The sequence below is a fragment of the Cladophialophora immunda genome (assembly GCF_000835495.1).
Source record: "Cladophialophora immunda strain CBS 83496 unplaced genomic scaffold supercont1.6, whole genome shotgun sequence".
Classification (NCBI taxonomy): domain Eukaryota; kingdom Fungi; phylum Ascomycota; class Eurotiomycetes; order Chaetothyriales; family Herpotrichiellaceae; genus Cladophialophora; species Cladophialophora immunda.
Window position 1 is genome coordinate 698166 of NW_015622546.1, and position 231863 is coordinate 930028.

General features: G+C 54.1%; 67 protein-coding genes across 71 annotated transcripts; 36 read left to right on the forward strand and 31 right to left on the reverse strand.

Annotated features, from left to right (window-relative positions):
• Positions 1 to 297: 297 nt before the first annotated feature.
• On the reverse strand, positions 298 to 2417 carry PV07_09857 (uncharacterized protein; the record flags this gene model as incomplete). Its single annotated transcript, XM_016397150.1, has 9 exons — positions 298 to 428; positions 481 to 577; positions 644 to 756; positions 818 to 1243; positions 1301 to 1562; positions 1621 to 2024; positions 2078 to 2245; positions 2304 to 2332; positions 2389 to 2417. 9 exons carry the CDS (start codon positions 2415 to 2417, stop codon positions 298 to 300), a joined length of 1659 nt encoding a protein of 552 aa, XP_016244341.1.
• Positions 2418 to 7967: 5550 nt separating this feature from the next.
• On the forward strand, positions 7968 to 9113 carry PV07_09858 (uncharacterized protein; the record flags this gene model as incomplete). Its single annotated transcript, XM_016397151.1, has 1 exon — positions 7968 to 9113. One exon carries the CDS (start codon positions 7968 to 7970, stop codon positions 9111 to 9113), a length of 1146 nt encoding a protein of 381 aa, XP_016244342.1.
• An 8462-nt stretch (positions 9114 to 17575) lies between these two features.
• On the reverse strand, positions 17576 to 19579 carry PV07_09859 (uncharacterized protein). The gene is made up of 4 exons (XM_016397152.1): positions 19269 to 19579; positions 18946 to 19214; positions 18370 to 18893; positions 17576 to 18317 (listed from the first exon to the last, which is right to left on the reverse strand). Exons 1-4 carry the CDS (start codon positions 19520 to 19522, stop codon positions 17613 to 17615), a joined length of 1752 nt encoding a protein of 583 aa, XP_016244343.1. The 5' UTR covers positions 19523 to 19579; the 3' UTR covers positions 17576 to 17612.
• Positions 19580 to 20425: 846 nt separating this feature from the next.
• Positions 20426 to 23191, forward strand: PV07_09860 (uncharacterized protein). The gene is made up of 3 exons (XM_016397153.1): positions 20426 to 20900; positions 20994 to 22189; positions 22249 to 23191. Exons 1-3 carry the CDS (start codon positions 20444 to 20446, stop codon positions 23077 to 23079), a joined length of 2484 nt encoding a protein of 827 aa, XP_016244344.1. The 5' UTR covers positions 20426 to 20443; the 3' UTR covers positions 23080 to 23191.
• A 768-nt stretch (positions 23192 to 23959) lies between these two features.
• Positions 23960 to 26393, reverse strand: PV07_09861 (T-complex protein 1 subunit gamma). The gene is made up of 4 exons (XM_016397154.1): positions 26201 to 26393; positions 26083 to 26149; positions 25822 to 26030; positions 23960 to 25765 (listed from the first exon to the last, which is right to left on the reverse strand). The coding sequence occupies exons 1-4, from the start codon at positions 26223 to 26225 to the stop codon at positions 24375 to 24377; spliced, it is 1692 nt and encodes a 563-aa protein (XP_016244345.1). The 5' UTR covers positions 26226 to 26393; the 3' UTR covers positions 23960 to 24374.
• A 175-nt stretch (positions 26394 to 26568) lies between these two features.
• On the reverse strand, positions 26569 to 30920 carry PV07_09862 (uncharacterized protein). The gene has a single exon (XM_016397155.1). The coding sequence runs from the start codon at positions 30734 to 30736 to the stop codon at positions 26894 to 26896; it is 3843 nt and encodes a 1280-aa protein (XP_016244346.1). The 5' UTR covers positions 30737 to 30920; the 3' UTR covers positions 26569 to 26893.
• Positions 30921 to 31100: 180 nt separating this feature from the next.
• On the reverse strand, positions 31101 to 32851 carry PV07_09863 (ATP-dependent rRNA helicase RRP3). Its single transcript, XM_016397156.1, has one exon. The coding sequence runs from the start codon at positions 32809 to 32811 to the stop codon at positions 31378 to 31380; it is 1434 nt and encodes a 477-aa protein (XP_016244347.1). The 5' UTR covers positions 32812 to 32851; the 3' UTR covers positions 31101 to 31377.
• A 612-nt stretch (positions 32852 to 33463) lies between these two features.
• Positions 33464 to 35688, reverse strand: PV07_09864 (uncharacterized protein). Its single transcript, XM_016397157.1, has 5 exons — positions 35423 to 35688; positions 34585 to 35365; positions 34292 to 34527; positions 33948 to 34216; positions 33464 to 33889 (listed from the first exon to the last, which is right to left on the reverse strand). Exons 1-5 carry the CDS (start codon positions 35545 to 35547, stop codon positions 33702 to 33704), a joined length of 1599 nt encoding a protein of 532 aa, XP_016244348.1. The 5' UTR covers positions 35548 to 35688; the 3' UTR covers positions 33464 to 33701.
• Positions 35689 to 40798: 5110 nt separating this feature from the next.
• Positions 40799 to 44091, reverse strand: PV07_09865 (uncharacterized protein; the record flags this gene model as incomplete). The annotated part of the gene is made up of 4 exons (XM_016397158.1): positions 40799 to 42490; positions 42556 to 43216; positions 43267 to 43513; positions 43591 to 44091. The coding sequence occupies 4 exons, from the start codon at positions 44089 to 44091 to the stop codon at positions 40924 to 40926; spliced, it is 2976 nt and encodes a 991-aa protein (XP_016244349.1). The 3' UTR covers positions 40799 to 40923.
• Positions 44092 to 45056: 965 nt separating this feature from the next.
• On the forward strand, positions 45057 to 47216 carry PV07_09866 (uncharacterized protein; the record flags this gene model as incomplete). The annotated part of the gene is made up of 2 exons (XM_016397159.1): positions 45057 to 45816; positions 45874 to 47216. The coding sequence occupies 2 exons, from the start codon at positions 45057 to 45059 to the stop codon at positions 47214 to 47216; spliced, it is 2103 nt and encodes a 700-aa protein (XP_016244350.1).
• Positions 47217 to 48421: 1205 nt separating this feature from the next.
• On the forward strand, positions 48422 to 50017 carry PV07_09867 (uncharacterized protein; the record flags this gene model as incomplete). Its single annotated transcript, XM_016397160.1, has 4 exons — positions 48422 to 48519; positions 48581 to 48845; positions 48922 to 49302; positions 49358 to 50017. 4 exons carry the CDS (start codon positions 48422 to 48424, stop codon positions 50015 to 50017), a joined length of 1404 nt encoding a protein of 467 aa, XP_016244351.1.
• A 1649-nt stretch (positions 50018 to 51666) lies between these two features.
• Positions 51667 to 55168, forward strand: PV07_09868 (uncharacterized protein). The gene is made up of 2 exons (XM_016397161.1): positions 51667 to 54481; positions 54543 to 55168. Exons 1-2 carry the CDS (start codon positions 52001 to 52003, stop codon positions 54684 to 54686), a joined length of 2625 nt encoding a protein of 874 aa, XP_016244352.1. The 5' UTR covers positions 51667 to 52000; the 3' UTR covers positions 54687 to 55168.
• An 820-nt stretch (positions 55169 to 55988) lies between these two features.
• PV07_09869 (uncharacterized protein) lies at positions 55989 to 59989 on the forward strand. The gene is made up of 2 exons (XM_016397162.1): positions 55989 to 56932; positions 57169 to 59989. Exons 1-2 carry the CDS (start codon positions 56902 to 56904, stop codon positions 59601 to 59603), a joined length of 2466 nt encoding a protein of 821 aa, XP_016244353.1. The 5' UTR covers positions 55989 to 56901; the 3' UTR covers positions 59604 to 59989.
• A 693-nt stretch (positions 59990 to 60682) lies between these two features.
• Positions 60683 to 61622, reverse strand: PV07_09870 (uncharacterized protein; the record flags this gene model as incomplete). Its single annotated transcript, XM_016397163.1, has 1 exon — positions 60683 to 61622. Exon 1 carries the CDS (start codon positions 61370 to 61372, stop codon positions 60683 to 60685), a length of 690 nt encoding a protein of 229 aa, XP_016244354.1. The 5' UTR covers positions 61373 to 61622.
• A 1648-nt stretch (positions 61623 to 63270) lies between these two features.
• On the reverse strand, positions 63271 to 66003 carry PV07_09871 (uncharacterized protein; the record flags this gene model as incomplete). The annotated part of the gene is made up of 1 exon (XM_016397164.1): positions 63271 to 66003. One exon carries the CDS (start codon positions 66001 to 66003, stop codon positions 63271 to 63273), a length of 2733 nt encoding a protein of 910 aa, XP_016244355.1.
• A 342-nt stretch (positions 66004 to 66345) lies between these two features.
• On the reverse strand, positions 66346 to 68103 carry PV07_09872 (uncharacterized protein; the record flags this gene model as incomplete). Its single annotated transcript, XM_016397165.1, has 1 exon — positions 66346 to 68103. One exon carries the CDS (start codon positions 68101 to 68103, stop codon positions 66346 to 66348), a length of 1758 nt encoding a protein of 585 aa, XP_016244356.1.
• Positions 68104 to 69613: 1510 nt separating this feature from the next.
• PV07_09873 (uncharacterized protein) lies at positions 69614 to 71379 on the forward strand (the record flags this gene model as incomplete). Its single annotated transcript, XM_016397166.1, has 2 exons — positions 69614 to 70103; positions 70163 to 71379. The coding sequence occupies 2 exons, from the start codon at positions 69614 to 69616 to the stop codon at positions 71377 to 71379; spliced, it is 1707 nt and encodes a 568-aa protein (XP_016244357.1).
• A 1084-nt stretch (positions 71380 to 72463) lies between these two features.
• Positions 72464 to 74472, forward strand: PV07_09874 (uncharacterized protein; the record flags this gene model as incomplete). The annotated part of the gene is made up of 5 exons (XM_016397167.1): positions 72464 to 72726; positions 72862 to 73346; positions 73411 to 73530; positions 73586 to 74021; positions 74109 to 74472. The coding sequence occupies 5 exons, from the start codon at positions 72464 to 72466 to the stop codon at positions 74470 to 74472; spliced, it is 1668 nt and encodes a 555-aa protein (XP_016244358.1).
• Positions 74473 to 75350: 878 nt separating this feature from the next.
• PV07_09875 (uncharacterized protein) lies at positions 75351 to 75857 on the forward strand (the record flags this gene model as incomplete). The annotated part of the gene is made up of 1 exon (XM_016397168.1): positions 75351 to 75857. One exon carries the CDS (start codon positions 75351 to 75353, stop codon positions 75855 to 75857), a length of 507 nt encoding a protein of 168 aa, XP_016244359.1.
• Positions 75858 to 75885: 28 nt separating this feature from the next.
• Positions 75886 to 77610, forward strand: PV07_09876 (uncharacterized protein; the record flags this gene model as incomplete). Its single annotated transcript, XM_016397169.1, has 5 exons — positions 75886 to 76115; positions 76172 to 76453; positions 76513 to 76542; positions 76604 to 76789; positions 76860 to 77610. 5 exons carry the CDS (start codon positions 75886 to 75888, stop codon positions 77608 to 77610), a joined length of 1479 nt encoding a protein of 492 aa, XP_016244360.1.
• Positions 77611 to 78155: 545 nt separating this feature from the next.
• Positions 78156 to 80357, forward strand: PV07_09877 (uncharacterized protein). Its single transcript, XM_016397170.1, has 2 exons — positions 78156 to 78461; positions 78516 to 80357. The coding sequence occupies exons 1-2, from the start codon at positions 78449 to 78451 to the stop codon at positions 80012 to 80014; spliced, it is 1512 nt and encodes a 503-aa protein (XP_016244361.1). The 5' UTR covers positions 78156 to 78448; the 3' UTR covers positions 80015 to 80357.
• A 2736-nt stretch (positions 80358 to 83093) lies between these two features.
• Positions 83094 to 84909, forward strand: PV07_09878 (uncharacterized protein). Its single transcript, XM_016397171.1, has 2 exons — positions 83094 to 83570; positions 83644 to 84909. The coding sequence occupies exons 1-2, from the start codon at positions 83387 to 83389 to the stop codon at positions 84522 to 84524; spliced, it is 1065 nt and encodes a 354-aa protein (XP_016244362.1). The 5' UTR covers positions 83094 to 83386; the 3' UTR covers positions 84525 to 84909.
• Positions 84910 to 85242: 333 nt separating this feature from the next.
• PV07_09879 (uncharacterized protein) lies at positions 85243 to 86665 on the forward strand. The gene is made up of 2 exons (XM_016397172.1): positions 85243 to 85586; positions 85654 to 86665. The coding sequence occupies exons 1-2, from the start codon at positions 85511 to 85513 to the stop codon at positions 86547 to 86549; spliced, it is 972 nt and encodes a 323-aa protein (XP_016244363.1). The 5' UTR covers positions 85243 to 85510; the 3' UTR covers positions 86550 to 86665.
• Positions 86666 to 87348: 683 nt separating this feature from the next.
• On the forward strand, positions 87349 to 89512 carry PV07_09880 (uncharacterized protein). The gene is made up of 7 exons (XM_016397173.1): positions 87349 to 87607; positions 87687 to 87746; positions 87803 to 87924; positions 88010 to 88222; positions 88274 to 88626; positions 88681 to 89089; positions 89179 to 89512. Exons 1-7 carry the CDS (start codon positions 87415 to 87417, stop codon positions 89371 to 89373), a joined length of 1545 nt encoding a protein of 514 aa, XP_016244364.1. The 5' UTR covers positions 87349 to 87414; the 3' UTR covers positions 89374 to 89512.
• A 202-nt stretch (positions 89513 to 89714) lies between these two features.
• On the forward strand, positions 89715 to 93509 carry PV07_09881 (uncharacterized protein). Its single transcript, XM_016397174.1, has one exon. It carries the CDS (start codon positions 89783 to 89785, stop codon positions 93050 to 93052), a length of 3270 nt encoding a protein of 1089 aa, XP_016244365.1. The 5' UTR covers positions 89715 to 89782; the 3' UTR covers positions 93053 to 93509.
• Positions 93510 to 93579: 70 nt separating this feature from the next.
• On the forward strand, positions 93580 to 95657 carry PV07_09882 (uncharacterized protein). The gene has a single exon (XM_016397175.1). It carries the CDS (start codon positions 93836 to 93838, stop codon positions 95456 to 95458), a length of 1623 nt encoding a protein of 540 aa, XP_016244366.1. The 5' UTR covers positions 93580 to 93835; the 3' UTR covers positions 95459 to 95657.
• A 185-nt stretch (positions 95658 to 95842) lies between these two features.
• PV07_09883 (uncharacterized protein) lies at positions 95843 to 98315 on the forward strand. Its single transcript, XM_016397176.1, has one exon. It carries the CDS (start codon positions 95935 to 95937, stop codon positions 98011 to 98013), a length of 2079 nt encoding a protein of 692 aa, XP_016244367.1. The 5' UTR covers positions 95843 to 95934; the 3' UTR covers positions 98014 to 98315.
• A 587-nt stretch (positions 98316 to 98902) lies between these two features.
• PV07_09884 (uncharacterized protein) lies at positions 98903 to 100435 on the reverse strand. Its single transcript, XM_016397177.1, has one exon. It carries the CDS (start codon positions 100117 to 100119, stop codon positions 99199 to 99201), a length of 921 nt encoding a protein of 306 aa, XP_016244368.1. The 5' UTR covers positions 100120 to 100435; the 3' UTR covers positions 98903 to 99198.
• A 1261-nt stretch (positions 100436 to 101696) lies between these two features.
• Positions 101697 to 108196, reverse strand: PV07_09885. Of its 2 annotated transcripts, XM_016397178.1 has the most exons (3): positions 107849 to 108196; positions 107776 to 107793; positions 101697 to 107702 (listed from the first exon to the last, which is right to left on the reverse strand). In XM_016397178.1, the coding sequence occupies exons 1-3, from the start codon at positions 107869 to 107871 to the stop codon at positions 102038 to 102040; spliced, it is 5706 nt and encodes a 1901-aa protein (XP_016244369.1). In that variant the 5' UTR covers positions 107872 to 108196; the 3' UTR covers positions 101697 to 102037. The 2 variants fall into 2 exon arrangements, with proteins under 2 accessions (XP_016244369.1, XP_016244370.1); XM_016397179.1 differs by having other exon boundaries at positions 107776 to 108196.
• Positions 108197 to 108730: 534 nt separating this feature from the next.
• On the reverse strand, positions 108731 to 109666 carry PV07_09886 (uncharacterized protein). Its single transcript, XM_016397180.1, has 3 exons — positions 109523 to 109666; positions 109291 to 109430; positions 108731 to 109228 (listed from the first exon to the last, which is right to left on the reverse strand). Exons 1-3 carry the CDS (start codon positions 109548 to 109550, stop codon positions 109067 to 109069), a joined length of 330 nt encoding a protein of 109 aa, XP_016244371.1. The 5' UTR covers positions 109551 to 109666; the 3' UTR covers positions 108731 to 109066.
• A 162-nt stretch (positions 109667 to 109828) lies between these two features.
• Positions 109829 to 112507, forward strand: PV07_09887 (uncharacterized protein; the record flags this gene model as incomplete). Its single annotated transcript, XM_016397181.1, has 1 exon — positions 109829 to 112507. One exon carries the CDS (start codon positions 109829 to 109831, stop codon positions 112505 to 112507), a length of 2679 nt encoding a protein of 892 aa, XP_016244372.1.
• Positions 112508 to 112982: 475 nt separating this feature from the next.
• On the forward strand, positions 112983 to 114986 carry PV07_09888 (uncharacterized protein; the record flags this gene model as incomplete). The annotated part of the gene is made up of 1 exon (XM_016397182.1): positions 112983 to 114986. The coding sequence occupies one exon, from the start codon at positions 112983 to 112985 to the stop codon at positions 114984 to 114986; it is 2004 nt and encodes a 667-aa protein (XP_016244373.1).
• Positions 114987 to 116477: 1491 nt separating this feature from the next.
• On the forward strand, positions 116478 to 117512 carry PV07_09889 (uncharacterized protein; the record flags this gene model as incomplete). Its single annotated transcript, XM_016397183.1, has 4 exons — positions 116478 to 116534; positions 116600 to 116714; positions 116782 to 117198; positions 117274 to 117512. 4 exons carry the CDS (start codon positions 116478 to 116480, stop codon positions 117510 to 117512), a joined length of 828 nt encoding a protein of 275 aa, XP_016244374.1.
• A 610-nt stretch (positions 117513 to 118122) lies between these two features.
• On the forward strand, positions 118123 to 118776 carry PV07_09890 (uncharacterized protein; the record flags this gene model as incomplete). Its single annotated transcript, XM_016397184.1, has 2 exons — positions 118123 to 118294; positions 118334 to 118776. 2 exons carry the CDS (start codon positions 118123 to 118125, stop codon positions 118774 to 118776), a joined length of 615 nt encoding a protein of 204 aa, XP_016244375.1.
• A 799-nt stretch (positions 118777 to 119575) lies between these two features.
• PV07_09891 lies at positions 119576 to 122687 on the forward strand. Of its 2 annotated transcripts, XM_016397185.1 has the most exons (4): positions 119576 to 119850; positions 119901 to 120050; positions 120107 to 121657; positions 121763 to 122687. In XM_016397185.1, the coding sequence occupies exons 1-4, from the start codon at positions 119682 to 119684 to the stop codon at positions 122059 to 122061; spliced, it is 2169 nt and encodes a 722-aa protein (XP_016244376.1). In that variant the 5' UTR covers positions 119576 to 119681; the 3' UTR covers positions 122062 to 122687. The 2 variants fall into 2 exon arrangements, with proteins under 2 accessions (XP_016244376.1, XP_016244377.1); XM_016397186.1 differs by having other exon boundaries at positions 119576 to 120050.
• Positions 122688 to 123223: 536 nt separating this feature from the next.
• PV07_09892 (uncharacterized protein) lies at positions 123224 to 123542 on the reverse strand (the record flags this gene model as incomplete). The annotated part of the gene is made up of 1 exon (XM_016397187.1): positions 123224 to 123542. The coding sequence occupies one exon, from the start codon at positions 123540 to 123542 to the stop codon at positions 123246 to 123248; it is 297 nt and encodes a 98-aa protein (XP_016244378.1). The 3' UTR covers positions 123224 to 123245.
• A 677-nt stretch (positions 123543 to 124219) lies between these two features.
• Positions 124220 to 125164, reverse strand: PV07_09893 (uncharacterized protein; the record flags this gene model as incomplete). The annotated part of the gene is made up of 3 exons (XM_016397188.1): positions 124220 to 124568; positions 124680 to 124825; positions 124928 to 125164. 3 exons carry the CDS (start codon positions 125162 to 125164, stop codon positions 124220 to 124222), a joined length of 732 nt encoding a protein of 243 aa, XP_016244379.1.
• A 209-nt stretch (positions 125165 to 125373) lies between these two features.
• Positions 125374 to 130139, reverse strand: PV07_09894 (uncharacterized protein; the record flags this gene model as incomplete). The annotated part of the gene is made up of 2 exons (XM_016397189.1): positions 127741 to 130139; positions 125374 to 127685 (listed from the first exon to the last, which is right to left on the reverse strand). Exons 1-2 carry the CDS (start codon positions 129800 to 129802, stop codon positions 125374 to 125376), a joined length of 4374 nt encoding a protein of 1457 aa, XP_016244380.1. The 5' UTR covers positions 129803 to 130139.
• Positions 130140 to 130557: 418 nt separating this feature from the next.
• PV07_09895 (uncharacterized protein) lies at positions 130558 to 133512 on the forward strand. The gene has a single exon (XM_016397190.1). It carries the CDS (start codon positions 130805 to 130807, stop codon positions 133322 to 133324), a length of 2520 nt encoding a protein of 839 aa, XP_016244381.1. The 5' UTR covers positions 130558 to 130804; the 3' UTR covers positions 133325 to 133512.
• Positions 133513 to 134571: 1059 nt separating this feature from the next.
• Positions 134572 to 135826, forward strand: PV07_09896 (uncharacterized protein; the record flags this gene model as incomplete). Its single annotated transcript, XM_016397191.1, has 3 exons — positions 134572 to 135047; positions 135102 to 135661; positions 135717 to 135826. The coding sequence occupies 3 exons, from the start codon at positions 134572 to 134574 to the stop codon at positions 135824 to 135826; spliced, it is 1146 nt and encodes a 381-aa protein (XP_016244382.1).
• Positions 135827 to 136751: 925 nt separating this feature from the next.
• On the forward strand, positions 136752 to 139756 carry PV07_09897 (uncharacterized protein; the record flags this gene model as incomplete). The annotated part of the gene is made up of 4 exons (XM_016397192.1): positions 136752 to 137218; positions 137276 to 137387; positions 137443 to 138257; positions 138313 to 139756. 4 exons carry the CDS (start codon positions 136752 to 136754, stop codon positions 139754 to 139756), a joined length of 2838 nt encoding a protein of 945 aa, XP_016244383.1.
• A 1776-nt stretch (positions 139757 to 141532) lies between these two features.
• PV07_09898 (uncharacterized protein) lies at positions 141533 to 142591 on the reverse strand (the record flags this gene model as incomplete). The annotated part of the gene is made up of 3 exons (XM_016397193.1): positions 141533 to 142087; positions 142138 to 142356; positions 142433 to 142591. 3 exons carry the CDS (start codon positions 142589 to 142591, stop codon positions 141533 to 141535), a joined length of 933 nt encoding a protein of 310 aa, XP_016244384.1.
• A 501-nt stretch (positions 142592 to 143092) lies between these two features.
• PV07_09899 (uncharacterized protein) lies at positions 143093 to 145989 on the forward strand (the record flags this gene model as incomplete). Its single annotated transcript, XM_016397194.1, has 5 exons — positions 143093 to 143629; positions 143690 to 144770; positions 144873 to 145192; positions 145292 to 145469; positions 145610 to 145989. 5 exons carry the CDS (start codon positions 143093 to 143095, stop codon positions 145987 to 145989), a joined length of 2496 nt encoding a protein of 831 aa, XP_016244385.1.
• A 2783-nt stretch (positions 145990 to 148772) lies between these two features.
• PV07_09900 (uncharacterized protein) lies at positions 148773 to 153410 on the forward strand (the record flags this gene model as incomplete). Its single annotated transcript, XM_016397195.1, has 1 exon — positions 148773 to 153410. The coding sequence occupies exon 1, from the start codon at positions 148956 to 148958 to the stop codon at positions 153408 to 153410; it is 4455 nt and encodes a 1484-aa protein (XP_016244386.1). The 5' UTR covers positions 148773 to 148955.
• A 581-nt stretch (positions 153411 to 153991) lies between these two features.
• Positions 153992 to 154507, forward strand: PV07_09901 (uncharacterized protein; the record flags this gene model as incomplete). The annotated part of the gene is made up of 1 exon (XM_016397196.1): positions 153992 to 154507. The coding sequence occupies one exon, from the start codon at positions 153992 to 153994 to the stop codon at positions 154505 to 154507; it is 516 nt and encodes a 171-aa protein (XP_016244387.1).
• A 1571-nt stretch (positions 154508 to 156078) lies between these two features.
• Positions 156079 to 157730, forward strand: PV07_09902 (uncharacterized protein; the record flags this gene model as incomplete). The annotated part of the gene is made up of 1 exon (XM_016397197.1): positions 156079 to 157730. Exon 1 carries the CDS (start codon positions 156210 to 156212, stop codon positions 157728 to 157730), a length of 1521 nt encoding a protein of 506 aa, XP_016244388.1. The 5' UTR covers positions 156079 to 156209.
• Positions 157731 to 164212: 6482 nt separating this feature from the next.
• Positions 164213 to 166626, forward strand: PV07_09903 (uncharacterized protein; the record flags this gene model as incomplete). The annotated part of the gene is made up of 3 exons (XM_016397198.1): positions 164213 to 165316; positions 165391 to 166108; positions 166166 to 166626. 3 exons carry the CDS (start codon positions 164213 to 164215, stop codon positions 166624 to 166626), a joined length of 2283 nt encoding a protein of 760 aa, XP_016244389.1.
• A 22-nt stretch (positions 166627 to 166648) lies between these two features.
• On the reverse strand, positions 166649 to 168188 carry PV07_09904 (uncharacterized protein). The gene is made up of 2 exons (XM_016397199.1): positions 166956 to 168188; positions 166649 to 166894 (listed from the first exon to the last, which is right to left on the reverse strand). The coding sequence occupies exons 1-2, from the start codon at positions 167949 to 167951 to the stop codon at positions 166802 to 166804; spliced, it is 1089 nt and encodes a 362-aa protein (XP_016244390.1). The 5' UTR covers positions 167952 to 168188; the 3' UTR covers positions 166649 to 166801.
• A 2502-nt stretch (positions 168189 to 170690) lies between these two features.
• PV07_09905 (uncharacterized protein) lies at positions 170691 to 173513 on the reverse strand. Its single transcript, XM_016397200.1, has 6 exons — positions 173387 to 173513; positions 173160 to 173337; positions 172302 to 173097; positions 172153 to 172248; positions 172069 to 172106; positions 170691 to 172011 (listed from the first exon to the last, which is right to left on the reverse strand). The coding sequence occupies exons 1-6, from the start codon at positions 173415 to 173417 to the stop codon at positions 170964 to 170966; spliced, it is 2187 nt and encodes a 728-aa protein (XP_016244391.1). The 5' UTR covers positions 173418 to 173513; the 3' UTR covers positions 170691 to 170963.
• Positions 173514 to 173880: 367 nt separating this feature from the next.
• PV07_09906 (uncharacterized protein) lies at positions 173881 to 174282 on the reverse strand (the record flags this gene model as incomplete). Its single annotated transcript, XM_016397201.1, has 1 exon — positions 173881 to 174282. The coding sequence occupies one exon, from the start codon at positions 174280 to 174282 to the stop codon at positions 173881 to 173883; it is 402 nt and encodes a 133-aa protein (XP_016244392.1).
• Positions 174283 to 174978: 696 nt separating this feature from the next.
• Positions 174979 to 176139, reverse strand: PV07_09907 (uncharacterized protein; the record flags this gene model as incomplete). Its single annotated transcript, XM_016397202.1, has 1 exon — positions 174979 to 176139. One exon carries the CDS (start codon positions 176137 to 176139, stop codon positions 174979 to 174981), a length of 1161 nt encoding a protein of 386 aa, XP_016244393.1.
• A 1689-nt stretch (positions 176140 to 177828) lies between these two features.
• Positions 177829 to 179382, reverse strand: PV07_09908 (uncharacterized protein; the record flags this gene model as incomplete). The annotated part of the gene is made up of 1 exon (XM_016397203.1): positions 177829 to 179382. Exon 1 carries the CDS (start codon positions 179047 to 179049, stop codon positions 177829 to 177831), a length of 1221 nt encoding a protein of 406 aa, XP_016244394.1. The 5' UTR covers positions 179050 to 179382.
• A 916-nt stretch (positions 179383 to 180298) lies between these two features.
• On the reverse strand, positions 180299 to 184724 carry PV07_09909 (uncharacterized protein; the record flags this gene model as incomplete). The annotated part of the gene is made up of 2 exons (XM_016397204.1): positions 180299 to 181916; positions 182788 to 184724. 2 exons carry the CDS (start codon positions 184722 to 184724, stop codon positions 180299 to 180301), a joined length of 3555 nt encoding a protein of 1184 aa, XP_016244395.1.
• A 514-nt stretch (positions 184725 to 185238) lies between these two features.
• PV07_09910 (uncharacterized protein) lies at positions 185239 to 186458 on the reverse strand. Its single transcript, XM_016397205.1, has 2 exons — positions 186290 to 186458; positions 185239 to 186241 (listed from the first exon to the last, which is right to left on the reverse strand). The coding sequence occupies exons 1-2, from the start codon at positions 186389 to 186391 to the stop codon at positions 185513 to 185515; spliced, it is 831 nt and encodes a 276-aa protein (XP_016244396.1). The 5' UTR covers positions 186392 to 186458; the 3' UTR covers positions 185239 to 185512.
• A 714-nt stretch (positions 186459 to 187172) lies between these two features.
• PV07_09911 (uncharacterized protein) lies at positions 187173 to 189021 on the reverse strand. The gene is made up of 3 exons (XM_016397206.1): positions 188653 to 189021; positions 188357 to 188420; positions 187173 to 188223 (listed from the first exon to the last, which is right to left on the reverse strand). The coding sequence occupies exons 1-3, from the start codon at positions 188728 to 188730 to the stop codon at positions 187583 to 187585; spliced, it is 783 nt and encodes a 260-aa protein (XP_016244397.1). The 5' UTR covers positions 188731 to 189021; the 3' UTR covers positions 187173 to 187582.
• Positions 189022 to 195458: 6437 nt separating this feature from the next.
• Positions 195459 to 198581, reverse strand: PV07_09912 (uncharacterized protein). The gene is made up of 2 exons (XM_016397207.1): positions 196086 to 198581; positions 195459 to 195986 (listed from the first exon to the last, which is right to left on the reverse strand). The coding sequence occupies exons 1-2, from the start codon at positions 198366 to 198368 to the stop codon at positions 195840 to 195842; spliced, it is 2430 nt and encodes an 809-aa protein (XP_016244398.1). The 5' UTR covers positions 198369 to 198581; the 3' UTR covers positions 195459 to 195839.
• A 227-nt stretch (positions 198582 to 198808) lies between these two features.
• Positions 198809 to 202070, forward strand: PV07_09913 (uncharacterized protein). The gene is made up of 2 exons (XM_016397208.1): positions 198809 to 199810; positions 199899 to 202070. Exons 1-2 carry the CDS (start codon positions 199194 to 199196, stop codon positions 201706 to 201708), a joined length of 2427 nt encoding a protein of 808 aa, XP_016244399.1. The 5' UTR covers positions 198809 to 199193; the 3' UTR covers positions 201709 to 202070.
• On the reverse strand, positions 201942 to 203010 carry PV07_09914 (uncharacterized protein). Its single transcript, XM_016397209.1, has 3 exons — positions 202711 to 203010; positions 202450 to 202621; positions 201942 to 202322 (listed from the first exon to the last, which is right to left on the reverse strand). Exons 1-3 carry the CDS (start codon positions 202815 to 202817, stop codon positions 202260 to 202262), a joined length of 342 nt encoding a protein of 113 aa, XP_016244400.1. The 5' UTR covers positions 202818 to 203010; the 3' UTR covers positions 201942 to 202259.
• A 101-nt stretch (positions 203011 to 203111) lies between these two features.
• On the forward strand, positions 203112 to 206071 carry PV07_09915. Of its 2 annotated transcripts, XM_016397210.1 has the most exons (3): positions 203112 to 203994; positions 204044 to 204239; positions 204291 to 206071. In XM_016397210.1, exons 1-3 carry the CDS (start codon positions 203553 to 203555, stop codon positions 205849 to 205851), a joined length of 2199 nt encoding a protein of 732 aa, XP_016244401.1. In that variant the 5' UTR covers positions 203112 to 203552; the 3' UTR covers positions 205852 to 206071. The 2 variants fall into 2 exon arrangements, with proteins under 2 accessions (XP_016244401.1, XP_016244402.1); XM_016397211.1 differs by having other exon boundaries at positions 203112 to 204239.
• Positions 206072 to 206076: 5 nt separating this feature from the next.
• PV07_09916 lies at positions 206077 to 209116 on the forward strand (the record flags this gene model as incomplete). Of its 2 annotated transcripts, none has more annotated exons than XM_016397213.1 (8): positions 206077 to 206448; positions 206726 to 206762; positions 206857 to 207759; positions 207815 to 207863; positions 207909 to 208091; positions 208143 to 208288; positions 208360 to 208909; positions 208963 to 209116. In XM_016397213.1, the coding sequence occupies 6 exons, from the start codon at positions 207075 to 207077 to the stop codon at positions 209003 to 209005; spliced, it is 1656 nt and encodes a 551-aa protein (XP_016244404.1). In that variant the 3' UTR covers positions 209006 to 209116. The 2 variants fall into 2 exon arrangements, with proteins under 2 accessions (XP_016244404.1, XP_016244403.1); XM_016397212.1 differs by lacking the exon at positions 206077 to 206448 and adding an exon at positions 206502 to 206667.
• A 1588-nt stretch (positions 209117 to 210704) lies between these two features.
• On the reverse strand, positions 210705 to 212678 carry PV07_09917 (uncharacterized protein; the record flags this gene model as incomplete). Its single annotated transcript, XM_016397214.1, has 1 exon — positions 210705 to 212678. The coding sequence occupies one exon, from the start codon at positions 212676 to 212678 to the stop codon at positions 210705 to 210707; it is 1974 nt and encodes a 657-aa protein (XP_016244405.1).
• A 1446-nt stretch (positions 212679 to 214124) lies between these two features.
• On the reverse strand, positions 214125 to 215277 carry PV07_09918 (uncharacterized protein; the record flags this gene model as incomplete). The annotated part of the gene is made up of 1 exon (XM_016397215.1): positions 214125 to 215277. Exon 1 carries the CDS (start codon positions 215190 to 215192, stop codon positions 214125 to 214127), a length of 1068 nt encoding a protein of 355 aa, XP_016244406.1. The 5' UTR covers positions 215193 to 215277.
• Positions 215278 to 215904: 627 nt separating this feature from the next.
• Positions 215905 to 217829, forward strand: PV07_09919 (uncharacterized protein; the record flags this gene model as incomplete). The annotated part of the gene is made up of 7 exons (XM_016397216.1): positions 215905 to 216090; positions 216141 to 216191; positions 216241 to 216370; positions 216417 to 216557; positions 216604 to 217200; positions 217259 to 217514; positions 217572 to 217829. The coding sequence occupies 7 exons, from the start codon at positions 215905 to 215907 to the stop codon at positions 217804 to 217806; spliced, it is 1596 nt and encodes a 531-aa protein (XP_016244407.1). The 3' UTR covers positions 217807 to 217829.
• Positions 217830 to 219970: 2141 nt separating this feature from the next.
• On the reverse strand, positions 219971 to 221821 carry PV07_09920 (uncharacterized protein). Its single transcript, XM_016397217.1, has 2 exons — positions 220810 to 221821; positions 219971 to 220755 (listed from the first exon to the last, which is right to left on the reverse strand). Exons 1-2 carry the CDS (start codon positions 221626 to 221628, stop codon positions 220123 to 220125), a joined length of 1452 nt encoding a protein of 483 aa, XP_016244408.1. The 5' UTR covers positions 221629 to 221821; the 3' UTR covers positions 219971 to 220122.
• Positions 221822 to 222232: 411 nt separating this feature from the next.
• PV07_09921 (uncharacterized protein) lies at positions 222233 to 224873 on the forward strand. The gene is made up of 4 exons (XM_016397218.1): positions 222233 to 222637; positions 222701 to 223081; positions 223145 to 223215; positions 223299 to 224873. The coding sequence occupies exons 1-4, from the start codon at positions 222631 to 222633 to the stop codon at positions 224775 to 224777; spliced, it is 1938 nt and encodes a 645-aa protein (XP_016244409.1). The 5' UTR covers positions 222233 to 222630; the 3' UTR covers positions 224778 to 224873.
• A 328-nt stretch (positions 224874 to 225201) lies between these two features.
• On the forward strand, positions 225202 to 228127 carry PV07_09922 (uncharacterized protein). Its single transcript, XM_016397219.1, has 9 exons — positions 225202 to 225232; positions 225285 to 225725; positions 225779 to 225818; positions 225877 to 225981; positions 226038 to 226216; positions 226273 to 226762; positions 226817 to 226922; positions 226988 to 227378; positions 227483 to 228127. The coding sequence occupies exons 2-9, from the start codon at positions 225507 to 225509 to the stop codon at positions 227789 to 227791; spliced, it is 1839 nt and encodes a 612-aa protein (XP_016244410.1). The 5' UTR covers positions 225202 to 225232; positions 225285 to 225506; the 3' UTR covers positions 227792 to 228127.
• Positions 228128 to 228169: 42 nt separating this feature from the next.
• On the reverse strand, positions 228170 to 231538 carry PV07_09923 (uncharacterized protein). Its single transcript, XM_016397220.1, has one exon. It carries the CDS (start codon positions 231473 to 231475, stop codon positions 228815 to 228817), a length of 2661 nt encoding a protein of 886 aa, XP_016244411.1. The 5' UTR covers positions 231476 to 231538; the 3' UTR covers positions 228170 to 228814.
• Positions 231539 to 231863: the final 325 nt, after the last annotated feature.

Here is a 231863-nt window from a genome sequence, read left to right on the forward strand (position 1 = left end):
GTTTTTGTCCGGGCAAAATACCTGGTGCTGGGGTGCATTTGCAGCTCCGACGCTGTGGTGAGAGTCCGGACCGCCCTGTCACCGTCGTCCTGGTTCCCCTTATCTGTCACAAGAGAGGTGATTTAGCCTTTGAAAAAAGATGTTCCTTCTTACAACACTCTTTCTGAGCAAGGTACTATACCCGTGCTAGGATAATAACTAGCCGAGTAAACTTGTAGCGGGGATAGGATGAGATAGCAATCCAGTTCTTTCAATTTCAGGTTTCCACCGTATCAAGGCGATTCTCCAAGTATCATATTATTCCACGGCCCAACTTTCTCTAAGAGCCTCAATGACGGATTTAGTTGGCCAGCCGCTTTCTTTGCTAGTTGCAGAGAGCAAGTCGATGATGGCTTCTTGCTCCTGCGGATCTTTGAACCATCCACCGCCTACAGACATTGTCAACTTCGTTGTCGTCGCATTGCAAAGCACAGGACTCACAGGTAAGCATGATAGCAGACAAGGTGAAACGCGTGGTGGCAAAGTCATTCGAGCTGGCGATGCCGCAAGCGAATCTGGCGTGTTCAAGGACATCGCGCTGTCATGAAGTTAAATCGGTGGAATTAATATGCTGTGCTCGCCTCTATGTTGTCCAAGTACCCACCTCGAGCTGATTATGATCTCGCTGATATTTCAGGTCGGCTGCCGGGCGCTGAAGATGCGGATTGTAGAGTGCAAGCAAGATCTTGGAGAGATGATAGTACTGCCACGCGGTGGCTGTTTCCATCCGGGTCCGTTATCGAGGTGTCAAAGAGGGATGGGAATTGTAGACACTCACCATGCCATGGATCAGAGAGCCAAATCTCCGGAAAGTATCGACCGTCCACAACGGATCGCTCGCGACGGTACATGGGTGTGAACGAGGTCGGCTTAGTGTCGTGCCAGTCCTTGACCCGCTGGCTATGATTCTCGTACGTCGCGATATCTGGGCGCTCGTCCCGAAAACACAGGGCCATGATGGCGAGGGTTCCCCACACCATCCGATTAGCCCAGTGGCAGTCTGGCATCGTTCTGTCGTTCGTCAAGGGTGGCTGGATCAGAATGGAGGTTCGAGGTGGTCGCCTCCTCGGTAACGACATGTAAATATCCTGGCGGACAAATTGCCAGAACGCGGCCTGCGCCAACCCGTCATTGAACGGGCAGTCTGGAGAGCTGAACAGGGCCGACACACCAGCGAGATGATGGCCATGATCCTGTCCAGTGACTACGACTCGGACCGTGTCAGCTCGTCCTGCTGCCGCAAGTTATACTGACAGCCTACCACTCAACTCCTCGTATTTCCGTAGGATAACCACCGTGGCCAGTAAATTCACATTCGCCGCGCAATGCCGATCGTTGAGAAGCGGGATCAGTTGGGAATTGCACCGCGAATGGTACGACTCTGCGATTGATGGATCCAAGGAAGAGACTCGGCTGAGGTGTAGAGCAGATAAGGCGAAGATGGCGTTGAGGAGCACGTCGCAAGTCGAGGCTCTTCGAGGGACTTCCAGCTGAAAGTGCCGATTGGAATCTGTAACGTCAAACTGTTGATCCTAGCTTTAGTTGGGGCTGGTCGAAGCTACAGCACGCCATGCAACTCACCCATGGAGCCAAATTTTGGCAGTAGTGTCGTAGCAGATGTGCCTCCGTCCGGTCTTTGATCAGTGAGTGGCGGTCAACCAGCTGTCCTGAACGGGCTTCCAACGATCTGGTTTCGCACGCGATGCCTGTGTCACTGTCGGTGGTTGATACCTCTGTTACGAAATCTCCCATGTCCATGAAGTCTATCGAAGAGAGCTCCGTGAAGGTCATATCCATGGAGGTACACTGGAATGTGGTGGAGCGGGTGGGATCGTTGGACAGCAACTGAGATATGCTCGTCACCTCCCCCGCGCTAAAAATGGGCGAGGAGTCCTTGCTTGCGCCCGTCGTCGGTTCGCCATCCTGCTGCTTCGGCGAGTGTTGAGATAGGATCTCTTCGATCGTGCTGTCGGTCACGAATGTCACTGATCAGATTGTCAACAAGTTTCACAGCTTCGAGCTCAGGAATCCCGCGTACGGGTCGAAGGGATCTCCACCCACCGACGCTCCTTTCGTGGCTCTCGATGGACGTAGGCGCCCTGTTTTCTGCGCGTCTTGGGTTCTCGCCATTGTGAAAACAGCGGTCCTTTCTCACACTGTCTCCCCGCGGCTTGACATCTGAAACAAGCGGGCTTCGCCTCATCACCTGTCAGAAGAATGGTAAGAAAGGGGATCGAGAGTGTCCTGCTGTTTCTTCTCCATACATTTCAAATGGCGCATACGGCACGCGGCACTGATGGAAGATCAGTAAATGGAATGGGCTTGGACCGTTCCATACGACGGACATACCATCCTCGACGAGACCGCTGAATCTCCATTCTGTTTGACGCTAGCAATGTCCTCGCAGCAAGCTGTGAAATGTTCCAGCCTCCATGCCTCGCTCACCAACCTGAGCTTTGGAGCAGACACAGGTTGACCTCATTGATTGTAGGTACAGAGCAATCGAAAGTTGGCACAGTGACCTTGCAATGTGTGAACCGCAGGCCTCTGCGTCACAAGATCCCCCCGGCTTCAAGCTCCCCCTCACCGTGCATGAGATTTCCCGGGTTTAGAAGCCCTCACTCTGGGGTAGGCGAAGCATGCCAACCAATAGCGATGCTCTGCCCCAGAGCCCAAGCAAGGATGCGGCCGAGGGCCTATTCATGCCCTTGCGCCCAGGTGGGTGGAATACCACAAACTCCGAGACAATGCCCGATTCTTTTGGGCTCCGGCCGAAGCGCACCAAAACTAAGAGCCTTGTCCACAAGGATGGTCGAGAGTGACCTTTCCTCAGTCAACCCTTGCGACTAAACAATAAGACGATTAAGAGCAACTGAGGTGTGATCTAGACGGCTCTCCTGTACAACGCTTCTCAGCAAAGAATAAGAGTCGCGCGTATTCTCTCTGCTTCCTGCTTCATCCAAAGTCAACCAGGAGCCGTCTGGACCCATTCTCTTTTTGACGCGAGATTTGAGGTTGAAGATAATGAATGAAATCGCTGCACTTCGTCACCTGGAGCTTTACGAGGCAGTGGTGCCCACAAGCGAGGTGTGCGCCCGCCTGATCAAGCCGCGGGCGGACCTGATAAATGCGACTCCACGAGAAACTCATAAATATGGTCCGCATGAACGACACGATCTGGACTTGTATACAGCTACAAAGAGACGCTCCGATCACGACACAGGCAGCAACTCTCCCCTTTTAGTGTTTTTGTACGGTGGCGGATTTGCATCAGGAGACAAGCTCTTTGACCTGATCCCCGGGGACCTTGTCTACAAAAACCTAGGGTCGTTCTTTGCGGAAGAATTAGGCTTCGAGGTGGCCATCGTCAACTACAGGCTATCAAAGCATGGAATCAGATTCCCGCGCGGTGCCGAGGACCTAGATCTTGCCTTGAAATGGCTGGATCAACATTATAGGCCTCGTGGCGCGAGAGACCTGTATATTATGGGCAATTCGGCTGGAGGGGTTCACCTAACAACGTGGCTCTTTCGACCAGAATTTCGAGACAGCGTCACGTTTTTAGTTTCGGGGACAGGTGCATTAACGCTGCGGACGGGTATCCCATTGAGCTGCCCGTTCACCTGGCCCCAGTACGTGATCGATTCCAAGGTCGGAGACAGTGTCAAAGGCTACTATGGGGACGAGCAGAAGGTCAAAGAGAACGCGGCTTTGCGGCTGGTGGAGAAAGCGCTCCGAGACGCGCAACCAGACACCAAATGGCCCAAAATGTTGACTATTGTGAGTGAAATGGACCCGGATGACATTCGAGAGTCCGGGAAACAATTCACCGACTTGTGGAACTCGTCCGGTCGGAAGGGCGAGTATCACGTCTTGAAAGGGCACAACCACTTCACGACAGTCTGGGCATTGCGCGCTGGCGGCGAGATCGAGCAGTGGGGATATGATCTGGGAAAGTGGTTACAAGACCTGAATCGAGTCTGAACAGTCTTGTTTCTGGGCTTATTATGAAGAGACGGGCAAGGAATCAGCTAGGATTCCAGTTCTTGTTATCTGGATCTCGGACGTAAATACTACCCAGACGAGTATTTGTTTTCAGCTTAAAAGATTCCGTCTGAATCGCTATACGGGGTGATGTCAGACCAAACGCGAGATTTCTGATGCCTCGCACCTTGTAAGCCTACCACTTGCGCAAGGGTTTCGATAGCTAGTGTGAGCTCGCCCAGAAAAGGTTTACTGGTGGTCTCGAGAAGGCCGACGAAGGCAGACCTCGTGTTGTGAATATCGACGTGGTCTTTCACCCCATTGTAACTATTGGCAAATACCAACATCAGTCAGTCCTCCAGAACCATACGACAACCGGATGCATCCTCCTGCAGGGAAGTTACTGTCCCAGCTGTGGCTCTTCTGGGGATGTGGTAATATTGCACTTTTGGCATCCATTTGTTTACCCTCCGGATGGACCCCAAATCTACTCAGATGAAGCCACGTCAAAGCTGTCTTCTGGGTATGACTTCAGTATGGACAGCAAGAACTTATTTCCGACCATCCCAAACACTCGAATAGCTCTCCGTAAGGAAAGCATGTGCAGAAATGTTGCCATCCGCAATATGGACACCTCCTGGCACCACTATGGGTTCGCGGCGTCCGCCTAGATTTCCGCGTCTGGGTGGTGGGGCTCCAAGGATGAGCACCACTCTACCTCTCCTGGACGGCCACCGGTTCGGAGACAGATGCGAAGAATGTCACTGGGTTTCTGGGTGACGCTTCAAGATTCGGTGACTTTTGTCCGGATCTTAATTCCATTCAAGGCCGAGAGTGCGGGAACGACGTCGAATCTCCGGTCTGGACCGTGATAAATACTTCACTTGGGGTTTGCGACCGTTCGTGCTGCTGCTGGCAGTCATCCCGATCTGTCACCGTCAGGATGGGCTCTTTTCAGCCAGAGATTGCCCCCAATCTCTCAGAGACGCTCAAAGATTTCAAAGTCATAGTTGTCGGTGCTGGCTTCGCGGGGTTAGCATGCGCATCGGATCTTGCCAGGCGCGGGGCTGATGTGACTATCTTCGAAGCTGCCGACGCCGTCAGGACAGCAGGTCGGTCATCAGTGGTCCACGAGAAAAAGATGTGCGGCACTAATCGACTTTGCTAAGGCGACATCATCCTATTCGGTCCTAATGCCACAAGAGTCGTAGGTAAATATGGTAAAGGTATCTTGGAGGAATTAATGCGAGTGGCCTCTCAACCGGAATCGATGCCTATTATGGACAAGAACGGCAAGGTGCTTCTGAATCAACAGGTCGAGCAAGAATCCGAAGGCTGGCCGAATGCTTACGGCTATCGCGGACACACTCAGAATGTCCTGTTTCAATTCGCGAAGCAGGTTGGCGTCAAGTTCGTCTACAACAGCACCGTTTCGGAATATTTTGAGGACGACAACTGTGCTGGAGTCACGCTCAATGGGGTTAAACACACAGCAAATTTGGTCATCGGCGCCGACGGAATTCACAGCAAAGCGCGATACTTTGTAACTGGAAAGATGGATAGACCGCAGCCGAGTGGATTTGCACTCTATCGCGCATGGTTTCCACTTGATGTGCTGCGCAAGAACCCAATCACCAGGCCTATCGCTGACGCCCCCTATCCCTGGTTCCATGTCTGGATCTGGGGAGACTGTCATGCGATCATCACAACTAACAAGGTACTGGACCGGGGGACATGCTTTGCTACTCACCGAGTAAGTCTTGTCCAGTGTCGTGCATCTCGCACTGAGGGGACTTATGTCTCGCCATAGGACGACCGCGATATTCAGGAAGACTGGACCTTGCCGGGGAAGAAGTCAGACATGCTAAAGGTGGTCGAAGGTTGCGACGAACGCCTAGTCGAAACCGTCAAGGAGCTGGTCGAGGAGAACTTGATAGACTATAAGATTCTATGGAGAGATCCGATCAAGCCCTGGGTATCACCTAAGGGTCGAGTATGTATCGTCGGCGATGCGGCGCACCCACACTTGGCGACTTCAGCAACGGGTGGAGCCCAAGGTGTCGAAGACGGCGCGACCATCGCTGCATGCCTGGAAGAAGGCGGCAAGGGATGTGTTCCAACGGCTATAAGAGCATTCGAGAAGCTCAGGTATGCTCGTCCCCACCTATGGCAGCTATCCTGGCCACACTGGCTCGAATTCCTAACTTTCCCGGCAGATTCGAGCGGACATCGCTCACGCAGCGCATGGGCTGGGAGTTGCGGCATAGATGGCATCAAACGGACTGGGACGCTGTCGCGAAGAATCCCGAGTATCTACAGTTCCGGCAACCGCATTGGCTGGTCGGAATTGATGCCGAAGACTATGCCCATGAGAACTACGCGGCGGTTGTCTCGCATCTCGAGAAGGGGACCCCATTCACGCCGACCAATGTCCCGGAAGGCTATATACACGAGGACTGGACGGTTGCTGAATTGATGGAAAAGGAAAAGGGGCAAGCCGACGAAAGCTTCTTCAAGGTCAAATGATAGTCGAGCCCCAGGTCTGTGGTAGACGTACGGAGTAGGATATACCAATTCAGGGCGCGTGGTGGGCACCGATGGATGAAGCCTACTCGTTGCTTCCGCACGTGCTTCACTTGCAGTATTGTCGACGACAGTATTACGAAGCTACCTAATGACCGTCTGTAATATATATTCCACGTCCCCGTGCTGGCTCTAACTGATTGATTGATTGATTGATTGATTGATTGATTTTCATGTTACTCCCAGGCGGGCTAAGCCCAACGGGGTCTAGCCAATTCTACCTCCCCAGCCGCAGTCTTCCTGGTTCATGTTGTAGTACTATTTGCTTTTGGTCCTTCTGCGCCTTATACCCCAATGTCGCTGAGAATCTTTACGAGCTCTACACTTCACCCTCAAGACGGGCTTTTTGAGTGTTATGTAAGAAAGAGTAGAACTAGATGTCAATGACGACTCCAACCATCAGTAGACTCTGGCAAAAAGAGACGAAGTAAGGGTCGCCTCCCGTGCCAAGACGAGGTCATTCGACACCCAGCTCACCCCTCTTTGGGACGAGGGTGATGTCGCCCCGTGCCTGCCTCTCGCAGCTCGCGCGAATCGGGTGAGTCGGGATAAGATCTCAGTTGGCGTCGCCCTCCTTGTAACCTAGCTCCAGGAGCAAAGGGTTTGCACATATATCGCGAGGAAGCTCTCTCGCGACTGCGCCCAGCTGAAATCGTGTCTCAAGCAGTGTCGCTCTCCGCCTCTCGGCTTTCACAGCGTTGGCCTAGCGAGGCCGCCTATGAAGGATAAATCATAATGGTGTGAGACCGAGAGACAGAGAGCGTTGTCGATCTACCTGAGAAGGACTCTAGCGCCATGCTTACTGTTTGGCGGAGATTCTTTATGCAGCGGTTGTCACGTTCTGACACTATCCCCGGAAGGGAATCACTCAACGGCGTGCAAATAACGTGCACGCAAGGCGGCCAAGTGGCTATGCTATACTACGCCCAATTCGGATGCATAAGGCGAGGCTACGGTTTCGACCCCACATCTGGAAGATTGCGGACGCTTCAGCTGTTACCTTTTTCGCCAACCTCGCGGCACACTTCCACATCGTCGGTCATTTCTCGAGTAGTTGAGGTAACTTTCAGAGCGCTTTCAGCCTAGAACTGGGTGGTGTTCGCTTTATAATCCCCTTTACAGCTACGATGATGGATGCTGTCCAATCTTGTTTGCGCTGCGGCTGAGAAGCTACCACGAAGCTGCAGATACTAGTGCAACTGCATTATCAGTCATGTATGATGAGGCAACGTGCAGTAAGGGGCATAGGGAAGTGTGACATATATAACGGTCAGAGTAGATCTTCATCTCTCAATCCCTCATCAGGACTTTCTTACATTCATTCATCGCATCAAAGAAAAGTATTAACTTCACCAAAAAAAATGATTTACTCTACCATTGCTGGGCTTATGCTCACGCTCACATCGGTCGCCACCGCATCAGCTTTGCCTCAAGCCAACACGTTGGCGTCCAGACAAGCGGCTTCTATCTCGACGATCAGCTTCTCAGAGCCGATCCTAGCACCGCACGTTATATCGACATTCCCCAACGGCACTTGGGTCGAGAACCTCGTTCCACGTTCCGAGGACAGCAACTTTGTGGCCACTCTTCTTTCAGCACCAGAAGTATACCTCCTATCGTCTACAAACGCCTTCGCGCCACTCCTCCTTGCCCAGTTCCCTGCACATACCAGTGTCCTCGGTGTCGTCGAGCTAGGTCACGATGTTTTCTACGCCGTCGTCGGAAACTTTTCTGTGAAAACGTTCGCGTCCACGCCCGGGAGCTATGGCATCTTCAAAATCGACCTGAACGGCCACACCGCGGGTTCCCACACAGCTGGCCACGGAAAACTTTCGAAGCTAGCTGCCCAGGGCGTCAAGGTCACAAAGGTCGCAGATCTACCCAATGCAGGTCTCCCGAATGGGCTGACCGTTCTAAATCCCAACACCGGCATCCTCCTGGTAGCGGACTCCACCAAAGGCCTCGTCTGGTCCGTCAACGTCTTCACGGGACACACTGCCATTGCCATCAACGACCCGTCCATGGCACCAAATGCGACCCTCTCAGGCGGACTACCCCTGGGCATCAACGGCCTTAGCTTCTCCAACGGCTATCTCTATTACGACAACTCCAACTACGTCACCTTCAACCGCATCGCCGTCAACTCAACCACCGGCCATGCCAATGGCCCCGCAGAACTCCTCGCTGACCAAGAGTTTGCCAACATCTTCCCTGATGATTTCACGCTCGATTTCGCCGGCGGTCTTTGGTTTGCGTGTGAGTACGGACACATTGCTTATCTCGCGGGCGTGGGCTCCGGCACATTTCAACCTGGCATTGTGGCCGTGGCCGGAAACTCGACAGGTCCTGTTGGCTTGACGTCTGCGAAGTTCGGCACGAGCGCCGAGGACCTCAAGAGGGGATCTTTGTATGTCACTACGAACGGGGGTCCTTTCACCTATGGCGGCGCGCATCCGGCACAGGGCCAGTTGGTGAGGTATGACACAGCCTTGCTGGGCTTCTACTAAGTGAGATTGTTGTGGCAGAAGAGGCGGAAGAGGCAGAAGAGGCAGAAAACTCATTGTGTGTGAGGTGACTGGAGTTGCATGCAGCATAATGATACTAGTGGGTGGTTGCGGGACAAACTTGAAAAGATCGAGATTCAACCTTGCGCTGGAATTTGGAAACTCGTGAAGACAGATGTGGAGTGTGTTTTCTTTTAATGTTCTGAAATTTTTGGGAACAAAGGCCAAAACTTTTCAAACACTCTTCACTCTCAGCGTGATGCTCCCCTCCAACCCTCTTCATCCTTCCGCTTTCAAACTTTTCTAATCCCTTCTCATCTAGACTAGTACTTAGTCCTCGGCCTCATGTTCCACAGCTCCTCCACAGCTCACCATGGAACCCGGCAGGGCGCAGGGCGTTGCGGAGGAACGAAGGAGATCTCAGCCTAAACTGCTACGACCATGCCGGAAATGCAGCAAAAGCGCAGTAAGCAGAGTAAGTAGAGAAGCGCAGAACACGACTTCCATTTAAATGTGCCTCCAGCGGTGCCTAAATTGGGAACTAAAATTTATCGTAGTAGTAGTGGTGGTGATAGTAGTAGTAGTAGTAATCCCAGCGCCACTTGTTCCATAGATGCCGCTTTCTTGACGCACGCATCTGTGCTGCTGTATCGCGAGGATTGTGAAATTAAAGCATTGAAGCATTGAAGCGGAAAGAACAACCGCTTATCAGGATCCCAGCAGCACAGCCTGCATCTCAACCACTTTCCACAAGGAAATTTAGGCACCATCGTACTGAAAGGGCAGGGAATCTGCCAGTTTCCTAACGCACGTTCTGAAAAGGATGCCTAGCCAAAAGGCAAGGATAGCCGAACGGAACGGGCCAGATGAAGCCCCCCAAGGTGTCTGCTCAGGGAAAGCTCAGGGAGCACTCAGTGATACTCAGTTAATGGCTCTGTTAAAGCTCAGGTTAAAGGAGCCCTCACTCACCCTCTAGGATTGAACCCTGTAGGGTACTTGGGCTTTTCGTTCTCGAGTAATACAGGTAATCAGGCGGAGGGAGCCAGAATAGGCTCCGTGGCTCCCTGGCCTCGGCTCAGTGAAACTCAGAAGAGTTGCGTCAGTCCCGCTCACCGGGGGGTTTGGAACTCAGCCTAAACCAACGTCAGACACGCAAACAACCCATCGAGTTATCAACGAGATGATTGGTTTTGTTCCACGGACTCCCCAGGCAGTAGTATCACTACAATGTTGCGGAGAATATCGTAAAATACCCAAATGCTCCAGGTTTGGATAAGAACGGCCACACTTTCACAGCTATGGCAGATCTGTAAATCCGAGCCATCGGGCTGACCTGATGATTCCTCTTAAGTACGTCCTCTTGATCCATGCATGCCACATCTCTTCATGAGCGAAGTCATCAAGTCAACATTATGCCAGTTACTCGGGAACCTCCCGGATTTCGCGTGGGCGGCCGTTCCCCTGCGTTCCCTTGTTTTCCAAATGTGGTCTGATGCCTAAAACAGAATTCACAAAATACTCAACTTTCCAAATTGAGTCTTTTGGGCGATCCTACTTTACTCGACTCTCCTCGATCGTTCGACTGTAGGAGCTTCGCAGATTTTGTTCTTGAGATTTGCAAACTGCCCCATTGCCGAGTCAGGAGGACAATAAGTAGGATCGCCAGCTTGAACTTGCGTGATGCCAGCGGTGTCAAAGCCGGATATCTTCCAGGCGGAGTCATCCAAGATCAGAATGTTTTCAGGCTTCAAGTCAGGATGATATATCCTTCGATATCGGTTCACCCCTGTTATAGGCACTTGAAGTAGCGGTGCACTTGCTTGCGTGGTAGTCCTGGCGGACCCGTTGAATGCTCTGACTCGTCCTCAATAACGCCATGTGCTTTCAGTCAGATACCGGTTGTCTCCGCAATCAAGAGGTGGAAGGAGAGGAAGAACGTGAGGGAACCCCCAAGGTGAAAGGGCATGATCCGGTTTATTACGATGGGATTTAGTAATGCAAATGCCTTGAAGACTTGGACGCTCTGGTATGCGAGACTAGATGTCAAGTGCGGAAGTCCTGCTCATCTTTCCGGGCCACATGTACTGTGCATAAAAGGTTCGGCGCTTCCGGGGTTGGGGGGGGGGGGGGGGGACAGTTCGCCGCCGCTTCCGCCTAAGCAGCCCGGTGGTTCTTGCCGAATACCGACACAGAGGGGGCTGGACTTGCCCTCCGTCAGCCCCCCATAGGTAGGAAGGCAGGAACTCCGCACCTACCACCAGCAGCCGAAGTTCAACCTGTCCTCAAAACTTCTCCAGCTGATCCTATGCTCCGTGGACGCCTCCTCTTGTGCAATACCTTGATACCATCCTAAACCTCAACTCTCTTATCATTGGAAATTCGCTGCGAAATTTCATCCTTATGCGTGATGATGGCATCCTCAGTGTGCTCAGGCGCCAATTGAATACTGTGACGAGTCCTCGCAGGCCAGGACGGCCCCTGTTAACGTTAACGTTAACGTTTGTGGGTTATCATCAGGGGCTACGGCATTGTAACACCCACTGTTTCAACCTCTGAGGCGCAGAACGAACGTTTACTCTGCATATCCTGAGGAATTCTACTGCAGTGCTAGCTTGCAAAAGGACATGTGTATAACACGTGAAGTTAGAATCTCTGCGGCCCTAACAACGCTCTTCTTTTGGACGTACATTAATGCAACGTAAGACTTTCCCAGCAGGGTTCAATTGGGGCCAAAGTGCTTCACGCTTGTGTCAGCGAGACGCCACATTAGGTCGAGTGCAAGTACAGCGCTTATCTCAAACAATGGCGTGTACAACCGCCGAACTCCTGCAGATGACAGGGTGAGTGTTTGGTGTGTACCTGATATGGGCTCTTCAACGTGACGTGTTAAGAACATCAATCGTGCCTTCGAATCTTTCTGTACTCAGCAGACACTGCGTCTTCACTGCTCTGCAACAAGAAACATGCCAAAGCCAGGCTTCAACAGAAACGGACGGCCCCTCAATGTCGCTGCAGCAAGAGATGAGATCAATAGAATCCGCAGAGATCGGGGTATCATCGATGACTACGACGAAAGCCAAATTCGCAAGACAGATTTGAGCTTTCAAAAAGACTACCGTCGAAGAGCTGCCGAGCACAGAGCCTTATACGCCCGATATACTAGAACGTCGGTTTCTTCCTTCTATTCAAAAGACCGGTCGCTAATAACAGCAGCGTCGCCGAGCAGCTCTACTCGTCCAGATTCAGGCTTATTTATGAATTGCTCCAAAATGGAGACGACTCCTGTTACGCAAATGATGTCGAGCCCTCTGTTACGTTTCGAATCAAGCCCTCCGAGCTGATCATTGAGTCCAACGAGCTGGGATTCACACTCGAGAATGTCGAATCAATTTGCGATACTGGTAAAAGCTCCAAAGCCAGCAATGCCGATACGACTGGGGAGAAAGGCTTGGGTTTCAAATCGGTATTTGGCATTGCAGACTACGTCCACATCCAATCTGGGCTCTGGTCTTTCAGGTTTGAGCACAGTCAAGGCGAAGAGGGCGTGGGAATGATCACTCCAGTGTGGACTGATGTTACGTCTCCTCTACCTTCGAATGTCGGGACGAGGTTGACGCTTCGGTACTATGACCGGCGCGACACCTTCGCCAGACGCCTCGTGTCTGAGTTTGAAAAACTACCCAGAACAATTATGTTTGCGCTACGCAAGCTGAAGAAGTTAATCGTCGTTGTGGATGGCGTTGATGGACGGTCAGATCGAATGGCTTTCGAGAAAGACGGAGATTTGAGATCCGATGAAATTCGCATTAACACCACCGTGACCGGGAATTTTGGCGCCCATATGTCAGCGACAACATGGCTCAGGCTGTTTCAAAACACAGTCAGCGACCTCCCCTCTGATACACATCGTACAAGCTCTGAGAGCGATGTGACCGTCGCATTTGAGGTGGATTCAGATGGCCAGCCCGTCATTCCCGCCAAAGGGCAGCATGTGTTTGCTTATCTTCCAGTACAGCGCATTATACAGCTCCCCGTATGTGTCTTTGATACCTTTCGCAATACGAAGCTAACTAATCCAGTTTCTTATCAACGCAAATTTTATCCTCACGGCTAATCGTGAGAGTGTTCCTGATACCGATTGGAATAATGCATTGCGAGAAGGAGCCTCTTCGGCGTTTGTCGGTTTGGTGGACAATGTTGTTACCTCTGGTGACCCTCTGGAGTTCAAATGGATGCGCTATCTCCCCCAAAGACCCATGCAAGGCTTTTGGGAATGTTTATGGGTTGACATTCAGGCCGAGCTCTTGTACAGTGACATACCCATTTTACGGTCACGACGGGACGAACTTCACAGCATTGACCACATGACAACTCTTCCAGACTGGTTCATCCACGACAACGAGCCAATCGTGGCCGACACGGACGAAGATATCTACTTATCGGACGACTATGAATCAAGCGATGTAAGAATCCTGAAAGACCTTGGGGTGGGCCAAATCTCGGCTACACAAATTTTGGAGAGAATACAACTTGGTCTTTCACGAAGCGCGGAACCCCCAATACATCACATCCCACTCGATGACTCATGGCACACGGCCTTCGCTGCTCTCATACAACGGCTCCTTAGGAAGAAATCCATCAAGAAGGATGTCGAGCAGTTAAGGATCATCCCATTGGACGACAATCGCTGGGTTTCACCCTGGTCCTTGCATATGGATGCTGTTTATCTACCATATCTTGTCGATGAAGACTCGGTGTCGATAAAGGTACCTGATGGTCTCGGGTTTAAGAAACTTCACGAGACGGCCGCTGCAGATGGAGAGCGTGCGAGCTTCTACACGAGTCTCGGAATTACCTCGTGCCACCCTGATGCTGTAACAGCGAGGATCCTTGAGATACACCAGTCAGGGAAGAGAACCGGAACGGTGTTCACCTTCAAAACGGATCTCGAAATCCTCTTTTGGTTCGGAAAGCGACCGTCCCTGTCAACGCAGAGTCAGACTCGTCTGACATTTATGAGCGATGAATTCAAACTACTTCGAGGACCTTTCTTATTCTTTCCCTCGGAAGATAACTATCACGCAGAGAAACTACTTGCTGCAACTCCGAAGAAGGATTTGCATAAGCGTCGTTACGGGATTCTCGATAAACAATACCTGAAATCCCAAGTTTCCAATCATATCCGCCATGGTTTAGACTGGAGATCCTATATTGAGAGATGGGGGGTTAAATACTTCCCTGATCTGGCACACGAAGTGTCCGCTGTATGGAAGCTCCATACTCTGATGAAGCTGATTGCTCGAGATAATCCTGACAGCTTTGTCGCAAATCTCAAAGCGCATTGGTCTGATTACCGTGTTGATGCATCCAGAATCAAGAACGACCTGAAGAATGTTCGGGTACCATGTCGGAATGACTCCACACAAAGGCTTTGCGACACTATTCTACCAACGCATGAATTGATGGATAGAAGCCGAGGACCCCACCTAACCAATCTCCTACCATTCCTGAAACTACCTCTTGATTATGATACCCAACAATCCGAGGCTTGGTCCTTTTTGAAAGAGTTTGGAGTGATCTGTGAAGTCAATGCTAGCTTTTACTTGAGAGCAATGTACCTATTAGCTGATCTTGGAGAGGGCCACTTACTACCGACGTGTGAGAAAATCTATAGCGGTATTGCTCAAACAACGGCAGTCGGAGACGCCAAAGCTGTACAGGTATGTCAATTCCGTTCATGCAGAGACATCTACTGACTCGGAGCAGCAAGAATTTGTGACGCGACCGTTGATCCGCTCGAAGACAACCGAGGAAGCCTGGTACCGATCAACTGATTGTATTTGGGAAGGTCCAAGCTTTCTCCGGGCGAAGCAGGTATTGAGTCCGTTGTACGGAGCTAATCAATATGCTTCCAGTTTCTTCAAAACCATTTTGAATATGCGGGATGTTAGCTATAACGACTTGATCGACGAACTCAAGATGTTATCAACGGAAGCAACAGACGGATCATGTCTAATCGAGAGCAAGGTGTCAAAAGTCTATGCAGCTCTAGATGCAATGGCAAGCTCTAAGCCCGTGATCGAGGCCATTCGGTACGGTTGTCCCTCAAAAAGAAACCGATTTCTCTGACAGCAGTCATAGGCAAGAGTTCAATGGTATCGGTTTGATTTATGTTGGTCAAAAGTGGTTGAAGCCTTCAAAGTGCTTGTGGAACTGTACTGTCGCCATCTCCGGGCGTCTGCCACTGGACCATGTATACCCTCGGCTTAAAAAATTCTTCGTTGATAAGATGAAAGTCAGGACTATGAACATCAACGTTCTTGTACAGGAGCTTGGAAGAATGGCGAAGAAGACTTCCCCCAACGTTGACGAGGTCAAGCGTATCATACTTACTATTGGCGAACTGTTAGCCTCAGATCCTGAGGTAGAGGTCAACGAGAAGCAGCTGAGAACTTTGGAGGAAACGGCCTTTCTACCTGTCCGTGGCCCCGACGGGTTGAAGCTATTTTCCGTGGATGAAGCATTCACCATCAATGACCATCAGAGATATGGCCAGCTCTTCGAAAATCGAGCAAAGATCCTTGACTTTGGTCACGAAGAGATGACTTCGTTGTATCCGTTGTTCGAATTGCTGGATCTCCAGGATCGCTTTCTCTCGAGCCTAGTGGAGTCAGAAACAACTGTGGACAAGTCAACTGCCCATCAAGGTCTTGAACACTATATCAGGGACCGGGCATACGCCTTGTCGTGGTGAGTTTCAATGTCTTATCGTAAAGAAAAAGTTTGCTGACTGTTCATCAGCTGTGCCAATTACTACAATAGCTCGAAATATTACAACCGGAAAACGACGACCCATGAGTTACTGATGGCTGCAGAAGTATTCGTCTGCGAAGAGATGTGGACAGAGCTCGTGCTACCGGAGGAATATGACTCAGTCACTGTTCAGAGTGATCGAGCGGTGGTCGATATCTGCTTCCCTGATGGGAAGTTGACGATCTATGTCCCAAGCGACTACGATAGCCTTTATTCTTGCTTTCACACAGAGCTTCCTCAAGAACTTGCAAACGTACTTTCCATCGACAATGAACGGGCAGTCAAGGTCGTCTATCGTATCTTGAATGATACCAAGAAAGATTTGGATACCATCATGAAGGATGAGGACCTGCCGGAGTATCCCTGGTTCGAAAAACCTGCACCATCGCTACAGACAGTGCCATTTCCAGCTCTGGGTGATACAGAACCTAACAGCAGCAGTATGCCGACGCCTGCATCGCCAACCGACTCATCCTCTGACCACAACGACGGCGACGACGACGACGACGACGACGTGGTCGTGACCCGGGTCGATCAAAGGAGCACAGCACCATATTCCCGAGTGGAGAGCAGCATTCCTTCTCCAGTCCACGTTCAGTCAACTGGTTCTCACCATACAATTTGGGAGGAGGTGGCACGGGATCAACAGTACAAAAGACTCTTGCGAGAAGTGATCCGCCAAGCAAGGCAAGGCGGGCGATCTCCTCAAAGGAGAGGAGGATCGCTATCGCTGGATGAAATCGACGAAGCTCTAGATGAACTTACCCACCCACCAGCTGACTACGCAGCGTTCTACCAAACGTTTGGCGATACAGGGAACGGCAGATTTGAAGAAAACGCCCGGGTGGGCGCGGCGGGAGAACTATATGTAAGTCTTGGAAAGTATCCTTACACATGAAGGGTAGCTGACTTGGACTGAATTAGGTATTTGAGCTCCTCAAAGCCTACGGAGTCGCAAATTTCAGCATCGACAAGTGGCAGAGCTCAATTCGTCACTACGTGAACATCCTCCCCGAATACGCAGATGAACCGCCGTGGCACGGCCGCGAAATCTCGGATATAATGTACGAAGGCAACTGTCCGCGGCTGATGGAGTTGCTTCGGGAAAACACGACATTCCCCTATCCCGCCTGGCTTGGGCTTGAGTCCGGCGCGACGTCAATGTCGACACCGGAGGTGAATTATCACATCGAAGTCAAGACCACGTCCGGGCCCTACAACACTCCGTTCTTCATGAGCAGCAATCAGTACAGGCTCATGCGAGACAAAGCCTGTCCAAATAACTCGACGACGGCCCCGCGAGATCTGTACCTGATCATGAGAGTGTTCAACCTGTTCTCCAGCAGGATTGGGTTGCAGGTGTATGTTAACCCTTGGCATCTCAGAGAGACAGCCCTGGAATTCGTGGCGGATCCGTGGAAGGTCGTTCCTATGTGACGCTTGTGGCTTGATTCGGTGGAATTGAGGGCTGAATACGCCTGTGCATCATAGTTGGATGTACAATATGCTTTACGAAGCGACCTGTTCCGCTTCCAGTTCGCTCAGAGCTATGCGTCCGCATTTGAGCCAGCGTTTTCAAGAGCTAGCTCCTGCCAAGACCGCTCCGCTCTAGGAGTCGACTCCTAGGAGCTAGCGAGTAGCTCCTTGCCACGTGAGACACGCTTCATTCACTACCTAGGGACGGATCGATCAACTAAATAGCCATGAAGACGGACCCGGAGAAGGCCGAGAAGAAGGCTTTCCTACTCCCCTGCACCGTCTTCTTACTGCCACAAACCTCCTCGCAGGCTCCACCACGATAGAAGGTCCAAAATGAACCTCTTGCCTCCGGACGGGCCTGTCCACTAGCACCTCTCCAGGACCTGAAGTGGACCAGGTCTCCACGAATTCGTGAGGGGGAGGCCGCTCGGGACGCTCCTCGAGCACTTCATTTGGTCTGGGTGGCTTAGGTGTCTGTTTGATCGCCGCTGGCCGTGGCTCCTCTTCAGCATCACTCTTTTCGTCCTGCTCGTGGACTAATCGTAAGTGGTCTTCGAATTCCGCAAGTTTGTGCTTTGCTTCGTTCCATTCTCGCGTAACGGCCTCGATGCGCTGAGGGAGCGACTGGCCATTCGGCACCGCCGATCCCATGGTTTCATCAGATGTTGAAATTGGGAAACGTAGCAGGGTTTCCTGCTCTCGGTGTAGCTGTGCATACAGCTCTCGTAAGCGTTCAACCTCTTTTATCAGTCCTTTGCGTCTCCCGTCCAGCCTCACATCCCTCATCTTGCGCTGATCATGTCTAAGTCCACGCCGCTTTTCGAAAGCAGCCATTCTCGCAGGATACAAGATGTCCTCCTCTAGAACTAGGTCGCACGGCAGGAAAACCAGATTGTGTGTCGCGTCCCCTTCTGTCTTTGCAGGACGTCAGCAGGCGCAGATCTGGGACGTCAGAAACATTTCTCACCGCCTTGTAAAACTCTTTTACGGCTTTGTTAAAGTCGATAGTCGGCTCCTTAGGCAAGTATTGTCTTGTACAGTTGCCGAACAAGCAGACTGAATAGTGGTCCGACGGCAAACGCTCGCCTGTATCGGACTCATATCGGTATTCGGCGGGTTTGCTGTAGTTGATGAAAATTGGGCAACGAGGAGTCATGACCCGCAGTTTTGTCCTGATTTGGAAGTCGAAATGCATGAGACAGTCCAGATAATCGTCGCTGAGCGGTTCCGATCCTTTCGGGATTAACTTGTGACGAGGTGTCTCCTCGTCCCAGGGTATCTTGACGATTCGCTCAACCGTTATTGGGATTGCGACGCTCTCATATATCTCGGGAACCCAGCAGTGCCTCTGCAATTCGACTTGGTAGTCCCAATGCACGGACTCTGCGTACTCTGTGCTGTTCCTTGGGCAACTGCGCCTTGCAGGACGTCCGTCGGAGGACACGACTTGGACGGAATCGTTTGATAACCTCTGAACCTTATCAGCCTTCACTGACGGTGTATATTAGCACATTTTCATGATAAGATATCAGGTGAGTCTCACGCTGCTCCATAGATACCCCTTTGCGCCAACTTCGCATGCTGCGGGTGACAGTCAGTTTGCGGTCTTTTTGCACGTGGACTTCCGGAGCCGGGGTTGGTATGTTTCCAGTCATAGCTATGCCAACATTGATGCTCGTGGATTTTGTAGTTTCATTACTGACTTCGGCCTCCGCAGACTCATCCCTCTCGGGATACCACAAATGGTGCTCCTGCTTTTTGTATAGGTAGCGGATGGAGATGGAGTCAAAGAATTTCTTGTACGGTTGAGAACTGAGGCTGTTAGTAGGACGCATGAGGACAAAGTGGAATTGCGTATCAACCTACGTGTGCTCGAAGCCTCGAATCTCGACCTCAAGTGTGAAACTAGCCCTAAAGTGAAGGCAGTCGCACTCTGGCTTATTTTCGGCTCCGAGGTTGCTGATATTCTTGTCGTCTTTTATATCGTCCAGACCCTTGCGACTCCTGGAGATGTATATTGCGGGGTCTAGGATGCTGATCGAAGTTTTCTGCCCTTTCTTCTTCTGTCCAACTTGCTCTTCCAAATCAATTTGTTGCACGCTGGTTTTCTCCATTGCCATCGCGGGACTGACGAGAGAGAGTTTCCCTGCGCACTACAGGGACGCGCTCCTTTTCACTTACACATGAAGTGTATACCACAGAGCTTGATGAATCACGCCACATCATGCTCGTGAGAAGTCGTGATTGACACTCGAATACGAGGCGCTAGGCCGAGTTTGGGAACAGTAAGCAGTACCAAGTCAAACGAATTGATTCTCGATCTCTGGCAACCCGTAACGACCAAAAGCCACAGAGGTTTGGATCGGTGACGGACAGCTAGGCGCTGTCCGCGTGGGAGTCGTGCTTTGTTGCGGCTCTTGGGCTCTCGGTCTGTTTGGCCTAAGAAATGCTCCTCCATATTGGGAAGACGAACACCGCCAAAGACAGCCTCGTGTGTCACAGGTGAGCTACACAGTAGATTGGTGTACTGGGCTTTGAGGTACAGGACAGCCGGCGATGATACCAGCTTTGCTTTTCTCAGCTCTCGTGTTGATTCTTCGTCACGGGATTCGCAAATCGTGATGCAGTCTTAGGCGGCAAAAGAAGAGTAAAAGCTGCTCGGAGCTCACATGCGACCCACCCCGCCCAAACAGGACGCAGGTAACCATCGTATAATATGCCAGGTGGCTGTGGATAATAGAGCAGTGATAAATGAGGACATCCGCCAATGAGGAGGGAGTTTCGGGAGTGCAGCAAAAGCCGCAAGAACGCCCAGCTCAGCCCAGCCTAAAGCCGAATAGAGGCCGCTGCACCAGGCCGCTAAATTGGCACTTTTGTTCGACGGAGGCTTTGGCCCCTGTAGGCGCCACACTGGTATGCTGAGGCAGCCAGAATCATGACGAGGCAGTGCACAATGCCTCGAAGACGACTTAAGAGACCCTCTGCGGCACCACCATGCCTGGAGCTTCTCATACATTGACGGTCCACAGGTTAGAAATGCGATGCTCGGTCCAGAAGATCCCGTTTACGATCCACTGCCGTCCGCTACCTCTGTCAGAGTCCTCTACCTAGCTCCCGGTAAGCCTGACGATGAGGTGTTCTGTTTTCTTTTCCCTTGTGATCTAGACAAGGACCATGCTAGAGACACCACAGTCCCGCGGCCCTTTGAAAACCTCTGCATTGCTCAAGCACAGTCTTCCGCCGCGGACCATCCACTTCAATTTCTCCTGCCGCTGGATTCCTATATTGACGAAAGTGCCGAGGATGACGAGACCTCGAGGACAGCATCTGCAAGACTAGGGGCTCCATCTCGCGCCGAACCCCGACAGGATCAGCGTGGTGAAACACAGGATGTAGCTGGCGATGGTGGGAGTAGAGATGATTTTACATCTATAGGTGGGACACCTGCAAATGTCGCCGAGAAGAACGGAATGCCTCGTGAGCAGGCAGCTTCGACAGGTGAGTCCGTCTTTATGGAGCACCCAGCTTGTCCACACTTTCACCACTCTACACCGACAGCTCGCGAGACGATCAAGCTAATGTCTTACGAAGACGATCCTAGCTACGATTCCGTGAGCCGACCCCATGAAGAACCCAGCGACGACGTATGGGATTTGATGCAGTTGATGAGGCTACATCAAGCTGGAGGTGCTCTCAATGACCACGTTCATCGACATCCTTTTCAAAGGTTCTCCGCATTGTCCTATGTTTGGGGAAGTATCGACAACCCGGCGTACATTATCATGAATGGTAATACAAAGTTTTGGATCACCCAAAACCTCTTTCGCGCTCTGAAATCGCTTCGCCGCCCAGACGTGGCTCAGTCGCTGTGGGTAGATGCCATCTGCATGAATCAGCAAGACGCCGAGGAGAAGAAGTTGCAAATCGCCCTGATGAGAAGAGTCTACCAGCAGGCAGAGAAGGTCATTGCATTCGTTCCGCAAACGCCCGATGACACGCAAAGCCTGAATGATCTCGTAGTCAAGATCCTCAATGCCGGCCGAAAATGTCAGGAACTCATCGATTCAGGCGTGATCATGGACCAAAATGAACTGCTTGAGAGCACGGAAGCTGCGAACGCGGAGTCACCGGGAGAGGCTCCGTCAAGTCCGTCGAAGAGAGAGATCAATATCAAGCAGCTCCCCTTGAAACCTACGGGCACATGTATCGAGGACTATGACCTGCCTCCTGAGGATGACCCTGCTTGGATCGCGTGGAGGAAGTTCTTCGCCTCACCCTACTTTCGACGGATCTGGATCCTCCAAGAATATGCCATGGCACGATCCGTCGACTATCGCTTCGGTGACGGTCAGGCGCCGTCGAGTTTGATGCTACTCGCGATGTACTATGTGAGATACATGAGTAGGCTACTCAACGCTCATTATCTAGGTCGCGGCGAGAACTCAGAGCTAACCCGCGCTGCCCTGCTGGGCTGGAAGGGGCTGGAAGGAATGACAATCGAGCGAGTATCCATTCAAGATGGCGATGAGGCGGAGAAGCTGATCCACAAAATCCACTCGGCCATGTCGTTCGATGCCACTGATCCGAGGGACAAGATATATGCACTTCTTGGGCTGGTATCTGATGCAGGGGCATTCATGGACTTGGTAACGTACGAGCAGGATCAAACGTACGCAAAGGTCTACAGAAGCTTCGCTCGAGCTTTTATTGAAAACGGCCACTGCGTAAACATTCTGCGTATGGCTTGTCTGATGCCCTGGAACCCGGAGCTGCCAACGTGGATACCGGTGAGTGTAAAAACCGTCAAAAGTCCCTCTAGTCGATCATGTCCACTAACACACTCAAGGATTGGTCTGCGTCTACCGCGTCCATGACTTCAGCGATATCCTCAGATCACCGGTTTCGCGCCGGCGGCGAGAGCGAACTCCACGCCACTATTAACCAAGACCAACTCATCCTTGCTGGCACCACATTCGACACGATCGAGTTCGTAGCAGACGCCTTTGTGCCGTTCAGCGGGAATTCTCCGCTGAGCGCCGGCGCCCTCCGTCTGCAGGACTTCTTCGAAACCTTCGCCATCAGCACAGGCCAAGTGTGCAACCACGTGAATCCACAAGACTCTGCCCCAACCATGGCACAAATGTTGTCCGCAATCTCGATGCAGCCCAAACCCTTCCTCCTGTCGCAACCCGACCATGAACCCGGCACCGGCACCGGCACCGACACCGGCGCCCTCAAGGACCTGGCCCTGTGCCAGATGCTTCTGGTGCGGCTGATGCACTATCTGGAGATCGAAGACCACGCCAACCACAAGGTCGTTTTCACCGCGTTTCCCGAGAAGGACCGGGATTTCATCCAGCTCGTCGCAGAGAACACGGTCTCGCGGCGCTTCTGTGTCACGAAAGCGGGCAAGAGAGTCGGTCTTGTGCCTGAACGAGCGCAGGTCGGTGATCACGTCGCAGTGGTCTTCGGGATGCCGGTGCCATTGGTGCTGAGGAAGGTGGTTGGACGAGACGGCGGAGGCGAACCGGCAGAGGCAGAGGAAGAGCACGAGCAGCAGCAGCAGCAGGCGGAGTACAGACTCGTTGGAGATGCGTACGTCACAGGTGTGATGCAGGGCGAGATGCTCGTAGAAGGCAACGTCACTAATACGGGGCAACGTATGGTGCTGGTATAAGGTGATGCAATTGTAGGTATGTGCAGAAGGAAGACAGACAGAGAGACAGAGAGAGATCCAGGATCCAAATTAACGATCAGTACAGACATTTTGACACCGGAGGCGAGTATCCATGCAATCATTGAGACAGTGCCGAATGGGCCATGGCTCTTCTTCAGTGTAGTGAGTGTTTCCGCGGGTCGTGCCGATGGTGCCTTGCGGGACGTCCCAGATACCAAGTCGTTGATACGGAGAATTCTGTGCAACTACCGTCTGGGATGTCTCGTGTCTCCGTGAGTTTTTGTATCCTCTGGTGCTTTTCGTCTGCGGGATGATAGGTCGGTGTCCCCGTACCACATTGAGATCTTGTATCGATGCTGTTCCTGGCAACCGGCTCACGCCTTTGGTCTTGTGTTGTACTTGGTCCTCTCCTCCGGCGCCTTGTGATTGGTCATGTGGGATGTCTGTAGCGAGTTGGTTTTAGGTCAAGGGTCTGCTTCACAGCACATGCTTTGCTCGTCGGATCCGCCGTGCTGCCCATCGGAAGAGGGGGGAGATAGAAATGTTTGAGAAGAGACAGGCACGACTGCAAAGGCGATAATGCACTCTCACTTCCTAGCAGAAGAGCCAGCAGCATCTTAGAAGGGTCAACACAAGCAAAAAAATCATTGAGCCACTTTGGCAGAAACGGCAGAAACCCCATTTTCCAGAATCTAGAGGCAGAAAAGGGCGTATAAATACCCCATGAGAGGCCGCGGCCGCGAACGTACCTAGGAGCTTCGTCACCACTGCGAGAACCGTCGACATATGGGATGTAATTGTCGGTCCTTGACCAATTAAGGGCTTGGGCGAGTCGCGGCGGTTAAGGAGGCAAACAGGAATCCGAAGAACCGAATACAATGGGAAAGAAACCGGGAGCTCTTGTTGTGATAGTAGTTAGTCTCGCGCGAAGAAGAGCGATCAGGAGAGGAGAGGAGAGGACAGGAGATGGTAAAGGAAGCCTAGCCAGAGACTGATGCGTTGACTTGCAGGACCTGGACGCCTCTGCGCTGATCAATCTTGTAGACATCAGGACGGGACAATACATTCCACATACCAGGGACTCTATGGCTGTATAGATGTATGACCACGATTCCTGTGTTTGGGCCGTCAGGGCTGCCCTCGTCATATCCAGGCCTTCGAGCCATATCATCTTCATCTCATCCGTGTGCTCTTGTTCATTTCACATCGTAAGCCCCAGTCGCGTGGAGAGGGACCGCGAGGTCGGTTCCTTTTGCTCGTTCTTCCATTCTCCTTTGCTTGCATTTTGTCTGGCTCTACTCTTCCCCTCCAGCACCCCCTGCCAATCCACTCCCGCCGACCTGCTTCGCGCTCTTCGCTCCGCAGATATCGTCCACTCGCAGCAGCAAACACGCACTTTCAACCGCCGTCTTGATGCTTTGCAGCTTGACCGCCTGCGGTTCCCACACACCGTATTCCTTCATATCCACCACGTTCCCCGTATCGCCATCGACCCCGAAAGTCGACTTGCCCTCGGCCTGCTTCGCGCGGAGCTGGGTCAGGATTCGGATGGGGCTCGCGCCGGCGTTCTGGATGAGTGTGCGGGGGATGACTTCCATGGCGTCTGCGATGGCGCGGTACGGCCACTGCATCACGCCTTCGATGGACTTGGACTTCTGTGCCAGCCGCACGGAGACGGCCATCTCGGTGGCGCCGCCGCCGGGCGAGAGGCGCGGGTGGAACATGACGTTGCGGGCCACGGACATGGCGTCTTGGAGATTTCGTTCAATCTCGTTGAGAATGTCCTTGGAAGGTCCCCGAAGCAAGATCGTGCAAGCCTTGGGGTTTTTGCACTTGGTGAGGAACGTGAAATATTCGTCGCCAATCTTTTCAATCTCAAACAGGCCGCAGCCCGTGCCCACGTCGGCCTCCACAAGGTCGTCAACCCGATTCACAATGGTGGCACCCACGGCGCGGGCAATGCGGTTGTTGTCCGTCTTCCGCACTCTCCGCAGTGCCGTGACATTGGCCTTCTGGAAGTAATGTTGTGCCAGGTCAGACACGCCCTTCTCGGTAATGACCAGATCCGGCTTGACCGCCAGCACCGCGTCACACATCTTCTTGACCTGTTCCTCCTCGATCTGTAGAATCTTGTTCCACGAGTCTTCGTCCGTGATCTCGATGTTGGTCTGCGACTCGCCCTTTTTGTACTCAAGCGGGCAGTCCAACAGCACGATCCGGGGGTTCTCTATCCGTCTGCGCATCGAGGCGTGTGTAATGTCCTTGTTCAACATGACTCCGTCCAACACTCGCGAGTCCTCGATCTCTCCACCGGGGATCTTTTCAACTCGTGCGTATCGCTTGATATCTATTTCGACAGGTCTCGCGGGCGCCGGCGCAGGGGGGGACTTCGCGGTACCGTTCGCCTGGGGTGCATTCGAGATAGAAGTCTGGTCCTGAGAAACAGTCCGCACGGCGTTCAGGGCAAGCGAGCACATGAGCTCCGAGTATCGAGAGATGGTCTTGGTGCCGATGGAAGATTCAATGAGTGAGATCATAGCCTTGTCGCTCGAGGTGTCGACGGGGATGGAGATCTCTTCGACAATTGCCAGCGCGTCCGACAGAGCCTTTTTGAAGGCTTGGATAATTACCACGGGATGGATATTTCGTTCGAGTTGCGGCAGCGCTTGCGCGAGGATCTCGCCAGCTGTCCCAATCTCGTCAGTTCTGGCCGTTGAATCCAATAGCATAGCGGGGATGTACCTAATATGATCACCGTCGTTGTACCGTCACCGACCTCCTCATCCTGCGTCCGACTCAACTCGATCATGCTCTTTGCCGCAGGGTGTGCGACCTCGATCTCTCGGAGGATGGCGTGGCCGTCGTTCGTGAGGACGATGCCGCCCATGGGATCGAGCAGCATCTTGAGCATTGCTTTGGGCCCGAGACATGATCTGATGATATCCGCCACCCTGTGTTGGTCAGTTATATGCCGAACGAAGTTTTCCACTGTTGAATCCTCACGTTTTCGCCGCGGTAATGTTGGATATTTGCGCTTTTCGCCCAACTTGTCTTTCGCCGTTCGCCGTGTCTATGGGATAAGTCAGCGTCGGCCTCACAAAGACATCCTGGATGGACTCACTCATAACCACCACAGGCGCCTGCATCCTGCCTGCGGTTTAGGCCTGGGGCCCAGAAACAGAATCCTGAGGAATTCAACCTGCAATACTGGGGGAAGGGTCCCACGAAGAAGGAAAGGGCTATCTTGGGGTCAAATAGCTTGCAGAACGGTAACAACGAAAGGCCTGGCGGTTTGTGGTATGGCTGGTTTGTTGTAATTGAAGCCCTGTGCGATCGGTGGATGGGGTGATCTCCAACTTTTTTACGTTCGGCCAGGCTGCGCTAGTCTCCCTTGGGATACTATTCAGCCTTGCAGTGCAACCAATAGCAGGAGGCGGACCGTTCTATGACTACAAGTATGTTCACCGACTGGCCCTGGTTGATCATGTGGTGCAAGAACATGCTTCTCTCGTCATAAGAGGAGTAGTATACGCTATTTCCGTGTCAAAGTCCTTACGTCTTGGTCCTTTAGAGCGGATTCTTTCATTATGCTGTTTCTGAATTTTCCCCTTGTTGCCGCTTGCCTTCCATCCTCGAGTAACTAATAGCAGACACCACAACTGGCCCGAGTTTTGGAGCTACCAATCCTATGTAACACACAAGAAGAAATGATCGCCTCCCTTCAATTCTCAAGGCTGTTCTCTCCCACACAAGGCACGCCGATGAACCCGTGGAGCGCCATGATGCGTGCCAGGGGACACACAACGAGGTTGGCTTAAATCGGCTCCTCCCTGGGCTCGATCAAAACTTCATTCACAGCGACATGTTGCGGCTGCCTCAATGCATAGACAATCGAATTGGCCACATCTTCCGGGTCCAAGATCTGCGCACCAGTCGGTTCACCATATTTCTTGATTGCTTCAGCATCCGTGGACATGCCAAGGAGCTCAGTCGCCGTGTTGCCAGGTTGCACACTCGTGACACGCAACCCAGTCCCCGCGGTCTCCAAGCGCAGACTCTGCAGCGTGGCTTCGACAAAGAACTTGCTAGCCGAGTAGACACCCAAGCCAGGAAAGACCTTCCGGCCTGCATCCGACGAGATGGCGACAATGTGCCCGCTTCCGCGCGAGATCATTGACGGCACGACCGAGGAAAGGCAATGTAGAAGCCCCTTGCAGTTCACATCGACTGTACGATCCCAATCTTCTATGTGTGCATTTGCCATCATGGTGTAATACATGACACCAGCGCACGAGACCAGGATATCGACCGGCCCAAGCTCGTCATTCGCCGCTTGAATGAGGCGCTCGACCTGCTTCCTGTCTGTTACATCCGTCTGTTGAACTATCACCTTGCCCTCGCGGACCACAAGTCTGCTCTTCACAGCCTCGAGAGCGTCCTTGCGGCGAGCGCCCAAAGCCAGATGGAGGCCTTCGCGTGCCAGAGCAGCAGCAACTGCGGCGCCGATTCCAGATGAAGCTCCGGTAATGACAGCCACACGTCCGCTCAGGGGTCCTCTTCGTATGGGCTGCGCAGTGCCGCCCAGGGCGTGTTGACGGGACGGTGGATGAGGCAACCATCCTCGGGCAAACCAATGGCGAGCGTACGTTTCGAGCAATACGCTATCAACCTTAGGTCGTTCAACAACGGCCCGTAAAGGTCTGGTAGCGGCGTTGTTCAACACGACAATGCCCCTCAAAAACTCGACACTCGGCATGCCGCTGCGGAGGATATCAATGGTAAAGGCACCATCTCCACCTTTCAGAGTGCCTCGGTTTTCCTGCCATCGGCCAACCCAATCGTCCCAAGGGAGTGGTTTGGTGGGATATCCAAGCACTTCTAGATCTTTAAAGACTGACCGAGTTTGTACGGGATCAGGATCGCCGAGGTGGAAAACGAACTGCGTGGTGCTGGTTTGATTTGAGAGATGGATGATGGCTTTGCTAACAAAATCGACCGGGGTCATCTCGGCGCGCCAGCCTTCCACATCTGGCGCATATCCAAGGTTGATGGATTCAACAATGATCGCATTAAGCAGATCCCACGCGTTCCCTGCGCCTGTGGTACTGTGACCGCTGATTGTCCCCGCTCGGTGAATCTTCACCGGCAAGCCTCGAAGGCCAGCTTCACGCACGAGTTTCTCTGCGACCCATTTTGACTGGCCATACCCATCGGCCAGTTTCTCTGGGACATCGTCCACGTCCAGCATGGAATCCTCACTCCAGCCTTCTCGAGATGGCGGCAGCACACCATTCGTGGATATATACTGCACTGTGGCTCCAGCACGACATGCCAGACGCAAGATTTCCCTTGTTCCACCTACGTTAGCGTCTCGGAGGGCAGCGTAGGGGTACACTAAGTTGACGCTGGCGGCAGCGTGGAAAATAACTTGGACACGGCCTGTGAGTTCCTCGAAGGCGTCCGGGGAGAGACCTAGCCGTGGCCGGGACAAGTTGCCGGGGAGGATCTCGACACGTTCCATAATCGAGTCCCGCCACAGTCCCAAATCAAGGAGATGCCTCCGCATCCTCGCAATGCCTTCCGGCAGATCGGCCTCTGAAGGATCACTGAAGCGTACAAGGCACAGTATCTTGGCCGATGTGCTTTCCAGCAGATCGTTCAACAAGAATGCGCCCAAGAAGCCAGTCACACCTGTTAGAAGGATCGTATTTGCTTTGCTGGCCGCACATATAGTAGCATTTGTCGGTCGAATGCTGTCCTCAAGGGACGAGTCTTTCCGAAGGACATCAGGCAGATGAGCTTGCACCGCTGCTGCATGACCGTCTCTCACAGATCGCACCGTTTCCAGGTGGCCGTTGAGAGTTGCGGGGTCGACGAGCCGTGCGAGGGGCACCTTGACTCCAAGAACCCTAGAGAAGCGTGCAGACAGGTCGGCAAGCGTCAAAGAATGACCGCCAAGGTCGAAAAAGCTGTGCTCCGGCGTTATGGTGCTGCGTGAGATCTTGAGACTTGCGGCCCAGATTTCAGCTATGGCCTCAATGTCAATTGAATCGTGGTCTCCCTTGTGCCCATTCAATGCACCATTGCCGTTGACAGCGTTGGGGCTTGGGGGTGGAGGAAGACGTTTGAGATCGACCTTGCCAGAGACTGCGTTGGTAGGCAATTCCTCCACCTCCACCCACAGAGCTGGAATCATATAGTGAGCTAGGTATGGCGAGAGCGTCCGTCTTGCCGCTGGACTGTGGCCCAGCTCGTTAACCTCCAGCTCCGGGCGATCTGAAGAAGACTCCTTATCCCGGACGATATATGCAACTAGTTGCCGTTCTAACGCCTCGCCATGAGCCGTGACCGCACAATGTCGAACAGCGAGATGTTGGACGATGGCATGCTCGACCTTTCCGGGCACGACGGAATAGCCGCGAAGCTTGATCATGGCTCCGACACGACCAGTGATTTCCAAAAGTCCTGACGGAAGAATGCGTGCCTGGTCTCCGGTTCTGTACATGCGCGATCCCGGCGCCGAGTCAAATGGGTCAGGCGTGAAGGCTTTGGCAGTTGTCTCAGGACGATTGATGTAGCCGCGGGCAAGGAGGGATCCGCCGACGAAAAGCTCTCCGCTTTCTCCACCTTCCACCTTTTGACCACTCTCATCGAGAATGTAGGTGTGTTCTGGATCTAGAGGAGGGCCGACCGGACAGTAGTTGGCCTCGTCGTCCAGCATCTTTCCAATATCTCCACACGCAATCTCGTGGGTTTCGCAGGCGCTGTAGCAGTTGAGCAGGGTTGTGTTGGGTAGAGCCTTGATTGCTCGACGGCCCAAGTCAGTTGTGACGACTTCGCCGTTCAGCCACAAGGTCCGCAGCTTCGGAAGGCGAACCCCGATCTTTGGATGGCGCGACAGCACCGCGGCCAAGAGCGTCGGGGTCATAAGAGTCTCGGTGATATTCTTGGAAGCGAGGAGGTCCACGAGCGCAGGGGGGTCATAACTGGCCTCGTCTGGCACTGCAACGACAGTCGCTCCCCGCAGCAGTGGACGCAGGATCTCCCAGATGAAGAAGACATTGCAGGCGACACGATCGCCGGGCTGCAGATCGCGAATCCCGAATCGCAGGTCGTACGAAAGTACTGGGGCTCGGTGAGGGTTTGCGATCCCCTTCGGTTTGCCCGTCGTTCCCGAAGAATATGAGACGAAGGCAAGTCTGTCCAGATCATCATCAGCAGGCACCGGAGGTAGGTCTTTCACATCTCCATTGGTGTCCGTCTGCTCTTCATCCAGAGTGATGAGAGGAATCCCTTCCTTGATCTTACCCACTTCGGCGCGGTATGTGACCACTACAGCCGGTTGGGCATCGTCAATCACGTCTGCCAGGAGTTCAGGAGGGTAAGCCAGTTCGAGGACGAGAAAGGCCCCGCCTGCCCGGAGCGCTGCCAGACAGGCAATTACATAGTTGGCACTGCGTGGGAGGAGCACGCCCACGAGGCTGTCTCGGCCGACCTTGTGCTTGCGGAGGAGATTGGAGAGCGCCTCGACCTTTCGGTCCAGTTCGACATAGGTGTATGTCGCCGTGTCGTCCTCCAACGCCACCGCATCGGGCGTCACTTGGACCTGCTGGCGGAAAAGTGCCGACAGGTCCTTGGTGATGTCGATGACAGGCATGGTGTCTCGCAGTGATATTTTTTTGCAGGGTAGATTTCCCAACCCGACTAACACTGCGTGGTTCCCATTGTCTTATGGAGGGTATGGAGGAAGGAAAAGCGACTCATAGCGACTCTCTCGGGCGTCACAGGGTTTTTCCGCTGGACCACGATGATTCTGTTGAGGGTCAGTGGAAACTTCTCCCACGCAGCGCCAGGATCTTTGACCAATGGTACCACGGCATCCAGAAGACGTCATCGCGAAAACTTCGAGATTGGCTTGGATAGACGTCGCTAATTCGCCGACTGGCAGAGATTTGGGGACATGCAGGCCATCCACACATGCTTAGCAGGATTGGCGAGTTCCTGACCAAGTCTGGCAGATCCAGGCATGGGATTGTGTACAGGTACCGATTTCGTGGATTCGTACCCCGAGTGGTGAAGTGAGAATTTACCCGCCGCCTTGCGCCTTTTCTGGCCGCAAGGCTGCTCTAGTACTTTTTCGACCAGCACGGCATCCAAGAATATATAGCAAAGGGCTAGATACTCTGGGAAAAAAGACCAATACTGACGAGAGCCGGGTCAGAAGATATGGAGGTACCCCCCAAACACCGTCATCAAGGAAACGTAACTCGTTTACTAATGGGAGCCCAGGAACCTCATCTACCCTTCGTCTTGGTCCATATCATCTCGACTCCGCTTTCCGCCCACGCCCTTTGCCGTCCGCTTGTGGCGAAGGGTTGCCCCTTTCTTGCCCCTGCTCTCATGCAGCTCCTTCATCTCCATGGCCGCAGCTCGCTGGGCGTCCCCCACCCGCTCTGCCAGCACCATGACCTCTTCCTTGACCGTCTCGTACTCCTTCAATTTCTTACCTAATGCCCCCTCGATCCTCATCCACAACTCCACATCATACTGGGTGACAAAAGAAATCGCCTTGCCGCTCTTGCCCGCCCTCGCAGTACGCCCGACGCGGTGGATGTATGTTTTGCTGTCGTGGGGGAGATCGAAATTGACCACGAGATCAACAGAAGGGATGTCTAGGCCTCGTGATGCCACATCAGAAGCAACCAAAAGATTGCGGGACTTTGCGCGGAATTTGTTCAGTGCAGCCAATCGCGCCTGTTGAGACAGCTGGCCGTGGATCGGTATAGCTGAGAAGCCCAGGGTCCGAAGGAGGATCGAGATCCGCTGTGCCTCGTTGACTGTCCGTGTAAAAATGATCCCTGTCTGACCAGCAAGTTCGTTCAAAACATGGATGAGGTAAAGATCTTTGTGCTTGTGAGGGATGAAGAGGTACGACTGGATCAGAGTCGACACGGTTTGGTACTTGTCTTGGGAAACCGCCACACGGAGGGGATTCGACAACGAGGCTCGTTGCAAGGATTCGACTTTGCTCGACATGGTAGCAGAAAATAGATATGTTTTTCGCCCTTCTCTTGGTAATATCTTCAGAATCTTGTCCAGGATCGGCCCAAAGTCCAAGTCGAGCAGTCGATCGGCTTCGTCCATGACCAGATACTTCAATTGGCGCAACGAGAACCCCTTTGTGTTTTCCAAATGATCCAGCAGACGTCCGGGGGTGGCAACAATGACATGAGGCTTCTTTCCCAGCGCAATCGCCTGCGGAATCATGTCCATGCCTCCGACCAACACGGCGCACCGGACTGCGATCAGCGAACCCAGAGCCTCCACCGCCTGAGATATCTGATACGCCAGTTCTCTTGTCGGTGCCAGAATCAAAGAATGGAGCTGTTGCGGTTTATCCATCAGTGCCTGCAGAATGGGGAGGACGAATGCAGCCGTCTTGCCGCTACCGGTCTCTGCCAACCCAATGAGGTCCCGGCCCTGCAAGGCCAACGGTATTGCTTCAGCTTGGATTGGCGTAGGTGCCTTGTACCCGAGACTCTCGCATGCTTCGCACAGGGAATCAATTATTCCCAGCTCTTTGAATGTTGTTGGCTTCGTGACCTTCGCCTGCATTTCCTCCTCGGCATCGCTGGTCGGGGCGGACTCGGAGCCGGTCGGCGAGTTTGCAGACTGATACTCATCGGAGGAAGATTCATCGTGGCTCAACTTGCGTTTCTTAAGGGGCGGCATCTTTCTTTTGGGGAGAGGTATACAGTGTGCGGTGAACGGGCCTGGAAGGAAAAGTTTCTGTGGGACTTGGATGCGCAGCGCGAAATTTTGTCGCAGGCTTATCTTATCGCCCGTGACTTTCAGCCTTGTGCGCAAGGCTCTGCTCCCCCGCTCGGAAAGTTCTTCGGGACGGAAATAAACGAGACGAAACCTACCGAGTACACGGTCCAAGTTATCTTGATCCCTAAATCACAAGTGAACTTAACATCCGAAGCAATGCCCATGTCATGCAGGAAATCGTACAGGTAGCGCTATCCTCTAGGCCATTACCATGGCGGGATGCGAGAAGGCTAGGTAAGTCCGTATCTGGGAACCACCAAGCGTGGCGAGAATGATGTGAAAATGACCAGTGAAGCTGGGTTTACGAAACGCTAGAACATTAGGGTATGTTCAGGCCTTGACTTCTGATGGGTATAACGAGTGCACGACAAAATTTGGAAAGGCACTCTACACTGCCACCGAGCATGATGGCGGGCAATTCGTCTCGGTTATTACGTCTGCGTATAATACCCTACAAGGGACTGAGGATGCGAGAAACTGGATTCAATTGGGATTAAGAAGCTCGCTTTTCGTATCACATGATGTGGGAGAGCGAAACCACGCTGTGTCTCTCGCGGAAAAAAGCGCGCGAAGTGCTTGTTGAGTTGATGTCATTGTATTAGTATGTCTGATGATCAATGCTGTTGTCTTCTGAGGAGCATCTATAGTGGCGCGATGGTAGGACATTCCACAGTACAACCCGCTGCAAGTACCACGAACAAGGAGGACTGGTTCCTAAAAACAAGAGACTGGCACTCGACTCGAGCATCATCTCACCGGTACACAAAACCACAAACGCTCAAATTCCTCCTCTACAACTCGCTCTTTGTGGGAGCAGCGTTCTCGACCTGCACAGAGTGTCTCTTCTCATCCAACTCGTGGTGTTGGCTGACGGTGGCATCGAGACCCATCTCAGCCGCCAAGGTGAGGCCCTTGTTTGAGGCAGCGGCGCCGGCAACCAGTGCTTGGTCGCCATCGAAGTGCTTGGCAATTTCTTCCACTGTAGAAAGTAAGAGTCAGTGCGTGAACAAAGATACTCGCGGGGGAGAGACACTTACGAGGCGTGTTGCGGGTTTCGACGTAGAAGAAGTAGACAATCGCAAGCTCAAAGCCGAGCCACACGCAGTAGAAGATGTAGTACTTCCAGCCGATGTGGTCCAGGGCGATGGGGTTGATGTATTGGTTGAAGAAGAGCGCGGCGTCGACCATGAGGAACATGACCGTCAAGCCCTTTGCTCGGATGTTGTACGGCAAGATTTCAGCCGTGTAGCCGACCAACATGCCGGACCAGGCGATGTTGTACCAGAAGTAGTAGATGTAGATCATGCTAAGCGAAAACATGTCAGTGGATGGTTCACGAGTCTTCGAAAACGGTCAAAAGCAACATGGCTTAGCGACTTACCCGACAACGGCGTTGGCGGCACCCTTGGAGCCAGAGATGGCATATCGGGCTGAGCAGATGGTCCAGACGATGAAGGTGATCAACATGCCAGTGGTGGAGATGAGGAAGAGCTTGCGGCGGCCGACCTTGTCGACGAAGAAGCAGGCAGTGACGGCGATAAAGAGGTTGAAGATTTGAAGAACGCCATTGATCAAGTTCTGGGTCAGGGTATCAGTGTAGCCGATGTTGTTGAGAATCTTCGGCCATCATTAGCGAGGAACTTCAACAGCAGACGCCACATAAACTAAACCTACCTTGGTAATATAGTATGAGACGAGACCGTTGCCAGACCACTGGGAGAAGAGACCAGCAGACAACAAAATGATGAGTCTGCGGCGGTTGCCTCGGGTCTTGATCAGCTCGAGCCACTGGTTACCCTCAACCTCCTTCTCGAGTCTGATGGTATCGCGGATTTCGACAAACTCCAATTGGACCATCTCATCGTTGCGGTTGCCATTTGCATGGACGTTGTAGAGGATGTTCAGACCCTTCTCCTCTTTGCCGTGCGCGATGAGCCATCTAGGAGACTCGGGCACGAACCAGATGAAGGTGACCTGGATCAAGGACGGGGCGGCCTGGACAATGGTGGGGATACGCCACGCCCAGTTGTTGTTGATATGGTCGGTTCCGTAGGTGAGCCAAGCAGCGACAATGCTACCGGCGTACCACGTGGTGTTGTAGATGGTTGTGAAGATGGCTCGATGCTGAGGGTGCACGAGTTCGGTGATCAATAGAGGAGAAGAACCGTGAGCGATGGCGATTCCAAACCCGAGGAGGAATCGAGCTCCCAAGAACATGCCAAAGCCTGCTGAGATGGACTGCAGGACCACACCGACCAGCATGATGATGCAGCCCACGAGGATACCCATTCGACGACCCAGAAAATCGGCCACGTATGGCACAAACGGAATGGCGGACAAGGAACCAATTGACATGATGGCGTTCAGGATACCAATCTTGCCGCCTTTGGGGTGGTCGAAATGCTGTTGCCAGGGAGGGAGAGTCTGGAGACCGTTCATCATGGAGCCGTCGTAACTGTGATGGAGCAAGTCAACAACGCGGCACTCCTTCTGGATCATCCGCAAGACTCACCCGTTGGTGGCACTGGTAAGAACCACAAACATAAGACAGATGTAGGTCTTTCTCAGCGCAGGATCCTTATACCACGTCACCTCAGGAAACTGGCGCCCTGCCAGCTCAAAGTATCCTTTCCCCATTTTGACAAGAAGACACTGACGGCTGATGGGTTCTTGGGCAAGGATGAAACGAGGACGTAGAGACTGTATCTACGTGAAGTCTTGGTGGAAGAAGAGAAAAGAAGGACGAAAACAGGGAGCAATGCAAATGCTTTATACAAGGTGGCATCCGTTACGGTGCAGGTTTATCTCACCCAGGGCCGTGGTTGAAATGCTACCGCATGCGTTTTGGGTGATAGCGTTCTAGAAAGTCTGCATTCACAGCTGACCAGGGCTGCAAGAGCCAATAACGGTCTCGAAGAACACACGAATCTTGCCATAGCGGTGGACCCAAGTGGTCTGGATTGGACGATCAAATCCGAGGCGAAAGGCTGGGTAAACAGGCCGCCCACTAGCCTAACAGCCATGGCCTAGGAGCTTGCATCTATATCGACAGGAAGACCCGAGTCTGGAGACCGAAAAGCGCCCAGGGGAGTTTTACCGGCCGGCTGCGAGCAGCAGCAGCAGCCTCTCGGGATGGATCGAGAAGAACGAAGAGAGGTCGGGAGCGAGGAATCCATGGATGTGTGACCCTCTCTGGACCCAACCCTCGGACTCTTCTGATTGATCTAGCGGCAAAATTATGGGCAAATTCTGAACACATGCCATGCGGATGTGGTGGATGGGAGTGTGGAGAGGGAGGGAGAGCGAGGAGAGCGAGGAGAGAATGTGGGATTGCCAGGAAACGGACCCCATGCTCGACCAGTGCAAAGGATGGGCGGCGATGGGCACGATGGGTTCAGCTATGCCTGAAGCAGGCGGCGGTGGAGAATCTTCGGGCAAAGGAAAACAGCCTACCATCCAGCAATCCTATTTATCCTATTACCCGGCAGGATAGAGTGGAGGGAGAGGGCCAAAGCCATCCCAATTGCCACCTGCTGGAAAGGAGCTTCCTCTTCCGGAGACTGGATCAGACTGTTCCGGCTCCTCCATCATCAGACACCCATGTCTGCGATCGGCCACGTTCTGGGAAGGGAGGGAGCAGGAGAAAGACACTCCCAGATCGACACACACGTACGATTCGACGCCATCGCCGGGGCGCCCCTAGTCTCGTCGTTTATTACATATTGAGACCCTATCGGTGTAGCCAATTTAGGCCACATCCTCCGCCCGGGAAAATATGGACTTGGGATCGATGCATGTGCCGGCAAAGAGCCAGCAAGATACCCGGAGAGACATCCATGAGCATGTTCACGAGGCTATCTAGGTAAGGGAGAAGGAATAGCGCTACAAGGCTCTCGAGTCGGTTCTCCAGACACCTACACTCCCAGGAACCCCCCAGTCCCAAAGCAAATGAGCCGCATATACTCTATCTCCACCTCCAGACCGGGGCATTGGCCCATGCACCTGTGCTGGGGACAAATGGGAGAATGCTGGCTGGAGGACTAGCTGCTTCCATGTCCGCGGTGCCCGGATTCGCTAACCCTGCCTGCATCTACTCGTCCTAACTCCATGCCATCGTCGCCCAACAAGGAAGGTCTTTGATCGTCCTCTATGTCGAGGACCTCTCATGCTGGTCGACTCTCCCTTCTATTGCGGGGTTCCGGTTGATATCTCAGAAATTGACCATGTCGGCAGTCTCCCATCCCATGGACGTGTGTGACGCGCCTTCTGGTCGGTGTGAGTATATGCCAATTTCGAATCCTGGTGAATGCTCCAGCGGTTATTTGCCGGTATGAAGTATATAGATGCGGGAGAATGGAACGGTGCCGTGTCGATGTTGGTGGTTGAGCAAGTGTAAGGAGCTTCAGGCCGTTGTGCTGCTGTCTGTTTTCATCCCTCGTGTCCTTCGTTTTGACCGTGAAGTCAAGATGTCTCTGGCCAGGCTTGCCTCTGTTGTTTCCGCACTCGCGGCCCTTGGTCTTGCGAGCCCGACGGGACCAGGTTGGTCACCGCATCGACACTATCCGCCGGCGCCGCCACCGCCTCCTCCTGCTTCGGCACCGGCAACGACAAGCTCGTCCGCTTCGCCAGCGCCGGCATCGTCTGCTCCAGCGTCCTGCTCCGGGTACTTTGAGCCCCTGGCCCCACCCTACCTCAATGATATCGCGCAAGCAGCCGGCAAGCTGTGGTTTGGCAGCGCGACCGACCAACCTGTAGGTGGTGGTATCAGCAGTGGGAGAGCTTCAGGGACTGATAGAAGATATGCAGGGCACCGGTGAGGACACGAACATCCTCTATCAAGAGATCCTGAACAACACGCACATCTTCGGCCAGATCACGCCGGCCAACATGATGAAATTCGAGCTGAGCGAACCAGAACCCGGCATTTTCAACTTCACGGGCGGAGACATCGACGTGGCCATTGCGCAAGACCACGGGAAATATCTGAGATGTCACAACCTGGTCTGGGTCAGCCAAGTCAGCGAATGGGTCCTGAACGGGACCTGGACTGCAGATACACTTACAGCGGTCATGCAAAACCATATCCAGACCATGATCACCCATTTTGGAGATGCCTGTTACTCGTGGGATGTCGTCAACGAGGCCATTGCTGCCAATGGGTCGTTTTCGTCCAGTATATGGGTCAGTACTCGCGTTCATGGCGGGACGGACCACCAACTGATTCTGTGCAGTACGACGTGATCGGTCCAGAGTATTTTTTCCTGGCGTATCAGTTTGCTCGTAAGTTGCCCGACGTCTGCAAGAAGAAGCTCTGTCATGATTTCTCGTCTCATAACTCGGTGATACTGACACCAAGCGCAGAGGAAGCCGTGGACTCGCTGCCACCAGGCACCCGCAAGCCGAAGCTGTACTATAACGATTACGGGATCGAGTCTGGGAACAAGTCGGTGGCCGTGCTGGGTCTGATCCAAGAGTTGCAGAGTCGGAACATCCGCATCGACGGCGTCGGGCTCGAGAGCCATTTCGTGGTGGGCGAGACGCCCTCGCTGGAGGACCAGATGGCCACGAAACAGGCCTACATCGCCGCGGGCGTCGAGGTGGCAATCACCGAACTGGACGTCCGCTTCCCCCAGGCCAATCTCACCAACACCACGGCCTTTGCCCTCCAAGCAGAAGAGTACTACAACTCGACGGCCAGCTGTGTCCAGGTGGACGGGTGTGTCGGCATCACGGTCTGGGACTTTGACGATCAGTACAGGTTCGTTTTGGATTGCCCTGCCGTCTATTCCGTAACCTGTTCCCCCCTGTAGAGAGAGAGCATCGCGATGACTGACCGCACTCACTTGATAGTTGGATTCCCTCCAGCTTTCCAGGGCAGGGCCTGGCCGACCTCTACGATGCTGACTTTAGGGTAAGCAGCTTTCCCACCCCCTAAATCCCACCAGGTCGGAGGGTTCACTCCACTGGTTATTGTCCTTTTCCCTGGCGCTGTTCTCTGCATGCTAGCGAGCGATGGGCACAGCGCAAACCGGCATACTATGCTGTAGGCGATGCATTGCAGGGAGTTCCGTGCTCGGTATGTTCGGCTTGAACTCTGCACACTAGACACCCGGGACTGCTCTGGCTGTAGGTATATAGCGCATAACGGAGGACGCTTTGTTACCATTACTGGACAGACCACGCTGATCGAGAGTCTGCCTCCTCCTGCTTGTGGCCCGAGCACAACCCACACACGTCGGGCATGACAGTGCCCAAAAAGCTCTCGAATTGGATTAGGGGGAGAGAGATATCACGCTCAGTTCTGTGTACATAATACAACCCACCGCTAATATCCAACTGGAATGGTTCCCCCGCCCATCTTACAAGCACATACGAGCTTGGGAGCCCCATCTGACCGATTCTCTGCCCAATGACCAACCAAGCGCTGTCTTAGACTCGGACACTGTGATTACTTGTTGGTTGTTCTTGCAAGCGTTCTCTTCTCCATTTTGCGCCCTGCGTGATCTCGCTAATCCGCCTGAACCACGGCTTTTCTGTGCGCGGTTGGGACCCAGGGGAGCAAGTCGGGAGCCCGAAGATCAACCGTCAAATCGTCCTTCGCACATCTCCACACCAAGCGGATTCTAGTCGTCGCTTATGAGAGTCTCTACCTAGGAACCTTACAAGCGTCGAAAAGGCCAAAGAGACGCGCCGCCGTCCGTGTGCGTGATGGGGAGGCATGGACCGAGTAGTACCTCGTGTGTATCTCCAAATCCCGGGGCGTGGACACGACGTGGAGTGATAGGTGCTGTTCCTCTCCTCCCCCAGACCGTCTTTCATACAAGTAGGTCAGGCTAGCAGGCGGCGCTCGGTGGTTGATTTAGTTGGTTGGTTGGTTGTCCTGTCAGTCCACAGCACCCTCGACGTCTCTTGCACACCTCCGCGCCGAGATGATCGACGAGGACTGGGCACGGCACGAGGCTTGGTCGTGCAGCAGCTCCGATTTCAAATTGGCTAAAAGAGCACACATATATGCATTGCATTGCATTGCATTGCATTGCTGCTACGACGAGGCTGTGGTGTCCTTGCGAGCAAGAGCATGCAATGTCGAAATGCCCTATCCGGCATCAGACTCCCAGACGGGGGTTATGAAAAGGAGACACGCATTAATGGACCAACACCGACCCACGGCCAATAACCATCAAAAATTCCATCCTGTCTTTCCCTGACATGTATGTCCCAAAAGAAAATGGCGCAAAGTCTGGCCCCCCTTTCAAGCAACGCCCCAAAATGCTTCTAAAGGAGGAGTGGAGATATCCTCGATGTGATTTGGAGTGGCCCACGTTTCCATACGCCTCCCACAAACCACGAACTCTTCGGATCGAGATTCGTCTAGCCTTCGAGGACGGACAAAGCGAGAGCGGGACAACAGGGGTGTACACGGTAGGGGTTGGTGGCAGAGGAAGGGGGGTGGGAACCTCCCCCAGGCCCAGACACTAACTGTCTGTCGAATTCAGCCAAATATCCTCCCCCCGGTCCTACTCGTGGGCTGTCTGAGATCCCGTTCCTCCGAGGAACATGCTGATCGGCCTTACCCTCACGCGACTTGCGTGGGACTGGTCTGAACAAGCTTTCTCTTCGCATATGCACCCTGCATGATCTAGAGCGGACGGGCGCGCGGCCGGGAAAAATGAGATGGAATGAAGGTCTGGGTGGGAAGCATGCGATTGCTCGTACGAAGACGGCGTATGCTTGCGAGTGGTGGCGTCGAAGTCGGTCTGTCTTGAGATGCTCAGGCGGATTCACGGCTGTCCACTGGTAGGGAGATATTGCGATCCTGGCCACGAAGAGACTGACCATAGCAAGAGCAACCTTAATTTTCCAGTTCGAAGAGAGCTGCACTCTGTTCGTCCAACACCATGATCTCCTGCGTTCGGATGGCATACAGAAATTGATACTACGAGTGTATATTCCTTCCGTTCGGTTCTATTCTTACGAGTGGCTTGGAGACCACGATCATCCATCCTGCCGGCCTCAAACAATAGTACTTTCAGGAGGTCCGAGGTAGCTATCTCTCACGCCTCCAAGATCCAGCACAAGCTTCTGCACCACAAGGCCCGGCTCCAACAACCACAGGTTCAGAGTGTGAGCGCCTGCCCTTGTGATATTGTGAGTCGTGGTGTTGGTCATCGCGGCATTCGCCACCATCCCGTCCCACATGGCGGGCAGGGGCCACAGATCTGTCAACGGGTTCGGCTGGACGACCTGTGGTGCGTCGTCGTCGATGCTCACGGCGTACTTCAGTGGCCGAGTCGGGTCGGTGTTCATGGCCGTGCCGGCGATGAGGGTCAGATTCGCGTTCGTGACGTTGGGCGTGAACGTGTAGAAGCTGTACCCGAGTTTTGGCGCCGAGGAGGATTGGGTGGATTGTGATTGCGCCGTGAACGGGAGCAAGGCCACGCCCGAGACTGTGCGGCCGTAGCTGGGGATGATTTCATAGTAAGCGGATCCGTTGGAGGTGTTTGTCGCGAAGTGCTCCGGCTCGATGGAGATCGTCAGATCCGACTCGACGAAGCCGTGGAACGACGCAGGCACCGCGGTCTTGTTCACCGGCACCTGGACCTGCGGCATCTTGAAGTTGCCATAGGGGTATGTCGCGTTGTCGTAGGCCCCTGTTGCGGTCGTCGTGGTGATGTTGATGGTGGACATCGTGGAGCCATTGGGTGCGTTTGTCCAATCAATCGTGACGGCCAGGCGCATGTCGGTGGTATTCCCTGAGGCTTGGAGCACGCCGCTTGAAGGAGTGACGACGACGTGAGGATCGCTCGACACGTTGAAACTGACCGAATCTGTTCCCCGCGAGAAGACATCGATCCATCGTGACGGCCCGTAAGGATCCATAGGCGGCAAGGTAAGCGCATTCGACGAAAGCGTATGATACATGTCATCCCCCGGAACAGTCCCATTGTTACCGTCGCATGTGACGCCGAGTTGGCCGGCGAGGCTCACTTCCCGTTGCTGCACGTATGCCACGGGAGGCATGCTGTTGCGCATCGGCTGTTGCCAGTATTGGTACCCCAGATGGGTCTGATCCATCATATGCTGCCATTTGCCGTTCAACAGATTATGGTATCTCTGCGTCAAGGTGTGGTCTTGTGCAAAGTAGTCCATCACACTTTGCGCCAATGCGTTGGTGCTTGTCCTTCCTTGTTCCGAGTACAGGTTGTTCTTCGCGGCGTTGGCGTGGATCGCATACACAGTGTAGCCCGCCATGCATTTGTGAAGCACCAGCTCGAAGTACGAGGGCTGGACGGACGCGTCGAGCTGGTCATATATAGCCGTAGCAGCACGGACCAGATCTTGCCACTGCTGGAGCACGCTGTCGGCTTCGTTGTAGTTGATGAGGCTGTAGGTCGTCGGGTCAACGAGCTCATATTTCCGCCGTCCTGCGAGGAGGGAATAGTTCATCAATATCGTCGCAGTGGCATCTGCAACTTGGGTTCCAAATTGGCGCGCGACCCATTGGCTTAGCCACACCTGCGTGCTGTTTGGTGAAGCAAGTGCCGGGGCGTCGTACGCAGTGGCGAAGAAATAGCTGATTCTGTTTCGAAACATGCATCAGTCAGTATCCTCCATGCGAGATGTCGGACGGAGCGTAATGCCTACGGTAATTCCAGCGGCTTCAGATCGCCCACATTGAGAATCCAGATCTGGCGAGCTTGCCGTTCGTACGCTTGTTGCAGCTCGCTCCAGTACTTTGGTAGAGAAATGGTATCGATCCACTTGTAGTCTCTCGGATCACCCACATAATCCGCGTGATAGTAGATCCCAGCACCGCCAGATCGATCGGTCTCGTTGGCGAGCGGCAGTCGCTGCATGTTTGCCCAATTATCGTCGGACCACAGCAACGTTATATCGTCAGGGACCTCGAGACCCTCGGCGAAATAACCTCCCACCTCTTTGTAGAGACACCACATCTGAGGAATGGCTGAAACATTGGAGACGTTGTAGACCTGGCGCAGCAGCCCCTGCTGGACATTGACGATTTGTTCCAGGCTGCTTGCGTTCAGCGTCGGGGATGCCGTATCTCCAAGCCCACGCATGCCCATCGTATAGAGGGATTCGTAAGGCCTCGCTCTTTCAGCTCCCTGTCTCATGAAGTCGGTCACGTTTGCTCTGTTCGTGGCCCATGCCCAAGTGCCGTTCAGGAAGAGGGACTGCTCGTTTGTTGCTCTCATCATCGGCTCGGTGTGGCTGGTACCTATGACAATCCCATATTCGTCTGCTGTAGCAGCGTTCAACGGATCATCAACGAAGAACATAGAGGCTGAGGCTGCGTCAGCAACTTGATACTGCGGAAGCAGGGCGATTACTTGCCCCATTGAGCCGGCCAAAAGTAGTTTGCCCTTAGTCGGAGGAGGAGTTCAAAGACTGTAGAGTAGAAAAGATGATTGAAGCCAGGACCATATTGGCCCGGAGGGTAACGTGTGTTGAGCCAGTTTGTGAGTGCGGGCTGTTCGTCGTTGAGGAAGAAGCCTCGATACTTGACCGAAGGAGATGGCTGGACTTTCGTGATATTCCGCACATAGATAGACTCTCGTTTCGTCGTTGGCACGTCTGCCCACTAGCAACATTCGTCAGCCAGAGCCGAGCTTGACAGGGTCGATACTGGAACAAATATCCAGGGTCAGGAGAACTCACCCAGTACCAGGGAGATATGCCTAGTTGCTCTGAAATATCGTATATGCCGTATATAGACCCTCGCTTGTCGGCACCAGCAATAACAACTGCTTGACTGACGCCATCTACAGGCTCCGACACAATCTGTATTTGATAGCTCTCCCACTTCCCTCGGATGGCATCCACGTTAATCTTTCCCGCCCGGGCCAGAGCTTGTATCAGGCTTGACTTGCCCACCGTGCCTGCAATCACGACTGGTGAAGCAGACTCGGAACTGAAACTCGAGTTGAATGTCACGACAGTCGCATTGAGGCCAGTCACCAATCCAATATCTTGGGCAAGATCGCTTGCAGCCCGTTGCACGCCCGTCCATTCATCTTCACTGACTAGGATCGTTGGGGCAGTCGAGGAGTCTGCGAGTAAAAGAGCGTCAGAGGATTGATTGAACGCAATGAGCGCTTCTTGCGCCCATGTCGACCAGCCAAACCAAAAGAGAAGCAAGACGACAGGGAGGGTCGACATGGTCAAAGGAGTCTCGAAACGTCCGCCAAAGTCCTGCAGAAAGAGCGCGACCTACCTTAGTATAAACCCAGCATGATCAGCATCACCATTTGGCCTGTGGGCCTTGAACAGCAGGGCAATTTGCTCTTCTGGGTTGATTTCAACGTGGTCTCTAGATGTCGAAGCCACACCCACGCTTCCCCCATCGAAGAGAAGCGGCCCAATACCAGACACAGACAGCTTCTGACCCTGGAGCCTCCTTCGCCTCTCCAGAGAACATTTAGCCAGCTTGCCAAAGGCGTTGTGAAAATGCGGAGTTGCTGAATCCCCTGGAGAAACTCTGGAAGGAAAATGCCCGGGGACATTGGAAGCGAGCTTGCTTGGATCTAGCACGGAGGAAATCTCCAGTGGCGCCATCTTGTGGTCTTGAGCCCTTTTTGGCAAATGGCCGATCGTCTCTATTGCCAATGAGCGTTGGGGGGAATTCAGCCTAAATGTGGGTTTCCTCGATCGTTGTGTATCGTCCGTGCATGGTGTCGCCGTCATCGATTGTGCTTCTTTAACAGATTCCATGCCCCTCCGCGGCAATATGCCAGATTGCCTTCTTCCCGAATGGTCCTGTCGACTGAGTGGTCGAGGGTGATGACTTTCTCTGCATTCAACCGGCGTCGACGCGTCCACCTCCTCCGCAATTTGCCCATACCTGGCGGGACGAGGTGTTTGATGCAATAACTGCCTTCCTGACTTGGAATGGCAGTGTGAGGAGTATCCCTTCACGACCGGAGCCCGTCCTGAAATAGGATGAATTGTTGGAATTGTGCCTACGGCTGGGCGGAAGCTGGTTTTCAGACGGTGGTGGAATGTGCTCTCGTCGACCTGAGTTTGATAATGGTAAGAAGACCATGTTGCCCAGATGTGCTGGGTATCCTTCTACCTTGTATTTCTTCTAGCTGCTTGTTGAATTGAATCGACACCCGGTGCGGACCATGGCTTCGTTCTTTCGGGCCGTGTTGCCTCTGGCTGTGCTCGTTGGATATACCCTCGGCCATCCTCAGGATATAGTACCCCGGGCCAACGTCGCCGTGTCCAATACTGGGAGCTCAATGACATACGTCTTCCAAAACAACCTGAATGCCTCGGATGATGTCAACCATGTCGGCGCCATCCTGCTTGACCCGATGTTAGCATCTGCTGGGTCCGCTGCTTGTCAGGCTTTGAGCGAGACACTTTTGACTCAAGCGACCATTCAGAACTACAGCAGTGACTTCTCGTCTGCATTATCATACCTGGCGTACTCGGGAAGGGTGTCTCCTAATCAGGTGTATCACATTGCTGGTGGCAGTTTGCAGGTTTCCGGTCAAGCACAGCTCTCCTTCCCTGCAACACCACAAGGAAACACTTCTTTGCCCGTCCTTTGCACCCAATCAAGCTCTGCAAGCCAGCCTCCAAACTCCACCGCAAACACTTCAAATCAAGTGGTCGTTGCGGCAGCAGGCAACACCTATATGGGTTATCGAAATCAGAAATCCTTTCGCTTCCTAGGCATCAGATACGCTGATCCGCCACAGCGATGGGTATATTCTCACATGTACAGTGGAAGTGGCAAAATGGTGAACGCTACTGCCTATGGCGCCCAGTGTTCTCAGCCATTCGTCAATGGAACGAGTGAGGATTGCTTGTTTCTCAACATCCAGACCCCGTACATTCCCAAAGCTGGATCATCCCAGAGACTTCGACCCGTCTTATGTGAGTCCCACATGCCATGAGTGACTTTATATGGTGCAATGAGGCTGATTATATCAGTTTGGATTCATGGAGGAGGGTTTACTGGCGGCACTGGAGCTGATCCGCTCAGTGATGGTGGTAACCTAGCCTCTCGAGAAGACATTGTGGTCGTGACCATCAACTATCGGCTGTCAACGCTGGGCTTTCTGGCCATTCCCGGCACCAACATCAAAGGCAACTTTGGCATTGGAGACCAGATTGTCGCCTTGAACTGGACCGTACAGAACATTGCCAGGTTCGGCGGAGATCCAAACAAGATTACTATCATGGGCGAATCTGCTGGGGCCGGCTCAGTCCGAACTCTTCTCGGTAGTCCTCCTGCAATCGGGCTGTTCCAGGGTGCCGTAGCTATGTCCAACTTGGGTGGCGGAGTGACACTTGGCCTCGAGGGCAACTATGGAACCACTTACTCGTCTTACTACACTGTCAATGAATCATATACAGTCGCCGGACCTCAAATCTTCGACGCCTCAAACTGTACCCAACAAACATTGACTGGCAAGATCGCGTGTCTGAAGAAAGTCAATGCCACGGATCTGGTGAATCTGGAGACCGTTGCCAGATACGTCGTCCAGGACGGAACCATTGTCAACTCCTCCGAACTCAACGTGGTCGAGAAGAATGCTGGGAGCGCATATGTCCCGATCATGTTTGGCAATGCTGCAAACGACGGCGCTTCTTTTTCCACGATATCTGCCATTCCGGTGCACAACGAAACACAAGGGCTAATGACCGGTCTGAGTATCAATGCCTCTTACGCACAAGCCATCATTCAGTCGGGCTTGTTTCCCTACTACAGCACCGGCAATATGACGTTCGATTCCTTCAACGTGTCACAACGAGTCGCAACCGACACTACTTTCCGCTGCATCGATCAAGCAACAGTATATGCTGGTGCAGAGACTGGTGCGTTCCCTGCGGCATATTACTACGAGTTCGAACGCACGATCAATGGATACAACCCCGAGAACGTCCCTGGCGCGCCGGTCACGCCGGGTTACCCTCACGGCAACCCGAACCTGCCTTATTTCAAACTGCACGGCGCCGACATGGACTGGGCATTTGGCAACTTCTACGTGCCCCTGAGAGATTCCAACGACCTCTATTCCGTCCAGCTGGTCAGCGGGTACTTTGCGGAATTCGTGAAAAGCGGACAGCCTAATCCTCCAGTCCCCTACCTCCAGGCCAGGGGGTATACCAAGACCTTGCAAGGCGTTCAGGCATCAGGACCCTGGGAGAAAGTGTCCAATGCCACTGGTCCCATCAAGCATCTGGACTACCCCGCGACGAGCGGTGCCTTTGTGGATTTGCCGCAATGTGCGTGGCTCAACTATAGCATAAGCTACTATCTCGAGCAGTAGCAGGAGATATCGGGTATGATCCTTGAATTGAACCGAGTCTAATGAGGCCTCGAACCAACGCTTTCTCGAGACGTCACAGTCGAAGACTACATTAGTTTTCTGGAGCTCTTGGAGCGTAGTCAGAGCTCAAAACAGAGCCTGCTGGACCGACAGGTGCAGCCAGGGCTATCTGCGAGCGGATGGGCAAAGACATCGAGGGCTTGTTGTGTGAAATGAAGAAGAGCTCAGAAAGCCGAGGAGTCGGAATGTGGAACCGTTTTCCAAAGCGAGTGTCGGCAGCTGCGAAACTGCGTTTCTTCCATTCTAGAGACGATACATACCCTCGTGAATCACACCGAGGAGCTCAATCTTCATCTTAACATGTAAGCACCGAGCTTGAACACATGAAAAGATCACAAGTACCGGGAGCTTGCAGATAATAAACAAACAGAGGCCAGAGCTCCGCTTGTCAGGTGAAACATGATAGTTTGCATTGCTTGGGTCTCAGCCTTGCGTCACACGTTCGAGTATCCACGATGTCAACGGGATTCGCCGCCTATCTGAAGGCTACTTCCTGTCGAATAATGAGCACGAGGTACGGAGGATTTCAGGCATAGCAGAACGCACAGACCGTATGCCCACGGGATAGGAAATGAGAGGCCAGATTCGAGCTCACATCTTACTCCAGCCTCGTCTCAAGAATATGGGGTGAGGTTGTCGGAGAAACAAAACAAACCACTCCCCTAGTGGCCCATCATGACATCTGAATCATCTCCGCGTTAATTGGGAGACACTACTCGTACACAGGTACATTGGGGTCCATTGCCAAGAGCCTGTACGGCTAAATGGCCGATCATCATCACTTTGTAACCACTGCATCTTCACGGTTCCTCCGCGTATATCAGGCGAGTGACCAAAGCATTTAGCCGGATCGCTGGCTAGGTGGACACATTTGTAGACGACAGAGTGAGATAGGAGACACTTCTCACTGGCTCAGACGCCCTGTTTTGCGTTGGACTCGGCGTTGGACTCCTTTCCATTCGTGCTGCGCATCCGGAAAGCCTCTTGTACCCGCCCGCTATGCTGAGAGCAGTACGAGTAGAGCATCTTGGGCTGCAACATTGCTTTCCCCTCCCTCTAATTACCCGGGAGAAATCAGGTAAGAACCTCTCTTCGGAGACGGGAGTAAGTCAATCTTTTGCTTCTGTGTTTGCAAGTGCACGAAGATGGTGTCCGGCTACCTGAGGGTCGACGGTGACAAGGTCGTCGACGGCAGTGGGCAGCAGGTGGTGCTGCGCGGAGCGGCTATTGGAGGATGGATGAAGTAAGGGACTTCTATGCTCCCACCGAGCGAGAGAGTCACGAGCTGATGTGCCCCTTCAAAGCATGGAGAACTTCATCACAGGCTACCCCGGCCACGAGTTCCAGCATCGAGCATCCATGAAGAAAGTGCTGGGCGAAGAGAAGGCCGACTTCTTCTTCGACAAGTGGCTGGAGTACCACTTCACCGAAGCCGACGCCCGCTTCTTCGCCAGCCTGAAGCTGAACTGCATCCGGCTCCCCTTCAACTACCGGCATCTGGAAGATGACATGAACCCGCGGGTGCTGAAGGAGGCTGGATTCAAGCACCTCGACAGGGTGATTGATTTGGTGAGTCTGGTGGTGTTTTCATGGTCGATGACCCTTAAAAGATGACCCTCGCTGAACTCTTTGTCGCGAACTCCAGTGTGCAAAGCACCAGATCTACACGATCCTCGACATGCACACCGCGCCAGGCGGCCAGAACCCCGACTGGCACTCCGATAACCCTACCAACTATGCCGCGTTTTGGGACTACAAGGACCACCAGGACAGGACCATCTGGCTATGGCAAGAGATTGCCAAAAGATATAGGGACAACGCGTGGGTGGCCGGGTACAATCCCATCAACGAACCGTGCGACCCCGAGCATATCCGCCTGCCAGCGTTCTACAAACGGATCGAAGCGGCCATCCGTGCCGTGGACCCTCATCACATCTTGTGGTTGGATGGCAATACCTTTTCGATGGAGTGGAAGGGCTTTGATGAGGTCTTGCCGAATTGCGTGTACGCTCTACATGACTACTCGGTGCGTCCCGAGGTTCTAGGCTAGAACGTTGTGCTTGTGCTAATGAGACGCGCAGATGATGGGCTTCCCTACCGGCGAGCGCTACAAGGGCACCGAAGACCAGAATAGCAAGCTCGAGCGACAGTTCCTGCGGAAAGCTGAATTCATGCTCGACCACAAATGCCCCATCTGGAATGGCGAGTTCGGTCCAGTCTACGCTGACCCAGCCGAGGACAAAGATGCAGACGCCGTCAATCAGGATCGATACAACATGCTCGGCCAACAGCTTAATGTCTACGACAAGTTCAAGATCAGTTGGAGCATCTGGCTGTACAAGGACATCGGCGTCCAGGGGATGGTGCACACGAGCCGCGATTCGAAATGGAACCGTACCATCCAGCCCTTCCTGGACAAAAAGAAGCAGTATCGCTTGGATGCGTGGGGGGTGCACCACTCGCCGGAGGCGGAAGCCGCTTTGAATCCTCTCGTAGAGTGGATCGACAAGATCTGTCCGACTGCGAAGGATGCGTATCCAGGGCCGTGGCAGACCGAAAGGCACGTCATGCGCGCCGTGATCCAGACGTGGTTGAGTGCGCAATTCTCCGACGAGTTTGCCCAACAGTTCAAGGGAATGGACTTCAAAGAGCTGGACGAACTGGCGCACAGTTTCCATTTCAACGAATGTGTCCAACGGCAAGGACTGAACAAGATCTTGAGCGAGCATGCTGCTCAGTGAGCTGCAACGGCTGCCATTGCAGCAGACGGGTTGATCCACCATGGGGAGCAAGCATCTGTCCACCGCCCTTTATCACCCGACTCATCCGTCGCGCCATGCGATAGATCTGAGTACCTAAAAGGCCCCCGGCACTCTCGACCACGGTGGCGAGGTAGCAATATAGGTACTTCCTGCTGATTCATCGATGATAGACTTGGCGCTATCTACGGTGTGAGGACGGCCCGGCAATTGTTCACTGCAAGCACGCAGGTGTGAGACCGGCAGGGGCATTATCTGCTTGTGAAAAGAGAAGACTGGGAATCAACGTGGAAATCGGCGGACGATGACGCATGCAGGCATTGCAGAGGGCAGGTTTGGGAGTGATCCTGCAAAGGACTAGTACGGCGCAGTTCGCGAGGGGCCCGGGTTGCTCGATATCAACACTCTCCGAAATGGGAGAAGGTCATGGTCCACCATTGGATGACCTAGACAATCGGTAAGCTTGCTGGAAGCTGCTTCCATTCGACGATCGAATGCGGCCGAGACCACTGCAGAAGGCTGCACACCGAGCCGTAGAGAAAGAAGACAGCTTCTTGGAAGCGGGACTTGGCTGCGGTCGAAAACCGTCGAGAAGAGAAGAGGCCTTCGACCGCCAGCTACTTCTCAACCACAGGAAGGGCACGATTGCACCCTGATAAAACACTTCTCTGTGATAAAACATCAGAAGACTATCTCGCGAGATCCTTGCCGCCAAACCTCACAATGCTTGTTGATTGGGCGACTGTGGCAAAGATTCCCGCCCTTGGAGGAAGCAGTCGACGCACAAAGTCCGAGATGTCGGCACTTGTGGCAGCTGAAGAGTGGTGAGGCCAGGGAAAGTGTGCGTAGTATTGAGATCACGAGAATGCTACAATGCCAAAAGCGAATGTGGTTGGACCGCAGGACGAGGATGATGATGTAGTGGATTGGGTGGCGGTGGGTAGCGGTCGAGGCGGGTGAGTTAGGTAGTACGAAGTTGGTCGACGGTCGCAGCCTCTCTGGAGTCCTCTGTAGGTGCTCGTAGGGTGCTAGGTGCTCTGGCTATGGGTTGTACGGGGGCGCCTGTGCTCTACACCAGCCCGAAACCGCCTGGGATGGGGGTGCCCCGCATCACTCGCCCTATCCCCCACGAGGAAGCTGTGAAGACAACTATTGGAACTCGCACCCACTCCTCGCTCCCTCGCATTTCTCACTCACCCCCCTCTTACTCATCTCCCAGCACAACGCCATCCGCTCACCGTCTGATGTGTGCCATCGAATCACTCTGGAGAGGCAATCGGGTTCATGGTCGACTTGGCTGCTACCACGGCCACCCCAGAGTGTGCTCCAAAGCACCTCACCGAGGCCATGCGTCTCAGCGGCAGAACGTTGCTGATGGCCGGCCCCACCCTCTTATTGCCTGCATCCCTGCACTGGCGCAACTGGTCACCACTGCCAGCCTCCAGGGAACCAAGCATCCTGCCAATGATGGGCGTTCACCTACCCCAGCTTGCCTAATGTGCCTAACGGGGCGGGCCCCCAGCTTCCAAATGCCATTAGCCACCGGCCCTCACTCACCACCGAAACCACCCAGAAGCCCAGCGGATGATTGCCCACACCCTGCTTTGACCAGCTGCCCTCGCCTACACGCCCCAACTTCTGCCAATCCCCCGCTGCATCGACGTCCATGGTCGAGGCTTAACTCGCCCGTATGCCGCCTCCTCTTCTGATCCTTCAATCATCTCATGTGAGCGAAAAAATTCCCCACACTCACGCTGTTCTTTCTGCTCTGGCTGCCGCCCACCGCTTCTGCCACGCCGAGGGTGCGGCTGCCGTCTCCGGTCGCTCGCCGTCGACAACCATCTCAACGCTCCCAACTGCGCATCTTCTTCTGAGCAACAGTGAACCGCCTGACAACGACGGAGATTTCGAGTTTCGAGCTATGACAGTGGCTGTGTGCTGCTGTCGCCGTCGAGTCCCGCAGACATGCTCTCCCGCATTCCCCCACAAACCCACAACTCATACTCGGAATTCCACGACTATGCTCAAAGATCCGACTTGATCACCCCCCAACCTCAGCAGCTCGCTTCCATGCTTCAGACCCAACCCAAGCCATACGACAATGACAATCTGCAGGCCGGTCGCAAGAGGAGGGAGTCGGAGCTCGATCAGAATGAAACAAACGACACCGCGGCCGTTCGACGAAGAATAAGTCGAGCTTGCGACCAATGCAACCAACTGCGTACCAAATGTGATGGCAAGCAGCCGTGTGCACACTGTACCGACAATGCCCTTGTCTGCGAATATGCCCGCGCTCACAAGAAACGAGGGCGGGCGCCCAAAAAAGAGACGGATGCCAACGACGAGGCCAACTATGCCAATTCGACTCAATCCGTTTCGAACAATGCGTCCGCTGTTCGCCAGTCGGCTGGACCAAGGAAGTATTCCACCACTTCCTACACCGGTCACGATGGCATGCTCGATGGGAACCCCTTGCCCACCAACAACACACCCCCGAGTGCTGGGTTTGAGACCAACCATCACCAGGCTGCTTTCTTTACCAGTTTCGATCCCTCTTCGGGGGTGAGCATTACTGCCGCGCGACAATTGCACGAAATGGATCAGTCCATGGTACCGCAGATTACTCAGAGTCAAGCCATTGATTTTGCTGTTCCCAACCAAGCGTATGCGCCATCCACCCTCGACTCCATGCACGTGCAAGGGGCAGCACAAGGCTTTGGATTTCCGTTGGGAGACGACTATTCGGTCGCGTTCATGGGTAAAGCACCTATGGTCGAGTCGCCGGATTGGCTCGCTCTCACGTCGCCCATGTTCATCAACGACCCCTTACCGGCTCAGCCTCGCATCACAGATACGCTAAGATATCCGGTCCTTCGTCCTCTGCTGCCTCACATCGAGCCCATCATCCCTCAAGCTCTGGCGTGCGACCTGTTGGAGCAGTATTTCACGAGTTCAACTTCAGCTTACCTGAGACCTGCCAATCCGTACATATTAGGCTACATCTTCCGAAAGAAGTCTTTCTTGCATCCTACCGATCCGCGGCCTTGTACCCCTGCACTCCTGGCAAGCATGTTGTGGATTGCGGCACAAACGAGTGATGCGGCTTTCTTGACCACTCAGCTAGATGCCAGGGCCAGGATATGTCAACGACTATTAGAACTCACCATCAACATGCTCAAACCCCTGATTCACAGCCACCCAAATACCTCTGCCCCCACGCCAAACCCTAATTATCCGCAGATGGCGGCCAACGATGGTGGGCTGGGCGCTCTTGTTGTGCCAACGCATTCGGGAGGTCACGGTGTCGATCGGGCACAGATTGACAATCTGGCGACCTACATCCACCTAGCTACGGTAGTATCCGCAAGTGAACGAAAAGCAGCGAGTCTTCGGTGGTGGAATGCTGCTTGGTCTCTTGCCCGAGAACTTCGACTGGGTCGTGAGCTCCCTGCTAATCCGCCGGAGCAAGATGGGGAGGAGAATAATCCTGCGAGCAATCAAACGGACGGTCATTCGGGCGAGAACCGCAAGACATCCGTAGATGACACACGGCGCAACTCCATCGGCTACGTGTCGGAAGAAGAAAGAGAAGAACGGCGACGGGTGTGGTGGCTGTTGTACATGCAAGATCGGCATCTAGCGTTGTGCTACAACCGACCCATGTTTTTCCTGAATAAGGAATGTGAAAGCTTGCTGCAGCCATTGGACGACGACGCTTTCCAGGCAGGGCGATTTGACAAGGCTTCGGATCCTGCGCATCGAAGACGAGGGCTGAACATTGAATGCACGTCCCACAGCGTGTTTGGCTATTTCCTGCCTCTGATGGTGATCCTGGGAGAGATTTTAGATCTCAATCATGCTCGCAATCGACCGCGGTTTGGACCTAGAGCTAACAAGGCTAAAAACTGGGACGATCACACCGACGAGATCACTCAACAGCTGGAGACGTATGGGCAGAGTCTGAAAGATTTCGAGGCGTCTGGGGGACATGCTCAAGACACCAGCCACAATGATGTGGTGACCCCGTCTGTGGTATCGGCGGGAACGAATGACTCTCACAGTGCTTCAGAGCTGGCGCTGCAGACCAAAACTGTGGTAGCATATGGGACACACATTATGCACGTATTGCATATCCTCCTGACCGGCAAGTGGGATCCGATTGCCTTACTGGATGACAACGACCTCTGGATCTCTTCGCAGTCCTTTGTGACGGCCACGGGACATGCAGTGAGTGCGGCCGAGGCAGTGGCCGAAATCATCGAAGACGATCCCGACCTGAGCTTCATGCCCTTCTTTTTCGGCGTGTACCTTCTCCAGGGCAGTTTCTTGCTGCTGCTGTTTGCGGACAAATTACAAGGTGATGTCAGTCCCGATGTGGTCAAGGCTTGTGAGACGATTGTGCGGGCGCACGAGGCGTGTGTTGCTACCCTGGATACTCAATATCAGGTAAGTGGATATCGATGGACGTGGGCGTGAAGACATGAGCAGGAACTGACACCAACGTCAGCGCAACTTCCGGAAGGTGATGCGATCAGCCCTTCAGCAAGTGCGAGGGCGCATCCCCGAGGACCTAGCCGAACAGCAGCATTGGAGGCGCGAAGTGCTTGCGTTGTACAGATGGACTGGCGACGGCACCGGCCTCGCATTGTAAAGACACCAAAGCCCTGGGAGGCGATTGTACCTGAAACCGGGAGGACTCTTCTAGTGTTGGGCACGACGCCCAAAAGCAACTCCTGTCGGGTGTGGCATATTTGCAAATGTTTTGTTTACGACGGACGACATGACCTCCATGACGGACTGGGCATTGTTTTGACGGAAGGGATTCAAGATACGGAAATTGGACATGGGAAAAATTTTGTTGTGATGGCGCGTCGTCGCGTGCCTCTGGTGCTACGGTACTCGGTGATGTACTCCGGGACGAGCTTGTAGGCATCAAGTGTGTATATCGGGGCGAGGCCTTGGGTGCGCCGTGGTGTCGTGTGATAAGGTCGATTTTGTTGACGATAGCTCAGATACTCCATATGTAAGCAAGCGCATGAGGCGAGATTGGTTTCTACCCAGGGCTCTGACGAGTGGCAAATGATACCGGCAGGGTGAAGCATTCCGCTCATGGAGTCGTTCGGCGTTTCTCCAGGCACACAAATCAGGATGGGAAGATCCGTAAATACGAAGGGCCTCAGCAGTGAGCACATGCTCGGCAGCCTGGGCTTGTAGAGAAAAGGCCAGATGTGATTGATGCCGCGCAGGGATGGGCCGCTGTCCCCTGTTTTGCCGATGTAATATTACTATGGGGAAGACTCGTCAGCAACACCGCAGGGTCTTGAAACAAGATCACAAAGGATGGGAGACTGTACCTACCGACAACGACGCCGCAAGGGACGAGGCTGCTGCCCGTTGCCACTGGACCCGGTGAGTGAATAGGGATACGGAGAACAATTCACCAACATTTTTCTGCTCCGGCTCTAGACATGGAATCTTGGTGTGAGGCTGCATTGTTGTTTCACTTTGTTTCTCTCCAGAGTGAAGGGAGAAGCTGCGTGGCAGACAGGGTTTGGAGACTGCCCAAGTGGCACCCAGTGGGCGCCGAGGGAGCCGCAGACGCCCGTTTGATGCTCCTTTAGCGACGGCTCTGACTTGTAGACAAAGTCCGGATAGGCGACTGCTTTCAGTTAGGCGGCAGCCCAAGCCCGCCTAGGTACCCGAACTATTGTTGTGGCGGGCTCCCGTGCCCCCCCAAAGCCACGGGCTGCACTGCGGATTGGCGTGCCTCAATTTACCAAGCCTGGGTGGCAGTTTATTGGAGGGCCGACGCCGCAGGCTTAGACACTCCCCAAAACCTAACCAACGACCTCGCTAGCATCTCGCGCCGCAAGACTCCATCGACCCCCATCCACCTGATCCCGCCATTTGTTCCAATCCATGCTCAATCTGGCCGATCCTCCATCACCATGGGCAAAGAGCGAGTGGTGGAGATAGGCAAAAGACAACAGAATCAGAGAAAGAGGAGGAACAACAAGGCGAAAGAGGAGGGTAGAGGGTGTCAACAACAGACCAAGGGAAACACACAGAAACAGGGAGCCCTTGGACCCCTCGCCTTCAAATACCAGCCATCAATCATCGCGGGCGCCATCAGAGAGTCCATCGGCAAGAATGCGACGAGACACCATGTCTGTTCTTGCAGCCACACCAGTGCTCCAGCTCCGGCTCCAGGTCCAACAACTTGGGTCCCGTCGAGAGTGACTTCTGCCCCTCCTCCTGCGATTTCCAAACTAACATCTCCATCCACGGCATTCCTCCATCCATCATCCATCTATCAATCAATCGGTCGCACGCACGTCACCTACCCTCCCTCCTTCTGTTTCTTTCTCATCACTCGTTCAACATCCAAGAACTTTGCGCTGTGTCGAACACATCGCGCCCTCTTGCGACCTGACACACCTGTTCCCTCGCAATCCTCTCTCGACTCCATCAACGCAGCTCCCTGAATCGAGGCGCCCCCAGCCGAGAAAACCGCTTTAGGAATGACGATCGCACCGCCAATTCCACACCGCAATCACTGATTCCCTTTCCAGCATCCGAACACCGTTTCCAGTTTCGTTCTCAACAGATCGGGCACCGGCCTTGCTGCAGGTTAGCGACGACGTCCTGCATCCGCGAGCGAGATTTTGCGTAAAATCGGAGCAGCGTCGCCTTTTATTATTGCTTGTCTGAGTGAGCCGCCAGATCGTCCGGAGTCCTGGGGGGCTGGGCCCGACGCACGACTGTACCACTGGCTGTGACACCGCAACCATCTGACCGGATATCCTTCAGCGGACTCGGACGGAATCGTTCTACTACTAGAGAGGAGTTCTCGTCCAACGCCAGCCATGCCGGCGATGGCTACCGCACTTCCCTCGGGTAGGTGACCTGTTTTGTCTCAGCTGGGAAGCTTACCTTGCAGAGGTCACGTTCTGTTTGGGCGGACCACTGTCATCTTCACCAACCATTTCCCGTTGACTGACCTCACGGACCCATCTTTCTCAGCCATGCCCTGCCATTTTCGATCGTCGTTATTTCGTTCTTCCTTCTCCTCTACCAGCTTCATCCATGTCTTGTCCGACATCGACTGACCTATGTGTTTTCTTTTCATGCAGACGAATTTGATATGGCCAAGCTGCAAAAGACGCTGAAGCAACGACAGCGTCATGCAGCCCGAAACAGTGCCAATGTCACCAAGCTGACCCCCGCCGAAATTCGATCGCTTAATAATGGTGCCCTAGCCTCGAAGACGGGTAGTCAATCGAGTTCGAAAACGACATCAACTCAATCCCGATCAAGGCGTTCAACCAATGCAACGCCTCCAGCAACTCCTGATGAGCTTCCCGCCTATGGAGCACAGACGCACAGGAACTCGGTCTCGAGGAACAACAGCGTCAACATCCCGACCCCTCCTCATACGCCCAATGCTCAAAGAAGATCGTCTCAATCCAGCACTCATGGTCACCATTACGGTCACCATGTCGTTCACGGCCACGCAAACGGCATTATCCATGCCCCTCGACCTCGCGGATCTGCACAAGCTGCATTCATGTCTGCGAATGGCTTGTCTTCCCGTCCGTCAAGCTCTGGGTCTTCAACATACCGGGGCCTTCCCAAATACCGAGGACCAGAAGTTACACGTACAGGGTCCTTGACCATGCTACAGTACCCGTCGCAGAAGATTGTTTCTAATCCGCTTTCCTACTTCTCGAGACCGCGGCAGAGCCAGGTCAGCACGTCACCAGAGCAAGGGAGGCATGAATCGCCGGAAATCAGCATTTACCGCGCTCAAAGTTTACGAAACGCACGCTCCAACTCTGTGCCGAATGTCAGCGCTCCGTCATCAAGACCCGTGAGTCCGCCCAGAGTGACTGACTCACCCGTCTCGATGATTGTGGATGGTACGGAGAAGTTCCCGGTCCTGGATCCCGCGGATGATCCGCACAATCAACCCAAGGTTCTACTTGATGAGGAAGTCGCTCCAAACGAAACGAACCCGGAAAATGTTGACACTCAGCCGAAGCAAGCGTCAGAGTCGCCCGTCGAACCAGGAAAGCAAATTGCCCAGCCCGAATCGCCCAAGAAGGAAAAAGAGAAGCAGAAGCGCTTCACGCTCCATGCGGCACTCTTTGGCGGCGATAAGACCAACCATGAGAGTGCAGAGAATGTAGGCAAACTCAAAAAGGGGAGAAGGCGGACTCTATCTTTCAGCAAAAACTATGAGGCAGAAAAACCAGAGAACAAGACGGTGACGGCGGTCGAGGCAATCGACGAAGTCAAAGTAGACGGCGCGACGATTGAGACGGAAGAGTTTTCGACCCATCCGGCTATTCGACCACTCTCCGTCATTATTCCAAGCGAATTCAAAGGGAAAGAAAAAGAAATCGTCTGCCCCCCCGTCTATGCCCGATGCGCCTGTTGTGGGAAGTTGAAACGGCCTTCAGGGTACTCGGGGGAACTCAGTCCGGTGCTGGAAAACGAGAATCTAAGAGCCAACTTCAGCTTCGAGATTGAACGAACATCGGGCACTTCGGAGAGGCGAAGTTCTGACGCGAGTCGCCATAAGTTTATACCCATTATCCCAATGGAAGTTGGCGAGAACGAAACGCGCCAGGCGACAATTGAACCATATTCGGGCCCTCCGAAGGACCCAGTCGAGCATGAGCAAACGCCCCAGACGGATATGAATATCGCTGCTTCGAGTCCGGTCAGACAGCCTATCGCACAGATGAGTTCGAGTCCACGAAGAATGAAGAGACATTCTACACCAGCTCGATTTACTAGGTTCGCAAGCTTGCATGGACGACGAAGTGTGGATTCAACCGTGATCGCTGAAGAAGACGAGGAGGCCGAAGCGGAAGGGGAAGCGGACGAGAATCAACCTCTCATGAGCGAGCATGCGGCCCCTGAGATAAGTGGTGTGGTAAATCAAATTGTCGCCGCCGCTGCCGGTGCAGATGAGCATGTGATCGCGAACAGTCAACCCGTGATTGAGCCGATATCATCAGCAGACAGAGCGTTCGTCGAACCAGTACCCATGATGGCAACTCATGACTCTCAGCTTATGACCAGCGAGATTATAGAGAGCATTCCCCTCCTACGGCCGAGTTCAAGATCGGGTTCAGAGAAGTTCTCCACGCCGGCCCGGGGCACTACGCCCGTGCCTGAGAACGCCAATTTCAGTCCCGATGCCACCTCAATCCAGCCTACCGATTCGACTGAGGCTCAATTCGTGGTGCACGATAAGGTGGAGGACAGTTCCAGTTCTGTCGCTGTGGACGAACCCCGTCTCTCCACCACCACTGCAACTACGACAACAACCATTACTTCGTCGTCAGAAGTTGGAAGTCCCGCATCACCAAAATTCGAGTCGGAATTTTCCGCCTCGTTCTTTGATACACCCGATCTATCTCTTACTCCCAAATTCGAGCCTGGCACAACACCAGCGGGAAGGGACGCGACATCAGAGAAGGGAAAGGACAAGGTCACGGGAAAGAGGAAGTCGACGGCAACCGAATGGGTGGCCGAAGTTATGACTGTAAATGCTTGAATGCGGGCAGCAGTCGATCTTGGGATGGAGAAAGGCTAGAAGATTTTCTTTTATCGATAAGTGGAACAGGAATTCATGAGGACGTATATCATATATATATCATAAATCACATAGGAGCGACTTAACGTGGCACAGACGATTGCAGGATTGGCGATATAGCGATTTGAAGGCAATTCACGTATGTGAGGATAGATTGTAGTATCATGCCTTAAGTCAGGCTGTGACGACGATGTGATTTGCATTCAGACGGCTGAGCGATACGTTCGTTTATCTGGGGCTTCGAGGCTGTGTACAGTATATGTCGGTATGTATTCGAGCACTCAGCCGGTCTTCCTGGCTCGCTGGCTCAATTGCTACATCAGGACGAAAACCCCTCTCGGCTACCGACTGTAATGGCGTCTGTCCCGTCAGATCTCGAGCATCCATCGTAGAGTGTAATGGCTTGCCGTATTGTGGGCAGGATTTTGAACCAGGTTTTTGGCCGTTAGATCTGACCGTAACTAGTTTGGACGAATCCTCAAGTTTAGATATGGAAAAGTTTCAGAGGGGAGTCCGCTCCTACCCATGTACCTACAGCTGTGGTAGTTAGTCAGATCAGGCTCTGTGGCAGCCTGATAGTCCGTACTTAATATATGGATAGCATCCCCCAGATGTTCGGCTGTTGGAATGCAAACAAGCGAACAAACTCGGCGCTTTCCCCTTTCCGAGACTAGCTCGTCAACCCCCTGCGCCCTCCCGGTCTAGGGTTTGCCTTGCATCGCATCGGAATCCCACAGCCTAACGGTGGTTTTCAAGACGATGATGTGTCATTGATTAGAATCGGCGCTCATACTGATACTGTCGATAATACTACCGAATAACTTTCGACACTCTTTGCGTCTTTTCACACCAAATTCCGGAAATGTGATGCTTTGATCACGAAGCAGTGGATTCGATTCAGCCCCCCCAACTTACCTCGCGAGAAGTACATCTTCCCTTCCACCCCTAACCCCAACTGCTCCGACCAAAAGTTCTGGGAACGTAATCACAGACACATCCCAAGTCCCAGAAGAACCCTATCCCACGCTTTCCGTCTCGCTTCACATGACGACACAACTCCCCCCCGCGGCCGCCGCACCCGTCGACACGACCGCCCCTCCGGCTCCAGACGCGAACGAGTCGATAGGACCGCTCGGCCCCGACCGCTTGCTGTTGTGGCCCGTCCGAGGGCCCCGGGGTTGCTTCTTGGTCCTCTGACCGCCGCCGATCGCGATGAAGTTGCGGCTGTTGTTGACGTACGTGGAGTGCGAGCGGTCCGTGTAGTTCTGCGACTCGTCGCCCACGTAGCCCGACGACAGCGCGATGTCGCCCTTGTGGCTGCTCGTGCCTTTGTTGTTGCTGTTGTTTAGCCGGGAGAAGATGTCTCGCAGGCTGTTGTCGCGCTGGGGCTCGCGCCTCTTTCGGGTCTTCTTGCTGCGGCCGCGGTCGAGCGTGTCGTTGTCGTCATAGTCATAGTCATAGTCACAGTCATAGTCATGGTCGAGTGCCGCAGACGAGCGCGAACGGTGCTTGGTCGGACGTGTCCCAGCCCGTCGGGACTTCTCGCCATTGTAGTCGGGGAAGTCCCAGGCGGAGCCGCCGTCGTCGATGTAGTCGGCGTCTCTTTTCGACATCGACACGAGCGGGTTCCAGAACGCTTGGTCCTTGGACCCACGCCCCGACGTCTTTTGGACTTCGTCCAGCTCGTCCATCATGTCAACGAAATCTCTCCGACTGATATCTCTCCCCATGTCGAGAACTATGTTTCTCTTCGTCCGAGTCTCCTGTGCTCGACTGTGCGGCGGCGGCTAGATTGCGTCGAAATCTTCCCCTAATAATATGCCCCGATAGTCGAGGATAGTCCAACTCTTGGGGCCCCGGTGAGGGTTTCCAGTCTCGGTCTCGAGGAGAAACTTGCGCTCAGCTATCAGGAGAATGCTATGTGAAAGATGAGACTGAGTAGAGTGGTGGTGCGGGTAACAGGCGCTGCACAACACGGGGGGATCGCAAGGGAGAGAGAGGGAAGGAGGGAAGGAGGGAAGGAGGGAGGGAGGGGAGAGAGATAAGGCTGGGGCTGAGGGCCTCCCACCCAGGCCAAACGCACCTACATATTATACCTCAACGGCGCACGAGTACTTTGGTAACCTGCACAAGTAGGGCGCTGTCGACACCTCTGCATTCCCTTACTCAAAATGGTTAAAGCACAGGCCAGTGGCCGCGCTGGCCCCCACGCGGAGAAGAACCAGGGCTCCCAAAAGGTGATGGACTCGAGGCCATGTCGGGCGCAATGTCGACTCGGGCTGTCCGGATTGGTAGATATCTTGCGCTTGGCAAGTCAAACATGTCCTAGCCGTACGAGTACGTCGGCTAAGCCAGCCTCAAGTGTGCCTTGTGATGGGATTTCTGCCCTTTGCCGAAACTTTGAGTCCTCGCATTTTTGGCAGGCTCCTTCATTGTTCTTGATACGCACCCTACACAGTAGATAGAGTCGCCAGACCAGTGCGAAGGGCTGCGGCGACGGGTCAAGCGTTCCATTGACCTTAACGATCAGCTTGATATTTCCAGGGGGGGAGGGGGCGTCCATGACAATTTGCTGAACATTATTCGTAACTTCGGCGTATGTAGTCAGGCGACTGCTCTTGCGTCGATACTCCCTAGAACCTTGCGCTTTGAGGCCGAACAAGTGCAGACTATCCTTGACTTCGCCGACAGGATGTATGTCCCAGGCGCGACAACGCCAGGCTTACGACCCCCCGTTGGTGACGGGTCCGCGGCTGCTCGAGTCGGCGACGGCGTTGCTATCCCGGTTGTGAGGATCTCGTGAAGTTCGGCTGGAACCGACTGTGATACAGTTCTTAGTGGCGGCTATCGCCTCAATATGTCCAACCGAGACAGCCTTGTGGTATCGGGGATTTCCCCAATGATTTCCTGCCGCGCAACATACGATGAGGTCTTGGAGACTGAAAGACAAATTCGTCAAGTTCCTTCGCAGACTCGTCATATCCTCGTGGTTGGAAGGGCGTTGGATCTCCCTGGCCGTCATGAGTAGGGTGGTGTTTTCCCCAAGAACTCGAGTGCACCCGAGCACCCCAGCCCATATGGCTGCGTGAAGAGCACCCAGGAGATGACCAGGGGATATTCTGTCTCGGCAGTCCGGGTGCCAGATGCTCCCAGAAAAAATTTAAAAAAAAAATTGAAAGACTTTGCTCCAAGCGTCGCCGCGCCCAGATCTTGAGGCCAAGGATGAAGAGGAGGGAACTGCGCTACATAGAGCAGAGATTATGGATCAGTCTGTCTATCTCTGCCTGGCCTTAGGCAATGGCTAGACAGTATATACACAAAGTCTGATGGTCTTTCGCTCGTCTGCCGAATCTCTCGCGCCGAGCAAGACAGGAGCGTTGAACCCGCCAAACAACCCCTCTCGCTATGCTCATTTAAGGCTGGGCATGATTGGCAAGGTAGGTAGCCCTTGGTGTGTGCATTCTTCTACCTACGTGGAAGTCCTTTGCTTCCGCCACCTTGTGTCCTTTGTTGAGCTTCCCCTCGTTTCGACACCCTTTTTCTCTCTATCTCTGTTTCTCGACGTTACTTTGCGGGACTATCCCCCCCCCTCTGTTCATCATAGGATGCAGGCAGGCGGTTGGCCTGCCTAGACGAGCACCCAACTCGCCCAGACCCAGCCCACTTCGCCCCCAATTCCCAGCAGCAGGACCACCACGCCCATGACCAGGCCAACGCCGACCCGGCTCTGCGCGTCCCGGCGCCAACTCAGCGCGTACTCCTTGCCCGCGACCGTCGTCTCGCCGTTGCCCGCCGCGGCGCTGCGGCCGGGATAGCCAAAGAGGATCCAGAACGTCGCCGTGAGGCACGAGAGCACGAGGACGAGAAGAGTGAAGAGTGCGATGGAGACGAGCGAGAATGTGTGGTGCAGGTGGGTTGCTGGTGGCCCTTGTGGCTTTTGTTGTTGTTGTTGTTGCTGCTGGTGCTGTTGATGGAGCTGGAGAAGGTATGAGGCGTGAGGATTCGCGGTGTAGGGCGACGAGGTGGCGGACGGGGAGGAAGTGGAGGAGGAGAAGGGAATATGGGATGAAGTGAGGGCTGCGAGGGATTTGGTCCGGTGGAACGACATGGCTGAGGGCTGGAAGGGCATTCGCGGGAGGGAGACCGAGGGTTGTTTCGCGGCGAGTCCTCCCCCTGACCCGACGACGCCTGCACCCGCGACGCTGTTGGGACCGTTTGCCTGTGTTGTCGGCGAGACCTCATTGTTGCCGATTCCGTCGCTGTTGTTCCGCGAATGCACGAATGAGAAGACCGGGCTTGTCGCAGTGGCGTCGCCCTGCGGGCTGTAGCCGTATCCATGTGCGGAGCCGTTATCCTGGGGCAGGTAGGACCGGCGGCCGCGACCGCGACGTGCTTGGCCGTTCATATTGTCGTTGTTGTTGTTGTGGGTGCCGGGAGAGTCGAGGTATTGATTGTTGCGGAGCCAGAGCAGCCACATCTTCCGCCGCCGCCCAACGCGAGGGTTGAGCAGATGCCGCACGAAATCTGCGCCGTCAAAGTCGCCCCCTGTCCCAGTCCCAGCGCCAGCGCCAGCGCCAATGTGGTGCGGGCTCTGCCAGAACGGCACTCCTGGGGCGAAAGGCTGAGTGATGCCCGTGCTGGCACCCTCCAAAGTCCTCGCGCAGAACCACCATCTCCCTCGACCCATTAGTTTCGTCACGTAGCTGTCCCGCACCATCGTGAACAGTTGCTCGTCATCGAACGTCGTCTTGTCAGTCACCTCGATCTCAACTGTAACCCGGGCAGACGGGTGGCGGGCCAAGCGAAGATCCAGGAAAAGAATCTCCGGCGCAGACGGGGAAGGAAATCGGTCGGATTTGGCTGTTGGTGGCACGGGAGTCGGCGAGAGGAGTGTGGGTTTTGTGGAGAAGGGGATTTCGGGAGCGGCATCTCGTTTCTCGTCGTCCTGGAAATCCTGTGCGCGAGTATGATCCTTGCCAGTGGTGTTGGGCTCGCCCTCGCCGTCTTGTTCCGCCGACTTTTCGGTGTGGTGGGAGAGTGGCCTCGAACGCCTCAGCTTGGGCGTCTTGTTTCCCGCCTCTTGGGTTGTGGGAGGAACGATCTCGTCAATCTCTCCGATACTGCTGTGTCTTGCCGGATAGGGGGTGCTGACGATATTTTCGCGGTACAGTTTATGGTCGTGGGCTCCCTTGTTGATGATCAGGTGCGCAGGCCGGATCATGACCCGACGCGCTGGGTGACGCGCCGGTGCTGAGATGGCACGGGAGAGTTTCTTGTCGTTCTCGGTGGGAGGATTTGAGCGGAGGCCGTCGGCGATTATGGAGGGAGGAGAGACGTAGGTGGTATTCGTGCTCCCGCTCGTTGAGTAGGTTGCGTCGGAAGTCCGAGGCACCCGCACAGAACCAAACCCGCCAAAGGGTGTAGGCAAGGTATCGAGCGCTTCAATGCGGCTGGGTGTGTCTGGCCACTCGAGAATGGTTTCCTTCATGGTGTCGCGCGGCTCGTTGCTGACTTCAGCGGGAACCTGAGGCAGGGCGGTGATGTTTGCATCCTTCTCTTGCGGTTCTTCTTGACCTTCGAGCGCCTTGAGAGCGTCGCCTGGACCGCCTGGGACAACGGCCTTCTCGCCCTTCTCGACAGCAGGCGTCAGGTCGTAGAGATTTTTGAGGTCTTCTCCCAAGGTCTGTGATGCTTTTGCCATGGACGGCCCATCGTTCATCAATGTCTGGGTCGAATGAGGAGCACACAGCCGGGGTACCGAGCCACCGGAGCTGTTGCTGTGCTGCACGATGTGCGGCTTGCTCACGCGGACGCTGCTTGCTCTGTGAATGATCGGGCTGGTCGGGTCGAGCTCAGACGAAGTATCCGAATCTGAAGCGTACGTGGCTCTTGGATCTTCACCTCGACTGGTGGAAACGATGGGAGGGATATCTCCAATCGGTTGGAGCTGCCTGGTCACCGGGTCGTAGAATGGGTCTGTTGGGCTCGAATTTGTCGTGTCCTTTGACTGCCTCTTCAACTTGGATTTCTTGAGGAAGCTCCTTCTCTTGTCTGCTGATGACGATGGGGGTTCCGGAAATGCATCAGACATCTCTGATTCTGTGGTTGTTTTGGACCACCGACTGACCTCTTTGGGAGGCGGACGTGGTCGGTCCTGGGACTGTCGCATCAGGCGAGAAACTCCCCCACGCCAACCAGAACTCGGCGAAGACGATCTGGACATCTCGATAGGAGAAATTTTGTTGGTCTTCTTGGCCGCAGTGGCTTCTTGCTCCTCTTTGTGAGGCTTCGGGGTCGGTCGAAGGATAACAACTTGTTGCCGGCCAAAGACTCGTATCGGGCTCGAAGGATTGAAGACCATGAGCGATGATAGTCCACCACTAGAGAGATATCAAAATGTTCGGAATTAGCATCATCGCTGAAAGTTGTTTTAAGCGCCGCCATCTTGGATGATCGCTTGCGGTGAGCGCTGGTGTTGAAAGAATATTTTCCGTTTGCGGTAAACTCTGCTTGCAGCAAGAGCGTCGGTGAGGATTTCGGAATCCGGCGAAGTCTGGATAATTTGACTTCTTCGGAAAGAACAAAGAAGAGAACAGTCCATAGGACGCTTTCCGCCAGCATGACGGTAGTGCACGGCAAACCTGTTCGCAGCTCCAATCTCTGATGGTGACACAGAATGGCTTCATCGAGCCGCATTCCAGTCTCAGCCCCGGAACTTGCCTTGGCAGTACGGGCAGACATCGAAGTTGTCAAATAGCGCTTGACTCAAGCTTGGACCATCCGCACATTCCAGCTTGCCAGGATCGAGGAATTGCCTACCGCATTTAGAACAATACATGGAAATCCCCGGCTCTTGGATAGCAACGAAGGAAAGACTGCACCGGCTGAATTGATGGCCTCGATTGCATCTTGCTCGACCTGGGTCTGCTGAAAACGGAATGGTATCACCGCAGAGATCGCAAACCTCGTCGGCTAGAACGCTTGTTTCGCCTCCAGGCTCGGCGGTTGCGATGAGATTCGTGTTATTAGAAGCCTGTCGCTGATCAGTGCCACTGGAATCCTGGCGGGAAGCACTCGTCGGAAGTAGATCCAGCATATCATCTGCCCAGCGGGTGAGAGACGAGGAAGTTTTGAAATCCAGTTTGATCAGGGCAGCAGCCGTCCGCACAATATGTTTATCCAGGTCTGTTTTGACCAAACCTAATGGCGAGTCCCTCACAAACTCCAGAATGCGTTTCTGCACCTCGGATGGATGGTCTGGAATATAGTCCGACATCGGCGGCTCGCGAATGCGCATGAACACCACTGTAGTGCGTTGGCTTGAAGGGGCGCCGTACTCAATCATGTCTGAAGGATGTAGCGTGATGCAGGCCGCTGCAATGGTATGGTCAGGAGAGAACGCAGTGCCCCAATAATTGACGCGAAGTCTTCCCCCCAGCCCAAAGTTGCGGTCGAAATCTGAACGAGGTTTCTGGATTACGGAATCAAATTGGCTCTGGGTGGGCATTTCCAAGGACAAGAAGCTCGATGCTGACTTCAAAGGTGTAACTGAAAACGCCATCTCACGTCGGGTTTTGTCGTTGCTTCCATCCATCCACTTCACGTGTAGGGACAGATATTTCGCCTCACTGCACTGGCCGAAGCTTACCTTGACATCCACAGCTGCTGTCCCGGAATGCCTGCTGGGTCCATCCTCGAATCGCCATTTGCTTGTCTCCAAACTCGAGATTGGTGAGGATTGGGCTAGAATTGTTTGCAAACCGAACTTCTTCATTGCACTTGCATCAAATTGCCGTAGACCGGGGATCTTGTACTGTGCACAGAGCTTGTATGACCAACGTCCATACACAGCACCGTTGGCCTTCCACAGTTGAAAGAACGAGACTGTGAAATCATCATCGGCCACAGCCAGGAACTGGCACCCCCACCCGGATTCTTCAGAAGGCAACAGGGGAGGAAGCCAGCGAAAGGCGCGCACTCGTCGTTGTAGTCTGGAATTATCGGTCTCATCGCCACTAGGCTGAATCGGTAGATACTGATTAACGATCGCAGTTCGCTGCCAGACGCCAAGTCTCCCGCTGGACTCCCAAAGAGAGAGAATGAGATTTGACGTCAAAATAGCAAGGACGCTTCTTCGGTAGATTCCCAATCCAGGTGGAGACCAGGAAAGCGACACGACGGTAGACTCGGACAGTTCCTCCCCGACGGAAAAATGAGTAATAGTGGCCAGGTCTTGATACGGCCATTCTGACGGATCGAACTGATTGACGCGGAGAGTAAATGTGTGCCAGAGCCTGTGGCCTGGATCACCCAGTGATCGCGATGCATCGCGAGGGGTTAGGATATGCACCAGCTCACCTGCAGCGACTGCCAAATCCTCGGGCGACCAAGTCAGCGCATTCTTGCAGGTTGGCCAGTAGGGGAGAGCGACGGGCTCTAGACTGTCTTTGAGAGTTTCCATTGAAAATAAGACAACGAGATTGGCTGACTACAGCCGGGCGGTGAAGGCCCTGCAGCGAGGGAGAAGCGAGGAGGTGGCTCAGTCTGACTGGCTTGCCAGGTCGAGATTTTGTGAAAGACGAAAGCAGGTGCCGGCGTCAGCTTGGCGTCAAACCCCGACCTGCAGGCGTCTTGCATGAAAAGTATCCCTTACATAAACTTCAGGGAGGGAATGGCGTGGGCATCTATCATCACCCGAGGAGAAATTCGCAAACAAGTGCTTGAAGACCAAGGGCCGTTGGGCAGGAAGCTGGGCGCCAGATTGCCACATTGCCACATTGGTGGGAGACGCCAAGACACTTCAACTTCAGCCTTGCACGTGGCGAGGCTGGCGAGAAAATATTAAGCGGCTCACGATTTCCGAGAATGACACTTCGTAAATCTGGGGGCAGGGGGTCGGGCAATCTTCGATCGTGGCCTACTACCACATGTGGTAGCTCGGCAAGTCAAAGAACAGGAGACCGCGAAAGTCTTGACGCCTTTGGGAGTGGAGCTGGAGCATCTCATTGTCGTGGGGAGATATCTAATTTGATCCTCCTGGCAATTGAAACACGGGAGGCAGGGAGACTTGTCTGTTGGGCCTGAATACTCCTGTCAGCACACTCACACCAGGTACCCCGACTGTGAACAAGGAGCATCAGAGAAGTGGTCATACTGTGGCATGCTGAAGCCGTTGTCTGCTGATGATATGGTTGCTAGACACGATGCGGCGAAGGATCTGGAGCTGCACGTTGGAATCCAAGGTTTTGCAATGTTTCAAAGGAGGCCCGTGCCATTGGTGGGCTTGGGTAGCGGCGGATGATTAAACCGTGGCGATTCGGTATCCAGATGGTAATGACGGACCTCGAAATTGAGGACGCGGTCATGTGACTCGAGTTATTGTACAGCATCATGCCTAATCTGCACCTAGCGCCGCTACGGACATGCCAATCTTAGCAAAGTGGCCTCAGGGGCTGTATCAGGGGAAACACTGCGGATACCCCGTGGCTGTACGGCTCGTGTTCCAAAATTGGAGACGGCCGGCCCCACCGTCTATCCCTTTTGGGTATGACCGTGTTATGATTGACAGCCGCTAGTCGCTGCCTAACGTGGGCTAATGGATCGTGTCGTCCATTTTCAACGCTGATGCTGGGGCGGCTGAGGCCACCTCCTGAGAACACACACCTGTTAGCCACGGACAAGGTCTGACTTCCTGTGCTCCCAGTCCTGATTGCAAAACTGCGCCCTCCCTGGTGCACCTATCACATCGTCCAGGTTGCTGCGTCTGAGGATTTGCCCAGTCGGTGGCCCAGCTCAAGCCTGCAGTTCCTTATGGCTGGCCCTATTATATCACCGACTCCCTGACGCCCACATCCCCCCCCGTCCCCTTTTGTTGTCCTCCCATATCTATTCATCACTTCCCTTCGTTTGGTTTCTGCTTCTCTTGCAATTGTCAGTTGCAGGGCAGTTCCTTTTTTCTTTGATTGCCAATAATGGCGGCCTCTATCTCGCCGTCGGTCATCATGACCCAGATCTCCAGCTACCTCAATGCCAACGAGACCTCCGACGTTCTTTTCCAATCACAACAAGCTGTCAATGCCATCGGCACCTACAAGTGGTTCATTGGCACGGGCATTTTCGTCCTGGTTACCGCCATCCAGATCATCAAATATGCGCTTAGGGACCGTCCTCCCCCAGGTCTCAAGCTCATCCCGGGCCCTACGAGCACCATCCCCTACATCGGACGTGTCCATGATGTCGACCCAATGGCCCCTTGGTTTGCGATGAAGAAGTTCTGTGATGAATATAATGGAATTTTCCGCTCCACCATCTGCGGTGAGATGCATATCTGGGTGGGTGATTCACAGATTGCCTATGACTTGCTCTGCAAGAAGGCTCGAATCTACTCTTCTCGTCCCATGGTGCCTGCGGTTCCGGGAAGTGATTCTCAAGGACAGTACCTGCCCCTTTTGGCTCACGACGGTAAGTTTACCATGACAGCGCATTATCCAAGGTTCCAAATTCTAATGTCAAAAATACAGACCACTGGCGCAACCAACGCAAGTTCGCCCACACCGTCTTGACCCAGGGCTTCAACCAAAAGTACTATGGCTATGTCAGCCACGAGTGCAAGCGATTCCTCTACAAACTCCTCATGGACCCCAAGGACCACTTCGCTTTGACCGATCGATTCTGCGGTCGCATCAGCGCTCGTCTCGGTTATGGTAGCCCCGCCTCCGCTGCTGCCCACTGCAAGAACGCTGGTGAATTCATTCCCCAGATTTCCCCCTCGGGCCCCATCACCAACCTTTTGCCTTTCTTGGGTAGCCTTCCTGAATGGATCAACCCGTCGATCAAACGCGTGCGTGAGCGACGTGAAAAGGAAGAGAAGCTCTGGAAGGGTCTCATGAAGCAAGTGCGTTTGGAAATGGACCAAGGCATCGCTCCCATCAGTTACGCACGCACCTACTTTGAGCGCAAGGAAGCCGAAGCTGGCAGCCGATCTTTTGGTTTCGACGACCATGAGGCTGCCTACGCTGTTGGTATGTTGGTGACTGTCGCCATCTTCACTATCGGTGGTCCTCTCTACTGCTTCTTCCTCGCCATGGTCCTCCACCCCGAATGGCAAGAGAAGGTCCGCAAGGAATACGACGAAGTCATTGGCGACCGTGTCATTGAAGTCTCGGATGCTCCCAACCTCCCCATTCTCCGTGCTGCCATCAAGGAGTGCGTCAGATGGCGACCACCAGTGCCGTTGGGTGTGCCCCGTCTTCTCGAAGAGGATGATGAATGGAACGGCTACTACCTGCCCAAGGGTGCTGTTATCCACGCCGTCGATCTCGCTCTTGCCCGCAACCCTGAGCTCTACCCCGATGCCGAGACCTACAACCCGGATCGATGGCTCCAGAAGGAGTTCCCCACTTACAAGGAGCCTCTTACAGAGCATCCCAGACTCATGGGTCACCATGGTTTCGGAATGGGTCGTCGCATGTGCCCTGGTATTGAAGTCACCGAGGCTGAGTTGCTTGTCGCTTGCGGCAGCATCGTTGGCTGCTTCGAACTCAAACCCTACATGGATGCCAATGGTCAACCCAAGTGGCCTGATTCCAATGCCTTCACGCCCAACTTGATTGGTGGCCCTCTACCTTTCGAGATGGATGTCAAGGTCCGAAGCCCCGAAAAGGCTGCCCGCATCAAGGCTTGGTATGAGGAGAGTGTCGCGGATGAGGCTGCCGGAAAGATTGCCGCTGGCTTGTGACGGGGTCGTCGACTATAATTTATATCATGCAAGGGCAGCTTTGGCTGCTCTTGGAGATATTCTGCTGACATTTGATTAAATGCAAGGCGTTGTTGGGAAAACCAATTTCAGACATGTTGGATATTTGAGGCCGCTCTCATGTTTGCGCGCTGATGAGAATGACTCGACGCTGACCACTTCGTTGGACAAACTGTACAGATACTCTCTGAGACCGCGAGGAGTGAGATGTGTTGGGAGCAGGGGTATATAAGTTCTTTGCGACTTTTGGGTAGAAGCAATTTAACGACCATGTAATCTACACCATACCTTTATTTTCATCCTACGTCGCCGCTCTTGTCAATGGTTCATAGAGCACAGCAGGTTCAGACGATCACATATGCCCTTTGCTTGATACTCGTACGACGTCGATCAGGAAAGTCGTTCGGCCAACGTTATTGGGCGCCGGTTGCTGCCGATAAGCACCCTCCTCTTTGCCAGGGGTCGACATATCGAAGATGGGACCTTTTGCCCACCCTCGACACAAATAACCAATCTCTCTGTATCGCTTTGATCCCACGAGGGTTGCGCTTGTCCCATAAAGGCTCACCGCGTCGGCTCTGGTGCGTTCCTACCTTCCGCCTTTGGCCTGGCGACTTTGACCTTCCTCAACGCTACAAGTGCACGACACACCTGCGATGGCCCATCTGCCGTATCTTGCAACCCTGGTATATGGTCGAGCACTGGCCATCACTAGACTGCATGAAGCCCCCGCAGGGAATTGTCGCTCTTCAGTGGCGATTTGTCAAGATTCTGCGATCTGGACCATGGCCATTCTCCCTGAGCTGGCGACAGATCTGATGTCGCATCGATATGGTCGCGCTTGAAGACCGCTTCTTTTGTCTTTATGCTCAATCTTTCCTTCGAGTCCTTAGGTCTTCGACGGCTCACGGGAAGCAGGAGTTCTCATGAGTTTCTGATATCCTTTGAGTCCGATTTGTTGTTGATACAAATTTTTGGCTCTCAACACTGTGGGACTTCAGTTGCTTCTTCGCTCTTTGCGGGTATCTGACCACGATAAGAACAAACCCGCCCTCATCTGCTCAAAATGAGCGCTCATCATGGGGTGGAACCTCCTCTTCACCACCATGACGGCAGAGACGACGGGATGTACAGCGTTGAGAAAACACACGACTCAAAATTCGTCTTGGCTACGGACGAAGAGTCTCCCTCCGACAACAGCTTACAAGAAGGTCACCATGGTCTCTCCGGTGACACCGCTCAGGATATCAGGGACATGTTTAGACTCGGCAAGCGTCAGGAATTCAAACGCAACTTTTCTCTCATCTCCACGCTTGGGTTCATATCGATGTGAGTTGAGTGCTTTCCTCAATCTTAGTGCAAGGGGAACTCTCGGAATGTCTTCATTGGCCCTGTCCCAGCTAGGTACTCGCTTTTTCATGCTATCAGCCCGACAGCGTGCTAATAACAACCTCAACATCTCAGCTACATGGCAACATGGGAATTTGTCTTGGTCTCCCTTGCCTTGGGCTTGGTCAACGGCGGATTCGCCGGGCTTTTCTGGACGTTCATTGGGACCATCCTCTGCTATTCCACCGTCGTGGCAAGTCTTGCAGAAATGGAATCGATGGCCCCTACCAGTGGTGGACAATACCACTGGGTGTCGGAATTCGCTCCCAGTCACTACCAGAAATTTCTCAGTTATTCCGCAGGCTGGATGTCAACTCTGGGCTGGCTCGCTAGTTGCGCTTCAGGGGTCTTCGTCTGCAGCACCCTCATCGAAGTTCTGATCGAGATCTCGGACGTGGATTTTGTGTTTCCAAACTGGCAATACACTCTCATCAGTATCGCCCTGTTGGTCATCACGATCTTCTTCAACACCTGGGGTGCCACGACGCTGCCAATGATTGAGACTATCAGCTTGGTGGGCCATATCCTTGGCTTTTTGGTCACAATTATACCGCTCTGGGGTAAGTCCTACCTTCGACTTGAAATCATACACGTACGGCCGACTTATGCCGTTCCTCTGAACAGTCATGTGTCCCAAGAACAGCGCAAAGGATGTATTCGCAACTTTCGTCGATAATGGAGGATGGGGTAACGTCGGAACTGCATGCCTTGTCTCACAGGTTGCTATCTTGTATTGCAATTTGGGTAAGCACGTCTTATTTAGTATCGATATCAGACCGAGCCTGATTGCCTGATGTAGGGTCGGACAGCGCGTGCCATATCTCAGAGGAAGTCGCCGATGCCTCTTTGAACGTCCCTCGCTCAATGTGGTGGAGTTATCTCTTGAATCTTTCCATGGGAATCATAACATTGATTACAATGCTGTTCTGCATCGGACCCCTCGACGAGGCCATCAACGCCGAGACACCCTATCTACAACTCTTCCTCAACACTGGCTCGAACGCTGTGGCTTATGTGCTATGCATTCTCCTCCTAGTGCTCATCTTCAGTGGTGATATCACCGCGCTTGCGACGACGAGCCGTGAGGTCTTTGCATTTTCACGAGATCGTGGATTTCCGTTCTCACGATGGCTCAGCAAGATTGAACGGCGGCGAAACATTCCATTCAATGCAGTGTACGCCACGTCTTTCTGGTCCGCGGTGCTCTGCGTCATCAACATTGGCTCAACAACCGCGTAAGTGCTGTCTCTTCTCTGGATCCTGCGCCGGGGGAGCCGTTGTTATTTCCCCATAATACCGGCAAGGCTAACGAATACTTGCAGCTTCAACATTATCATCTCTCTCACGTTGCTGGCTCTGCTCAGCACATATATGGTCTCGATCGGGTGTGTGTGCCTAAAACGGATACGAAAGGAGCCGATGCCCGCGGCGCGATGGAGCCTGGGACGGTATGGGCTTGCAATCAATATGTTCGCTTTCGTTTACTGCGGATTCGCCATCGTTTTCTGCTGTTTCCCATCAACCTTGCCGGTCGACACGAGCACAGCAAATTGGGCACCGGCAGTATGGGCGGGCGTGATCTTACTCAGCGTGATATCCTATTTTCTCCATGGAAAGCATCACTTTACGCCACCGGTTGTCTTTGTAGAGGGCAAGAGGACAGGGGGGCTCCAGGCGACTGAATGATTCAAGGGCAGGAGAGCGCTGACTACCAAAGCATCGGTCGTACCAATTGGCAATAGATGGCAATAGATCAGACTGCCTCATTGGGCTTTCGTTCCACAGCTCTGCTTAGAAGGCCAGCACACTTCCAACTCGAGGCCATATTGCTGGAACTGCTGGAAGAAAGATGGGATTCTTCCCTCACCGGGCTCCGTCGAGGCCTTTCCGGTCAGCTTTCTAGACCTCTCTCCCCATGACTGACGAATTACCATGCGGACAAAAGAACGTCAGGATAGGCTTGGCCTCCTTAATTTGAAGTGTTCTGTGGCGAGAGTATCGCAAAGCCCGAGGTCAGCGAAGCAGTTCTCCTCCTCGCTTCATTCTCAGCCGCCTTGGCGTCCGCCCTCCTAAGCGAAGGGTGTTCCGCTCACATGGACGTCTGGCCATGGAAGTGGAAAACCCCTCCTGGTTAGGCGTGGAAGTGGAGGACGAGCTGTCAACTATCGGGCTGTCAAAGAGTCTGGCGGAAAGTCCTTCCACACCGAAATCCGCGCCCAGACGCCCAGACGCCAAGACCCTTGGCAGCTGAAGTCTTCTTCCCTCCTCGGAGCTTGAAGGGGCGGGTGACGCTTGACTGTTTCTTGATTCTACAGGGCTGGTCCAGCTACGCCTCTGCGATTTTAAGCGAGGCTGCTTGTGTCCAGTACAGCCCCGGACTGGGAGAATCTTGTGATGCTTTGAGGGTCTCTCCGTCCACACCGCTTTCGGGCGCGATCTCCCCCCAAGAAATCTCTTTCTTTGTCTGCATTAGACACCTTTTCCTTGATAAGCTGTTCGACTTCGGCCCAGATCCAAGTCAAAAAAGTCACCTTTCGGCCAGTGTGGGAGTCTAGCCCCCGTGCATGATTTTCCTGCACGCCCAATCAAGACATGCGGCCAGCCCAAAGCGACCTGTTTGGTGGAAAAGGTTTCGTGTTCAGCCTCGTATCAGTTGGGGTCCAGACTTGGGTCCGCCAATCCGGGCCAATACAGTCCAGCCGCTAGAGTCAAGCCATGAGCTACCTGGCTTGCCTGTCGCCGCCTACATGCCCAGCAGTGACAACGCAAGGACGAATCTGCTGGGGGCTCAACTTCGTGTTCGTGCCACTTGCACAGAGGCAGATCCCGGACTCTGGTCTTGGGCGCTGGCACCTCCTCCCAAGGTGGTTCGTGTTCGAGGCCAGGGTCCGCTTGCTCCGGCTGTGGAAATGGCTATTGAGGTAGGGTCAATCATGAGCCATCCCGACCACTTGATCAAGGGTATATCGAACCCAGCCGCCGCAGCGCTGCAGATCTCCTCTTTTCTATCTTGGTCTCCCTCACTTCCTTCACATAGCACAGGGCGCTGCCCTCAAGCTTTGAGTTGCTGATACCGGTGTCAAACACCTGTCGGCTGTCATGATGAGGTTGGGAATGGCTTCTCCCTTATGTCTGCTTGTTTTTCCCTTTGTGGCGCTTGCGCAGTCCGTGGTCTACACCACCGACTCCAACGGCAATGCGTACACTACAACTGTCTACACTTCAGGCAGCACTTATGATGGAGCGACCACGAGCAGCTATTCAACCCCGACCAGTGTCCCTGCCATCCAGACCGTGCCATTCACGGGCCAGGCGTTGCTCGTGGGGACGTATGTTTGATATATTCGCGCTATCGCGACTATCGGTATTGATTTTTCTTGACCAGGTGTAACGTTGCTCGATTCACCCTCCTTACCTTCCCTGACGGTGGCACGATCGAAGTTCCCCTTGTGGGATGTTCCGACGACCGGCCAGAGTGCTGCCCATCACTGAATTTCACAAAATCCGAGCCAGAAGAGACGGGTTCTGCTTCCACATCGGCCACAGAGTCGAGCGATGAAGGAGACGGTCATGAGTCTACCACGTCGTGGACAGGCACAACTCCCAGTCCCACTCCAACGGGGATCGTTTCAATGCTGAGCAATGCCCCACTTACTATTTGTCCAAGGTATCATCAATCTTCCAAGTCCCAGGCTGCAAGGATGTCGGTCTGATATTTGACTACAGTGATATGGTTGACATCGATCCAGTCTGTTGGTGAGTCTCGGCCCTTTGCTGTGTCCATGCATTGTCTGGCGTGAACTGACGGCTCCACCAGCCCGATTGGCTTCACCACTTATGGCCAAAGCATCATCGGCAACCTCCCCTGTGTAAGCACATTAACCACGACACTCTCGCCCGATTCGGCCGTGCTGGCATCCATAACGTCGATGGTATCGGCCTCTCTGGTTGCTCAATCGGAAACGGCAACGACAACCCCAACCGTGAATGTCATCGTCAATCAGTAAGCTCAACCCAAGTCATCTGTGACCCTAGCCCACGGTTTGCTGTGTTGAAACTAACTTTCTTGCCAGGGTGTGGGCCCTAGGTCTCCCTTGCGCCGACGACGAAGAAGGTGGCGAAGAGGGAGGAGATCATACTCATTTAAGCACGGGCGCCAAAGTCGGGATCGGGGTGGGCGTTGGCGTCGCGGTTCTCCTCCTTATCGGCTTCCTCTGGGCTTGTCTCGCTGTCCGCCACCGTCGGCGGGCGAAGATGCGGAAACTCGAAGCCGCAAACACCGCAGCTGGCGGCCCCATCCGTCCAGAATCCGGGGCGTATGCCGCTGCTCGGGAGAACCCCAAACATATCTCCGTGGCGACGAACATGGCTCCGTCCCCGGCCATGGGCAGCCCGAACATGATGCAGCAGCAGCACCCGTACGGCTCGCCTACGCACGGATTCAGCCCGGCTTTTGGATACGCAGCGCCGCAAAGCCAGCCGCCGCAAATGATGCAGGTCCAGGACGCCTACGGCAATCCATACGGCATTCAGGCCCTCCCTCAAGGATACCCGCCGATGGGCTACCCACAACAATCCCAGTCCCCACCGCCGCCGTTCTACCCCTCGGGCGGCAGCTACGGCCAGGCAGGGCAATACAAAGACGCACCCGCCGAGGTCGCGGGGGACGAAGTCCGCCACTTCTCACCTCATCGTGAAAGCACGGGGTTCTCGGCCAGCGACACGCGCAGTCAGGTCACCTCGACCACCGCAGTGGGCAGTTCGCAACCAGGGACGGAGCAGAAACCGCCCGCGGAACTGAGTTCGCAGGGCAGGAGCGAATAGTTCGGAAAGATACCAGAATGAGAACGTGGGTAGTCGAGAGATGCTATTATGTAACGATGTGGTTTGTGTTTGGGCAACGATCTGGAAACACTCAAAATTTGGGATAATGGCGATAAAGTGAAAGGGAAATTGACGAGATATCAAAGGAACGAACGACCCTATCTTCGACGTATTACTTTTCAACATGGAGTACCCTACCTGTGGCTCTGTCGTTCCACGTTGCTGACTCAAGAATGGTCTAATTTCTCTTGCCTCTGAGTGCATTTGTTAAGACACTGGTGGCTAACATTGCTGGGGAATGCGAGCCATCGGCATCGGTTATGCGACGAGGCTCTCACCAATCGTTTTCAAAAGCGGATCTCGGCATAGATCTCCATTTAAAGACTAGTGCTTCTGAAGCAGGTCATACTCGATAGTTGAACCCAGTCCAGCCTTGGACGCTGAAACTCTGCACCTGATGCGCGACATCACATACACCTATGTATTTCCACTTCGGCGCGAACGAAGGCGAGTCGGCGGCATGGGTGTCGACGCTTGCATTTCCTCACTGGGGACAGCTCCCGACTCTTCCATTCGATCCCCTACCTGGGACACTCGATATGGCCATTGTCTGAGACCAGAAAGCACGGCCAGTGTCGATGAGTATTGAACGGATGCTGTATATAAGTGCCACAACTCCTTCCACAATGTCTCATTTTCCTCCCATCTATCAATATTGCAATCATTTGACACGCTCTACCCAATTGTGCATTGTCTTTGTCCGTATCAATTTGGCTCATGAGCTTCTGGAAACCTTGACAATATCTCCCCAAGTCTCGAGGACAAGAACGACAACAAGATGCTTGCTGCGGGTAAGTGATCTAATAAAATCTGGGCCTCACCGTCACTTATCAAATCCTTACAAGTTTGCTTGGCCTGTGTCGCCCTCTTCGCCGTCTTCCAACCCCTTCTCAGCTACCTCAACGATGCCAAACATCTTCGCAAGTTTCCAGCCCCTTCATATGCGGCTTTTTCCAGCCTTTGGCGAATCAGGCACAACATCAACAAACGTCACTTTGTGGCAATTCATCAAGCTCACCGGGACCTTGGAACCCATGTTCGGATCGCTCCAAACCACATCTCGATTTCGGATCCCAAGGCTATGAACGACATCTACGGTCACGGGGCTAATTTTCTCAAGGACGCCTGGTACGATGGCGGGGCTGGTGAACACCGAAACATGGGGGACACGAGGGTCAAGGCCGAACATCAAGCGAAACGGAAAATGTTTGCCCACGTTTTTGCCCAGAAGACCATTGCGAGCTTGGAACCCGTTGTCACCCAGAAGGCGGCCATGCTGGTACACGAGATCGACCGAAAGGCGGAAGCCGGCCAAGAAATCAACATCAGGCGTTATCTCAACTACTTCACCATCGACCTCATCACGGAACTTCTCTATGGAGAGTCCCTTGGCTGCCTCGAGCGTGGGGACGACGTGGTCGACGCCGAGACGCGCGAGGGCAAGCTCTACAAAACCGGGCTGATCCAATCCCTGCACCGTGCGATGAGCATCAACACCGCCCTCGGATTCGAAGCTCCTCTCCTTCCGTACACCAAGAAGCTGTTCGCCTGGCATCCCTACCGACGAGCCGGCGCGGACTTTGAAAACATCGTCTACCACAACACCATGAAACGCCTCCGGAACGCCGCTGCCGGCGGCGGCGGCGGCGGCGGCGGCGACGACTTTTTCCAGAGGCTCATGGTGAACAGCCGAGGCGAGAGGCTCGATCTCTCCATGGGCGAGATTCTCGCCGAATGCGGCGTGATCATGAACGCGGGCAGCGACACGACGACGGCGGCGCTCACCGGCACCATCTTCCTCCTTTACAAGAACCCCAGGGTCCTGGCGAAACTCCGCGAGGAACTCGATCCCGTCATGCGCAACCGCGACGTGCCCCTCTACGACAGTGTTGCCCACCTGCCCTATCTCCGCGCATGCATCGAGGAATCCCTTCGCGTGCGCCCCGCCAGCACGATGGGTCTGCCCCGAGTCGTTCCTGCGGGCGGCCGAATGATTGCCGGCAAATTCATCGACGAAGGCGTCACCGTCTCGGTGCCCACGTACACCCTGCTCCGCGACCCCGAGGCGTTTGAGAATCCAGATATGTTTGACCCGGACAGATGGATCAATGGTGACAGAGCGAAGATGTCAAAGGCGCATCTGCCGTTCAGCATTGGGCCAAGAGCGTGTATTGGAAGGAACATTGCCTATTTTGAGCAGATCATCCTGATTGCCACGTTGACGCACCTTTACGACTTCGAGTTGCCCTCTGAAGACTTCGAACTGGGCATCATTGAGAGATTCAATGCCAATCCAGATGAGCTGATCGTGAAATGTCGACGAAGACCTACTACACGTGGTTAGAAGCATCAACGATTTGTCCCGAGTGTTCGTGTGTATGTTGACCGTGGCCCACTTGAGAGGAAACGATAATCCGAGAGATGATATATGAGAAGCGGTTTGATGCTGGGTTATCAACGAATGATAATTCTGAGGAACGCTGGTGGCGGTGGGTGCGTGTCGATGACATATGTGGAGCTGCGACGGTATCATGGGACCCAACTCTTCACACCGTCAAGTCACCGGACCATAGGCTGCGCAGCGTAGCAGTTCTCTGGGGGAAATCCAGGGTTTCAAGACACTGTCAGGTATTTGATCGACGTAGCACTGCCGGAAGATAATCACAAATTGGAACGACCGGCGTTTGAGAGGTCCACAGCACTCTGCGAAGTGATATGGAGTACTTTTCGTCACACAGCCCCGGCCGCTGCGATTCCCCCGAATGACTTCGACCACGTCCTATTCAGGCGGATCAGCTTCCAATCTGACGAGACCGCGCGCAGCGCCTTCGCGGGAAAGTGGAGGCGGCCAGACCCAGCGAGGCTGTGCAGGTGGGAATGCCGTCTCTCGTCCAAGGCGCGACGGGGGGGGATGCCACTCCGCATATATGCAACCAACGAGCCGGCGAAATGATCCCTCGCCCTGATTTCGTCAGATATTGAGACGGAGTCCGCTGTACCTTTGTACAGTGGCCCTTCCCCAAGGACAGTGCAGTGGATTTGCGAGACATGCCCGTCTGAGGATGGCACTATTCTACAAGGCAGACTTTCGCTCTGGGAACCGGATTGCCCATAAAGGGGGGGAATCCGCTGGTGAGATGGAGTAAACCTAACCCTTCCTGGCCCGGTGAAAAGACGTTTTAGTCAGGAAGTCGCCCAAATCTCCTTCGACCGCTCCACCGTCCAAGAGACGCTCTTCTTGATACGCCTTGGGGCGCATTGCTCGTTCAGTGCCAGTGCCGCATTCGCGCACTGGACGTTCATATCAAGGCTCAGTGGCTCATCTGTGTCGAACCAGCAAGAGCCAGTCGCGAGGATAAGCCATGTGCGAACGCGGTGGGCGTGAATCCGAGGATACCTAGCGAATACCTTGGGATCCAAAGTGTCGCTGATGGAAGTACCGGCTAGTAGTCATCCTCACCGATGGGGGTTCCAGGGATTTCGTGCCGGCCAGAATCTTTCGCGACGACCAATGTGATTCTTCGATCTGGTATCTTGCGGTGGTTTCATCGATTACATCATTTTCTATGGTATCGCGCTGAAAATTGTGTCGATTGCTGGTTAGACATCCCTGGTGCACCAGTAGGTCATCATCTCCACGGAAGATGGGTGAATAGCGGCTACCCTGGACGCAATCAGATGCGGGGACTTTTCTGGCCATCCGTTCCAATGCTAAGCCTTTTGCCGAAGCCTCTCAAGGCGGAGTTGCTGTGCATTGAATGCTAGTACAGTCGGATGAGCGGCAGATAGTCCTCAATGGTATGACACGACCAGGTAAATATGCCGCATGTTGACGAGAGCTCTGACGATCCTACGTACTCGGCTAGATTCGATACGATACCCCAGAACGAGCTTCTTGTTCAGACCGCCTTCGAAGACTACTAAAATAAGAAGCACCATGGTCGATTGCGAATCGGAACGTCACTGTGACGGGACTGAACGCCGCGCAATCCCACAACACCTTCCTTTTTGCCGTGGCCAGACGCACCACCCCAATGGCACTGGCACACCTGCATGCTGCCTTTTCGATACCTCTGATGCCGGAGTTTCTTCAACCATCAGGATGATGCCCAAGTAGTGTCGACTCCGTACGAGCATGTCTACTTGTCTCCTTTCGTGTACCGACACTGCCAGCTGCGAGTGAGCCTTGCCTTGGCATATAAATCCTTCGTGGCTGGGGTTGCATGTGGGACGAGATTGTCCTTCTCCAATCCAACCACAATTCGGATGCTGAAATTGATCATTCGGTTACGGAAGATTGTTCATCTCGTGCCTCCGTGACAAGTTAATCCAAACTGACTGGATGAGTAATTTTCCTACGGTCGTTCCCCGACATCGCGTTCCGCCATCTCCCCACCAACCGACCGTTGGAAAGTCATTTGATGTTCAGACTGATTTTCCAAGTACTGCAATGAACTAGACCAGAGCTACCTGGGGATGCAACGACTCGATTCGATTTTGCGATCATGCTCGGATACGTCGTCGTGGGGTGACTTGGTGGTGGCGTTGATATTTTTATCCCAGGCTTCGACCAGTTACAATGCTAACTTGACTGGGAAAGATTCTCGAAAGGCTGCTGGATCGTCAAGAGGTTGTGGATGCCGAATGCCGACCTGTGACATGACATTGAGGTTGAGGGGGAGCCCTCGTTGTCTGCACAAGATAACATGCCGGGCATGCAGGGCGATGGGCGCACCTGACGTGACCTGTGCTTAGCTTGAGCATCCTTGAGCATCCAGAAAGCCCAGCAAATCACTGACCTGGTGATGGCCCGAGGCAGACAGGAAGACCACAGTCTCATCAGGAGGTGGAGATGTCCTGGCTGCAGTGCCACTTCTGTGGTTCTCTTTGACAGGTCGAAACTCCAACAGTCCATGTACGCCCCCCAGCCGGAACCAGTGCTTACCGGGGCATTGCTCGTACGATGCGCTCCTCCAACGCCCATCCTTCTCCCCCTCGGCCGCGCTAATATCCTTCGCATCGGAATACGAGGGCCACGTCCTTCATTCGGGATCGCTTGGCAGGCGCACATCGTGGAAATGGTCTTCTGGGTCTTCTTCGGACAACAAGGATCCGTGCAGAGGTCGGCTAGCGGATACCTGTGGACAAGCAGCATCTTTGGCGCCCCGTGACTGAGGGAGGATAGCTGCGCGAGTAACAGGTGGTGATGGGCGCGATAGGGGGGGTTCCATGCTGCCAGAAATAGCGTGCTTCAGGGTGAGTTTTAGGCGCAAGGAGCCCGTGGGTGGGAGGGGGATGGGAGGTGGCAGACGGGAGAGCGTTATCCACACATCCAGACCCTTAGGCTTCTGCGCGCCAATCACACCGGCCCAGTTCCCCAGTCTGACGGCTCGCTCTCCTGCTAGCCTCTCCCTCCTGCTGCTCCTCCGCCCTCGTTCAGATCTCCCTCTCACACGATGGTACGAGGTATATTAGTCCCCCATGTCATGACGACTTAGATTACCAGTCGTCCTTCCTGTCTAATCCCTCCTTGACCGTTAAGTCGCTGTCGCAACTTGCCCGGTGCAAAAACAAAACCCAACCGTCCATCCCACCTCTATCACCACCGCTCTCTCTCTTGCACCTCCGTCTGTGAGTGCGTCGCGAGAACATTCGCTTGTCGCCCATCCTGTCGTCGTCCACGCGTCCCTTAGTGTCCGAATCAGACCCTTCGACAATGGATTCTCCTCGTGAGTCTGGGGTCGACACTGGCAAGACTGCCGCGCCCCCAATCGGTTTCCGTCCTCAGAACGGCGGTGTCATCAAGGTGCAGCCTCCGCGACGTGAGGACCTGCAACCCTCGTATGCGCAGACTCTACAAGACTCTCCGGAAGACGTTAATGGCTGGTACGGTTCCATGAGTACGTATCCGCGCTCGCGCTCACGCCCACGCCCTCAAAGAAGCTCGGACCACCCTGCTAACATCTGGCGCAGTCAACACCCTCGGACAGTGCATCGGTTGCATGGGCGCCATTCCATGCTGCATCATCTGCCCGAACCCTTACAAGCCCGTCTCTCAAGGAAACGTCGGCTTGGTCACCAAGTTTGGTCGCTTCTCGCGCGCCGTCGATCCCGGTTTGGTCAAAGTCAATCCTCTTTCCGAACGCCTCATTCAGGTCGATGTCAAGATTCAAATCGTGGAAGTGCCAAGACAGGTGTGCATGACGAAGGACAACGTGACCCTCAATTTGACGTCGGTCATCTATTACCACATTACATCTCCTCACAAGGCCGCGTTTGGGATTTCCAATATTCGCCAGGCCTTGGTGGAACGCACCCAGACCACCCTCCGTCACGTGGTGGGCGCTCGCGTGCTTCAAGATGTGATCGAACGACGTGAAGAGATTGCTCAGTCCATCGGAGAGATCATTGAGGAGGTCGCCGCCGGCTGGGGTGTCCAGGTTGAATCCATGCTCATCAAGGACATCATCTTCAGCAACGACCTCCAAGACTCGCTGTCAATGGCCGCTCAATCCAAGAGAATCGGTGAATCCAAGGTCATTGCTGCACGTGCTGAGGTCGAATCGGCCAAGCTTATGAGACAAGCGGCCGACATCTTGAGCTCGGCACCTGCCATGCAAATCAGATATCTTGAAGCCATGCAAGCCATGGCCAAGACCGCCAACAGCAAGGTCATTTTCTTGCCCGCCACCAACCAGACCATGCCCACTGACATGAACGCCATGCTGCAAAGCCAAACCACTGGTGAAGGGAGTGGTTACAATTCCAAGTCAAACACCGGCAACGCTTTCAACATGGACAGCAACGATGGCTTCCAACAGGCCATGAACGCCAGAGTCATTGAGAACATCTGAAGGATGGGCAAGGCTTTCTGATCCTCAATACCCAGTTTCCGGACGAAATGCGCGCGCTCTAAAGACCACACTGATGGCACGGAGGGGGAGAGGGAGAGGGAGAGAGCGAAAGCTGGATTGAACGTTCATGAGACGTGGTGGGCTTGGCTATGATTTGCACTGAAAATTCGGCGTACCTCCTGTTTGTTTTCCCTTTTTGAGATACCCCTTGATGAGTATCAACATTCGCTTTGAGTTTTTGTGTATCATCATTTCCTTATCCTCGAGCGAGGAATTGCCTCACTGAAAATCGACTTTGGGGCTGAAGCACAAGCCCAAGCCTGTTAGGCTGCAACTACAGCAAGTAATGAGCTACATGACACTCTTCCTCTCTCTCTCTGTTTCCGCTTGTTCTCAATGGTACCACTGGTTCCTTACTCGTTCGTATTGAGCCCATCGCCACCGCAACCGCCGATCCGATTGGTGAGGGCGCCTGGAAGTGAGTCGCTGACAATCGGCGCCTTGGTCGTCAGTATCAACTAAAGTCCGTGCTTCGCGTGCGGCCGCGTTCGGCCGAACCATCTGCATCTGCTTGACCGTATTTTCAGATTCTCCTTTGCGAGCCCACAGACTCTCATGTTCGAGTTTCGGCCGCAGTGCAAATTATGCTTTCCTGTTCGGTGAAGCGCATGGAGGATTCTTGCGGGGAGGGGCCGCTGGGCTTACTCACATTGGCGCACGAAAATCGGGAGATCGGTCGTGGTCCTGGTTAGGAAATGGCCATGCCATGGAGATAGCGTATCTCCCAATGGATTGCATCTCTCTGCCTAGTTGGAGGGGATATTTAACACGGCAGGTTCTCTGCTCGCCCTCGGATCAGCAAATAGCCACTCAACAGACCCGAAGACTTCCACAGAAAGAACAGCTTCGCATCCAAAGTTGACGCCCAACGTTCTTTGGTCGAAAGATAACCAATTCTTACCACGTGTCCACGAGATTCCGTCGAGATGAAAACTTTCAGTCGAGAGACCACGGGCGACGAAGTTGTCAAAGAGTTCGCCGACCGAGTCGAGGGCAAGACGAGTTAGTTCTCCTCGTCGTGAATGGGCCAATGGCTCGGGTGGTACCTCGATACTGACAACCCATCTAGTCGTCGTGACGGGCGCCAGTGAGAAAGGCCTCGGAGGAGAGACCGCCGTTGCCCTCGCACATGGCAACCCTGCACACTTGATCCTCCTGGCTCGCTCTCAAACCCGCGTGGAGTCGATCATGTCCCGTATCAAAGAAATCAACCCTGCCATCAAGGTCGACTTCGTCCCTGTATCCCTCGACGACTTCGATTCCGTCCGAGCTGCCGCGGCCACCATCAACGGCAAGATCTCCAAGCTCGACATTCTCATCAACAACGCGGGGATCATGGCAATTGAGAAATACACGACCAACAAAAACGGGATTGAAATCCAATTTGCAACCAACCACCTAGGTCATTTCCTGTTCACGAAACTCTTGTTTCCCAAGATTCTCGCCGCGGGGCCTGGAGCGAGGATCGTCAACTTGACCAGCCTCGGCCACAAAATCGGCCCCTTCCGTTTCGAGGCCTACAATTTTGCCGGCGGTAAGGATTATGACCCGTGGTCAGGCTACGGCCAGTCCAAGACGGCCAACGTTCTCTTTTCGCTGTATCTGGCGAACAAGCTTCGGGACCGTGGGATTCAGAGCTACGCCGTCCACCCGGGCGGCATATACGAGACCCAGCTCGGGACCCATATCACTGATATTCCCAAGGCGCTCGGGAGCATTGAGGCGATCGCGCAGAAGAACACCGGCCGACACTTCCCGCTCGCAGAGGACCTCCCGAAGAGCATGGCGCAGGGAATCTCCACAACCCTGGTCGCGGCTTTAGATCCTAGGATTGAACCGCAGAGCGGCATGTATATGGCGGATTGCCAGTGTCAAAACACGTACGAGTATGCGGAGAGCATGGAGGGCGCGGAGAAGTTGTGGAAACTGAGCGAGGAATTGGTGGGAGAGAAGTTTGACCTCTAATGGAGGCTTCGGTAGCATAGATTCCGATCCGTTCAGGATCGCCAGAAGATCGAACTGCGTAGATAGCTAGGACTCGTGGTAGACGAAGGACAGAATATGCATGTTGGAACTCATCCATCCAGGTATACCAGGAGAGCATCCTACTACGCTGCGACCTGCGGCTGTTCTAGAATCTCGGCCCCTGTATGGTCAGCCTCGTGCGTTGACTACGTGTGGGGGTGGCATTTCTAAGTCCAGGAAAAAGCCACCCATCCACAGCAACTATTCATACTCTTCCCAAGTGCTCCAACAATGGTTGGAACCATCTCATGGAATATGGGCAGCCACAGATCATGCGCCACACCACCCCCGCGCCACAATATGGGGAGTTTTCTATCCAACCTTCCACAAACGGCCAGGTGGGGTCAGAGTGCCACTGCCGACGTTTGACGGGGGTTTTCCGATGTGGGTGAGTCTGGCGGGGCTGATGCTGCATCGAAGCTCCCTCGGAGGCCCCTACACGGTTAAGAGATTGTCATCGGAGAGGCAGAGCTCTTCAATCGAGCAGTCCGTGTGCCAATCACAGTCAGCCGACCGCTCTCTTTGCAATTGCCGCCCCCAGACGAACCCCCAGTGGCGGTCCTATTGGAGGAAATGGGATGGCCAGGGGCACCATATCACACGAGGTTCTCGATCGTGGAGTGAAGCCATCGGCAGAACGATGCGAACCAAGCCCAGTTGCGCGGGGGGTGTGCGTTCTTGTAGATATAGTGACGATGGGTATATTCCTTGCGTCTTCTTCCAGTTGTTTGTCGCTTCTCTTCCTCCCTACCTCTAGGCCACAGCATTGGGGAATCGTGTCTCGTCTGGAGAACCGCTTGTGAAGATGAAGGTTGAGCACTCCCCGTCTTCGGCAGCGGGCCAGTCTCTTGTTGCCCAAGCCCTGGCAGTTCTGAAGGCAAATCTGCTCCTTTTGGCAGTGGTTTTACTCGTCACCCGTTGCCTCTACAAGCGTTATGCCTCGCCTTTGCGAAATGTGCCTGGGCCGTGGCTGGCGTCGTGCTCGAGGCTCTGGAAAGGTCCTCCTCCTCCTCCTCCTCCTCCTCATCTCACCCATTCTCTTCTCTCATCATGCCGGCTGACTTCTCGTCTGAACAGTGTGGAGTACGTACAATGGGCACACCGAGTTGGATCATATAGCTTTGCACAGGAAATACGGTAAGCCCCAGCACCACGAAACGTGACGAAGGGGCCCAAAATCTCACCGCATGCAGGGCCTGTGGTCAGAACCGCCCCCAACGAGGTATCTTTCGGCACTTGCAATGCCGCCAAAGACATTTTTGCTGTGGGCAAGGGCTTCCACAAGACGATGTTTTACAGTGTCTTTCCACCAAAGGTAAGCCCACTGACAGCCGTATCCCCTCCCCCCCCCTTTCTGTGGGACCGGGATCGAGGAAATGGAGCGTTGACGCGCGGTATAGCACGCACCGGACATCTTCACCGAAGTGCGCGAATGGAAGCACGCGCAGATGAAACGCTATGCCGTCACTCCCTACAGCCTTGCGCAGATGCAGAAGCGGTCGGAGCCGATCGAGGGCATGATCAAGCTCTTGATGGAGCACTTGGAGAAGTACGCCACCGAGAACAGGCGGGTGTGCAACCTGGGCAATCTGCTGCACTACTTCGCTTTCGATGTATGCCTGTCCCGGTCCCTTTTCACGCGGTGGTTGCTCAGGTCCTTTTAGGTACTTGGAGAGGTTGCCTTCTCGCGCCAGTTCGGCTTCTTGGAACAAGAAGTCGACATCGAAGGCTCGATCAAGAACATCGACGACGTTCAATGGTACGACGGCATCGTGGGCCACATTGCGGAATACGACATCCTCCTCCGAAACAACCCAGTGCGACCATACCTGGGCCTGCAGATGAAGCCGACCACGATGACGAAAATCGCAGTCGCCGAGCTCGAGAAGCGGAAACAGAAGGACGGGACCTACGATTCGACAGGTATCGATCTCCTGGCCGAACTGTTAAGAGCGCATGAGGCGAACCCGGAGAAGTTTTCGGTGAATGATGTGTTTAGCATTGCTCACGGCGCCGTGTAAGTGGTGCTGCTATGGGGTTATTCTACGTATGCTCATGTGTGTGGTTGCAGGTTTGCGGGATCCGACTCCACAGCCTCGACAATGCAATCGTTCTTCTACCTGGTCCTCAACGCTCCCAAGGTCTACGCCAACCTCTGCCAGGAGATCGACGAGGCTCAAAAGGCGGGTAAGCTGTCGGAAATCGTGACCTACGCCGAAGCACAGGCTCTGCCTTACTTCCAGGCGTGCTTGAAGGAGGCCATGCGAGTCCGCCCAGCAGTTGGTCTGGGAATATACCGCAAAACCCCGCCCGAAGGTGTTGAAATTGACGGCAAGTTCTACCCCGGCGGGATCGAAGTTGCTGTCAATGGATGGGTCCTGCACCGAGACGCCGCGATTTTTGGAGACGATTGTGAGGAATTCAGACCAGAGAGATGGTTTGAGCGTGACGCGAAATTGATGGGTTCGCATTTGTATCAGGTATGTTCGAGGCCCCCTTCTCCCACCGACTGCTCTTCAAGAGCTTGTTTGGGTTGAGAGATGCTGACTGTGCCGCTTTTGCAATACAGTTCGGAGGAGGCAGCCATCTCTGCATTGGCCGTAACCTGGCACTATTTGAAATGAATAAGACCCTCATACAGATCCTGAGGGAGTACGACGTGACTCTCGTGCATCCCGGACGGCCGTTGGCGTATCACTCGACCTTTTTCGTGGTTCAGGAGGGGCTCGAGGTGTATCTGCGCAAGAGGAGTGAGAAGGCATAATAGATCGGTCTCATTTGCGGCGTGGTGTAGCAATGGAAGAGGAGCTCGAGGAATAGGTGGCATTTCCGATTTTGCTTCAGTGGGTTTGCTGGAGTTTACTTACATGCACAAAGACAGCTTAGCATTCTGAAAAGGGCCCAAATGAGAACCAGGCCATATTATTCAGTATGGATCCCTCCGTTGGTCGTGCTCCGTCTGCCCATACTTCGTGGGACGGGTGTTAGAAGCATGCTCAGCCCTGGAACGCGCCACCTTCCTGAATCGGGAGGCAAGGTCCCCCGCCAACTTCGCCCTTGCAACCTAGTCGCGTCCCTTCCACCCACCATTATTTATTGATCCCTCTACAGTCTCTGCTTCCTCACCGCATCATTACCTTACTCGTCGGGCCTCTCCAATCAGCTCAGGACCGATGAGCCAATTCGGCCTCGGTGATCATGTCGCCCTCAAACGCGATCTCACCGTCTATGGCCTCGTCCAACTCACCCACACTGATTCAAATGCGCCCTTTGGGATTGACGCCTGGACAGGCCATGTCGATGTCCCGCCCGAAGTCCTCGAGGAGTTCTTCGCCACGGGCATCCCCCCAGAGGGATATGTCTACGTCGAATTCGTTCATGACCGCATCGGCTGCTGCCTTGTCAATGAGAATGACCTTGTCCTTGTCAGTCGGGCCTTTGGGTTGGGTGACATCGTCAAGCAAGAGGGAAGCTCCTTGACGGGCACGGTGATCAATGTTTCGGAGACGTACATCCTTGAACCTGTCTTCCCGAGGAACTCGTCAACCCGTCCGCCGACCTGTTCGGAAACATGTCCGTCAACCATGCCCGAGCACTTCCAGCATCCGAATCCACACATCCTCCTCTACAATATCCCTGCAAGAGAGATCAAAAGAGCACAGGATGTCTTGTCAGGAGACTCCATAATATATGGTAACTGGCTCGGACGGGTGGAAGACGTGGAATACGACACTGTGGTCATGCTCACAGACTCGTCCGTCGTGGTCATAGTCGGGTCTTTTGGCCTAAATATGCCTGCTCCTGTCTCCTCGAAGCCTTTCATTACGGTTCCTCAGCTCAACTGTCTGTGGCAACCTGATGTTCTGGGGGCCATTCAAGGCTGGCCAAACACTATACCCGTGGAACACCCACAGCGTGGGGACTTTGTCATCGTGGATCGTGAATATCTACGGGTCGGAAAATGGCTGTCTGGCTCATACAACCCGAGCACTCCTCTTGAAGGCATCGTTCTTGACTGCCGAGCCCATGATGTTATAGTCGAGTGGGTATCTACCAACACCCAAGGATCAGACCCGCCAGACGCAACAAGAATGCCGAGGCAGGAGATAACCATCTACGAGGACATCCGGACTTTCCGTGATTTTCCAGATGTGCGTCTTAAGAAGGATGTCATCCTCTACGATACTGGCAGGATGCCTATCAAGCCCGTTGAGCAACGCGCAATCAGCGGTGAAGCCGGATCCGCCCACAATCAGGCATCCTGTCACGACGCCCACAATAGCGGAGACGGTTATTCAGGGCAGGAACTGGAGGTCGGCATGCATGTCAAGTTCCGGGACCCTTCCGCAGCTGCGATGAAATATCAAGGAATTGGGGGGATATCGCATGGCAAGCTCCTGCGCGCGACCGAGCATGCATCCCGCAGCTGGGATCTGAACGAGTATACGATTGTTTTCATGCAACAGTCCGCTACTGTCATGTGGCAAGACGGTAGTGTCACTACGGCTGATTCAATATCCTTGACGCATTTTCCTAACATCGACGACGAAATTCTCCCCACAAACATTGTGTTGAGAAGAGAAGGCATGCAACAAAGACCTATCCAGCAAAACGGCAAGGTAATTGGTCCCGCCAAAGTCTTTGACGAAATGACGTTCTTCGAGGGGCCTCATGATCTGTTGCCGACTGGTGCAGGCGTGGTCCAGTCAGTGGATCCCAGGGAGAAAATCGCTCGCGTCCGGTGGTTCAAAGCGCCCAAACTTGAACTGCGAGGACCAGAGCAAACTCTTGCGCCAGGTTCACGGTTTGGCGCCATCGGAGATGAGGTCGAGGATGTGTCTCTCATCGAAATCTACCCTTGCTTTTCACGCCAACGGGGTGATATTTGTGTACTAGCTCCTCCTGGCCCATTCAAAATCTCGCAGAATGAGCTCTCCAAATCATCTCTGTCGGATCCTGCCACGGTGGCCTCAATGTTTTCGCAGACTCCAGATCCCGGCGCGAATGCCAGCCTTCGGTGGCGGCCTTCTTGGGCTTCTTCCAAAGCAAGTACGACAAGGGAACAAGGAAAACGCGCGGGAAGATTTGACTGGATTGGCCAAATTTTGTCTCTGGGACTCGATGGCCTTATCACCGTCCGCTTGGGAGCATCGCAGCCTTGTCGAGATGTGTTACTTGATGCCGACTCGATCATTGCAGTTTTGGCCAGCCGTCATTATTGGGGTGACGATGACACGACTTTCAGCCTCATGGACCTTGACTCTTGGGGTGACAGTGATTTCCTCTATACCGCAGAAAATCGGCCCATATCGGAGACGATAGAGTACGAAGGTGGAGAGCGTCTCGACAATGACAGCGGCGACGAGAATTGGGTGTCTGATGACGACCAGGTATTTGAGGATGCTCAGGAAGAGTTACATGACCAAGACGGAGGTCTGGATTTGTCAGAGGCTAGTGAACGGCCAGGCAATGCAGCGACATCACAGCGGCCCCTGTTTGAGCTGGAGAAAGTGCCCGGATCTGAACCACCCGCGCAGTTTCTTGTACTTGACCAGCAGCCTCCATCCGACCAGTTCGGACTTTATACTTCTGCGGCAGCGCCAGGACTCAAACGTATCCTCAAAGAGCACCAGATATTGGCGACGTCACTTCCCGAAGGCGAGATCTATGTCCGCACATACGAGAGTCGAATCGACCTCCTACGGTGCCTTATCATCGGCCCGAGAGATACGCCCTATGAACATGCGCCCTTTTTAGTCGACCTGTGCCTACCTGCCAATTTTCCCGAAGCGCCTCCTTCAGCCCACTTTCACAGTTGGACCAGGGGGCTCGGTCGCATCAATCCGAACCTCTATGAAGAAGGCAAGGTCTGTTTGAGCTTGTTAGGAACCTGGTCTGCGAAGAGAGAAAGCGAGAAATGGAGCAACAAGGCAACATTGCTTCAAGTGCTCGTCTCATTGCAGGGGCTGGTGTTTGTAAAGAGGCCTTTCTACAACGAGGCAGGATTCGAAAAATACGAGTATAGCGGGGCCTACACCAGTGAATCCGACTCTTACAGCGAACAGGCTTTTGTCATGTCCAGAGGATTCCTGAAGAGCGCCCTGCTCCGACCTCCGGGAGGGTTGGAAGACATACTCGCCTGGTTATATTTGCCGCACGATATCTCGAACCCGTCCAACAGCCTGCTTGGCACCGTCATTGAGCGAGGAAAGCTGTTAATGCAGAGATCTGAAGAGGCTCGAGCAAACCACGATGACTCGTTGGTCGACTCGGCAGGTGCAAAGGACGACGAGACCAAAGTGTTCTTGAAGCCACTCAGTCGTGGCGCGAGTGTTATGCTGCGGAGGGTGATTGGGGAATTGCAGACCCAGTTTGACCTTTTTTTGGCAGAGAGCGCGAAATTAACGAGTGATGATGATGATGAAAAAATCGATGATTCCTGATACCCGCGAAAGAATGGGCAAGGCGCGCAGGGCGAGCAGATTCCGGAGTGGATCTGGATTTTTGGGATAGATTTGATCAGGCTTTGTCTCCTGAGCAAGGTCTGTGGGAGGCCTCGGCAGATCTATTCCAAAGGATGGAAAACCCTAGCTAGATTCTATGAATATTTCGGATTCGTGTGTGAGCGAGATACTGCCAGACACGGCTTATCAGTGGGCTATTGGAGTACCTGGCCTCACCGTGCCAAGGCGTCATATTAGATGAACTCCTGAGGCTTCTAGTCGAGATATCATGAGCATAAGGCTGTAGCCTCTTCGCCGACTCCAAGTTCTGTCTATTCTGCAAAATTCCAGACCTGCGTTGTCGTCGATGGTCGCGACGAGGCTGAACATAGAGTCGCCGAGGCATGAAGAGGTATTTTTATCTCGGGGCAAAATTAGCCGAAGTGGAGCCGGGACCCACCATGCCGGGCCTTTAACTGGACGAGCATCAACTCTTCCTTTGTTCCTGATTTATCTTCCCTTGTCCTGCTATGTCATCAGCACTACGTCCCCTTGTCCCCGTTCTTGGTGTCTGCCAGTGATGCGCTGCTTCTGAGCGTCTCAGTGAATCGTGTCTCTGATATGTTACACACTTCATATCTGTTGCTCGCTTGATATCTGTTACAATTCCGTTGCGGATCTATGCGCCTCTTGGGCCCTGTTTTGTGCCTAACCTGAGTCTCCTCTCCCCACGCATCCAACATCTCCACTCGCCATCAGGACGGTGACTTGGCAGAAAGCACCATGGCATCGCCTGCCATCCAGCCGAGCAAGCCTTCAGGCCTGGTGGATCCTCGCCAGTCAGGAGACTATCCCATCATCCTCGGGGATAGCCTGAAGGCAGATGCGAAGGCACAGGACTTGTTTCTGAATATCCGGTATAACTGGCAACCCAAATCCGGCTTCGGCGCCCGTGAGAGTCGACTGAAAAAGGCTGGTGACCGATATCATCTTGACGTATCGAGTGGCGATTCCGCCGAATACCAGTATGTCGGCAGGTCGCATTCAGAACCGTCGGGAGCATCCGGGGACCGGTCGAGATCTCTGGCTCTTGTCTTCGACCGGACCAAGTCCGCCTTCGTCCTGGAAGCCATCTCGGCATCTTTGGATATGAACCTGAAAGCGGCGCCGGGTATGTCGCCCAAGGACGCTCGGGAGTTGCCTCAACTGCCCGGCCACCCTCCATCGTCGACCAAACCGCCAGCGGCAAACGGAAATCCAGTGCCCTCTTCAGATGACGAGACCCCGGATCCGGACAACCCCTATGACTTCCGACATTTCCTCGCCGAAGCCCGCGAAACCCTAGAAAAGTCAACAACCGTGCCGGGTAACCGTACGCCTGCCCCAGGCAGCCGCACTCCACTGAGTGGGACATCCACGCCTGTCCCTCCAGGAAATAGATTTCTCCCTACCACACCACAGTCCCGACCAACCTCAGTGCCAGCTGCCTCGAAAGCAACTCAACAGAGGAAGAAAAAGGCCGAGGACCTATCTCGAGGGCCAAGTCGTGCACCGGCCACCAAGGTCTCTACTAAACGAGACGTTGCCAAATCTACCCAACCACTCAGCAAAGCCCGCATTTCCGACTCTGACGAGGACGATGAATCCGTCGACGCGACCCGAGCAGCTCCATCTAAGCCTGCCGGCGCCGCCATGAGCAGACCCAAACAGCCAAAGGCTGGGAAAGGCCACACCCGGAATGTCTCGGACAACATCGGCAGCTCACCCCATATCATCATTAACGACGACGATGGCGATTTGGAAATCGACATGGGGAGCCCGCCCCCCGACAACGGACGAATCCGACGTGGGAGAGTGGATCCGGAGATGTTCCGCAGCCACACCGCGACCCCAATTGGTGGTTTGAGTTCAAATATTGGCCGGTCTTCTTCAAGGCCCGTTTCTAAACTGCCCGGGGAGGAGCCCGCCCGGGGAGGTCCTAGCAGAGATAGGGACCGAGATCAGGATGTGACGATGAAAGACATCGAGGCTGCCTCATCCCCGGACGAAGACGAAGACGTGGAGGAATTCGAGCTGGGAAGTCCCCGGGAGAAAAGCCTTTCGGTGCCGACCAGAGGCGATGTCTCGAGGGAGCAGGATGACGAGTCGGAAGATGATGGCGGCGGCAGCCAAGGCCGAGGTCGTCGGCCGCCACATCAGCAACAGCCGCAGATCGACCAGGCCCCGCCAACACCTCCCGAGCCAATCCCTTCACACGACGATGACGATGAAGACGACCTCGAAGCCGCGCTGGAGGCGGCCTTGGAAGAAGAGGACGAGAACGAGAATAGAGGTATAGGCTTGGGCATTGGGATGTCGAGCGCAAATATTCCAGATGATGAGAGCGAGGTCAGTGAAGAGGAGTAACCAATACGGAGACGTCATGGGAGCTTCGACGAAATAGAAAGGCGATGACTTGATATATGTGACATGTGACGGGCGGTTTATATCCAATCCACTAGTGATGGGAACAATCTGGTGTGTGTTGAGGGAATCAATTGAAATCTACATTTTCTTCGCAGCGCTTCGCATAACTTGAGTTTATCCCACCGACAGAAGGAAAGCCCGTTGTACACCTGATCCGGTATGGGACATCTTCGTGGTATCTTCACATGCACAGCCTCGTCACGATTGATCTGGCCGCTGACGAGGCTGTGAAGTGCTTGGCATACGTCATGGCCGTCAGCTTACAAGCACCGGTCCAAGACCTTGGGCATATTATAGAAAGCATCCTAATCTTTCCTTGTAGCATGACGAAGCCCCTTCCCACTCTCAAGATTTGGCGTGAAAACTGCTCGAATCACACGAGAAGCCATTCGAGATCGAGAGCACGATCAGGAGGCATGCCTTCACTCTCCTCTCTCAAAAACAGAGTCAGCGCCGCCATCCCCCAGCCGCGCCCGGGAGGTATCGGCGGCCGGGCCCAAAGCGGCGATCAACAGCGGAAACCCGAGGATGACCAGTCGCTGGGGACTCTCCTCACGCGTGAGGAGCGGGCGGACTTGACACTCCTCATCTCTCAGACCATCGAGGAGATGAGGAGGGGTCTCGTGAGGACTTTTGACGAGAGGCCGAAACCCAAACCGAAGGGGGCTCCTGCTGTGGGTGAAGCGGAGGCAGAACAGGCCACCGTCGAGGTCTCGAAGTTGAGCTTGTCAGAGGGGCAGAGGAAGGAGATCGACGACCAGTTCAAAGGAAGTCGGACCGAAGGTCAAGAGGTGCAAGACGAGGATGAGCCAGGAGTTGACGCGGAACCAGACACGCTACTGACTACGCCCACTCCTGAAGCCAAGGCGCTGAGGAGTGCGGCTTTGACATTTTTCGACGCCTGGGCTGAAAGTGTCATCCTCCGCGTCGGCGAGGTCGTTAATTCGCGCGACGAGGCCGCGCAGGATAAGAACCGTGACCAAACCCGCAAACTGGCGACCGAGGCCGCAAAGCAGCAGTACCAACCGACCCCTCGCGAACAGGAAGCGGACAGCAAGCTCTCCAAGGTGTTCCCGCCCATACAGACACCGCTTGCCAATCTCAGCCAAGGCGAACGCTCCACGATCATCAAGGCAATCCTTCTGCTCCTGCTTAGTCTCGAAGCATACCGCGCCCATTCCCGCGTCCTCCTGGTGCGGCTCGCGATCTCGCTCGGCGTCAACGGGGGAGAAGTCTCCCAGATGGAGAAAGACACAGCGTATGGCCTTCTGACGGCCGCGGCGAAAATGGACGCCAGCGAATCCACCCAGAAGGCCCAACAGGCATCGTCCACGGCGAGGAAGTGGAAGATCGGGGTCGCGGGCGTGGCCGGAGCCGCGTTGATCGGCATCACCGGCGGTCTGGCTGCTCCGCTGCTGGCGGCTGGGGTGGGCACGCTGATGGGCGGGTTAGGGCTGGGAGCCACGGCCGCAGCAGGGTATTTGGGCGCGCTGGCGGGGAGCTCGGTGCTTGTAGGGGGCTTATTTGGAGCTTATGGGGCGCGGATGACGAGTCAGGCGATGGACAAGTACTCGAAGGAGATCGACGACTTTGCCTTCCTGCCCACCAACGGCGGGGAGGACGACGCGGAGGAAGTCCAGAAGCAACGGCGGCGGCTGCGGATCACGGTCGGGGTCTCCGGGTGGCTGACCGAGGAGGAGCAGGTGACGCTGCCGTGGCGCGTGCTGGGCGAGGCCGGCGAGCCGTTCGCGCTGCGGTGGGAGCTGCAGGCGCTGCTGAACCTGGGGTCGGCGCTGCGGGACCTGGTGGTCAGCCAGGCGTGGTCGCAGCTGCGGCGCGAGCTGATCAAGCGCACCGTGTTCGCGGCCGTGTGGTCGGCCGTCATGGCGCCGCTGGCGATCCGCAAGGCCGTCAAGCTGGTCGACTCGCCGTTCGGGGTCGCCAAGAACCGCGCCGTCAAGGCCGGCGAGGTGCTCGCCGACGCGCTCATCCACCGCGTCCAGGGCGAGCGGCCCGTCTCGCTGGTCGGCGCGTCGCTGGGCGCCCGCGTCGTCTACTCGTGCCTGCTGACGCTGGCCAAGCGCGAGGCCTTCGGGCTGGTCGACCACGCCGTGCTCTTGGGCAGCCCCGTGCCCGCCGACGCCGCGCAGTGGCGCGCCATGCGCGCCGTCGTCGCCGGCCGCCTCGTCAACGTGTCCTCGCGCCAGGACTACATCCTCGCCTTCCTGTACCGCACCAGCAGCGCCCAGCTCTCCGTCGCCGGCCTCCAGGACATCGAGGGCGTCGTCGGCGTCGAGAACTTCGACCTCTCCGACCGCGTCTCCGGCCACCTCAAGTACATGCACATGACGGGCCCGATCTTGCGCGAGATCGGATGGGCCGACCTCGACGAGGCCGTCCTCCGCCGCGAGGAGATGTTGGTCCGCCAGATCGACCAGGAGGAGAGGGAGGTCGAGGAGCAGCAGGGCAATGATCCGGAAAAGGTCGGCGTATGAACCAAACAGGCGTCATCGTCATCGTCAGACTCTAGTCGTCCCCCTCCCGTCCTCGAGCCTCGCAAACAAATTGTCGACCCATCGAGCACCGGTGAGCGACCTGCATGGTCTGCACTACCTGCACTATTCCTTCACAGCCCATTTCCAAGTGCCACCCGCTCCACACTACGAAAGGAAATGAAATCGAGATAGAGGAACCCATCTCCTATGGGTAGAGGTAGATGGAAGGGTACACACATACATATACCGGCTAGACTCTCCAGTTGTCAGTAGATGAAACCCAACCAAGACGATAAAAAGTATGTCCAAGAGACTATGGACGCACTATGGCTTCGACCACGTTGTTACGTCGTTGTATGCCTCGCCAGTCTCGTGTGAAGAACCAAACCGGCGATACATGCGTCACAAGGTATGTAAATCGTTTCCGAGGCAACGACACTGCGCGGCCATAATGGCCCGGCCGCAGTCCACTCACTGCGTTTGTCCCTTTCCTGCTACCTCTCTCCCTTACCGTCTCCGCGCCTGTACGGGTAGGTGCATCATTGAACGCGGACGCCCAGACATAAGTAGGGAGAGGGAGTGGGGGTGGCATACTTGCTTTGCATCGAGACGAGCGGTCTTGATGGACATTTCTAAAGTTACTGAGCCAAGTGACTGGACCATGTAACCGATATCGCAGTATATGAGGTAGAGGCAACCATCTACACATTCGTTCTTGCTGACAGCGTCGGCCGTAAGGCTACTGACCCATTCTTGGTGTGGAGTTTTGTGTCCTCACAGTGACTGGCTCGCTGGCCGCGGGCAACCCACCCAACACGAGACGGGGCCAAGCAGGGCAAGCACCGATCAACCTCTTGGTCGAGTGGGCTCCAAGCTGTATGAACGGACAGTTCAGTGACATTGTTTGTCAGTTTGGCAAGTATTGCACGGAAGAGCGAAATAGGGTTTTTTTTTTCTCTGGATGATAAGCCCGATTTTCAAATATAAATGCTATCTAATGCTAGTATGCAGGTATGCAGGTATGCTACGTGATTTTCGCTGATGAGTTGAAAAGACAAACGCCAGTCGCTATGCCCACGGGAAAAAGATTGACAACCCCAAATCCCCAGCGGGACCTCCCTTTTTCTCGTCCATCATATCCTCCCTTCGTCCTGCCAATCCCCTTTTAGGAGGGGACCGACCCGCTTAGTAGCTGATCTTGCAGCGGATCAAGCACTCCTCGACACCGAGAGCCAAGGGAGGAGGGATGTTGGCCTTGAACTGGGCGAAGTTGTTGGCGTCGATCTGCTTGGGGAAGCCGAGGGTGGCGTCGACGATGGCCGGGTCGGTGTTGATGAGGAAGTTCTGGGCGATGGAGCTGGCGCCGGGGTCCTCGGAGTTCAGGCCGGCGATGGCGACCGCGGGGGTGCAGTCGTTGTTCTGTTGCCAGTGGATGGAGCCCATGGGGAAGACGGTGCCCTGGAACTGGGTGAGCGAGGTGGTGAACTCGGTGGCCAGGCCGTTCTCGAGCACGAAGCCCGTGGTGAAGTTGTTGCCGGTGGCCACGGTGAAGAACTCGCTCGCGTCAGGGTGGATGTGGGGGGTGTTGAGCCCGCAGGGCTGGAAGAAGATGCCCGCGGCGGAGATGCCCAGGTCGGTCAGCACGGGGAAGTTGGCGCGGTTGGCCAGGTCGACTTGGCCGCCCTTGCCGGGAGCGACGCCCGGGTTGGCGGCAGGGTTGAAGTCGAACTTGAGCGCGATGTTGCCGGACTGGATCTCGGACTCGATCTCCTTGAAGCGCGCGACCCGGCTGTCCTCGGTCAGGAGCTTGGCGATCGTGCCCTCGGTCGGCACCGGGTTGGGGCTGGCAGTCGGGTTGCCCAGAACAGAGCTGGAGGAGCCCCAGCTGCCGCTGGCCGAGTACTTGCCGCCGCTGCTGTAGCTAGCGGCGCTCGAGTACGAGGTCGGCGCGCTGTAGTAGCTGGTGGTCATCGAGTAACCTCCAGTGCTGGTTGGGTAAGGGGCAGAGCTGCCGGAGGAGCTTGCTTGCCAGCTGGAGCCAGTTCCCATGGGAGTGGCCGCAGCGGCGGCAGCGAAAGCAGCAACGAGAAGCGACTTAGAATGCATTTTTCTTGGTTGGATATTTGATTGGATCGGGGTTTTGGGTGGTTAAAGTGATTGGATTAGAATGTAGTTGGTTCTGATAGCTGGTACGCTAAAGAATGTGTGATAACAGTAAGGAAAGAAGAAATAGGAAATAAAAGAGAAAAAGGAAAAGATTTGATTGGTTTGTTTGTTGTTTGTTGTTGTGAATGAGAGAATGAAGGGCTGTTGAAGGGGGAGGGTGGAAGGTCTTTTATGTATGTTCCCGAGCATCTTGCGTGATTGCGATGCGGAATGTGGCAGCAAGCATCAAAACCGTTCACGTACCTGGGTAGAAGCCTCTGGGCAGGTCGCTTCATGCGCCAGCTAAGCTCTCTGCTTACTGTGGATATCAGATTGGCCGAGACCCATGGTGTGTATGTAGCTGTTGGCAGGGATTCGGGAAGTAAAGGAACAACATCCAGCATGAGCATGATGCCTATACAAGGATAAGTGGCTATGGAGGTCCGCAAAGCAGGGAATGGGAAAACATCACCCGTGCAGGCTGCGCATTATTCTCGGGCAGGCTTTCACCCATGACCCCTCGCCCGCTTGCAGCAAGGCCTAGATGAGGTTTAGTGCTCACGCCGCTGTGCGGTCACAATGGCAGGGGACCGCGGTTTTTACCAGGCACGGAGTACCAAACCCTCGACACGTGTTTAGGGTAGAGAAAATAGTGAAAACCCAGCAGAACGGTGACTAGACGCAGTGGGAGGAGGCTGGAGAGGCGGCGAGCGGCAAAGTGGAGGCGAAGGGGAACGACGAGGAGGGCGCAGAAGGCGTTCGTTATTGGCTCGGATATTCTATTTTCGTAAGCACCGTGTTGATAAGCTGTTTGTCCTGCCGTGCGCTAACCGTAGATGGAAAGGCTAGCGCGGTATGTATGTATAGTCATTGGCCACTTTGAGCTGGCGGAACATCATCGAGCCGACATTGGACGCCGCGGGGCAAAAGCGGGGCTATGCTGACCGCAGATAGCAACAACCAGCGAGCGAGCCAGCAACTTGGCTTGCTGGACCAGCAGCAGCCTGAATGGGAGCATTACCCAATATGACCAATGTGACCGCTGTCACTCTTTCCGGACGCATCTTGGAGTCGATTTCCCTTATTTACTCATCTACCGGCCTGACTCAGGACAGCGCGGTGCTCACCCACGCCTGACCGACAGTTCCAGAAGACCACAGCTCACTCGTACATTCCTGACCGTCACTGACTGTAACCCGCAAAAGGCCCATTCCCATCTCCCACAGCATCCTCAGGCAAAAGCCGCAAACAGTCAGGCGGTCAAGGCCCGTTCCGCTGAACACGACACCCCCTCGCCGCCTGATCAGTGTAGGCCCTCCGATCAGATACCGCATGAGATCGTCGAATGACTGGTGCTATTCCCGATTTATCACCTGCCAAATCCGGTATTGGTATTCGAGGTCGTCAAGATCTTACCTTCTACCCGTCGGCGAATCCGGCTATCGAACGCCCGTGGTCAGAGTCAGGCCCCAGAGATTGCGAGGCTGCGAAGTTTGCAAGTAGCCAAGGCTGGCGTGGGGCGTCAAGGATTTGCAGTTCCTATATCGAGCGTAGACGAAGGCCGTCCCCCGTCTGAAACCAACCAAACACATGCACCACTTGCCTAGACCTGAGATAGGTTTTGGTAAATATCTTGGCCAAATATACATTGTCATTCAGCCACGAGACTGAGACTCCTGAGTTTGCAAGTTGTGTGCCTGGTGCAGTGTAAGCTGAATACTGCCAACTCCAAGTTGGGCTGTGTGGTAACTATTGATAATGATCACTGATCCAATCCTGCCAAAAACCACTTTTGAGCACTGGGCAACCCTGTGGAATAATTGTACAGCTCCAAAAACCGGCATCCTGCCACATCCTGCCACATCCTGCCCGACGGACTCTATTTTTGCAAGTTCTGCACAAAGGAGTCGAGGTTGAACTCCTCCTCGTACTGCCTCTCGTCCCAGAGTTCACCCACATCGTCAAGCCAGCCCTTCTCTCCTTTCTTTCTGACTTCACCGGTCTCAAGGTCGACCATGTCCTCGTCCTTTGTACCACCTGCCTCACCACCATTCTCTGCTGTTTCTCCGAGGTTGAAGAGGTCCAGGATCTGATCCGTTTCCATGCTCCCTAAGCCTGCGTTCTGTTGGTTAACAACAGTCGACGCGACGTCAATCTTGAATCGTTGAAGGCTCAGGATCTTCTCCTCCAAGGTGCCGCGCGTAATCAGGCGATAGACGTTGACCACCTTCTTCTGGCCGATTCGGTGGGCTCGGTCCATGGCTTGAATGTCCTTCTGAGGATTCCAATCGTGCTCGACAAAGATGACGGTGTCGGCGCCAGTGAGGTTCAGCCCAAGGCCACCCACGCTGGTGGTCAGCAAGAGACAGTCATAGCTGGGGTCGTTATTGAACTGGTTGACAATATTCTGGCGTTTGGTGGCTTCCACGCTCCCATCGAGTCGCAAGAATTGAACACTCGGAAGAAGCTTGCCCAAAACTTCATTTTGGACCATGTCGAGCATTTCCTTCATTTGGCAGAAGATCAGTGCCCGATGTTGTGACACATAATTTGAAGCTGAAATGTCATTTGAGTCGTTGGTTACGCCAATGCCGCAATCAACCAGCAAGTCGCGTAGAGCTCCCAGTTTCGGTGCGTGAGCAATATCGCGCAGACTGGATTTGGACGCTGCAAGTTGCTTCTGAATCGCCTCATATTGCTTGTTTCCTTCCTTGACGACAAGGGCCGGCGAATTGCAGAGTTTGCGCATGTACTGGAGGGCTTGGAAGATGTGTTGCTTGGCCTCTTTATCCGCCGAGCCAATACTGTTCTCCACAGTCTTGCGCTCCTTCTTGAAGAAGTCTTCAAACAGACGCTTCTGCAGATCGCTGAGGTCACAGTAGTAGTTCTGCAGAATCTTGGGTGGTAGATCGTTGAGCACTTCTTCCTTCAAACGCCGCAGCAAAAATGGCAACACCTGCTTGTGAAGAGCTTCAATTGCCAAAGCGCCCGCTTCTTGTTCCTTTGAAGAAGACTTTGCATTGCGGCTGGCTGCAATCGGCTTCGCGAATCGATCCTGGAAGACTTTCTCCGTACCCAAAAAGCCAGGCATTAGGAAGTCGAAGAGAGACCAGAGCTCCAGGACATTGTTCTGAATTGGGGTCCCGGAAAGAATGAGTCTGTGGTTGCTGACTAGCTTTTTCACGGCCTGGGTGATCTTCGCCTTTGGGTTTTTGATCAGATGGCCTTCATCCAGTACACAGTAATTCCAGGTGATGGGTGTTAGGATATCGTTATCGTTTCTACACACGTCGTAGGAAGTTATGACAACATCTGCTTTTTCGAGTAAAGGACGCCGGCTGATTCTGTCCGATGGCGGTCCCACGTACGCCACACAGCTCAAAAACGGTGCGTATTGCTTGATCTCCTGTTGCCAATGGCCCGAGAGCGTCGGTGGACAGACAATCAGAGACGGTAAACGCCTCATATCGGGAGCTTGGGTCTTGGCGTACTCCTCGGCCCGTATGTGATGATCGCTTGCTACGATACAGAGAGTCTGGAGAGTCTTCCCGAGACCCATGTCGTCGCACAAAACGCCGTGGAGGTTGTATTTGTTGAGGAATGCTAACCAGTTCACGCCATCTTGCTGATAGGGTCGTAGTTCCGCTTTGATCGCCACAGGGATCTGGAAGGGCTCGACTTTTTTTGGATCAAGCATCTGCGCCATGAATTTGCGCTCTCGTTCACGTCCTTGGAGCAATGACTCCGGCATTCCCGGCGGATCTGGGATTCCTGCTTCCAAAGGCACCAGCTTTACCAGTGTGGCGAAGGATGTCGTCGCAAGAAGACGGATATCATTATTGGCATCGCTCATCCGACCCAGAACAGGTACAATCAAGAAGATCACATACGGCAGGATCCTGTCGCCCATGGCTTGGATGAGGTGATAGACGCATTCGGTAATCCCTTGTCTGTCCCTCAGGTCCAGTGGGTTGTTGATGTTAGGCAAAACATCCTGCACAAGCCGAGTCATCCCCTCGACGGTTATGACACTGCATATCGTTGCGAAACATTTAGCGGCGCTGTATCTTATGACAGAAAGCCTGCTTCTCATAGCTTTTCCAATAAGCGGGCTCAAAGACAAGACCCAAGCGTGCAGACCAGCGTCCAGGGTGGGTGACAGCGTTCGCAAAGCTGACATAGCATCAACTAGTGATTGACCTTGTTCTTCGTCGACCTGTAAAGTGGCTGGGTCAGATGGCTCAATTAGCTCGTGAATTGGTCTCTCGATGAGGGATCTCAGCACGGGGAGTTTTTCAAGGAGCTGAGCACGATATTCTTGCGCCAGCTCATCAAGTGCACGTTTGGCTCCCCGCCGCATGATCCGGGCCTCCTTGGCCTCTTGTTCAAACCGGGCAGCATCCGGATGGTCCTTTCTGTCTTCTTCCTTTCGCAGTGACAAAACAATGTCTTCGAAAGAGGCATTGGGACCAAACTCTGGGGTCTCCGAAGTATCCACGCAGGTAAATTTGACCAGATTGGAGACCAGCTTGTCCACAGGGCCACGTTTCGGGCTCGTAGTGTAGTAATCAATGAGCCCTGCAACACTTGATGCGGATCGAGCCTGTAAATCCTGATATTCTTCTGACTTGATACTGTCCATGATACATTTTATCAATTGACCAGGTTTCTTCGGGATTTCCTTGAGTCGAACCAGGACCGACGCAATCGTGGCTTTGATCGCGATGTCTCGGCTTTCTTTGACTTTTCTGGCTTCGTCAACGGCCGTCTTAGCATTTATACGGGCGTCATTCAGAAACTGCGTTCCTGAAACGCGCTGTGCGGGTGTAAGACCTTTGAGAAGACGATCAAAGTCCGTTGTCACGATCCTCTCAGCATCTGCGAGCGAGAACGCCTTGGGACCAGCACCGATGCTGCCTTGGCAGACAACTGCTATTGACGGTAACTTGTCTCGGGAAACGTGCGCCTGATTTTGGAAAGCGCTAATCAAAGACTGGCATTGGCCACGAGCTGCCTGCAGCGAAGATACCATGTCTGCGTACCAGCTGTTGCTGCCATCATCATCAAGGACCTGCTGCAACTGTGAAACAATTGCTGGTGTATTCGCTGGCTTTTGAGATTGGTACTTTGCAAGTTCTTCCAAGATCATTGCAGTAAACAGCCTTGAACTTGAATGAGGAGAAGCGATGAACGGCATCAGGTGAGTCCAATTTGATTCAATCGAAGATGCACTTTGTTTGCTGAGTAAAAGACCCAGCGCCAGTGAGCAGACGATTCTGGTTCGGAGCATGACTTCCAAGCCAACAATATCTACTTCGCCGTGCAACATGTGTCCATCGGTATTGTGGGAGAGGCGCTGATTTGTGTCCGGTTTCTCAAATTTTCGTCGCTTCTTCAGTTGCTGGTCAGATTCCGGAGTATATCCATGTGTTGTCGAAATGGGTACCATCGGAAACCCCGATGGTTTAATTAGAAGGAGCGTGTCCATGGGAATGGGGCTCCTCGCTTGACCGATGGGTTGAATGACGGCCCCTACCATTGGTGTTATATGCCGCTCCAAGTCAGCAACGAAGGCGGAAAACCCTTGGCGTTCCATAAATGAGATGAGCGCTTTCCAGACCTCGAAGGACATCCACAAGACACCTTCATTTCGCTCGAGTAGCATGTTCTGGAATATCAAGCGGACCACACGGCCACCCACCCACTCCATGTTGCCCACATTGGAGAGATTCAAGAATGTGACCAACGCCTTCAACACCGCCATGCGGACGCTGATAATTGTGTGTCGCAAGAAAGGGTACAAGCGCGGGACGAGCTTCTCGAATGACTGCTCTGGGTCCTCGGCGGCGTTGATACGCATTGCCTCCAAGATTTCATGGTGCGAGCAGAGAGTCGCAAGAAGATCCATGACGGCGCCGGTACTTGCACTGAGGTCGTCTTGCATATCCAGGAGACAGTCCCACACAACACTAATAACTTGGCCCAGAGCATCTGGACGCATGGTTGTCAATTCCCCAGCGATAGGTACCAAGGTGGCTGCGCTGACCGACTTGACGTCGTCATCGGGATGAGCAAGTCCGTGCATGACGGCTGTGACAACACCGTCGAGGAGTTTGCTGTGACGAAGCAGAAGATCTTTGCGAACAGCAACAAAATAGCGCAAACCAATCATGCCTCCGTGACAAACTTCCCAAATCGGTTGTTCCAGACCGGTGTTCTGTTGATTGGCCATTTCCTGCAAGCAGGTGTAGACAGAAATGGCCAGGTCATCAGGTAATTGAGTTAGTAAAGCACCAAGAGTCTGACCGATCGATTCACGGATCGGGGCAACCACTGTATCCGACACATAGTCCCCGAAACGGTCCAGCATTAAGACACACAGCAGGCGACATGCAAGGTCATCAAGCCAGCGTCGATTCGCAAGTTCATTCTCAGCTCTGGACTTGCCATATCGACGACCGGCACCACGTCCATGCACACGGAGAACTTCTCGCAGACCCATAGCTGCTCCATGTCGGACCTCCCAGTTGGGATCGAAAAGGTCCACCGACAGGAAATCGCACATAACGTCAAAAGGCCAGTCGTGGGCGTGCTCTTCGTCCGGTTGGATGAGCGGCTTTTCTGGGACTGCTTCGCCCTTGAACTCGGAGACAAGTGCAGTGGTGTCATCGGAGCCTTCTCGCTTGATCGAGAAGTAGTCTTGTTTAGCATCACCGTTGGAGTCTTCGTGGCCATTGAGCTTTACCGCATGCGGAGTCGCTGAAACCGGTGTCTGGCCAGGCTCGGGCTGGCGTCGCCCCGAAAGGTCTACTACGCGCATCTTGTTCGCGCCAGCTTTGGCGGCCGATTTGTTTTTCCTTTTCAACTGATTCAGCTGTCGTTTACTGAGCCCGGACTCGTCAGGCAGGGACTGGCCATTGTGGTCTGAAGGGGACACGGCACTGTAGGGACCGGCGGACCCGAAACTGTCGAGTCGTTGCACTCCTGGCTTGGTATCCACTCGAGTCAGACCCGGGGTTGTGGCTTGTTTGAACTGCGAGCTAGCTGCAAAGTCGAACTCGTTGACCAAGTCGTCCTCCATATACTCGCCGCCGAGACCGAGTCGAGCGGTAAGACTCTGCTTCTGATGCGCCAAGCGTTGAGCAGGTGTCATACCAGCCATTGAGAATTCGTACTCTTTACCGGCACTGCCCAACAGCTTCTTCCCATGATTAAGGATCAATTTGATGTCAAGAGCGCTGAGCTGGAGAAGGTCGTCTGCTTCCGGAGTCTTCTCTTCGAGCTTGGTGGTCACCTCCTCAACCTTGAGGGGCTCTGACTTGGTGTCGGCATCGTCAGCGTTAGGATCGAACTTTTCGGCGTTCGAAATGATGCCGCCGATGGCTTTGGCGGCGGCAGTGCGAGTGTCCCATGATTTTGACTGCAGGTAGGGAAGAACCCTGCCGAGTAGTGCAAAGAGATTGTCGGGATTCTGTTTCTGGACATCGGCAAGTTGTTGTGCGGCAGTGTTTCGAATGAGCTGGGTGCTCCCCTTGTCCAGCAAGCTGTGATGTGGGTTAGTCTCTGAGATGAATGGACAACCCCGTGCGAGACGAGTTGAGGGCGAGGAACACTCACGTGACAAGACGATCTAGTCTGTACAGAACAAGTTAGCTCAAGCTTGGCAGATGCTGGGAGCGAAGGCTCCAACCTTGAAGTCCCAGTAGCGGCCATTATTATTAGTTGCAATAGTTGTAGGGTGGTTTTGTCTTTTCAACCACACGCCTGCCAGGTCGCAACCCAGGAGCCATCAAATAAACGACCTGAGCAACCGAAAACGGGGGTCAAGTGACTTGCAAAGCCAACCAGGTCTGCCAAGAGAAATATCAAGCCTCAAGAAGATGAAAGACGTGTGCCAACGCGTGGATGGTGAATTATCGGTGATGGATTTGGTCACGGTGTCATGAGTGCCGGAGTGGAAAAATGATGATGCTGCGTGGTTGATGCGGTGAGGCACGGCTCTTCTCTGGTGCCGGGGGAGGGCACTGGCAGATCAGAGAGTTGGAATCGGGGGCGCGCGTGGGCTTAAGAGGGTCTGGAGTGGCATTTAAATCCTCGCTTGCTGCGCCTGCAGCCTGCATCAGCCCCTGGCATCTGATTGCTCTTCCCCGATGCCTTGGGTGCCCACCTTTTGCAAAATTCGGCCACTTGGGCTGCGCTAGCACCCAATTGCCCGCCCAAGCTTTTACAAGGGCGTCTTGGCACTTTTATCATCCGTCCAGGCCGTCCACTGCCAGTTCCAGCCAGGTATAACTTCCTTCTCCCGTCACTGTTGAGTAAAGTGCGGGACGTGCGAGGCAGACGTTCAGCACTCTGTGTGCCCGGTAGCCACTCCAGGGGTTCGGAGGGTGATGAAAAGGCTGGCGAGAACCCCATGACGTCCTCAGACTGACTGCCTGGGTGCTGCAATGCGGCTTTCTACCGGCCGGATCTCAGCCCGTATGAGACGCCAGGCGCAGTATCCCCTTGGTTTTATGTATTGGAGGCGTTTATAGTGCTCCACCGTGGCAGTTTAGGAACAATTTAACATCACCTTTGGGATCAAAAATCTCAACAACTTCAAGCATTGCTTGTCTGGGCAAAGGACAGTTCAGCCTTGCTTTCTGGAGATGAGCTCCCCCCAACTGCCTGAGGATACCTAATTATCATCCTCAGGCTTGGGCGAGAATCTTGCAGATCGATGCGACAGCTTCCCATTTAGAGAGTGGTCTATGAGATTAATTTGGACCAGATGCATTTGACGCGCCGCCCGTCGGCTCAAAGGAGGTTATTCCGTGGGAGCATGATGATATGTACAATGTTGTAAAAAGGCTTCCCGCGGGACTGTTTGCACATAAACACTCCAATCTTTTGCCCACTTCATCTGTTTTCAGGAATACGTCCCCGGTGTCGTGCCCAGCATCGACTTAGTCTCCTCTTCCTTGCCTATCAGACCCAAACTTCGTATTTGGCCCAGCTTCGGCGCGTTCTCGCGGGGGTGTGCTGCTTCTGCTTTTCGCAATGCCTTCTGTATCGCCACCGTTCTCGCATACTAGACGTTTTGAATCAGTGTCCAAGCTTCGTTTGTGTCCAGCTAGTTGAGAAAACGAATACCTCTTTCTTGTGGTGCAGGCATTCGTAGTAGTCTTCTAATCGTGGGGCGCAGACACCTTTCGCTCTGGCTTCAGGGTCGTGTTGGTTGATGACATAGCAAGACATGTACTCTTGCCAGAAAGGAAAGCATCGAGAGACGCCTGTAGACGAGAAAATCAGTCAGTACGAAGCTTCTGCTGGCTTGAGGATCTGAGGCCAACGGAGGTTGTCCACCGCTGGCATTATGACTAACCTCCAGTCAGGCCGTAGCCAGACGCCATCGTTAGAATCGAAAATTGTTGGGGACAGCAACCTCTTGAATATCAGGTTGTGGCAACGTTGTTGGCGTTGCGATGTGCGCCTGTCTGTCGTGCAGTGGGTGGAAGAGTGAGGGTCGAGGTTGGAGCAGGCCAAGGTTCAGATTGGCCCGAATCTCCGATCCTGACGCAGCTGTTCGCTGGCGGCACTTGCGAACTTTCCACGCTGTCTACACACTGCAATTACGGCGCGTTCTGTCAACAAAAGCGCCCATCTGCACCATGCCCTCAGACCTTACGGAATGAAGACTCCGAACGAGCTTACGGACGCTCATATCGTCCTTTCCGCTGTTCAAGTAACATCAGAAGGCGATCTGGAGTCGCTGCTCAAGATCGTCCGATGGCGCCCCGAGATCTTCTCGGACACCTTCGTGTATCGACTTCTACTCTCTTTCTATCCTGCAGAAACTGCTGAACAATCGACGCTTGCAAAGTTTCTACAGTCCCTTGGGGACCAATCCAATGATGCTAAAGGCCCCGAAGCGCCGAGTCTGGAGCCCTCGACATCCAACCTCACCGAGAATGAGGCGTTACGTCGTTGCCGTGCTCTAAGCTTGCGATCAATTCCTGAATATGAGCCTATACGTACACGGAGCGAATTGGCCAATGTGGTCATTGAATGGGCAAAAAGATTGGAACAAATTCATGGATCCGCTCAGCCAGCTGCGGAATTCGTCCACAATTTCATCGGACACGACTCTGATCTGGGACTGTGGTATGAAACGTATCTTGCCCCGCTCGTCCGGCTGCAATATGAGTTCTACCCAGACAGTGAAAACGTAATCGGATTGCGGGATCTTGAGACGCTGTCGGATAAAGAGGGTATCCAAACACTTCTCCAATATGCGATGAAAAGGCACAATCCTTCTGAGGTTGCGAGAGACCTCGACTATGTGGTGTCACCATGGGTTCGAGGGGCGAGCCAAGCAAAGAGAAGGAGGGTCGATTATTCTGCTGAAGACACCACATCTGATGAGAAAACATGGGAATCTTTGTATGATTGGCTGATCGCTACGAGCATGACTGAATTTAGTATTGCAGCAAAAGCCTACGCTGATTGGAATGGCCCGGTGGAATACCATCGACCGACCGATGAGGCTGTCGCGCGATTTGCTCAAACTGGCATGGCCATTGTCTATGGTTGCTCAGAGGCTTCACCAGAGGCTAGGAGTGTCTGCAGACTGGTGATCATCAAAGCTGCAAAACTTCTCAATCTAGGACTCCCAGAACTCTCGCAACCCGAGCCGGACATATCACTGCCTAAGGGATTTGCAACCGACCTCGCTGAGACAGATTTGCTGATCAACTCTCTACTCAAAAAATCAAACAAGTTCACGCGGGTGAATGAGTTTTCCCTTCATCTGCTGACTGGCATCTTTGCTACGGCGGAGATCCTGTCGGGATTTGGCTCACCACGTACTATAAGTGAACTGGCGCACGTCAGCATCTTCGGCTCAGAACGCCGCCATAAAGATGAACTTCGTCGATTGCTTCAACACATACCTTTGCACACACGGCAAGAGATTGACTGGCGCTCAGTACGACGGCAGCTTCTCTGGCTTCAGTCTTGGGCCAAAACACAGCCAGTGGTGGCGGCACAGCAGCGAACAGCTTTTCTCTCCCACTTACCCCTCAGCTTTGTAGAAACTCAAATTCTCGATGCATTACTGAAGGCTGCTCAGTTTGCCATCGTCAAAGAGGTGTACCTCGACAACCCTTCCCCAAGTCTCTCTGGGTCGGAAATTGAAGCCCGTGTCGTTGCAGCAATTCTCGAGGCCTACGATAATGCCAGCAATGGGAACAGAGATCGTGGCGGTATGAAGAGGGCAAACGAGATCCTGAAGGCATTTCGACCGAGCTTCCCTGAGTCCTCTGCTCTCTCCGATATTGATCACTTGATCAGAGCCACGCACAGTCTGTCGTTCTACCAGCTCACACTGCAGCATGGTGTTCCTTTCAAGCCTGTCTCTATCCGAGTGCAGAAAGACCCGCTAAGCCTGGTAGAAAAGGTCTTGGAACAGGACGCGAGAGCGTACACCAAGTTGGAAGACCTGCTCGAGATCAGCCGTAATCTCGTCCGTGCCCACCTGCCGAATCGAGGGAACGTAATAACAGAGGATGCGGAGCCTCTTCAATCACGTCTGTTGGATGCTGAGCACAGGATAACGTACCAAGCCATCATGGCAGCTCTCGGTGCGAGTGATTTTGACACGGCATATGCATATATCACAACACGCCTCAACACATCAACGGAGCAGTCTGCCTCTTCTGGATCTGTCGACGACGTCTCCTGGCGTGCCGCCTATGCCGCAGGCAAATATCGGCCCAGCTCATCGCCCAAGAATTTGAACACCAGCATAGAAAGTTTGACACAGCGGATGGAGCTTCTCTCCCGAGCCTTGATGTTGGCCCCTTCTGGAGAAGCTCTGTCGGGAATCCTTGCCACATGGCGCCGCTACGAGGAAGAGCTAGATGCGCTGAAGACACAAGCCGTGGAAGAAGAGCGAGCTTTTGATGCCAAAGCCGACGCTGCAGTTCCCGGAGCATTTGGTCTCGACAACCGGGATGCAGATGTAGCTGAAACGAAGCGCGTCATGGCCCGTCGGTCCGGACCGATTGGGTCAGGACCTTCTTACGAGGAAGAGGCGCCGCTGGGTTTGTTCGATGTCGCTAGAGGAGCTGCATCGGCGTTACGGAAAAGCGCGGCTTTCCCATTAGGTTCCACGGGGTTGCGAGATCTGAAGATACACTCGGACACGGCCACAAAACACGATGCGCAGAGGGAGCAAGCCGGCTCTCCGGTTTCCGACGATGGCGGAAGGGTACGAAAGAGAGACATGGTTGCCAATATGGTAACAAGTGGCCTGGTGAGCGGGATGGGATGGGTTCTTGGAGCACAGCCCCGAGATCGGGTGGACTAAAAGGGCGAAAGCCAACATTGAGTGAGTAGAACGGTCTGGTTGTGTAATGTTCTTGATGCCTTCTCGATGATCTCAGGGTCGATGATGCTCAGGGTTTGTTCCTGCGTCCTTCATGCCACAGTGTGAACAGCGATGCTGTGGAAGGCCGCCGCCTTGTCACTTGCCACATGGGACGACGTTGTAAGTGACAAAGAATGAATAGAGGCAAGTCGATGGCTTCATCAGGAAAGAGTCCCGATCGCCAGCTCCAAGAGTGCAGGTGCTGCAAGAAGCGTCGACTGTTGTGCCTCGCTGTTCCTGCCGTCTTGGGTCGCTGTCGCACAAGCCTCGCGGCCCTCATTGTCGTCGCCGTCGTCGCACATTCGCGTCGTTCACGCCAACAACATCCCTCTCACACCACTTCCACATTGTCAGGCCAATTTTGGCTCAGCCCATCTAGTCGCCCATCGCACATTATTGACCTCCATCACAAGCCATGGCCGTCATGCCTTCGAAAGTCTTGCGCCCTCGTGGCAACGACTCAGGCCGAACCTTCTCAATCATCTTTGCCGTCATCGCCTTTCTCGTCGTCCTTGGGTGTGTGATCTGGGGCATCATCCTTCCGAAATATCGAAAGAGGCGCGGCACTCATCGCCTAGGTCGATACACAGTAACGCCGTATTATCCTCCATTCAGTCCTCCTCCACGCTTCCCCAGTCATCCTGCCCTGTTGCGTGGTTTTCGAAAGCAGCCTCAAGCCCCGGTGCAACGATATGATCCGAGAATCGAGAGCCCTTTCCCAAACAGTCCGACACAGCTGCAAACAATCCATCATCCTTCCCAAGCTGGCTCAGTCAACCCTGTTAGTCACGCTTATGGGCCTTTCACTCCCCGTCAATGTTGGCTTTCCACAAGAAATCACACCCAAACCATATGGGAAGGCGACCTGCAAGCGGCAAGACAAGGGGCAGGGAATGACCCGCGAAATTTCACCACATTCAGAGGGAAGCATGATTACATACTGCCAGTTCCGGAGCCTCTTGTCTTGAAGCCAAGGCCTGCAGGGAGACCGCCGCCACTGACGAGGCAACTGGAGCGGTTTCCTTTCCCCTTCAGCTCCGGCCGTAAAGGAGGACTCGTTCATCCCGCAAAACTCTTCCATGATTTGGAACTGCGAAACTCGGAGTCAACTACAGACACCTTCGGAACTCCTTCCCCAGCCCCGCAACATCCTAGTCAGCCAGCTGCTGTAGAAATGTCAGCGATGGGACCACCCGCCCGCTGCCGGACCTCTCCTGAAAGCCTCCAGGGCGAGTTGCACAAATCTGGCGAGGGCAAGACACACAATGCGCAACGAATTGGCCTATTGTCAGCCACGAGATGCCCACCCAAAACCTGCGATGCGGCAGGAGCACCAAGGACGAGACACGTGCGGAAGCAGGAGAGGTTAGAAAGAATGGGGACGTTGACAAGACCAAAGACTCCCGTGGCTGAGATACGAGATTGGTTTGATCGAGCGGCTAGCACTGCCAACAAGGAGAAAGATTCATCGAAGCCTTACACGCCCTCCTCCAATCCCTTCACGACGCCTGGACTGGCATCGACGCCAGCAACTTCCCCAACCCAGACGTTGAAGAAGCCACAGGCTCTGGCAACGCCGTCGCGGCCACAAGGTGTCGCTCCTGGCATGAATGTGCCATCTCACAGCCACAGAAGAACACCTAGTTCGGTGATCCTCCCATCTCCAGGAAAGCTCCGCGAGTTGCAGCTGGCGAGGCCAAACAAAAAAGTGCCTCAGGCAGCTAAAGGGTCTCCTGCCAAGATTTTCAAACGGCGATCAAATTCAGGACGTGCCAAACTCGTGTCATGGTCCCAGTTGCGACCCAGCAAACGAATCTCCCGGCGTTTCTCTTCTTCTTCGCTTTCGACGATCTTCAAGCCCATTCTTGCCCCGAGGAGCAAGCACAGCCAGGGCACGTCAAGCATCTATAGCCGTGACGTGAGAGAGCTGAGTTTCACGGGAGCAGCAGATCGCCAAGGAGGAGACGCCGAGAGCAATGATCGAGTTGTATCAGGGTTGCCATCAGGAAATGGCACTCACTTGGCTCACAAGCCATCAGCTTCTATTGACCCTCTGAAGTCCAAGATCGACAATTGGGACCTTCACACGGGCGATCTGGATGTGTCCATGATCCCTCGCTCAGCGATCAAACGATCGATATCAGATTCCGGGCTCCGTTGTGCGACGTTGTGGAGCTGCGAAGGACGTCCCACGAGCGGGCAGGGCGCTCCCGGTGTGGCGTGCGAAGGTCGGGGCAGATCCATTCCGCTTATTCAGATTGGGCGATCCAGCGACGACGTTTTCGGAATCGAAGCAGATGGCTTCGAACCCCACGAAGCGAGCAAATTGATGAAGAAAATCGGGCATTTCGAGACAGCACCAATCATTCTTGGTGGCTTGGGCCACGGCACAGCGCCGGGCGGTGGGGAGTGGATTTGAAGGAACATAAGGAGTGGTGAAGATGCAGTGGAGAACAACCAGCATATGACCTGATGTTAAACGGCTGAACGAGAAAAAAATGATGAAAAATAAACTCGATATGTGTCGCGCAAGAGCTGAGACAGATGGGTGACGGCATACCCGCATGGCAAGGGATGAGCATATTGGGAGGAGAGCTTCCTCGGGCATATTATGGGTAGATGCGCCTCCAAAGGGAGGATGGAAATCGATGTACCATCAATGCATTGAGACAGCTGGACGCCACAAAAGGTCTCAGAGGCCGTACCGAGCTAGAGCATGAATGAAAAAAAGATATTAGCTCCATCTTTGCGTCGGGCCTTTCACAAGGCTGTGTTTTGTGACGATCTCCTCGCTCTCTTGGGCTCCCTGTAGTACAAGGGTTGGGCGGTGGCGGTGGCTCAGTAGGCGGAAGAAGAGCCAGCGCCACCACAACCACAACCACAACCGAACCAAGTTTCTAGAGGCACCAAGCAAGCGATTGGGACCTGCATTGGCGAACGCCGCCGAGAGCCAATATCTACGACCTCAGAAGCTACACCAGCTTTGCACCAAGCTCGTCCACCGCACTGAAGTCGTTGTCGCGGAAGAACACGCAATACGCAAATGTCAGCAGCTCTGGATTGCAGCGGCCCTTACTCAGAGGTTGCGTGCAGCGCAGTCATCTGCCCGCTGTGCCCAGCCAAGTTGAGTCAGACTGATGATATTCCCCCTTTGCCCCCTGTCGGCCCAGGTTGCCAGGATGGTGGCCACGGCCGACCGAGAAAGTGGACTTTGTTCAACTGCTAACAACGGGCATCCACCGGTCCCACCTTTTGCAGACAAATGAAGAGATTTTTTTTCCCTCGCGCAAGAAACGACGAAGGATCTCCCCAAAACTCCGAAGGGATGGCAAACGCTCTCCGTGTCAGGATATCGCGAGTGTGTTGGGTGCTGGGATGCGGCCACCCTCCACGCCCCAACGCTCGATGGAGGATGGAGGAAGCCACAACACGCCGAAGGGACTCGTCCTGATCCCTTATGCCTCGTCCTCCGTCCTTTCGCACAACGCGCATATCCTCGGTGGGGATCAGGCCCGGTCCAAACAGCCTCTGATCGCTTCCATCGTGCCCTATTTTGGGCGGCCTCAGGTGCAGGATATCATCATACCCTGACCATCTCTTCGATGGCGGTGGAGCTGCTCGACCTGTCTGAAACATCCTAAGGTCAGATTTGTTGACGAACGACTTGGCTATGCAACTGCGACTCTACCTGCTCGTGCCTCCGCTCCCATGTGGACTGGTCATGATTGTCGGGGGCCTCCTTGTCGGGCTCCATCTCTCCACTGTGTCTGCACATCATATGTAGTAAGAAGATTTCGATTCCTTCGTCTTTCATAACCTTTTCCCCTTCGCATTTCCCCGCGTCTCTCTCCCTCGCATTGCTGCAGATCGACCCGTTATCCGTTCGGAAATTGTGAATTGTCTCCTTTTCATGGTATTTGAGCAGGGAGGGTGCAGGATTGGGTGCACGATGGCTCTATCAAGGCTGGTATGTTTGAGGCTACGGTACTCGCAGACAATGGATACGACCTAGAATGCTGATGGTCATCCCAGGTCCTTTTCACCTCTCTCCTCTCCGCCTGGACTTCGGCCGTCCCCCTCACAAAACGCGCCACCGATGTGGTACAAGGAAAACTCGGTAGTGACGGGTTCTGGAATGACTACGACGGTACGCTCTCTCGGTCTACCTCGCCGGGGTAAGGAGAAAGGCTAATGAGTTGGATTGGGGAAAATAGGTGGTCAGAATAGTTACACACAATACACAGGGAACGGTTCGATAGCATCTGGATGGCCGTCGAGCCTGTCGTGGATATCCTTCAACGACATGTGGACCGCCAACCAGAAGACCATCTCCCGAAGCTGCAACAACCTCTACAATCAGCCCAACAATTCGGACCAAGAAATCCAAGATCTCTATGATGCCATTAAACAGATCTCACAGCAGACGCGGGTAGATCACAGGTTCATCTTGGCCGCAGTAATGCAGGAGACAGGAGGATGTGTGCGTGCCAAGACGACCGTCTCGCCAGATGGCACCGTGAGGAACCCGGGACTCCTGCAATCTTTCAGGGGCACTCACTCTTGCAATGACAATGGCAAAGTGCAGAATCCGTGCCCGAAGGACCAGATTTTGGGCATGATCTCGGATGGAGGTGAGATGCGAACCCACAAGACGGCAAATTTCATCTTTTGGTTGTGCGTGTCTGGCTAACCTTTCTTGCCTGTAGTTGCTGGCACGGCTAGTGGCCACGGATACGCATCTGACATCAACGCTCAAGCCGACGTTGCCGACATCGACTACGCGGAGGGCTACTATCGAGGGGCACGACTGTACAACTCGGGCGCGATTGACGCGTCAGGAGATCTGGGTAAGGGTTCAGCCACGCATTGCTACGCCAGTGATATCGCCAACAGGCTGACGGGGTGGACGGACGCCCCATCGGCATGTACGCTGGACGACAACTAATTGTATGCATATGGTCCCCCATATCAGGAAGAAAAGGTGCCGGTGCCTCGAGCTGGTGCGGTAAAGCCAAAGCCGCTGCAAACGGGGGCTTTTTGGACTTCGGCGAAAGACCATCAGCATATTAGGTGCGTCCAGAAGCCGATGTACAATGTTTGTCAACCTCTGTTCTCGATGACGAGATATGTTTTTCTGCATGGCGTTGAGACGGTCATGGCTGGCGTTCTCTCTCTGGGCCTAGAACTGTACGTATGGAAAAGACTCTTATCGAAAAGTACTTGTTCATCAACTGTGTTTGAAGGTCGGACAGATTCCGAAGGACATCACGGTACCTAATATCGGGACGGGCGCCCTCGACATCGTGTTGCATTGCTACGAGCGCTCCCCGTTCAGAATCAGGACACGTTTATGTGAATGAATGCACTGGAAGACTTTTTGAAGACTTTTGTTAATTTCTTATTTCACTTCTCCCTTAGTCCTTCTTGAGTCATTTTTCACTTTCTTCAGAAACTTCTCATTCCGAAAAGCACTTTGTGCTTACTTTACTCTCTAACAACTCTTCTTCCTGACCTCACACACCGTGCCCTACTATCACCGTCCTGGTACAGGCACGATGGCACCCAAGGCGAGCCCGGGAGCTGAGATTGATAAGAATATGACTGAACTTCGTGAGAGAGTAGCTAAGCTTGAGGAGAAAGTGGCTGCTCTTCGGAAATCGTCTCCCCCGCGGACAGCACAGACGACGAAACCCGACTATCCGTTGGCGATGGTGAGTGCAGAGTTGGGTCAGCGTACAGAGTGACCAATCTAACACCGCCTGGTAGCCACCATGTCAGGAAACGAATCGAGCGCCGACAATGCTACAGGCAACCCAACTGCTTCCTCCAGCCCTGCAACGGACTCTGAGAAAAGAGATCTCGTTGGTCTCTACGCTCTTCTCTTCTCCGGCCACTTCAAACGGTTCAAAGACGAGCCGGAGCGCATGGAGTTTATAAACACAGAGGTCTTGTACCGCGCCAGGTTTCGCCGCAGCTACCCCAGCATCCGAGCGATGCACGCAGACTACGATCTAATGCTGCCTCGATACCTTGCCCACAGCCCAAACGTGTTGGAAAGAGTCGGCGACGAGCTCAACAAGTTCGCCGAAGTGGAAGACTACTGGTGGCCTAAATGTGTTCACCTGCCCCGACTACGCCAGCTGGGCGTGATCGAGACGGCCAGGATTTTTTCAAACTGGATAATAGACCGGTCAACCAGACTGTGGTGAGGGAAATGCAGATCGAGCTAGAGCACGGGGATATGGGGTTTTTTGGTACTTACACCGAGCGTGGCGTTTGCCGCCATTTCTCGAGGTGGGAGAACGGTAGATATTGAGAACGAGGGAGAGGGGATGGGGAGCAGTATCGCAAGCAGAAAAATCAAGAGAAGGCAGCAACAATCCTTTGATAAATGGGCTTAGAATTCTGCAGAGGACTCGAGAAGCACAAAGGCGCCATGGTTCCTTCGTGGGAGCATCCTAATGCCGTAGCCGTGTCCTATAGGACTGTATCCATGACCACAAAGTAGATATTATACATCCCCGTACAAAGGAAACTGCAAGCAGCACTCAAAGAAATGAACACAACCATCATCCATGCAGCAAGGGAATTTCAGTAATGCACAAATGGCCACGTCGATAGCTCACCGTGAACGCGGATAGCCCCTTGCTTCGATCCGCTGGCGGAAAAGAGCATTCATTTCATGTCAGCCGTGTTGGAAGCAAGGGTCACATTCTAGAAGCCTGTGTGGAAATGCTCTTTCGCCAGGTGGATCATAGGTAGGAGGCTATACTTTCATGATTCGCGCGAAGAGTTCCCCTAATATGGAGACTGAGTGTTGTCCTTTGTGTACGTCGTTGTCTTGGATATGAAGTCCAGAACTGAAGAACGCTGGGAGGAGATGGTTCTCCAGGGACTTAAAGCAGCGGGGCCAACGTGGGCGATGCTCCTGCGCTCCACTTGAGCTCCAAACGGCTGAGTCGGAGATAAGCATCTCAATGTCCCGCATTTGACGAACTTAGTAAACCGTTTTTGCGCAGGGTGGACGCCCGATTAGAGTCGATACCTCATCACTATCCGCAGTCTGCGGTCCGGCTTCAATCCCTCACCTGCCCTTTGTTGTCCACATCAAGCCATGGCCGAATTCCCAGATCCTCGCGAGGGGTTGAGTCCCTCGCCGTCCAACATCATCGATATCTTCCTCGGCGATGACGACGATGACGGCGAAAGTTTCCACCCAACCGAGGAACAAAGCACCGATGCAAGTGTCACACAGGATGAAGACAGCGATGCTGATTTCACCGGTACATACCAGCCATCATGTGAGAGATGTATGGCTTTTGACTGGCTGCAGATGCCCAGGAGACCTTGCACGGCATTGAAATAATCTACGAGGGCGAAGACGATGACGAAGAAGATGAAGACGAAGATGAGGGAAATCACACCGAGACCGAGAACGATGGCACTGCAATGGGGTCAAGAACAACCGCCCGGCCAGCACAGGGTTTGTTACTGTTCCCAGTTGCCGCCTTTTGTCTTCTGACCAAACTATTGCAACAGTGACTGTCAACGACATCCGCGGCCTGCTGAGCGCCAGTGCGCCTCTTCGGCAACTCATTCTTAGTCGCTACCGCCTGCTAGGCCCGAACGGTCGAGACCTCTTCGCTGACGACGATGATGACGATGATGACGAGCCGTACGAATACGGCGGTTTCAGTCGCCGTCGCCGGGTCCAACGACAAAAGCCCAAGGGCGACCGCTTCCCCAAAGTCCCAAGTGAAGCTGGAAAGGCGTTGATGAACTCAGGCACCTATGGTTGCCGAGACACATACTTGGACATCCGGCGTAAGAGACGGCGCACAGTCAGTGACCGCCTGCTGTGGCGGCGTTTAGGGTTAGAGGCACGATCCACTATGAGACGACAAAACAACCTCATTGCCCAAGACCAAGTACCCAACACCACCACTGCCGACAAGATCATCCACTATGACTCACGAGCCTACTCGGGTCAATTTTCGGACGATGGGAACTTCTTCTTCAGCTGCACGCAGAACTTCAAGGTTCGCATGTACGACACATCCAACCCTTATGAGTGGAAGTACTACAAAACTGTGGATTACCCCTTTGGGCAATGGACAATTACAGATGCGACGCTGAGCCCGGATAACAAGTGGCTGGCATATTCCTCGATTCGACATACTGTGTGTCTCGCCCCGACGGACCCAACAGACCACTCTGACCATACTTTGCTGGATTTCACCAACTTCGCTCCTGGATCAGGGATGGGCCGACCGACCTATGGGTACATGGGTCGACACGGTTTTGGTATCTGGTCATTGCGCTTCAGCGGTGACGGGAGGGAGATTGTCGCCGGAACCTCGGATCACTCGGTCGTGGTGTATGATCTGGAACGCCGACAGTCGACGGTCCGACTATCGAACCATGAAGATGACGTAAATGCGGTCTGTTTCGGCGATAAGTCCTCTCCTCATATCCTGTATTCGGGCAGTGACGACCAAACGTTGCGAGTTTGGGACAGACGATCGATGGCCGATGGCCGTCCCGCCGGCATTTTCGTCGGTCATACAGAGGGCCTCACGTATGTTGATTCAAAGGGCGACGGCCGCTACGTCCTCTCGAACGGTAAGGAACAAATGATGAAGCTCTGGGACCTGCGGAAGATGATATCCCCGAACGAGTTCTCGAAGATCGACATCCATTCCTACACCACGAACTTCGACTATCGATTCTCCACGTACGATGAGGACGACTACGTTCCCAATCCCAAGGATTGCAGTGTGGTAACCTTCCGGGGCCATTCCGTCCTGAAGACGCTGATCCGATGTCACTTCTCGCCGCCTGGGTCTTCGAACTCTCGATATGTGTACAGCGGGAGTGAAGATGGAAAGGTATATATTTGGAACATGGACGGGACCCTGAAATCCACAGTCGACGTCTATGCAGCGACGAGACACACGAGACCGAGACACGATGGGAGTGACGGGTTCGGTGGCGCAGGGTATGGCTATGAGCTACACGGACATCACAATAGTGTGTGGAAGACGTGCGTCAGGGATGCAAGCTGGAGTCCCACGGCGCCGGTCCTGGCTGGTAAGTCGAAATCTCCTTCCATGCCCATTCTGGGTCTCTATCAGGCTCTTAATTCCCCAGCATCTCTATTTGGGGCTGAAGATATGTACTGACATCATGGGTTAGCGACGTCTTGGAACGGCTGGGGCATGGCTACAGGGACAGTCTCGGTGCACTCGTGGAACGATGGCGCGGAAGACGACGAAGCCCTTCCAGCCATGTCCTCAAACTATAACGCCCGGCTTGATCCCCGAGAGGACTTTGACAATGCAATGCGTCGTGCGCGGGGCGGAGGCCGCGGCGATGCATCGAGGAGCAGTCCCACCGCGACGCGGAGTCGCGCCGAGGGGAGAGGCTTGAGAAGCAATGTCGTCAGGCCGGCCAGGCTGGGTGACGACGACGGCGGCGGCGGAAGCATCTGGTGACAATCACTGACCGATGCCGCGCGGAGGGTGAGGAGACGGCTGAGTCTGAGGAGCGCCGTACGGCATGAGATGGGAGACGAAGACGAGAACGAAGCTGGTCCGTCTGCACGTTGAAGACAGTCAGTCTGGACCTGCCGAGAGGCATTGTCGTGTCTACGATGGAATCCGCGGGCACTCCCAAATGGCGAAGGTGTGTTTACAGATGGAGGGAACAGAGCGCGAAAGATCCCACCCCGACAAAAAGAAAAGGAGAAAAGCGGAATCTGCCCACACCTTCGCGCAACCCATTCAGCTGGAAGCTTCGGAACTTCCAACGCAGCGGGAGGTTCTGAAACCTGAACACGAGAGTAAGGATTCATACATACAACGACTGGAATAAACCACTACAGACGACATTCGGAACGGTTGACAAGATATATGAGGGGCGTCACGAGGATACGGCTGATTCGCGTCTGAACGCTGGGTCCGTGGTGTGCGCTCTTACCAAACAACGAGATAACCACGCCATATTATAATCTCTGATAACGGGGAATATACACACACTGCGCGCCCAGCAAAAATAGCAAAAAGAATAAGTCGGCCTAGAAATTGTCACGGCGACGATTTTGATTTTCTCTCTGTTTAACACACTTCGAGATGTATTTCACAGCCCGATCAATTCGGCTTTTTTTTCCTTGCGTGCCCTGGCTTTCCTGGCTCGAGGGACCACAAACGCTCCCTTGGATCCCCGGGGGTAGATAGATAGTAATACAAAAATCGCTCAGTTTGGTGTTTTGATGTGGAAATGACAGTAGTCTCCGTCACGGAATGGGAAAATTGGATGGGTGATGATTATGAGGCCCCGTCTTCTCCTTTTGCTCGTCTCCGGGCTTGGTGCTGCTGTGCTGCTGGGATGTATGTAGCTCAACCCACTAATACGTTGTTAACGGGTATGTGTACTGCGCGCAAGAAAGGCCCAAGCGGGTTTGACGGTTAGCGCATTTTGTTCTTGTCTGTTTCGTTGATCGGGGGGGTCTCTTGATTCCGCAAATCGAGGTGGGAAAGGAGAGGAGGGGGGAAAGGGGGGCACGCACTCAGCTTGATGAAGTATCCAATAGCGCCCATGATCAGGAATCCCATGCCCACGGCCTGTGAGATCTTGATGAACTCTCTGCGGTCGGCTGTGTATTTATTCAAACAAATAGTTAGCAATCTGCGGTTTTGAACAAGCTTGAGGGGATATGCCCGATGCCAAAAGGACGGTGATGCGCAGCTGAAGAGTCAAAGGGTAAATTCACAGCAGCAAGGTCTTGCGCTCTGCTCTGCGTCTGGCCTTGCTGATACTGCTGCTGCTGTTCGGTTGGGGGGGATAACTGCAAAAGGGCATTTCGATCAGGAGCGGGCGAGGAGAACGTACGCTTTGTACATCTGTTGATGAACTGCGTTCCATCCTTGAAGAATTCCTTGGGCACATCGGCGATCTCTTGCAGTATTTCAGACATTTTCTATTTCCTTTCTTTCTTCGAGGCGACTGGCGACTCGGGTCCGGGGTATGGGGAAGAGGAGGGAAAGGTGGCTCGATTTCGCGCAGCAGTGTCAATCAGTTACGGGAATCGAGGGGAAACAGGGTCTAGTTCGCCGGGTCGAATTAATTGTTGTCCAAGAGACAGACTTGAGGAGGGCGTAGTAAGGTGCTGGGAAGTTCAGTGTCTGCGACCAGAAACGGGATGTTTGAACGATAATGTGAGAAAGTTGCCCTCGCATGTGCCGGCAGAGCAATAGGTGGCTTTTGTGCTGGCTTCAACTGCGCCGATGGTCAGGGGGACAATTCCCCATTGCTTGGCGGTTCATTGGGCGTTAAAGCGGCCTGCGATTCCTCTCTCGCTACGAAATCCCCGTTTGGTTAGGAAACTTCTACATTAGGAATGGTCCGGGACTATTGTGATCCGTGTCTGGATACTTGGGGGACCTGAGATCACAAAGTATCGACTATATAATAGTGGAAGTCGGAATATAGACTCCTGACAACGCTCGCTATGCCAGAAGGCGGCCTGGTAGCTTCAGGTACTGTCAGAGATACCCCGAGATTGTCAAGTTCCTGCTGAGCCAAACTATCGACCTTGAGTGTATCCCGGTTGCTACTGGCAAAGCAACTTGTTTGCCAGCAGCCGCTTCGTCGTTACAAGCCATATCCATTGTTAACCTCGAGATCCTCGGTCTCAGCGGATCTCCCTGTCATTTCTGTTCCAATCTGGCGCAGACGACGCGGGAAGCGGGTCCCTGTTCGTCTGGATGACACTGGCTGCTGTCCCGCTTGGATTTGAGCCGGCACCATTGTCGACGGCTGCATGCTGATATGCTGGGTGCTGTTGGAATTAATCCGGCGCAACGCCCGTGTCTCCTCAATGACACTCTCTTTACGAGCATCCAGCTCGTCCAGAGCACTGTGACTCGACGAGGGTAATCCGGTGCTGGACTCGTTGTCGTACCAGGGTGCGAGTCGTTTGCGCCTCCTCATGAACCTCCTTCTGTGAGACTTTCAGAGCTTTCTTCTGGCTCACCAAGTTTTAATATCTCCGACGACGAAGGCGAAACCGATCAATGGCAGGCTGAATGCCAGTCCTATGCCGATAACATACTGGAGCACCCAACCCAGATGCAACTCTCCAGGACCACTTCCGGCGGGACGCGGAAACTCGATGATGTCAATTGCAAAGAAACTCGTGAGAAAACTCAGCGGCAAGAAGACAGTTGTCACAATATTAAACACCATGATCGTCCGTCCCTGTCTCGCAGCCTCCCCAGCTTGCTTGCGCTGAGCTCTTGCTTCTACTGCATTCCCGTGCTTCTACTTAAGGCCTAGTATTTAGGTCAAGTTGCTATCGACGCTTTTGGCTTGCCGTGCCATGCGGTCAAGATAGAGAATGTCCAGATCGACCAGAAGTTCGTGCTCGTCGGCCTTATTGAAGAGGCCAGATTGCTGTGACCGGGCTATTTTCTTGGAAACTCGAAGGAGAGCACTGAGGTCGCTCAGCACTTGACCCTGTTGTCGAAGCACGCTCGTGAGAATGTCTAGTTCGTCCTTAATATCCTTGGGTGATAGGCTGGGCACGGTACATGGCATCGCAGGAACACCGTGCGTTTTCGTGACAGTTCGACTAACCCTCAACTTCCGCCTCCCTTCTCTTCCTAGCTAAAGCACTAATAAGGTCTTACAAGGTACAATTCAATATTAAATACGTAGCCAAGCCCTTGTCCACCGATTATTGTTAGGCTGTATTAAACTGAAATCAGCCACCAGCGTTATTTTTCGATTACAACGAATATTACTCGTTAAAGCTGTCTACACTTCTTCTCGTCGACGCCTTCGTCGACGATTTCTATTCCCCACCTCTCGTGACCCGCCGTGCCGATAAACGTGCCAAGTCGCACGAGCGGCATATCTGCTGCTACACCACTGGTCCTCAGGCTCCCACCCCATTGTCTCGGATCCGGATGCGTCCGCACCCAAGCCTGCAGCTTGGGACTGTCATACACGAGGGCGACGACGCTGGCGAGGTTGTCGAAGTCGTGTCGCAAATGCCGGAAGTATCGATACCCCAGTAAATACACGAGGAGCGTGATTAGTCCTAGGACGAACAGTATACTCAGCGAGACATACACCGCAGCGGGGGACATCTGGAGGACTTCAACTTCGATTTCCACGTGGACAGGGACACGCGTATCCGAGGTCAGGCTCGTGTTTTGATCCTGGTACGTCGACAGAACTGATGAGCCGATACTGTCGAGGGCAGGGCCGAGGTCAGGGGCTAGAGTCGAGCCGATTTTCTGGAAGCCCCAACCTCCGCTGGGAGTGACACTCGCAGAAATGAAATGCTGAAAGAAGGTGGTGAAAACTTTCCCGCCGAGAGCCGCCATTTGTGTCGGGTCCATCAGCACATCTAGGTCGCCGTTTGCGAGCTGGTACATTGAGTATGACATGAGATCGGTGTTAAGGCCCTGTTGAGGCAGACGGATATTGAAATTCTTGTCGTTGAGATCCTCGACCTGGCTATCCATACTCCCGCCCGATGGCCACAGTATTTGCAGGTCGGATGCAAATAGTAAAGCGTCTTGGAACAGTACGCCATAGCTTACGGTGATCTGGTCGTGAAAATTGCCTGCAGCTGGATCGTCGCCTGGGCCCGAGTACTTGTGTGGAAGATAGACGTCACTCCAGGGCCAGTCGAACGCCTCTGGCGTGTCAGCGATGATGTACTGCCAGACCTGACCTGTTGTCATGTCGACAGTCACGCTGGCATTGGTCCACTGAATTCGAGGCTGGCAATTCAGCGCGGACATTTTAGGTGCCTCTTGCCAGATCAAACGCCGAAAATCCTCGCCTTCGCCCCTGCTGAATTCATAAGACGAGTTCATTAAGTAGTACTGTTGGACAGCGGTACCTCGGATCCACTTTATTGTAAGGTTCCGGGGGTAAGGACCAGAATCTGATTCGAAATCGTACACTTGGCCTTGTTTGTAGTTAATTGACCAGTAACCGATGGCTGACGATCCACCGGCCGTACTTGAAAGGTTTAAGCAGCATAAAAGCGTTCTTTCTCGACTAAGGATCGGTGTTGTTGAGAATGCAGCGTCCTGACCAAGCTCCATCTGCATGTTGATTCCGAATCCCTTCTGTAGTCCGGTAGGGTTCACTGAAACATTCCAAACTGAAGGGTCAGTTAGGTCCCACTCGGTCGCCCAGTTTGATGGATTATTCGCAGACTCTATCGAACTACACTCCATAGTAGCTCTTACTGCAGGAGTTGTGAGCGTAACGTTAACACTTTTGAGAGAGCCTGAACCCGCGCTTGAGGTCGAAGTATTCACCGAAGGCGTTTTCTTGTAAATATGTGAGTCGACGATAGAGGATAAGTTCACTGGTACGAAGCTCCAGCCATCTCTGCTCCAAGCCGGTTCTGACCCGTTGTAAACGAGTTGCATTGTGGCACTGTATAACCAATTTGTGGACAAGTTCCCGTAAAAGCTGGAGAGAGTTGTTTGTCCTGTAGGATCTCCTCCGCCCATGGCATTGCCAACGAGGTAGATATACTCAAACGGCTGAGTTCTCGGCTCTAAATTGCGGATGAGGTTCATATCACCAGGTCGAGATCCGTCCGTTCTCTGCCACAATGCTGACATCGACACTGTCAAAACTTGAGCGAGGACACCGCCGCCAGATACCACGGTAACCAGCCAGTGTCTACGCCATAAAGCCTTTGCCACAGAGCCGATTGAGTAAGTAGACAGATATGATAATCCAATATTAGGCGAAGCAGGTACAGCCTTTTGTGCCATCGCAACATAAGGCTGTAATCTGCGAAACGTCTCATCTAGGCTATCCCACCACAGGCTCACAGCAACGGCCAGGAAAGTGGGCACTATCGAATAAGGTGCGAGCGTGAATAGGTGAGTACTAGAAAGGGCCAAGTCAGTTCGATATGTAAAGGCAGACTCGTAGAGGCCGGTCGTGCTTGCCAGGATGAAGAGTGTAAGGATTCCAGCAAATATGAGAGCAAGGAGTAGTAATAACAGAAGACCACCAAGTCGTCGAACGGCAAAGGGTCTCCAGTCGCGGCTCGGCATATGAGGAGTATTGTCGTTCTCTGGAACCATAAATTTAGCAAGGCACTTTCAATGGTGGCATTGGATATTTCATACCTGAATTCTCGGCAAGACTTTTGATTGACGACAAGGATCCGTCCAGTAAAAAGTGCCTCGTACTCCCTAGTCTTTCATACAGCCCTCCAACTTTGTCCGGATCTAAAGTCTTGGAACAACCTTGAATAAGGGTGTTACCATCAATGAGCTTGACAACAGCCGCTACCGAAGAAGGATCATTGTGCAGATTCAGAGGGCGTCGAATTGACAGGAACCACGCAGCGGCTACCAGGCCCGCAGAGATGATAAAGAGTACAGCTAGAGAGATCCCGATGGGAAGGTTAACAACGACTCTGCGCTGCGTGTCGATGACCTGGCCAGCTTGCAAAATCGGCTTGTTGTCCGTGACAGTAGCCAAAACCATTTCTCCTAGGAAATGTTGCTTAATTCTTCTGGCATTTTCAGCAACAGAGTCGGCATCGATCATTCTGGCGGGGTCGAAATCATAAAGAGCAGCCAGAAGAGCGGACACTCCTCCGAAATTCGCCTGCCCGGTGGGGTTTGCGGTGTATAACATGCTAGTCCAATTTTTGTCCAAGAACGCGGCATCAAAGCTGGTTTGATCAAGAATGGTATTCTGCAGCAGACTTCGACCAGCATCGAAGGCTGCGTCGTTGATCTCTAGAATGGTACCGTTGGCGGCGGTTGACGCAGTAACAGGCATGGTGGCAGCATAATACGTGGTCTGGCACGACCACGCTGCGGCTTTAAAGAACTCGTTCCAAGAATTTATCGTTTCACCCTGCCAAGGGCCGTTTGTCGACAGAATAATCTGTCGACCATTGCACTGTTGTGTGCTGTTATAGTAAAGTGCACCTTCATCATTTCCGTCGTCCCATACTGGCACTGTAAAATTGGGTGGTGCAAACCACGACCCACCGCCAGACTTGGTGAGATATTGAGAATACCCATTGATGCCGGCCTCGCATCCATGAGTGTCTGTCAGCAATAATGAATGGAAATCTAAGCTCTTCGACCAGATTGAGGAGTGGATATTCATTTTCTCACAATTCAGCTCGAGGGATAGCACAGTCGCGTTAGATTGCCATTGCTGAGCTCTGTCTGTCACTGCAGTGCCAAGGTTCACTGAGTCGGACGAGGGTGAAAATGGAACCACCGCGTACCTGTCGGTAAGCCAAGCGGATGTTGTAAGATTTTGAAGAATACTGCCTATTGTTCGGAAGTAGATGAGGTCATTGGCCGCCATGCGAATTGGCTGATCTTGCGAAATCCCGTATCTAGTGAAGGGAACGTGTGAAACTAGTTCGACAAGCTGGCTTTGTAAGAGAGCCGAGGACAAAGTATTGATGAGAAGAGAGCTGATGACGTTGACAAGTACGGCTACCGGGAGAAGATAGTTAGGACTGCCGTGATTTTTATGCTTCCTTAGACTATTCCCTAGTATACTCCACCATTGTTCGGGTTTCTTGAAGACGCTTGAAGCTGATGAGGCGCCAAGCACGTGAGACATCTGCGCAAAAGGTTCCGTTCGTCGAGCGTCGTTAAACGTCATCGTCGTGAGAATAGCGTACAGGACAGTGACAAGGGTAGGCACGAAGCGCCAACCGAAAAGAACAGCAGCAGAACCATCGTCCGGACCAAGGCCATCGTTTGCAGCCGAATAAACCAGGAGGAAAATAACTCCCAAGCCAAGGACCAGAGCGACAATAAGTGTTGAGAGCAAGACAGGCCACCGGAGAGTGGATGGTCTCCAGAAAAGTTTGTTTACGCTCGTCAGATCGCCTGTAGACGACTCTGTGGGATGCGGATCGTAATCAGCCTCCTCGATCACATCTTCATTCGGCAAAGCCGCATATTGTGAACGAGTTTGTTGTGGTATGTTTGAGACGCCGTGAGGGCGTGGAATCACCGTATCGGTTGGCCCGGAAACAGGTATGTTTTGAGGGTCAGCTACTTCTTGATCCTCTTGTCCATTGAACAGCGCAGCATCACAAGAGTCTGGGGTTTGCGGGTGTATTGAACGTAGCGGCAAAGCATCAAAGTGATCGCTGAGCTCCGAGTCTGATGGTTCACCCTGTTGTGCCACGATAATCGATGCCATCTAGAATCCGTGGAGACCTGGAACGGCTTCGCAACTTCTAGACTCGTAGTTTGAGCATCACAATACAGCCAGGGTAACTATGACGCAGTCGATTGCCCTAGCGAGGAAGGAAGAAGAGTTATCGACACTCTCAGAAAGGAAGTTGGTGCCGTGTGAAGCTCGATTACCGACTCAAGGATACCTGGTCAAGTCTTAAGCAGTCGCGTCGCGCGGGCCCCTGTGTGACCTGGAGCCTGACGAATTCAAAAGGTATGTAGAGTAATGCACGGAACCTTTGGGAGAAAGATTTGAGGGACAGTTGTCGATATGGTGATGACAGAACTAGGTTGTAACTTTGTCGTTATCAAAGGGCTGGGAAGCACTGCCCGGCTGCTCGATACCGCCACGGGGCGAGGTGTTACACCTACTGTAAGTCGTAGGCGCTCGGCGGCAAAGGTGATAGCTCCTTGTCACTCTGGATAAAGCGGCTGAGCCGAAGCCAGCCCAGAAGCGTTCCTCAGCAACGCTACTTTTGAAAAGGCTAGTAGTTTTATTGGATGAGCCCTTCGCCATCATGAGCGCTGTGAGGGCTTTTCACCCGCGGTAGGTAAGTTGGCAAAGGAACTGGTCTACAAGTAGTTAGTCTGCCAGAAATTAGGCGCTTCGCCATTGGGGGCCTTGGTCGATTAACCAATTCTGCACCTGTCCTTAATATCCTCGCCAATTGCAGTTCGCACCAGGTTCAGCATCGCCACAGCCCCAATCGCCTTCGGCTAAGAAGCATTCTGCAAGGTGTCTCGCCTTGCACCACCATGGCTGCCTCACAGCCTCATTGTCGAGCTGTCACGCAAACGCATTCTACCCCGCTAACGAACCACTCTGTGGAAATTTCTACCATGAAGAAGGATCTTCGCCCGCCCTTAGAATGCCGCCTGAGGTTGTTCGCTTCCACACCTGCTGAATAGCACAGATTCCATTGCAGGATCGTCGGTCCGGCTCCAGCCCCTTGCACCTTCCGTGAACATGGACCCAACGGCAGCGCCGATCAACGAGAATGATGAAGGGGGTCGCACGATAGAATCTGCTCAGACAGCCGAGCTGGTATCTTTGATCAAGCCTCCCGAGTGCACCGTCGAGGAGGGGTTGTCTCGTGATCCAGAAGCCTCAACATACAATGTGGACGTGTCGGGCAGTTTGTCGAGTTCGTTAGCTCCAGCAGAGACGGACATCAGCAACGACTCTACAGCCTCGTCTGAGAAATCACAAGCGGCATCGGATACTGCGGGTTTTTGTCCAGAGCCACTATCCCTCCTTGGAAATCGAGCACTGAAGAAACTCGGAGCAGCAGCATTCTGGACCCTTGCGATAGCGTCTCCTATCATTTGGGCATGTCTTGGTTTTATTGGGTTCCTCTGGTTTGTTGGTGTCGACAACGATACCTGGCGTTGGATAGTTGTCAACGACCATCTTGTCACTGTGGTTACCGCCCTTTCCAAAGGCATCGAAACCGGCATACAACTTCAGATGGGCGTGATCAGTGCCATACTTGCGGGAATACTTCTAGAAGGATCTCATGTGACGCTTACAGATGTCGCCAACGTATCGCTCACTCGATGGAGCGGTGGTGTCGTCAATTTGCTGCTAAATCTATGGCAGCAATTAAGTCACTCTGATCGTCCAAAGAGAGTGCTGCATAAGCCGTCGATACTACTTCTAATGACTGTGGCTGCAACAATCATAGCCTTCTCCCAAGTGGTCACCATCCTTCTCAACAGAAACCTACGTCTCGAACCTCTCGCAGGCTTCAGTGTCAACGGTACAGTAATGTACGATTTCCTATCGGCCACAAATCCTGGGAGCGGTTGGAACACGAAACTCTCACTATTTCCGACATTCGCCGAATACGGAAGACCTGGCGTGGAACAAACTGGCGTCATAGATACAGGTCCTTGTCTTCGTGCCTTCCTGCCGTATCCATCGGCAGCCGACCGACAGAATATACACTCTTATCGAGGTCTCGCTACACTCATCGACACACGGGTAACGTGCCAGAAGCCTGCTCTGGTAGATGCCAATCTTTTCTACGATATCGCAACGAGCGGTCTCCTGGTCACTGGGTCTGTCGGAGCGTCTCAGCACACGCCAAGGTTGGATAATCAGACAGTCGTGACGTTCCCATGGGATATGCAGGCAGCCACTGACACCTTTGCGTATAACATGCCTGTTCCCTTCCTCTGTGTACTTCCTACGGTGGCGACTTTGGATCAGTGGCGCACAACATTGTGTTCATTACCAGAAGACGGGATTGAGGGCTATTCCGGCGGCCTTTCGAGTGAATTTGCATCGCTCACGCCAACGAATCTTTCTAATGGATATAACTGGAACGTGTCGTCGAACTCCCAAAATCTGGGCCAGGCATATCTGATTCTGAATCTCACAACAGGGTCACAAGCACAATGGGCCAAAGAGCTTCCCCCCAGTGACGAAACCGGGTTTCATCACCCCCCTCAAAGCTATCGAGACCGACAAGAGTGGGTGGACCTCCTTTACTCCAATGACACTCTTGTATTGAGTATAACGCTCTGCTACACCTCCTTCGCGACCGCGAATCTTCCTGTGCTGATGTCCAGCAACATGAACCGCACGGAACCCATCCCGCCATACGAGAAGTCTACTTCCAGTTACAACTATGACGACGTCCGCAGGCAATTGGGTCAAATCAACAATCCAGTACGATCATTGTCGACGCCAGAAGAGCGCGGTATCCTTACATTGAGCAGCCAGCGCGATTCTTGGGTGGCGCAACCCTCAGAGTTATCCTCGCAAGAACCTTGGTTAAGGCAGTACTTCAACATCCCGGGGGATCCTTTCAGCGGGCCCGGCTTCGACGGCGAAAGCGCCAATTCCACAGTATTCCTATTCAGTGGGAAAGCCCTGGAAGAGGCTGGTGTCAACTCTCTCCAGGCTGATTCGACTCTGGTCACATTATTCCAAGAGATTGTCACCACCAGCGGTGGCTCGGTCGCTTTTGCATTGCAGAGTCTGTATACGGTCATGGCTGCGAATGTTTACTACCTCAAGATGCCGGAGTTCGACGCCACTGCTGTCGTGCAACGTGCAGATTTCAAAATTGTCAATCGACCGATGCAAGCATGGGGTTTCTTCGTCGTGCTAGGCATGGTGATCTGTCATTTCATCTTGCTGGGGATCATTGTAGTGGTGTTTTTCCGCCAGACTAGATATACATATTTGGGAGAGGCTTGGATGACGCTCGCACAAACCGCTGGAGGGACCGTGGTGGAAGAAGAGATCTTGGCGGAGGTGAAACGGCATCGAGGAGTCATCACTGACAAACATATGGACGAGATTCTAAAGCGGAAGGGTGTTGGAAACATGCGTGTTCGCCTGCACCAACGGCCAAAGAGGGGTTTGATTGGCGACGAACCGACAGATCCGACCGACGCGGATCACGAAAAAGCCTTCTCAGGACCAGAGATCGTGGGATTGTCTCCCGTGATCAGGTGGCTTGGAGAACACAAGTAGTCCCGAGTGTCAACACAATAGTTTGCGATGTTTTGAGAGAAGGTGCGCTGTCGCCTGTAGTTCCCACTGAGTTTCTGGTGGCATGATAGACGTGATTATAAGGACCTGAGCCACGCGGGCACGGTAGGCACTGGTGATTGCAATAGCTGTATTGCCTATTCTAGCTGTACGTCCTATTGACAACGACACAAGGCTTGAGAAGGAGGAAGAGCCTCTTCCCATACTCGAGTTATACTAGCTCTAAATCGTAGATAAAGAGACGCTGCTTTTAAAGTGCTCACGTGTTTATTAGACATACCTAGAGCGCTCGACATCCGTTGTGACGATTAATAGAGAAGGTTAATCGTAGCCGTTATCGTTGGTCTCTACTAAGGCGAGTAGGTTTGGTATTGTACTATCCCACGCCGAGTCGCTAGACCTTTTAGCCCCTACTATAGAGACATGGGTGAGCATAGGGCGGCATCACCCTCGCCCCGATTCGGGGTGAGGCGCGAGCGTCGCTGCGGATCGAATCTCAGCTCCGTGTCTCCTGTTCAACTCCTCGTCTCTTTCCAATAACTCTATCCGCCCTTCCATTTTCCTCTTCTTACTCCTCAAGCCTGGGTCCAGACCATATTTCTACATGTCACTGCCACACGCGGCCTTCCTTTCCACATAGTTTCCTTGACCAAAATTCTCCTTTCCAAGCCACGCGGCGCCCAACTCCTTACCTACCGATTTCTTGCCGGCCCTCTCCGTGCCTAACTTCACAGTGCGAACGAACTCCGGGCGGCACAGAGAACAGCCGCTGAAGTCATTTTCTTTTTCCTATTACTTTGCTAGGATTCACATTGGAACAAACTGTATCACAAGCTTCAGGAAGACAGCTGGCCTGCTTCATGTATTATGACATTGAAAAGTGCGGATTGAAATTGCTATGAAAAACCACACTGAACTGTACAAGAGCCTCAACTTCTGTACGTATTACTTGTTGGGTGACTCATGTCCCTGAGCTTCGAGTCGGGTCGAACTGTCTGGCGGCGCGGGATGCTTTGATGATTGGCAAGAAAAGACGAGTTGAATCTCAGATCATGTGTCCTCTGTTTGTGAACCCTGCATGTATCTCTGGCTAATCCCACATGTATCTTACAGAAACTACCTGATTCTTATGTCCTGCCTGTTGATTTGGCCGTCTTGTGCATAGATCTGTGGCAGACAGAGAATCCGACTTTATTCTAACCTCTCCGCTCCTCTAAGCGTTTCCCACCATGGCTTCTGCAGACGAAGACAATTTCGATATTGACATCTACGGCGACGGCGAGGTGGAAATGGGTAACGACGGAAACGTGGATTACAAGCCAGAGGACGAGGAGGATATTCAGTTGCACGCAGACACCGAAGAGATGCCAGCTGTTGAAGAGACGCATGCGAACCCTGAAACTGAGCACCAACAGCCAACCTCGAGTGCAACTACTTCTTGGGCTAAGGAGAAAGCCGAAGACGCCCAATCCAGCAATCCCGACACTTCTTCCTCCAAACCCGTCCCGCAACAAGGCACCAAACGTAAAGAGACCTCGGACGAGAGACCCATCGACCACGGGGCTACCAACGCGCTGATGATTTCAGACTTGCATTGGTGGACAACCGAGGACGATATTCGTGGCTGGGCAAACGAGGTAGAGGCCGAAGACGAACTGAGGGACCTGACCTTCAGTGAACACAAGGTCAATGGCAAGAGCAAAGGGTTAGTCACCAATACGAACTGTGATTTTCTTCGGTGCTAATACAAACTGGACAGCCAAGTATATCTCGAGTTTTCCTCTCCACAGGCAGCAACGGCAATGAAGCACAAGATCGACTCCCTCGCTGGCAGCCAGCCTGGCTCGCGAAAACACTCGGTCGTGTACACTAATGCTACCCAGAATCCTTTCAAGACCCTCCCAAAAGATGCGCCTGCTCGGGCCAGAGACGACAGACCAACCCGTGGCGGCTCATATAATACCGGGCCCCGTCCTGACTCCAGTTACGGGACGAACAACCAAGGCTTTCGAGGTGGCCGAGGCGGTGGCTTCAACCGAGGAGGTTACAACTCGCACAACCAATACAACCGCAATTTCTCGGGCCCGATGGGTGGCTACAACAACAACCAGAACATGGGCTTTCAAGGCAACATGGGGATGGGAAGTAACTATGGCGGCTTCAACAACCGGGGAGGGATGATGGGCAATCCAATGCGCGGTACCATGGGCGGCATGCGCGGAGGCCGTGGAGGCATGAACAACATGATGCCCATGGGCGGTGGAATGGCCATGGGTAATATGGGCATGAATCCCATGATGGCTGGCATGGGAATGGGAGGTATGTTGGACGTTCCCTGAATCTGTCTGCGTCAGACGTTGACCATGTACTTCAGGTTTTCAAGGCAACCAATTCAATCCGGGAATGTTCAACTCTGGCCCAGGACCGAACTTTGGTGGCGGCGACTGGAATCAACATGGAGCGAAACGTCAGCGACAGGAGTAACGAACATTGTAACCGGCCCACAACATCGCTGTCTGTTCCAAAGACACTGAGCATTCTCATGCGATAGACGACAGCCAACCAATTCCAGTACCCTTTCGACTACCACACCACTCAGATTGGTTGTGAATATGCGACCGACATGACTGCTGCCATGCCTCTTCGCCCGTTACTACCGATTGGCAAGACTAGGCGAGACCGATCTCGGGACGTCGTCGACGCTGCAGGTTGCCAAGCTCCTTGAGAATGCGCCGAAGCGTCTGAGAGGCGGATGAAGATTGTTGTAAGCGACCGCGAGCATGATGTAATTCTGCACCCACGCCACCAACGCTGGGACCCAAGAGGCGATGATCGACCCTGTTGCAGGCGCAAGGGCACCAGGGTGTGTATTTCTATATGAGCTACTGGAAATTCCAGCGGTGTGCGGACACGGCCAGGCTTGGGTGGCATGCGCACAAAGGGCTTCTTTGCATTATAGAAATGGATTTAGATCCTTCATCAGGATGATCTTGAGGGACCACCTAGGTCAGCTTCTCCAACGACCAATGAGTAACTCGGAAGTAACTTGCAAGCCTAAGTGGTCTGGAACCTGGAGCCCGGAACGCATTTCCACTCCACGTTTGTGGCGGGTTTCGAGCCATAAAGACCAAGGGAGAGAGATATCACTCGACTGAATTTTTATATCACGTTTCGATTTCATTCACAGGAGCAGTACGAATGCAGCACCATGCGACTTGGACTGGATGCCTCGAGTCTAGTGTGCTGCTGTCTTCCCCATCGCCGTAACTCGCAATTGTGCCAGCCCAAGAAGTCTCCCCCGCTCACGCCGTCAATCCAGCAAAAATCTCCCTGCGCCACTCGCCGCCCGCTCGAGCCACATTCACGTCGTCGCGCACCACCGGTCAGGTAATATTTCATTTCGCTTCCAATGTCGGAGCAAAGACACCAACGTCGCGGCGAAGCTCCCCGTGCTCCTGCTCCCGGGCAGGGTCAAGCCTCCTCGCGGTCTCAATCCGTTTCTCAGACCCCAATTCAGGCTCCGTTGCTCTCAATCGAAACACCCACGTCCGATCCTTCCAATCGCCCAACGCCCGCCTCACAGACACCACGCCCCCCCGCGCCAAACCTCCTGTTCCGGGTCCCACAATCTCCCCTCACTGCGGCGGGTGAATCGTCTCAGAGAGCTGGCAAAGTCGCCATTCCAAGATTGAAGAGGTCGATTGATCCGTCTGAAGATCTCACCCGCTCGGGAGGAAGGCATCGAGTCAATCACGCCTGCGAACCATGCCGCCACCGGAAGACCAAATGCAGTGGGGAGCGCCCGACGTGTAGACATTGCCAGGACTTCAAGATTACGTGCTTTTACGCCGATGGCAAAAGAGACAGGGCCAAAAAGTCAGTCGATATGTTCGTCCGCGCGACACTCATGTCTTGAGGCTAATACACATCCAGGCAATTTGGTACCTTGACCGAGAAGGTGGCTGATTATGAGAAACTACTGAGGGAACTGATATCCAGGGTCGATGAAGACGAAGCAAGATTGATTCGAGCGTCGCTGGAGAAGGTGGGTCTCTCTCAACGAATATCCCCAACCGTGGTCATACGCTCACTCTCGACAGGAGTCCAGCTATGACGCCGAAGATACCCCTACCGAAGGCACCGCTGAAGTCGCCCCGGTGGGCGATGCTGAGGCAGAAGAAGAGGAGTCCGGTGCGGAATCAGAAGCTTCAGCGGGCGCTGGGTCCACAGGCGCATTGGATCGAACCGATGAGGATTTCACGCGTGAGCAGGCCAGGATGACAGGCTTCATGGGAAAAAACTCGGATGTCACATGGCTCCAGCGTTTGCGCGAGCAGACCAAGTATGGAGACGTAGACCAAGATCAGCAAGGTAATGAGAGGCAACAGGCGCTTGCTGCCATGTCCGGTGCCTCGCTGACATCAAAACGTCCAGTCGGTGACACGCAAATCCCCCTTTCGGAAGCGGACGATGGCTTCACGATCAAAGATTCCAGCTATCACATGGACGACATGTCGATATTTATGTACGATGCTGTCGACGCCTACGAGATGCCTACGCCTGACATTGCGGATCATCTGTTCAATGCGTATATGCAACGAGTTCACGCGTCCTTTCCCGTGGTCGGTAGGCTGAATCTGACAACTCAGTTTCGAAGGTTCATCAGCGGTACCGTGCAAAGACCACCCGAAAAATGGCTCGCCATCCTCAACTTGATCTTCGCAATCGGCGCAAAATATTCACACTTGATCAAAGCCGAATGGAAAGGCGATGAGAGAGATCACCTGATCTATTTCACCCGAGCTCGACTGTTGAGTATGAATTCTGAAACCATTTTTCATCATCCAGATTTGCAGCAGATCCAGGTGCTAGGCTTGATGTCGTTTTACCTGCTGTGTACCAGTCAAATCAATCGGTAAGGGCAGCCCATTAAAACTTTCCAGTACCCGTGTGAACTGACCGGCGAGCAGTGCATGGATGTTGAACGGGATTGCTATCCGAGGAGCTGGCGCCTTGGGGCTGAATATGCGCAATGATAGCAATGACCTAAGAGATCCACTCAAAGAAATCCGATACCGACTTTGGTGGGCCCTCTATGCTCTGGAACATCGCCTGTGCAACATGACTGGTAGGGTCAACTGTGTCATGGACGAGCATTGCACTACACCCCTGCCGATTCCCCTGGAAGAAGAACAATTCGATACCGAGGAAGGTCAAAGACTTTTGAGCAAAGAAATACAACAGGGTGATCGAGCACCCTCCTCAAATTCCCAGACGCCGAGTTTCGGATCGACCCCTTCAACCGACCGCTCTCGTTCGCAGACCAAAGTCGACTCTCGTTCACCTTCAATGCCTGGAGGGCTCAAAGCCGGTGACTTGGATTGGGCAAAGGATGCGCAACCTAATTCTTCACTATACTTTCTCCACGTGGTTCAGTTAACCCGCCTGACACAGAGCATCTTTCATAGCCTTTACAACCCGGCCTCGATCAAAGGAACGTGGTCAGAAGTTCAGGCCAAGATAAAGGACCTTGACGAACGGCTTGAGCATTGGTATCGTAAACTGCCCCAGGCGTTTGCTTTTCGACGGAACCAGCGCGAGCGAGGGTCTTACGAGTTCCGCTTGAATCTTGGCTTCTTTTACTATAGCACCAAGATGACCATCCATCGACCTTGCTTGTGTCGACTCGACCGCAAGATTCCGGGGCAATCAACCAAATCACTCGAGTTCAACCGCAATTCAGCTGCCGCCTGTGTGGAGGCCGCAATGGACATGCTTCAACTCATTCCTGACAAGCCCAATGCTGTCGGCCTGATTCGAGTTGGTCCCTGGTGGAATATTGTACATTGGCTGGTTCAAGCAGCGACAGTATTGATGCTTGAAATATCCTTCCGAGCCAATCACATGCCGGAAGAAGCAGAAGCTATCCTGGAGTCCTGCAAGAAAAGCATCCGCTGGCTGCATGCATTAGCAGAAGACAACGTGTCCGCTAGGCGTGCCTGGACAATATGTTTCACACTGTTTAAGGAAGCAGTCAAAAAGATCGGGCGCGATGCCGACGACTTGCCACAGGATCCTCCGGGGAAGCCTTCTCCGTCCCAGCAAGATATCTCCATGCTAAATTACTCAGCGGTTAGCAACCCTCTGTCTGGCAACATGTATGTATCGGCTCCCAGCGCGCATTCCATCTACGGCACAATGCCTGATCTACCAAGTGCGCAAGCCTTTGCCGCGTTCGACTCAACGATGCGATATGACCAATATTTCCCCCCGGATCTGCTAATGGACGATCCCTCCATGCAATTCCAACAGCCGACGGACGCCGAGATCGAGTTTATGAGTAATGCCTACCACCAGGACCAGGGTCACCAGCAACAAGGTGGGGAGTCCAGCCATGGACCCAGGATGAATTGAGATACCAAACCAGAGACAAGTTCTAGACTGCGGACCGCAGCGCGCTGCGCGCTGCGCGCAGCGCGTTTCAAGGAGCAAAGGGAGCACAAAAGGGGCCAGCAGCACATCCACATACCAACCGTGATTGACTTGGCATTCCAGCATACACGGTCTCGACATGGTGAAATTGAAATGCCCCGCCACTCGAATGATCTCTTTCTGCCACCTTTCTATGGCGGCATAAAGTCCATGTCGGGTCCGCTGTTCTTCGCAGGCGAAGGCCATCAAGTTCTCTCCCCTATTGATTGAGACCAGACTTAGCTTCACTCCCCAGAATCCATGGAGGTTCTACTACTGCTGATCGCCCTGGCGGCGCCTGTTGCTTCAATTAGACAACATGAGGGACGAGCTCATTCCCACCCTAAAGAACGTCGACAACAGCCCAACTCACCCGTCCAAGGCTTGGGAGCGCTGCCAAGTCCGGCCCCTGTCGCCGCAGTCACCACCGCCCCATCGATTACCCCTACAGTATCCTCCTATGTCTTTCCCATGACGGTGATTCAAGAACCAGTTGCGACGGTGTGCCCTGACACACCAGCTTCGTCAGCAATATTCTCCATCCTTCCAGTGTCTTCGTTGGCATCTATGGTGATAGCCAACACGACGCAAGGCTCAATTACCAATAGCTCAACTTTCATGCCCATCCGAGTGAATGCCACAGCTCTACTTCCGAACGGAAGCACCACAGTTTTCTTGACAACCAGCACGACTCATGTGCTATCAACGACTCCAGCCACAATATCTGCCCTCGCATCCACGGGGGCAGAAACAGCACGTATAGTCATGGACAAGAATGGATGCCAGACGGTATACAGTGCAAAGACTACGACGTGGTGCAGTACGACTGTGCAGCCAGCTGGAATGCTTCCCGTTCCCGTCACCGACTGCGGTCAATATGTTACGTTCTCCAGCCAGAGACTTGATGCGTGCTCTACGACTGACGGATCGAGTCTCTTGGGCCCCTCCCTCACACCAGGAGTGACGAACGAGCCCATGGCGTTCTATGCTGCCCATTGGTACGACCTTGTGCAAAGTCCTATTCCCCATATCGTCCAAGTGCAAGACTGTCTTCCTCAATCAACCGGGTGGAGCTGCATTACTTCAAGTGAAAGCTGGGATGTGGAGACAACTACGAGCATTAGTATCGGAACCAGTGTTGCTTCATTCGCAGGGGTAGGTTGAGGTTATTCCGCCAGATGTGTTCCCGACTGACGTCGTTGTTCTAGCCCGCTGTGATTACATCTGGAACGTACACAGTCACGACCACGTTATCTTTCGAATCGACCCTTACCACGACCACGGTGATTACTTCGTCAGCGATCAGTCGCCATCGGCTCGGAGGTGGCAGTTCATCCACTACGTCAGAGCACACAGTAACTGTGCTGGTGACAATGCCAACCACGAGAACCTTTTCATTGGACTCGTTGACCAGAACCACAGTCACCATTCGACAGACATCAACGATCGAGGTAACAGAAACGAGAACTCGTACTTTAAGTGGTGGTTTTTTAAATGCTACAGGACTTGCAAGTTAGCCTGCAGATGCCAAAAGTTCAATGAGCAAGTACAAGGATTCACTCAAAAGCTTCTTGCAGATTGTTCCTTCTAATCCCATCCGCGGCTGCACCCTTTCCGGTTTTCGCTTGATTTTTCATCGGTGGCATGAAACAGTTCGAGAGTGTTGACCGGAACAAAGACGTGCTTCACAGTTGATCGCGCTGCAAGCGATTGATCATCCTATTTCCCTACCGTGGCATACGCCTTACCTCCAGCTTTTATGTCAATCTCGATACACTCTTGCAGGCCGCACAAGTTGAAGGCCTCCTTGACGCCGCTAGCCGAATTCCTCGGGGTGCTCTTGCCCGTCGTTTGAAGTACCTTGAGCTCTTTGCCCACGCTTCCGAGAACCGGACCGATGCAGAGTCCGGGGTAGATGATGATGCGAAATCCCATCTTGCTCGCATCCTCAATCGTGAGTTCGGGAGTGACCCCCCCTGGCACCACGTTCAAGAGCACAGGAGTATCGCCCATGATCTTGCACACCTTTGCCATCTCTTCCTGGGATTGCAGTGCTTCTAGAAACACCGCGTCCACGCCAATCTTGACCGCCTCCTGCAATCGTTCAATCGCTTCGTCGAAGCCGTAGGTCTGTCGAGAGTCCGTGCGGGCAATCAGCACGATGTCGGACTGCAGTTGGTCCCGGGCGGCAACCGCTGCTCGCAGTCTGCTGAAGTAAACCTCCCTATCCACAATCTGTTTGCCGAGAAGATGACCACATCGCTTCTCTTGCACCTATCTCATCTGTTAGTGTCCAAACTGCGGCCATATTTTCCTTGACTGACCTGGTCCTCAATGTGGAGCGCAGCGACGCCGGCGCGAGCATACTGGGTCACGGTCCTGGTTACCATTATCGGTCCCCCATAGCCAGTGTCGGCATCTGCAATCAAGGGCACGGAGGGGTTGAGGGCTGCGATCATCTCGGCATTGCTTCTCATGTCGTTCAGTGTTGCGATGCCCAGATCGGCCCATCCCAGTCTCGACATCGAGGTGCCTGCTCCTGTCTGTGGAAGAAAGGTGAGTCTGTGGTTGCATTGTGGATCTTTTCTCTGCGCCGCATTGTGCTCGTGCTCGACTTACCATGTACAGCGCATCATAACCCGCAGCCAAAGCCAAGCGGGCCGTGAAGCCGTCGAAGACACCGGGACACACGACGACCTTGGAGGGATCCTTGAGCATTTCTCTCAGCCGCTTGGCGCCGGTCAATGGCGCGCATGCTTTCGCGGTCTTTGGGCTCATCGTGCTGTCGGCTACGGACCCCATTCTTTTCAAGGATGAGGCTGCGAAGTTGGATGGAATAGTTCACGATTCTTTGTGCCTCGACCAACATATATAAGCTTCAGATGAACGGACTGAACGCGAATAGCCGCTTAACCCACAGGAAGTAAACCCAACTATATCTCACTCCCGAGGCTTTCCCAATCGTTTCTACTCCAACATGGGGGGGTGGATGGCTTGACGCCGATGTCGATCCAGCGTTAGTCCGATTTTCGCAGCGAAACCCGGACATGCCAGCAACATCGGCCTGACGAAACCGGCCGCCCGCTATTTTCATTCGCAGGCCGCGAGCGGAGGCTGGCGATGATGGATCGCCTGTCCCATACTAGGTCTGGTCCGGTATGCAGCGCGGAGGCGGGGTCTTCGTCAGATTGCATCTGTGCGCTGAGCCCGGGTTCAGATCGATATATGCCTCTGGAGTTCTACAGCAGACGCTTCTGTTCAGATCAATTCGAATAGGCGATGGAGACGACAACAGAGACTCTACAAAGTGCCCCCGAGACTCGTGGCGATGAGTTTGAGAGCAAGTTACGGGACCTTCTGTCCCGCACCAGGAAGGTCGACTTGACTGCTCTGAACCTCAGCCCCGAGAAGTCTTCCAACGGCATCCCTGCTGTTTTGCTATGCTACGCCCAGGCTTTGAAAGAGGCTCATCACGCGCCCGAAGCCGAAGCGCTCGACCAGGTGCGCGAGAAGGCGCTCGACAGGAAAGCTTTCGGTGGACTCGGCCTGCACGACGACGACACCGCCACTCCTGCCGAGCAGTCAGAGACACTCTTCCTGGTTGAGGCGTGGCTCGAGGCTGTCAACTCGCGAGAAAGAGCCCAGAACTTTCTGTCATATCGGTCCTCGCCCGCGGAAGGGACGAGACCGATGACTCTGGCGCAGAAGATCTTCGCCCAGCATGTGATTGGGGACAAACCGGGCAAGGGGTTGGCGGCCGGCGACGTCGTCAGGGTTGGCATTGACTGGATCCTGGCGTCAGAGCTGTCCTGGCAGGTATGGTTTGAGCCCACCCTCTTCAAGGCTCTGTCCGAGAAACGTTGACACTCTTTGCAGGGAATGGCCCGGACCTGGAGGCGGCTGGGCTCTCCCGGCATCTGGCGCAACGACCGGTTCTGGCTGGCCGGCGACCACGTCGTCCACCCGGCCGTGGCGCAGCTGCCCAAGATCAAAGCCATGGTCGAGGTCGCGGAGAAGGCCAAGAACGAGTTCAAGATGACCGAGTACCAAGGCATGAACTACACCATCATGCACACCGAGTTCGTCCGAGAACGGGTCGAGCCTGGGATGCTCGCCATCGGGTCTGACTCCCACACCTGCTCCGGCGGCGCCGTGGGCTGCCTGTCCATTGGACTCGGCACGGCGGATGTGATGATGACTCTGACGCTGGGGGAGACGTGGTTCAAGATCCCCGAGTCCATCCTCATCGAGTTTGTCGGCCAGCCCGCCTTTGGCATGTCTGGCAAGGACGTCATCCTCCACATCCTGGGCGAGCTCAAGCGCAACACGGTCGCCGCGGAGCGAATCGTCGAGTTCGCTGGCGAAGGCCTGCAGCACCTCTCCGTCGACGCCCGGTTCGCCATCTCCAACATGTGCACCGAGTTTGGTGCCATCACGGGCATTTTCGTGCCGGACCGCATCACCAGCGACTACATCGCACGGCGGCGGAGGAAAGCGAACCAGGTCAACTCGCTCTACTTCCGACCAGACCCCGACGCAGAGTACGCGGGCAGGTATACCATCGACCTGTCCCAGGTCGAGTCCTCGGTCGCCGTCTACCCGAATCCGGACGACGTGGTGCCCGTCTCGCAGATGGCCGGGAAGCCGCTCGACGGAGTCTTCATCGGCGCCTGCACGACCACCGAGGAAGAGCTGGTCCTCGCCGCGCTCGTGCTCAAGGTCGGCCTCGACAGGAAACTGCCGCTGGCCAAGGGGAAACGGCACTATGTGCCCGGGTCGCTGCCCATCGTCGAGAAGTTGAAGGATCTCAGACTTCTCGAGATATACGAGGCCGCCGGCTTCACTCGCGGGCCGCCTGGCTGTTCGTATTGCGTGGGTCTCTCGGCCGAGCACGCCGATGAGGGCGAGACGTGGTTGAGCTCGCAGAACCGCAATTTCCAGAACCGCATGGGCAAGGGTGAGTCGCTTAATTCGACGTCTCTACGATCTCTAGAAAAAGGAGTGTTCTTTTTTTTTCTGTTCGGTATGGGTGTGTGCTGATCGCTTGATCACTGTATAGGCGCCTTCGGCCACGTCACGTCCGCAATGGTCTGCGCGGCCTCGAGCTTCAGCATGTCCATCACCAGCCCGGCGGACTTTCTCTCGGAGCTGGACATGGATTTCTTCAAACGGTACCGTCCTCTCCCTGAGGTGGACATGGTCCCCATTGAATACGTCGAGCCCGATCTCAGCAGCTCGAGTGCTGGGCCGACGAACAGCAGCAGCGCTACCACCACCACGTTGCCTCTTCTCCCGGATGCGGAAGACCAGCCGCCGAGAAAGCTGGACAAGATCACAAGTAAGGTCGTCACGCTGGGCGACTTCATCGACACGGACGCGGTAAGTCAGGAACAGTCCACACATCCAAACAGAAAGGGGAGGAAGGCGGACCCGCGAGCCCAGGCTGACATTCTTTGCTCTCCGTGACATGTCGTACAGCTGGCTCCAGGACACACGTTGACGTCGTGCGTGACCGACGAGGAGTTCGGGGAGCACGTCCTCGAGCACACGCACCCTGACTTCCGGGCCAAAGTGCGCGGGGGCCAGCAGGTCGTGGTGGCCGGGCATGCGTTTGGCGTCGGGTCGAGTCGCGAGATGGCCGTGGGTGCTTTGAAAGGTTTGTCAGCTTTTTGTCTTCGTCACCTTTTCTTTTCTCGCCTTCAGAGTTTCTTCGTTCTTGCCCTTGGATTGCTTTGGTCCCCACAAACTCCCGTGTGAATTGAGGAGTATCCACGTCTGACGATTGAGGGTATGTAGGCGCGGGCGTCCAGGCGGTGATAGCCCGCTCGTTCGCCTTCATCTACGGCCGCAACCAGCCCAGCCTGGGCCTGCTGGGGGTCACCATGACGGACGAAGCGTTCTACGACGCCGCGCGGGAGGGCGAGGAGATCACGCTGGACATCCCCGCCCGGACCATCACGGTCGCGGGCCAGGCGTTCCCCTTCCAGCTGTCCGAGATGGAGTACAACCTGACTGTCAACAACGGCGTGGCCGAGAGTTACCGCAAGTTCGGGAAGGGCATCTGGGAGCGGTTCACAGGCGCCGGGAAGGAAGAGATCGAGACGTCCATGGTCAGGGCGGCAGTGCAGGGTGGTGGGGAGGAAGGCAAGACGGGGGATAAGAAGTTGGAATGGTAGTAGATAATGCTATATGGGCGCTGCTCATGCCTTCCTGCAAATTTTCATTCGTCCCGTTTTCAGCTCTTGGTGTGGTCTCCCTCGTCGGAGAGCGTGGCTCTATCCGCATCTTTGATCCGTTCGGGCCCTTGGCCGTCGGGGAAGGGCGCGAACTTGTCGATGAGGTAGTACATGTCGTCGAAGGCCCTGGATAACAAAAGCGTTGTGTATTAGTTCCATGACTGTCCAGAGAGTGTGCTGGCCAGCCACCACGGCGAGGAAACTCACGTTTGACGCACGGCCGTGCCTTGGCTCCGATGGTTCACCGAGTACAGTACATTATAGTAGATGCAATACAGTCGATTCCGGTCGGCCCATTCTTCCGTCGGCTCGCTGGGTCCGTTGTAGCGGAGGTACGTCTGGGTGTAGACCTTGTTGTGGATCTTGTTGTAGCTGCACCGCCAGTTCCCAATCTCGAACTCGTGGTGCGCGTACATGGCCGCGGCGTCGAAGAGGTAGATGTCCCCCGTCTGGTACGAGGTGCCCGTGTTGCCTTCCCAGAGATCACCGTGGATGAGGGACGGTTTCACCACGCGGCCGTCTTTCGTGAGGTTGTCCAGGAGGGCCGGCACCACATGGGCAAGAAGCCGGTCCTCAAGCGCGCTGAGTGCGTCCCACCGACCATTCTCTGTGTCGTCGAGCGCAATAATATGGCGGAGTAGATTGCTGAAGTAGACCGTCCAACTGCTCTCCCATGCAATGGCTTGAGGGATCCGACCCTGACATGTCGTGATGTGGAAGCCGAATTTCCCTGTAGGAGAGAGGCTGGTTTTATGCAGCCTTGCCAACTTGGCACAGAGCTGATTAGGCTCTGGGTCGCAGCCAGGTAATATCCCGATGAACTCGGCGAGGAGAAAGTACGCCTCCGGAGACGATGCTGAGCACTTGCCCCAGGCGTACGGCTTCGGGACCAGATCTGGCATTGCATTGTACAGCTCGGCCATGGAGCTGAACTCCCCTGCCACAATAAGCCGACCCTGGTCCCCGGTGGCGCATTTCAGAAAGTATGCAGTGTGTCTCCCGTCCGGCTCTTCGACTTCCAAGCGGGCCAGGAAGGACCATCTGGAGTGGGCAATCTCTTTGGCAGACAGGATTTTGGTATGCAGAGGGAAGCTATTGACAATATTGTCGTCCAAGAAGAAATCGCCCTCGGTCGCTGTCAGTTTGGTTGCGTCATAGCGAGACCGGTGCGTGGCCTCGCTCATTGAACACGGATACAGAAGAAATTCCAGTAGCTCAGAACTCGGGACGCAGGCCCAAAAGAAGAGCAAATTGCCACAGATCTAGCTCCAGGAATTGGGAGAGCGGGAGGGCCGATGTTCGCAACTTTCACGCTTGGAACAAAGACAACAGTGTGGTTGTTGTTGGTCATCCATGCTCCTTGGGCATTCTTTTTCTCGATGACAACCTCTCATTGTTGACATTCTTGTCCTTCTCTACCTGCCTTTGTGTGCATTCCTTGCATTTGACATTCTCTTGCTCACCTGCATTCCACCGCGTGACGATGGACGTGGCATGGTACCTACCTAGTCCAACCAATGCATGTTTTCTTGTAAACGGAGCGAAAGATGGTCAGGCACGAGGTAGCTGAGACGCCTGAAACAGAGGGATGACGGAGCAGAGGAACTGTGAGTAGATTTGGAGGAGGACTGCTAGTCGACCTCGTGGGCATCGTCGTCGACAACACTGGCGCTCGGCGAGCCTGAAATGTGCACGTTGCTTCTCGTCAAGAGGACTGGGAGGCATCAGCGACGCATATGTATCCGACGGGAGTTCTTGCAACGACTTTTATATACCCCTACGGTGGCTGATGCTGACGCCGAGCTTGTGTTCGCGGAATCGACGGGCCTGAAGTCAAACACCAGCGACGCCTTAGCGATGCATTTTAGCCGCCCAGTTTCGGCTTCTCCTCCTTGCGAGGACAACGACAGATTATCCTCCCACCATCCCAACAGCCGCCCACCACCTCTGAGACAGTCTAATGCAGGTGCCAGCGTCAATGTCTGAGCCATCCAAATACGGCGATTTCCAAATCAATCGCAGCGTCGCTTCGAAGGGGGCACCATCATGGAGGTTGGGCATGGCTTTTTGCACCCACCACCCATCCATTCATCTAATGCAAACACTTTCCATACATACGCCATCAGCAGTTTTTCAAGATTGTACCAATTTGTGACGGACCTGATAAGGCAGGCAGACTTGAGGGCTGCGGCTTTATGTGGATGCGTCGAGTTGCCTTGAAGCTGCCTTTTAGGCCCCAAGCTTGAGGGATGTCTGCTGAAAATACTGAGCCGCTCACACTGCCATCTCTCATACACTTTCCTCTCGACCTCCATCATCATCACAGCTCTGGGTCTGATGGTGATCGCCGTACGTGTATCGAGACCGTCCCTTAAACCAAGCATTCTACTGGCCCCCAAATGGTGTGTTATCCTGCTCCAGCCTCGAAAATCCTGGCTAAACAGCTTGAATTGTAGCTAGGAAAACTACGATCCAGCCTCTCTCACCGAGGCAGGCAAGCAGTTGAACATCCGAACGGCCCATCAAATGCCACTGAAGAGAACCTAACGGTTGATTCTCGTGCAGGAGGAGAGAGTTCCCGTTCCGTCACGACTCTTCCTGCTCTGAGTCCCTTCAACCCGGGTTCGACAGCGATAAATGCCGTAGAAGGACGCTCCTTTCCAGGACATGATACCAAAGCTCTGGGTCTTCATATCATCCACCAGCCAAAGTCGAGGCCCATTGCCGATATCATCTTTGTACATGGTCTTGGTGGGCACAGTTACAAAACGTGGTCGAAAGACCACAATATCGAGTTTTTCTGGCCTGGGTCATGGCTCCCAAACGACCCCAAAATCCGAAAAGCCAGGCTGTTTACCTATGGATACCCTTCGCAATTGCACGGTCCCAAGAGTGTGTCCAATATCATGAGTTTTGCAAGGTCACTTTTGTTCGACATGCGATACAGCAGGAGCAACCAGGAACACAGCTTGAGAATCGGGGACGCACCTATCATATTTGTCGCTCACTCCATGGGTGGTCTAGTCGTCAAGAAGACCTATCTGATGGCTCAGAATGACCAAAATTGTACACGAATCGCCCGGTCGATCATGGGGATTGTTTTTCTGTCGACGCCTCACCGGGGGTCAAATCTCAGCCTTGTACTGAACCTCATTCTGAAAGCCACGCTTCAGTCCAAAAAATCCTTTATCAAAGAACTTGAACGAAACTCTTCAGCCATTGAAGATATCAATGATCAATTCCGACATGTGGCCCCGAATCTTTCGATCTTTTCTTTTTATGAGGAGCATCCCACCCTTGTACTGGGAAATGCGCTAATGATTGTCCGCAAGGATTCAGCTATTTTGGGCTACACCAACGAGGATTCAAGAGGTCTACCTGCCGACCATCACACGATCTGCAAATTCGCCACCGAGGAAGCTCCGGAATTCAGAATAGTGAGGGACGCTTTGAAAGATCTCGTGGAGAAGTTCGAGCGTAGCGCTCTCCGGACATATGATGTCCAGGCTCTGAATACCGGAAAAGATATCAAAAAGATGCTGGATCTCTCACGCACTCCTGCCGAGGATTTCATCACTCTCCGAAAACGCCGGGTGGCAGGAAGTTGCGAATGGTTCTTACGGGATCCTGGAACTCAGCAGTGGCTCACAAACCTCTCCGATGCTCATTTGATATGGTACAATGCACCACCTGCTCATGGGAAATCCGTCCTCTCGAGCCATGTCATTCACCATCTTCAATCAAATGGCTACCACTGTCAGTATTATTTCTTCAACTCTGGAGACCAGACGAGACGATCAATAGGGGGGATGCTGAAGTCACTGGCGCATCAAATATCTTCGATTATGCCTGACTACGAGGAAGAGATACGCATGACCAGTGCTGAAGGCACTCGCTTCGATGGGGACGACTACCGCTTCCTGTGGCGGATATTATTTGAGGATCTCTTGTTCTCTAAAAGTTTCCCGCATCCGCTCTTCTGGGTTATAGATGGCCTGGACGAATCAGAGTCACCCCAGCTGGTTGTCGAACTGTTAGAAGAACTTCTCTCACAAGCACGGATACAAATGAAAGTCTTGATCACTAGCCGGCGGACAGAAGCGCTTGCGCTGCAGTTCAAAAAGCTCGACCGCTTTCGAAAAGTCAACATAATCGACGGAGAAGGTCAGCTTCACAATGACGAAGACATCAAGCTACTCGTCGACAGGGAACTTGCAAATCTGCATGGAGACACAGCCATTCGGGAACGACTTCGGCAAGAAATCTTGAAACGGGCAAGGGGAAACTTTCTCTGGGTGAGTATTGTGCTGGAAGAGCTGCACAAGTGCCAAACCGAAAGCGAGATTCAGGCCACTTTGGAACAAATACCTGAGAACTTCAAGGAAATGTACTCACGAATGCAACTTGCAATTACGGAAAATCCCAATGGGCGACGGGTGAAATTGGCAAAAGAGCTACTCCAGTGGGTGATTTGTGTACCACGACCCTTGACCCTGGATCAATTACGGGACGCCATCAGCAAAGATTATCCTGATGTCCTGGATCTGAAGAAGGCCGTTCGCGACGTCTGTGGCCAATTCATTCTCATCGACAGCACGAACCATGTAACGATGATCCACCAAACTGCGCGCGACTTTCTGACAAATGCTCCCAATAGGATGATTGAACTTAATCGCAAAAGGGCTAACACCAGCGTCCTGAGAAAGAGCCTCTCCAGTCTCAGTAAACTATCTATCCGTGCTCTGGCCCTCGGTTCGAGAGAGAGCCTGTCGCTCCGAAAAGAGCTTGAAGCTCAGCACCCATTCACACTTTACGTGGCGAACTCGTGGTTCTACTACCTTGGCTATGCTGGTTCAGATTCTCAGGAGGGCCTTGATGCACTAGAAACGTTTTTCAGCCGCCCCCATGTTCTCGATTGGATATACGTTGTCGCGGTCCTAGACCAGATCAGCACATTGGCAAGGGCTGGAAATGCTCTGTTGAATTTCGTCACCAGCTCTCGCAAAAGCGAAAGATCAACTTCTGCTCAGCTAAATACCATGGAACTCCTCGGAAACTGGGGGATGGACCTGGTGAGGATAGCAGCAAAATTTAACAAACATCTTATAACACAGCCCTACGCCATCTACGAGATAATTCCAGCATTATCTCCTTCGGCTTCTATGATCAGCCGCCAATTCTACCAATACAAGAACTCGAAGATCACGGTATCTGGTCAGGACGAGTCATGGACAGACGTAATTGCGCATTTTTCACTTTCTCAAGACCAGACAATTTTGAAGATTGTGTCGTCCGGACCTCATTTAGCAGTGTTCACACAAGGTGGTATTGTACATATATGGAGTTCGACCAGTTTCAAAGAGGTGTGCACGCTCCGTCATGATGAGCCCATCATAGATATGTGCTTGAACAACCGAGGCGACATACTTGTGACCTACGGTTTGAGGACAACAATCGTCTGGGACGTTCATGCGGGCACCGTCCGACTTCAAGTGCCACACACAGGAAACAGCCGAGCCAGGTCGCTTACATTTGCAATGAATGACCGGCGCATCCTGGCTGCAACAGATGACAGTTCGGTCAGGTTCTTGGATATAGCAGAAAGTGGAGCTACGTGGAAAGTTCTCGATGCGTCCCTGCTCAAAGAGAATCCTCAATCTGACCTGGTCATCATCAATAGTCCGAGTCGTATGGTTTTCAACGCAACCGGAACACAAGTTGCAGTGTGCTATAGGTCGTTTCCTCTCACAGTCTGGGACCTCAACAAGGCGACCCTCATTAGTCGATGCTTGAGACCCATTGCCCGGGTTGATTCAGAGTCGATCTCTTCGCAAACTTGGTTTCCCGTGGAACTTCTCGACTGGAATCCTGTCACCGGTCATATCATCGGCTGGTACAAGGGCAACAATCTTTTCAAATGGCACCCTGTGACAGATGAAATCTATGAAGTCTCTGCCTGTGTCGACGGGTTGGTCTCGAGTCCGAACGGGAAACATTTTGTGACGAGTGACAGCGATGGCGTTGTCAAACTCTGGGACTTTGCATCTTTCACCGTAACTTACCAAATCTCTTCAGGGGGCCTGGTCAGCGGGTTATGCTTCAGCCCGGATTCCGCGCGGTTTTATGATATCCGGGGATCTACTATCACTGCATGGGAGCCTAGTGGCTTGAATCAGCTTGCAGAATCAAAAGAAACTTTCAGCGACGCCGCCGGTGAGAAACAGCAAGATGCAGTCATTTCCCGCATACGCCAGGCGAATGCGCCACAATCTCCAGGCCTTACCGCCCTCGCTGCAGCTCCAGATGGCCTGTGGTACGTAACTGGACATGATGATGGCCGAGTTTATCTTGCGGATGTCCGAGGCACATTCCAGATTGAACTAACAAGCTTCCCCGACTTTCAACACGTTGGTCATCTCGTCTGGAGTCCTAGTGGCAGTATCGTCGTTGCCGCCGATCTTGGAGTTGACGTTCGCATAATGGAGATCGACAACATTAACTCGAGACATCTCAAGCAAACGGATGTTCGGCATTTACAACGTCCAAGCTTGGCTCTTGAAGGCGGCTCGATACATCAGATGCTAATGGATTTCTCATCACGACTGCTTCTCGTCATCAGCGATGGCCTTGCTCAGATATGGGACATTGTTAATTGCAGAATAAATAGTTCTGCACTCATAGACCGTGCTGCCCAACAGGGCTGGCTTGACCATCCCACCAATCATGAATTGTTCCTGGGAGTCGGGTCTGAACATATCGGGATATATCAATGGTCCACCTCACAGCAAATGCACCATTTCAAGATCGGCGACGGAGTTTCATCTTTGGTGAGACAGCCTGCCTCCATCCCCTCACAGAACGACTCTGCCAACAGCGCACAAACAACCGATCTGTCAATCCTGGGACGGGAAATCCTAACAAAAATCAACAAAATCATGCTCACCCAAGATGGCAAGCACATTCTGGTACATCTCAAGGAATCCCTACCAAAAGATGGAGTTCGCAAAAGGCTCCTTATATTAGAAGTGAGAGCGTTGGATGCAGCTATAGGCACGGGCAAGGGAGTTGCACTCGAAAATGGAGAAATTGCGGACGATCTGGCGGAGAGACTTGAAATGCCTTTGGGCGTTTTGCCGGGCCCTTTGCTGGTCTTTCTCGACCGAGACTTTTGGGTCTGCACCATCAGCCTGCGTAAGCCAGGACGGATGGATTCGCTGACACGTCACTACTTCATCCCCAGGGATTGGACAAAGGCTGAAGATCTCGTGCTATGCACCATGTTACGAGACGGGACACTGTTTTGCATCCAGGAAGGCAGTATCGTTGTAATTAGAAGCAATGTTGCTGGTATCTCTGCTTGAGACTCTTCCATCGGCGACGCCGAACATGGAATGATTTGCGTCTGAGAAGCAGTCTTCCTATGTTACAATCAATAGATTTTCCCCCCTTGATTAGCGGCGGCTGTATTGATATTGGAATCCACAAAATCCACAGAGCGCTCTGGCTCTCTTCGGCTCAGTCGTCCTGCTTGAATATGTGGGGACGACGATTTACGTTGTTGTCGAGCATTCTTGGGTCTTCGACAGATAAGGCCAGTTCTTCAGTTGTTGCGGTCTACTGTCAATGAATATGCCCCGCTTGAATGCCCTTCAAATACTTCAGTGCCTCCTCGGTATTGAGGTAGATCCTTACATACCAGCCCCGCAAAAACACATCCTCATATATGTTGGCTCACCGCCACAGAACGGAGTCCTGTGTCTGCTTCTCCAACATCGTATTCAAAGTTTTGAAAGATTCTAAAGGCTACGGGTATAAATCACATTGTGGATGCTTCTAACCCTCCCTCGCCTCCTAGCTTGTGATCGCGTCCGCCCGACCTAGTCTTTACGGACATGTCTATGACGATTTGGGACGGCGTCCCCTAGAACAGACCGAGGGCTCCATGGAGCTCAAGGCTGTAGAAGATGGCCCAGCACCTGCCCCTTACACGATCTTTGGGCCGAACCAAAAGCGTCTGCTCATTGCGCTGCTTGGTTTCGCTACCATTACGTCTCCACTGACGGCCACGATATATTTCCCCCTTCTGCCTCTTCTGAGAGAGTATTCCCACACAACGTCACAGGCTATTAACCTCACCCTCACAATCTATATCGTCTTCAAGACGATCTCTCCGGCGATCTTCGGACCATTGTCGGACACTGTGGGGCGGCGGCCGGCGTATCTATTCACGCTGTCGCTGTACTTGGCGACGAACCTGGGCTTAGCCCTTAACCGGAACCACTACGGCATTCTGCTGGGCCTACGGGCGATCCAGAGCCTGGGTGCAAGTGCGGCTTACGCCATCAGCTTCGGCGTTGTCGCTGATGTCTGCGTGCTAAGCGAACGGGGGAGGATGCTGGGACCGGTCAGCATGGCCTTGAATCTGGGCGCTTGTATCGGCCCGGTGGTCGGTGGATAGGTCGCGTATTCCAGCGGCAGTTTTGAATGGATCTTTTTGGCGCTGGTCATTGTCGGCGCTGTGCTGCTGTTCTTGGTCGGAGCCTTCTTACCGGAGACGGCTCGATCGCTCGTGGGCAATGGCGAGAAGAGAGCAGGCCTGCCAATCTGGGAATGGACTTGGTTGCGTATCATCACGCGGCTCATTTCAATCAATCTCCCGAGAAGGAGTGCAAAAAGCAAGGCAGGGGCTGGGGTTGGACGTTGCGAGGTAGGCTGGACGAGGAGCAGTCGTCGACCTATCCAAAGTTACTCTCGCGCCTCCAGGTCGACAACCCACTGACGTGCCTGCGGATCATTTTTCACCTCGATACTTTCTTCGTGCTCTGGATGCACGGATCGTTCTACACCGTGGACTACTCGCTGGTCGCCGCGATACCTGATATATACAAGCAGATCTATCACTTCAACGAGTTGCAGATTGGGCTGACATACCTCCCGCGCGGCATCGGGATCACTGTCGGTGGCTACTGCGTCGGTCGAGTCATGGACTTCAACTACAAGGCCACAGCCCGTCAGATCAACTGGAACATCGACACTCTATCAGGCGACGACTTGAGAGAGTTTCCGATCGAACGGGCCCGATCCCGTGGCAGCGGCTGGCTGTTGCTGGTTTCCACATCTGGCGTCATTGGGTACGGCTGGGCTGTACAGTATCATGTCCATGTCTCAGTCTTGTTGATTTTGCAGTTCATGCAGGGGTTCTGGGGCACGTGTTTCTACACGGTCTACAACACGTTGCTGGTCGACGTGTTTCCGCAGAGTCCCAGCACGGCGGCGGCAGCTGCAAGCATCACGAGATGTGCCATGGCGGCTGCGGGCGTCGCGGTGCTGCAGCCTCTGCTCGACGCCGCAGGCAGAGGCTGGTATTTCACCGTCTTGGGTCTATGGAGTGGCAGTTTTGGCGGGGTGGCGTTGTGGTGTATCAAGAAGAAAGGAATGGTTTGGAGAACGCGTCGCTTGGACAAACACAGGGCGCCTGAGACGTCCACCGTAGTCGTAGAACAAGCCCAAGCTAGACCTGGCAAGCAGAATTAGCCATAATCAGTGAGAGGCTGGGTGTCTGCGTGTCCAAGCAGCCCTAGTATCTCGTGGGATCCCTTGACTCCGATGCATTCAAAGTCGGACCGGAGTTGCAGACTAAAATCGGCCTCGGTATATCGTTGTTCCGCTCCTTCGGAGTATCAAGACCCGAGAATCCGCATCTCACCAGCTCAGCTGCTCTTCGAGAATGTCGCTCACATCCCCTTGTCCAACCCCTCAACGGCGTCCAGCTCCTGTTTCGGACGTGATAATAAAGGAGACCGTCGCCCTCGTGTTTCTCTATAATCCAAGCATTCAGCCATACTAACCCTCCAGGCCACATATATTCCGATCCACTGCCGGTACCGCTCCGTTTTTAGGCTTCCAGGGCCAAGGGCCTTGTAAGTGCGAGGTTTCACCATAATGTCTGCTCGCTTTCGCACTCAGGCCCAAGCCCAAGGTAAGTATGTTATAGATGAAGCATCGGGGCCTGAATGACGGCCTCAACGAGACTATATAACCCTTGGTGTTGTCGCCGTGAATCGATTCCAATCCGTCCAGCGAACACTCCTACGGTGAAGATAACCAGACAACAACTCTTCTATCATTCCTATTGTACTGCGAAGAATACTTGAGACGCAATGGCTCCTCCACCAGCGACAACCACGGAAGAGGAGCAAACACACCACGAATCCACTGCCGTCAGCAACCCGTCCAGCATCACGGGCAAACTCTGCACCTGGATCCACGACACGACCATCAGCTCCATCCCCGACGACGTGGTGAGGCGCGCAAAGTATCTCATCCTCGATGGCATTGCCTGCGGTCTGGTCGGGGCGCACTTACCGTGGTCCGAGATCGCGGCACGAGCAATCTTCAACATGGAACCCGAGGGCCAATGCACGGTGATGGGATGGGGCGGGAGCAAGAAACTGTCGCCGCTCGCCGCGAGCATCTTGAACAGCACCTTCATCCAAGGCTTCGAGCTCGACGACTACCACTCCAACGCACCGCTGCATTCGTGCTCCATTCTCCTGCCTGCACTCTTCGCCGCCGCCGAGGCAGAGACTTCACGCACCTTCTCCGGCCAAGACTACCTCAAAGCGTTTATCGTGGGCTGTGAAGTTGGGCCCCGCGTCGGATTGGCTCTGCACGGCATGGACCTTCTCTCGCGTGGCTGGCACTCCGGAGCCGTGCAAGGGCCCTCGGCCTCCGCCGCGGCCGTGTCCTCCCTGCTGGGCTTGCCGCCCGGGTACATCGAGTCCGCGCTGGGGATAGCCTGCACGCAAACCGGCGGCCTGATGTCGGCGCAATTCGGGTCGATGGCGAAACGCATGCAACACGGCTTCGGGGCGCGCAACGGCCTCTTCGCGGCCTTGCTCGCGAGGGGAGGGTACACGGGGATCCAGGAGGTGTACGAGACGCCCTACGGCGGCTTCCTATCCATGTTCTCCGAGGGCGTGACCAACTTCACCCCCAAGTCACTCCCGGACGAGCTCATCAGCGGGCTCGGGGAGAAGTGGGAACTGCACGGCATTCGCGTCAAGCTGCACGCCGCCATGGCCGGGCTGCACGGGACGATCGACTGCATCGCGAAGCTGCAGCGCGAGCACGGGCCGCTCTTCGCGGCCGAGAACCTGGGCAACATCGCGGCCATCACGACGCAGCACGCGAAGCCAGCCTTCGAGCACGGCGGTTGGGCCGCCCCGGCGGACCGGCCGCTCTCCTCGACCGCGGCGCAGATGTCGATCCAGTACGCCGCCGCCGCGCAGCTGGTCGACCGCGAGGTGCTGATGGCGCAGTTCGGCGCCGACCGGCTGAACCGGCCCTTGCTGCGCGAGATCATGGCCAAGGTCACGCCCACCCACAACCCGGCCTTCGACGGCGACCGGCGCAAGGGGTGGCGGACGGTCGTGACGGTGCGGTTCGCCGGCGAAAATGCCACGACCGTCGAGACCCTGGTCGACTGGCCCCGGGGCATCCTGCCCCCCGCGTCCGACGAGGATATCGTGGACAAGTGGCGCATGCTCGTGCGGGACGTGCTCGACGACGACCGGCGCGATCAGATCGAGAAGTGCGTCCTAGGGCTGGAGAACCTGGCGGACGTGAGAGAGTTGATCGCGCTGTTGGAGGGCACGGTGAAGTGTCCCATCGTGGTATGATGTATGATGTATGACGTGCAGTATAGCGTGTTCTCCTGGGGCAGATGCCGGCTTAACCCAGAGTCACTAACGCCCAAATTCTGCTCCCTTCTCCTGTTCTTTCGATCCCTTTACTATGTAGCCTCTGCCTTTGAGGGGCAATGAGGGCACGATGAGTGGGTGGAACGCATCGCTCGCTCGCTCCATCCATCTCCCTCCTTCTCTCTGCCCTGCAACCCACAAAACGTTATCAAAACGCACCCCTTCTCAGATTCCATTCTAGAGGAGGTAGGAAGCCAGACCCAGCGCGGATAATCCTACAAGATTCTCATCTTTGTAGTGACATACCTAGGTCGGTACCTAGATGCCCTGGTACGGATTACTGATCAGGTCCAACGGTCTAGAATCTAGATCTAGGGGGCAGGGGATATTCCTCGGGCGCGCAACAACACACCCAGTCCACGCCGCTTCTAAGCACATGCATACAACCATCCATATCTAGGTACATACCTGAGAACAGCAAGTTCTCCGTCCGTCCATACGTAGACATGTCCCTGTCAAAAAAAAAACGCCGCTTTTGACCAGCCCGGCTTGAAGCAGCCGGGATCTTTTCCTTTCCATTCCATCATTCTTCCCTATTAGTGGCTCCTTCATTCATCGTTGTCATTGTCATCGCTTACATTGCCAAACAGCTATATTACATCGGCAGTGAAAAGGCTCACGAGTCAACCAAACCCATTGGGCCAAGGTGAATTAAAAACTGCCGATGGTATTGATTATCTTTTCGTGAGGTGAGGAGGACCGGGAGCAAAAGGCTAAAACATTCAGCCTTGCGTCGGGTACAGACGCTGGCTGCAGGTGGTCCAGCCATCGTTACGACGTGATGTCAATAGAGGCAAGCATCCATACACAGCACCAACGACATAAGAAACTATGTAACCAGCGTGCCAGCCCCTAAGCACCATCAACCTCGCCATGACTAATATCCTGGGCAAGGCAGTCATGGCGCCGAGCCTCGGTCGATGGTCAAGCCGTCCTTTTAGTCTTGGGTTCCTTTGTGAACATTCAGCAGAGCCTCGCCATCCACTGTGACCTATTCCAATCAGAACAATACCCAACATCTCCGGAAAAGGAGGAGAGAGGGTTGAGTTTGAGGTCCTTGGTCATAAGGTATGTCCTCCTGCTTGGTTATCAACTAGTCAATAGTTCGTGGACCTGTCTGTACGTGTACCTGAACCTGTTCCTGTACCTGGATCTGTTTGTTCCCCTTTCCATGCTCCTCATGCCCCTGACCTGGATCCATCTCGGGGGTTGCCCGTAGGTACATTGGACATCCCCGTGCGAACGCCCATTGGCCGAGGACACCTCGAGGGATTCGAGAATGCATCGCCCTATCCCCGGTCGGCATCATCTTACAACCTTTTGTCGTGATGACAGAGGGAATCAATCGTTATACCTGTTACTCAGCAGGATGTTTCTCGTGGATAGCTTTCGATGGCACACAGCACACACGACTGCTCAACTCGGCTGCTCGTCCTGTATGTCAATGCGATTGCGCACAGTCACTGGTGCCTTCAGCTAACGCTCCTCTCGCCGCAGTAGCGTTCGAGAAACCTCGCACACTGCTCTTTGTCAGCGTCGAACGGTCACCCCTTCGATCTCTTCCCTTCGCCAGGTGTTCCAAAATGTGACAATGCCATCATGGACTGTTACGGCTTCGTAAGCTCGACAAAAATGTCTTGCTTGGTGGATTTGCAGCAGTCGGCTGGATGAGAAGAAGGGAGGGGTTTGCGAGAGTGGACGCTGAAAAGTACAAAAGGAGCTGGGATGGCATCGAGGTCGAAGGCAAGTCAAACCCCCATAGACAACAATCCGCCCACCCGCCTCGACAAACCTGTCTTCTGCCTCCAGTAGATACTATAACCAACCTGTTTATACGCATATTGAAATCTCAATCCAACTCTCCTGCACCCAAAAACATGGCGCACTTTCCCCCTTCCTTCGGCTTCCAAGTCACACCCACCCTGCACAACAAGGCGGAGGGCCCGACCTCGCCGTCGAACAACCCTGTCCCCACGAAGCCATTCGTTGTGGTCGTCACCGGCGCCGGGAAGGGGCTAGGCTTTCACACCGCCCTGGCGTATGCCAAAGCCGGCGCCACCGCCTTGGTGGTTTCCTCCCGCACCCAGTCGGACCTTGACGCGCTCAGCCGCCAGTTGAAAGCCGTCAACCCTTCCATCGGCGTGCTCGCACTCGTGGCCGACGCGGCCAAGGAAGCCGACGTGGCGAAGCTGGCAGCAGATACCAAGGCGCGGTTCGGGCGAGCAGACGTGGTGATCGCCAACGCCGGTGTGATGGGCAAGTACTACACGGCCGAGGACGGTTCAACCCGTCTTCCGTACAACGTGGAGGAGGACCTGGATTTCCCGAGCGTGATCGACATCAACTTGGTGGGCACCTACTATCTGGCCAAATACTTCATTCCGCTCCTGAAGGCGTCGGACAACGGAGCCCAAGCCTTCATCGCCATCAGCTCCGTCACCTCCCACTTCCCCAACAGCGGCTTCACGCCACTGGCGTACAACATTTCCAAGTTGGCGCAGAACCGGCTTGTCGAGTCCTTGCACAACGACTACGCCAAATCCGGCCTGGTCTTCTATGCTGTGCATCCCGGTGTGGTCCTGACACCACAGACGGAGGCGCATCTCACCCTGTCGGATGGCTCCAAGTGGAAGCCGAGTAAGTACAAAGACCCCCTACGCCGAATCCCCAGAAAGAATAGGTATGCTGACCACCATTGTCCAACAGTCTTGAACGACGACATCGGCCTCTGCGGGGGCTTCTTGACGTGGCTGACGGCGTCCAAGAGGGACTGGTTGTCGGGCAGATACCTCAATAGCAACTGGGACGTGACTGAACTGGAGGCCAAGAAGGATGACGTCGTCAGCAGAGACCTGTTCAAGTTCCAGATGGCGGTCTGAGTGTCAGCGTGAAAGAAGGAGGCAAATAGATGGGTCTGGGTGTCGTGGGAGGCTCGTACAACTTTCCAACATTGCTAGAGATCTCAACTGAAGTCTACTTCCTTGGTTGAACGAAATGACATTATCCTCCCATCTCACCGCCCGGTTCGAGGTGATCATTCGCTCATTTTCTGGAAGAAGTGGGAGCATATGGGAAATGGAATTTCCTGGTTGCAACAACATCAGTCATGAGCCGCACGTCACCGCCACACCGACCTTCCCAGTGTCAGCAAGATATTGTCATCCTAGACGTATGGAAGGTCTGAACCAGTCGACCGTCATACCGGGTACCGTGAAGATCGACGACTATAAGTCTCTGATGCAGCTGTTGAAGAACGTACAGTGCCAATTCGGCAGTTTCAATAGAGTACACTGAGTCACCTGGATTTCCAGACTCACTGACCGCAGGGACACAGTTCATGGCTCTCGGGGTTGTTCGCTGGTTGCTGGCAACTCATGCTTCTCAAGGTACGCTCCTTCAGTATCTGTGGGTGGACAGTCTTCTAGTTGCCACCCTGCGGCGTCTTCGACAGTTCTGACGTGCCTCGACAGCTCGTCTCTACCACCGGCTGTGGCGTGCAGAGGGGATTCTCAGCTGGCAACATTCGACAGCACCAAACCAATGTCACACAAGTGCCGAGAGCTTGGAACCACCGTGATAACCAAGGCTAGCAATCGAGTGGCGCCCCCGTACATCTGAGATCTGTTCGCCATCAATTTCGGAGCTGTTGAAAGGGGCAGGATCCACGCCGTTGACGGCCTGTCCAGCACTGATAGTCGCCCACACCGTTGCCGTTGGTGAGAGTACCACCTCCAGGGTGAAGATTGTTTGACACCCGGGGTTTTGCCATTGCCGTTTGTTGTCGGGAGGGGAGGTGACACAGCAGCGGCTCACCGAATTTTCGAGAACAAGCAGAACGACGGGAAACAGTGGCTGCTGCTGAAAGCCTGAAACCGACCACGGCAGCGGGGAGCCGGGGAATCCAAGGCAGGAAATCGTCTCGACGGTGACACCTTTCCACCTTTCCACCTGGCCAGTGTCGAGGCTGTGTATCCTCAACCGCATCGTCGCCTGTGCAGCTGCTCCCAAACAAAGTCGTGTCCCGACTGCATTTTTGCCCTCATGATGTTTGCCTTTCACCGCTCTCGCTGGGACGAACTCTTGCGTTGCCAGTTGGTCTCCTTTATAATTGCTCCTCATCTCCTCTCAGAAGGGCTGGAAGGATTGAGAGCTACTATCACCTGTGCCTCACACTTCAGTGGCAGCAACACCTCCACATATGTTCCGACTTCTCGTCGTCACCGGCACATGACCTCCTGGTACCTTCGTTGGATATCACGATCTGAGGATACACTTCATCACTACCTTCAGTCCGTTCGTTGCAGTCCGTCGCAACAATCGACCTCCCAACAAACACTCAGTTGTCACCGACGCAAACGCGTCCCAGTGACATGATGGACAACCCGTATAAAGGCAGGTCCGCATCTGCTGGTTTCCAGCTGTCTCCTTTCTGCGCATACACCACCACCTGCAACAAGACTAAGAAACCCACTGCGAAGAGACCGTCCACCGACAATAAATATACCCAGCCTCCAGAGAACCGAACCTCAGCCAGACATCCAAGCATTCCCAAACCACCACATTCCAAGATGCCCAAGTGTGCCTATTGCGGAAACCAGTCCGACTACTACCCGTGCAACTGCGGGTCGGAATATGCGAGCACGTCGTCCGTCGACCGGAATCCCACGTCGCTGAACGACCCCAAGCCCGAGATGGGCATCTCGTCCTCCATCTCGGGCACCAGGTCCGGATCTTCTTCCTATACACCCACTCGATCCGACCAGTACGTTGGTAAGCCCAGTGGGTCCTCGAGCAGTAAGGATCGGAGATGAAGGGGCCCTTGACACCGCATCTTCATGTCAGAGTCACCAGTCGTAGCTGCGTGCATGAAACGTCAAACAGCAGTTGAAATTGAAGATCCAGCCTTTCAATCCGTCGACTCTCGAGCTCCGATGGGTTCGACTGGAGGACGCAACTCCACAGATCGACTCAAGTCGGCAAGCTGAATCATCCTCAGCATCGATGTCAACAAACCGGGCGCTCCCTCGCTCGGAGACAATGGCCGTCATCGTGACTCGGTGTATACGCTCGAGCTGTTATTCTCTCCAGATTGGGCAGGCAGGCTGCGCGGGACTATTCTTTCCGGAGTGTATCAAGGCTGAAGGTCGGAGATCAAAATTCGACATTGAGAGCATGATGGTGCTTGGTTCCGCAGCGGCTGTGTGCAGATAGAGATTGATAAAACTGCTGAATGAACCCCAAGACTTCCTCCATCTTCAGGCCGTGCGTTCGCGTACCCTCGTCTTTTGGCGTGATTGTTTGTCATATAGACAAGAGACGGTCGCTCCCGGCCAGTCAGTCGATACCTCTCGCATCGAGCGTATCATTCAAACTCTCCGATCGACCAACCTTTCATTCAATACAATCACGACCCCGTCTGTGTGCGTGTCTCTCTGCGTGTCTCATAACCCAATTACCGACATCCTCGTCTCAATCAAAAACAATTTCCATAGGAAGGCTCGAGGGTACTGTTGGCAGCAAGGATGTCTGCATTTTCGGGCTCTGAAGCCTTTTTAAGCCAGGATTGGGGTAGGTTATACATGTGACGACCCTGGCAATGGTCTATCTCCACCTTACCTTCCACGAAGCAATCGTCCTTTGGTAATTTTGTTGCGGGATGAGCCGAAGAGTCCATTTGCCACGCCCAGGAGGGTCACCAATCCAGTCAATGCACATTCAGGGCTCCGGGGCGTGGGTGATGATCCGAATCATACACAAGTATATCTAGTAGGATATTTCGACAGGCAGTGAAGCATTTGGTCTTGGTCGAAAATATTCGGCTCTACTCCTCTTCTCTAGTTCCTCCCAAATTCCTAAAATTTGTGGTCCTCGTTTAAATTAAAACACTCAATCACGGCGCCCGTCGTCGATAAATACTAAGGCTTAGACGTAATTCCTTACCTAATAATCAATAGGTCCTGGAGACGATGACAAGCGTTTTATGGATGCACTTCTTATCAGTCAGTCTACGGCCATTTTCCGGTGCAGTTGCCACCAGCGGCCTGTGGTTCTGCGGTTCTTTTGCTGGCCACAACCAACGCCGTTGGAACGCCGAAGTCCCTGAATCCAGAATGCTACGGCAGCGATCAAGCGCGGAGATCCGAGATGCGAAGCCCCTCCTAGATACTGACCAACACTCTCCACGTTCGAGGTGGGAAGAGACTGCTAACTGGATATTGCAGCCTTCCTATTCGCTCAGGCTGCCTCTGCCAACGTCTCGGTGTGTCTCTATCCTGATAGCCATTCCCGCCGAGTTCACCTGCGAGAGACGTTGATCCATAATGTCAGGCTAAAAGGTGGGTGTCGTCGCCTTGTCGCCAGCATTTCACGGCCGACCCTTCAAAGTTCTTCCCCCTTCTACCATGACTACCATTGTACCGGTCCCGAAAGATTATCCCAAGGAAATCATTGGCTATGCGGAACCTTGGATCGTGAGCCCCGGGGAGAGCGTCGACATCAAGGTCTCTTGTACCGAAGCCAGGTACAATTACCGGACCGTCCGCGTCATCCAGGGCCACGAGGGAGAGAAGAGCCCTCGGCACAAGGAAGAGGAGATCACAGAGATCCCCCGCGGCTCTCGGGATGGTCGATACCAAGTCGCTCACATCGGCTCGTATGGCAGGGTCAAGGATATTGGACTGACTGCAGCAGACAACGGGCTGAAGATCTCCGTCTACGTGCAACCATGGCTGATCCCATGCAACCACGTCCAGGCCCTCGTCTCTACGTTGGATGCCTCGAGCAAGACCGGAATTGACGTGGTACTCGATCAGGAAGGGCAGCTGGAGTTTTGGGTCGGATGCGGCGCTGACGTCCAGGTTGTTTGTTCCGGCTTCACGCCCGTGAAGCGGAGGTGGTTCAAACTCGACCTGACTGTCTGCGGAACGCAACTGGAGGCGGTCCTGACACCCAAATCTCGCATCACCGAGCCGGCAGCGAAGCAAAGGGTGTTCACTGCCGACTTGAAAAGCCCGATCAAGGTCGCCGCCTGTACGCCATTGCTCGTGGCGGCCAGTCGACAGGCGTCACCCCAAGACAACGCGCCGACGGTCGTTCCGACAAACAAGTACAACGGCCGACTCGACTCACTCGAGCTGAGAACCACGGGGGCCCGTGAGCGCGTCCTCGCCAAATATGATTTCGCCGTCGAAATGTCGGGGGATCGTTTCTTGGACGTCTCTCCAGCCAAGCGGCACGGTGATTTGGTCAACGCACCCAGCCGAGCGATGAAAGGACACGACTGGGATGGCTCGGAAACCGATTGGACCAAAGCAAAGTATGGGTACGGAGCCATTCATTTTCATGAAGACGATCTGGATGACGCCGAGTGGGACACGGATTTCACCATTCAAATCCCCAAGGACGCCAGATCGGGTGTGTACAGTGTCGTGATCCGCGGCGGCGATGATGATGTTGGCGAGAACGTGGTCTTTTACGTGAGACCTACCGCCGCAACCACGGCCAAGGTGAGATCAATCCCACTCTAAAAATGCCGGCAAGGCTCTGGAATACCGTGAGGCACTGACAAAGGTTCTCATAGATCGGAGCCAAGGTTGCCATAGTCATGTCCACCTTTACCTATCTTGCCTACGCCAACGACCACATGTTCGACCCCGACACGCCAGCTCGTGCCGAAATCCCCGCTGGCCTCGACAACCTGGAATTCTACAAGGACGAGACGTTCTACAAGCAAGATCGACGCCGGGATCTGGGTCTTTCCCACTACGACGTCCACAAGGACCACAGTGGCGTCGTCTTCTCGTCCGCCAAACGGCCCCTGCTCAATAACCGCCCGGACTACATCAACTGGTCCGGCCACCGTCCCCGCGAGCTGAGCGCCGAGCTGATCATGGTCGGATTCCTCGACCGGTCGGGCGTCCCCTACGACGTGGTGACCGACCACGACCTTCACATCCACGGAGCCTCCATGCTCGCACCCTACACGACGGTCATCACCGGGTGCCACCCAGAGTATCCCACGCTGCAGTCGTATGCGGCCTACGAAGGATTTGTCCAGCAAGGCGGAAATATGATGTATCTCGGTGGAAACGGCTTCTACTGGGTGTCGGTGACGGATCCCAAACGACCGTGGCGGTCCGAGGTGCGCCGGGGAGGCCAGGGAGTGCGCACTTCGTGGCAGGAGCCGGGCGAGCGGCACCATTCCCTCAACGGCCAACAAGGTGGCCTGTGGCGAGATTACGGCAAGGCGGCGAATTACTTGGTGGGGATCGGATGCTGTGGAGAGGGACACGGCGCAGGTAAGGATGTTTCTCCTTCAACCTCCTCTTTCTCTTTCTAACACGAGGCTACTGTAGGTGTCGCCTATCGCCAGACCGAGGACTTGCGGCAATCGCACCCCGAACTGGCCTCGTGGCTGTTCCGCGACATTCCCGAGGGCCAACTGATCGGCGAGAACTCGCTGGGCGAGTACGGCGGCGGCGCCAGCGCCGACGAGATCGACCGGGTCGACTTCGCCTACGGCAGTCCGGCCAACGTGGTCGTGGTCGCGTCCAGCGTCGGGCACTCGGACGACTTTGGGCTCTTCCCCGAGGACGTTAGCTTCCCCATCCAAGGCACGCTGGGGACCCAGACCGACCTGATCCGCTCGGACATGACATACTACGAAACGAGCGGGGGAGGCGCCGTCTTCTCGGTGGGCAGCATCAGCTGGTACTGCGGGCTTGGATACAACGGCTACGACAATACGGCGGCGCTGGTGACGAGGAACGTGTTGCTGGAATTTGCCAAGGGGCCCAAGGGAACTATACAGCAGTAGACAAGAACCGACGAAGGCTAGACGTGCATACAAAAACTTCTCATTTCTGCCATGATCGGTCCAGAGAGCTCTGCCCTTTGAGTCCATGGCCAATTGTGCTCTCTCTCAAAGTCATCTATATTGATTGATTGGTGCCCATGACATGTACATTTCCTCCCACATGATCCCGCTCATACTAGGTGTACTTGTTCTTCTTGTGCGCGACGCGCTCGGCCTCGGGGTCGATTGTACTACGGGGGTCCTTGAACTCGAGCCATCCGAGCATGGGCTGACGTGGGATTAGCGGGAGGAATGAAGCAGGGGAAAGATGGTGGTGGGAAGGAACTCACGTCACTCAGGGCGTAGCCCATGATTTTCTGGATCCGGACGGGCAGGGTTTTGGCAATCTCGGGCGGCACGGCGAGGTACTGATTCTCCTCCTGGCGCAGCCAACCGCGGGTCATGAAGCAGCTGAACAGCAGTCGTTCCTCGTCGGCGGTGGTGTTGGCGCTGCCGCCGTGGTAGCAGCTCGAGAGCATGATGAAGCCGTCGCCGGGGTTGAGTTCGGCGTAGTGGGCGAAGCGTTCGTCGGGCGGGTGCTCGGTGGCCTCGAGGTGGCTGGCGGGGATGAACCTGGTGGCGCCGTTGGCCTTGGAGGTCTTTGTGCCGGCGACGAAGAAGCCGATGCCATACTCGCGCGAATTGGTGCGCGGGTAGACGTCGACGCGCGGCCGGTCGGCGTAGTGGATGTCGTCGTCGCGGTGCAGCGGTTGGTCGTAGCTGTTGCCCGGCCGCACGGAGAAGGCAATGGTGTTGTTGAGCTGCGGCGGCGACACGTTGAGCGTGTCGCGGTTCCCGTACCACGGGTAGCTCTTGGTGGTCAGGAAGCGCGCGCACACGGCCTGGTACAGCTCGTTGCCGACCAGGTCGACGGCGAACGTGCGCGACTTGGCGCACAGCCCAAACGCCCGCCGCGTCGAGGGCGGGAAGAAGTTGTTGTCGGCCTCCCAGGGCACGTCGGCCTCGAGGTGCGGCCGCACGTCGCGCTCAATCTGCGCCAGCGCCTCCGTCGACAGGATTCCCCGGACCACGACGCCGCCCACGGCCCTCAGCCCTTCGACCACGTCGTCCACCTGCGCGTCGGCCGCGTCGAACACAGGGACCGCGACCTGTTGGCGGGCCGGCCATGCTCCCTCGTCGCTCCCGGCCAACATGCGCTCGTACGAGATGAACGCATCCTCGTGGCGCACCGTCGGAGGCGCAAACGACGACTTGGTCCCGTGAGAGGCAGCCTTCTCCAACCCCGCCGCCACCTTGGTGATCTCTTCCGTCCCGAGGCTACCCATGATTATCTGACAGAATCAGGAAATCCAGATAAGGGAGATGCACGCGTGTGTGTATCAACAACTATCAGTGCGGTTAGACGCTTTTCCTTTTATCCCACTGATAACGCGGCCGGGGTGATCCAAAAAAGAAGTCAGCAGTTGCCCATCGGCAAGAAGAAGCAAGGCAGATCATGCCTCTTTCATTGGCACACGCAGTTTGTTCCTTCGGCGACGAACATGTCCAGCGAGGTCTGCCACGTCTATGGCCTGGGCTGTTATCAGGCTCGCAGAGTGCTTGGATTTTCTGTGGGAAGTGGCAACTTGTCCGCCCCGAGACCGCCCTTGCAAACTCGTCAATGCGCCGTCGAATCGCCCTTCAAACACCGAGGAAGATCACCAAGATGCCCTTCCCCACGGCCCAGAAGTCTCCAAGTCGTGGCGCACAGAGACAACCACGGCCGGTGCACGGAACTCTTCTTGCCACCTTTGGTCATAGCCTATTCCCGTTTCACCATTGGATTGTCTCATCCTGGCCATGCTCCATCAACGTGGCGCCTCCGCTCAGTCGCCGACCTAACCAGAGATTGCAACCCAGGACGCAGGCCTTGCTCCCACTGGTCTACACCTGGATCCATGTCCCGGAAAGGCATCGCGGCGCTATCTCCCTCCCTCGGGATGGGCAAGTGGTCCCCGTCTAATTCAACTGCTCTGCCATATCTCAGGTGGGCAACTCTTGATGCTGGAAATATGCATATATATGGAGCCGGGATATACATGAGAGCCAATCTTGCCAACCTCACCTGATCATTCTGCCAACATTCAGCCTGGACGACGACAATCTTCGGCCACATCTACTTTGGACATGACCAACTCGAGCGCCCTCAAGGGCAAACTGCGGTTGAACCGCCCCTTCAACCAGAATTTTCTCATGGGATGTATTCTCGCTTGTCTGCCTGGGATATACCTGGCCTTGACGGGTCTGGGGGCCGGAGGAGGTCAACCCACTTCGCAGCACGTTGCATCCATCACAAACTCGTATGTACCAGGCAGGCTACTTGGCTCCGACGAGTCTGACGTTGCATAGCATTCTTTATGGCGTCTACACCTTCTTTGGATGGTGTGCTGGCACGTTCCTGAACTATTTTGGCCCAAGCATCACCGTCTGTATCGGCGGACTCGGCTACCCGTGAGATCTTGCATCTGCTGTGGGAAACGACAAAAGTGCTGATTTCTCTGCCAGTCTATACGCCGGTTCTCTGTGGGCCTTTGGTAACGGTGTTGACCAAGCATTTCCTCTGTTTGGTTTGTCATTGCCCCCCCCTCCGAGGAGAGAACCTTATGCTAAGACGATTATAGCTGGTGCCTTTCTTGGATTCTCTGCCGCCCTCCTCTGGACAGGTGCTGGATTCATCCAATTTGCCTATGCGGAGGAAAAGGACAAGGCCAAGGTGAGGATTGAAACAAAACCATGACGGCTTCAGCACTAATGAACTCATAGTACATTACGTATCAATGGTCTTTGTCGGCCGTCGGCGGCACCATCGGATCGCTCATTGCCTTTGCAGCCAACTTCCACAAGACCAGTGTCGATGGGGCCTCTGCCGCGGTCTATATTGTTTTCATCATCATCATGTGCATGTAAGGGATGCCGCAAGCTGCAAGAAGCATAACCTGACCTGTCTAGTGCCATTGTCGGTGCCCTACTGCTGTTGGTCAAGCCCAAGAATGTGGTCCGCGACGACGGTCGTCACATCGCCGTATTCAAGCAGCCCAACATCAAAACCGAGATTGTGGGGGTGTGGAAGGTAATGTCAGACCCCAAGATTATCATTCTCCTGCCGGCCATGTTTGCCGGTGAAATGATTCTTGCTCCGGCGAGTAGTATCAATGGTGAGTTTTCTCTACGCACGTCCTGGAGCAGCAGCCATCCACCTGTTACCCAGTCAGATATCAAATGGGCCTGGTTAATGACATTTTTGCAGGCTACTTCTTCAACCTTCGAACGCGCTCTCTGGCCAACCTGCTGTTCAACTTCGTCATGATTCCGGCCCCGTTGCTCCTCGCCTGGGTCATGGACAGCCCGAAAATCAAGTCGCGTCGGATGCGCGGCGTCGTCGGCGTGACCGCGATCGGGACCATCACCATGGCCTCGCTGGCGGGCGTGCTGGGATGGATCTGCGTGCACGACATCGACCGGCACAAGACGCCGCCGGGGGCCGACTGGACCGACGGCAGCGCGGCCGTCGGCTACATCTTCCTCTACCTCTTCTTCGGCATCGTCGACGCCTGCTTCCAGATCGTCGTGCAGTGGACACTGTCGGCGCTGACCAACGACCCCGTGCTGTGCGCCCGCTACGCCGGCGCCTTCCGCGGCACCGTCAGCCTGGGCATGTGCATCGCCTTCACCCTCGACGCCCGCACCGTCAGCTACAAGAACCAGATCATCATCCAGCTGTGCGTGTACGCCCTGGCTCTGTGCTCGCTCTACTACGTCATCTTGACCTACGTCAAGGAGACAAACTACTTTGCCGAGGAGAACGTCATCGTCCCCGTCGCCTTCGAGGAGAAGGCCATCGTCGAGGGCCTCGTCGCCGACGATGTCATCCGCCGCGAACGCGAACTCGAAAAGATCGCCCGCGGTCTCGCCGTTGACGACGTCGAGTCTACCGAGGCCGAGGCCGAGGCCGAGACCGTCCAGGTCAAGGGGTAGGGCGAGGCCGAGCGGTGAACGAGAGGAGGGGAGGCAAGACGAGGACGAAGGTGAAAATAGTGCCAATTGGTTTTCACGAGACCATCAAAGACCCGTTCAGATATCGTCCAGGTATATATATAGAGATGTTCCAACCCAACCGCGTTTCCCAGGCATACAGATTGCAACCACTCGTGCAAAACGGTAAAAACCTTGGGCCTCTCATAAATCTCGAACCCAATTCCTCTCCCGTAGCGCGTATTACTGTCTATCCTTGATCGGACGGAGGGACTGTTTTTCCGGGTGACAAGACACATCCCCTTCTCGGAGTATCATTTGCCTCCCTATCGAAATTGCTGCTGATGTTGAAACTGCGCCTGATCGTAATACATATCCCAACCCCAGCCGGCATTGCCGTCGTGGGCCATCATCTGCGCCTGGAACAGGGGGTCGGTGAAGTACATTTCGGGCGCCCAGTCGGTGTGGGCGTTGGACCCTGCCAACGATTGGACGGTGGCGTCCTCGAACGGTTCCCCCAGTTCGCTGGGGTCGATTTGAGCGGCGGCGGTGCCACCACCACCACCCGTAGGGGTCGGGATGGAGGAGGCCCTTGGGCCGTCGTCCGAGCCGTCCACGCCGTCGTCGTGTCTTGTCGTGGTCGTCGCCGCCGCCGGACGTCTTCCCGTCCGAGCACGCTTGTTCATCTTCTTGACCAAATCCTCGTAAAACATTTGGGCCTGCTGGGCCACGGAAGAACGGCTCCCCAGCTTGCGAGCCCACGGGAGTCCGCGCTGCAGGTTGCGCACGCCGGTGCGCGAGGTGGCCGGGTCGGCGCTGTTGGCTTGACGCGCGTGGAGCACCATGGCCAGGTCGAACTCGTGGATGCCGAAGTTCCACAGCGACCCCAGCAGGTCCTGCCGGTCGAGATCTTCACAGACATGTGAAATGTCCGTGGCCGCGCGGAACATGGTGTCGGTCCCCTCGGGAAGCAATGTGCAGAACCTTAGCAACGCCGCTTGGTAGGTGATGTGCAAAGTGGCCGTCCACAAGGTGAATCCCGTGCCTAAGGCACTCCCGCCGCCGCTGCCGCCGCCACCACCAACAGAGCTTCGAGGTGGTTGTAGGGTCGTCGGTATACCCTTGTGCCACTGTTGCAGCTCGGTGAGGAGCGCCAGGGCTCGAGAATTGCGGTCGAGATTGTTGCCTCGTCCACCGCCCTGGCGATCGCGGTCTCGGCAGGGCCGAAGCAGGTCCAACCAGCTAGATATTATGAGACAGAGATTGACTAATTCCAAAAAGAACCGCGTGTGTTCGGCCGACGGTAGTGAACCGGGATATTCGGGCTGAAAGTCGGCTTCTGTCAGATATTCGACGTCGCAATCGGCGAGGTTTCTGCAGAAAGATTAATTAGACAAGACACTCGGAGGGACAAGGGGCGCAATCTCTCACATGGCTCTTGGACGACCCCACTCGAAAGAACACAACGTCTACAATTGTCAGCACATATGGTCATGCAACGAGATCGGCACCTACATCGTGGACAAAAAGTGACCACCAGATACGCTTCCACTGTCTCCGCATCGGTTCGCTTGCATTGGCTTTGCCCAACGCACGGTGCATCCCTAGGCCCTGTACAGCAGCGTGAATACACATCACCCTTGTGAAAGAAGGGACCACCTTACCTGCGCTATCCTCACGGCGGTGCCGAGGCAAAGCCACATGTTTTGCAGGGTGTCGTCACAGCTGTCCGAGACAAACGTGCTAAAGAGGAGGTGAGACTGGACCAGCACCAGACGGTCTTGTTCGAATCTGTTCTCGACCAAGGCCTTGGCCCGGCCGTACAGTCTCCAGGAAACCTCGCCGTGAGGAAGTTTGAGATTGGGATGCTCAAATGTGGTCGATCCGGAGAGTAAAACGCTGTGTAGGAGGAGGAGAGACACGTTGGACGGTTTCGGCGCGGCGGAGTATCCTTTGAGAAAGGCGGACCGGTCGAGGATGGGCAGCGTGGCATGGACGCGGTCGAAAAAGGCCGCGATGAAGCTGTCGGCCACCTCGGGGCTGGGGAGGGTAAAGGAACCGTACAGGTCGAGGACGGCGAGTTCGGACAGGCCCATGCTTCGGGGAATCCCCCCGTGGGCGCGTTTGAAAAACGGGGCATCACGGTAGTGGTAGACGTCGGTCTGGAAGCCGCGGCCGAATTCGTTGGCCAGCAGCCTCGCGACCGTCGTGTAGTTGTCGTTGAACGTGACCTGGTAGTCGCTGATGGCGCCGAGCGAGAAGTCTTGCGCCACAAAGTCTACCAGGATGGAGGTCTCCTTGGAAATGTCGCCAAACCCGTCGGGGGACACCTCGATCCTTCGCGGGCTGTCTCCTTCCCCCAGACTGCCAAATCGTGCCCGGATCTCGTCCAATGCCGAGGGGATGGTGATGCGACCGACCTGTTCGACCGTCTCTGAAGCACTCGACGGGTTTGTGGTGCTGCCGGTCAGTCAGTGTCAACGTCACTCGATATCGGCGGGTGGGCAGCGTCAGTCGCATACCTCGGGGCGCCCAACGAGGCTGCTTCTACAGCGCGAATAGGTCGTCTCCGGCGTTGGAGCCGGTCGCAGGGCAGACCGGAATCCTCGCACCGTGTACATGGATGGCCTCGCGTGGACAGATCACATCTCACCTTGCGGAGATGGCAGCTCGTGCAAGCGGCCGCCGCAGACTTGGAACCTGGATCGCAGTGAGTCAATCTTCCACGATGCAACACGTTCACAAATACCTGTCCGGCTGGACCGCTGCGGAGTGGCCATTGAGCGATTGTCAGGGAGGGGGAGTCAGTGCCATGGGATTTCAGGCTGGTAGATTGTCGTCGAGATTGTCTCGATTGCATCCCACGTACATGTTTACAGTGCGTGGTGAGGAGGGAAGTGAGGCAAAAGGGCACAGGGCTGCAGAGTCTAGGCATGAATAGGTGGGACAGTGCTCCGTAGTAGGGTCTTGATCAGGGTTTTATTGGGTTGGCCTTAGGGGTGATCTTTAGCTAAGGGGAGACGCCCAGTAGCAGCCAATGGATTACCGAGCGCCCAGTCTCCCTCGAGTGCGCAGGCACGCAGGGTTCCTATGCGGGCGGCACCCAGGCGGTGTCACATGACTACGCGTACTACGCGGATCCTCAAGGACTTCCACGAATCCCATCTCTCGCACTCCATCTTCCCTCCACCTGTAGTCATTTCCTCCTGCACCCTGTCTGCGCCTGCGCCCCCCCTCCTCTGCTCACAACGTCGCCTCCGCCTGAATCTCGACAATCATTTCAGGAAAGCACAGCTTGGATGAGCCGACACACGTCCAGGTTGGCCGGTGGCCAGGGCACCGTTCGCGCCAGATCTTCATCATGACGGGTTCAAGGTCGGTGTCGAGCATGAATGTCAGGAACTTGTGCACGCCCAGCAGGCCCTTTTCGACGCCGGCCTTTTTCAACGCCGCCTCGACGCAGTCAAACGCCGCCGAGATCTGGGCCTCGGCAGACGACGTCACCACCTTGCCCGTCTTCAGGTCGCAACCCGCCTGACCGGCCGTGATGACGATCTTGGCCGACGCGGGCAGCACAACGGCCTGGGAGAAGCCGTGGTTCTGGGCAAACTCGCCTCCGGGTCCGTCGTATTGATGAAAACTCATCCTGAACGCGTTCAAGGCTTCTCGAGTTGTGTTGTTGGTGCGGTCTCTAGAGTGTCATGTCAGTGACGGGGGCGCGTATAGGAGAGCCCCGAAAACGACATACCTGATTGTACTTTGGGCGGCGACCTAGATCGACTCGAATCGAGAAACAGCAATCAAACCTCCAGCTTTGGATGCGGACGAAAATCAAACAGCGATCTGGAGGGCGGTATTATCTCTGTTTCCTTATAATAACAGCTCCAAGTGGAATAGTCTTCACGTGGCTCTAATCCTCGACAATCAGCCTCTGGTTCCCGCCAGGGACTCTTCCCATGTTCCACAGCCCTGGGTGCTTGACTTTGGCCGGCGACCCTCCGCCAGAGCTAACCGTACCATCAGGACAAGTCCGCTGTGTGTGGCACACCCATCCGACCCATTTAATATCGTTGCTCCGCACGATAACTCGGCCGTCGAAACGCCGTGATGCGGCCGAAGCCCACCGAGGCGGTCCTGACTCTTTGGATATGTGCGACGCTAGGCTAGAAAGGCACTAAGATCTGGATGTCCTGCAAGGCTGAGGACACCTCTGCCGACAAGTGGCTGAATCGGGATACAGTGCGGCCGAATAGAGATATGTCTACGATACTCTTGAGCTGGCTCCACCACGAACGCGATACCAAATTACCGATGGTTTATGGGATATGAAATGTGAGACTATCAACTTCCATAATGGTCAATCTTCTCCTTGGCCTGACCGCCGTTCAACAACAAGTTCCGCGGGTCGTCAAAGTCGACCCATCCGAGCCAGGGCATCGACACGGAATAGCCTATGATTTTCTGCAGCCGGGCGTCGTACTGCCTGACGCTGTCGAGCGAGTTTGCCAGGAACTGATTCTCCTCCTGCCGCAGGGTGCCCTTGATCATGAAACAACTAAACACGAGCCGTTCTTCATCGGTGGTGGTGTTGGCGCTACCTCCGTGATAGGCAGACGCCAGCATGATGAAGGCGTCACCGGGCTCTAGCTCAGCATAGTAACAGAGGTCCTCGTTGGGCGGCTGCGTCTTGGCCCAGAGGTGACTGCGCGGGATGAAGCGTGTGGCGCCGTTGGCCCTGGTCGTCTTTTTGCCGGCGACAAACAGCCCTACGGCGCAATCGCGACCGACCGTGTAGTCGGCGTGCGAATCGAGCGCCGGCAGCTCGTTGTGGTAGTTCATGTCGTCGCGGTGCAGCTCCTGGCGCTTGGCGCCCGGCGCGATAGAGAAGACGATGGTGTTGTTGACCTGCGGCGGGGCGACCGACCGCTCGAGCTTCTGGCCTAGCCAGGCGTCATGTGTCGACGAGATGAGTCGGTTGCAGACCTCTTGGTACAGCTCGTTGCCCAGCACCTTGCGTGTGAACGTGGGCGACTTTTGCACCAGGCCTGTCACCCGGCGCGTCTCGGGCGGGAAGAAGTCGCCCTGCCACGGTTGGTCCTTGAGGATGTACGGACGCACGTCGGCGTCGATGTTCCTGACATCGTCCCGGCTGACCAGGTTGCGCACGACACAGCCTCCGGTGCGGATGAGCGACTCGACGACGTTGTCAACGGTCGCGCTGCTCGCGTCAAACACGTCGACCTTGGCCGCCCTGGAGTCCTCGGCCAGGTGCTTGGGAAAGCCTCCTGCGGGCGCGTTGGGGAGCGGTTCTTCGAGACGAGACGGCGACATGTCGAAGCTGGTTAGGGTATCTTCAAGTTCGATCAATGAGCGATTCGAATGCCCAAGCAATACCGCTCTGCCTTTTATATCCGCGGGGTTGACGTTTGATCCACGTTGGAGGACTTTCAAAGTCAGGGTCAACGGCACCTGCTTAGCTAAGGAAATGAGACAGCATGACATCTACCACCCAAGGCGCCGGGGCATGCTCCAGACCGCCTTTAAGGCAAGTGAGACCACCAACATTGTCAAAGGCCGACGTTTGCGCGGGAAGAATCCTTCGTTCCGTATGAGGCAGTTGAGATTGTGGGGGTCAAGATGGAGAGAATGGAGAACCGCCAAACTTTTGAAAACATTGGCTATGATTCTGCCAACACCGAACCGCGCCGCCGGCGATTCAGCGGACATGCGCGGCGCAAGGTGTGACGGGTGGATCTCGGAGGCACACACAGCTGAAGCCCACCGATCCCCGACGACAATCATGATGCCGCAGACAGACAGACGGCTTCAAGTCCGTTGCCAGAACGACCCGTTGTCCAGGTACGGAGAACCAATCCCGGGCCCTCACAATCTACGCCAGTCCGAACGTCACGTTCCTGTCCATATGATTGGACATGCTTGGCGAGGATGTTATCTATGGTATGAAAATGATCTTGGCCGCATCGCAATCGCCGTGTCACTGCCGACCGACCTCCGCAATACGTGGCAAGAGAAGGACAAATGGACACCGGAACCGCGGTCATTGGTCAATGGGACATGACTGCAGGCCGAAAAAAGGAGCGAGAAAAGGGGCTGACGAGGTTGTATACGACCCCCAATAGGAATGGAGCCTCGCCGTCTCTCTGAAACTCGAAATGGATTATGCGCCTGAGAGACAATGGAATTCATACTTTCGCGTGGTGTCCACTCTTATACACTGAAAAAGCATAGCTCCAATGTCAATACGATGCCGGTCAACAAAAGCAGGAGAGACAGCATTTGAAGTACCCAGACTCGTGCCTGGAAGCTAAGCAAGTCCTATCGAGCTATATCATCCGGCAACCAGCAGCATACCGGATGCAGGCTCGTTGTCTCCTTCACGCCATTGCCCAGGACGATGCGTTGTAGCATCGTTATTCATCCCGATGTGTATCCTGGTTGGCCAAGGTGAGCCATTTTGATCAACCGATGGGTTATGGCATATCATTGCCGCAAAACCTGCAGAGCTGTCTCTGCCCAAGGACGTTATTCTTCCTGGAGGGGTGGAGAGAAGCCGCCGACGTAGTTTGAAGCGAATCGTTATGGAAGATATACCATGAAGACCACCTTTGTCAATAGAACAGAGGCAGTCTTCTTATCACCTGGAGGAAGGCGTTCCTAATTATGCTGAACCGTTGCAAGGGAAAAAACAAACTATACAGCCATCCCTATACAGTCTCTATGGTACCGACAGACTGAAGGGAACCTGTAGTGGTCTAGGACGCTCTGTATGTCAGGGACGGGTTGTTGTAACAGTGCAGAGCTTTGTGCTCCGTGTTGCTCTGGCACCTTGCATGTGACTGCACGTGCCCCTTGGCATGCTCTCCCCCGAGGTCGCTCCTTCCGTTGGTCGTATTTCAGGCTTTGATCTGTATAGGCTAGACCGCCTGACAGTGTACGAATCAATCAACCAATCAATCAAAGGCAATATAGAATGAATATTCTAATGCTCGCCGTATTCACATGCTCTCTCCCAGGGCCAGTTTTGCAGTGCAAAGTATCTCGTGTTCGACAAAGTCCCAATGTTGCATTAATGCAGCTATATTTTCGGCATGGAGTTTTCCCCTCTAGCCATTCCCTCATTTGAACCACCCAAGGCTTGTCTATCGCGCCACCCCACCTCCTCTGAGACAATCACCGCTCAACCCATGCGCCGCCTTCCTTCATAAACACCACGTTTGGTGCACTTTTGACCTTGAGAATGCTCATTCCAAACTTGCCCAGCTTCGGACACCCCGCAGCAATCTTCTCGACGTCGGCCAGGTTCGCGACGGTCAATCCCGATTTCCAGTCCTCGCCTTCCTCCTTGGCCTTGTCGGGAACCCCAATGACTTCTATCCCTTCCAAGACCGAAGCCACTCCTTTGTGCTGCAGGCCTTCTGCCAGTTTCCCCACCCAGCCTTCTTCGAGAAGAACACTGACGGTAATGTCGACCAGACCCGCCGCCTCACCGCCGGCACAAGCATAGACCACCTCCCCCACTTCCACGGGACGGAGAGAATACATGCCCAAATTCAAGATCTTCAAACTCTTCAACTGGCCTCCGTGGCTCATACTCTCGAACCTTTTCCTGATCGCAGTAGGGGCTCGTCCGTCGCTGGCAAACGGGAGAATCCCTTCGTTGATTTCCTGCTTCTCCTTTTTCTCCTCTTCTCCCTCGGGAGCTTCTGCGAGCTCATCCTTCCGCTCAGGGACGAAGTCAAAGCTGGCCCCTACCAGACCCTTGACAAGGAGATTCGGCAAGTCCTCGCCTTGAACTCTGGCCAGGAAGTCGCTATCCTCGTGTCCACGGAAGGTGTAACTGACGTCGACCAGCTTCAAGCCTTCACTAGCGTTGCCTTTGGCATGTGCCTCAAGAAATTCACCCACGGTCTTGAAAAAGCCGGGCCTCGCAAAAGAATCAATGATATGCAGTTCCTGCAGGTTCGGCAGACACTCGAAGAACTTCTCCGCGTCCTTCCTGGATGCCTCATCGAGACCATCGATCAGACAGCTGAAGAAGGTAACGCTTCTAACGTTTGGCAATGACCGCGCTAGTCTAGTCAGGAAGGGCGGCGTACCAGGGAAGCCGAGACCAAATAGCTCGAAGGTCAAATGAGTGATGGATTTCGGCAGATCTGGCAAAGGGGCTTGAGTGACGATGGCGTCGCTATGAGTTTGCACCATAGTTTGGTACTCATCAAGCTTGATGTCGGCGGTGAATGTAAGTTCTCTCAGGCGGGAAGCATGAGGAGGGAAGTCTGGCAGTTGAAATTCCTTCAACGGAATCTGAGCGGCAAGAGGGTACGAGCCTGGATCATGAGGCTCGGAGGGTGCTGCCGCAGTCGAGGACGCACCATTTGCGACGCCAGCCATCGTGGATTTTCGATTCTGTCAAGTGTGATATCTGAACACGGGGCTGACGGTATTGTTGTCTTCCTGCGGTCTTGCACCCGCTTGAACACGTACGTTCAGAGAATCGAAAGTCCTATTCAAGCAGGCCCCTGTATGAACCTCCGGGTCGCCGTCAGTCTCGACTGGCGATTGTGTTTTTCTGCTAGAGCGTCACGTAAGGCAGAGAGTCCAAATTTGAAGAGGCAGGTTGGATATTTCTCAGACGCTGTTGTCTCATCCTTCCCCTCGTCTCGCTTGACGATATGCCGTGCTTCGGCGGGATTCCACCAGCATCTTGCGGCGCATGGGTGCACTGGTGCTGATGCGTTTGACGCGCTGCTTACCCCTCAAAAAGGGGAGACGATTGTCCCGCAAATTGTGGTCCTGGCGGCCTGGGCGCGGGGAAAGGCCTGCAGGGATGATAGAGTGGGATCGGCCGGATAAGCAGGGAAACGGGAGTCTAAGTGGACGAGGGCTTCCCTGGGGAGACAACCCGGATCGGAGGAATGGCAAAGTGGTTGGAATCTGCAAGGAGTCTCAAGGCCTGGCATGGAGAAGTTGAGATTGTGCTGCCACAATAATGAGGGCTGCACCGGACAGAACAGTTGATGGAAACCTGGAAGAAAGATGATCCGAGGCCGATTTGGATATTGCTTGTAACACTCCACGATCTCCTCATTATGTGCGAATGTTCCATCTAATGGAACACTTCTTCACAGACTCAAGATCGCTCGCAACGCATCCATCTATGACGGCAGGTCACAGAGGCGATATAGAGGATGCGCCAAAGCCCCATGGATTGCACTATACGAGACGTCTGAGCTGAGCGTCCAGAAGGACGAGCCTTGCTACGCGGGGACTGTGCTATATCCATGCGAGCAGTGCACCCAGGACGAGGCCGCACCAACACTCACTAACCGCAGCGGCTGAAAGCGCGCATTGTGGCCAGTATTGATGTTTTTCTTTCGTCAGGACCTAGTTGGCAAAGGCTGATCCTGGCTGATTGGGCCGGTTGTGACTAGGCTTCGCTCAGCCACCTGCTAGGCTACTATGCACGACAGCACTCGCTGCTCGATTCACACTTCAGGTTGACCAGGCTCAACTTCGGCTCAGCCTCACCTGGACATTGCTCAGGTTGTTCATGACTTCATCAGTGCTGCTCAGTCCTGGTCTTGGGCTCTACCCTCATTGGAACACCCGTACCTGGGTGTGCACCTGTCTCCATGGAATACTAGAAATTTGTCCTGCATTCGGCAAGAGGAGAGACTGAATCCGACGAGAGGCTCGAGTGTTGATGAGCTAGCAAATTGAAGGTTCTCGCCAGCCGTCCTTGTACAGAACCTGCGGTTTCTATTTCTTCCACGGTCACGGGATCGTAAAACAAGAGCATTTTCGAAGTTTCCCTCACCTCGACTAGTGTTCCGAAATATGTCTCCTTCCTGGCAAGCTCGCGAAAGAGCAACGCTGCCGAATTATCTTCGAGATCTCGGACTTGGTCCCGGTAGGATAAGGCTGAGAGCACTTTGAAGAGTTTTGCCCCAAGAGCATCTGTGTTGAGCTTGGCATGACATCTGGGGCGCTTGCATTTCATCACCATCCCGTTGCGTGCATGCGTCAAGAGATTGATCTTGAGGAACCGCTTGCTGTAGCCTTTCCGTTTGGTATAGAGGTCCAATTCTTCTGACACCGCGTCGATGTCCGACTGGTCCGGTATCTTGTAGGGACTCTTGACTCTCCAGTTTAGTGGTTGACATTTCAGCTGATCACGCCACCGAGAATGTCTCGAGTATTCTCCGGACGAAATGATTCCAGCCATCTTGGCGCCTCGTGTCGTCGCATCGATTTTTGACGCAGTGGAACATTGGATAATCGGGCAGTTTCCGACGTATACACAATCCAAAGCCAGTTGGGCGGAGGATAAGTTGATGTCCAACAATTCTCGTACTCCTCCAATATCTGAGATGAGGGTGTCAGGAGCCATCGCTTCTAACAGATCAAGGAACAAGTCCTCAATCTCACGGCGGTAGTCAACAAGTATTGTAGATTCGCCTGGGAGCAGTCCAAGGACGCCGTAAACTTTGTCATGAAGAACGGAACATCTACACTGTCTGAATGCCTGAATCAGCCGGAATAGATTCTCTGGTTGGCCTTGCTCAATCGATGCGAACCATTGTTGGGAAAGAGACATGGCGGGCGATCCCCAAATGTCTGGTGCCCATTGCGCAATAAAACGAACCGGATTTTTGTCGAGCGTATCCAGTACGAAGGCCCATGCTTGCCAGGGAACCGTTTTGTTGCCGCAGAAAAGCAATGGCTGCTTTGCAAGTAATATCTCCTGGAGGATCCACGTCCTGGTCCAGTAAGTGCGCTTGCATAATGCCTCACAGGCTTTCCACACAGCAATTTTGGCTTGAAACACTTTGTTTTGATAGGGTTTCCATTCCTCCCAGGTCAACTGTGAGACGGACCGGAGAGCATCTTCCGCTGAGTTTGGAATGCACATATCTTGCAGAAAATCAAACAGCTCATCACTTCCATTAGCTGAAGGCCCCAGCCAGACCAAAACATTGGCAGCCGTCTGATATATTTTCTTCATCTGCTGCACTTGATGGTTTTTCTCTGTAGTCTCCTGCTGGTCAATGCAAATGGCATCGACCCAGAGGTTCTTGTACCCATCTGCAGGATTGATATTGAGGAGAGTCGTCAAAAAACGATGGAGATTGTGGTGAACGTGGTATCGCATGTCATCAATGTAGATCTCACACAGTCCTGGCTCGAGGCTGCCCCACTCGTATGACAGGGCTGAGAATTTTAAAGTAGGGTTGAGGAATTCGTGACGAAGGCTGCCCCTGACGGTGCCATCAGCTTGGAGTGGCAAGAGATCTAATACTCGAATCATCGGCCGAGTCAAATCGAGAGGATGGTGTTTGAAGGCCTGAACTGTCCCCATGTTTTCGAATGCATGAAAACCAGAACGAGTTGGTTGGTACTGTACAAGAATTCGATTATGTTAATAACCACGCGGTGGCAGTGCTGAGGCCCAATTGCCAAAGCCACCAGGCGCCGCATGCCCTTTCGTGTTAGACACAATCATTTTGCCCTGCACAGCCTTGGTGGGGGCCAGGGTTGGCGGACTCGAGGGCTAAAAGACTGATATCACCGGGGGGCCGTTATCAGTGGCCATGAAGCAGAGCAAGTGAGAGGCTGCAGTGCCAGCCATGTCTCCAAGGCTTGGGCCCGGCTCAGACGCTGGCCTGAATTTCTGCGCATTCATCTCACTTCAAACAAGTTGCGACAGTGGGATAGAATCTCTTCATTGAATTCAGTTTCATGAGCATCTATTTACTCAGCACATTTTGCATCCGCTTAGCATCCGTGGCACATCAAGGCAACTCACGTGAAAACAAGTCGTAGCTCATCAGTCATGAATTCCCGGAACGGCGCCCATAATCCGTCTCCCGCGCCATTTCGGAACGATATCGCAGTCGTGCAAGTGAATAAGAAGTATTCCAAAGAGGATGACGTCTTGCTGACTAGTAATGCGTGCATGATGAGTGTGGTCAGCCGTAACGGTCGTACACATCGTAATATCATATCCAGGCGTATCAGTCCATGTCCACGAGCCGCTCCACCGTCGGAGTACATGTTCGCAGGTGCTGCCAATTCCACCGGACGAGGACGATCGAGGTGCAGGCTCAAACAAGGCTGAGCTGCACGTACGCAGATTTGTGTGCATAGCCTGAGTCCGGAGACGCGGCGTCTTTGCCTGTATGTTCAGTCCAAGTAATCAGCATTTTCCATCCTCCATTGGCCACGTCGTCTGCGCCGAAGTATCCTGCATGCACGCCGCCAGCGTAGATATAGCCCTGGGCAGGAGCATCGACTTTGGCTAGGACTTGCTCGTCAGACCACTTGGCCTTGACGATATTCTCAACGTCGAAGTCCTTATCGTCCGCGTTCAAATCGAGGTCCAAATATCGGTAATAGAAGGTATCGTCAGCCAGAGTGTTGAGGTAAACCATGACGAAACTTCGCAAGGCGGGGACATAGATGACATCGAGATCTTGGACCAAGACATCGAGCATAACAGCGTTTGAGTTCGACGAGGGTAGATCTTTGGACCAGGAACTGCCGTTCCAGTAGTCATAGCTTGACAAGTCGGTGTATCCAGTTGGATTTGTCCTCGCGACTAGGACACCATTGTCGCCTTTTCCAAAGAGATAGATGTGGCCGTCATTGCCGCTTGTCCCAGAGGAACCCCAAGAACGGATGCCACCCAAAGTCCCGAACGCGACCTGGTGTTGATTGTAGAGCTGTCGAACAATACGGTCGGCGGATGGACCATATGTTGGATCCACAGAGACGACAAGAATGGAGTTGCCAACATTGTTGAAGACTGCTGCCTGTGTTTTCATATCCACAACATCATACACCAGTGCCGGATAAAGCAAAGCATGACTTGCGTTGAGCGGTATCAGGGAAGATTCAGGCCAGACCGCATAGCGATAACCATTCCCTGACAGATCAATGTTGAATGATTCTTCTCCGGTCGTCATCGGAGCAAACCCTCGCATTCTGCCAACGTCGTCCTGCCACTCGCCAACGTTGTCCACAAGATCAAGTGACTGGCCATACAAAGCTTTCATTCCGTCGTCTGTGGCTACGGAGCTGGACACAAAGCCCACCATCTGGCTGGTGCCTGAGGTCTGATCGATCTGGAAACTGGCGGTGTCACAGAAGATAAAAAGGTGAGTCCCATTGATAACGCCTCCTTTTCCACCATCACGAGACATATGGGGTACAACCTTCATGTTGGCCAACGTTGCATCGACCTGCAACTGGCTTGAGGTCCATGAACCCGTATCGTCAGCTATTGGGTATTGTGTGATGAGGTCGGTGTTAATTCCAGGGACCAAGAGGCTGCTCGCGAGCTTCTGTGGGCTGGCGGGCACATGGCTCACGTATTGAGTTGTAGGCTTGTTTGTGGAGCTACCGAGCATTTTGAAGTCTCCTACACGAAGCGAGGGCGTGGAGCCGTCGAGGTTGGAACGAGGAGTCAGAAAAGCAGGGGACGCTGTTGGCGAAGAGCAACCAGAAGCCGAAGGAATGACTGTCGCACCCACGATGTGGATTGTTGCTGAGCTCGGATTGTCCAAGGAGGACTTCAAGTAGCAGTCGTCTGCGTCATTGATGCGGTCCGGTGCAAAGACAAACCCGGCGCAGTGGATGTCGGTCAGATTCTTCATATTGTAGGCCTCGCACTGTGCCAAACACGCGTCGAAGGAACCAGCCAGAACGAAGGGGTAGATGTTTTGAGCAGGGAAGTCCACATCGCAGATCAGCGTGTACTTGGTGCCGTCGGGAACGACGTCGAGAAAGGTTGACCCATTTACAGCGTTACAAGGTAGGCTTCCGGGGAGAGGAGTGGCAACAGTGCAATGGGCGCCAGAACAAGGAGTGGCTGAATTTGCGTAGACAGAGCTGATTCTCGCCTTGGCTGGGATAGGATACTTGGTTGTCTGAGCTGGCCCATCTCGACCTGCGAGACCTAGGTGGGAATCATTGAAGCCATGAGGATGAGTTGCAGCGGGTTGTAGGGAGGAGAGAAAGAGAAAGATCAGCAGCATCAAGCTGGAGAAGGATAAGAAGGAACACATGGTGCGATCTACGTTCTTTTGGTCAGCTGAAAGCTCTCATCACGACGACGCTCTCGACACTCACCTCTCGCCAACGAGTGGTACGCGATGACCGAACCAGCCGGTTCAAATTTGACGATAGAGAGTGACTGCGTTGATTAAAAGGGTTCTTTGCTGGGTTCTGGTAAATAGATGTTGTCCGATAATGAATGTGGTGTTTGGGGTGAGATGAGAGGAAGGTGGGAAGCGGAGGCCGAGCACGTCTTCAGGTTGTCAACAAAGGGTAAACAAGGTCTGGCAGAATTCGTCCGGCTGGTTCTAAACTACGCAAGAAGAATGAGGCAAAGCGTTCCAGGTGAATCCAGGTACGTGAATACAGATTGCCGTTTCGACAAGAGATGGGGGGATGGGCTCATCCTTATGGCCTCCATGCAGCGTCTTCTACCTCCATATTATCGTGTGAATGTGTCTATTCCGATCGGACTAGACGCATTCTCCATCCAGGCTTATGTTTGCATGCTTCGCTCCATATGACCCTCCGTCCGCTGCCGAGGATGGACAGAGACAGATCCATGGTTGCACACGCCGCCTAGTCCATGGAAATAGAAGTCGTTTCAACTGTCACTGGACTTGCCACCGCCTCACAAGCGTTCCAGAAATGGTCTCTGGTGTTCCAGCCTTGCTGCCCTCTGCTTACCTCCATCACCGGCCGCTCCGCAACAGGTCCCTGGATAAGCCCAATGCTTGTGTAGCACTGCTCAATGGCGTCTCGATAACCGGTCTGAGGCTTATGGTTCCTGGAGTCGTCATCACTCTGCCTTGCCAGCCAGGTCACGGACCTTTGGCGCTGTTGTGGCATTCTTCTCAATGTCTGCAGCCCACAGGGCTGCTCCCACAGTATTTGTGAAAGCGAAAACAAGATTTGCAAATGGTATCATCTCTAGCAGAAAGGCCGCCACTCCAAACGCGGTATATCCTCCGCGATGTTCCGCAACATGCAGCTCCCGCTGCCTCTTGTTCCATTCCTTGAGCTGAAAGTACCTGGTATGGGCGGCTGGACCTGCTCGTTTGCCTTGGAGGGCGATAAAAATAACTGTGCCGACCACGGGAATGAAGTTGAGTGGCAGGTAGATGAGATAGCGGATGATGGCGTTGGGGGTGAATTTTGCGAATGGCCGCTTCAGCAGCTTTCCCAGTCTGGCAATGTTATCTCCTCCAGCTTTTATTTGCCTGCCCTCCTCAACCAGATTGGTGCAATCTCGGGAAAGAAGGGTACCGTCAAAGGTATCGACCAATGCCTCTTCAATCAAAAAAGTTCTTGAGAGGAGATTGATGAGAGTTGAGCTCTCGCTGAGGGTAAGCAGGGCGGCTAAGATGGCTGCGACAGGCCCAGAAGTGAAGGCCATGACGGCTGCTTGAGGCACGTACGCCACGAGGAACATGAACGTGGTCACTCCAACGCTCAGCGTGATCGTCGGACCCAATTTGGAGGTCAATGGCTTCCACAGGTCTTTATGGGAGACGAAGTAGAAAATACCCTGTCCAAAGTCAGAAAGGAGACCTTGCCCTTGCTGGAAGAGCCTTGCCTTGAAGGGATAGAGGTAGGCCCGCGACTTCACAGCCTCGTGAGCTATCTTGCGAACGTGCTCGGCCTCTTCGGCGGCCACTTGCTTCACTCGTTCAGCCATCTTAACCCGGAGATCAAGCTGCACAAATGATGATGGGACGTAGACGCAGATCTTCGAATCGCTGCAGACGACGGCAAGCTGGCGCAGAAGAAGCTCCTCTCTACCAGAAGCCCCGACGCCGTGATGTCATCGTGACACAGATTCAAAGCCAGTCGCTTTCTCCACTTTCGCGTTCCGACGCGGGGACTCAACTTCCTCCCGGGAGAGTTGAGATGGTGCAGTCTGGCAGTATGCACTCAATCCGAACTTCTACAAGTCCTCCGACCCCCTGAGTGTTGTTTGCTTACTGTGGAGAACAAGTATCTGAAGTTCCGGAATTCCATAGCGCACGCCAACCTAGAGGGACTACATTGGCAACCACTACTCGAAAGAGATGGCCTATATCAGTGGGGGAAGTCGGCGCAAAGTTACGAGGAACAGGGCTTTGGAAACTCATTTGGGAAACGGACATTTGGAGTCAAATGTGATGATCACAGATCCTTTCTCAGCGGATGATACCAATAGTCTGGTTCCTTGCAAATGTGGATCCTACAGGAAACAGGAAAGACAACCACAGAAGACCTTGTCAATGCTGCCATCGCTGAAACGAGAACTCCGGCGAACGGAGACTGCGGAGTACATGTCCGGCTGATGATTAGACAAGAACGTAAGCTAGACTCATGAGAGGTCGAACAGAATGAAACCCCAATGTATCTCAACTGTGTGTGAGGCCGAGACTAGAGATATCGACAGGACACAGAGCGTAGAGACGAATTCCCACGACTCGAGCATGAAAAAAAGAGGGATTTTGAAAGGATGCCATAGCTTGTAACGATACTTGATGCTTGATTGCACGAGGATTAGGTCTTTTTGTGAGTTTCGTTCAAAGTCTTGTACAAACGCAATCGCAGATCAACATTTCGCTCTTCGCTACCAGACGCCGCAGGATCTGATGCTGTTCCAATCAGCAACCCAATTCGCATGCCCACGTTCCTTTATTCCTTTGCACAAAGCGAGCACGACAACTTTGAGCAGGTCTGGCACTCGCCTGTCCTCTTCTGCTCACCACCTTTTCAATCCCGGGTCCATGCTCACCCTCAGCCAGGGTGACTAACCAAACTTATCCTCAGAACCAAGCACACCGTTATTTCTCAAGTGATTGATCCTAGGATCCCCTCCGGCACACACTCTTAACTCTCTTGACCAGTCCAATCAACAAGCGCAATTGTCCTTCTGCTGCTTTCCCCTGTCTGCCAAATTCACCCTCGCTTCCTCCGCTCGTTGGGCCGCGCCCGACAATGCTGCCTGTGTTCCTCCACCAGCAGCTCCTCGAGCGCCCTTCAACGATGTCTCGGGGATGGCATTCGCAATCGCAGAAAAGACCTCCGCTACGTTCGTTCCTGTCTTTGCCGATGTCTCGAAGAATAGCAGACTTTCCTCCTCGGCGTATGATTTGGCTTCTCGTGTAGAAATTTTCCTCGCATCTCCGCTTTCTGTAGGCTCAGATTCGGCCTGTTCGGCGTTATTCGTCTCGCCCTCATCCTCACCTGCCGTGGAGGACGACTCTTGAGATTCATCGGCACCCTCGCCGGATGATTCAGCGCACAAGTCTAGTTTGTTGCCGACCAGGGCGATAACAATCCCTGGCGAAGCTTGTCTCTGCAGCTCCGCAACCCAGTGCTTGGCCTTCACGAGGGATGTTGGTTTCGTCAGGTCATACACAACGAGCGCGGCTTGGGCATTGCGGTAGTACATGGGGGCGAGGGAGGCGAAGCGTTCTTGGCCTGCGGTGTCCCATATTTCGAACTTGATGATCCGATTGGGAAGGGAGATCTTTTGGGTAAGGAACGCGGCTAGAAAACGTCAGCTTGATGCTCTCAAAAGAGGTCGTATTGGGTAAGGGAGAGAGGGAAGCGGTTCCGAAGTAAAAAGAAAATGGCCCGCAGTTGCGCGGAAACTGCGACACTGACAAGGACCTAGACATACCGCCAATGGTGGGTTCCTTGTTCTCTTGGAAATCATTGTTGACGAAGCGCAGGACTAGAGATGACTATTCAGGCTGTCAGCGACGATCCCCATTCTTGTAACCTCTCCATAGAACTCTCATGATCTCCTCCCTCCGCTCTGTTTGAAGGCATCTCTTTTCAATTGACGTGGGGATAAGGTATCGTGATCTCAACTGTACGACCACAGCCGTAGCGTCCAGAGCTGTCTTCGATGTGACATGGCAGGGAACTATCGAAAGCCAGGGAAGTGACGAGAATGGGTCATGCGCAACCCACCTTTCCAACGGCGGCCTCTCCTAACAGCACAAGCTTGACGCTGCTCGAGGGCTTGGGAGCTGAAGATGAGTCGGCCATGCTAATTCTTCCGAGCTCTTTCAATTGCAGATTGGGCCTGGAGACGTCGAAATTCTTTCCCAGGAATTGGGCGTGCAGTCAGCAGACTGTCGGTAGGGGAAGCTCAAGTTTGGTATTGAGATGGGCGGTGGAGTGGAGTCGCTCCGGACTTAGAAAAAGCCCCAGGTATCCTCGAATTTCTCTAGGGTACAGGGCCGTCGTGAGAGGAGGAGCGGGAAAGTACTGAGGGAGCAAAAGCTGTCAAGGATGAGGGAGGGTGTGGAATGAGGGTGATGATTAGGAAGTGGATTGATCGCAGTATTGTACAGTGACGACGCAGATGATGCCGAGTTCCAGGTGACTGTGACGGTTTCTGAGGGTACGCCCCACCGTAGATCTACGGCACGCCACCTGCGCACCTGGAGCAATTGCATATTTTGCCTCAAATCGATTTTCTTATCTGCCTGCGCACTAACTTCCCCAAAAGAGCAACCTTGGGGCAACCCCTGAGGGTCGAAGCCTCGTGCGACAAGCCATCAAATGAATCACAGCCAGCCTATATGGGCAGCAACCCAGGACACCAAGCAAGTTACGAGGAACAGATCTCTTTCGACCGATGTTGACAACATTATTCAATTCCATTGAATGTCAGAAGAAAAAGGAAGCCGTTCATCGACTATGATCTCTGATTGATGACTCCACAGGGACCTTCAACGAAGCCTGTTGTGTCATTTGAACAGGCATCTCATCTTGCTAACCACATCGTGGTATCCAGGCAGACACCTATTGCAATTGGGTATGGCCGATCCAACAGAAGCATACCCTCTCCCTCCAGACCCATAACGAAACTCCCAAAATAGTGACCTGAGTCATATAATCTATGCCGCAATGCTCCTCATCCTTGGCCATCCGCCTCCGTATTCCAGCCTCCGTCTATAGTTCCAACGCCGAGAGAAAAGCACTTTTTTGATACATCAAATATTGGTTGTACAGGAAATGGTCGTGCTGGTCGAGTCCCCGAAAGACGCAAACAATGTTCCTAGCGCCGTACATGCAGGGGTAAAAACGTGTCGCCGAGAACGCTCAAATCTTTGAGACAGTACTTGTACAGGGTAGTCGATTGGTCCAAAAGCACATGGGGGATTAAAAGTGTTCAGAAACAAGTTGCCCGGTCGGAGTTCCGGAAAAGGGGATCGGCGTCGTAATGCGAGGCTCGAAGCGTGACCAGCCGTCGTGGTGGCGGCTCACGCGTGAAGACCGAGTGTCTGCGTCGACCGGCAAAAGAATTGAATATGTTTTGGCATATGCTGCCCGAAGCCCCTGGGGCAAAGTTGAGGTGATCTGACGGGGTGTTGTGGGTTCGTCAGGTCTTATTTTTGAGGAGGCTTAGGTTTGGGCACTCCTGTTGTGTCGTATCCACCACGGCCCATGTCACAAGGAGTTGAAGATGCTGACGTTGATGAGGAAGTCATTGTGTCTGTGTGCGCTGCGTGGGCGTTAGCTGAAATGTTGGCGGATGGAAGGGTCGAGGGAAAGTTCAGGGGGTAGGCGCCGGACGCAGGCTTATATAGCCAGGCAGCACGGGATTCTTTTTGGCTGACTCACAGAGTAATATGCGAAGTCCGTAGACTATCTTGCACCTGTCCAGTGAGGTGCCCCCGGGACAAGGATGTGATACAGAATTGGCTCGCTGACTGCTGGCCTGGGGAAGGTGGCCGTATGTAAACGATCTTTCTGTCAGGGGGCTTTTTTCGGTCGAGCCAAGGGAGGAATGCGAGATGAGGAAAGGAGATGCGCCGAGAATTTGAGTTTTGTGCGCGCTGTCAAAGAGAAAGTTCCAGCCCAGCGCAAATGTCTTGTTTAGATTGAGCGACAGATCTGAGATCAGGTTCGATCAGACAGGTAGCTGATTCCACGTCGTCGAGTCTCGGGTAGGAATTGATTGCGGGCAGATAGATTTGGTACACGGCCAGGTTGGTGTCTGATTTAGGGGGTGCGGGCGTTGTGATGTGTCGAATGTCAAATCTAGGAGGCAATTCGGTACAGGGCCAGGGCCACGATTTGCGTTGATGACAAGCGAAAGGCAATGCAAGACTATGAACAAGGCAAAGAACGTCGAGAACAGATGAGAAAGCGAAAGACGTGTAACATTTGTAGCCCGGACAAGGAAATGTGATAGTTATAGCAGAAAGGACGGGACAGGGAGACAAGCTGCAGCTACCCCTTATCCACCCCCATCTGGTCGGATGGATACTCAACGGATGCTACGTTAGTTGGAGAACTAAGCACTTCGGATACGCAGGGTTTGTTTGCAAGAGGCTTTTCTTCTTGGGACCCGGGGAGCCACAAGGCTTCAAGGTGCTCCAAGGGCTCCAGGCTGGATGGACGGGTGGTGGGGCCTACGCCGAAGCCTAGGGGCCTAGTCTGCCGCGGGAGCCCTTGAGGTGCTTCCCAACCTTGGAAGGGTTCCAGCAGCAGCACCAGGGGAGGGGGGGGGGTGTTTCCATTTCTCGAGTCGCAAGCTGACCGAGTCTGAGGAGCTGGAGCGGGCCTAGTCTTTCTGTAGGGGGAATTGTCGTTATCTCAGCGAGACCCAAAGTACCAGACACCAGGCAGACGGGAGTCGAGGATGCGCCATCCGTAGCTGGGTACGCATTGACACTAAAAGCTCGAGTCAACGAGGAGGCAGGATTCGGGACAAATGATTGTTGCGATGGCTTGATTGCCTCGACGTTTCCACTGCCATGAATCGCCATTCTAAAACAACGATGCATCGCATGCACTGGCCTGCCCTTGGTCCCCGATCGTAGTGTACTGCGCACGGTGCAGCCGGCCCAACTCCCAGCACACCAGTTTTGACTTTTTTATTTATTCTTTTTTGTTTTGTTCCCCGTGGACGGGAGCATCTACTCGTCATGACGCATCCAGTTGTCTTCCGAAGTGGGGATCCGTAGTTGGCATTGGACGATGGACCAGCAAACAAGGACCTGTTGACAGGAGTGACTGTCCAGCAAGGGGTGGCCTAGACTTGAGAGAATTGTATCTAGGGAGCAAACTCGTCCGAGAACCCGTACATGCTGCCGTAGCCAAGGAGAGAACTTGAGTGACAGGCCAGTGACAGTGACATGGACCTGTTATGGAAGCTGAGCCGCCGACAGCAAAGAGACTTTGACGCGAGGAGGCGAGGAGACGGGGGATCGGAGGATGCCTGCAACTAAACAATGGCCTAAATTCTAAGGCAAGGGCAAAGCGCGTGGATCAGAAGCAAGCGTGATGGAAGCATGCCAAACAACTAAACGAGGAGGCTAGAAACAACTGGAGAATGATTGACTGCCCGGATGCGCAATGAGCCCACACCGCTGGGGCTTGGTCGATTGATTTGCCAACACGAGAAGAAATGTGAGCCAGTGGCAGGGATTGACTCATTGACTTTAGCCAGGCAAGAGCTGGGCCAGTTTGGAGGCAGGTATGACATGACCCTTCAGCTCGATCACATAGGGAGAGATTGGAAACGGAAAAGCAACCCTCAGCAAAACGAAATCACTCGACAAGTACCCAGTAGGAGCGCAATGGGAAAGGGAAAGCAAAACAAAAAAAAAATTATGGTCAGGACGCGCAGGGGCAAGGGCCCCTGCTTAATCGATACCTAAGATATCGCGTCGGCCCCGGTGGTGCTAGGGCACCAGGGGAACCGCCAGGGCGCCTTTAGTGTATCGATGGCTCCCCATGGCTTGCATTGGCGGGTGCCAGTCGCCCGGCACCCTCAGTTCGAGAATCATGCCCACCTGCGCCCTTGGCAACTCCCACTGGCCCCACGCTGCCGTGCCATAGTGCGCCGGCGTACACCCGGTACCTGCAGAAGCGTCGATCAGAGTTGATGCCTCCTTTCACTTTCACCTCGCCCTCCATACCCACCACTGCAATCCACTCACGCGCACACAGACACACACACACACACACACACACACCCCTCCAACCTTTTCTCCCAATCTGTCCAAATTGTCCCTCTCCCGAACCTCCTACTGGATCTGGTGTGTTGCTTTCCCTTTCTGATGGGTCATTGGCATCTGACATATTGACGCCCTCTTGTCACGCCCGCAGCCTCCATCGAACAACAGAGTTTTCCAGATGTACCAGTAAGATCGCTCCCAGAACAATAGCTTTTCGGAACTGCGATGATACGATTGCATCTCATCGTGGGGACAGTGCTACAGGTATGTACGGAGTACAGGTGCTCCGCACCCACTGCACTGGCTGATTTGCGTCGAGTCAGCGGCTACAAGACTCCGTACGGAGTACCTTCTTGCTGGTCACCTTCGTATAGCCACCCTCCACATATCCAGCGATGCACTCGGACCTGGCGGCCCGCCGTAGCGACCTCCATCCCAGCATCCCACAAATTTAAGAAGGGGCCCGCACAAATGGCACGGTTACTGTTAATCATTTTCCCTTTCTCCGGCAAGCGTTGTGCTCGTTGCTTCAGCCTGATTGACACCCTGTGGGCTTTCTCATGCAGCTAGAATGCAGCTAGAAACACGGCAGATTTTGGTGGATTGCTTCCGCCCGCTAGACCCGGACGCAAAATGACAAGTCGAGTTCACCGCTTCATGGCTGAAACTCGAAAGGCTGCGAGATGGAGAACATCGCAATCCGGTCTCTCGAGCAACAGACTGCTGTTCGAAAGCGCAGGAGACAAAATATTGCTGCTCCGGCGGTGTTGCTGATTAGCCACGCAAACTACGAACATCTGCCGTTCGGCGGCAAAGCTGCGTCGACAACACTCGGGGTACCTCGGATGGATCGAGTCGAAACACCTCTCCGGCCGTCGATCTAAAACGTCGAGGCAACAATAGTAACAATAATACCAAAGGGCCACAGCTCAATAATCCGAGGATGTGTCGCACGATTCGTCGACAAGACCTTCTGTGACACGTTTCGCATCCTATTATCTGTCCTTCACCTCCGCAACCTCAAGCCATCACACCTAGAGCATGGCTCGCAGCGTTTGCATTCCACCCCGATTGGCTTCATGTGCTGGGAGCAGAAAGATAGCCCCATCCCTTTCGACAGACCCAGTCAACCATGTGGCGGTGGGAAGTTGCCGGCTGGTGTGGTCGGGCCGCCGTTAAAGTCAAATTACGCCACATGCAGAGCTCCTCCGTGCCTACGCAAAATTATTCTCCAAAGGTATGAGGGAGTTGAATTATTGCATGCCAGCACCCAGATAAGACGCCGTGCTTTCTTTTCGGCTGAGAGAATTACAGTGATCTTCACCCGACAAAGGCGGACATTCACGACCGCAACTCGCATACACAATGACCTCGGCATTAAAATGGTGGCCCCCTTGAAATTGAGATCGCATTCGACTTGGAAAAGGGCTAAAAGAAGTAGACCATCCCAGCGGAACCCAAACCGGAAAATAGGCTGGAGGGAGGGATTGTCAATGAACTTCTCCCTTGGCAAGCCTCGGGGAAGTCATCTTAGGTCGACCGTCGTCGCCCATGTGTCGTCCTAGCTCGGCTCCCTCCAATTCCACCATCTTGGTCTCGGAAATTATCTTGTCAGCCTTGCGCATTGGGTATAGTCCCTGAAGCCCTGTACTTGTGCCTCCAGCGCCCACTTGCCGCGGGTCCGCAATGATCCCACCTTCCTGTTGATTGTCGATTGGCGTTCCATGATCAGTTTGAAGGGTCCAGTAGTTATCAACTTGTCGTGCCGAGACATCGTCGCAAGGACGACTACCTGGAGACCAGCTCCTTTACCATCCTCTCCATCAGAAGGGTCAGGCTAAGACGCCTTCCCAAGCTTCCGAGAAGGCTTCACATGACCGGGTCTTGACCAAGCCGCCGGGTCGCAATGGTCCACGCCTGCACAGTGGAGGCATTGTGAAACAGCATCAATATTCGGTTTCGATCATTCGTCTGATCTGTCTAGTGCCGGTTTCGGAAAGCACACAACGTCTCCATTCGCTCTGTCTGTTGAGTAACCATCTAGTCATTGGTTACGATGAAGGTAATTTGGAATGCCCAATGTACCCGCTGGGTGCCTGACAGCATTAAATCTGCGGCCAAAGTACTCACTGGTGACTTTTGACACTTCTGGATGAGGTTCGTTGGGAATGGCACTCAACAGATTTTGCAGTCCTGCTCTTTCTTGCCTTACCCGAGACAAAGCTGACTAGCTTAAATCGAAAGTGCAACTGCACCGACTGCTTGCATAGAATTTGCCTCATCGACGTCTATCCATCGACGTTACGCCGGCAAGGTGATCCACGAACGGACCCGATCGCGGACTGAGAGGCGGGCTATTGACCAGAGGTTTTCACCGATTGAGCCCTATCTGACTGCTCAATACCAACTCGACCGACGATATCTCCCACCAAGATATGCTCAGCCCGAACGTCTGTTGCTTCAGGACACGGGAAACAAACACAGAGGTTCCACGCCAACTCAGGGGCCTTCGTCGTCGATGATAACCACTACCCCGATCTTCTCACGACACACTGAACGTTCAAAAAGAGGAGCGAGGAGGAAAAGACTGTTCCTACGTCTAGAGCCCAGGACCTCAACTGGTGCATGGGTGGAATCTTCCCACACGTCCCCGATGGAAGCGCGAAGCCCCAGCAAACCCTTCCTTTCCACTATGAGCTTGCTCTTCTGCTCACGTAGAATGAGGAAGAGCATGATCTTGATATGATGGCACTGGTGAACGAGACATCACCGTCACTTGTCCCAAGATCACGTAGAAGACCCCATCTCCATACCTCCATAGGTGTCTTGATGCAATGACTTCGCCCCCTTCGATTGGGGAGCAAGGCACTACTGAAATGCGAACACCTGCTCTTACTATACAGTCACGGGATGATATGCATGAATAGAGTTGATGTTGGCGTCGGTGTTGGTAATGGACCTATCACCACTATGAACATGCCGATCGTGCAGAATCTCACACCCGGATGTTGTGGCCAGCTAATAGCTACCACAAGTGATGGTGTCTTTGCAGCCAGCAAGTCTCGTTGCCAATACAGACAGCGGTAGCTCCGGAGAGTGCTTGAATAGTAACATGATGCCTCTCATGGTGCTTGCGTATTCATCTCTCAAGACTTCGTTCATCCCACCTCCAGGCGATATTCACTTGATCCCCCTTCCCACAAGCCCGTTAGTCGTTTCGCCCTTGTGATATTTCTTCCTGTCACCAGGACAGTACCATTTCACGGTACGGGGAGGCAATTCCACCAGAGATACACATTCCATGTGGAACCATTGACCGTAGTCACACTAGACAGACAGCACAAGTCAGCTAGGCCCTCAAAGATGGGAAATCAAACAGCGCAAAAAGGGAGCGCAGGATTTGTTGGGGCAAGGAATTAAACATGCCTTCTCGTCCATCTCACAGCATATCATCTCCCCCCAACTGACATCGCCACAGAGACAATATCGCTCCTCGTCTGGATCCACAATTTCTTGCCTTCCATCAACGTCGATCCTGATCTGGGGTATCTGCGCTGTGGACGACGTCTTCTTGGCCGGCTTGGTCTTGCGCTTGCTCACGCTGACAGCAGCGCCTCCATCTTGACTCGACTGCGTCACCATCCCCGGCGCGTCTCTTTTGCTACGGTGGCTCGCTGCTGTGGGAACTGTGGCGATCGCTTTCGGACTCGGTCCTTGTGCTTCTTTTTCGGCGGGTGTCTTCTGCCCTCCTGCGAGAGAAGGTGTCATGGATGCCCGTCGGCTAGATCTTGCAGCAGACAACTGAGGCTCCACAGAAGCGGCGCCGGAGCGTCGTGAGGGAGGTCGAGAGGATGTTGCTGTTGATGCTGGCGGCGTACCCTCTGGTTTTGGTGCGACTGAGCTGCGCTGGACACTGGCAGCACGGGTCGTCGGTGCAGGGGTTGGTGTCTTGCTTGCACTCGCAGAAGCTACTCCCGGGGTTGGAGCTGCAACCGCAGCAGCCACATTGAGTTTCAGTGGAATTTTGATGGATCCTGTACTGATGGAAGGAGGAGGTTCGCTGCTCGTAGCGGCAGGGGATGTAGGAGCTGCGACTGGGATGGGACTGGCCGCAAGAGGCGACGGCTTAGGCGCAATCTTTTGCTTTTTCCTTGCCGCTTCTGGCTCTGCTGACGGGGAGACCGATGAGGTTGGCGTGTCCTCTGCTTTTCGCTTCTTGGACGTCTTTTCTGTACCCTTTTTCCCTGTCGTAGTTGGCCGGTTAGCGATCGGGGTACTGGCACTTCGGCTTAGCGACGCAAGGGCTGAGGTGAATGGAGTTGTGAACAGAGTGCGAAACTTGGAGCCAATATCTCCTAGTCTTCGGGCGGCAAGTTCAGCCTCTTGGGCTGCGAGTGCTGCTTGCGACCGCGCAGGATCAGGCTTCTTCTCTTTCTTTTCATTTTTCTTTGATGATTTGCTTTTTGGGGCAGGCGTCCCACTGGCGGCAGCGGTGGTGGCAGCGGTGGTGGCAACGGTAGCGGCAGCGGCAGACTCTTCAGACTTCTCCAGAGCCTCGGGCTCTGGCGCTGGCGCTGGCGCTGGGACGTCCACCTCCTCAACCTTTCCCACTGTCTCCGACGTGTCTGGCTTTTCCACGCTTTCAACTTGATCAAGATTTTCCGGCTTGTCAGGCCTCTCAGCTTTCGGGGTCAATTTTTCGATGCTATCGATGTCGATGAACCTGGTCCCATTCGCCTGGGCTTCTGCCTTTGCCCGGTAGTAATTGTCCCAACCTCTGCCACGGTCTGCCAATTCGCGTCTGATCATAACATCGCTAGGCTCCCAAGCATGGTTTTTCTTCATCTTCTTCCGAAGCTTGTACATCTCGAACTCAGTCAGGTGCGTCCACGGTCTCCACTTGCTTCCGATCTCAGCATCTTCAGGCGGAGGGGTTGGCTTGTGGTAAGGCTCAGTTGCTTCTCGAGATTCACGAGTCTTTTCGTCAAGTGGCGGAGGTCTTTGTTTCGAGTTCTTTGGTGGTGCCGATGGCTTAGGTTGTTTGAGCTTGAGAACTGGGCGTGGAGGTGAAGGTGGTGGAGATTCCCAATCCGAGACTTCAGTACTTGCGATGGGGGAGTCGGGATCGAACGGTGGCATGACATCTCCGGGGACAGTGACACGGCGGCCACGGGGTCTTTTGAGGATTGCAGAGGCGACGGCATTGCCACGAGGGGGGTGTAGGGTCAGTCTCGTCGACGCACCAGCATCAATCTTTCTTCCGCTCCGAGACCGCTTGACCTGCGTGGAGGGTGTTGGCTGAGGAGTTGGATCCCGCGATGGAGGCTTTGGTATGGCATTCAATTTGGCGATGATGCTTTTCAATCTGTTCTGATGTCGATCCACGACGTCGAACATACGACAGGCTTCTGCATACGCAGATTCCCGAGCGTTCAGGGCTTGATCCAGACTCGTGGATATTTGACCGCGGAGTTCTTGGGCATTCGGGCGGGAGGGAGGCGCAAGGTTTGGGAGAGAGCCATAGAGCTTGGTGAGGTTATGGAGCACTAGAGAATTGTTTAGATAAGTGTCATCGAGGCCGCGGATGAGGGTCAGAGAGCGAATGAGATCGGAAGGGAGATATTCAGTATAGTCGAGGAAATCCGTCACGGCAGCCTGCGCGTCAGGGTCGACAGCGCGGTCGCTAGCGATCTCTGCCATCGTCGGCATCGAGGCCAGGTGAACTGCTATTGTAGCCGGCGCATCGGAGGGACAATCAGGACCAGAAGCGATAACGATGGGTACAGAGTAGATCGGCAGGTTCTTTGCTGAAGGTCCAAGGTAGGAGTCGCAACGTCAATTCATGTCTCGGAGAATGATTCGTTTTTGCGGTGAAACCGTGAGAGATACGGGCGGCTTCTTTCCTGTGTCGTTGGTGCAGGTGTACATCCCACCAAAGACTTGCCGCAGTCGAACGCGTATGTCAAGTTGTATCGCCATCGCGGCGAAGGCGGTGAAAGGCGGCAATATTTTGATAGAGTCACGTGGATAGCCAGAATGGAAACAGTCCCGACCTCCGCCTTGAGAATGCAGTTCAGCCTCGTTGTCAATCGGAACGGCACCAAGCACATCTTCACTTAATTCTTCCCTTTACTTCAGGAATCGAACGACAGTAGAAAAGCAGCGGGGATAACAAGCCTGCGAAGCGCAACAAAGCTGAAATGAACCCCTTCCGTCTTTCACAAGGTTTCAAGACAGACTGTCACGAGTCTTTCATGGTTTGATGTCTCTCAGTCCTCACTTCAACTTCTCTATCTTCTTGCGTTTTCGTAAAGTTGCCATCTATCTGTCTGCTTGCATGCCTTCTTCCTGTGCCATGCTTCATGCTACAGAATAAAGGCTAGAACCACAGAAGCCAACACCACTCCTTACTGCTAATCCAACTCTGTCCACCACTCTTTCCCCCATCCACACTACTAGGACACCGCTTTATCTCTGCAGTTCCTTGTGTTTGAACATTACGCACCATTGAACTGCAAGAGAGGTTGAGGCAAGATGGCCAGCACTACCCCTCAAGATCGATTGAACAAATTGTTCTCCAACCAAGCGCTTCCACCTGCTCCAACTCTTGGTCAACCTCACTTCTCCGAAAAAGAGCTCGAACTAAGAGAAGCGAGAGACCAACAGTATGGGAAGGTCCCTGCAACTGTTCAATATCCAAGAGAGGCCAATGCGGCAAAAAAACAACAACCGCAAAGAGATATCCTCATTCTTACCAGCTCCGACGACGACGACGATTATGTCTCCGCCTTCAAGCAGAAGCCTTCCATGAAATCCGCTCCGAAGAAATCACAGCCAAAACCAAGCGCCAGACGTGCACCCAATGGAAGTGAAAGTTCCAAGGATGCTGTTCTCGACTCCAATGAGCCTCTTCGGTACTTCGCGAAGGGGAAGGTCTCCAAGCGCATATCTTCGAGGCCCGTGATGGAATATTCTGGCTCTGACAACGATGAGCTTCCGAAAAAAGACAAGAGAGGGAATCCGGTCGCAGGACATTTCTGTCAATTCATCCTTGCTGCAAAATTCCCATACAAATACATGAACGATGTCAATGATCGCGTCTCGCGCCACTTTTTTGCGGGCAATAAATTCTACAACCGGACCTGGGATATGTAAGTTTTGACCTGTTGGCGATCCCGCCAATTCCCTGGTAAAAACAAAACACATTGATCGCGGGTTTGTTGCTAACGCTTGAGCTAGCCACTACCTGCATCCTCCACTAAGCTTGAGCGCGAAACCGATCATCCTCGTTCCACATGCACAGGTTCAGGAACTCATTACGGAAATTGGCCAGGCCTTCAAAATCCCGGTGTCAGTACCACCATTCCCGTTTACTCTCACATTTTACGAGGACGGGACCCCCAAACCTCAATGTTTGGGCGTGTCATGCTCCAAGGAAGAAGCCCAAGAGATACAGAACAACGTTCCTGGCGTTCCCCCTGACCACGGTGAATGCCCAGATGATGCCTCAAATGAAACCAAACAGCTCTTTGAAGACTTCAAGCACAAGTGCCAATCTGCCATCGTGGCGGTGGGCAAGAGCAAAGGCGGACGAGGCAAAAAGAAGGGAGCAGATGACCGTTTGATTGCAATAAGAGATTGGTATGTGCAGTTGAGAAGAGCTCAGCGCTACATGGGCTTGCGTCAGAAGACTGGCCAGATTCAATACCCAGACCCAAGCTTGCCATGGGATGCACAGGAGCAATTCCGCCTGCAACAGCTGAAGAGCGCCCATTTTATTTTGGATCCGCTCGACCTCAGTGCTCCAGCTCCATACCCTTTTGAAGCAGAAACAGTTATCATTGCGGTTGATATCGAGGCATATGAAAGAGCACACAACCTGATCACAGAGATTGGTATCAGCACTCTGGACACACTCGACCTTGTCAACATGCCTCCAGGTCCAAACGGTAAGAATTGGACGGACCAAATCCGTTCTCGACACTTCAGAATCAGTGGGAGAGAGCATCTAGTCAACAAAGATTTCTGCATTGGAGATCCGACTTCATTCCAATTTGGCAAGTCAGAATGGGTCGACCTCAAAGATTCCGGAACCAAAGTGGACAGCTGCTTTGAGTGGCCTTTCTCTGTGGATTACAAACACCCTAGCCTGGTAGATCCCTGGAGCGTCGAGCCAGCAAACCCCGTAAAAGAGAACGACGTCTGCGAAACAACTTCTAGCGATTTTGGAGGGGTCAGCACGGGCCCGACTAACGCTGAACAAGAGGCTGCGAACAGAGCAGCTGTTACCAGCGTATTGTATGGTATTGGTGATCAGGAAGCCATCAAACATGCTGTCACACTTGCCAAAACAAAAGGGCCAGGCCCAGAAGCTCTGCAGCGTGGACCAAAGGAGCGTAAAATTATTCTGGTCGGGCACGATATTGCGAATGAGCTCGCGTACTTAAAAGATCTCGGATCCAAAATCTTCACACCCTCTCGAGCCACCTATCCCATTGCCGCCATGGATATTATGGCCAATGGAGAAGACTGTTCCCAAACATTGGCCTCCATCATCGATGCACTTGACACGGCACCATTGTATCGGATACTGAAGGAAGAGACCCAGAACCGTAACCTTGCTTCGGTTTTGGGAGACTTAGGCCTTCCATGCTACTTCCCTCACAACGGCGGGAATGACGCACGATATACACTGGAAGCGCTGGTAGCAATGCTGATCAAGGCACGATTGAATCACGATAAGGAGCAGAAGAAAGATGAAGAAGCAGAAAGATGGCACAAATCGGTGCGGAACGACAGTTGTAATCAAGGCCTGGCTGCGAATGACGACCCTTCGGCTACGTCTGGCAACTCAGGACAGCCATACACTCCAGACGGTGGCCAGCGGAAGACAGAAAATCTCGATGCTTTTAAGGCTGCCACCCTGGCTTCTTCAGGGTCTGGAGTATCCCCTCGACGCCAGAGAGACGAGGATATTGTTACTGTTGTGGAAAGATTGAAGTTGGACCCGACCATCGATGAGGAATACCCAAAGCTTCGCTTCCACTAGGTACTGGGTGGCAACTGATGAAGCTGTCATGTGGCCACAGCCTTGGAGGCTAGATGCATTGCTTGACTCAGCTCTCCTTTCATTCTTTCGGGCTTTTTGATGGATCTGGAATGCGCGGAGATTCAACGATGGGGGGATGGCGGACTCTCATCATGAAGCTATTTTTCCGCGTTACGAAGGTCACCATTACAACTGGACTTGCGAATTATCAGGACGGCACAAAATCAGCAGAGCTGAACGGCGCCGTTAGTGGGATCGAAGGGACCTGAAGGCCCGCTCTATTTTATTGCTCTAGGGGATTGTTCAGCGACGTCAGCTTCATCGCAAACCCGGATCGTGCTGTACCAACAGAGAAGACCTAGGTACATTCCTTTTCAAGAGCTCGAATAGTTCCGTTTGAAGAACTTGAACCTCAACCTTCACTCCAGCTGGTATATGGTCCTTCTTACTCACACTCCTCTTATTCTAAAGTATGTAGCGCAGAGAGAACGCCGTCACATGCCATGAAATGCCCCGGATCCAAATGCCTGCAAAATATTTGTACAGCTAGCTCACCAACTGGCCTTCTTGACGCCCGGTATGGTCCCTTCGAGCGCATTCATGCGGAATTGGAACTGCGGGAACATGGAATAGTTAGCCCTGATGTCTATGTCCTTTCCAGCCCGCCATTTTATCTTATATGCCCAAGGGGCAAGTCTTCCCACCTCCGACTTGGCCTCGGGAGACATTTCGGGGACTTACCCTGCCCATCCTGAACTTCCTCAGCACACTCCGGGCCACACCTCCCATTATACACCTGTTCTTTATCTGTGTCGGCCTGGTGTAGCAGTGCATGTGTCTCAGCTCGAATTGCGCCTTTGTTCGCACCCAGTCTGGGAGTGATGTGTTCCGAACGAGGTAGCGGAGTGCTTGCCTAGAATACTCGGTTGCTTGTTAGATGAAACGGGATTGTGGATTGCCTGGAGGTAGAAATGACTAAAGGGTGGGTGAGGAGATGGGTACCTCTGCGGTTCAAATTGCTCAAAGGTCTTGCGCTTTGTGTGGTCGCGGATGATCTTGGAGTTGATGAAGCAACCTAGGTCGAGTTTCTTTGCGCGAAACTGCGCCATCGCTGAAGAAGGTTTGGATCAACCGTCGAGTCTAGGTGCGCAGTTTAGAAGACTTTATGCGCGCAAGATCCAACGGTCACCGAGAACTGGGTTGCTAGAGTTAAGAGGGTTCGTTCACCTTCGCATTGGAGTTGGAAGAGTCTGCGCAGCTGCGGCGTGTCCTTGGCCTGATTGGCGGATTCGGGGGGTCACGGGTTCGCACACAAAGGGCATTTTCTTTCAAATGACAGTCACAAATCTCTCTCGAACTCCGATGGGATTGACACTGAGCTCGCACAATTTACTCCCCTTGTCCCTCCATAGAACAGCGTTTCGGAGTTCACAAGGCGGGCTGCAGGCTCTCTACTTGCGTGACTCATGTCTTCAATCACCCCAACCTAAACACCTCGCAGGGAGCGGCCGAGGACCACCTCCAACGTCAAGGACGCGAATGAGCTCGTTCAAATGCGCAACACGAGCTCCTCGGTGATCAGTGACTCATGCCAGTCGAATATTTGACGTCTCGCGTTCGACAAATTGGAGCTGCGCCCGCGGTCTCGACCCCAGTTTCTTTCTACCGATGCAGCCACAGAAGCTAAATCCATCCCGCCTCGGATAAAATAGCATCCAAGGGAAAGATGGAGGAAAAGATCATATGAAGACGCGACTGACCCAACCCGACGATAAAAAGGTGCATTCTGCTCTCAATCTGATTCCCATCCCGTCAAAGCACTCTCTTCTTGCTGTTTCATTACTATGCCCAAACCATCAAAGTCAAGCACACCAGCGCCCTCGTTACAGGATGGAACTATAGTCGTCACCAGCCAGCAAAGCCGCTTCCATGTAGATGCTCTAGATGCACCCACTTCAAAGGATATCGACGTCAAAGACCTGACGCTAACTGTTGGGGGACGAGAGTTGTTGGACCATGCACATCTTCGAATCGTGGAAGGGGTGCACTACGTCCTTGCGGGGCGGAACGGAACTGGGAAAAGCTCGTTGCTGCGAGCATTGGCAGAAAGACGAGTGCCCGGTGTTCCTCGCAACCTGCGTCTGCTCTTACTCGGCCAGACGCGCGTCAGCTCCGATGCAGTGACGGAGTCTGACGGGAGCGAGAGTGAGAGCGATACCACCACGGTACTTGAACACGTCACAAGAAGTGACCGGCGCAGAGAGCAGGCTCTCAAGGACGCTAATCGCATGTCGTCTCCCACGGATGTGAAGCCATCTTTCTAACAACAATCTAGGTCTTGCCGCAGCACTAGAAGACAAGGCCCATTCCAGCAAAATTGTGACCACCGTGCGCTCGCTCCAACTTGAGCAAGCCAAGCAGGAGTTGGCCGAAGCTCGACTAGTAGCGGCCCGACGAAGTGGTGCCCGAGGACTCAAGGCACGACAGATGCTCATAGAAAGGGAGAAGGAAGTGGAGGAGGCACAGAAACGGTGATATTTCCCACGCATTCAATGCAGGGTTCCCCGCTGACGATGAACAAGCTACGACGAAGGAGAGAGCGCCGAATATGAACAAGATGCTACCCGAATCGGCCTTGATATGCTGGAAGCGACACGTTCGGCACTAGAGGCGATGGACGCGGGCAGCACTGAGGCTCGAGCTCGAACAATACTCCTCGGCCTGCGTTTCTCCGAGGAACAAATTGAAAAGCCGGTCAAATCACTGTCTGGAGGATGGCAAACACGCTGTGACCTCGCATGTGCTTTGATTCAGAGGACCGATATACTGATGCTTGACGAACCCACGAATTTCCTGGACCTGCCGGCCATTGTTTGGCTGGAAAGATATATCACAAAGTCGCTAGCTGGGACCACGGTGATCGTTGTTACACACGACCGCGACTTTGCTGATGCTATCGCTAACGAGGTACTTCTTGTCCGACTTGCTCCTGCCAAAACGCTCGAGGTTTTCAAGGGCAACTTGACAGAATATGAAAGCGAAAAGCGGCGACAAATTCGACGCATGACCAAAATGGCCGAAGCACAAGAGAAGCAGACCGAACACATGAAAGAGACCATAGCCAAGAACGTCAAAGCTGCCAAACGGACCGGGGATGACAAGAAGTTGAAACAAGCGGCGTCGCGAAGAAAGAAACTGGAGGAGCGCACTGGGCTCGAGGTTGGCCAACGTGGTGGTAGATTCAAGCTCAATCGAGACCTTGCGGGGTGGCACAATTCAGTGCGCGATGGCATCGACATTCCCGAATTTGATCCGCCCGTGACTATAACATTGCCGGAGCAGCCAGAACCCTTGCGTCATTCTGGGCCTCTCTTTAGCTTCGACAAGGTGTCGTTCACCTATCCGAAGTCAGGTATCTGGACTTTGAAAGATATTGACTTGGTCATGCACCCTGGTGAACGCGTGGGACTGGCAGGTCTGAACGGAAGCGGAAAATCCACGCTGGTCAAGCTCTTGATGGGAGCAGCCACTGGAGGAGACCCGAGACCAACGAAAGGCTCAATCCTAGTACATTCGAAGGCCAAATTCGGCTGCTATTCTCAGCACGCCGTCGAAGATCTGGAAAGAGTGGGAAGACAGGATCCACAAAGGACAGCTCTGTCTCACTTGATGAGGCTCCCGAACTGGACTGGAGACGAGCAGGCAGCTCGGGGCACACTGGCCAAGCTAGGTCTCCGCGGGAACACTGTGACGGACATTCCTTTGGCAGCTCTCTCTGGCGGGCAACGAGTCCGAGTGGCACTGGCAGAGGTGTTTTTCAATTCTCCTCATCTACTCATCCTAGATGAGGTAACCACGCATCTGGACGCGGACACGATCGACGCGCTGATCGAGGCCCTCAGACAGTGGCAGGGTGCTCTTCTCGTCATCACCCACGACCGGCATTTTATGCGATGTGTTGTGGATCGAGAGAAGCCAGCCAGGACAGAAGAGGACGACGAAAGCAGCGGCGAGTCGGATTCGGATGCAGGGACACCAGGGGTCGTGTACCACGTGCGGAAGACTGGGTTTCGAAAGCTAGACAGAGGGATGCAGCAGTACGAAGAGATTGTGGCTCGAACAGTGGACAAGCTTGGTATCTAGAGGCGAGAGGGGGTTTAGTTTGGCCCAATACTCTGGGACGTGTACCTGAGCTGCCCATACTGGTGCTCTAACTAGGTTGTCCAGTGTTCTTCGCTATCTCGATCTCGGGTTTTGGTGGAGTGTGTCTGTTTAGTGACGTTACCTCTAGCTATCATCCCCCGTGCCTCGCTGCCCACGAGTCCCTCACAACTACCCAACGGACCGGGATCGGCAGGTTCATCTGCAGGCCCAACTCTGGTGTTTGGCTCGGCTACAGCAACAAGTTTCCTTTGGCGGCCGTCAGCCGGTGGATGAAGTTGACGAGCGACATGCTAAACCGACACGTGCAGCGTCAGCGGCTCTACAATTGGTGAGACCTTGGCGGCTGGTGGCAAGGAACCAGCAGCTTCGCAACGTCTTCGCAGCTTCACCAGCTTCTGCCTGCGCCCGTCAACGCCATTGGTCTCCAGAAAACCACATCCTCCATCGACCTGCAAGAAGCTCGGGACAGCTTCGAGCTTGTCCTCTGGCTGCTGATGCTCAGGTTGTCGATGCAGGAATAAAAGGGCCGAGCATCCTTGAGGAGCCTTCTCCTCCTCTGCTCGCTAGAGATCCCAGGTAGGTTGAGATCCTCGTTCGCTTCATCTATATCTGCTTCCAACTCTGCCCATCATGGTGTGCCGCTGCATGTGGCTGTCATTGGCGCTGCCCTTGCTGTCCTGTCCCCTCGCATACGCCCAAAGCTCCAGTTCTCAACTCCTGGCTTACACGGTCCCTGCTGGCTTCCCAACCAGCCTGTTTCCCTCGTACTATATCCCCCCTTCACCAAGTCAAGAGGCAAGTCTTGCAACCTGAGGCTTGTCCGTCGAGATTCTGCTGACACACTACCATTCAGCCCCAACCGATCCTCTTTGACCCAGCACTCAACTACAGTGAGTCCCCTCGAAACCCTTGAGCTCATGCGATGGGAGTCTTCCAAAAACACCACTTTCCGAATGATCCGCTTCGATGCTGACGACAAGGCAGCTTTCCCCCTCGAACTGACGAACCAGACAAACATCCCACAGGAGAGTGAAGACCCAGTCTTCTATCCAACTCCCCTCTTTTCGGTCACAAACGGGAGCGCGATTGTGGCCAATGCCATCAGCCAAGTCAACGCCATTCTTGCAACAAACGCAACCAATTGCACCAAATGTCTCTCGGCATTGGAGGTTGGACAGTACGTGGCCCAGCGGGTCCCATCCATGGTCCCAGATTTGCTGGTCCAGTTGTGCATAAGCAGCGGGTTCATGTCCAACACGAGCTGTCATGAGAATTACGATGCCGAAAACTTTGGGGCGGTCTACACCCAGGTTCTCGCCTTGGGCAACATGACCGGGTCCGACGGCCAGTACCTTTGCAACTTTTTGAGCGGCAATTTCTGCCCTCGTCCGTTCACTCTTCCCTCGAATACGACGGGCTATTTCGGTCCGAAACCTGACAATGTCACCGTCCCCAAACCCAGTGGGAACAGAGTCAAAGTCGTCCATATGAGTGATTTCCACATTGATCCAAGATACGACGTTGGCTCCGAGGCAAACTGCTCAAGCGGGCTGTGCTGCCGTTCCAACAACCCCAAGAGTGCTTCCGGTCAACTAGAGATACCCTCACCATTGTACGGCTCGTTCAGGTGTGACAGCCCTTACTTCCTCTTGACGTCTGCCTTGGAGTCGATTGGGCCTCTGACCGGCACGACGTTCAACAACCAAACCGAAAACGACCAGTTCGCCTGGGGTATATACACGGGCGATTTGGTTTCCCATGAATCCCAGAATGAACTGTCCAACAACTACACCAAATACGCCGAGGTCTCGATCTATCACATGATCAAGTCTTACATTCCTAGCGGGCCCATTTTCGCCGTGCTTGGGAATCACGATAGCAACCCTGGTAAGGATTAGCAAAGCCCTTGCAAAGAGAGACGTGGCTGAAGGTCGGAACGCAGACGGGATTGATTCTCCCCACAGCATGCCAGGAAATTTAGGCCAGCAACAGTAAGTCGAGCGCTCCATTTCTGGATATCTCTGACTTGAGAGCAGGTCTTGGAACTGGAACCACGTTGCTTCGCTCTGGCAGCAGAACAACTGGATTAGTGCCCAGGCCGCAAACGAGGCCCGCATGCATTACGGGGCTTACAGTATCAACCATCCAAAGTACCCACAGTTGAAGATCATTACTTTCAACACGGACTTCTGGTACCGAAGCAACCTCTTGAATTATATGTAGGCCGAGCTTCCCCCTTTTACTGAAGAGAGTTCTCACTTCTGGGCCAGCAACACCACAAATCCCGATAACAGTGGAATTTTCAAGTTCGTGGCGCAGGAGCTGGCAGAGGCCGAGAGCAAAGGGGAACGAGTCTGGCTCCTTGGCCACGTCTTGTCGGGCTGGGATGGTTCCAACCCGCTTCCCAATCCAACAGGTAAGTCGGTGCGAGACCTTGCCATGGCGGAGGAAGTGTCCACGGCGTGCGATTTTTTGACGGCTGGACAGACCTTTTCTACCAGATTGTTGACCGATACTCCCCGCACGTGATTGCTGGTGTCTTCTTCGGCCACACCCACGAAGACCAGTTCTTCATCTACTACAGCAACAACGGCACTACTCAAGATGCTGCCCATGCCGTCAACGTTGGTTGGATCGGGCCGAGTGTGACGCCTCTGACCAACCTGAACTCGGGCTACCGCATGTACGAGGTGGACACGGGAGATTTCTCCATCTATAACGCCTACACGTATTACGCCAACGTGAGCGCGTTTCAGACTCTCGACGCTGCTCAAAGTGGCCCTGTCTGGAGTTTTGAATACTCTACCAGAGACACGTATCAAGTTGGATGGCCTGAAGATGCGCCTCTCAACGCAACATATTGGCAAAAGGTGACCGAGGCCATGGCTGCAAATCATACGCTGGTGAGCATCCACAACACGTTCCAGGGGAAGACGAGTATCATGAGCCCCAACTGCACCAGCAACGCCTGTGCGGAGGCGAAGATCTGCTACATGAGAAGCGCCAACGTCGCGCTGGGCAGGGAATGTCCTCAAGGGTAAGTCGTGACGGTAATCTCAAATGAGCGCACTGGCTGACGATTGTTCTCAGATTCGGCTCCGTTCAGAGTCCCTTCACCGGCAAGAACTTCTAGAGGGCTTGGGTGGAAACCGCTCCTATACATAATGTCGCAGGCCTATGCAGTCCCAAGATGTACAGTTCACCAGACGCAAAATGGTAATATCAATAATGATCTACAACTGGGTGATTTCAGTCTGCAGAGTCTGCTGTTGAGACCTTTTCTTTCACATTGCGTCTGCGGTGCAGAACTTCGTTGGCTGCAAAGCATAGTTCCGTTGTTCGTGTTACTTACACAGCCACTGCCGGTCCGCCACAGGTTTCTGTATATCCACTCAAAGGGTGACGAAAGGTCATCCGGATATCTCTTTGGGGGGAATTGCAGTGGCTTCCGGGAGTGCCTATATTTCATCCTGGTTCTGAATGAGGAACTCACGAACAGGAATGCATGGACACGTTAGCTCAATAAAGCGACGAGTGATCGCTGTCACTCGCAGCACTGGGGATGGACATCACACGCCCACGCCCTTGAGCGTGTCTTCAACCGCAGCAGGTGAGAAGCGTGAACATTCGCCACCGTCACTCACCCTCTGTGGAACAGGCATATAAATCCATCCTCCGTTCTCGTGAACGAACCAGGACCCGGTCGATGGCCCAACCCGACAAACCCAGCGCATGGAAACTGGATCGATAGCAATCCAACGACGGTCTTGCACAAACACCGCGACTTTCACAGAGACAACTACTCCTCTCACCACCTCCTCGATCACAATCCCTCGAAACCTCTCTGCGCCTCTCACATTCCAGCACTCTTCCCTTCCGATCCCCAAGACGACACCGCAGGAAAATGTGCATCTCCGCGCCCACCAGAAAACACTGCCGCACATGCGGCGTCCACTTCGCCACGGACCAGTACTTTGAGATCGAATGTGACGAGTCCAAAGAGCAGCGCCAGCGCCAGCACCAGCGCCAGCACCAGCGCCAGCACCAGCGCCAGCAGCACCGACGAGGCCCCCGCCAGCCCGGCCGGTCGGGGAGCGATGCGGTCCGTGGCATCGGGCTGTGTGGATCGGGCGTGAGGCGACGCGACACGTGGGGGGATTGGTACAGAGACCTGTGTCCTGCGTGTGACAGGGCAGAGGTGGAGACAGAGCAGGTTGGGCGAGAGGTTTTTTGATGTTGGGGGAGGGTATGGTCATGGACTAGGGGATGGCTTCCATCAAGGCATGGGATTGGGGATGTGGGCTACTTACTGCAGCCACAGGTGGCGCTACCAAGTGGCCACGCTCAGAAGCCAGCCTGGGGCTGCTGCGGCTGGAGAAGCTGAGGGGGCGAAGCTGTTTCTTTTGCTGAGGTGGGCTTCTCAAGGGTGGGGGGTCGTCGGGGGATTCTCCTGGTTTTGCTCAGCCTTGTCTTGCCTTGCCTTTCCACACAACACAGTTTCGGCGTGGGGTCTCTGAATCTAACACAAAAGATATTAAGAGTTGTGAGACGCTCCCTCAAAGTGAGCGAGAATTAATCATGTAATTACGCGAGATGCGCGTCTCGAATATTGTTGGCTTTTTTCTTGGGTAAATCCACCCCATGCATCAACCAGGCTCCGCTTCCATCCTCACAGGAGTTCCCTACAGTTTCTATGTGGAGATGGGTATCGGTGGAAGCACACAAAGTCAGAAAGAAGCGACGCGGGAAACGGAGATGTAGTAACTCTCATGCATATCATTCATTGACCTGCCATCCTTCATCATTCGCCGTGGCTATCGATCTGCCCTGCGTCACAGACCAGCCTGGTTGAGGAGAGAATCTAGTCTGGCGAGCGCCATACACATCAGGGAACTCCCCCATCCGCCGCTCCCGGCCATGACCCGGATCGCGCGCTTCCAGCGCGAAATCAGCTCGCTGACCTCGGTGCGAGTCCCGTCGCCGACCTCGGTCACGAGCAGCAGCTGGACCAAGAAGGTGCTGACGATGGCAAAGTTGCCCTGCGACCAGGAATGCCAGAACGCGTTCCACGGGCCGATGACGGAGACCATGTTCTCCAACAGCTCGACCGTCTCGCGCGCGCAGTTGACCGAGCCGGTCACGACGGCCGCCGCGGCCGACTTGTAGCTTTCGACCGGGGACCCGGGGCCGCGGCACTGGACGGGGCGGAGGAGGGCGCGGAAGAGCACGATCGACACCACGCACGCCGCCAGGTGCACGGATGCGCTCATCCCGGGCTCGTCGCCCGCGTTGAGCGGCAGGGCTGCCTTCAGACTCTGCCTGCAGTCGCCGAGAGCCGAACGGAGGGGCCGCGCAAACTCGAGAGACTTGAACAGGTCCGAGGACGTTTGTTTGGCCGCGTGGATCGTATAGTACGTTTCGTGGATCTGGGCTAGAAGGTGCGTCAGGAGGACAAGGCGGTCGAACTCGTGGCCGGATCCTGTCACCACCGCCTCGTAATCGCCGGGCATCCCGTCTCCCGCCTTTGGCAGAGGCACGTCGTAGTCGTCGGACCTAATCGATGGGCCCCCGGGCGAGTCCACACTCACCCACATGTCCATGGTAAACGTCGCCCACCAGAGTCGTGTGCGAAGCTGCTTCTCCGCCGTGGGGATGTTCCATCCGCTGCAGTCATATTGGAGGCCGAGAGACTTGGCAGTGGTGGCGGCGATCGACGCGAGCCAGGAATATGTCGGTGTCAACCCTTGATGCTGGATGGTCGGGCCTTTCTGCAACAGAAGCAGACAGGCTTGCAGGGTTTCGATCGAAGGCGCATTTGCATTCTCCAGCAGGGCCGCAATCGCGATCGAGTACAGCTGCTCGCGCTTCCCGCTTGCGTCCGTCAGTGTGGCACTCAGGTAATCATTGTGGATGGCAAATGGCAGAGCGGTTGCGTACACCGAGGCGCAGAGAGCCAGTGACGCGGTGTCTTGAGGAGGATCGCCCTGCGTGCCGTCGCCGGAGGCTCCGTCACCGTGCTGGAGAATGGGGAACAAGGGCTGGACGAAACGAAAATACAGCCGCAGCAGCTCGTCGCGCTGCTTGCTCAAGAGCAGGCCCTCGATATCCGACCACGAAGCACGCTCCATGCACGACTTGCCGTGGAGCAGAAACGGCGGATCCTCTCTCACCATCAAGATCTGGGAACCCTCTCCCCCCGCGAATGGGTCGTCGCTGTGATCTCGGGTACGTCTCAAGCGGGTCCGAGATATTTCGAGCTGATCTCGGCCCTTCATCAACTCCATCACCACATGGCGGTTCAGGTGGCCCGTATCTGGCGGGACCTGGGATCGGTGGAGGGTACTTGAGTCGTGATGCCTGGCATCCCCCGAAGACGGACGCAGGCTCTGCGGCGGGAAATGCCGTGGGCTCGTACTTGCGTGGCGTCCGTCTGAGGTCGGCGGCTGCGGAGGGGACCGTTGATTCTGGAACGCCGTGGGACTCGCATCTTCGGCGAGATCCAGGCTATCGAAGATGGTGCTGTCGAATGCTTCCGCGGCGAAGTCCTCCCAGGTCTGAGGGATCGCCGTCAAGCCGTCCGGCTGCGGCAGGTAGTGGTGGTGCGGCATCGAGTGGGAGAACACGCGCCGTCTCTTGTTGTTCGGCCCGTTCTGGAACGTGCAGTTGCTCCCCCGACTTTCACAGAAGGCGCACGGCGGCGAGGTCTCGATGCGGCACGCTATCTTGCGTCCTCGACAGGCGTCGCACGGCCGATCGCGCCTCGAGCGGAACGGCCTGGGACCTTCCTGGCGACTGGACAGGTCCATTGGGGGGTCGTATAGTGCATCCTTGAGGGCTGCAAGGGAAACTTCATGACTTCGGAGTAGCTAAGAGATGTGAAACGAGTGGGATAGAGACGAAGTTGGTGGCTTCGCGGGGGGGAGCGGGAATTGTTATCTGAAAGCGGCTAGAGCTAGTCGTTTGATAACGACGACGTTTTTCTCTTCGCGCAGTTGGCCGAAGCTCGACTATGTTTCCCTCGCACTATGCGTGACGGTGGTGGTCGCGAGAAGTCAATGGTGCTTGAACAATAAGCCGCTCTTCCACGCACGAAGCATCTTATAAAGCTGTTGCCCTGAGGCCTTCGTTGTCGGCCTCGTGAGTTTTGATGTTGCCATCGCGCATCTCCGGGCCCTCTTTCCCACGCATGTTGCCCGTAGGAAGCGTCGATAAGAGGCTATGGAGAGCTCGCCATCGCAGTGCTGCCCAAGGAGACGGCCCTGACAGACTCCATCTGTCACGGCGCAACTCCACCGCCTTCTAGGAACAGATGCTGGGTCTGTCAGGTAAGGCCAAACGCTATATAACCACAGACAGTCCTCGTCCAGGACACTTCTACGCAGGACCGGCAAGGAGGAAGCATTGCACGGTCTCAGGATGCCTTCGTTTCGTTCCCTCCTCCAAGCAAACCCGTGCCTCGTTGGAACCTTTGTCAGCTTCAATGACCCGTACAGCGCCCAGATCCTGGCACAGTGCGGCTTCGACTGGCTGATGATCGACATGGAACACTCGCCGCTCTCCGCGCAGGAAATCACCGCCATGGTGCATTCCACCGTCGCGGCCTCGGAGGGAAGCTGTGCGCCCATCGTCCGGATTCCCTCCCACGGCGTCGAATGGATCAAATGGGCACTGGACAGTGGCGCCAGCGGCATCATCGTGCCCATGGTCAACACCAAGCAGGAAGTGGACGGGGTCATCAAACGAGCGCTGTATCCTCCAGCCGGGCAGAGGAGCTACGGCCCCTTTCGAACCCCTTTCGCTGAGATCCCCGCGCCGCCAGACGTGGCCGACTACAAGCGAAAACGGGCGCCCGAGGTTGTCATCTTACCCATGATCGAATCGAAGGAGGCGGTGGAAAACGCCGAGGGCATCATAGGCACGGACGGCGTGGGTGGGATCTTCATCGGGCCTGTGGATTTGAGACACTCGCTGGGCTTCGAGGGCGCCACGGGCGATGAACCGGAATACATCGCAGCCTTGCAAAAGGTGCTTCAGGTGGGCAAAAAGTGGGCAAAGCCAATTGGCATTCTCGGGTCACAGGCCGCAGTTCCACGCCTGGTGGATATGGGATTCAGCTTCATCATGTTACCAGGAGGGGATGCAGGGATCTTAGCAGAGGCGGCTTCGGCACTGCTCAAGGCGTCCAAACAGTCCATTAGCTAGACCACAATCTATGCTGGCGCATCAGCTAATATCTTGTCGAATTCGCTGCTTCATTCTTGCGAGCCTTCATTTCCAGGGCCCACCATCTCAACTGCAGTGTGGTTCATGTACGGAATCTGTTCTTCGTTCCATCGAGCGACCATTTGGGCAATCTCCTCGCCAGATAAGTTGCCATTCTCAATGCGTTCTCTCAGTAGCCGGGCACGCTTCTCGAGGACATCAAGACGGTAGGTCGACCACTGCTTGAAAAGTTGGTCGTGACGACTGCTTTTCTTGACGTTGCCGAGATTGCTGACGTCCTTGAGACTCGGGTCCCGCGGGCGGAACGAAGTCACCATGGTAACACGCTCGCCCGTGCCGATGGCTCTCAACGCGATGTGCTCGATACAGCCTCCCTGCATCATCACAGCCCAGCCAACTTGCGGCCCTCTGATCTTGGCAATGGAACCGTCCCCTTTTCTGAGGCCAGTTTCGCCCCCAATCATATTGGATGGGTCAGACAGCATACACACACAGACCCAAGGGTACGAGTCTGTGTGCCATCGGCCAACTGACGAAAGCTCCTCGGATTGGTCAATGGCTGGAAGGGGAGTTGAAGGTGCCTGGTTGGGAGGCATTGCAGGAGGCAGCGCGGCATCTAGCGGCATGCCGTCCTCCAGGGCGTCTACTTGGACATTGATATGGGCGATTTCGTAGTCGAAGACCACATCGAGATCCACCCCCGCGGCTTCGGAGCAAGCCTTGATGACTTCTTTGCTGCGCCATGCGGCATCGACAAACGGCGTGTCTTGCGAGTACCCCCTCATCTTGTAGCAATTCTTCTTTGTCCTGTTGCCATGCTTGTTCACAACCTCCTTGCGGAAGAGGTCCGCCCGCATCTGCTTGACCCCTTCGAGGGTGAACAGCGGGAACGGCTCCGTAATGGCGACAGGCGAGATGGCATCTTTTTCCGACAGAAGCAGCTCCTTCAAAGTAATGATGCTCTTTGGAGGCTCAAAGCACAGATGTTTGGCAGGATCGAAGCGAACGGGAGCCGGGAGACTGCAGACAAGAGGCTCGACCTTGACGAACGCATGGTCGACGGTGGGCAAGGGAAGAACGCTGGTTTCGGCGGCCATAATGGGCAAGTGGTTGGATGCTTGCTGTGCTGCGACTCGTGAGTTTGGCTCTAACTTACCTCGATTTTATAAACATGGCGCGGCCGTCGTCTCTCCCGCAAACTCCAGGATCCTGGAGGTATAGCCATCGTGACGGGGAGCTTCGTTGCCGGAAGATAGGTCAGGTTTAGCTTTACGAGCTGCTGCCCGTATGGAGTGGTGGACAGAGAAACATTCCCATATGGACGGGCAAGCTGACGGCGAAGCGCAAATCGATCTGGCGGGCATCTCCTCCTTCAACGGTTCCTGCGCTAAGCTCAGTTCGAGTTGTCAGAGTCTCACTGCAGCCGCGAGATAAGCTCCTTGCCGCGTCTTCTTGCCCGCGATAGTCCCTCCATTAGCCGGCCGTTTCCCTATCATAGAGAGACCTTGGTGTCTCGCCAATGAGGATATACAGCCTTGGCCGTCAGCGGGCAACCGGATGGCTGGTTCCTGCGGTTCTATGCCAAAAGCCCACACTATCCACGTTCCCCCCATGTTTATCACAATGCTGGATATGGAGCCGTGGCTAGATCCCGTGGGCCTATCAAGGCAGATATGATAGTACCGAAAGTCAAATATGGGGGACATTGAACCAGGACTTTAATACAAAAGAATGGCTTGTTTCCGCCGTCCACGCCTCTGACTTCTCCCAGCTTCAAGACTTCGGTTTCGTTGAAAAACAGGAGACACCATGGGTATGGACAAAGAGACAAATGTCGGGACCGCGAGTCCAGTCTCGGAGGAGGCAGCAGAAGTGGGCTCCCTTCGAGGCTCCATCCGAGAGCTCAAGTCGCTGCATGTGGACGGTCTTGACCCGGTGTTTGAGCATCAAGCTCGACTCGTAAACCATGCAGTCCAGACCATTGGCATGGGCAAGGTAATACCAAGAGGACACCCCACGAGGAAGAAGCGAGTTGACATTTTCAGTACCAATGGGCCCTGTTCGTCCTTTGTGGATATGGTTGGCTTTGCGATCAAGTGAGTTTTCGAGACACTGCTCCAATACAGCACAAGCTGATCGCCCCAGCTCTGGCAAACTACCGTCTCAGACGCCCTTGCCCAGGTGGCCGTTGAATTCACTCCAAAGCATTCGGCGTTCTTGTCTCTCGCTTTGATCGCTGGATTGGTTGTTGGAGCAACTTTCTGGGGACTTGGATGTGAGATATCCCAGCCCGAACTTGATGAATGCGCTGACCATGGCAGGTGATTTGATTGGAAGACGACTCGCATTCAATCTGACCTTGCTGTTTGCTGGAGTATTCGGCACCGCGGCGGGAGCTGCCAACAGCTTCGTGTCTTGTGCTGTTCTGGTCTCCTTTTGCGGCTTTGGTGTTGGAGGAAACTGTAGGTCGCCAGGACTTGATCTGAAGAGCTTCTACTGATTTCGCAGTGCCCGTCGACTCTGCCGTCTTCCTCGAATTCCTTCCTGGTACTCACCAGTACCTCCTCGAGATTCTGGCCGTCTGGTGGTCCATTGGTCAAGCTATCCCAGCAGGAGCCGCCTGGGGCTTTCTCCCCAACTTCTCGTGCAGCGCCGATACTCCAGTCGGCCAGTGCCACAAGAAGGACAACATGGGATGGAGATACTTGATGTACACCATGGGTGGTATCACCCTGGCTGCCTTCTTCGCTCGATTCGTCTTCTTCAAACTCCGTGAAAGCCCACGATATCTGATCGGTCAAGGACGGTATCAGGAGGCCATCGACGTGCTCAACGACGTTGCCAAATACAACGGTACCACGCAGCCCCTGACTGTGGAGGACCTGCTGCAAGTCGAGAGAGACTATGCGAATGTCGGACACCCTGCAGCTGTCAAGCGACCAACCTCCTGGGAACGCACCGTGGCACAGTTCCGACCCGGTGGCTTCAAACACATTCGAGCCCTATTCTCGACCAAGAAGGTTGCCTATAGCACCTCGCTAATCATATTGGTATGGGGCATGATAGGATTAGCTTCTCCTCTCTATGCAAACTTTCTCCCAGAATGTACGTATAAGGATGTGTATATCGAAATAACTTGGGTGGGTTGCTGACAATGACGCAGATCTGGCGTTGCATGGTGCACAGAGCGGCTCGAATAGCATCGGCATCACGTACCGCAACAACTTCATCATCATCGCATGCTCGATTCCTGGTACTCTGATGGCAGGGTGGTTTATCGGACTGCCATATATTGGCAGAAGAGGCACGCTCGGGATCTCGCTGATCTTGACTTCCGTCTTCCAGTTTGCCTTTACAGCGGCGAGGACGCAAGCCTCAATCCTTGCGTTCAACTGCATAACCAGCTTTGTGTCGTACATGTGAGTATCCCTTTGGGTTCCCGGTATCTCAAGTTTGTCCGCTGACTTGGAATGCAGCATGTGGGGAGCTCTGTACTGTTACACCCCGGAAGTCATTCCCAGTGTTCATCGAGGAACGGGCTGCGGTTTGGCGGCAGCTTTCAACCGTATCTGTGGTCTCATGGCACCCATCATCGCAACTTATGTTGGCTACACAAACACACCCATCTTCGTCTCGGCGAGTTTGTATATCGTTGCCGGGTTGATCAGCTTTATCTTCCCATATGAGACAAGCGGAAAGGCAAGTCTGTAAGCGCAATTTGCGATGCACTGGAGTTGTGTCAGACTTCTTGGATGAGGATGACGCCCTACATGTGGCCACATGTCTTTGAAGATGCATATAGCGCGGTATAGCCGAGAGCTATAGCCTGTTGACGTTATAGACCACATAGCCGTCAATATCAGATTTTGACTCGAGTTTGTCTTTGCGGGTTCAGGAAGGAGGTGTGAATCCCAAATCCTGCATGGACCACGGCCTCAGTTCCGCGAGGTCGTCTGGATCCTTTTCGCCCACGGGTTTCGCAAACTCAAACAGGAATTGCAGCATCCATTTGTCCATGCGGAAGGACGTCTCCTTGTATTTCTGGCACGCTTTGTGGAACTCGCGGAAGCGGGTGAAGCACACGTCCAAGGTGGGCCAGAACGTCTGCAGGCGAGTCAAGATCTCAAAGTTCCGCTCCAGGCGCGACCGCGCGGTCCGGATCTGGACCTCGTCGGTGCTGAAGAGCAGGATGTGGAGTTGGACCGTCGACGAAATAACCAGCACGTGGCCGACCATGGTGTAGTACACCTCGCAGCCCGGGGTGGAGTATGCCCGGTACAGGATCTCGCAGAGCCCGATCGAGTGGCCCTTGCACTTGTCGGCGTAGTATCGCGCGTGGATGGTGTCGTCATACGAGTCCTCGTGCAGGTACGGGTAGTACAGCAACTGCCCGTAGTGGTAGTAGCCCAGGTAGACCGCCACGAACATGGGGCCGAGCCCCATGGTGGCATAGCGCGACAGGTTGGCGTGTGTGTCCTGCAGCCCAATGGGTAGGTTGTTGTACCAACCTTCCAGCTTGGCGGTGAGCGCGTCGACGGCTTCCTGGTGGCGGAGGTCGAGGTGGGAAGTGGACGCCGCCAGTTCGTTGACGGTGCTGATCTCGAACAGGATCGCGTTCAGCTTGATCATCTGCGTCAGCAGCGAGGCGCTCGACTCCTGCAGGTTGGATGGGCTTGGAACGTCAACGCCATCGGGCCGCAGGCGGTGGAACACGGTCTCTTCCATCGGATGGGGGACGTCGCTCCTGGGCGTCAGCATTCGCGGGATCCGGACCCCTCGAGATGACCAGACGTCAATCATACAGAGAGTCCACCACGCTCGCCGATTGACTTCCTGCTCGACCCGCGACGTCACGGCCATATTGGGAAGGTCGAGTAGCAGCGCATTCCGACAGGCCACGCTGTAGAAGACAGCCTCGGCTGCTGCTTCCCCTTCTGTAATAACGTAGGCGCCGAGAAGGACGGCCGCCTGTAACGTCGTCAAGGAGACTTCTCGCATGTTGAGGAGATGCTCAGCTTCCTGTGCGTAAGGCCGACCCCGGATTCTTGGGTCAATCCCCGCGAAGAAGGGATCGTCCGAAAACCTTGCTGAGAGACTGATCATGGCAAACAGGAGGACCCTCGGGATGGTGCCGTTGATGACGTCTTCCATCACGCTGGGCGGATGGAAGAGCGAGTGGAAGGTATCGTGTATGTAGCGGAAATACAGTTCCACAAGGTCGATGCATAGAGGCTGCGATGGTAGATCCGTCGTGATGCTCTGGCACCGAGTCAGACCAGATGTAACGGTCTCGGGGGTAGTCGTTGGCGACTGGTTGGGCCACGCGGTGTCGGTCGGGGGGAACGGCGCAAACGAACAGCTGAGCTTGCGGGAGGTGCAGTAGGCACATGGCGCACCAGCAGCAGTAACTTCGCATTTACGACGACGGGTTCTAGCAGACAGTAAGGCTTTGAAAATGAAGGAATGAGGATTGGCTACACTCACCGGCACACGACACAGGCAGTGGGAGGCCGCATGGTCTGGTGAGATGTCTCGGGGTTTGATGGTCTTTCTTGTGTCGAAGTGTAAAGAGACTCGTTGGCTCAAGGGCCGGGGTCTGGCGCTGATCTAGCAAACATGCTACAGGAATGGAGGAGGTCGGGACATTTCTGCACAAATAGATCTGGAAGCAGCCCAGCAACAATCAGGAGCTGTATCAACGATGTGGCTGAGAGAAATGCGGGGTTGCGGGCTGGATGCACAGAAGGACGAACAAAATGGTGGAGGCGGGGAAATACGAGGCATACAAGACGTTCTGCTGGGCGATTTCTCTTCCAGGATGAAAAGAAATCGAAGAATTGCTGGAAATTGGGAGGGAGAATGATGAGAGGAGTGGCTGGACTCGCCCATTAAGCCTCATCTATCTCGTCTCTATAGAAACGCCTGTTCCTTGTCTTGAAGCCATCCTATACTTGAGGACAGCGTGCTGTCTCTATGGCCTCCACCTGCACATTCCATTGATGAAACTCGCCCCATTATCAAACAAAATCAAAGCTCACTCTTCGTCATTGCATATCTCGGAGAGCCGCCGCTCAGGTTCCGCAGTCTGAACATGCGAATACCGTGTCGTGGTACATGAGCTCGCAGAACGTCGTGCTTTGGGCCAATGCTGCCCACTCGCTTACCCAGGAGCCGAGGGTCGGACTTGGCCAGACCCTCCTTGTACGGCGTCCGAGTCGAGTTATACCATGAGCTTTTGTATTGCGCCTTTCCGTTGAGAATTTGCTCGGCTGTAGAGTCATCCATGCGGTCAGCCCACAGGTCGTAAATGTCGAATTCCTCCATGGTCTGTGGCGCCGATCCTTCGGGTCCTTCGTGCAGGAAGATGTCAATCAGGGTTGTTGTCATTTCAAGATCCTCGTCCGCAGCATTGAGGAAGATGACGACTTGGTCGTGCAGCCACAGAGGGCCACTCCAGATCTGAACCTCTCCTTGCCCGTACTTGTCCTTCTTGACCTGCTGGTCCCGGAAAATCTGAGCCACCGATCTACCGAGCGGATCTTGACTGACCGCAATGACGGCGGGGTTATTCAGAACGGACAGGGTTTGGGGCGACAATTGGCGAATGTCGGCGCCGATCAGCAGCGGGGATTTCAGAGCAGCCCACATCGAAAAGTGTACCTATGCATTAAACATTAGCACGTGGTGGATGAAGCAGGATCGACTTCACCATACTTTGTATTCTTCGTCCGTCATGCCACCCTGTCCCACTTCCAACATATCCAAATCGTTCCAGCCGCCAAACTGGCCACGATCGACGTAGGGTGCAACCTTGTTGATGATGTTCATGACCGAGCAGTGAGTGCCTGGTGCGACACAGTGGGGATCTCGAGGATCATCGCACGCACATAGGGCATCTGGGCGATTGAAGTGGTCATAGATATCGCCGGATATCCGCCAGGAGTTGGCAATGGACATTCCCCAAGTGTGAACGTAGTCCTCTCCCCAGGAACACAACGAGTAAAGGATCGGTCGACCTGTAGCATTGAGAGCTTTCGCCATCCTGTTGTAACGGTTGAAGGAGATTTCAGGGTAGCCGAATCGGCCGCGATGGTAACAATTGTCGTATTTCAGGTAGTCGACATCCCACGAAGCCCAGATCTCTGCATCTTTCTCCTCGTTGTCAAGCGAGCCCTCGTATCTGGCGCAGGTCATCTCTCCAGCACTCGAATACATGCCAAACAGAAGACCCATATCGTGGAGTTCATTGGCAACCCATTTCATGCCGTTAGGGAATTTTTTCGAATCATGTTGAAGATAGCCACCTGCGTCGCGGCCATCCGACCAGCAATCATCAAGGACGACATATTGATAGCCCACGTCCTTCAGGCCGCTGTCCAGCAGCACCTTAGAAGTCTCGAGCAACAGCGACTGGGAGACATCACAACCCAAGGAATTCCAGTTATTCCACCCCATCTGGGGCGTTCTAGCCAGACCATTGTTGACTGCATACACTGAAGTAGCCAAGAGACTGTGAGCGAATAGAAGCAACATCTTTCACGTGGTGAGGGAGCGATAAAACAAACAATAGGCAGTTGAGATGGCTCGGGGAACGCCAAAATCGCCATTTTATACAAGGAGAACCGAACAATGGATCGGAGCTTCGACTCTGGCGAAGGTCCGCAGATCAGCGGTACGTGTCCGGTCCCGGCGGACAGCTCATCATACTGCTGTGCCTATGCGGATTAGAGGAGTCGTTGTAGCTGGGAAATGACTACTACAATAGGAGTCATGAGTGGAGAAGTCTCGTCACGGCGGTCGCACAAGAGGCGGCTTACTACCATGCGAAAAGGACCGAGCCAAAAAGCGAACGAATGAGCAATGGGACATCGGTATTTGTGTGTGTTATAGCGCTGCCATGTGGTAGATCGACCGGTAGGCGGTGGTGGTGCGTGTCGACGGTGTCTCTGGGGGCGCAGGCAATGCAGGCAGAGTGAGGGACACACTCTTCCTTGTCGTTTGCCAATTCCGCCGCTAACAAACTTGCCGAGACTTGAGCCAACCACGTGCAGTTAATCCCGCCCGCCCCCTTTTCCCGCCAACTCCGCGCAACTCGCTTCGCCGTCTTCCTGCACCGCATGCGTTTCTCCCGTCATTTCCCATCACTACAACGCCAGAGTCCATCTGTTTCCCCGAGCTTGCATGCCCCTGCTCACTGGACAGAATCTCTCGCCACGTCCTACTGGTGCATTGAGAAGCAATTGGATCTCTGGCTGTGTTTGAACCCTATCCCGATCAGCCACCAGCCCCTGAAAGCACAAACCACCACCACCTCGTTCTCCAATGGCGCGTCTATGACCCACACAGATCTGGGGTATTGACCCGTGGGTTCCGTCCTCCTTCTTTCGTTCATTGGACCAGCTCCGTTCCAGTCACACGCACCAATACCCTCACGCGACAATAAGGTGCATACGCGGCTCCTACCGCTTCGCTCTCACCCAAGCCAACGAAGGACACGCTGCTCTTACCAGCGGTGAGAATGCCCTGCCGGCTACAATGGACGGTAAAGACTCCGAGCTGAAGAGGAATTCTGCAACGCTGGAATGTACCTGACTGAAATATCCAGACCATGACTCCGTACCCAGCACTCCGTCGAGGACAAGTCTTGAGGACGACGACCATTCGGGTGACCGCCCGCTATTAGCCAACACAGGAGTTGCCGGACAGAGTATCCAAGTACGCGACTTCTCGCAACATGGGAGTGCCAGACAGTTACCCTTGCGCCATGAGTGGCATGGCGACGGAGATGGAGAAGAGAATAGAAGGCTTGGTCAAGCTGCCTCGAATCATTCTCGTCTTGAGCACAACTTAACCGTACGAGAAGCCATCAAAGCCTACCCGATGGCCGTGTTCTGGTCGCTGGCAGTCAGCACTTGTGTCATCATGGAGGGTTTTGACAGCATTCTGGTACCCAATTTTTATGCCTATCCTACCTTTCAACGAAAATGTGCGTCTCACCTCTCTGTTTATTCGGTCTCGAGAGCTACCCGATGCTGATAGCTTCTTACAGATGGCGAATTCGTTGGGGTTACCGAGCAGACAAAGTCCGGGTATCAGCTCAGTGCGACTTGGATGGCTGCGGTAAGTCGTAGCCTTTCCTTACTGTGCGCCCCGATCATTCTTCGAACTTGAGGTTGTGGTGGTGGCTAATCACGAACCCATAGATTGGGACGGCCTCAGGCGTTGGAGCTGTCCTGGGCACAGTCTTGAACGGCTATCTTGTCGACCGACTTGGCCAGAAACGAGTGCTCATTGGTGCCCTATGCGTCCTCTCTTGTCTCATCTTCATGACTTTCTTTGCCCCCAATATAGTGGTCCTTATGATCGGGCAATTCCTATGTGGTTTTCCCTGGGGGATCTTTGCCACGGTCGCGCCATCTTACTCGAGTGAAGTGCTCCCCATGGCACTCCGGGCTTACCTGTCGAGTTTCACCAACATGAGCTTCATCATCGGACAGATAATATGTGCGATCGTGTTGAGGATCTTTCTGGAAAGGGACGATGAATGGGGATTCCGCATCCCTTTCGGTTTCCAGTGGATATGGCCAGCTTTCCTCATTCCTCTGTTGTCGTTTGCGCCGGAATCACCCTGGTATCTCGTCCGAAAAGGGCGTCTCGAGGATGCCGAGAAATCACTCCGACGCCTTCAGTCCCGCTCAGCGAAGATTGATCCCAAAGACACGCTCGCGGATATCATCCACACAAATAACCTGGAACAATCGTTGCAAATCGGCACGTCCTACGTTGACTGCTTCCGTGGATTCGAACTCCGACGCACCGAGATCGCGTGCATGTGTTTTGCGGGTCAAAACTTCTCCGGGCTCTCCTTCGGGTACAATGCGACATATTTCTACGAACAGGTCGGCCTCAGTGCTGAAACAACGTACACGCTTAGTCTCTTCGGAACGGGGTTGGCGCTCCTCGCGACTTTGGCGAACTGGTTCCTCGTCATGCCCTACTTTGGGCGGCGAAGAATTTACACCACTTCGATGCTGGTCATGGCTCTCATCCTTTATGTCATTGGCGTCTTGAATGTCTGGACCTCGCATGTTTTCATCGCCTTCACGCAGGCCTTGTTAACCCTCGTCTGGACCATAGTCTTCCAACTCTCAGTGGGGCAATTGGGCTGGTCTATTCCTGGAGAAGTCTCTTCCACTCGACTTCGGACCAAGACCATATGTCTCGCGCGCAACGCTTATTACCTTGTCGGTTTCATAGGAGGGGTGGTTCAACCGTACATGATGAACCCGCAGGCATTGAATTGGCGCGGCTATACCGGGCTATTTTGGGGCACAACAGCCATTCTCACGTGGGTGTGGGCGTGGTACAGGCTGCCGGAGACGAAAGACAGAACGTACGAAGAGCTGGACATCTTGTTTGCAAAGAGGATCGACGCACGAGAGTTTGAATCGACCAATGTGCACACCCTGGACGAGAACGAGATGCAGCAACTTACGAGGAAAGCGGGAACTGATACACCAACCGGCGGAGAAAGTTCAGGATGGGACATTGTGGACGAACGCGAACGACTGACAAATACTGACGAGGCTGGAGGCGCAAACTCTTCTGGAGGAGTAGGCGATGACGAAGAGAGGCTGTTGTCGAGAATCGAGCCTCTGGAGGGTGTCGAAGGGAAGGAGTAGTGCACATTGAGCCTTCTGGTCTGAATTACAATCTATCTGGACTCATCAAGATCTACACGCACATATTCCGTCCCACAGCAGGGAAATACAATCAGGTGTTCTCCATCCATTCCCGACCCCCTGGCGGAAAATAAATTCTGCGTTCCACTGAGTTGAGCTGCTGGAGTCGGGCCGAAAGCAGATCAGGCTAAAATTCCTTGGTCTCTCGAGGTTTCAGCTGCAATTTCTCCCGCATTTTCCCCCGCATCGCTTGGGCTCCCTGGCCACTTCTCGACTCCATCCTCTCGGTCGACACGTTCTAGACTGAGGCTTGATCAGCCCTTGGTTATTGGCTTCACTGACGATGGATCGGACCTGCCACGCCCCGTACTGCGCTGCTTCCTCCATGCTGCCAGCAAGCATCAGCAAATCATACGATTCCAATCCCGCCATTGTCCGCCGCCACCATCGGCATTGTGTGTGACCTCACGTTGTTCTGTTCTCCCAGCTCTTGCTAACCGGGACCAGCTGACACTCACGACAGCACGCACTATGGCGGACACAGTCGCTATTCGCGGAAATGAGCCTGATCCAGCGATAGATGCTGAGGAAGGACTATTGCGACTGAGGAGGGAAAGGCAACTATAACTACCAGCTGCCCCGGCGTCTTGTGCACACTGTGATGGTCGCAACAATCCAGTCAAAGATCAAGCACAATCCTGTCCCAAAGACACTCGCTCTGCTATCAAAATGTCAGAAGAAAAGGGCCAGGATGTTATCCACCTCGACGAGCCCAACGGCAACTTCGATCGCAAATGGAGAGAGGAGCAGTGGGGAGACAAGAAACTGAGTGTTGCGGCTCAGGACGTCGCCAAAGACGAAAAGGACATGACAATCCCCGAGGCTATCAAGATCTACAAGAAAGCCATTCTTTGGAGCTTGGTCATCTCAACCTGTGTCATCATGGAGGTATGTTGCAGCACGGAGAAAGCTCCCTCGCTCAGCCAATCTGACCGAAATAGGGATACGATACAAACCTTCTGGGCAACTTCTATGCATACCGTGAGTGGCATTAGGTGTCCACACTCCGACTTATCTCATCGACTGACGAGTCATATAGCATCCTTCCAGAAAAAATATGGCGACTGGGTCGGCATCTCGAAACAGACACCCACGGGGTATTCGCTGACTGCTGGTTGGCAGTCTGGTCTCGGTCAAGGCTCTGGTGAGTTTCTGAGAGAAAAGATGCGCTCCAAGATATCTTGTTAACGGCCACCACAGGCTGCGGTTCCATTCTGGGCACGATCATCAACGGGTGGCTGGTTACGGCGTTCGGTCCTCGCAAAGTCCTTCTCTGGACCCTCTGTGTCATGACCTGCTTCCTCTTCATCGTTTTCTTCGCGCCCAGCAAAGAAGTTCTCCTGGTGGGTGAGATCCTGCTGGGGTTCGAATGGGGAATCGTAAGCAATCAATGTCCTATTTATGAGGCTATTCAGATACTGATGCGCATTTTCAGTTCGCCACTACCGCACCGGCATACGCGTCGGAGGTGCTCCCGTTGCAGCTCCGCGTCTTCTTCACCTCGTATGTGAACATGTGTTTCATCATCGGCCAGTTCATCTCCGGCGGCGTCCTGCGCGGACTGGTCAGCAGAAGCGACCAGTGGGGATACCGGATCCCTTTCGCGATCCAATGGATCTGGCCGGCGTTCCTCATCCCCTTGATCTGGTTCGCTCCCGAGTCGCCGTATCACCTCGTTCGTCACAACAGGCTCGAAGAGGCGGAGAAGTCGATTCGCAGACTGCAGGCTCCTGGTCCGGGGCTAGATCCCAAGAGGACTCTCGCGACCATTGTCTACACGAACAACTTGGAGGAGCAACTTGCCGTTGGCACCTCGTATTTCGACTGTTTCCGAGGCTTTGAAAGGCGACGGACAGAGATCGCCTGTGTGGTCTTTGGTGGTCAGCTCGTGTGTGGTCTCTGCTTTGCCTATGCTTCAACATACTGTAAGTTTTGTTTCTGTCTGCGGATGGGGTTCTTTGGCACTAACACTCGAGCAGTCTTTCAACAAGTCGGCTTGGACACAAAGGCGGCTTACTCTTTGGGCGTTGGAGCTAACGGCCTTGCACTATTGGCTTGCTTTGCCAACTGGTTCTTGCTCATGCCGTAGGTCAATTCATTTCTCCCCCAACTCCTCCCAACCGCTGGTCTCTAACGCGCCCACCCTTTAGATACTTTGGCCGCCGCACCGTCTATGTGTGGGGAATGTTCGCCATGGCCATTGAATTGTGCCTGATTGGCATTCTCAACCCGTGGACCGATCGTCAGTCCGTCGCTTGGACCCAGGCTGTCCTGACCTTGGTCTGGACCGTGACCTTCCAGCTCAGCGCGGGCCAGCTAGGATGGGCCCTGCCGGCCGAGATCGGGTCGACCAGGCTGAGGCAGAAGACCGTGTGCCTCGCGCGAAACGTGTCCAACATCACCGGCGTCATCGGCGGCACGCTCGAGAATTTCTTCATGAATCCCAAGGCCTGGAACCTCCAGGGCTACACGGGCTTCGTGTGGGGTGGGTGTGCCTGGCTCGTGTTCATCTGGGCATTCTTCCGCCTCCCGGAGACGAAGGTGCGTTTTCATCTTCCCTTTCTTTTCTCCTTGCACTCCTCAAAGAGAATCGCAATGTCCGTTGTATATTCCTTCCGCAAAACTAACCGACCCGGACTTTCCAGGACCGCACATTCCACGAGCTCGACATCCTCTTCGCCAAGAACATCCCCGCCCGCCAGTTCAAGACGACCCAGGTCGACGAGTTCGACGAGCACGACCAGAACCAGCTCGCCGCGCGGTACTCGGTCGACGCCCAGGGCCGGCCGCCGCGCCGCCCGTCCTTCGTGCCCTCGGTGACTAACGTGCTGGCGAACCACGGCCGTGCCGAGGACGCGCTGGCCCAGCGCCGCGGCTCCGTCGTCACCACGCCCGACGTGTCGCGCAGGCCGTCCATCGCCTCCGCCGTCACCGAGTACCTGAGGACGCATTGAGGTTTGGAGGGTGGAGGGAACCAAGGCCCTTTTTTCCTCTTGCTAGGCCGATGGGGGTCGGTGTGGTGGATCAGCCGATGCATTGAAACCCAGCGCGCATGAGTATTTTTGATGTGTCTATGTTTCTGTGTGGGTGGGTGGGTGGATTGAGCGGATTCTGCTTCGTTTCCTCTATATCTCTACCCCCTTTTTGTATGCGGAAGACAGTGGTCTCATAGTCCATTTGCTCTTTGCTCTTTGCTCCTTGTATGCATGGACGGAGCACAGTCCACCCAGCGAAGATAACCTTTCCGTCCAGCCAACGACGAAGCCACGGTATATATATGCAAACTCAGATCTTTTCAACATGTGCCCCCCCCCCTCCTGGATGCAATATATCCTCCTTGCAGTCTTGCAGACGTCCTCCTTCCTTCCTCCCCGTGGGACCGGTTGACATGCGATGCGCTCCCATTGATCGTAGACCCCTCCACGTCTAGTCAGATGACGGGCTACAAGGCAGGGAAGCCGGACCTTGCCACTGGAATTCTGGCGAGGAGACCCCAGGCCTGCCAAGACGGATGTACTTAAGGTGCCTAGGTAGGTAGACAGCATCTATCAGACTCCAGATAGGTGCAGAGCACAGAGTATATCTTCCTGTCTCACCATGATGGATGAACAAGTGGTTCTATTCTAGTGTACAGACGTAGTAGAACAAGCATATGACTACAACCCCAACCCCAACCCGAAGCCTTCGTGGGACTAGACTGCGATGAGGACAGCACATAACGCCAATGTCCGTGGGTATCATTCATGCAATGCACCAAACATGACCACGGGGGAACCCAACCTCCTTTTATGTTCCTCGGTGATTCGCAAATTCCTCGTCGAAGCCTTGAAGATTCTTGCTTGTCTGTTGCGCCAGGATCGGGCTTCTGCCTTTGGCTTCCACCTTCCCCTTCCTTCGAATGGTCTATTCGGTGTCGATACAACTGTTTCTCGGTCCCCCACGTCTTTTCCTCCCCACTAGCCGACCTTCAATCGTGCTCAGAGAGTCATCTTGGCGGGAGGGGTCTTCACAGGGTCGTTGCCCAATCGTTTCGCCAAGTCCAACGCTGCATTCAAAAACATGGGCATGTCCGGCGTTGCTAACGTGGGAGAGCACATCAGTGGCCGGTCCGCAAGGCGAAGCTCTTGTCTGGTAACAGCTGCACCGGTATATGTAATGTGGTCCAAACAAAGCTTTGCTGTTGACTTGGACGTGTGCTTAGAAATTGATCTGGGGTTAGACTTGGTCTTGGGGATTTTGGAGGTCGACTCAACCGAGAAGAGCCGCGAATCAACGTCGACGACATCCACTGATCGGAGAATGTATTCCTGTTTCTTCTCGATCATCGCCACAGGGCTCTTCTTGCCTTCTGTCTCCGCACCACCGTGAGTCCCCAGCCGTTCATCTTGGCCAATGGCATGCTGGGTGCTTTTCTGCCCCTCTCGCAGACCGGGATGTACCTGCAGAGTAACAAATGGCGGAAACACCCAATCCGAAGAACCATGGCCTTGCGCATTGCCGATATAGACACGCAGGGCATTCACCAAGAGTTGCACGATCTCAGTCTCAGAAGATCCAGGGTAGACGAGGTCTTGCTTGAGCTGCTGCGTCAATTGCACGTCCATGTGAGAGTGTGGGCACAGCACCGTAAAACGTTTTTCTTGGTGTATGGCCGATACCCGAACGACTTTGAGTCGAGGTCGTTGTCCCCCAACAGATTCGGTGGCGGTGACAAACATTTCGAAAGTCGGCAAATCTTTCGAGGTTTGGACAGGTGAGAGTTCGAGGCGCAGTATGGCACGAGTGCGTTTGTCTAAATCCGTCGAGGGGTCTGAAGATTGATCAGTCCACGGCTCCATGTGAGCGAAGTGCTGTGCCAGAAACGGTCCGCCTCCCACGAAATGTTTCATCCGAGCCCCATACGCAAGTGTTGGTCGCTCCGTTTCTGCCTCCGTCAGACTTTCGCTATTTGACCCCCGGGCTTTCGGTATAGCGGCAGAAGAAGTTCTGTCATTTCCGGCATTCGGCATATCCTTCTGGGTCTCTGGGAACTTGGTTTCGACTCCTGCTTGGTTCTCTGTTGATGTATTGTCTTTGTCGGCCTCAAGCTTTCCAGGGCTGTCACCAGGCGAAAGGTAGACGCTTGCCGATTGCCGCTGCTCCTCTGCTTCGACAGAGACTAGCTTATCAACATCACTCTTGGCAGCTTCTGGAAGCTCTTGCATCAAAGCTTGCCCAAATTTGGCAGCCACATCATAGTAAAGTTCTTGCCGATGATCCGCATTGCGAGTTCTAGTGGCTAGGTCAAATGCATCCCGGAGACCTTGCAGAAGCGGCGCCAGGGCCGCATCTTTACGAGTACTGGCACTGGCTTCCTGCGAACTCGGGGACGTAGACACTAGCTTCAGCCACTGAGAATGGTGCAACAGCGCAGGGAATTCAGGCGGAGTGGGGAAAGGCTGATGAGTCGTTGCCGATATGTCCATTCGCGGCCAAATGAGTGACTTGTCTGAAGCGCTGTCTCTTGGCACAGAAAGCAGGATCTCGCGGCGGGCCTGCTCAGCACCACGGTGGTTGCCATAGTGGACAATTCTAATGCATTGTGCGTCCATGCCAATACTTAATCCTTGGTATTTCCGTTGGATCGACTTGAGGTACGCATTCAAATGCTCCCTCATAGCGGGATCTTGGTATATGGCACGGTGGGTGCCTCTCAGTTGTATCACAATCTGGCCCAGATTTTTTGCGTAGCGAGAAATTCTTTGCAGTGCTTGCTGAGCATTAGTTTTGGATCCTATCGTTCTGATCTTGGATTGAGTCGGATAAACATCGATCTGAACATCCAGCTCCTCGGCGATTCTCTTCAACGGCTGACTGGGGTGCATGAGGAGGTGGTCGAACTTGACCAGCTCGTGCAGGGTCAAGACCAGCTTCGTCGATTTGCTGGTGGAAGCAGCAGACTCGTCTTGCACTGGCGTTGTGAAGCCCCAGACTTCTTCAACCAAATATTTGACGATATCCCTTTTGTTGTATTTCTCAAGTTCCTCGGGGAAAGAGAGGTTGCCTTTGCGCAGGCGAATGTACTTTTTTAACTGCTGTTTTTGAAATCCGCTGTGCAGATGCCTCTTCAGGGTTGTCCACTCATGTTTTTCCAGCTGCCCGCGCATCTTGCCCACCAAAGAGCGAACTTGCTCGATGTTCTCTGCCAGCTTCTGTCCACTCAGCGGGACGTTCTCCGAGTTGATGGACTCTTGCAATGTACTGCCCAGCATTTTTTCCTTTCCCTCATCCTTGGGAACCAGTGGTATTCGCCGATCTCTCGTAGGCAGGAGCAACACCTCTGCGGGTTTGCCAAGGGAGTTGACCCCAAGTTGCGCGGTGGGTTTGGGCTTCCATTTTCGAAAATTCAGACGTCGGAAGTTGGACCGGGACGGCGTTGTTGATTGAGGTTCTACTTCGCTTTCAGGGGAGGGTTTAGTGTCCTCATGATCTTCGCCGACTTCTTCGTGTGGTAGCTGGTGTGTCGCTACACTCTGCCATCGTCGTAGGATACGACTATGGCCGGACTCTGCGGCTCCCGGTAAATTGAGGCTGGCCCTGGCAAGATTTCTCTGGCATCGCAGGCAGATATGGACCCGGTTGGTCGCACGTGCTAACATATATGTCGTGCATGAAATGCCACGAGCAAGGCGGATTGATTGAGGAAGAGAATTGCCGGGGACTTTCGTTGCATGTTAAGAGTCGCGAGTTTAGGAATTCTCCCGCAACTGGAAAAGGGCCGCCAAGATGAGTAAAAACAGCGCGCGGCTCACCCCGCTTCCGGTGTAGGGTGATGCTGCCCTATGGTCCCCAGGTGAGCCATTACGAGTGTCTTGGCGTGCTCTTGGCGTGCACGGGCCACAACGACATGGCGATGTCGTTATGTCTTGGCACCCGGCAGCCAATCCACCCAGCAGCCATCCACCCAGCAGCCATCCACCCAGCAGCCATCCACCCAGCAGCCATCCACCCAGCAGCCATCCACCCAGCAGCCATCCACCCAGCAGC

Bases quoted from the DNA above. Each gene is read 5' to 3' on its own strand.
- PV07_09859 (XM_016397152.1), bottom strand. From the start codon at position 19,522: ATGGCAATGGAGAAAACCAGCGTGCAACAAATTGATTTGGAAGAGCAA. The intron at 19,215-19,268 runs GTAGGTTGATAC...TAACAGCCTCAG, and splicing joins ATTCGAGGCTTCGAGCACAC to TTCTCAACCGTACAAGAAAT. The intron at 18,894-18,945 runs GTGAGACTCACC...ATACACCGTCAG, and splicing joins AGGGGTATCTATGGAGCAGC to TGAAGGCTGATAAGGTTCAG.
- PV07_09860 (XM_016397153.1), top strand. From the start codon at position 20,444: ATGCTCGGTCCAGAAGATCCCGTTTACGATCCACTGCCGTCCGCTACC. The intron at 20,901-20,993 runs GTGAGTCCGTCT...TGTCTTACGAAG, and splicing joins TGAGCAGGCAGCTTCGACAG to ACGATCCTAGCTACGATTCC. The intron at 22,190-22,248 runs GTGAGTGTAAAA...AACACACTCAAG, and splicing joins AGCTGCCAACGTGGATACCG to GATTGGTCTGCGTCTACCGC.
- PV07_09861 (XM_016397154.1), bottom strand. From the start codon at position 26,225: ATGCAGGCGCCTGTGGTGGTTATGA. The intron at 26,031-26,082 runs GTGAGGATTCAA...TGACCAACACAG, and splicing joins AACATTACCGCGGCGAAAAC to GGTGGCGGATATCATCAGAT. The intron at 25,766-25,821 runs GTACATCCCCGC...AGATTGGGACAG, and splicing joins AACGACGGTGATCATATTAG to CTGGCGAGATCCTCGCGCAA.
- PV07_09862 (XM_016397155.1), bottom strand. From the start codon at position 30,736: ATGCCTGTCATCGACATCACCAAGGACCTGTCGGCACTTTTCCGCCAG.
- PV07_09863 (XM_016397156.1), bottom strand. From the start codon at position 32,811: ATGCCGCCCCTTAAGAAACGCAAGTTGAGCCACGATGAATCTTCCTCC.
- PV07_09864 (XM_016397157.1), bottom strand. From the start codon at position 35,547: ATGGGGAAAGGATACTTTGAGCTGGCAGGGCGCCAGTTTCCTGAGGTG. The intron at 34,528-34,584 runs GTAGGTTTAGTT...TGATGGCCGAAG, and splicing joins TCTCATACTATATTACCAAG to ATTCTCAACAACATCGGCTA. The intron at 33,890-33,947 runs GTAAGTGTCTCT...TACTTTCTACAG, and splicing joins CGAAACCCGCAACACGCCTC to TGGAAGAAATTGCCAAGCAC.
- PV07_09868 (XM_016397161.1), top strand. From the start codon at position 52,001: ATGCTCTCCCGCATTCCCCCACAAACCCACAACTCATACTCGGAATTC. The intron at 54,482-54,542 runs GTAAGTGGATAT...CACCAACGTCAG, and splicing joins CCCTGGATACTCAATATCAG to CGCAACTTCCGGAAGGTGAT.
- PV07_09869 (XM_016397162.1), top strand. From the start codon at position 56,902: ATGCCGGCGATGGCTACCGCACTTCCCTCGG. The intron at 56,933-57,168 runs GTAGGTGACCTG...CTTTTCATGCAG, and splicing joins GGCTACCGCACTTCCCTCGG to ACGAATTTGATATGGCCAAG.
- PV07_09878 (XM_016397171.1), top strand. From the start codon at position 83,387: ATGGATTCTCCTCGTGAGTCTGGGGTCGACACTGGCAAGACTGCCGCG. The intron at 83,571-83,643 runs GTACGTATCCGC...CATCTGGCGCAG, and splicing joins TGGCTGGTACGGTTCCATGA to TCAACACCCTCGGACAGTGC.
- PV07_09879 (XM_016397172.1), top strand. From the start codon at position 85,511: ATGAAAACTTTCAGTCGAGAGACCACGGGCGACGAAGTTGTCAAAGAG. The intron at 85,587-85,653 runs GTTAGTTCTCCT...CAACCCATCTAG, and splicing joins CCGAGTCGAGGGCAAGACGA to TCGTCGTGACGGGCGCCAGT.
- PV07_09880 (XM_016397173.1), top strand. From the start codon at position 87,415: ATGAAGGTTGAGCACTCCCCGTCTTCGGCAGCGGGCCAGTCTCTTGTT. The intron at 87,608-87,686 runs GTCCTCCTCCTC...TCGTCTGAACAG, and splicing joins GTGCTCGAGGCTCTGGAAAG to TGTGGAGTACGTACAATGGG. The intron at 89,090-89,178 runs GTATGTTCGAGG...TTTGCAATACAG, and splicing joins TGGGTTCGCATTTGTATCAG to TTCGGAGGAGGCAGCCATCT.
- PV07_09881 (XM_016397174.1), top strand. From the start codon at position 89,783: ATGAGCCAATTCGGCCTCGGTGATCATGTCGCCCTCAAACGCGATCTC.
- PV07_09882 (XM_016397175.1), top strand. From the start codon at position 93,836: ATGGCATCGCCTGCCATCCAGCCGAGCAAGCCTTCAGGCCTGGTGGAT.
- PV07_09883 (XM_016397176.1), top strand. From the start codon at position 95,935: ATGCCTTCACTCTCCTCTCTCAAAAACAGAGTCAGCGCCGCCATCCCC.
- PV07_09884 (XM_016397177.1), bottom strand. From the start codon at position 100,119: ATGCATTCTAAGTCGCTTCTCGTTGCTGCTTTCGCTGCCGCCGCTGCG.
- PV07_09885 (XM_016397178.1), bottom strand. From the start codon at position 107,871: ATGGCCGCTACTGGGACTTCAAG.
- PV07_09886 (XM_016397180.1), bottom strand. From the start codon at position 109,550: ATGGCGTCTGGCTACGGCCTGACTGGAG. The intron at 109,431-109,522 runs GTTAGTCATAAT...TCTCGTCTACAG, and splicing joins TGGCTACGGCCTGACTGGAG to GCGTCTCTCGATGCTTTCCT. The intron at 109,229-109,290 runs GTATTCGTTTTC...CAAAACGTCTAG, and splicing joins GCCTGCACCACAAGAAAGAG to TATGCGAGAACGGTGGCGAT.
- PV07_09891 (XM_016397185.1), top strand. From the start codon at position 119,682: ATGGCCGAATTCCCAGATCCTCGCGAGGGGTTGAGTCCCTCGCCGTCC. The intron at 119,851-119,900 runs GTACATACCAGC...GACTGGCTGCAG, and splicing joins CAGCGATGCTGATTTCACCG to ATGCCCAGGAGACCTTGCAC. The intron at 120,051-120,106 runs GTTTGTTACTGT...CTATTGCAACAG, and splicing joins AACCGCCCGGCCAGCACAGG to TGACTGTCAACGACATCCGC.
- PV07_09895 (XM_016397190.1), top strand. From the start codon at position 130,805: ATGGACCCAACGGCAGCGCCGATCAACGAGAATGATGAAGGGGGTCGC.
- PV07_09904 (XM_016397199.1), bottom strand. From the start codon at position 167,951: ATGGGTAGCCTCGGGACGGAAGAGATCACCAAGGTGGCGGCGGGGTTG. The intron at 166,895-166,955 runs GTGAGTTCCTTC...ATCCCACGTCAG, and splicing joins TGGGCTACGCCCTGAGTGAC to CCCATGCTCGGATGGCTCGA.
- PV07_09905 (XM_016397200.1), bottom strand. From the start codon at position 173,417: ATGGCCACTCCGCAGCGGTCCAGCCGGACAG. The intron at 172,249-172,301 runs GTAAGGTGGTCC...GCTGCTGTACAG, and splicing joins CCGCCGTGAGGATAGCGCAG to GGCCTAGGGATGCACCGTGC. The intron at 172,012-172,068 runs GTGAGAGATTGC...ATCTTTCTGCAG, and splicing joins TGGGGTCGTCCAAGAGCCAT to AAACCTCGCCGATTGCGACG.
- PV07_09910 (XM_016397205.1), bottom strand. From the start codon at position 186,391: ATGGCTGAACGAGTGAAGCAAGTGGCCGCCGAAGAGGCCGAGCACGTT. The intron at 186,242-186,289 runs GCAAGGCTCTTC...GACTTTGGACAG, and splicing joins CCTACCTCTATCCCTTCAAG to GGTATTTTCTACTTCGTCTC.
- PV07_09911 (XM_016397206.1), bottom strand. From the start codon at position 188,730: ATGGCCGACTCATCTTCAGCTCCCAAGCCCTCGAGCAGCGTCAAGCTT. The intron at 188,421-188,652 runs GTGGGTTGCGCA...CAGCCTGAATAG, and splicing joins GAGAGGCCGCCGTTGGAAAG to TCATCTCTAGTCCTGCGCTT. The intron at 188,224-188,356 runs GTATGTCTAGGT...GACGTTTTCTAG, and splicing joins CAAGGAACCCACCATTGGCG to CCGCGTTCCTTACCCAAAAG.
- PV07_09912 (XM_016397207.1), bottom strand. From the start codon at position 198,368: ATGCCGACGATGGCAGAGATCGCTAGCGACCGCGCTGTCGACCCTGAC. The intron at 195,987-196,085 runs GCATGTTTAATT...CTGTCTGTCTAG, and splicing joins GCTGTGAGATGGACGAGAAG to TGTGACTACGGTCAATGGTT.
- PV07_09913 (XM_016397208.1), top strand. From the start codon at position 199,194: ATGGCCAGCACTACCCCTCAAGATCGATTGAACAAATTGTTCTCCAAC. The intron at 199,811-199,898 runs GTAAGTTTTGAC...CGCTTGAGCTAG, and splicing joins TACAACCGGACCTGGGATAT to CCACTACCTGCATCCTCCAC.
- PV07_09914 (XM_016397209.1), bottom strand. From the start codon at position 202,817: ATGGCGCAGTTTCGCGCAAAGAAACTCGACCTAGGTTGCTTCATCAAC. The intron at 202,622-202,710 runs GTACCCATCTCC...CGAGTATTCTAG, and splicing joins GAGCAATTTGAACCGCAGAG to GCAAGCACTCCGCTACCTCG. The intron at 202,323-202,449 runs GTAAGTCCCCGA...ATGTTCCCGCAG, and splicing joins GGAAGTTCAGGATGGGCAGG to TTCCAATTCCGCATGAATGC.
- PV07_09915 (XM_016397210.1), top strand. From the start codon at position 203,553: ATGCCCAAACCATCAAAGTCAAGCACACCAGCGCCCTCGTTACAGGAT. The intron at 203,995-204,043 runs GCATGTCGTCTC...ACAACAATCTAG, and splicing joins GGCTCTCAAGGACGCTAATC to GTCTTGCCGCAGCACTAGAA. The intron at 204,240-204,290 runs GTGATATTTCCC...ACGATGAACAAG, and splicing joins GTGGAGGAGGCACAGAAACG to CTACGACGAAGGAGAGAGCG.
- PV07_09920 (XM_016397217.1), bottom strand. From the start codon at position 221,628: ATGTTGCTTCTATTCGCTCACAGTCTCTTGGCTACTTCAGTGTATGCA. The intron at 220,756-220,809 runs GTATGGTGAAGT...TTTAATGCATAG, and splicing joins TGACGGACGAAGAATACAAA to GTACACTTTTCGATGTGGGC.
- PV07_09921 (XM_016397218.1), top strand. The intron at 223,082-223,144 runs GTGCGTCTCACC...AGCTTCTTACAG, and splicing joins TCCTACCTTTCAACGAAAAT to ATGGCGAATTCGTTGGGGTT. The intron at 223,216-223,298 runs GTAAGTCGTAGC...ACGAACCCATAG, and splicing joins GTGCGACTTGGATGGCTGCG to ATTGGGACGGCCTCAGGCGT.
- PV07_09922 (XM_016397219.1), top strand. From the start codon at position 225,507: ATGTCAGAAGAAAAGGGCCAGGATGTTATCCACCTCGACGAGCCCAAC. The intron at 225,982-226,037 runs GTGAGTTTCTGA...CGGCCACCACAG, and splicing joins TGGTCTCGGTCAAGGCTCTG to GCTGCGGTTCCATTCTGGGC. The intron at 226,217-226,272 runs GTAAGCAATCAA...GCGCATTTTCAG, and splicing joins TGGGGTTCGAATGGGGAATC to TTCGCCACTACCGCACCGGC.
- PV07_09923 (XM_016397220.1), bottom strand. From the start codon at position 231,475: ATGTTAGCACGTGCGACCAACCGGGTCCATATCTGCCTGCGATGCCAG.